Below are 239,679 nucleotides of genomic sequence, written 5' to 3'. Positions count from 1 at the left end.
ATCCTTACCAAGTAACCTACAGATCCAACACAATCCTTACCAAGTAATCTACAGATTCAACACAATCCTTACCAAAATCCCAGCTGCCTTTTTGCAGAAACTGACAAACTGATCCCCAAATTCATATGGAAATTCAAGAGACATATAATAGCCAAAACAGTTTTGAAAAAGTATAACAAAGTTGGAGGATTCACACTTCCCAGTTTCAGAGTTACAGTACTTGCTGCAAAGTTACAGCAGTGAAGACTGGGTGGTACTGGCATAAGGATAGACATACAGATCAACGGAACAGAATAGAGAGCCCGGAAATAAACCTATGCATTTATGATCAATTGATTTTGACAAGGGTGCCACATCATTCAATGGGGGAAAGAATGCACTTTCCAACAAATGGTACTGGGACTATTGGATATTCGCTCAAAAGAATGAAGTTTGGCTCCAGTCTCACACCATATACAAAAATTAACTCAAAATGGATCAAAGACCTACATGTGAGAATTAAAATTATCAAACTCTTAGAAAAAGACATGGGACTATATCTTCTTGACCTTAGATTAAGTAACGGTCTCCTAGATATGACACCAAAAGCACAAGAAACCAAAGAAAAAGAATAAACTAGACTTCATCAAAATTAATATACTTTTACATCAAAGGACGCTATCAAAAATTAAAAAGAGGGGCCAGCCTGGTGGTGTAGGGGTTAAGTTTGTGCGCTCCACTTTGGCAGCCTGGGGTTTGCAGGTTCAGATCCCAGGCACAGACCTAGCACCGCTCTTCAAGCCACACTGTGATGGCATCCCACATAAAATAGAGGAAGTTTGGCACAGATGTCAGCTCAGGGCTAGTCTTCCTCACAAAAAAAATAAAAAGATAAACCACAGGATGGAAGAAAATATTTACAAATCATATATCTGAAAGGTATCTAGTTTCTAGAATATATAAAGAACTCTTACAACTCAACAATGAAAGACAATCTAATTAAGAAATGAGCAAAGGATTTGAACAGACATTTCTCCAAGGAATATATACAAATAGCCAATAAATGAATGAAAAGATGCTCAAAATCTTTAGTCATTAGGGAAATGCAAATCAAAACAACAACGAGATACCACTCCATAACCACTAGATGCTTATAATCAAAAAGACAGACAATTACAAGTGTTGACAAGGATGTGGAGAAGTTGGAACAGTCATACACTGCTGATGAGAATGTAAAATGATGCGGCCACTTTAGGAAATAATTTGGCAGTTCTTCAAAAGGTTGAACACAATGATCATATGACGCTGCAATTCCACTCCTAGGCATATATACCAAGAGAACCAAAAATATATGTTCACACAAAAACTTGTACATGAATGTTCATAACATCATTATTTATAGTAGCCAAAAAGTGGAAATAACACAAATGTCCATAATTTGATGAAAGATTAAATAAAATGTGATCTCTCCAAACAATGGGTTATTATTCAGTCAAAAGAAGAATGAAGTACTGATGCATTCTACGACATGGATAACCTTGAAAGAAGCCAGTTCTTAAAGGCCACGGATCATGTAATTCCATTATATGAAATTCCCAGACAGGCAAATCCGTAGTGACAGAAAGTAGATTAGTGGTTACCTAGTATGGCTGGGGAGGAGGGGAAATGGGAAGTGACTGCTAATAGGTATGGGGTTTCTTTTGGGTTTAATGAAAATGTCCTGAAATTAGATAGTAATGATGGTTGTACAACCTTCGGAATATATATATTTTAATTTTTTTAGATTTTATTTTTCCTTCTTCTCTCCAAAGCCCCCCAGTACATGGTTGTATATTTTTAGTTGTGGGTCCTTCTAGTGGTAGCATGTGGACGCTGCCTCAGCATGGCTTATGAGTGGTGCTAGGTCTGCAGCCAGGATCCAAACTGGTCAAACCCTGGGCTGCCCAAACAGAGCACGCAAACTTTAACCACTCTAAAAAATTTCAGCCAGAAATATATTTAAATATATTCAGGCCAGCCCCCTGAATATATTTAAAAACACTGAACTGTTTACCTTAAAGGGGTGAATTTCATGATACATGACTTCAACCTCGATTTTTTAAAATCTCCATCTAGGGATTCAGCTGTATGGGATGAACCGTATTCTGGGGTGTCCTCTGCTGTGCTACGTGTACACAAGTGAAGGAAGACAAGAGGAGGTATATTGCTAAGAAAATGAACAAAATCAATATTTTTTCCTTCAGGCAGAAAAATTCTTATGCACTCATGACAAGGAGGTTAGTGACTATTTTCAGAACTGATGTAGACTTTGAAAAATGAAGTGCCTGGTGCCTAGATATGCCATTTGTGGTTTTAAGACCAAGAAATGCAAAGTGTTTCAATTCCCTACCTCACACTTTTTTATGAAGCACACAAAAGTCCTGGGATTGTTGTGTTTAATTTAAAATCTGCACTCCTCCCAATCAGGTCCTCCAGCCAAAGATGTGCTGTGATATTTTCCCCTGTCCTAGTTAGCACCATTTTTTGGGCTGAGAGAAAAAAAACGTGTCACCAAAAAAAAAAATGAAAGTAAAAAAAGCAAGACTTTATATTTGAAAAGTCTCTATTTTGATGATGAAATAATTTGTCCAATTTTAGAGATAGTGTACGAACATCTGTTATTTTAGTTTCTGAACTTTTCAATGTGTTTGAAATGTTTCAAAATTTAAAAACTATTTTTAAATTATTGGATATTCAAAATACGATGTATTTATCACCATAATAATATTTTCCCAACTTGAACACATTTTAAGCTTTATTTTTAAAAAATTTTCTTGTTGCAGTTAATAATAGCCAAGTACTTCTATAAGCTGGCAGAAAGTCTGTAAAAATACATTCGGTCAGCCACAGAGCATTTACTCAGGACCTACTATGACACCATGTGCCAAGCGCTAGGAAAGCTGCTCGTGAGACAAAGATAATAAGACTCAGTCTCAGTCCTCAGAAAGGTCTCATGCTAGTGGATAATTCAGACAGCTGAATGGATACTCCCAATACAATTTAGTAGGTGCTATGCGAGATCTACACACGCGAGGCACAGACTCAGAGAAGGGAGGGAAAAACAAAATCAGTCACATGTACTCCCCAGTTCTCCCTGACGAGTTAACAAACACCAGATACATCAACCCAGGGGAAGAGGGAAGAAGACAACAAAAAAGTGTTTATTTTCTCCAGCACAGTGGCGCAACCCACTGAATACAGGCCACAAAACTGTCATTTTTCCCTCGGTAACTTTTAAAGCTTTAATTTTATATAGTTATGTTGATCAAATGCATTTAGCCAGCTATGAAATTCCTGCATACTTGTACTAAGGAAACGTTTGTGGCTAACGTTTATTTTTTTCTGCGTGGAAATCGTCGTGCATGGATTATTTCGTCAACTCTGCATAATGTCTCTTAGAGATAGGTGTTGTCATTATTCTCATTTTACAGAGGAGAAGACTGAGCCTTAGAGTAACTAAAAAATTTGCTTGAGTTTGCAATTCCAGCTAAAATGAGTCTATAACCATCTGTCCATGCTACATCAATGTCCATTATATAAGGGAAAAATCAAAGATCCATAGAACTCTCTATTAGCACAGAGAATATTTTCGTCAGGATGTTGAAATTCCATACAATTTTTAAGATGATAAAAGCCCTTGAAGTTATTTGGCTTATTATATTTTAGTAACAAAGTACTTGTATGTTTAATCTTTAACTCTGCAAAGTGTGCACAGGGAAACCAATCTAATAGCATTAATTGTCCGTGATCGAACAACTGGATTTGGTGCTGGTCAGTTAAAATTGTCTGCCCAGGACTCTCAATAGGATGGTGATTGATGTTAAGAAAGAGTCCTTATTAAGACCTACTGGCTGCTTTGTAACGAAAACTCACAAGCATCTCATTCCTGAGTGGTGTTTTGTCTAAGGGGACACCATGACATTGGCAACCAGCAGGGTGTTAGAAAAACCAAAAAGAAAAGGCAAGCATTGTTTAATAGAAGTAAGCTGCTGAAGAGACACTTATCAGAACCCCATTGTTCCCAAGGCTGGGAGGATTTGCCAGGGTCTCACCAAACATGAGCACAAGCAGCTTGGCACAGAAGAAAAACCCATCAGAAACTACGCAGGGGCCCAGGAAGCCAGGGAGATAGGCCCCTCGGAGCGGGGGGTGCAGAAGGAGGATTGTCCCAGTAGCTCTCCAACTTGTGAGATGCCAGACTCCTGGGACAACAGGGACCGAAGCTTCAGAGCTGCCAAGTGACACAGAACTCTTGACATTTAAATGAAGCCTGAAAGAAAGGGCGGCGCTACAGGATTTTAGCATTTTAGTGGGTTTTAGTTCAGGTCTGGGCTAAGTGGGCCCCTGTGTTTCTCAGTGACCCAGCCACCTGACCGACTGCACGCCCACGTGCCCCCTTCCCACCCCATCAAGTGTGAGAACAAATTTGGTTGATTCTCCTCCAGAGAGACCTTGGCAATCACACAGCAGGTTGTGCCTCCCACACAGAGGCATTTCCCTGTGTTCCAGTGACCTTTGCCCCGACCCCGTGCTTCCACCTCTGCCTGCCTTCGTCAGACACTGTGTTACATACGACACTGCTTTGTGGGCTGGGAGACTTCTTCCATTCTTATTTGACCAAGGCTGTGGGTCACAATGGTGCCAGTCCTCAAAGAGGCCAGGCCAAAGCTGGGGGTGGGCGTCCAACGCCCTGAAAATTCACTTAATTGGAAACAGTGCTTAAAGTAGGAATTCTAACTGGGTGTCCCGGCTTTGAAGCTTGCTTAGCTTCTCTCTTTCCCCGTTTTTAAAAACACAAATTAAACGGAAGGCTAATTTTGCTAGAGTTTCAGAAAGCAACACTCAAATGGTAAATTAGTTAAACAAAGTGACCTATTTATTCATAGGGACAACTATAGAACTATTAAAAAGCATAAAAGTACCCGTATGAAAATGCATATGTGACTTAAAAATTGAAATAAATGTTTAGTTTATATCCTCTATTTGAAATTCTGAAACCTACGAGGGATAAGTAGGTCAGAATCTTACGTTCTTAGTTTGTACGATAAGGTCACAATTCAGAAAACGATGCTTTGTATGTTCCAACATCTCAGAGAAAGTGGATCCCCCAAGTTTGGAGTTTCTTACAAAAACAGCTCTTCTGTAATGGTTTTGGATTTCATGTGGTTGTGATCTTTCCAGAATGAAGGACTAAGTCAATCCTGATGGAACTTTGAAAGATGCCACCACGTCTAAATGTTTCAAAGCCAACACTTCAACTGCAAAATCGTTCCCTCTGTTTTAAAGGAGTGATTATTTGATTGGCGATGGGGGTGGAGAGAAATCCTTCACCAGTAATGCATATGGGCGCCTGTCTCCATGATTACATATGAAAGAGGATGGGATCTGGGGAAAACCTCCTGATTCATTCAGACACACAAATCATCCAGAGGAGGGGGTTACCCTATTTTCTATTGAACTCTAGTAGGAAATTTCCCATGCCATAATTGTATTTGTTATAGTGCAATGATCAAAGTCAATAAATTCCTCCATCTCTCCCCATTCAGGGAAACCATATGGCATTCCTAGGAGAGTCACATGTAAGACTGGTTTGTTGGATATATGATTAAATACCCATGGGGGAAAGGAATGTGAGGGACAGCAAAAACATTTAAAAGAAGAGACTGAAAGAATGAACTCTGAGAGACACATGAATATATATTCTCTTCTATAAGACCTGAAGTGGTAAATCTATACACAAAACATACTGCAGCGTGATCATGACAGGAAAAGAGGACTGATTCCTAAAACTAATGGGTGATTTCTCTCAGCAGCTGTGCACGTAGAACCATTTAGGTCTTCATCAAAAATTAGCTGTTCTTGGGGCTGGCCCCGTGGCCGAGTGGTTAGGTTCACGCACTCCGCTGCAGGCAGCCCAGTGTTTCGTTGGTTCGAATCCTGGGCGCGGACATGGCACTACTCGTCAAACCACGCTGAGGCAGCGTCCCACATGCCACAACTAGAAAGACCCACAACGAAGAATATACAACTATGTACCGGGGAGGCTTTGGGGAGAAAAAGGAAAAAAATAAAATCTTTAAAAAAAAAAAAAAAAAAAAAAAAAATTAGCTGTTCTTGAGGCCAGCCTGGTGGCCTAGTGGTTAAGTTCATGCACTCTGCTTTGGTAGCCTGGGGTTCGAAGGTTCGATCCCGGGCATGGAGCTACACACCACTCACCAAGCCATGAGCTGGTGGCCCCCCATATACAAAGTAGAGGAAGAGTGACACAGATGTTAGCTCTGGGATCATCTTCCTCACACACACAAAAAAATTAGGTGTTTTGGGAGACAGATATTTCCATTCTGGTGTCTATTGATTATTAGTCAGTCCTATTATCTGATGCTCTGCTTGGTTGCAAGGAAGATGTTACCACCTAGTAAAAAGCAAGGAGGTAGCATTTTCTTCCCTTTCAGATTGGTGAAGATTAGAAAGTTTGATAATTCCTAGAACTGGTGAGGATACAAGGAAATAGATACTGTTGGAGTGAGTGAATAAGATTTTGGAAGTGCTATATAACTATATTCATCACAATTTTTAGGTTGCATAAACAATGGCCCCACAATTCTGTGGCTAAGAATTTATCTTACAGAATAGGCACAAGATACAAAAATATGAGTATCCATTGCAGCATTTTTTATTCTAGCGAGACATGGAGGAAATCTGAATATCTAGTAGGAATGGCTAAATGAATTAGAGTAATCCCCACAACAAAAGAATATGCATCCAGTAAGAAGAAAGAATAAGGTAAATCTACTTATTTCAGTCCAATATTTTTTTAAGTCATATAATGAGTTCACTCGTATAAAAAAAAAAGAAAGAGAGGCCTGGCCCTGTGGCCCAGTGGTTGGGTTCGCATGCTCTGCTTCGGTGGCCCAGGGTTTCGCTGGTTCAGATCCTGGGGATGGAGCTAGCACCCCTCATTAAGCCATGCTGAGGCAGCGTCCCACATGCCACAACTAGAAGGACCCACAACTAAAATATACAACTAGGTACTGGGAGGCTTTGGGGAGAAGAAGGAAAAATAAAAAATAAATAAAATCTTTTTTAAAAAAAAGAAAGAAAAGAAATTTTAAAGCATAGGCATATCGGATAAATATTTGTTTATAACAAACAGTGGAAATAACACAGAAAACTTCTGGAAGTTTGCATAAGAAATTGCTTGTAGTAATATGTCCCCAAAAGTGGGAATTTGAAGAGGAAAGGACTTTTACTCTTCATTGTACATCATTTTGTTGTGTTTGATTTTTTTATTTTAAATGTGTGTGAACATATAATTTTTAAAAACTAACAAAAAATTTCATGTACAGCTCAAAGTTTCTCTTTTTCCTAATCAACCTTTATTGAAGCTCAGTTTATGTGTAATAAAATTCACTGATTTTAGTGACAAATGTATGCAGTCATGTAACCACCATCATAATCATGATAGAGAATATTTCCATTGCCTCTAAAATGTGCTCCTACCCCTTTGCTACCCATCCCATAACGCTATTCCTGGGTCCAGGAAAGCCCGGTCCTCTTTCTTTCACTAGTTTGAGCTTTTCTAGAATTTCATATAATGTAACTGTATAAAATAGAATTTTTCATCTAGCTTTTTTCGCTTAGCGCAAAACTTTTATTTTTTATTTTTATTTTTTATTTTTGCTTGAGGAAGATTAGCCCTGAGCTAACACCTGTGCCAATCTTCCTCTACTTCGTATGTGGGATGCTGCCACAGCATGGCTGACAAGTGGTATGTCTGTGCCCAGGATCTGAACCCACGAACCCTGGGCCACCAAAATGGAACATGAGCACTTAGCCACTGCACCACTGAGCAGCCCCATAATTGGCGTATTTAATTGGTAGCCACTGGCCATGTGAGCTCTCGAAATGCAGCTACTATAAATTGAATTGTGCTTTAAGTGTAAAATATAAGATTTTAAAGACCTAGTCTTATATGAAAACAAAATAGAAAATACCTCAGTAATATTTATCTGATTACATAATAAAATGATATTATTTTAGATATTTGGGGTTAAATGAAATAAATTATTAAAATTATTTTCACATATTTTTATTCTTTATGTGACTATCAGGAAAATTTATATTATGTATGTGGCTCATATTATATTTCTGTTTTTAAAAGCTAGTTTAGATAATTTACATTTAATATTTTTGTCAATGTGGTTGAGCTTAAATCTACTATACTAATTTTTTTAAGACTATATTTTTAGAGGAGTTTTAGGTTTACAGAAAAATTGAAGGGAAGGTACAGAGATTTCCCTTAGATCCCCTGCTCTCATACACACATGCGTAGCCTCCTCCACTATCACCATCACCCACCAGAATGGTACATTTGTTACAATTGATGAAGCTACATGAGCACATCGTAATACTCGAAGTCCTTAGTTTACGGTTCACACTTGTTGTACATTCTACAGGTGTGGAGAAAAGTGTAATGCCATGTATTCATCATTATGGTATCACACAGAGTTTTTTCACTGTCCTAAAAATCCCCTGTGCTCCTCCTAGTCATCCCCCACCCCCAGCAACTACTGATCTTTTTACTCCCTCCAGAGTTTTGCCTTTTCCACTCTCTCATGTAGTTGAAATCATACACTATGTAGCCTTTTCAGATTGGCTTCTTTCACTTAATAATTTAAGATTCTTCCATGTCTTTTCATGGCTTGATAGCTCATTTCTTCTTAGAGTTGAATGTTATTCCATTGTCTGAAGTTACCGCAGTTCATTTATCCACTCACCCACTGAAGGACATCTTAGTTGCTTCCAAATTTGGGCTGTTATAAATAAAGCTACTATAAACACCATGTGCAGATTCTTGCGTGGACATAAGTTTTTAACTCTTTGGAGTAAATGCCATGGAGCGTGATTTCTGGATCATATTGTAAGTGAATGTTTAGTTTTGTAAGAAACTGCCAAACTGGCTTCCAAATTGGCTGTTCCATTTTGCATTCCCATCAGCAGTGAAGGAGAGTTTCTGTTGCTCCGCATGCTCATCAGCATTTGATGTTGTCAGTGTTCCAGAGTTGAGTCATTCTAATAGATGTATAGTGGTATCTTATTGTTTTAAATTGCATTTCTCTGATGACATAAGAAGTGGAGCAACTTTTCATGTGATTATTTGCCATCTGTGTAGCCATATATTGACTTCTTTGGTAAGGTGTCTGTTAAGATCTTTGGCCTATTTTTTAATTGGGTTGCTCACTTTCTTATTGTTGAGTTTTAAGAGTTCTTTGCATATTTTGGATGACAGTCCATTATCAAATGTATCTTTTGCAAACATTTCCTCAAAGTCTGTGGCTTGTCTTCTCATTCTCCTGACATTGTCTTTCAAGGGCTGAAGTTTTTAATTCTAATGAAGCCCATTTTATCAATTATTTATTTCATGGGTCATGCCTTTTGTGTTGTATCTAAAAAGTCATCACCATATCCAAGGTCATCTAGGTTTTCTCCTATGTTATCTTCTAGAACAGTTTTGTGTTTTACATTAAGGCCTATGATCCATTTTGAGTTAATTTTTGTGAAGGGTGTGAGGTCTCTGTCTAGATTCTTTTTTTTGCATGTGGATGTTCAGTTGTTCCAGCACCATTTGTTAGAGAGACTATCTTTGCTCCATTGTATTGCCTTTGCTCCTCTCTTTTGACTATATTTATATGGATCTATTTCTGGATTCTCTATTCTATTCCATTGATCTATTTGTCTATTATTTTGCCAGTACCTCACTGCTTTGATTACCATAGGTTTATAGTAAGTCTTGAAATCAGGTAGCATCACTCCTCCAACTTTGTTCTCCTTCAATATTGTATTGGCTATTCTGGGTATTTTGCCTCTCAATATAAACTTTAGATTTCATTTTTTTCAATATCCACAATATAACTTGCTGGAATTTTTATTGAGATTGCATTGAATCTATAGATTAACTTTGGAAGAACAGACATCTTGACAATATTGAGTCTTCCTATCCACGAACATGGAATATCTCCCCATTTATTTAGTTCTTCTTTGATTTGGGTCATCAGAGTTTTGTAGTTTTCCTCATATAGATCTTCTACATGTTTTGTTAGATTTATACCTAAGTATTTCATTTTTGGAGGTGCTAATGTAAATGGTATTGTGTTTTTACTTTCAAATTCCAGTTGTTTCTGGTACATAGGAAAGTAATTGACTTTGTATATTAAGTTTGTATCCTGCAACCTTGCTATAATTGCTTTTTAGTTCCAGAAGTTTTCTTGTCCCTTCTTTCAGATTTTCTACTTAGACATGTCATCTGTGAACAAAGACAGTTTTATTTCTTCCTTCCCACTCTGTATACATTTTATTTCCTTTTCTTGCCTTATTGCTTTAGCAAGGATTTCCAGTACAATGTTGAAAAGGTATGGTGAGAGACAACATCCTTGCCTTGTACCTGATCTTAGTGGGAAAGCTTCTAGTTCTTTCCTATTAAATATGATATTAGCTATAGGGTTTTTGTAGGTATTCTTCATCAAGTTGAGAAAGTTTCCTTCTACTCCTAGTTTTTATCATGAATAGGTTACTATATTAAAATTTGTTTTCTTTTTGTCCCATCTTTTTTTTATTCTTTTTTTTCTTTGTCTTTTACTGCCTCCCTTTGGATTCACTGAAAATTACTTTATTTCATTTTATCTCCACTATTGGATATTAACTATACTTCTTTGTTTTATTTTTTGAGGACTCCTCTGGAGTTTGCAATGTACATCTTTAATTTATCACAATCTACCTTTGAATAATATTAATTACTTCATGCATATTGTAAGAACCTTACAACAGCATACTTCTATTAACTCCCTTTTGACCATTGTACTATTGTTATACTTTTTACTTCTCTATGTTATAAATCTCATGATATATTGTTATTTTTGCTTTAAACAGTTCATTATTGTTTTAATGTTCATATCCTTTTCTCAGTATAATTCTACTTCTAGATATCGATCCTAAAGATTTAACTAATGTCTATAATTTGTTTACTAAATTTTCTAATTTGATATGTACTATTGAATTAAGGAAATATCTTTTTCATTGAGGATACAGATGACATAATATCCAAAAATACTACTAAATTTTAATTCTGTTGTGTGGGGTTTTTTTCTTCTGTGCAAAGTTTACTTTTACATTGTTGTGTTTGCAGTTTTTCTGAGTTCTTACTGGCTCTGAGATATTTGCCCATCTATCCCTCTAGTCATAAAAGTCCATTATCTTTTAAAGAGATTTAAATGAAATTAATAGCATCTTTTTTTTTTTACCCACATAGTGACCATTTCCAGAGCTCCTCATTCCTTTGAGTAGATTCAGATTTCTGTATGGTATCATTTTCCTTCTGCCTGAAGGACTTCCTTTAATATTTCTTGTAGTGTAGATTTGCTGTTAATAAGTTCTTTCAGCTGTTGTTGGTCTGAAAAAGGCTTTATTTCACCTTTGTTTTCAAAAGATCTTTTCACTGGGCAAAGAATTCTAAGTTGGCAATTCTTTCTTTCAAATAAGTTAAAGATGTTGCTCCACTATCTCCTGACTTGCATTTTTTCCAGTGACAAATCAGCTATCACCCTTATCTTTGTTCCTCTGTATTTAAGAAGTCTTTGTCCCACTAACTGCTTTTAATAACTTCTCTTTATTGCTAGTTTTAAGTAATTTCAATGTTATTATAATCTGGCCTATTGTGGCCAATCTTCATATTGCTTCTGCTTCACATTCATTGAGCTTCTTGGATCTATGGATTTATGTTTTCATCAAATTTAAAAATTTTTTAGTGATCACTACTTTAAATTTTTTTCTGCCCTCTTCTTTTTCGGGAGTCCAATTCCACCTACGTTAGATAGCTTGATGTTGTCTCACACTATGTGCCACAGGTGACTAATGTTTTGTTTACTTTTTCTTAGTCATTTTTCCTTCTGTGTTTCATTTTGGATAAAATCTATTGTTAAGTCTTTGAGTTCACTAGCCTTTTCTTCTGCAGCATTCTAATGTGGTATTAATTATTTTCACTGTACTTTTCATTTCAGGCTTTGTATTTTTCAGCTTCAAAAGATCCACTTTTATCTTTTCTATGTCTTCCATTTCCTCTTCTAATTGTGTTCATATTGTCCTTTATCTTTTTTAACATATGGGTATATTTATCATTGTTTTACCATCTTTATTTGCTAAGTCTAACTTCTGAGTCATTTCTGAGTTTGTTTTCAGCGATTGATTTTTCTTCTCCTTATGGGTCATATTTTCATGTTTCTTTGAATGTTTGATAATCTTTTTGTGTGTATGACAGACTTAGCAAATATTATGTTTTTGTCTGCTAGATTTTGTTGCATTCTTTTAACATTGTGAAGCTTTTCTGGGACATGGTTTTGTTACTTTGAATCAGTTTGATTCTATCAATACTCTCTTTTGAAATATGTTAGGGTGCGTCCAGAGCAGGCTTTCATCTACAGCTAATTTGGTACTTTCTAAGGACTCTACCTAATGTTCCATGTATTAGGAGGTCATTCTACTCTGGCTGGTGGAAATCTAAACTATTCCCAGTCTCTCTAAGCTCCCTGTATTGTCCTACCTACTCCTTTACAATAATGCTTTCCCTAGCCTGGAGTAGTTTGCTCATATGCATGCTCATAAATGTATTCAGTCAAAGACTTGAGGGAACCCCTCTGTAAATCTCCAGAATTCTTTCTCACTCTGTAGTTCACTCCTTTCTGATATTTTCCTCTGAAAACTCTGAACTGCAAACTGTGTCTTTTTAATTCAGCAAATTGTCCAAGCTCTCTTTGGGTTGCCTTCTCTAGGTTACAGCCTGGAAAATACTCCCAAGCAGTAAACTTTGGAAATCATAGAGTTTTCCTCATTATTCTCCTTCTTTTAGGGATCACTCTCCTGAGCTGCCTGTTGACCATGTCTGAAAACCATTGCTTCATATATTTTCTCTGGTTTTCTAGGTGTTTGAGGTGAAATGTATATCAGGTCACTTACTCTATAATGGCCTACACAAAGATTTATAATTTGTAAATAATAGGAATACAAAATACAGATAACTCCAAAACTATCTGAATATATTTTACTTTTTACAGGACTTCAGAATTTTAGATTGACTCTTGGTCATCTTTCTAAGAATCAGTTATCATATATTATAGTTCTTCAGAATGATATTATATATGCAAACTTCTGGGAGAGAATATTACATCTTTTCTCCACCCCACATCTTACTGTCATCCTGGATGAAGCCAATGTTTACAGACAACTGCTGCAATTATCTATTTTTACAATTCTTTAAAGCATTGATTTTTTTCCTGCTTGCCCATCAGATCCATATTCAGTGCTTCTCTGCTTCTTTCTGCCTTCTGTTTGGTTTAACCAACAGAAGCCCCTAGCAGGAGATCCAAGGGTGGGAGGAGACACTGATCCCATCCTCACACTTCTTTTTCCAGCCACGTTTTTGGCAATAGGTGCAGTCATCCAGTTATGGCCAGAGTTTCTGGGAGCAGTAGCTCTCCCATGGCTACAACACCAACCAGCTTCCTCCTTGGTTCTTCAGGCCCAGGGGTGAAAATGGCTTGACTGTCTGTCACTGCTATTTTCTGCAGGTATCACCATCCTCTGTTTTTCTTTTTTGTGTTACCTGCTCTGTAAACAATCCCTTTATTAAACTCTCTCTAGTTCATACTTTAGCAGGTCATTTGTTTCCTATTGGAGCTTCCCCAACCCCTGGCCATGCTATTAATGCTCCACATCTGAAGTTATAAACTCAACATCAGTCTCTAACCACAACTTCTTATCCTGTCAGTTCCCTATTTCCATGACTCTTAATCTGTCTGTTCTTTCTCCAATCCTGTGCCTTCTTAATCTGTCTGTTCTTTCTCCAATCCTGTGCCTGACCCCTCCCTCTCTTGCTTCTCCCAGTCTGTCAGCCTCTTTCTCACTTTATTTTCTTCCCAATTCAGCCTAGATACAACAGTCCTCCCAGATGAATGGATAAAGAAGATGTGTTATATATATGCAATGGAATACTATTTATCCATAAAAAAGATGAAATCTTGCCATTTGAGACAACATGAATGGACTTTGAGGGTATTATGCTAAGAAAAATAAGTCAGATGGAGAAGGACAAATACCATATGATTTCATTCATGTGGAAGATAAACAAATAGACACATAGCTACAGAGAACAGATTGGTGGTTACCAGAGGGGAAAATGGTGGGGGGAGGGCAAAAAGGGTAAAGGGGCAAATGTGTATAGTGACAGACGAAAACTGGACTTTTGGTAGTGAACACGATGTAGTTTATACAGAAGTTAAAATACAATGATAAACACCTGAAATTTATATAACGTTATAAACCAATGTTACCTCAATTAAAAAAGAAAGTCCCTCATGTTACTCACTCTTATGTACCCCCTTTTTAACAGTTCTCTCCATTTCTAAGAGTTCTGAGTCCTCAGCTTGGTGGTCAACTTTTTAAAATACTCTGGGTCTTTCTTTGTCTATAAAACGAAGAGCTGGATAAAATAATCTCTAAGTAGGATAATCATTGCCCAAGTGAGTCACTTTTGAGGGTAAAAGGGGGAGCTGTTAATTACACACCAGGACAACAGGACAGTCCCAACGAACCTGGGCATCTGAGCATCTATCTCTGCAGCCTCTTCCGGCTCTAGAATGCCATAATTCTGTTACACACGTTAAAACCAGAAAATAGACCTCACTTTTTTTCTAGAGTCCTGAGCTTGCAGCTTGCAGTATATCCTACTTAGTGAACACAACACAAAACATTTGGAAAAAACACCAATAAGAAATCAAAGTCGTAGAGGTGACAACTGTGAAGTGTGAAGACAGTGCAAAAAGAAAAGATCCACAAATCAGTGTTTCCTTCCAAATCTCAGGCTCCTCACACATTTGCCCTCAAGGAAAGGCCGTGTTTTTTCTACCAAGTAACTGGAAGTGAACCCACAGAATAATCTACCCATTTGGGTATAAATGGAAACTCTCATACTCTCTCGCCTACGTGTCTCTTCTCTTCCATTTTCAGTTTCGTTTCGAACCGCTTAGAAGCTGATGCTCTGCCTGTCCCGCAACACAAAGACTCTTCTGACTGAATAGACATTGTCGCCATGGTAGCTGAGGGTCATAAACTCCTGGGCTGTGGGTCTTGGCATAACTCCATGCATTATCTGCATCCTGGTGCAAATCAGTCCCTTTATCTAATTAGTAGCCTTACACATAGCCACCTGCCCCAGAGCTTAACCATTAAAGATGCAATATTGCTGAATAGCTTGAGACAAGGGGTGACGGTAACAGAAGATTGAAAGCCGATCTCAGCCAGGCCCTTCCCTCCTGGCTGCAGACACCTGCAAGCGCTGGCCCACCCACACAGTAGGGGTTCAAAGAGAGGCTGAGAACAAATTACTTCTTTCTTCTTTGCACGGCCCACCTTGAGTGTGTCCTGACCCCCCAGCCTCCCAGAAGCTGGGCCTACTGAGCTCGGCCTCCAGGACCCGTTTGACCATTCCTGCTCAGGTGCCCGACTGTTCCCTGCCTCTGAGCTTCCGACCTGAAAAGTCCAGCCCTGTCTCTATCTCTAGAACTTGAGCAACTGCCCTGGCCTACTGTAGCCTACACCCCAGTCCGGATACTTCAGAATTATGTCCTGATTCGCCTAAAAGACTGGATTCTTTTTAAGTTGGTTAAATACCAAAACTTTCTTGTGCTAATGAGACCATATTCCAGACTCATATTATCTGGATGTTGGTCAGGTTCATCTCTTTTTCTTCTGGTAAAAAATTCTAAGGACAAGAAAACAGAGTTATTTGTATTAACATTCACTATAGAGAAGGAAATATCTTCCTACATTCATTCTGTAGATCATGATGAATCTAAACTTTTAAAAAGTTGAAACCAATGCATTCTGAAGGTGTACAATGTGGTGATCCTGGCTTTTGTATCCTGGGTTGAATTTCAGAAATAATACCAAGTGCTGGAGATGGATGGGTAGAGGGATGGCAGAGGAGCCTGGCTACAATTTTACAGTTGGTGTCATGGTGCCACTTTTGAGTTTTTCTATCAATATGAAAGCAAAAGAGGACTCTAAGCCAGTATCTCTACCATGAGCTTCTGGAATTAAACCAGACTGAAAACTCACCCAATGTTTTCCTTTCTTCCGGAGAATATTTGTTCCACGTGTGCAGAGCAAGTACATGTCTCGCTGTAATTTTACTGTCATGTAATGATTTCAAAATTTCTTGCTTTTTGTTCTTGCACTATGTGTTTATGAGAATATATATCCAATAGAAACCTAGTAAACTAGGAAATGATTATACTGACTATGCTGGCAATGGTCAAGTATGAAAACTACAGAAAAAAACTTGGAGGAGAAAATCTTTACTCAGTCTTTTCGTCTATTCTTTTGCTAGTGCAAGCTATGATTTCTATTGGGGATTTTTGAGGAAGATTAGCCCTGAGCTAACATCCACCACCAATCCTCCTCTTTTTGTTGAGGAAGATTGACCCTGAGCTAAGATGTGCCCATCCTCCTCTATTTTATATGTGGGATGCCTGCCACAGCATGGCTTGATAAACAGTGAGTAGATCTGTACCCAGGATCTGAACCAGGGAATCCCAGACCGCCAAAGTGGGGCACACCAACTCAATCGCTATGCCACCAGGCCAGACCCTACTTTTGTTTTATTGTCAGATTAGTGACTCCAGTTTGAAATGATATCAAGCACAGGATTTCTCATACTTCCTCAGACGTGCTATTCCAGAGGCTAGCAGATCCAACTGATACAGGCTTCTTGATATTCAGATATAGTCTCTTTTCCTGAAGTTTCTATTGTTCTTACTTATTAATTTGTATTTTTAAATCAAATGTCTGAAAGGTCTCTGAAAAGAAGTCGGCGTTTGGAACCTGTACAAGCAAAAGTGAAGCCAGGCTGACATTCCCTCCCTGCCACTGTGACTCCCCAACCACTCCAGGAACAATCAGATTAAATAGTTGTGCTCTGAACCCAAGCCCACAGGCCATCATATAGGTTTCTTTTGAGAAATGGAGAAACTACAAACTCCAAAACAAGAGCTTTCCTTGTGAAAATTTCTGTTTCTTCTCCAATCCTCCTAAGTTAGGATTGCCAACCAGTCACCACTGTATTCAACACAGATTTAAATATTCCTATATGCATTTTTCTCTTTGGCCACTTCTAATCATCCTTACCTGGTGTTCAGTTGTAATCTTATTAAACAACAGTGTTCAGTACTTAAGGAGGTGATGTCTTCCTGGTACGTAACTGCCCGTTCGATGTCTGATTTCTCTCCAGACTTTAACCTCCATGAGGACAGGGACATTTTGTTCCTTAATCATCACTCCATCTCTGTGAACAGATGTTTATAACAAGGAGAAAGTGTGCAAAGACCTTATTGTTTAGGAACTATGAAGAAGAATAAGTTCAACTTCTATGGCTTTTGAGAATTACAAAATAGCATTTATATTTCCAGCAATCTCTTAATAATATAAACCAATTTATCATCAATTACTGAACAAAACAGTGTTTGGGCTTCAAGAAACAACGGAAAATGCATGTTCGCTGATCCTCTGACTCTAAAAATTAATGAAAATAAAAATTTCCAGGGGCTGGCTCCATGGCCAAGTGGTTAAATTCGCAGGTTCTGCTTCAGTGGCCCAGGGTTTCGATGGTTCAGATCCTGGGCACGGACATGGCATTGCTCGTCAGGCTACGTTGAGGTGGCATCCCACATGCCACAACTAGAAGGATCCGCAACTAAAATATACAACTGTGTACTAGAGGGATTTGGGGAGAAAAAGCATACAAAAAAAGAAAAGAAGATTGGTAACAGTTGTTAGCTCAGGTGCCAATCTTTAAAAAAAAAAATTTCCCCAATAACCGTTACACTGAAAGGACACTCAATTTGAAACTTGCTGAGCTATTCAGAGGAAGTTGTGTAAGCCTAAAATGCATTGTTCGGAAACACCTGAGATAACCTGTAAGTTCTCACTTACATGGTCTTTGGGATGTAGCTTTTGACTTAAAGATGACCTTCTCAACTTGACAAATTTATCATTATGATTAATAAACACAGAATCTCTTTTTTTTTCTCCAGACCATCTCGTCCTCCTCAGCAAATCCCACAGAGGACACAGGAAGAGGGCAGGAATGCAAAGGAGGTCCATGGTTTGGAAACGGCCCAAGATAAACCGAATTTTTCTCCATATACATTAAACTGTCAGCAAAGAGCACCGTGACCCAGAGCTTGAACCAAGGGAAAACCCCACAGCCCTCTGAAGTCACTGGTTCTGGGAGCTGTTTCAGGGAGACAGCAGACAACCAGGGATTATTCACATGATGAAAATGTGTCCACCCAAGCCCCAATAAAACTTCTTTGGGAGCAGAAAACTGGGATTATTTCCCTGTCTCCAGCCCAGATTGTGTGTCTTGCCCCTGAGCAGAGATTTGGGAGCACTTGCTGGTCCTATAGATCCCCACAGCTGCGCTGAGACTTGCAACACAAGGTCCTGCCTTCATTCTAAAGGAAAGTCCCAGGAAACTGACATCTGAGATCCAGGATTTCAAGATGGTGGGAACCTGAAGGTAAGCAGTCTGCCCCAGTTCCTCCTGATGCATCACCTTACAGAGACCTCCTAGCTAGCGGTGTGGGATTCCTGGTAGAAGTGTGGGGACAGGGGAAAAGGGAGGATGGAGACAAAGGCAGCTTCCTGCTCAAGACTGTCCCATCTCCCCTGGTCTGGGATGACCAACTGGGAAAACAGAAGGTAGGTGAGAACCATCTACCCTCACAGGTTTATTAAGCTCTTAAACAGTAATTCTCCAGTGACTAGGTTCACTCATGTATTTATACCCTAGGAACATGAATCTTAAGATGGCATTATTGACACAGAACAATCAAGAACAGACAAGAGCATAGAGTTAAACAACTTTAATCACCAGGGTTCTAGCATCTGCTTAACTAGCTGTGTGAATATGAGGAACTTAATTAACTTCTCTAGGAACAATTTCCCCATCTTCTAAATGAAGCAGATGAGGCCAAAAGTTTCTAAGATTACTTCTGGCTTTACAATTATATGGTTCACTGTCCCTAGCAATGAATTTCTGTGAATGCTATATGTAAGCCAAGTAGAAAACATATGCTGTAGGATATTTAATAATAGTAAAGAGGGAATCATGAGAGATGTGTGTCAATGAGAATGTGCTGCTTTTTACCAGTCATCCCAGAGGAATTTATGAAAAAATAGGATGTTTTAGTGTGTAAGAATGTCTGCTGAGCTAACAGCTGCAAGCTTCCTAGACGTGAGTTGTAGCCAAGGAAATAAAACTCAAGGATAGAGTAGAACCATTAAGGAGATTGTTCCTAGAAAGATGCAAATATAAGCAGCAGGGCGGGAAAAACAGACAGAAGTAAACTCAGAAGGAGCAGAGAGCTAAAGAGCCTTGAAATAGAATGTGAGGATCCAGACATATTTGAGAAGATACGTCATGGTAAAAACAAAGGACAGAAAAGATGACTCAAGCCCACCGCGATGGATATATAGAGAAGGCTGATGGTGGTAGCCATCCAATGAGGGTGAGGAGGTAGTAATAATAGCTGTCATTTGTTGAGCACTTACCAAGTATTAGAACTCTTTGCTAGCAAATTTATAAATACCTTGTCTAATTTCTAGAACTCTCTCCAAAGGATATTTGTGATGTTCATTATATATATAAGTAAATAAAGACCCAGGAAAAGTGACTTCCCCAAGGGCAAGCCCAGGTCTATCTGTGCTATTTTCAATACACCATTATTATTTGCCCATGAACAGGAAAGCCCCTTATCTAGGGGTTTGGACAATCAAAATTATTAACAAAGAAAAGCAGTCAGAGGCAACCATTGATGGATCAGATGGAAGTATTTCTCGCTGAGCAAAGGGACTGTGTCTTCTTTACCTACCTTTTCCCCATGATAGACACAGATGTGCCACCTAAACGCCCCTTTGAGGAACGTCTTGCAGCCCAGCTGCTGGGAGTGTGGCCAGCCTCCATCTGTGGGCTCCATCAAGGTTGGCCTCAGCTGTAGATAGAGAAATGCCTCACCAGAGGTCATGCCCTTTCCGGAAGCCTGCATCCAGTATTACCAAGCAAGGAGAGAGGAATGGTGATGGAGGACAAAGGCCCAAAGCCGATCCAGGACAATTCTGATGGGCAGTTCTGACTCCAGAGCTCCCAGCCAAGTGAGCCGAGATTTTGTCAGCCCTGCCTTGTAATTTGACTTCTCCCCTGGCCCGGTTCTGTTTCTACTCCCTTTATTTCACAGGTGTTGATCCCTAATAAATATCTTGGACTCCAAATTCCATGTCAGTAGCTCCTTCTAGAGAATACAACCTGTGACACACCTATAACGTACTCACTAAATACTTGATAAATGAATGGATGGATAAAGCAGTATGAGTTAAGGAGCATTTTTAAAGATTCCTTCCCCACTCCCTGCAAAATATTCCTATGAGCTGGTAACTGAGATTCTACACTTAGAGGTTTATTCTTTTGTCTTACTGCTTCTGCTCTTGCAAACACTCATGAGGTAAATAGCATGTTAACTTATTGGATACTTATACCCTCGTGTAAAGAAAGTCCTGAAAGCACATTCTGATAGAACGAGAGGGAGAAAAAGCCTACGAGCGCTGATCAAAGAGCATCGAGAACTAATTGCCTGGATTCAATCCTTGTTCTACCACTTGCCAGCTGTGTGTCCTTGGACAAATCACTTAACTTCTCTGTGCCTCAGTTTCTGCACCCGTAAAATGGGAATAATAAGTGTAACTATCTCAGAGGGTGGTTGTGAGAATTACATGAGTTAAAATACAAAAATGTTTTGACTAGTGAAAGGCATGACATACAGCACTCAATAGCTATTAACTATGTCTACTACTAACTTCATACTCTTGCTACTGAGCAGGTCTAGCTATGTCTAGACATTAAATATTGAGTTGGAAAAGATGGGAGAAAACAAGAAAAAGTGAATAAAATAGAATTCTACAAATACTGTTGATATTAGAGTCAGATTTCTATATTTTTCTTCACATTCACTTCCAATCCAGTCTGAGAAATGGGTTTCTATAATGTCTTGCTATATTTCCATCACTCAAATTACCACATTGCTGTATAACTATCCGTTTTTGTGTCTATTACTACCCTCACCAGCTGTTGTGAGATTCCCAAGGGTAAGATAGTCCATCTTACTCATCCTTTATCCCCTTTCCATCCATCTATTCATCCATTTCTTCATTCATTCAACAAATATTAAGTGCATATCATATGCTAGACACTGTTTTTTTGACAATGAAACAATAAACAAAGTTCCTGCTTTTTTGGAGCTTATGTGCTGGTGGTTGAAATGGGCAACAATAAAATAAATAAATATTCACTGTATTGCCCAATGGAAGGTACTGTGAAGAATTACCCAGTGCTGAGCTCAGAGTAGCTTTTCAATAAATGTTTGTTAAATTAATGCACTTATCCAAAAGAAAAAAAGAAATGAGAGCCAAAAGGTGAATAAAGGACATTTTTATTGTTCCTTCTGCTCAGTTCAGAAGGGAAGAGCCATGTAGGACAGGGATGGCTGGAATAGGGGTTACGCATTTTGTCTTCTGCAGCTCAGCCACTCAAGAAGTTGAGCAGAGTGAAGACCACACAGAAGGGCAAGGGAACCATGGAGATCGTTAGACGGGGAAGATTATGTCCTTATTTGTGCTACCTTGGTGCTGCTTGCACATGAATTTTCACTCTTAGATTTTTTTCACCCCATAGTGATAGAAAGATTCCATCATACCAGCAAAAAAAGAAGCTTACGTCTTCCAGTGAGTCTTTTTATTAATCATCATCATCGTCATCATCATTGCTATAACAGGCAAATGTCATATATACCCATTTTAAGTCACCACAGTGCCAAAGCCACCGATGTCATCCATCCTCTGGGCCTCCTTCTCCCTTATATATCATTGTTTTGAGAATTTCATCCAGACAAAATGCAAGTGGCACGTCCACCATCATACACGGTGATTCACAAACTCACCCTCTCCTTGGTCAACTGAATTGGTAAAGGAAAATGCCCTCTACCACTGAACCTAAATAACATTAAGTTGCTCAAGATACTTTCAATCGCTTCTCAGAAATACTTCATCTATAGAAGTTTCTCACTTCTCCCTGAACGTCTCTCCTCTAAGTATGGCCTTAAAATCTGAAGATAGTTTTTCACAATGCAGTGCATTTGCTTCCATTCAGAAAATTTTACATGTTTTACATTAGATTGTCTTATCCAGGGTAGTTTTTTTTTAATGTGTATACACAAAGCAGATGAATTTGGAAGAAGGAAAAATCACTCTAAGGACTTTGTGCATGCCCATATCTGCTTTGTTCTGTCTGTTGATGTTTGTTCTGGCTGATGATGCTTTTTGTCATCTTGTTCATCCTTAAAATCCTGTCCACCTCCCTGAATCCATCCTCTGCCACAACCCACCGCCATTCCCTATCCGCCCAATGGTCCTTTCCACCAACGCATGTATTTGCTCCCCCTTCTGCTACCAGGTTTTGAAAGGAAAAAAAAAATTACATATTTCCGAACTCTGCACTCTGACTTAAAATCTCTACCTTCTTCTCATTGTTGTCACACGCTCACTGCTCACATCCTCAGCTCACCTCTGACCCCCACACTTCCCCAGCCATGCCATCACTAGCTTGGATTGAGTCAGAGGAGTGATTCACAGAATCATAAAACTCAGGGTGGAAGGGACCTTAAAGGTCAGCTAATTCAACCACCAAACTAAGTGGAAAAACCAGCTCTTATTTTCATTCTTTCTTCCCTCACTTCCCAAATTCGACTGCAAACATAAGATCAGTGTCTAGTTGTTATGGAACTTCCTGCTTTGGATAGCTTTTTAACTGAGGTAGAGTCCCCTCCCTATGGGATAGCTGCGGTACGCTCCTGTCAACAGTAGATGTTACAGATGGGGAAACCTACATCCTCTGAATGCAGAGTGGGTCACTCTTTCAAAAAGTGTTTCAAGGGGAACATATTTATTTCACTTACTTCATTTATTCCATGGGACAACTAAATACTGTTCCCAGGAAATACAAATAGGCAATCATCAAAAAAAGATATAACAATGGCTCATAAACATATTAAAATATAATCAACCTCACCCATAATAAGATAAATAAATGTCAATTAAAATTATAATGATGTAATATTTCTCATCTATGATACAGGAAAAATTTAGAACAAGCACTCTCATACACTGCTGGTGGATGTGTGCAAAACCTTTACAGACAGGGATTTGCAATATCTAACAAAACCACTTATGTGTCCACCTTTTGATCCAGCAATCCCACTTCTAGAAATTTACGCTGAAAATACACCTCCAAAAATATAAAAATATATCTGTAAAGTATTATTCAGATTATTCATTGCAGAATTGTTTATAATTTTTAAATGTTGGAAACAAGTTAAATGCCCATTTATAGCAGAACAGTTGAATGAACCACTGTGAATCCACACGGTAGAGTATTATGCAGCTCTAAGAAAGAAGGAGGACGATCCCTAAGACCCAGGATGTGCTGGAGTGCTTTCCAGGACATACTGCTAAATGACAAAAGAAAAGCATATCTATAGTAGTTATTTTTGTGTAAGAAAGAAGAGAAATTTAGAAAATATACGTGTCTACTTATTTGTGCATAAAGAAACGCAAGCAGGGTAAAATAGAAACTAAAGAGATCTGTGAAAAGAATCAAAGGAATGGTGGGAAATTACACCACTTTTTATGCAATCCTGACTTGTGGAACCATTCAAATGCTTCATATACTCAAGAAAACAAGGATGGGGGTGGGGGAATGAAAAAATGCAATACAAACAGAAATAAATAAATGAACCAAGTTGGGGGCAGGGGGAAGAACTAACTCAAGTGATTTTTAAGTGGAGTAGTCAGACTATACACATTTAGGTCAAAGACAAAAAGAAGTGTTAACAATTATTAAAGTCCACTCAGTAGAGATTTTTTTCTCACAGACATAAGGGTTAGCAATTCTGAAACTACTTTGCGTATGTTCTAGGATTAAGCAAATAAGGAAATACACTGTGGTCACTGGGAGCCAGATTTCACACTGACAATGAAGAGAGTTACAAATGTGGAAAGGAGGAAGGTCTGAATGACCCCTGTGGCTTTTCCAGCTCTGTCTGCTGAGAAGATCTAGATGCAATGACACCCATTCTCCACTTACAACACTTTCCAGACTGTTGAGTTAAAGTCTGGGCAGGGAAAGCACAAGCTGGGTAGGGAATATCTTTTTGTGGCAGAAAATAAGGAAGTGCTCAAAGAACGATGGGCTTCCCACTAGTTAAATCTTGGAAATTTGAGCATCAAAATAATATTCAGAGTAACTTATTGTAACCCATTGGATAAAATAAGAATCCATGAATCCATAGTGACATACATATGTACATACTAAGAGAAAACCCTTCCTTACAGCACAAAACTAACTAATAAACATAGAAGAATGATGGACTTCAAAAGTCACCATTTAGCAAACATCACTGAAATAACTGATTCAGGCAAGAATCATTAATGGATGCAAACTAATGCATGCAAATTTGATAAGTGATAGGATATTTACATACTCTCAAAATTTCTCCCATAAAATATTTATTAATTACAATGAAAAAAAAAACTAACTTTTTAGTGGAGAAATCCAGCAGATACCACCTTAACCAAATGATCAGCATCATCAGTAATGGTGCCTGTCGACACCACGTGCCTCCTGGTATGATACACTGAGAAGGACACAGCATCACTCCTGTGGAATTCCTGCTGGAAATGGGTAACCCGAATCTAATCACGGGGAAACATTAGACAAATTCAAACTGAGGAACATTCTACAAGGTAACTGGCCATACCTTTCAAAAATTTCAGTGTCGGGGCCAGCCCCATGGCTGAGTGGTTAAGTTCGCACATCTGTTTCAGTGGCCCAGGGTTTCACCAGTTCAGATCCTGGGTGTGGACCTAGTACCACTCATCAAGCCATGCTGAGGTGGCATCCCACATAGCAGAGCCAGAAGGACCTACAACTAGAATATACAACTATGTACTGGGGAGCTTTGGGGAGAAGAAGGAAAAAATAATTTGGCCACAGATGTTAGCTCAGAGTCAGTCTTTAAAAAAAACAGATGTCCGTGTCATAAAATATGAAGCAAGTTTGAAGAACTGTTCCAGGTTAAAGGAGACTAAACTGAATGCAATGTGAGACCCAGCAGGGTTTTTTTGTTGCTATTGTGTATATTTGTTTTCTCTAAAAGGAATTACTTGGGCAATATTAAAAATCTGTCCATATATTAGATAATAGTTACATATGAATGTTAATTTCCTGATTTTGGTGATTACACTTATGTAAAAGAATGTCCTTGGTTTTAGGATATACACTTGAAATATTTAGGGGTAAGTGGCATCACATCTGCAACTTTCAATTTTTGTGTGTGTGTGTGTGAGGAAGATTCGCCCTGAGCTCACACCTGTGCCAATCTTCCTCTACTTCGTATGTGGGATGCCTCCACAGCATGGCTGATGAGCGGAGTTCATCTGCACCTGGCATCCAAACCCATGAAGCCCAGTCCGCCGAAGCAGAGCACGCAGAACTTTAACCACTTAGCCATGGCGGCTGGCTCCCCTTCAATTTTTATCTCTTTGAGAATCTAGGTGAAGGGTATATGGGAATCCTTTGAAATTTTCTTGCAATTTTTCCGTAAGTCTGAAATTATGTCAAAATTACAACATAACAAAAAAAACTATTCTCCTCATGTGGTTGGTCCCTCCCTTGCTTATTGGGCATTTATCTCGTGCTCTCTACTCTACTTCACTTTGTGCTCCATTCTATGGGTCTTCCACCCACTCAACTGGTAAAAAAATCAAGAGTTTGGGTGTAGTGGGCAGTCTTTTGGTTCTCCTAATTCTCAGATGTAAAAAGCAGACGTATTTCCACTTTTGTTTAATATTTACCAAATCCATCCTTCACACACAGTAGCAGTTATGTAGGTACATATGCTGCTCTCATTATGTCACCCACCAGAGGTGGTGGCAAGAATATGATGTGGGACATTTGGACCAATTCCAACCCTTTTCTATAAAACTATTCTAAAGCAAGAACACCTATATCATTGGTCCAAAGAAGACTAGGGGAGACTAAAATAGGTACATTTGTACTTTTTTAAAGTATCTATATACTTAAAGATGAGCTTGTGTGCACTATATTTAATTTGTTGTATAAATGTGTGTGTCACATTCATTCATTCATCCAGAGCACCTTTACGGAAAAACCAGTACTTACCAAGTCTTATGGGTAAGTTTGTAGATTTCAAAGCTAAAGGAAATGTTCCTCTTCTGGAACAGAATTTTCAGGAAAGAACAATGTGGTAAGTGCTGTAATTGGATTATATGCTATGAATTATGAAAACACAAAAGAGAGCAGTTTGATATTAAATCACAGAAACAAGAGTCAAAAAAGCCAGAAAGGACCCCTAAGCTAACTGCCTTTGCCAGAGCGACATCCTAAACCTTGTCTGTGGTCTTCCTGACTAGGAGCAGGGAAAGGATGTAGTGTCATCCCCATGCCTTGGAACTAACTCAGAGGCAGGGGCAGGTGAAGGGCAGGCACTGAGCTGAGAGAGAGCTGAGCAGAGCAGCAGGTCTCCGAGCCTTCCACCACCACCCATCCAGGGTGCCTCCACTTTTTATCTTGAAAATACAGACGCCACGTAGCAATGCATTTGATAAAAAGGCATTGGTGCTAAAAAGATTGAACTGGGCATGAATTTTAGCACATGATCTCTCCCATTGTGTGTGTGTGTGTTTCCAAATGGAATGTAATTCTCTCCATATCTGGCACCTAAGAACACAGAAAGATTGTTCAAAGAGACTGTGCTAACGATAGGTGGTTTATGTAAAAGGATAGTTTTTGCTGCGACATTATTAAGAGTGAAATACTGATACAACTCAAACATCCAGCCGGTGGTTAGATAAATGCTACACTGAGCCATGTGATGAGGGATTTTTTTTTTAAGGAGGTAGATTTATATGTGTTCATATAGAAGATTGTTCCAAATATATTGTCAAGTACATATACAATTTTATTACCATTAAAAAGCTAATCTTGATTTATAAATTCAGATACGCGAGAAAGGTGACTTTTTAAAAAAACAACACTATACGCTAATAGAAAATTAATTCCTGATATTGCCCGTGAGTTCCAGGAAGGCTGACGTAGGGCCAAATGTGGAAGCAGGCACATTTTGTCCTTGGATTTGTCCTCTGTCAGTACTGGTCTCCCAGGTTCCGTTCTCACCCATCTGATCACCCATCTTAACATCATGCCGCTCATTTCTGAGTCCTCCTCTTCCCGAGTCTGCCTCTCCCAGCTACTTCCATGCCCTTCCCAAGAGTCATATCATTCATGTCAGGCTGCAGGACATTCCGAGAGATCGCCTAAAGACTAGTGGGTCTAGACACATCCCACTGGCATTTCTTCTGCTCCTGGGGTCCTACCACCATCCCTCCCTGAGGGTCTACCAGGGAAGCAGGCACGGCCTCCCTACCTTCAAATTCCCTAAGCCAGCTTGAGTCCTTTCTCTCTACCACCAAGTTCGCCTAAGTTGGGGAGACAGGGCAGAGGATCTTCTTTCTCAGGAACCCACAGGGAAGGATGCCTCATACAGTTGTGTGGTTTGAACAGTGCACACAGTTACTTGCTTGGGCACGAGTAGGGCTGAAATCTAGAAAGTCAAGACCCTTGGCATGAGGCCAAAGCTGCTGGAAGAAAGAGGGGCTTTTGTCTTTGTTCAAAGGTGTTGTCAGCTGCCTAAGCCACTGCCCCTGGGAAGGATCCACTCAACAAACCACCTTACTGTAATTTATTCAGCAAAATGTGACCTCTTTCTAATTTTCAGAGAGAAGCAGCATAAGCTGCCAGAGGTCCTTTTTTCCTCTCTTAATCTCTCTCTTCTCCAAAGATTTGAAATCTTTTTATCTAGTCTTGAAAGCTCTAAGGCTTCTTCTGACTTATCCTATATTCTTCCAAATCTCTTTTTATTCCCTGTGTCTTTTTCTATTCCCGCAGGGCTGGAAACTCAAAACTTTGAGACTCAGGAGTTGTTGACTTCCTTTTTTTAATGCATTCAGTTGGGTCATCTTTTCCCCAAGGCAATGAATGCAGAATGTGCTAGTTGACGGAAAGGGTGAAAGTCCAGGACCACCAGGAAATACAGTGGAAAAAAACCCCTCAGTTAATATTTCAAAACGTCATGCAGCCGTTGTGTGTGCAGAGACCAGTTCTGGAAGGCTGCACACTTGTCTAACCTGTTAGCAGCAATTCCCCTCAGGAGTGAAATTTGGAGATGAGACTTCTATTTTTTGCTATATAAATTTCCTGCATTTGGATCGTTTTTCCAAGGAGCTTGTGTGACTTTTGCAAGTATTTTTGGAAGACAAACTTTTTTAAAACTGGAAAAAAATTGCTCCGGTGCACTTCCAGTGACAGTGTTCAGAATGATCACCTTCTCATGAGAGGTTGTGGAGAAAGAGGAATCCTCATACACTGCTGGTGGGAATGCAAACTGGTGCAGCCACTATGGAAAACAGTATGGAGACTCCTCAAAAAATTAAAAATAGAACTACCATACGATCCAGCCATCCCACTACTGGGTATTTATCCAAAGAGCTTGAAGTCAGCAATCCCAAAAGTCCTATGCACCCCAATGTTCATTGCAGCATTATTTCCAATAGCCAAGACATGGAAGCAACCTAAGTACCCATCAACAGATGAATGGATAAAGAAGATGTGGTACATATATACAATGGAATACTACTCAGCTGCAAAACAGAACAAAAATCATTCCATTTGCAATAACATGGATGGACCTTGAGGGAATTATGTTAAGTGAAATAAGCCAGCGAGAGAAGGATAATCTGTGTATGACTCCACTCATATGAGGAATTTAAAATTATGGACTAAAAACAGTTTAGTGGATACCAGGGGAAAGGTGGGGTGGGGGGTGGGCACAAAGGGTGAAGTGGTGCACCTACAACACGACTGACAAACATTAATGTACAACTGAAATTTCACAAGATTGTAACCTATCATTAACTCAATTAAAAAAGAAAAAGAATGATCACCTTCTCATGAGTGTTTTGTGGTGCACCCACCTCTCTATGGAAGAGTTAAGCTATTTTTAAGTTCTTGCTCATTGTTAATAAATGGCAATAATGACAAATTATAATAAATTATAAGAATTAACAATGATAAATTATCATTAATGTGAGTGATGGAAATGACAGTATTAACTGATGAAAACAATATGGACTAAAACGCACATAAATTGCATAATTCAATTTGATCTATGGGCCGGGGGGCCACAAAGGGTCCCATAACTGGAATGCTGATTGCCCACTTCCTTTTGCACATGAGGAAAGGCCAACACTTAACAGATAATAAGAGCAAGTCCCAAAGAGGGCCCAAAGGAACAGAGCTGGGAGAGCTGGGACGAAAGCTCCGGTCTCTGGATTCCAGTCCAGGCTCTTTCTGTTATAGAACTCGTTCTGTCCTTCAGTGAACAGAGAGAGAACAGCGAGTAGAGGTGGGTTTAAGTGAATGAGGCTCAAGCTTCGAGCGCCTAATTTGCATGGGTGCTTTCTAAGGTACTGGGTTCCCACGGGTACATGATTTTGTAAAATGTGAAAAATGCTATTTTTTTTAAAACAACAATTGATTAAGGCCACTGTGTCTTTCCACTCCAGCTTCCCCTCATACTAGGTGGCACTGGATGGGCATGTGGCTTTTAGGGATATGAGTAGGGAGCAGTTGATTAAGTTGGAGATAAATACAGTTTCAGGACATTGTCATATATTTCTATGGTTCACAGTTACTTCCACGGAAGTTACTCCCAGCTCGCCTAGTATGGGACTAGATTCTAAGAATACCCTTACTGCCCACCGTGTCCACGCTCTGGTCTCCTGACACAGAGGCACAGGGCCCAAGGTGGATTCCTCCACAGCTCAGCTCTGCCAGCATGCGCTGGTGGAGAGATGGGGTTGAAATGTACAGAGGTAGAAGATAAGCTGTAGAAAATTCTTCCAATCGCCAAGTGCATAAAATTTTAACAGAGCATTTGGTTCTCATCAAGATCTCATCAAACCAGATGTTTTCTCCTGTCAGGAATATATTTGAGAATACAGTATGTACAATTATAAAAGCTGCGTATTTCTCACAGCTTATGGTAATTGTATGGAACAGAACTTACCAGACTTGCTAGGTTGGAAGGAAACAAACCCATAACTATACTAAAAATAGAGAACAGGTCTATAATAGTTCAACAGCATAAGAGGTTTTCCCAGCTTGACAACAGTTAGAAGAATTTGTATGACATTACTAGTAATGATGGTGCTAAAATTTTGTAAGCTATCAATAGTTTTTTTAATGTTCAATCAACACTAGGCTAAATTATCTTTCTTTTCTCTCTAAGAATATAAAATTGATATTTAGTGAAGAAGCAATCGAGGAATATACAGCCAGAATATTATTTATTTAAAAGTACTATAAAGTTATGGCAGATAGTTAATTAATTTAAAAACTGCTCTTTCTAGCTTTTTTGATATTTATGGCTTTGTGAGATTTTATAAATGTGTAATTTGTGTGATCTTTCTGTACCTAATTTTGTATCTTTTTTTTCAAAGAGGGCCCCTCAAGTTGCATATGCTTCAGGAAGCCACTGAACCCAGATTCACCCCTGACGGGGAGCACAGTTTTAGATTTGCTTTTGAGCTTGCCTCTGGCAGCTTCATTAATCCCTGCATTTTATTGACTTCCCATTCCCACTTCCCCCTACTTCTTCTCTCCCTCATCCTTGAAGGTAATATACACAGAAGCTGTTCACAGATAACTAGTGAGAATCAATGGTTCTTTTTTTCAAAAGAACCACAACAGCTAGTGTTTTCCTGTGTCATACTTCTCAGAATCTGCCTTGGATTAATTTATTCAACAAATATATCCTGAGGACCAGTTATACGCTGGATTCTGTGCTAGGTCTTCCTCCCTTAGACCGGGCCTTGCCCAGGTCCCTGTATTTTAGAAGGTCCTCCAGCCACGCCCTTCCAAATGGGCTGGGGTCTGTGAGGCCAAGGGGGCATGCTCATCCAGAACCCTCGGCTCCTTTCCTAAATTACCTCCCGGGCACCTGGGACTCCAGAATTCCTTGCTTAAATCCCCACTGAGTCTGCTTCTGCGTGGGCCTCTTCCCCTGCTCCTGCCTCCAGAGGGCTGATTTGCCTCGGGTATCTCACTCCTAGGGCCAAGGAGAAGCTGTTATTGCAGTGGGGGGAGAGGATACAGACCTCGCATGTGAAGCTGCAGTGTCCACACACGTGCGTGTGATCCCACGAAGGTATGAGCTATAATGGGAAAAGAAAGGAACAAGCTAGTAGCTCCATTTGTATTCATGTCCCAGCCTCTACAAATGTCAGTCATGGGCCTGCTAAGACTGTGGGTGGATGTCTATGTCTTGTTTTTATCCCAGAGGTTCCTAAACTTTGTCTCTGTAATTTTTTAGTGTCTCTGTAGTGTTTCTCATGACATAGCTAGGACAAAAGAAATGCCTACCAGTTCCATTTATTAAGTAATTACATCCAAACAACTTAATACATAGTACTAATTCACATGGTGTCTGACAGATGTCACATGGTTTCCTTCGAAAATGTAAAGTATCGGAGCCAGCCCAGTGGCATAGTGGTTAAGTTCGCAGGTTCAGCCTCAGCAGAGGCCCCAGGGATCATGGAATTCAGATCCCAGGCGCAGCCCTCCAGCAAGAAAGAGGAAGATTGGTAATAGGTGTTAGCTGAGGGTTAATCTTCCTCACCAAAAAGAAAAAAAGTAAAGTATCCTGCAGCTTCCCTGTGAATTTGCCGCAGAGACCTGTGGTACCTCAATGCATAGTTTGAGAATTGTGGTTTTATCCACTAGATTATGAGCTTCTTTGGAAAAGATGTTGTGTCTTATTCATCAAAGCAAATTGTATTTTCCAAAGAAAATCATATTTCCAGTCCCACAGACTTATCTAGAAACTTACCACTAAGTTTATTTGTGGTATATCTCATTGAGCTCTCTCACTGACATACAGCGTCTAACTCCCTTCCCTCGAATTTGCAGGGACTGGGGACCCACTTGTAATCGATAGAATGCAGCAGCAATGACACTGCATGACTTTCAAGGCCAGGTCATCAAAGGAGACATAGCTTCTACATTGTTAGCCAGCACACTTGCTCTGAGCTGCCATGTAAGCAGTCAACCGCCTCAAGGCCGACGTGCTATAAGGAAGCCCAAACTGGCCCACACAGAGAGACCACACGGATAAGCCCTGAGCCTACTTGAAGGACGACAGGGTCCTCAGCTCTGCCAGCTCCCTGCTCTTCCAGCTCCAACCACTATCTGGGTCCAACCACATGACACAGCTGATGTCATAACCACCCGTCTGAGCCCCTGTTGAATTCCTGTCCCACAGAGCCTGTGATCATAATGAAATGACTCCTGTTATTTTAAGCTGTCAGTCTTGGGGCGACTTCTTAAGCAGCAATGATAACTAGAAAACTTTTTCTTTTTTTATTTCCTTGAGAGTTATCACAGTATTTTGAATATTTTGGAAGGTCAACAAATGCTCACCAAATTGAGTGGAAAAATGGAAAATCTCAAAGTACTAGTGATTGATCTAAACCTCAATGGTGATTGAAAAGAACAAAATTACAGATGTGAACGTTGAAAATACAGGATCTTAGGTTAGATGTATACTGACACCAGAACAAACTTTGGATATTAGGATCCAAGGTTTTTTAGAGTTTTAATAAATCCCTTAAGTGAGTCTATTTCTTTGCCTTCTGATTTTATCTCCTCACAGCAAAGGGCAAGAAAAGTATTCGAAATACTCATTTGCAAACTCGCTGTATCAAGAGCTCACTGTAGGGGTCGCATATGCTGAATTATCAATTCCAGTTAATTGAGGATTTTAATTAGGCAATTCAGATTAAGCAAGGTACTACTATAATTGGTGGATTCCAAGGCAGCCATCTGTTCCCTTTGTGAGTATTAATATTATGTCATGTAAAGTCTAGCAAGGAGAAGAATTTGTCAAGCAGAAATTTTCTTAACATTAGCAAAAGGTGAATGTTTAGGAAATAAAAGGCAGGAGCTAGGACAGCAAACAGATTAAAGACAGGAAAAAAAGAAAAGAAAAGAAAAAGCCCAGGAAGAAAGGAAACAGTCCAATTATTTGCTATGTTAAGAGAACCAAACCGAATTTAACCTTAGACATCTGTTTGTGTCTGGTGGTGTGTTTCATTGGAGTGGAGGGAGGTAATTAAAATGCCATGTAGCTGCTTGCCTTGTATGCATTTCTAAGCATAATTCAAACTCCTATGAATCTGCCCTCTCAAAGAAATAGCTGATTACAGAAACAGAACAAAACCTCTTTGATCCCTCTTGTGATACAACTAGGTCATGAGAAGCAGAATTCCAAATATATTGTGTTTTGGATGGCTCATCATGGAAAGTCTGACTCAGGGAGGTTTTGAAATGAACAATGATGGAAATCAAGGCAGCATATAAAGCAAACGACTTGTTGGCATGAGAAAGCACCAACTCTGCAAAGGTTACTTAAATGGACTTTTTGTTAACATGACTATTTTTTTCTAACTTCCTTCATAATAGGGTTTTTTTCCCCTAATGAACAGTGCCTAAAAGGTACAAGGATAAATATCAGGTGTGTGTAAAAAGAGATGAATTGATTGTGCCATGCAAAAGACCATAATGTCTTGGGTATTTGCGAAAAAAAAAAAAGGACAACATTTGCAAGTTTCACATAAACTTCGACCTGGTTTTCTAGTGGTTTTATTATCTAAAATACATAAATATATCTGTGTCTTCTAGTCAGAGGAGAAGTTTTGTGCTTTTGGAATTAGTGGTGTCTCTCTCTAAAAGCGAAAACTTAAAATATTTTGCGGAAAATCTAGTATTTTTTAACATTTATCTGTAAAATAAAATGATTAGGATAAAGCTATATATCAGTAAAGGTGTTTTTTTTCTCCCTTACAAAGAACAGACAACCACACACAAACTAGTCTAAAACACAAAAGGGACCTAATGGCTCATATAACAATAAAGCTCAGAGTTGGGACTGGCTTCAAGTGTAGCGCAATCAGGACATGGCATCGTTTTTCTACAATTGTCTTGGTTTTGCCCTTCTCCATAATGTCACCATCAGGCTTCCCTCATGATTCCAAAACAACTCTCCAGTGAAGGAGGGTTTTACGTGTCTTCACCACATCGCTCAATGTGCTCACTAATTGAACTTGGCTGGCCAATCCCAGGGGCCTGGGGACTGCACACATGCGTACATCAGCCTAATTGGTTGCGTACATCTGATTGGTTGCCAGATGCATACATCTGATTGGTTGGTCTGGACCAATTCAGGGCCCACCCCTGGACTGGAGTCAATTCAATCCCACCGCAATTAATGGCTCCTACACAATGAGGAGGGGGGCTCTTCAAGGTGAATCCTGCAAGAAGGAGGGAAAAGGGGTAACGGATACCGGAAGATAATTAATGTTCACTACAGGTAGTTCCTAACTGTCACAGTAGCTCTGCTGTTTTCTGGACAAGTATAAGATTTTTGCCAGAAAAAAATAATCCTTCTAGTCAAAATTATGTTTTAAAAAATGCAGAAATCCTGAGTTTATCCGAAACAAATCAACGAATCAAATTAGCAAGAATTTCAACCAAGGAAAATGGTTTATAACAGTAGTTCTGATTCACTTAATGAATCCTAATTAAGGACTTACATGTCCCAGGTGCCGAGCTAGGTTCTGCACACCCAGGATCTCTTTATTATTTTTCTACTTGAATTCTACATCGAAATACCTATCAAACTACAAAACTATTAATTTCTTGTCCCATTTTAAAGATGAATCAAAGATATAAATTATAAGAAATACTAAAAGGTGAAAAAATGATCAGTGCTGAAACTTTGAAGATAGTTGGCATTTATATTAGTTTATTCAGTATCATTGTGATATAAATAAATAGACAATATTATTTCTGGTAGCCTAAAAGGCATTCTTAAGGATTTAAATAAAAGATGTGTCTGTGATTTCCCTTAGGCTTTTAGAAATCATGACTTTTTCTCCCCAAAAATATTCATGACTACTACTGCCCATCACTAGTGATGCAAAGGCCCCAGATTAGGAACAATGACCAAAACAAAATAAAACAAAAAGTGTAGACACTAATATATATATAAATCATATAAATTCTGTACACAATGCTATTAACTTTAAAGTCAATTCTCCACTAAATCATTCTCTAGCAGTAAGATCTACTCTGATGAGGAGGCCCCAAATTTCCTATTTACCACGTAAATGCCTACAGGAGTCAGAATGAGCCAGCCTGACTCACTCTGAGCTCAACCTGAGGTTGTTTCCTCATCATATGACACTGAGCAACTCAACCCCAGGCCTCGGGGGGCCTCTGGGAATGCAGGAGGAAGAATTAACCTTAAGAATTGCCATCTTTAGTATTCAAGTAGCTCATACCACTCACAGATTTCTCACTAACAAAGAATAGCCTGTATTTTAAACATTAGTCACAAACCTAGCAGAAGTGTACACAGGACCAGCCAAGCACACAGCTGCCTTCCTATCAGCAATGAATGCATGCTGAGCACCCACTTCCCACTTCCCAAATTTCCATCCTGCCCCCACACAGCCAACCTCTGTTCAGATAATCATTTTTACTCAACACTTCACCTCCCACAAAGCAAAAGTGTGTAAGATTTATATAATTAATGTTTGTAAGGGACTCTTAGAGCCTTGTCTGAAAGATGCCTTTGAAGAGGAAAGGATTGTTGATACTATGATGTCCTGACTTTCTTATCCTTATCAAGACTGCTGCTATAAGGAGGAGCTGCAGAAATGATAGATGGGACCACTTTTATTCAGCACTGTTACAGGTGGCAAAACACGGCTGCAAGACTCCGGCAAGAATATGTCCCTGGGCGCCATCAACTGTATAAACATGTATCGTGTCAATCACTAAGAATGCAGGTACAATACTTTATAGATCAGGGATAATGTTAATTCCATCCTGCTTACATTGTGCTTTGTACTGGAAAAGTTCAAGGTGCTTCACAAGCACCATAATTTAGTGAAGCGTGAAATGAAAGCTACACATAAGAAAATTGAGGCATTTTGAAAAATTAAGACATTAACTTTATTCAGCCATTAACCCAGAAGGGTTGGCATTCTGTGCTACAAACGCTTTCTCCCATACAAGCTACTTTTGTTGTTATTTAGGAAAGGAAGGAAAAGGAAATTGACCTTCATTGAGTGTGTACAGTGGACTATATATTGATGGGAGGTTTCACATTATTTATATTATTTGAATTCTAAAACAACTCAGTGAGGTATATTTTACAGTTGAGGAAACTAAAGCTTAGAGGCAAAATTAATATGGCTGAGATAACATAGGCTACTAAGAGACAGAGCCAAGAACTTAAGCCAAGATTCCAAAGCCATTGCTCTTTTCACTACACATATAACAGTGGGAGAATAAACACCACCGATCTAATAGTTTCTTTCTTCTAGGAGCTTGTCCTTACCTTTGCAAAGAACAGAAGAAACATAACTTTTTCAAATCAATTATTCTTGGAATACCCATGAAGCTGTCTCATACCTGCCAGCCCTTATTTCCCATTTGCATCCCTGAACTGTGGACTAAAAGATACAGGTTAGCATTTGATTATTTACAGGAAATCTCTATTTTAAAATAGTGCCTGATTTACACCTACTCACTGCCTATCAGACACGCAAACCGCCTCCAACACTTCCACCATTGCTGGGGTCAGAAACGTCATTATTATGGTGGGGATTCCAAGAGGAAAGAAAATTAATGGTTTCATCAGTGAAAACAGAGAAAATACCTGAGAAAACAGACAGGCCTTAAGATTGCTTGTACAGGCCGGCGGACTCAAGAAACTGGCCCTGAGCTCAAAAATACATTACCCTCCTGTAGACTGAAATTTTAAAAGATACTTTATTATAGTATTGGAATTTGAAAAAAAATAAATAAATCGTCTAAGTTCAGAAACATCATTTTCCTAAAATATGCATTCCACTAAGAAGGCTACGAGGCATCTAATATTCACACCTTAGGGACAATTCAGATGGTTTTCCCAAAACCTCTATGAGATCAATTGCACTGAGGAACTGTCCATTTTTGTGAGGAGAATGCAGATGGAAGTAGCTAATTTCGAAGCATGGGGCAGCTTGAGGGAAGGAGAAGTTCAAGGATCGGGGTACAATGCTGGGCTTGAGCCCGTATGAAGGCTAGTACCCTGGGAGAGAGGATTAATAGAATGAAAGGTAGATAGAAGGGGACATGAGAGGATCTTAAGAAGACATTAAGGGAGGTACTTGAAAAAATGATTCTAAAGTTCTTCCAGAAGTATAAATACAAGGGACACCACCAACAGACGAATGGATGCACAAAATGTGGTATTACGTACAATGTAATATTATTCAGTCATAAAAAGGAATGAAATTCTGATAAATGCTCCAGCATGGATGAAGTTTGAAAACATTATGCTAATGAATAAGCCAGATACAAAAGGACAAATTTTGTATGATTCCGCTTATACAAAATATCTAGAATAGGCAAATTCATTGAGAGAGAAGGTAGATTAGAGGTTACCAGGGGCTGGGGGAGTGGGTTACAGGAGGTTATTGTCTAATGGGCACAGAGTGTCTGTTTTAGGTGATGAAAAGTTTTAGAAATAGATAGTAGTGATGTTTGCACAATACTGTGGATATAACTAATGCCACTGAATTGTACACTTAAAAGTGGCTAAAATGGCAGATTTTATGTTATACATGTTATGCCACAATAAAAAATAGTAAAAAAAAAGAACGCAAAGGGACAAGTTAAGAAAAAATTAAAGAAAAAAGCAAAAGGAATGAAATCAGTCCTTGCCTTACTATTTATTGAAATGCATTGTTTTAAAATTATAATAATTAGAACAGCGAGGTACCAGCACAGAAACTGAGAAACAAATAAATGGTATCAAATTGAAAGTCTATAAGCAGATCTGATTATACACATGGATCCGGTATGCAATGAAGGAGGTGTTTAAGTTAGTGAAAAAGTAATGTATGGGGCCGGCCCGTGACCGACTGGTTGGGTTTGCACACTTGGCTTCAGCAGCCCAGGGTTTGGCAGGTTCAGATCCTGGGCATGCACATGGCACCGCTCATCAGGCCATGTTGAGGCGGCATCCCACATGCCACAACTAGAAGGACCCACAACTAAAAAAATATGCATCTATGTACTGGAGGTGGGGGGTGGGGGGGGATTTTGGGAGAGAAAGCAGAAAGAAAGAAGATTAGTAACAGTTGTTAGCTCAGGTGCCAATCTTTAAAAAAAAAAAAGTAATGTATGCACATCTGCAGTTGATTCTGAGACACCTAATGAACGATTTGAAGGAGGAGCTGCCTCCTGAGGGCAGGAATTCTGCCTGCATTGTCCCCCGGTCCCCATGCAAAAGCATGATGCCTGTACAGTGTAGGCCTGCAGTTACTGTTTGTTGAATGAACTAAAATCCATTTCTATAGAACAGAATATATCAAAATAAATTCTAGGTTATTTGAATAAAGATTTTTTTAACTGGGAAAAAAGATTAAATACTGATAAACTTGAAAAAGCAAACCTTGTATATATACACATCAAAAGGTGCATGAATAAGATTTAAAAGAAAATGACAAACTGAAATAAATATATATGTATATTTGTAATATGTGAGACAAACATTAAGTGCCTTGATTTATAATTAACACTTTTCTTTTTCCTTTTTCTCCCCAAAGCCCCCCCAGTACATAGTTGTGTATTTTTTTAGTTGTGGGTCCCTTTAGTTGTGGCACGTGGGATGCCGCCTCAGCATGGCTTGATGAGTGGTGCCATATCCGCGCCCAGGATCCAAACCAGCAAAACCCTGGGCCGCCAAAGCGGAGAGCACGAACTTAACCACTCAGCCATGGGGCCGGCCCCTAACACTTTTAAGTCAATAATAAAAAGACAACTGGGGCTGGCCCTGTGGCCTAGTGGTTAAGTTTGATGCACTCCACTTTGGCGGCCTGGGTTTGCAGATTCAGATCCCAAGCACAAACCTACACCACTTGTAAGCCATGCTGTGGTGGCATCCCACATATAAAATAGAGGAAGATTGGCACAGATGGTAGCTCAGGGCGAATCTTCCTCAGCAAAAGAAGAAGAAGAAGAAGAAGAAGAAGAAAATAAAAAGACAACTATCTCAAGAGAAAAATAAAGTATATCAACATTCACAAAAAATTACAAATAGACAAGACTATGAAAAAATTCTAATGTCATAAATAATGCAAAAAACTCCAATTAAAATGATACTCGTTCACCCATCAGGTTGGTAACTGTGGAACCATGTGGTGTTGGTGAGGATTCAGGGAATTGAGTCTTCTCACACATTGCTGGCAGGGATGTAAACTGGCCCAACTGTTATGAAAGGTAATTTGGCAGAAAATATCAAAAGTGTTTAAAATGTGAATATTGCTTGGTCACCTGATTCCATTTTTAATAATTTAGACTAAAAATAATTTAAAACATGCACACATTTTTTACCTACAAGGTGGTTTATTTCAGCATTGTCCCTAATAGAAAAGAACCATAAACATTTAAATGCCCAATAATAAGAAATAGTTAAGTAAATTAATGATACATCCAGACTAAAGAATACTACACTCTCAAGAAAAATGATGCTCTAGACTATTTAATGAAATGGGGGAATGTTCATTATATATATTTAGGTTTAAAAGCAGGCTACTAAATAGTGTTAGGCAAAATGATCCTATGTTTTGTTAAAAGGAAAAAATATAAAAACTGAGAGGATAATAATCAAGTTCTAATGGTGATTGTCTCTGATTGTCGGGTTAAATGGCCATTTAAATGTTACTGCTAACACAATTTCCTACTTTTTCTGCAATGAACATGTATTGCTACTATAATATACAAGCAACAAAAGATGGTGTTTTAATAAAAAAACAAAAAGGTAACAGGGAAGTTGGTCCCCTGATCTCAGGACCCATGATTAGTTGATCAGCTATAATATCTGTCTCTTTCCACGTATCTATCACGTTACTAAACACTTGACACCATTATTTTATTTGATCCTTACTCTTTTACTAGCTATCAGTAACCCCAGCCACGAGGTCCTAGGTTCAGAAAAAGGAATATGCTCAAGGCCATGCAGGTAGTGACAGAGCTGAGAATGGCACCTCTAGTGTCTGATGCCAAAGCTTATGCTCTTAACCACAAACTTCCCTGGGGCCTGCTGTAGAGTAGTTGGGCTTTTAGACCCCCAAAAAACTAACCATCACGTATCACGTAGTTTCTATGAGAAAATGTTTTGGCACTCCAAACAACACACTTATAAATGGTCTCTGGGAAACAAATTTTTCTTAAACTGTGCATTGCTTCTACCTGTTTGCACTGTCTGTGTCTGTGTCACCTGCATTCTTCTTGGAGGCGATACTCAGTAATAATAAGAACACTGGCCCAGAATTTCCTGCATCAAACCTGATTCTACCCCTTAATACCCACAAAGCTTTGGGCAGTTGCTTAACCTCACTGGGTCTGTTTCCTCACTGGTAAAATAAAGATAATGATTGTCTTACCTAAAGGGTCCTGGTGAGGATGAAATAAACTAATCCACACAGTGCATTGTCAGCTCAGCGTCTGACGCATAGCAAGCATTATTTGATAAATGGCAGCTATCTCAATCATTAATGTATTCTCTGGATAGTAAACTCCCTGAGGGCAAAATCACGTGTTACTTTGCTTTTGACTTCCCTGAAGAGCTCGCTAGATGCTTGATCAATGGATTGAAGCTGGACATAAGGTAATATCCAATGGGAAATCTCTGCATATCAAGTTTCCCACTCTGATTCAAGAGGAGCCCTACCTTGTTAACCTTTGCTAACTAAAAGGAGCCTTGTTTTATTCTTATTTGCAATCCAGTGACTAAAAGAAAATCACTATTTAAGGCTGTCTTGTGTTTCTCCATTAAACATTAATGCTGTTTACTGATTTAATATTCAATATTTAAATGCAAATTACTTTCATTTCAACAAGGTCTTTCAGGAAAGGATGTAACTTTATGAGTCTAAAAATAGTTAAATGACATTTGAATTGTAACATCCCTGAACATTTATTTATGTACCCTGTAAAAAAGTAACTCTAACCTATTTCTCTCTTTCAGCAAGAAAGTAGCAGGAAAGAATCAAGGCTCAATCTTTCACTGAAAGTATTTGATCTGGATAAATCTGAGACAGCTAGCAGTGTTCATATACTATGTGTTACTTTGAAGTCAGCGAAGCTGAAAATCTCACTTTAGAAAGTTCTCTTAATCCTTGAGAGTATAACAGTGTGCTGATTTTAATTATGACATGGCAGATTTTAAAACAAATCTGTAAATATTGATGTGCAAGTCCTGGCATAATTCTGGGAATACTCCACAAAACAGGAGGTGAACACATGTTCTTTCATCTAAATCAGGTCATATTAAATAAGCCCAAGGAACTCAACTAAAACTATGAATTTCACAAGGGCGGAGTCAACATCCTACCTGCCAGTGCTCTTCTGGTGGCTAAATGACTTGCACTGAGAAACAAAGAATATTAAAAATTCCATTTATAAAGACAAATTGTCCTGGAATTTTTCTTCGACTATGTTTTCAATTCAAATGAGTGATGATAACTAAAACGAGGAAGAAACTTGAGTGGCTCAATCTAACGAATTACAGCTCTAAATATGTCACTTCTCCTAAAAACATCCAGGGATTTTCAAATGACTTTAAGAGGACACCCAGCTTGGCATGCGAGCTCCTCCATGACTTGGCCGCAGCCTAATTCATTTTCCCCAGGACAACTCTCTCCCTCTACCCACCTTTCTTCCATTTCCTTCTCTCCAGCTCAGGAGCACCTTTCTTTCCCTTAGAATCTCCTGCACTCTTCAGCCTCCGTGTGTCTTTGCAAATGCTGATCCCTCTCCAAGAAAGTGGACTGTGTCGAAGACCATAGTTATTCTGGACATCCTTCAAGGCTCTGCTCAAATGCCACTTTTTCCCTTAATCCTGTGATTGCACCAAAGGATAGATAAGGGGTTAGACACCTGCCCCCCTTATCATAAGGTTTAACAGCAATACAAAAAATCCCAATAAACATAATATCTAAATAGAAAGTGTGTCTGTTCTATAAATGGAAATTGAAGACTAAAATCCTTGGGCCACTCCTGCCCTTCCAACAGGATTGCTGCCTCTAATCCTACACAAAAATGTTGGAGCTGCCACTGATGAAATCTCCCTTTAAAAGTGAATCTTCTTTCTCTCTATGACTATAGCATGCAGTTTTTCTTTTACTTTAGCCTTGAGTACAACAGTTGTTTGAATTCCCATATTATTTCCTCTGCTACCTCCTGAGAGCAAAAACTGAGTCTTATTCACCAGGTAGCACCCACACTGCTTAACAGGGAGCATTGCTCAGAGCTGGTATTCAATATGTTAGTGGCCTGGAAATGAGAACAAGCAAATTTGAGAAAGGCACGCTCTGAAAATTTAGGCCGTGATTAATGAGTTAGCCTTATTCCTACTTTCAAGTACACACACTAACTTCTGGCAGTGACCTCTGCCCATAATCTCTTTCGTTTCATTCTGAGATCATTTCCCCCCACAGTTCTGTTTATTTAGTCCCCCACTGTGGTGTTCCCAACATATTAGTTCTCAAACTACATTTTTGAATGAGGACAAAGTGTTTCATTGTTGAAATTAAAGTGTGGACATTCTTTCCCAATTTACACTCCAAAAAAATAAATTTATCATTAGAATTTTTCAGTTTTAAATTTTGCTCACACCTTTGTTATCTCAACTAGAATCTATGTGCACAAATATATAGTGGTGAATTTATCAATATTTCATGAGTTCATGCAAGCAGAACAAGATTTTCCAGGTATTCCACCTGAATACTAGCGAGAATCACTCCCCCAACCCTTTATTATAACAGTCTTGTTCTCATTGCACCACGAGGTTCAAAATACTAAAGCCTGCCTTTCTAAGAGTCCACATCTCAAACATTGCATAAAGAAACTGATTTAAATTGTAGATGATTGAATACACAAAAGATAAGGTATTTCGGTATCTAAAATAAACTGAAATACAATGAATGCAATTTTCAGAAATAGAGAAAATACAAAAATTATAAAATTTGTAAATTCCATTTTACAAATGGTGGTTTAATTACAAAATGAAGCATTTTCCTCTCTGACTTGAGCTACTGGCTTGTGCCAGATATTACCATAGCCTTTTATATACTAACAATCAAGTCATGTCAATTAAAAAGTTTTTAATTATTTTGTGCCTTTTTATCTATCTGTATATAGACACTTGTATCTATTTGTAGATAGATATACACATATATACCCACATACATAGTTTATGCTGGTTTTCTATTTTCTGTTCATATCTTGATCTTCTATTTTCAGAGTTTATTAATGTTCCCATTGAGAGTGTTATTGTAGCAAAATCCTGATAGCCAGACTTGACAAGGAAATCCTGCAGTGCTATGAGTTTTGATTCATGACTCATTGCCGCCCTAGGATTCTCAGATTAAAAGTGCTACGGAAACATACAGTGCATCTTTCTTACATACTCAAGGCACAGTGCACAGCCCTTCTGCATGCTGCAGCTGAGCTTGGCTGCTCTCTGCTAAGCATCAAGACATCATGTTTCCAAAGAGATTGCATTGCCCTGATGACTATTGCAATTCCTCAAAGAATTGTTATTTTCTTTAAGTTTTCGTTTCCTAGAAATGGAATGAGCTATTACTTAAGACCAAAATCTATCTGTAAAATAATTTTAGTCCAATGTTCCCAATACATTATTAAATTATTTTAAAGGCTAAAGCCAGGAAAAAGCCCAAACTTCTATGTTGTTCCTTTCAACCAATAGATACCAAGAATTAGTGAAATTCTTATCCACTACAACCAATACAGCCCAGTTAAGGAAAAAAAAAAAAACTTGCTATTTTTCTGTTTCTTGTAAAGTACATACTTCAATAGGTTTGCAAAGCATGAAGGCCCAAAAATAGCCTGTATTTTTTTCCACAGAAAATCTAAAATTAGCAACTTCTTATTTCCAATCTACAAGGGGATTTTTCCCCCCAGAAAGTCATTTATCAATTTAAAACTAAGCAGATAAGGGCATGAATATGCACACATCTAATAAAAATGTTCTAATAAGAGGATTAAGAAAACATAGATGTTCATTTGCATTCTAGTGGGAAATACTTTTAGTCTTAAAAATTTCCAAAGCTGTTATTTCAGAAATCTGGAGAGCCTCTCTCTTTCTTTCACTTTCATCAAGTAATGCCAACCAACTAGATCCAGGAATCTTTGATTTGAATTTTTTTCTAAAACTGAAAGCAGAAACTTTCCTATGGAGAATCCACATTTTGGAAACTCTGTGAGGCACTGGTCCTATTAATATCAATTAATTAATCTTGAGAGCTTAGTAGATAGCTTATTGAGCTATTAGAAGAAAAGCTATTGTCTTCATTTATGCATAATATGAATGTTATTGTTCATGTTATAATTAACATAGATACTTGAAGAATTTTAAACCAAGAAAATAATTAAATAAAATGTTAAAAGTCTGTGAACAAGGCAATCATGTAGTTCTTTTAGAATTCAGTGACTGGATAAAGTTTTTCTTTTTTGAAAAACACTGTGCTTCCTCTTTTCTGATTACTATGATAAGAAAACTCACTATGTTTCTCTTTCTGACTTGGCTGCCAGGAAGCTCAGGGCTGAACTAAGGGCCCATTTACTGTAAATGCTTTCCTGCTGATATTTAAGCATATTCTCTTCACTTATTCATTTATTTTAGTTCATGATTATTTCTATTTCATTATGCCAATGTATCTAAATTCTATATGTATGGAAAGAAGCTGGGAGGTCATCAATTTCAACAAGAAATTCATTCCAAACCATTTATTGTGTAACCACTACGAGTCAGGCACTATTCTAGAGGATGCGGATGTAGTTTGTTAAAAGATGATTTTCACAAGAGAAGTGAATATATCTAACTGTATCCTTAAGAGAGAGAAAAAACCTGCCAATCAAACCAACTTCAAGAAAACAGAAATTTCAAAGAATTTCCTTAAAAGAAAAGCCTGCCAACATCAATTTAACTTTCACAAAGAGGAAGTTAATATAGTGAATGTAGTTATCTTCTGACTTGCTTTCACAGGGTTATGAAAACTCATTACTTAGCTATATGACCCTCTTCTCAAGGGTTTGGCAATAAAACCAGCCTTCATCCTGGGGCATGTGCTAAGCAGTAATAACACCACTCATGAAATAAAAGCTTCCAAATAAATTACCCCTTAAAAACAGAGGTCAATTTAAACATTCTAACTTCCAGGAAAGGGGGCTTTGGGTCTAAGATTTCCTACCTTGGAGCTTCTGATGCAACAAATAAGTAGCACCTACTGGGGCAAGCCAAGAAACTCGATGCACTTCGCATGGCTGACCAGGCAAGAATAAGTGTTAACCGGTGAAGCAGTTCCCTTTATATAGATGACTTCAAGGTTGGTGGGCTCAAATTTGCCCTTGCTTTCAGGTTTGTTTTGCTTTACTGGTTTGCAAATACATGTTGCACAGTGCTCCTAAGTTGGCCTGCATGCCGCCAGCCTGATGTGGAGGAAGGTATTCAAACTTAGAAGGATCTTGCCCTTGGCCTCCACTCTCAGGCCCCAGCGTTCTCGCTCACTTTAAAGCTGCCAGATCCCAATAGCCTTGTAAGGAGGGAAGGCAGCCCAACAAGGCTGCCCACAGATGCACGTGCTTGTCACCTGCCCCAGCAATTGCAAATGGACTAGCAGTTCTCAGGGCAACATGCTTGCCTTCCCTTTGCAAGAGAAAGCTGTGTAAATAATTATTACATTTCAGATAGGGCAAATTATTGGACTTCTCGATTTGAACTATGGGGAGAGGGCTTCTCAGACTAACATAAATGTCTTTAAATAACAGCTGCCTGTATTTCATCCAGAAACTAAGTTAACACTTTTTAAAGCGGTGTCATGCTTTGGTGACTTTCTAAGAGAAGCCAAACACTGGAGAGGCTGACGCTTTTTAAGTAACTGTAAGCAGCATCTCAAAGGACTCAGAGAAGCCACAAATAACAAAGTCTGACAATTGATCTAGAAAAATCAGAGTGCTCTAATTAAGAAAAAAGCAGACCAAGAAGAATTTTTTTAAAAATCCCAGATTCGTGTCCAAAATGCTGTAAGGGGAATTTTAGAATTACAGCAAGGTAATCACTTCATCATTTTGTGCCACAAAACTCAAATTTTGTGGGACAAGATAATACTGGGTCAAGATCCCCAGACTTATAAATACAGATGCAAAAACTGTAACTTTACATTAAATGGGTGGGGGAAGAGTTGGGGAGCGGAATCAGGACCGCTGAGCCGGATGTTTCCAGTTCTCGGCATTCGCAGATGCGCGGAACACAGACGGGATGATCAATTTTGGGAAGGCGGTCGATTCTCCCCTCCTCCATTGCCTTTAGATCCGTCGTCCTGGGCTTTCTTTCCTAATGGCATTTCGTTTCTAGGAAAGTCCCTCATATCTTTCGGTCTAATTACCTCATTGTACAAATCTTTGAAAAGGAAAGAACTTCGGCTCGCTCTGCGCGCTGACATCTTTTCTTCTGCCTGGTCTCTCAGTAAGCCTGCAACCAACTTTCGCTGAAAAGGATGTAGCTGAAGGGCGATGAGGCTTGAAATCCCGCCGTTCTCCTCTCATTCTCTCTTTTCTTTCTCTCCACATTCGCCACCCCCACACCTTCTCCCCTCCCCCGACCATCTTCGACCGTTTTTAAGTATGCTCGGGCGTTTTAAAGAGTTTCCTCCCTCTGTTTCTCCCTCTGATCCGAGAGGCACTTTCAGTGGAAGGCAGACCATAGCAGGCGCCTGACCTGGGCATAGGCAAATGGAATACTTGAGAGGAGTAGAGCTAATTGAAAAATCTCGTGCTGCCTAATTGCGATTAAGTATTTCGCAGATAAGTGAGCATATTATTCTTTTGATAGTGTTCAAAACTCCAGTCTTTTGCCCTTTGCATTCTTGTGTATTTAACAGACTTATATAGCGCTTACCATGTACCAGGCACTGTTCTAAACGCTTTTAAAATATGACCTTCTTTGCTTAAAAAATATCTTTGAGACATTAACTCCGAGTGTGCTTTTCGAACGTTCCCGCTATATTTTTCCTTATAACATGGTACAGCGGTTATCTTCAAAGAAAAATATGCAAAAACTTTAGTTGCTACTTTATTGCAAGCAAACCATTTCCCTCTTTGAAATTTTTTTCAATTATTGTAATCAAATACACTAGTATAGTGAGGAAGAAAATTTTTTTCTTTCAAGACGATCTCAGGTTTTGCCTCTGGCGTTTGCAAGCGCCGGCTAATTTGCTCGCGTGGCAAACGTTAATTGCACCTGTAGGCGTTCGCTTTCAGAGAAACTTGCAGCCCTCGCTGAAAGTTGTGCTGGTCGAGTTCGCGCCAGGCCGGCTGCGGCGCGTTCCCCTGTGGCCTGTGCGGACTGGCCACTGGCACATGCGCCTTGGAGGTGGAGCGGGCACCTCGCGCGCGTCGGGCTCATCACTCGCAGGGCGCGGGGATCTGGAGGGGGTGGCGTCTGGAGAGGTCTGAGCAGGTGGGGGCCGCGCCGGCTCAGCTCAACGCACCGCGCTCAGGCCGCCGGCGGGGCGGCGAGCAGAGGCCCGGAGACCTGAGCGGGCCGGCCACCCGCCCTGAGGCCGACAGCCGAGCTAGGGGGGTCACCGCCCCCCGCGGCCCCGCCGTCTGACCTGACCTGGTCCACTCCCACCAGGCCCCGTCCGGCCCCCGCCAACTGTGTACTTTGCCCGGGGTTACTTTTCAGAAGTCAGGATGGAACGTTTCGGGTTTCTGTTCACACGGTTATTGCAGGCACCGCGGTGGGGACCGCACAAAAGAGACGAGGGCGTGTGGGGAAGGGGTTTTGTGTTTTAATGAGGGCTTAACACGCTGGCTGCAGGTCCTTCCTGCTCTCCCCGAGCCCAACCTCCGCCCGGGCCCGGTCCTTTCACGTCGCATCCTTTCCTCTGTTCCTCTCCGCCCCGTGCCGGTCTTGCGTGGAGAGAGAATGGAGCGTCAAAGGGACGTCCTAAGCAGATCCCCCCAAATATGACTCCGTCCGTGGCGGAGGGCCGTGGTGATGGACAGACGCCCCCTTCTCAGAGGCTTTTCTCCACTCAGCACGGAGCTGTCCCGGCGCAACGAAGGGGAGTCTCCGGCTCGACCCGGACCGACCCGCCGCCCGCTCGGTCTGCTCAGCTCCTGCCCTCCGGAGGCACACCGGCGCAGCCTGTCCAAAATTGCAGGCACCGCGGCGCATGCAGAAAAAAGACAGCTTGAAAACATGTTTTGAAAGCTCTTGTAGAGTTTCTACAACCCACGTTGTTCAATGCTCTAAAAACTGGACACGAATTCGTACTTTAGAACAATTCAACTTCCAAGAGCGATTTTTTCACGTCCGGAATCCTAATTAACTCTCCCGCTGCGACTGCACACATCAGGGGGAGTGGAGAGTTGCAATTATCTGGATACTCCAAGCCCGAAAAAGTCGAACTTGAAAAACGACTAAAACTGTGCCCTGAAATACCCGCACTATTGCTCTAGTCCTGCCTGCCACCAGAGTAGACACAACCGCAGCCCACGGGCTACTCGGCGGGACCTACTCTCCACAGCCCCACTGGCCTAATGGAAATAACTGATGGAGAGCAAATCCAAAGTCCTAGGGTGGCCGACCTCTCAGACCCTCCGACCGCCAGCGGTTAAGTACCTGGTCGGGGAAACTCACGTCCTTATCTGTTCACAGCCCAGAGGCCGCGGAAGGAGCCTCGGGAGTTGCCAGAGAGAAAAGCAACTTTGATTTAAGGTTTTCAAAAACCCCAGAGAGCAAATGTGACCGCCAGGGTCAGCCAGTCAGCACTTTTGGTCCAGACAAGGGATAGCCGAGCGGGGCGCTTCGGTTAAGCCGCGGCGCCTCCCGACGTCACACACGCTCGCTCACACTCAGCCACGCGCTTGGGGTTAGTGTTCAAACACAAGACCGCAACTTCACCGGCAGACGGCGGCGAGCGGAGGAGGGCCCCAGCCCGAGCGCGGAGCCCACCCCCAGCCGGCCCGCCTCCGCCTCCGCCGCGCCCGCGCCCGCGCCCGCGCGCTTCCCCGCTGCCGCCGGCGACCTCCCCCCGCCCGCGCGCAGACTCCAGCGCCCCAGGTGCGCGGCCGCGTTCCCACGCCTGGGCCGGAGCCCCGCGGCGGGCATTGGCGAGCGCGGCCCCGCCCCCCCGCCCCAGCCAATCGCGGGCCACGCCGACCCCCGAGGAGGCGTTGCTCGGGGGGGCGGGGGAGCCTGCGCGCGGGAGGCGGGCGAGGGGGCCCCGCCCGCGCGGGGGGGGCGTGGCCGGCGCCGGCTCCTGCGGCCGCGCTGGGCTGCGGCGTGGGAAAGAGCGGCGAGGAGCCGACCGCGTCGCCGCCGGAGCCGCGCCTGCCGGGCCCGGGGAGGGAGGGAGGGAGGAGGCAGGCGGGGAGGGCGCTGCGCCCGCGCGGTCCTCGCCGCGATGAAGCGCCCTTGCGAGGAGACGACCTCCGAGAGCGACATGGACGAGACCATCGACGTGGGGAGCGAGAACAATTACTTGGGGTGAGCGCGCGCTCGGCGGGAGCTGTCCGGAGCCCGGGGCGTCGGGAGCTTTGTGCACGAGCGGCTCCTTGGAGATCCCGAGGCTCCTCTCCGCGCGTCCTAACGGAGCGGGGAAAGTTCTGCCCCAGAAACTTGGAGCGGTGGGCGCTCTGGGAGCGTGCGTTGGGGTGGGGCGAGGGCTGTCGGGTTTCGCTGTAGGGGTGGGGCGGAGAGGTCGGGGGACGCGGCTGAGAGAGAACGCAGGAGTGGGCGAGGGAGGGTCCCCGGCTGTCAGCGTGGGGCGCGCGGACAGGCAAGTCCCGGAGACCGGCGACGCCCCCGCCACTGAAGTTGTGTTTGGAAGCACTTTCAACATGGGCCGGGTGAAAAGAGAAACAGATTGATTTTTACTTTTAAAGGGACTTGAGAAATGACTTGCTTTTTTTTGAGAAATGAAAGCAATTTGCGATGTCAAGGCCGAGTAGCTTGAGCTTTCCAGGTTGGCCGTGTGTGGCTTGGCTGACGGGAGAGTGAGTGACAGATGTAAGGATCGTTTAGGGCATCGTCTCTTTGACTGCTTGTTCTTAAATCTGGAAAAGATCGGGGTCGTGATCACAGAAGCCAGACCTCCACTTTCCAGTGACAGAGGGAGATTACCGAGGCATTTTAGTGCCAAGGCGGGTCAAGTGATAATTGCTTCTAATTGGCATCCCCAGAAGCACCTTAATTATTTATCTGTCACTCAACGAGCAAAATTCTTCCTGCCTTTGGAAAACTGATTTTATTTCAATTTTGTCGTTCTAATACGTACAGACCAAAGCCTGACATCAGCGAACGCAAAGATATTTACATGAAACGTTGTTTGCAAAGTAACTTCGAATTATTAAAGTGTTGTTGTGTCATCTTAGAAAATGAGGTCTGAAAAACAGAAGATGTGTCATGTGAAAGGCGAAACCCGTTGAAAAGGGGTGGGAATGAGGGGGACAGTGAATTCAGAAATAAGATCCAGAAGTGAGAAGGTGAGGTAATAAGAACCCGGTGTGTGCAACATTTCTAAAATGAAGGAGAACAAATAGCAGGAACCTGGAGAATTTGAGAACAGAAAGAAGCGTAGTCTCCATGAATTATGAAGAGAAACAGATACAAACTAGAAAGGATCGTAAAAATTACGTGACAAAATATTGGTTGGTTGAGCTTTCAATATAAAATATCTCTTCATTAGGAAACTCACGATGGATTGCAGCTTCTAGAGCGTTAAGCTTAGATTGAAGGCTGAGAGAGATTCACCTACAGTTTCATTTTCAAAGTAAAACATTTCCCTCGTAGTTGATCTCATTTTAATTTCCCTACCAATGGCGTATTTAATCCGGGGCATTCTTTTGGAAGATTAGTCTGCAAAACATTAAAATTTGTCGGTTTTTTTCCTGTTGTGAGATATGACTAATTGAAGTTTGGAAATAGATAACTTCTGTTTACTTTAAACATTGCGTCTAGGGACAACAGTTTGACGTGACGACTATATCTGTTCGATAGTGTGCTAAGCATGGCCTTTATTTTAAAATAGCTTTGCCTTGTTCACTGTGTCTGATGGAGAGAGGCGGGGTGATGCTATTCGGGATTAGATGACTTTGAAGAAACGTTTATGAGTGGAACTAGGCAGTACTAATAGCTCACTTCTCACCCTGACTGCCCATGATTATTTCACTGGGAAACCAAATAAAAGTCTAGGGGCGGTTTTGCCAATGGATTTGGCATCTGGATAATCCTGAAAATTTAAAAAAAAAAAAAAAGCGGGGCATGATTTCTACCTGAAAAAAGGTAAGGGCTGAATGCAAAGTATGTTCAGGGTAAAGCAAGAATTAAGAATAAAATCGCACGGACCGGAACTGTGCCATCTCTCTGAATACTTAATGTGTGCCATCGAGTGCCCAGAAGAAAGCATTTTTATGTTAATTCGGCACCTGACATACTCTTCCTATTTCTTAGGCAAAGTACTAGCTCTGTGATTAGATCGAATTCTCCAACAACAACATCTCAAATTATGGCAAGAAAGAAAAGGAGAGGGGTATGTGGTTTTTTTCTTTTTATTTCATGTAATCCAGCCGAATGTGTAACAGTTGTATTTTTCCATTATGAGGAAGTTTATCATGTGTGTATTCATAAACTTTCATTGCTGTTTTGCTTTCTTTGGGATAGATAATAGAGAAAAGGCGTCGAGATCGGATAAATAACAGTTTATCTGAGTTGAGACGGCTGGTGCCAACCGCTTTTGAAAAACAAGTAAGCTACCCTCAGCCCTAACCACCTCAACCAAAAAGTTCAAAAAAATCTGATTCTCTCATCTGGGAATGTGGGTTGTTGTTAAAGCTCATTAAAATAATAGTGTATGTGCCCTGATCTGGTACAGAGCAGCTATTTCAATAAAATGCTTTGTTGTGGCAAAACTATTAAAAACATAATCCATCATGAAGTTGAAAACCATTCCCATTCTTCAGCTTATTTTCCCCTGAAGGGTAACAGTGTGCATGCTTTCTCTCTTCTTTCTATGAATACCAGTAGTGGTTTTGTTTAAAACCAAGCCGTATGTAGAATTCTTAAAAAAAAAAAAAAGATGTGAAATTTCATCTTTGTCTCAAACTGTTAAAAAAAAAAAAAAAAAAGAGTAGCCTTTCTATTTTAAAAGTAAGCAAAGCCCAGGAAGTAACATCTCTAGTTCTGTTTCCTAACTAATAATAATAATAAAATTTCTTTACCAAGCCACTTGGTTTCATTTTTAATCGCTGGGTGAATAGAATGATATTTGAGTTGGGGCATCTCTTTTGGAAGTTTGGTAAAAATCAAACTAGCCATAAATGCCCCTTTTCAGAATTCAGGTATTCCTTTACAAAAAAAAAAAAAAAAAGATTTTGCACAGTTATAAAAGTAGGAAGCCAAGTGTTTAAATCTTCCTTTGTCGTTTTGGAAAAGTTTGGTTTCTCCTGCCGCCATGGCTAATGGCACAGACTTCTAAGAGCATCTTTCAAAGAATACGGGATCATACCCTTGTTGAAAATACTTTCAATTTAATTCAAATAGGGTATAAGACAGCAGTTGTTTGTTTATTCCATTTTGCTGTTTAGTTCATGAACCACAAACATTATAAAGCAAGCCCTACAATGCCTTTGGACATTATCCAGAAACTGCAGTTTTGTTATTAGTCACTTTCACTGAAACTCCTGTCCATCTGCATGGAAAGTTGAACATTGACAGAAGTACAAGATGCAATATGCTATGGATTATACATTTTTAAGAGAAAAGAGACACCCATTCTATATGCTGAAACTATCTTTGATAAGCTAAATATAGTAAGGAAATTCTAGCTTTGATTACTAGCATTTTCAATGACAATAGGCTGAAAATGAAAATGCCAGTCATCAGTGATGTTTTTACTTTGAGTGCCAAAACGTCTACAGTTATGAGGAACAGTCAGTTTGGTGATTTTTTTTTTCTTGGTTTGTTGGACATTTTTCTAAAATGTTGACTTAAAACAAACCTTAAAAGCTGGCCTCAGTTGTTTGGCAGTCAGTTGCCATAAACACAGGCTTTCCCATTTGCTGAACTTGGCTACCGACCCTAGTGAGCTGGCCCTGTCACAATATGATTAGAACAGTGTTCTTTCGAGCAGTTTAAATAACTCTGGCACTCTCGCCACGGACGGGGTGCTGATAATTTTCACCAAACAAGTAAAGCATAGGAACCTGAAATAAACTTCAATGTCCTTTTCAAAAAGACATATTGATTTAATTATGTAGCTCTTCCAGGAAATTAGAAGCCACCCACAGCCCTCTGAGACCGTTTGAGGTGGCACATTTGTATTTCAATTGGTTTCCAGAGGTTGCCTTGTTTTAAGGAGGGGGGACATAAAAATACATTTCTAAGACAATTTTATAAAGAACTATTTTAAAGGGTTCAAATATCTTTAAGCACTTATGATGCTTATTAGATAAGTAGTACAGTTTGCCGTCTTGTTTATGGTCTTGGAATTCACAGTGACACCTGCTGGTAATTATTAGGGAGAAAAACGTAAAAGTAAAGACAGAATTTTCTGTTTTTGAAAACTCCTAACAATAATTTTCTAAGATCCCATGTCCTTATCCTCCAGAGCTGGGTTCACCCGACCTAGGCTTCAGTGTTATTTAAGACTACTGGATGTGCTGTAATAAAATAAAGTTTATGATTAACCAAGGTAGGGATTAGATGCAAAGTTTGAGATTTTAGCAATTGTAATAGTTTTGGAGTATACTTAGGAGTATAATTATTCTTATGATAAAATTATTTATTATGCCTTTTAGTCTTTAAAAGTCAAAATGGCAAGTATCTGTCATTAGGTGTGACACAGTAATTAGTGTTTTCATGTAAAGTTTGGAAAGAATTCAGATTTCTCTGTGAAAAAATTTAATTTAAAATTTTCTAGTGGGAGGGAAAATTGAAAATTCAGTGTAAAATATTCCAAATTAGTTTCCCTAGGACTTATAAGACTTTCTTCTTTGTTTATTAAGGGATCTGCAAAGTTAGAAAAGGCTGAAATATTACAAATGACAGTGGATCATTTGAAGATGCTTCAGGCAACCGGGGGTAAAGGTAAGTTAGTGACTTCATTTTTTCCCCCTTCCCACCTTTCTCTTTTCATTTTTTCCCCCTAAGATTGTAGGGAAGTCATAGTTGAAGAGTTCTTTAACAAGCTGAGATAGGAGATCCCAGATTAAAGCCGTGGAAATCAATGCTAATGGCAGGATTGAACTCGTGGGAAAGAACTTCTGGAACAAAAGAAGCACTTGACCCTGGGCTTGTGTTTGCTTTCATAATACTGTGGGAGTAAAGCTTCATTCACGGCAGCCTGGTCCGAGATTTGTTTGGGACCTCAGAAGCGCATGCTGGAATCTGTGCAGAGAGACAAAACAAACACCCAAACATAAACAGGAGGTTAGAGGCAACCTCTTCTTCTTTCCCTTCGCCTGAGCCCCCCTTCAAACAGAGCTGGGACCTAATATAATGCAGCTATTCCAAAGGAAGTGACTCTAGAATTATCTTCATTGTTGTTTGCAGATTTGGGTCGGTCTTGGATTTAGAGCAGACAGAACATTTGAAGTGCTGGTAGTGAATCTCTGTGCTAGAAACCATGCACAGAGCAGTCATTCCTGTGGAGAGCAAAGACAAGCAGGTGCCCACTGCCCAGTGCCCTGGAGAGGAGTCCTCTGCACTGGATAGTGATGTGGGGAAGGATATCCAGGGGGTCAGGAGAGACCGTCACCTTGTGCTAAAAATTATAGACTTGAGATCCTGAAAGCTGTAATACTCATTCAGATTTCATTATCCACTTCTCACACATCACTTAGACTTGATTTTGCCCTTTTGTATCTTTTTCGCCCTTCAGGTTAAGCCTTTGCTATTCATCATAGCCAAGGGTGTTATTCAATATATTTGACGACTGGGTAAGGACAGAGTACCACAAGGGGCTGAGCGCTGTAACTACACCCTGGACGTGTCTCTGTGCTCAACATTAGCCTTTTATGACAGTACCATAGATTGCTGTAGATCAGAGCAGGGGCAGGGCATTGGAGGGAGGCAGCTGTTCTCCTGTTGGTATGGAAGTATTTCAGTATTTAACTCCAGCAGGGCCATGCTGCTGAGGATCTGTGGGACCCAGCCCTGCCCTTCACCATCTTTTACCTGTGTCAGGTGGAGGGTGGTCACTGCACAGGGAAGCCCACACAGTGTCACTTACCTTCAGTTGCACTTCTCAAGGAACCATCCTGAATGAGTGGGCATGAAATTGTGTTTTCTGCTCATCGAAATGTAACCCCAACCATAGGATGCAAGCATTCTTCCATAATAGAGAAGAGAACTGGATGAAATGGTAGAAGCCAGCCGTCCAGCCCAGCTTGGCCACTGCCTCGCCTTTGACCTGAGACAGAAGTGCTCTGCTGCACTGTGAGGCCACACTAGCACTCTGAGCTCTAAAGACCTCCCCAGCCCCGTGATTCTGTCTCTGCATTTGCTCCCTCAGGATATTAGGAGACTGACTGAATTTCTGATGGTGCGAGAAAGGTTGTTTGATTGCTCTACCTCCTTTGGCGTTGTGAGCCACAAGGCTAAGAATTCTTATCAGGGTTTCAGATATTTGGCATGAGCTGTACTTCTAAAGAGTAATATTGTTCTTATGCCTTATTATAAAAACTAAGTTCCATCTTGGTTGTTATTCTTGGCTACCTGAACAGTCCTAAAATTCATCCCAGAATAGTTTATGAACAGACATTTCCAAGCAGGCTCCATGCTCATCGGCTCACTGCCAGGTCCTTAGGTCATACACAGCAGAATGTGTGGGCCTTGAAGAAGGGAGGCTGGCAGTGTGGGCCCGCATCGTCCAAGACTCATAATGGTTATGGGGTCCTCATAGTGCCGTGGCGAAGGTCATGGACTCTGCAGTTGGGCTGCCTGGTTTCAAATCTTGCCTCTGCTATTTATTAGCTCTGTGACCCTGGGTAAATTACTAACCCTCTCTGAACCCCAGTTTCCTCACCTGTAAAATGAGGACAGTGATAGTGTCCGGCTCACAAGGTTGTTGTGAGTTTATTCACTTAAAGCTGTAGGGCACAGAGGAAGTGGTACGGACCTGTGTGCTATTATTATTGACCCAAGATCCAGTTACAGGAGACAGCTGCTCATCATCATTTCCCTCTGCATTCAGCAATAGGATGGGAACCACATAATTTATATTCCTTAAGATGCAACAGAGAACTCAGCCATATGTAATAACATATAGCTGGCAAACCATAAATTTTAATTACTCCATGCCCACCCATGAGAGTTCTTGGAAGCTCCTGGGGTTCCAATTCCGTTGGTTCATTCTTTGTTGCAGTCTATTATGGTATTAAGTAGTTCCTCGAGAGAATTTAGTACAGTAACCTAAATTTCTAAATCTCTCTGGGTTTCTGGATTCTGTCAACTCTGATGATTACTCCCTCCTTTTCTCATGGAAGTTGGAAGTCTGCAGAGCCCTCCAGAGAACGCTGAGGGCGCTTACGTGAAATCTTTCCGTGGGGGCGTCTTCTTCAGGAAGAGCTTTCCCTGCTAATCCCAGGGTTTTGTTGCTAACTACGCTGAAGTCCTGGGATGATAACTATTTTTATTGCTGATCTTCAACATTTCGTGTTATTCTCTTATATCAGCTTTGGACTGTTGTTGTTACTGTTTTAGTGGTGTATATTTTTGCCCCAGATGTCGTTTTTGAGACTTCCAAATTTCTGTTGGAATTCTAGCTTTAGGACTTTGAATATTGTGACTGTTTTCTAAAGTGCTTTGATTATAGAATAAGATAGTCTATTAATAGATGCTAAATGAAACAGGTAATGCATCGATCTGCAAAAAAAAAAAAGATAACGTAGTAAATGCCTTAGGTGAAAATAACCTTGTTTGATATTTCTCATTTAGGTATATACACATCCCAAAAGTGAGTAGACTAAATTTTAATTGGAAAATTGCTTTAAAAAAAGTTGCAAATGAGGAAGAATCTGAAAAGGATATGTTTATACATATTAGAGGTCACTAATTTAATTTGGTGATATTTCCCCAAGTGTCAGATTATCATCGGTACCCTAAATTGGCACTGATAATAATCAGACATTACTATTTTCTATTCTAATATATTATCTTTGCACAAAAAAGTGATTCTCATAAATGTGACCCAGCTCCACCCACTTTTATGTTAGTAACCATAGGTGTGGGTATTGGTACATATATACCAACACAATTAATATGCATTTTTTTCTTGGGTAGATGCCAGGAAAAAGTAAGCTAACCAATGAGGGAAATATATATTTGAACTTCAGGAAAACTAGGAGTTATTGTAATCTCATATCAGTAAAGGAGCCTTATATTGCCTGATAGAAAAATAAGATCTTCAAATTAGTAACAAAATTTTTTTAAAAACCATTTTTCTCTCAATTTTTTTTCATACAAAGTAATGACAAGACGTTTTCACTTTGTGGATAAAAAACACTGTGAGTCAAGAAGCATTTATGAGATTCTAGCACATTTCTGAAACAGCCCTCAAGCTGCTAAGATGCATTTCACATCTCTGTTATAAACGCCAGGCGGATGAGGGTGTCTCAGATAAGCCCTTTAATCTCCAACTCATGTGACAGAGACAGAGAGACTGGCACTATGTGTTAGCATGAACAAGTTTTGTAGGGAATTTCACTATCCCACAGTACAAAAGGAAAGATACCTTTTTTTTTTCTCAAAGTGTTTGAAACACAGATGGTCTCAATTTTTTCTGCACTGTGACATTTGGTTGCAAGGACAACTATCATCTATAGCCTTGCCCGAGTTGTGAATTGCACAAGTGAATTGCAAAGTACGCTTTCTTAACTTCTGCAAACATTACAACCCTAAGTAGCTGACAATGTTTTCAGAAAGGATCATCATTCTACTTAAATCTCTGAAGGACAGAGTGGAACATAGGTGGTAGTTACTCTTAGTAATGGTATTGTTTTCTTTTTCACTCTTTCTTCTGGTCCGCCTGTGCTCAAACCCTGCCTTAGGCTACTTTGATGCACATGCTCTTGCCATGGACTTCATGAGCATCGGGTTCCGAGAGTGCCTAACAGAGGTGGCGCGGTACCTGAGCTCGGTGGAGGGCCTGGACTCCTCGGATCCACTGCGCGTGCGCTTGGTCTCTCATCTCAGCACGTGTGCCTCGCAGCGGGAGGCGGCGGCCATGACCTCCTCCTTGGCCCACCACCATCACCCCCTCCATCCGCACCACTGGGCAGCGGCCTTCCACCATCTCCCCGCAGCCCTGCTCCAACCCAACGGACTCCATGCGGCGGAGTCAACGCCTTGCCGCCTGTCCACCACTTCAGAAGTGCCTCCTGCCCACGGCTCCGCTCTCCTCACGGCCACCTTTGCCCACGCAGATTCTGCCCTTCGGATGCCATCGACGGGCAGTGTCGCCCCCTGCGTGCCACCTCTCTCCACCTCTCTCTTGTCCCTCTCAGCCACTGTCCATGCGGCCGCTGCAGCAGCCACGGCAGCTGCGCACAGCTTCCCGCTGTCCTTCGCAGGGGCCTTCCCCATGCTCCCCCCAAATGCAGCTGCAGCGGTGGCAGCGGCCACCGCCCTGAGCCCTCCCTTGTCGGTTTCAGCCACGTCCAGTCCTCAGCAGACAAGCAGTGGAACAAACAGTAAACCTTACCGACCGTGGGGGACAGAAGTGGGAGCTTTTTAAGTTTTCATTGGACTTCTTGCAGTAGTAACTGAATGTCCTTCATTTCTGAGTCAGCTTAAACCCTCTGCACCCCGAAAGTAGCCATACAGATGTCTACAGATCCACAAAGGAGCAATAAAGCTATTTGAGACACAAACCTCACAAGTGGAAATGTGGTATTATCTTTTTTCTCCTTTTTTGTTTAAGGCAGCTTGGTAACTGACATCAGCAACTTCTGAAAACTTCACCCTTGTTTCCATTTAAAAGTTTCCTGGAAAACATATGGACCGTTCCATCCAGCAGTGCATCAGTATGTGTGATTGGGAAGGAAAATGCCCTGACTGAATTCTCTTGAAACTAGATGGAAAAAAATTCGTGTTTCATAAGTGCCTGAGCTAGTAAAGTTTTCTTCTGAACATATAACATTGCACAAGTAAAGAAGAGCATAGAGGTTAGGTTAAGAAAGGAAAGGGACAAGCGTCTTGCATTAGGCTGCAGACATTTTAATACAATGCCAGAGATGAGTACTTTGTTGAAACCAACAGGTTTTTATTGGCCAAAAGGATTGCTGAAAATAATTTTCAACTTGAAAGACCTAGTTTTATCCTAGTTTGCTTTCTCTGTTCAGACTTGCCAAGTGGCAGGTGACATTTAGCAATGCATTGGTATAAGCAATTATTCCATCAATGCTCAGATTAACAAGCATTTCTGCTCTGCCTGCAAACCCCCAGGCACTTTTTGTTCATGGCTCAAAAGATGGTGCTTCTTTATGTAAACCACACGTTTACAGAGTGCACCTAGAAGCATTTGTCTACTGTGTCCCACCAGAGGCTCTTTGATTCATGCCAACTGGAAAACTCGCCATTTTGTAAAAGTTTAGATTAATTTATTCAGTTTCAGTTTGGACTGTTTTTACATATTTGTCCTCTTCAGTTTGTCCTGATAACGTGTACTATCTATTCTTGTCACCTTTTGGGGAGAAGTTGCATTTCTGGAAGTGATGAGACAGGGAGAGGGCATTGGGAAGAGAGAAGCCACAATTTTGAAACGCTCTGTGTTAAACTTTGTAACTGCATTTGATCCCAAATCAAGATGAATGTATGCAAGGGATGTACATAAATTATTTTTGTCCATGCCTAGACTAGTGCTACGTAATAGTGTTTTGGTTTTGTTTTTTTATTTTGTTTAATGACAAAATAATCTCTTAATACATTGAAATTGAGCACATGAGATTTTATGTTTGAAAGATAAAGACACAGCATGTATTATTATGCACTTCATTTCTCTGCTGTGTGGAGAAAGCAATAAACATTATGAGAATGTTAAACATTATGCAAAAGTATACTTTTAAATATTTGTTTTAAAATTACTGTACCTAGTTTTTTTTTGCATTACTTTGTAACCTTTTTCTATGCAAAAGTCTACATGTCACTAATTAAATGAAGTCCTTTTTGACTATTTTTATGTGGAAGATTTACTTTGCAGAATGGAAAGTTGACATGAATTTTAAGTAAGGCCTTCCTTCACTAATAAGTTAAGCCATGGCTTTTCTTTTTCTCTTTCAAAGTCATTTGATATAATTCACAGCTTGCTTGAAAATAGCATTTATCTGAGCTTGTAAATCAATTAAGCATGGGTGGGTATGACATGATTTGGAGGCAGGAAGTGATCAGTTTCCTCTGCCCTTTATTTTTAACCATGGTTCTTGGAAAAGTGCAAATACCAGAACTCCAAATAATAGTGCACCAAACATAGGCTACTAAGCTAGAATGTGTCACACATTTTGTAACTCAAAAGCACTTGTAGAGTGTTTTTGAAACATCACATGCATACAAGGTAGGCATATATGTGCCTCTTGATGATAAATCCTCTGTATCTACCTCAATGGAAAGTTTGTTAGATGCTGTAGAAATTATGCAGATATTCCTCTTTCTTGAATGAAGCCTAAAAGACACTATTTCAGAGTTTCTAAAGCTATTGGGCCAAACATATGAAAAGAATAAAAAGTAATGTTTTTATTATACATATCAATTTTGCTCAAAGTTATATGAAAAAAGTGGGAGGCTTCTTATATTATTTCAGTTTTGAAAAATCAAGCATGGTTTATCTAATTTCTTTTGTCTGTGAGTGGGTAAAAAAAATGAGCAGAAACAGATCAGCATGTTCCTCCTGTCTGTGAACTCCATGGTTATTGTATCTTCAGTTAGCTGTGCTGGAATTAGGTAGCAAATAAAATGGATTTAGTGCTATTTGAAATTTGCTTTTTAATCATGATTTGTGGATAGCAGGCATAGAAATAATTTTTGTTTAGGATCTCATAGCTGATTCTGTGCCTATTGTAATGTCAGCATTCAAAGAATTTCTTTTCGTTTTTTGGAATGTAAACTGTTTTAGAGATCAGGAATTTCTTTCTTTTAAAAATTGGATTAAATGTTTTAAGATAAATCCCCTTCCTTGCTCCTCTCCTCTCTTTCTCTTTCTGTTTGTTTTTTTCTTATATTTCTTTTTTCCCAGTTACATATGGGTTATTACTTTTCAATTTAATTGGTTAAAATATTTGCAAACCAACTTGCCACATAGTTGCTAAGGGTTGTCAGTGTTCCTAAAGATAATCATTGTCGGTAATTTATGTCATTTAAAGTTAATTGGTCCTTGATCAACATTTCACATCATAAGCTTTTAACATCATATTTCCCTCTTTCTATTACCTTTACCATTGAGTTTTTCATCTCCAAGCCAATGTTTTGTGAAAGTGGTGTTCCACCTTTAGGAGTGGTAATTTTCATGTTTGCTACCAAAATAGAAAAAAAAAAAATTGTTCTCATAGTTCAAGGGAAAAAGAACTTTCGTGGTTTGATTTATTGATGGCATTTATTTGTGTAAAAGTTATTCTCAAAGTTAACTCAAAGGATTTTTTGGTAAGAAAAAAAGAGGACATTGTTAGAAATTTAGTTTTCCCCAAATGTTAAAAGCTATATTTATGCCTAATTAGAACAGTTTTGTATCAGTGTGCCAGAAAGCGTTTATTGAATAACTACTGTGTGCCCAGCACTGTGCTGTATACATCAGGTGTTGCATGGTGTGTAGTAGCGCATGAAAGTGTGATCCCACAGCCTGACAGAGGTGTGGCTGCTACCCCGGCTATTCACAGGGACCCTCAAAAGAAGGAGGGGCCCCAAGAGTGAGGAAAGGGATTCTGGGAACTAGTCCAGAGGCTTTTTGCTCTCCTTGGGGTCTTTTGCTATCACAGAAATGCTATTTCCTATCATATTTGAAGAAATCTAAGGGCCTTTTATAGTAACATTGAAACAAAAAAATCCAACTATTAACTAGAGTGGTGGCTCTAGGATCCACACGTACATAGCTAGCATCAATTTTCATGAAGCCTTTTGGATTATCTTTCTTTTGCTAAAAATTAAGTGAACACAAAGTAAGAGAATCACCTTCAGTACCATTATCACAAAGCAAGATGATTCTAAAGTTCCATATTTCCAAGAGTCTGACTCCATCAGTTGGAATATATACTATTGGTTTCAGGCAGTTTTTAAGGAAAAGTGCCACCGCGGCATAACTTTACACATTGATAGAAGACATCCCAATTTCCAGAGAGTAAAAATGAAAAACAAAAATGCATCTTGGATTTGAGGCAATATTATAATATAATATTGTACTCGAATGTGTGATTTAAAAAATCCATGGCTAGAGATTAGCTAGAGAAATGAAGCTGATTTAGCTGACTATAAAAATATCTCCTCGGGATCAGGGCCCAGCCAAAGAATCTGGATTGACTTTGTAATGGCTTAATGATCTAAAGATAAATGTATTTTTTTAAGCTTTTCATGTTTTAATTGCCCAGTGGGACTACTCCTAGTTCTGCATTTTACTGAAGAATGGAGTTTGACTTCCTCTTGTAATTCTTTTAAGATCTAAGCAATAACCGATGTTGTGAATATTTCAGCAACTACAACAAAGCGTTTGAGCAAACATGACATCATAAACTGTCACTGTAGCTCATAGCCTCTGGAGGGATAAGTCTTTGAACTCGGATGGGGGATCTTAAAAAGAAGAAAAGCTTCCATAGACCATCTTGTATGAGGGGCCAGAAGCATATGAGAAATGGTTCTCTGCGTACCAGGGGCAACTTTCTCCCTCTCTTCTAACTTCAAAGGAACAGGCAGGAATGGGGTTGGTCAGGGAATTGGGTCCTCTGGTATAACTGACAGAACCAGCTCCCGCTGTAAGTCACAGGTCTAAAGAAGAAAATAAAATGTAATCCTTACTGCTAATACTGTCTGGTTGTTCTCTGTGCTAAGCTCCATGCTGAGTGTTTGAAATCTCTTCTCTCATTTAAGCCTCATAACTGTCCTATGGAGTAGATAGTATTTTATCTTTACATATTAGGAATCGGAGAATGAGAGGTTAATTGTCCAAGGTCACAGCCAGCAGTTTGAGCTGTGACTCAACCCAGGCCTGTCTGATTCTCAAGCCTTTGACCTCTAGGCTGTGGCTTTTCACAGGGCCTTTTTGGACTCAAACTCATTCAGACTAACCAAGAATTTCAACCTGCTTGGGATCACTTGTGACTAATGACAAGAGTAAATCTGTCTATACTATTAGCATAAAAACCTCCATCATCTCACCCTTTTAATATATGAAAGGATAAAAAAAAAAGGAATAACTCTACCTTATTCTGTAATACAACATAAAAGGAAAGTATTTTAGCAGTTCTCTGGTTTTGACTTTCATCTTTCAAGCAGTTCGGAGTTAAGAAAGTTTTAAACTACCTTGTTTAAGGGTACCAAAGAATATTCTATCATCCTACTCAAGGTAGTTGACAAAAGTGAGGCAAAATGGTGAAGTATTAAGACTAGATATCTGAGTAAATTGAGTTTGAAAAGAAAAATCCTGTCTTCGATTGGATGTAAAAGATAAAAGATTTTTTTTGAGGGGAGAGGGCAGAATGTTGGATCGTGGTGAATGTTTATACATTCCAGGTCCATCATGTCATCAAACAACATTCTTCATTTGGCCTATGAAGACCTGCTCAGTAACCCATGCACTTCAACAATTCTCATTGTGAGGAAGGGCTTTTTCACTAATCTAAACTCTTCGGCCTACAGCTAAGCATGCTTTCTATAACAGTTAACAGTTATATGTGCATAATTTCTCAAAAATCTTATATCCAGAGACATTTTTATATGCCTCTAAGTTCTTGGTCTTCTGAGAACCGAATATTCTGTTTCCTTGACCTCTGTTGTCATTCTCTTCGTCTGTGGGAATGGAGAGATTCATGTGTATGAAATGGTATATGCATGTAATGGAATGCCTTGTAAACTTTTTTTTTTAAGGGATAGAAAGAGGTTGAGTATCTTTGGCAAGTTAACTCTGAGGTTTCTTGAATTAAGTCTGCATTGTACTAGTTTTGTATTTTCATTGCAGTGAAAACAAAGTCACATATTCTCATGCAGAAGAAAAACTATTTCGCAAAGAATGGCTGTTATTCATAATGTTTCACTTGTGTAATGGGGTGACAAATTTAAAATTGCTCATAAACTCCTAAAACAACTAGGTATCTGAGTTAACCCTTCCTTTCTTGATTATAAACTATCAAGCTGAATATTATTTACCATACTATAAAACTCTGCTTCCTGGATCTTTCATTATTTCTTTTTGGACCTTTTTCCTTAATTGCAGAAAGCCTCAAGAGTTTTTTTTCAATAAAACAATGCGAGTGAAGTTTTGTGTAGCTCTGTTTGCATGGACTTTCTCCTGGGCCAGCAATGGCTGGCCTCTTTCCTTGTCCTAGCCAGTCTGTCCCAGCACAGCTGCTTTAAATAGGTTTCCCTTGGGGTCTGGCAAGATGATGGAGACGTGTTCAAAGTCAGGAGGGCAAAACAGAGAGGCACACAGACCATATTTTACTCTCGTCATAACACATTTCTCTGTCACAGTCACAAGCTGCCTCCTAAACAGGAAATAAGCCAGTCACTTTTTAAGTTTCACAAGTAGCCACTGTTAGATTTATTTTATTATTTTGACATACTTCTGACAGCAGAAAGATAAGCATGGCATAGAACAAATGGTCAGATGTAACGACATTATCACAACCCACATATAGCCTGGTGAACATCAGATGAGGGTACAGCCAAGCTCAGGGGACAAGCGTTGCCTATGGTGACAAACATCCTTTACTGCCACAGTAAGGAGGCTTGATAGCCATTGTGCCTCCTTTTCAAGGTTCAGAAAGCCCCCCAAAAGATATCCCTGCATCCATGACTGCTGAATCATTGAGCAGGCTTAAGGCATATGCGTTGCACCAGGAGAACAGACTTGAACACCAAGTGCCTCCCAACCATGCCTATCATGGGAACGGGTCTCAGCAATAAACCCATGAATTATCTGGCCCACGCTGACCAGTTCTCACAACAGAGCTATGCCCTTGATGTGAGCGTCAAACGCCAAGCATGCCCAAGAGTGGGAGCCACAGACAACACAGGAGCAATAATTCAACAGAAATGCCTTTAGCCACTTCTCCAAACACCAAGGTCCAGCAGGCAGCTTCCTTGCTCTGAATCTCAGGAGCTTGAGACAAAAGGAGAAACAAAGTTCACTATTGTCTGTCTTCATGATATGACATAGTGAGAGAAGTGGTGAAAGTTATTTGTCCAATTGTTCCTTTTAAATGTATAATTTAGAAGTTAAAATTCTGTAAGCATATCCTCTACTAATACAGGAAGGACATATTAACAAAGAGGTGGTTTGTTTAACGATAGTGCAACTTCACAGTCGCTTCCAGGATGACGCATGTTTAATTACGTACGTAAGTCTATCAAGCAGTTTTGTTTAAGATGTGGGGGCTTAGTAAAATTCTTGGTACTTATTCCACAGACCACTTATAAATAACTTGAAATCCATATTTGTAATTCTAGTGAATTTATCTCTACTCAACATTTATAAGTCATTTTTAAAAATCTCAACTCTTCAATGAATAGTATGATGACTAAAAGGACGAGTTCTGAAATCAGACGGATCTGGATACATCTTGAGATGTATTAACTGTGTGACTTTGGACAGATTACTGAACCCGTGCAAGCTTTGTTTTTCTGATTAGTAAAATAGGATTAAAAAAACCACCTGTCTCACAAAGATTTTCTCAAGATTAAATGAGATAATGTACATAAGACCCGGCACACAGTACACTTTCAATAAATGGAAGTGTAGCTTCTTCAAATTCAGTTTATTCAAAATGTCTTATGATCCAAAATAAGTCACTTTGGGTCCCATTCACCCACTTTTATTCAAATACACACCAAGGTAGTCCCCAGCACCATTCTCTCTACATTAAATGATTACATTAAATAAAAAGCATGGACGTCTTGCTTTTTATGAATATATTTACAGATTCACAGAATTTCAGAGTTAGAAGAACATAACCTAGTCCTGTGCTTCATTTTTCAGATGAAAAAACCTCAGGCCCAGCCAAGCTAGATAATCTTTGCCACAGTCACCGACCCAGGGCTCCTGATTTCCAATACACCGTTCTTTCTGAGGCAACATGACCATCATGTAAACATTTTCTTTCATATCTTTTATATTTTAGGTGCCAAAGTTTTTAGTTTGTTGTGGATGAGCTAAATAGGTCTGTTTGTTAAAACACCACACTTTATGTTTCCTGTTTTAAAAAGCAGTGGTTTTTAGTCTGATTCAAAATAAATACAATGGAATCAAGTTTCTTTAAAAGAAAAATCTTAAATCCAATGAATATGGCAGAGATTGAAATTACATTACTGTTTTTAAACGCTATCCTTCATCATCAAAAAGCTCATCACGCGCCGGTGAACTGAGCTGCGTCATTATCCGGCACTCGGACCAACTCTTTCAGATACTGGTTTCCCCCGCTATCCGAAAGTTCGCTTTACGCCACTTCCTCTTTAGGAAAGACCAACGTGAGTACCGGTTTTTGCTAACCAAAGGAAATCTGAATATGAAAAAAAAGGCGAAAAGTAGATATAGCCTTCAGCGTTTGTCTGGCAGCGAGCTATATAAAGGCAGCGTCCATCCCCGGCAGCGAGAGTGGCGCCACCAAGCGCCTTCCCCAGGAACTGCACTCAGCGTCTCCGCGTGAAGCCCCCGCAGCGTTGAACGGAGTCTGTGAGCATCTGTGCTTTATCTTGATTTATTTTGGTAGGGTATTTTTTTGGGTCTGGGAACGCTCAAAACTTTTCCCCATATAAACTAATGGTAATTGCTTTATCGCTTTATGTCATTTCGGCTTAGGAAGGATTTCATAGGAACGCCCTACTTTCGGAGAGCGGGGGAAACCCATGTACTGATAAAGCCGCTGACTCACCAACGACTGCGAGTGGGCTTTGAGCTGCTGCTGCGCCCACCCCCGTTTCTGTGGCTCCTTAATGCTCTCAGTGTGAAGACAAAATCCTTAACCTCAGACTACAAAGCCATGACAGATCTGTCCCCTGTCCACTGCTCAGGCCTCTCCTCGTCTGTCTTTCTCTGCTACCTCTGATTTGCCGTCAGCCTTCCCGGCTCTCTTTCAGCCCCTGTTCTACTTCCTCTCTCCTGCTACAAGAGCTTGCACATGTTCCTTCTACTTGGAATGTTCTTTTTTCCTAGGTAACAACTCATCTTCATTTTTCAGATCTAACAAACGGATCACTCCTCTGGTATCTCCAACTGGTTCAAAACCTTGCTGTGGAAACGGGTGAACCACGTACTTCTCCTTCGCAGAATTTATCAGTTGCAATTTAGATTTGTGATTACATAATTACTGTCTGTCTCCACCACTACGCTGAAAGCAAATGATAGTGGCTGTGTTTTTGTTCACAATGTTAAGTCCCCAGGGCCTCTTTGCCCTGTGTGTGGAACAGAAGGGAAGCTCAACAAATATTGTGGACATTGGTTAAATGAATGAATACATGAATGCATGATTGAATGAGGCATGAATGAATAAACGTCATATGCTGGACCTGCATACTTGTTGCGTTGAATTTATCTGAATGCTTCCTCCCAACTTTAATCTGATAGCACAGTACATATGCAAGGAAAATCAAGCATAATCGATGAAATTAGAAGAAAGAAGCTAAAAGAAAAAAATCCTCTGCTGCTCCCTATGAATACAATAAACTCTAGATTTTCAGCGCACCATATTATAACATCTCCAAGCTAAGTATGGGTTACATGGAATCTGAATCTGAATGAGACACATGAGGCTAGGATGCCACCTTGTGGCTTATTTTCACATTTATCATTTTCAACCTGCCTGGAACTTTCCTTAGAAAAGTACCATTATAAACTATGGCAATAGAGAGGAGTGGAATTTTGCTCAACTAAATATTGCTTGCATGCCATTATCCCAAAGAGTTCGTTCATTTTGTTATTCGTTTTAATTATTGAATTGGTAGAGAAAATAGTATAACATATGTATAAGTTATAAATAATCAAATGAGAATGAATCCCTGTGTACCTATTGCCCAGCATGCTACTACCTGTACTGTTATAAAACACCCCTGTGTGCTTCTTCTTATTTTCTTTTTGGTGAGGAAGATTGGCCCTGAGCCAACATCTGTTGCCAATCTTCCTCTTTTTTTTCCTCCCCAAAGCCCCAGTACATAGCTATAGGTCCTTCTAGTTCTTCTATGTGGGATGGGGCCTCAGCATGGCTTGATGAGTGGTGCATAGGTCGGTGCCCAGGATCCCAACAACGCACCCTGGACCCCTCCAAGCAGAGCGTGCCAATGGAACCACTACGCCACCAGGCCAGTCACCTCTGTGTGCTTCTTGCTGAATCCTTCCTCCATCGTCTCCATTAACGGGGAATAACTACTATGTGGCTTTTATTTATAAGTTACCATTCATGTATATGTCAATAAACAATATTTTTAATTTAGCATTTTAAAACGTCATATAAAATGGGATAATTCTGTATTTGACTTGCTTTATAAATGAATTAATATTTTTCTGGGATTCCTCCTGTTGATAAGAGGAGCTGTAATCCATTTGTTTTCATTCCTCTGTAGTGTTTCATTGTATGACTATACCACAATAGATTTAGCCACACTGCTCTTCATCAACATTTAGGTTGCTTCTAGTTTGGGGCTATTATGATGGTGCTGCTGGCAGATTCCTGTATATATCACCTGGGGCTCACATGCAGGATTTCCCAGGGGTTGAATTGCTGGGTATGGGAACCTCCAACTTTACTAGATAATAACAAATTGTTTTCCAGAGTTACTTTATTGCATCAATTTACACTCCCACCATTAGTGTATAAAAGTCTCAGTTGTTCTACATCCTTGTCAACACTTGATATTATTAGATTTTTCCATTTTAGCCACTTTGATGGGTGTAAACAAAATCCCTTTCGTTTTAATTTGCATTTCCTGGTTACAAAAGAAGTTGATCCTCTTTTCAAAGCTTTAGCGGTCATCCATGTTTCTTCTGAGAAGTGCCAGTTCCAGTCTTTGGCCTTATTCTTTCATTTATCCACTCAAGAGTCATTTGAATTGTTACCATGTGTCAAGTACTGTCGTAGTCTGGAGGATACTAAGATGCATCTGACCTAGACCAAATCCTCATGGAGCTCTTGGCTTACTGTCACTTCACTGCCTTCAGGGATGATACTAATTATCAAAACCAAAAAACTGCTTCAATTTTGACCCCCAATTATATGATCATCACTTTGCAAGGCAGAAGTATGTTTTCTGAACTCTGACCTCAAGGAATTTACAAAAACATAACAAACACAAAACAATAGCAAAATATTTAAAATATTATGTACTATGTTACATATATTATAGAAATTCAGAGGATGTAATAATCAGAAAAAAAGCTAATTAATCAAGTAGGTCCATGGTTTAAATTTAAATTGCTTTCCTTTCACATAACTAATGTAAAAATATTTTTTATAGCCTACTCAGTAAAGGAAGAAGATGAAAAAAAGGAACCATTTTAAGTCAATAAAATAATAACGATCAACATGGAGATGTAGCCAAGATTATTTTTAAATAAATAAAAATTTTACTGAAGAAAAAAACGCTTTCACAAATCAACACACTTATCCACAAATGCAAGTACACTGTGTTTGCTTTTAATCTTAATTCTTAATTAAAAATTTTCCACTTCTTTCTATGGAATCTGGTTTTGTCCAATAAGCAGCTAATGGGGGTTGACTTTCACCGAAGTTGTAACGCGTAGAATTCAATTATACTTTTGAAAGAGAACCTGAAATGTCCCACAATTCCTCTTTGCTTCTATGCAACTCTCCCTATGAACCACCCTATTTGTGAAGACTGCTCTAAAGAAAACCCCACAGTGCCACCAGAAAACTTGTTGTAATGTGAGGAGTCTTAAGACAGGATCTGGGCTGGGCAAATCCAGGTTGGAATCCTGGTTCCCCCACATACTAGTGTGACTTTAAATGTTATACATTTTCTGAGTCTGTTTCCTAAACTGCAAAATAAGGATAATTGTTGTAAGGATTGATTCTATTATTATGGATAAAGTGCTTAGTTCAGTGTTCAGCATCCAAAAGAACTCAATAAGTGACAGACATTATTCAGAATGGCTCAGTTTAATTTTTTCCGTTTGTTCTTCTCTCAGTGGAAGTAGCATTATGAGGGGCTTAACATGTATGTGACTGTTTTCAAGAGAAGTCCTAACAATCTACTTCTTGGTTAAATTGATTACATAATTCATTCATCCAGCACCAAACACATGTCAAGCACTGTACTAGACGCTGAAAAAAGTTCTTCCCTTCCTTTCTGCCCATGCTTGGTTACGCTCAGCCGTTCTTACAATTCTGGTACGCATCCGCACAACTCAACATCCACTAGAGTAGTCCAATCCTAGATGAATGACAATTTTCTGTTTAAAATAGAATAATTTGACAAGTTCAGAAAAATATTTTTGGTGTGCAGCCAATAACCTTTGCTTTCTTTTGTGCAGGTTATGTACTTTCTATTTCTTTACCTTTAAAGAACCTCTCCATATGTGGAGCATTTCTGCAAACAGTCTTTCACCATTTCCCCATTCTTCATAAACATGGAATCGAGCACAATATTCTGGCTCTACAAAGCAGCAACTTTGTGCTGTGTGTAGGTGCTGTGATATAGTGCTGTGTCTAAATGACAATATCACTTAGAAAAAGTGTACTTCTTTGACGAAAAATTACAAGAGAATGAGTAAAACACAATAAGAATGATATCAAAACCAAATAAAATAAAACTCCATTAAAAAATTAACCAAACAAGAAAGATGCTGTATGCTGTTAATGACTCGCTGCAATCTTCAGGGTCTTTCTTCTTTGGCTTCCTTGACCCAGACTTGTCCGGACCATCTTCCTTCAGATTTTCCTCCTATGTCCTCCTCTAGCCCAAGTCAAGCCTGCAAATCTCAGCTCTTCTTTGTGCTTCACTCAGTGCCTTGGCAAGCCTTTCCATTCTTGAGGCTTCAGTTCTCACCTCAGAGCAGAATCTCCTCCAAATCTACCATCATTACTCAAAAATTCAACCCATGTACAGGACAGCTGCATTTGGATGACCTCTCTTCAGTCCAAATCTAAATGCAACATGGCTTCCTGCTCTGCCTCTCTCCCAATCAGCACGCTTTCCAAATTACGAGGCCATAATCGAAAGCTTAATCATTTTCTTCTTTGATTCCTACTCAACGTGATAGAGACAGTCTTATTGCCCTCTGTAGGCCTGTGTCTACAAGAATGACTCGCATGGAGTACGAATTCCATAAGTGTTTGCTAAATCAGTGACTAAATGAATGATGACAAGAGATTTTCACATATTGAGGCCTATGGGGTAACTATTCGGGTTCAAAACTGATTCAGTCTGAACCAAAGAAGCCCGACTTATGGCCTATCAAACATACATTGTACATCTGCTTAACCATTAAAGTAAAGAATGCACTCTCTTAAAATAAGAATGCATACTTCTCCTCCTGCGCCTTATTGGCACCGTCCTGTTGGTAAAGCCTGTATTAATCCCTTTCCCCACATCAGGGTCATGTGGATCTGCTAATTTGCAACTGAACACCTCTTTGAAACTTTGATGAATATCTATCCTGGGTGTGTGTAATGTATGTTTTTTGTTCTAAAAAGGTATAACACTGTACTGAAAACCATCCTCTCCAGAACGCTTTCTTCCTTTGTGGAAAAGGCCTTCCCGGGTTATAATCCTCAGTTTGGGCTCAAGTAAAATTCATCTTATCTCTCTTATCTATAGAAAAGTTATTTGTTATTTTGTGTCGAAAGTGACAATAACTCTGTGAAGCATCATGGAGGCTGTTAGCATCTCCACTGTACAGATAAAGATCCAAAGGTTCAGAGAAGTTGTCACCTTCCGAAGGCAACCCAGTTGATCTTGGCAGTCAAGATTAATTCAGTCTCTGGCTCCTGAACAAAACAAAAGCTTTCCTAACACCTCTTTTTCTTCTCCATATTTGTTCTTCCATAATATCTAATTCATTGATAGGTTTGCTGTCTCTTTCTCTCTGTAGTCCAGACCATCAGCACCTTGAATCATGTTTGTAGCAATGGCCTCATAGACAGACTTGCCCACCGTGATATGGCCTCTACTAATCTATTCTGCACCCAATAGCCATTGTCTCACCACTCACCTGTGCTTAATCGCTTTCATTGTCTCCTTGACCTTTTTACAACATCCTGTCCTCTTCTCTGCCACTTCCTTCTTGATCTCTCTTATCTGGTCATTACCTCTCTTACTGCTATTTTGCTATTTCCTTTTTAGTTATCTTACTTCTTCCTATTCTCCACTATTGCATTCTCACCTGGGTTTATTCCATGGTCTTCTGTCCTTTTTATAGATTGTCCTTTTGAGAGAACTCAAATCTTCTCAAACTGCTCAGCTAATGGCTCCAAAATCTATTCCTCCCACTGTAAGTTCCAGCCTGTTTTTCCAGCCACCATCTGGCCGTGCTCTCTGTGGGGATCTGGCTGAGCTTACCTTCTCTTCCCAGTCTGTTTCCCCATCTTAACGTCCCTATTACTTTTTAGGCTACTCCAACTTTACTAATCACATAGAACATGTATAACGGAGTCATCAGTGATTCCTCCTGATTCTTAGCTCTATCTATCCTATCAAATACCAAGGCTTCTTGCATTCCCTTCATAACTCCATAGCTTTTCTTAAGGTCCCCCATAATCTGGCTGCACCAACTGATCTGATCCGGACCTGTGCTGTTCCCTAGCACAGGTCCCCTGCTATAGCCAGCCTGACATGGCCATCCTCGGTGCAGATGCTAGGTCTTGATCATCCCGGATCCTCTAAGATGAAATGCCCATTCCCCTCTTCTCAAGATTTCCAGATCCTACTAGCCTTTAGGCTAGCTTGGGAACCAGTTTTCAAGTTCAATTTTCATTCTTGTATCCACTTTCTTCACCCTTGCCCCACCACATATTGTAATTATTTAAAGTACCTATCACTTGGTAAATAATCAGTGAATGGTGCCTATTATTTTTGTTAATGGCAATAACAATAATAATAATACATATATATTTCTGTCAAGTCCTCAATATAGGGCTCCTTAAAACACTAGAGTCACATCTTCTCTTCTCCACCCCCTGGACCATTAATAAATACTCATCATTTTCCTCTTCCAAACTAGTCTCAGCACAGCTAAAAGGAAAGTAAAACAAAGCCATTTTAGTTGTAATCAAGCTTTTAGTCTGTTTCTACGCTATTGTGAAATTTCAGATTTAAACTAAAATGGCCAAAAAAACCCAATAGCTCAAAGAGTGGCAAAAGTTAGAATGTTTTTGAAATTTCAGAATGAAAAAAATTAATGCCTATATAGCATTCTTTTTCTTCTTTGACTCCAATATTTCCATATTTTCTTTTGGGGAACTCGCAGAATCCTATTTTGCACTGAATGTAAAAATTCCTGATGATACTTAACTCCATTTTTTGAGAGGGCTATATGATTCACCTGCTGGGAACTGACACACCGGATGCAAGAAATTGGCAATATTTGTACGAATCTCTTAGAGAAAATGTAAAATAACAGATAAAATGATGAACTAGAACAGGTTAATAGGAGAAAATATAATAAACCAACTGCTTGATAATTAACCAGCAACGTACTGAATAAAGATCTTAGACTCATAAAGGAGAACAGGTTAAGAACAGCTCCAACATACACAAATAATCTACAAAGTACGTAATCTGAATACGTAGAACTTGGATATAAGCATGATGCAGAGTAGGTATAATGCCACCTAAAATTATTTCCTCCTTTTAGCAGTCAAACAAAGCTCAAGATTAAACAAAGGCTTAAAAGTTAATGCTTGTATACACATCCAAATTATCTTCAAAACCTGGAAAATGCAGTTTTAGAAAAGGCTTCATTTTGGGGACAAATGTGTATAGAGTATTTTAGAATCAGGGATCTTTATGTTGTTTATTTGATTGTAAACAGTATTTGTAAAAAGGTAACGTGTATTTTAAATCTTAGATTACATAATATTTAAACACTAATTGTATTTTTATGATTGGAAAAAATCAGCAACAATTACCAAAACTCAAGCAGTTAAAACTCACTGCTTTGACCTTGCCAAGTTGGCACAAAATAACTCTTTCCCTGACCGGGAATCGAACCCGGGCCGCGGCGGTGAGAGCGCCGAATCCTAACCACTAGACCACCAGGGAACTTGACAGTTTAGTTTCCCGGAATTTATTTGATTCTTTCAAAGCTTCCGCGTAACCGTGACCACTAAGAAACAAGTTTGTTGCTTCTAAGCTCCACCTACTTTGTTCCGGTTCTGAGTCTCCGCCTCCTAAACCGAGGCAAATTCTCAGCACTGCCTGGAGAGCTCCGCCGGCGTATTAAGAGCCGGGCCTTTCACATCTAATCCTCTTCCCGCTGCCCTCCTGGAAAAGACGCCCTGAAATTTCATGCTAATTACGTAACATGTAAATATCTATATCCAGACAAAAGTTAAAGTACTGCCCAGAACCTTGTAATTTGCTTTATTATTTTCTTAATCATCTAGCTTTTCTTTCTAAATCTAACCTCTGTCTCCTTCTGTCTTTCTGTCTTTCCCTCTTACGCAGATGTTAAGTCCCAGTAAACATTTTACTAAATCTGAACGATGGATTGCCACCGGCGGAGAGCATTTCACGTCCTAGAGCTGATGCGACAACGCACACGTCCTTGGCACAAAGCACATGCTCTATAAATGTGGGTGATGAAGGGCCACGGGGCCTTAGGGGACGCGACTAGATCTATAATATACATATGTCGTCGTGATTACTCATTTGGGAGTCAGGCTAACAAGGCTGAGAGAGCTGTGGGTGACGTGCCTAGTGAAGAACTGGGGCATCTACACGCGGAGCCAGTAAACCCTTCGAACCCACCGTTCCGTTATTCTCATATTTGTCATCCTGTGTTATCGGGGCAATTGCTTCACCTCTCCGCATTGTGTACGAGACCCGGCCAGGAAATGATGCAATTACCAAAGGAGTCAAGAAACCTTCCAGCTCAGCCTCAATTCAGAAACCCCCATGAAATAGGAGCAGAAGGCCATAGGATGTAACTCAGCTTTGAAAGTACCAACCATTACAGCTGAACAAATGTGACCCAAGAGACTCCGCTCCGCTGCAAGATGGAGGGAGGGTTAAGTAAAATACATATAAATTTGTAATGACCTTGCTTACAACATCCGGCGCCACTGTGAGTTACAGCCATCATCCATCACCACAGAATTCAGGTGAGTCTGTGCTGGAGTGTTGTTTATTGTTTTCAACAACTCAGAGATGGAGTTTAGATATTGATAAAATTTATCTAAAATTATTTAACAGTATGCAAACAGAAAGATTGAAAGGGCTCATTAAGACTAATAAATAAAGATGGAAAAGTCACCAGAAGAAATTTCTTAACTTTTTATATTTTAGATGGGGCACACACCTCTTTCCTGTATCAAGGAATTTTTAGGAAATCGAGTTCAGTAGAGGGAGCTCTTACTTCTCGTTTGGGGATTACCAGAGCTCAGCATTAGAGAATTCGGTTTTGAATAAAAAGGTAAAGCAGATATTACTTTTAGAATAATTTTAAGTTTTAATAGGTTTAGTCACTATATTGTACAAAAAGGTATAGTGAACACCACCGTCCCTCTGTTATACCCTAATTCCTCCTCATTTCTTCTTCCCAAGTAACCATTGTTAAGTTTCTTCTGCATCCTCCTGGAAATAGTCTGTGCAGAACCAAACTAATGTCAATCTCTTTTTCCCCCAACTTTTTTTCTTGAAACATCCCAGACCTACAGAATATTGGAAATATAGGACAATGAAGACACATACGTACCCTTCGTCTACACCTATGCTGTCCAATTTAGCAGCACCAGCAACATGCGGCTATTGTGCATTGAAATGTGGCTAGTACGAATTTAGATCCTCTAGAAGCGTTAAATGCTTACTGAATTTTTAAGTCTTAGTATGAAAAATAAAAGAATGTAAAGTATGTGTAATAATTTTTACATTGATTACATTTTAAGTGATAATTGAATATATTGGGCTAAAATGTTAAAATCCATTTCACTTTATTTTTACTTTTTTAATATACTTACTAGAATATTTAAAATTATATCTGTGGCTTGCATTATATTTCTATTTTACAGTACTGATCTAGATTCACCAGTTGTTAATATTTTGCCATATTTCCTTTCTCTTGAGTTAGTTTTTCTGAACCATTTGAGATTAGTTGCAGACTTAATGATACTTTACTTCTAAATACTTTATCACATATTTCCTAAGAACAAGCGATACAATTATCACACTTAGGAAATTTAAATTTAATACAATATTTTTTATTATACAGTCAATAATTAAATTTTCCAGTTTCCTAATAACACCTTTTATGCTTTTTCTTTTTATCCAGGATCCACTCAAGGATTATACATTGCATTTAGGGGTCATGTTTCTGTAGTCTCCATCTTTTAATCTTTTTTTTTTACAACATTGATTTTTTTGAATGGTGGAGGACAGTTGTTTCAGAAAGACTCTCAATTTAGTTAAATATGTATATTTTTTCTTTAAAGATTGGCACCTGAGTTAACAACTCTTGCCAATCTTTTTTTTTTTTTTTTTGCTTTTTCTCCCCAACCCCCCCTCCCCCCAGTACATAGTTGTATATTTTAGTTGTGGGTCCTTCTAGTTATGGCATGTGCGACGCTGCCTCAACATGGCCTGATGAGTGGTGCCATGTCTGTGCCCAGGATCCTAACTGGCGAAACCCTGGGCTGCCCAAGGCGAGCACGTGAACTTAACCACTCGGCCACGGGGCCGCCCTTAGTTAAATATTTCTTTTGGCAGGAAAGCTACCTTAAGTGATGTGTCCATCTCAGTGCATTACATCAGATGGCACATAATACTGATATATCGCGTTTATCTCTAAGGGTCAATGTGGTGAGCAGAATACTGACCCCTTTGGAGATGTCCCTGTCCTTATCTCCAGAACATGTGAATATGTTACTCCACGTGGCAATAGGAACTTTGCAGATGTGATTAAATCAAGGATTTTGAGACAGAGGCGATTATCCTGAATTATCTGGGTGGACCCCAAATCATCACAAGGGTCCTTATCAGTGAAGGAGGGAAGCAGCAGAGTCAGTATCCCAGTGATGTGATCTGAGGAAGACTCAACCAGCCTTCGCTGGCTTTGAAGATAGAGGAAGGGGACTATGAGCCAAGTAATGCAGGTGGCCTCTAGAAGCTGCAAAAGGCAAGGAGATGGATTCTCTCGTAGAGCGACCAGAAGGAAAACAGCCCTGCCAACACCTAGATTTTAGCATAGTGACATGTCTGTTAGACTTCTGGGCTAAAGAACTGTAAGGTAATATATTTGTGGTTTTTTCAACCACTAAGTTTGTGATAATTTTTCACAACAGCAATAGGAAATTAATACAGTTAAGTGTGACCATTTGATTAAGGTGTCTGCCATATTTCTCCATGTACAGTTACCTTTTACACTTGGAATTAACAAATGTTGAAAAAAGCAATTATCACCCCATGGAAGTAATACTTGGAGAATGTATATGTTTTCTGTTCTTCAGCAAACTTTCACCCAATGGTTTTAGCATCCACTGATGATCCTTGCCTGAATCAATTATTGCTATGTTGGTTGCAAAATGGTGATATTTTATCATTCTCATAGAAAGAACTTTCCTTTCTCTCCTCCCTCTTTTTATTCTTTATTTAATTTTTAAATATCAGTTTGGACTATTCTTTTTGCTTTGTGTTTTTATTTCATGTATTATCTATTGCTATATCTACGTAGTTATTGATCTAATCTATTGCATTATTCATTTAATATTTAAATTGTACCAAATTTGGCCAGAAGGAGTCCTTTCAAGCTGGCTCCTGTATCCTTTTGACATGTCCCTATAAGGTTTTGAGCACTTCTTTCTGGCACAAGATGGTCTAGGGACACCCTGTACTTTATAGATTAACTGAGGAAGAATTAACATCTTTTTTAATTTCCTTTTTTTAATTTTTACACAAAGAGTGGCACACTCTATATACCTTTCTGTAATTTTTTAAATTATTTCTTCGAAAGGATATCCATTCTTTATATAAAGAGTTTTCTCATTATTTTTGATAATTCATAGCATTCCACCGTAAAGACATTTTATTAAAGCAGCTTCGTATCATTGGGCATTTAGATCGTTTCCAATCATTTGCTGTTACCAAAGCACTACAAAGAATAACCTTGGCCCAACATAATTTAGTATTTAGTTTTTATTAATTTGCCCACAAAGGACTCACCTTATAGAGTACCAGTTTCTGATTTGAAAATTGTTGTTATATATTGCAAGAAAAATCATGGCATCCAATTCAAATTCAGTTATAGTTATACCTTATTGATGATTTATTTTCAATTTGATTTCAACCTTACCAGTTTTTCTTCTTCTGTTCATTAATTTGTTCATCCACTGAACAAATATTTATTCACTACCTAATATATGTTAGGCATCAATGACATCAAGCTGAACAAAGCAGGATCCCTGACCTTGAGGCTTAGTCTGGTGGGGTTCAAGTAAACGAGCAATTACAATGTGGTAGAGTAGTGGATGGTAAAAGAAATGTATGACTGTGCTTTAACTTAGTAAGTTTATTTACTAGGTTCAAAATGCATCATTCATCGCACATACTTTGCTGGTGGGAATGTAAAATGGTACAGGCACTCTGGAAACTCGTTTGTCAGTTTCTTTTAAAACTGAAAAGGCACTTAACATATGACTCATCAATTGTACTCCTGGGCATTTATCCCAGAGAAATGAAAACTTTTCACACAAAAGCTGCACACGAATGTTTCTAGCAGCTTTATTCATAATAGCCCCAAACTGAAAACAACTGAAATATCCTTTGATGGTGAATGGCTAAACTATGATACATCCATACTATGAAATATTTATCAAAAAAGGGAACAAACTAGGGCCAGCCCAGTGGCACAGCAGTTAAGTTCACATCTTCTACTTCAGCAGCCCGGGGTTTGCTGGTTCAGATCCTGGGTTCGGACCTACGCACCACTTGTCAAACCATGCTGTGGCAGGCGTCCCACATAAAGTAGAGGAAGATGGGCATGGATGTTAGCTCAGGGCCAGTCTTCCTCAGCAAAAAAAAAAAGTGGGGGGAGGATTGGTGGCAGATGTTATCTCAGGGCTAATCTTCCTCAAAAAAAATTTTTTTTTAAAAAAGGAACAAACTGTTGATACACAAAACAACTTGGATGGATGCCAAGGGAGTTAGGCTCATGAAAAAAAAAGCCAATCCAAAAGGTAACATACTGTATGATTCCATTTATATAGCATTTTTGAAATTATAGAGATGGGAACAGATTAGTGATTGACAGGAATTTGAGATGTGGTGGGGAGGAGGATGGATATGACGGTAAAGAGGTAGGCTTTGGGAGCTTTGCTGTGATAGAACAGTCCTGTATGTTATTGTAGTGGTGGTGAAAGACTCTATACAGATGATAAAATCTCATAGAAAACACGCACGCGCGCGCACACACACACACACGAGTGTATATAAAACTGGCGAAATCTGAATAAGCTCTAAAGAGTATACCAATGCCAATTTTCTGGCTTTGTTATTGTACTTTAGTTATGCAAGACGTTACCACTGGGGGACAACCAACTGGGATGGCGGGGGTGGGGGAAACCTGGCTCCCTGTATATCTTTTGTGAATCTATATTTCCTTCTTTCGAAAAACTCCCTGTTCAGCTTATTGCACTGTAAGTTTCTTTCACCCAGTAAATCCAAACCACCACCACCACTTACTGTCACTTTGAGTTTAGGGATTCATTTCAGAATTTTAAATTATATCTTAGCACCACAGTCTTAGCACCAGTTTATTTGAATGTTTTTCAGAAAATGTAAAAAATATGTAATGAATTCTCAAGCTAGTGAACAGACCATTTTTAGCAGAAATACGAGAGAAGAAACTTTCCCGAAGCAGCTATTTTTAAATTAACTGTGAATAAAAGAAAAGGGCAAATTTATTGTGCTTAACCTAAATATCAGCCATAAGTTCTGTGTACTGACAGGCACGCAGACAGCAATCCATTTCTATATGTCAGTATTTCTTTCTCAATACGCTCTGGCAGTCTCCTCCTTTCAAATTGTAGGAAGATTTCTATCTCCTCTTTAGACTTTGTAACAAGCCAAGAGAAACACTGAACCCAGGTCCATCCATAAAAAGACCTATTTATGTTCTTCTCAAAACTCAAGGTGGAATCTGTGATGTGCTGGACCAATGATCCCAGTTGTGGAAATGAGCCACTGCCTGCAACACCATTAAATAGTGAACTCTGTTCTGCTCTTTAGGTGCAGGATGGCTACTCACAGACCTTCACAGATGTCATCAGTATCTACCTCCCATGAAACTCCTGTGTGTCAACAGCCTAAGTCACCTGTGTGAAAGCAGGTGTTTCTCTCTGTGCTAGAAAAAGGAGGGTAGGTTTAACCATTAAAGAGTGAACTTTCTTGGTGCTAATAGACTAAACTCATGAGCCAATGCACAAATCTCCTCCTTTATACCTCTACAGAGAAAACTTCCAAAGAAGTTTCAATTCTTTCAGTGATGGTGAGCTCATTACTTATCCACTGGCGAAGTGTTAGAGGTGCATTGGCCCATGTTCCTGGAACTCCAGTTCCATGACAGGTCCCAGGTGTTGTGCTTAAGAAGATGTGCTGGCCATACTTCTTTATTACAAAATTATCTTTAGATAGATGTGTAAGACAAACACTGAACACATTTGCAATGATCGTTGCTATTGTTTGGTGATTTTTTTGAAACCATGGAATTCCTACCCACACCCCTCCTCCCCCGAAGTCGCTTAGCGCCTGAGCTCAGGGATCCAGTTGCCTCCCACTGGTCCAGTTCCTACCCTGTGGAGCACAAGGAGGGCAAGTGAAGTGACCCCTCTTTTCTTCCTTTAAGAACTAAAGAGATCTCTGCTTCTCCATATCTACCCTGAAGTCTCATCATATAGGGTTCTTTGTCTCAGAAAAAGTGAGATGACAGTTCTACCTAAATTGCCCTAAAATGGCCTCTACCCTTCAACAGAGATAGAATGGTCAGTCTTTATATTTAACAGAGGCCCTTGGATCCATAAAATCAGTGTAGCACTATCCTTTTTCAGTAACTTAGCATTTACCGAGCACCCTCTATTAGCGAGGTACAGTTAGGGGTGCAAGGGATATAATTATTCAAAAAGGAAACCTTTATTAGAATAATGTATCTTGTTATGGTAATAGCTAACTTTTATTGAAGGCCACATTCTAGCCTTTAGCCTAAGCATCGTTCATGGATTATCTCATTTAATCCCTATGTCCACACTATAAAGTTGGCACTACTATTGCCCCCCTTTTACAGATAAAGCAACAGAGATTAAGGTACCCAGGGTCAGTACATGATGGAGCTGTGGTCTGAAGCCAGAGCCTGAATTCTTAGAGAGTACCGTGTTCTTAAGACATATACATTCTAATGAGGTTTGATCTGTAGTGTACTAAGATTTTTCCAAATTATTTTATGTGTTATATATTATCTCCCAATTAAAATTTCAAGATTTATTTTTATTTAGAGCAGCACTGTCCAGAAGAATTTTCTGCAGTGATGGAAATGTTCTATTCTGTGCTATGCTGTCCAAAAGAGTAGTCACTAGCCACTTGTGGCTCTTCAGGGCTTGAAGTGTGGCTAGTGGGATGAAAAATTGCATTTTTAAATTTCCTTTCATTTAAACTTAAACGGCCACATGTGTCTAATGGGTACCATATTGGACAGCACAGATCTAGAGGATAAGGAAATGGTTTCATTTCTTCTGATTTCTCTATAAAGATAAAGCTTAGGCAAATCGATAAATGCTGAGTTAATGAAAAAGAATGAGTGAAGAATCTTTAAGGGGGAATTCCCCCCTCTAAGCTGGGGAGCGGAAATCTATTATACGGAGACTTTCACTATAATAAAATGTTGCAAGCATATGATACAGCATGCAGTCCTAGGGGAGTTCAGGAAAACCACAAAGAGGATCCTTAAACTGCATGCAATGTTTTCAAAAGGCTGACAAACATTTTATAATCGATGGTTACAACTTTTAAAATACATTGTTATATCTTTGCCTAATAAACAAGATCACTACTTAATTTGTTTCTTGACAAAACATGGTGTTCATAGAGAGAAAAACAAAAGAGGATGATTGGTGGGGAAAGGATGGAAACAGGGAAGAATTAGAACTCAATGGACGTTTCCTGCAGAAACTACATCACATATATACATTCCTGTAATCGACTTATTCCGATTTGGGGGCAAAATATCATGAATAATAGTAGGTATCTTTTGAAAATAAATGGGGCTCTAGATGAGTCGGAGTCCCTGGAAGTGATGAGGTCCTGACCCCAAGCCAGTGCAGCTCCTGCTCTGCTCCCCACTGGACCTCCACTTTGCTTGAAAGAACTATCTCAAAAATTCTTAGCGATTGTATCACAGTTTGTACTTCTACGGAACATGTCTTTTCTTTGCCTGTTTTTTAAAAATTAACCTTAGACTTCAAAATCATAAAAGCACTCATCAAAGAAGTGTGAGAGCAGCTCAGTTTCTCTGGAAATCCCTAACCGTGTTCTTTTGATTCAATGAAATCAGCTCTTTATATTTTTAGGAGCCTGATTTTCCCTTGAAAATAATTTGCAAATAACACAATGCTTATAGAAAAAAGAGAAAAATACCCAGTACTTCACATTCAAACCAAAACTATGTAAACCTGAGCTCCAATTTTATACATGCTCGGTGCAGAATTGGGCGCTTATTCCTTATTTCGCAAGATAGTACATGACCACTTGCAACTGAAATGCCAAAGGCACCGCAGTTAAATGCTTTGCTCCGCCTTCCATGCGAGGCTGTTACAGCACAAGCAGCATCAACAGCCCAGAGGAAGCCGCTATCTGGCGTGCCTGTGTGCGTGTGGCCTCTGACACACCAATGTTATCAGACCAGCTGCAGGCTCTGCCTTGAGTTTTTTTCTGTGTCTAAGGGTGAACTTCAAGGCCAAATCCTCCTAGTCATCTTGCAGTGCTGGTCATGGGACCACACAGCGCCCAAGTGGGGATGGGCAGCTCACAGGCACTGACCTGCAGCTGATGCAAATCCTCCCAAACAAGGCTCTCTCGGGTCTCTGCCAAGAGTCAGCCTGCAGGGCCCAATTGCTACGTCCCCTTTGCTGTAATGATTGCAATTTGGCAGCATACGGGATGCGGGACGGGGACGGGAACGGGAGGGGGAGGAGATGGTGGGCCCCTTTGCGAAACGCAAAGCCGGAAAGGACAGAAGGATGAATTTATTGTGGCCAATGGTCCCCGAGCTGGAAGGAAACGCAAGGCTTTAAAACTCTGGGAGACGCTGTAACTCCAGTCCTGTTCTCAAAGCCTTACTTCCCACGAAGAGTGGCGGCCACGGCGGGCCCGCTGTAGGGGATGCGGCCCAGGGCGAGGTAAGCAGCCCCTCCCAGGCTCCGGCGGGCTCGCAGCCGGCGTCCGGCCGCCCCGGCAGCGACGAGCTCGCTCTCGGGAGGCGTCACAATGGGCTGAGGCCTGCGGAGGCCGCGCGCGCAGCTCTCCGGGGCGGAGCCGCCGGGCTGGGCTGGGCTGGGCTGGGCTGTGCCCGGGCAGCGGGGGCTGCAGCAGCCGGGGGCGGCGGGGGTGCCCGGCCTCCCAGCTCGGAGGGCGCCGGCGCGGCGAGGATGCCGCAGGGGCAGCCCGAGCCGCCGAGCCAGGCCGCCCGGCTCCCCGGCCCCCGCCGCTGCGGAGGGGCGCAGCGCGTGGCGAGGGCCGGGCGGAGCTAGAGGCGGGCTTCTGCACCGCGTCGCGCCACCCGCAGCTCCCCGCCTCCAGCCGGGCCCGAGAGCCTGTCGCGGCCGATGCCCTGACCGCGGGCGCAGCTGCAGGGTTGGCAAGGCGCCGCGCGCGGGGCGAGGCCCGAGGAGTCCCGGCGGCCGCCAGCTCCGGACTCCGGTCCCCCGGGGCGCGCGCCTCGGGGCTCCTCCCTCCTGCCCTGCTCCTCCTCGGCGCACGGTCCTCCCCCGACCCCTCCTTCCACCCACCCTGGAGGATGCGCTCCCCGGCGCCGAGCAGCAGAGGCCACCGCTCCCAGAAATGCGTGCGCCCCATCCCCTTCTGGACGCGAGGAGCCGGCGCCCCCGCCCTGTAGGTAGGTGGGTGAGGCGGGGACCTGCCCTCGCCGCCGCCCGCTGCTGATGCTGCCGCTGGGGAGAGGCGGGGGGCAGGCGCCGGGACCCGCCAAACTTGCCTCCCGCCGCGCCTCGGCGGGGCGCTCGGAGGTGTGCTAATGGCGCTGGGCGCAGCCCCCTGTCAATCGGACAATCTTTCTGGAGCTCAGGAGGCCGAGCGGTGGGGAAGGAGAGCTTGACCCTTCCCTGCCCACCCCCAGGGCCCGTGGGGTGCGCGCTGCGGGAGGGGGTGGGGAGGACGAGTTGGCGTGTGCTCGTTTGCGGGGGGCGGGGGGGAGGGAGATTTTCAGCAGCTCAGGTAAAAGCATTTCACCGTGTTTTTTCAGCTGGGTGAGCAGATGCGTTCTTCCTGTTTTAGCCAAAGGTGTAGCCACGCAAAGCGTTATTTAGCGGCATGTAGAAGTCGCTGTGGGTTTTTATGTATTTCACAGCTGGCTGGCTGGTATATAAAATTGATGACTCAAACCCTTACAGTCAACATTTTAGGGCCAGTTAGAGAAAGTCCTTCTGGAAGTCAGATTATTCCGGAGATAGATGGGGTTGGGGGTATTCTCGTGCTGCCTCCTGCTTTACGGGAAGGGATGCGTTTAAGAGTGGCAAGTTTGATACAGGTGTTGGGAGTTGAGAATCTGCTGGCAGGATGCACCGAGTCGGCCAGCAGAGGCAGCCTTGGGCACAGCCTGGCTTCCAACTAGATGTTACGGTTTGTATTTGTGAAAAACTCGTTATAAACTCCTTCTTCTCCCCCAAGTGTAAAGTTCATACCTCAGAGCTTCTGGCAAGATTCTCTCTTCACAGGCTATCATTTTTTATTTTATATTAAGCAACAAAGTCTAGAGTTTTGGCAAGTGGATCATTGTAAGCTCCAATTTTATATTAACGTATTAAGGTTAGAGCTATGGGAAATGGACCAGTGTAAACTGCAGGACAGTCTTCGTCTTGTTCAATCCTGTAATTCCTTGCGTCTGATGCATGATGGGCGCTCATTAGTTATTTGTTGAAGGAACTGCGTTTCAAGCTTCATCCAACGACAATTTAGGATTAAAATGTATTTGTGTATCTGTGACCATTGAAGTTTAACTGGATTTTTAAAAAAAATCTTCTTTGTATAAACAGTCAAATTCTGTTAACATCTGAGTTTCAATTTTGACATTTTTAGGACCATATATTATCCTTCTCTGATGTTTTATTAAATGGGGTAATTTTCCCTAGTTCCTAATATAAATTCATTTCGTGTCTAAGCTTACAGATTTTCCAGTCTCGTTGCTAATCAGATTTATTTCAGTTAAACTCTCAAGCACAATTAAAAAAAAAAGTGCAATTCATGTTTAAAAGAAAATTTTAAGTTACTCAAGAGGTAGCTGTGATTTGGTTAATAAGTGACATATTAGCTCATTTTAGAGTTGTGGTTGATCTAATTATAATGTATTTTGTTACAGGTAAAGGTAGAAATAAAGCATTTAGGAATGTCTGTGATTCCTAAATGATTCAAAATATACAGTATAGATACACATTTTCAACCATATGTGTTTTCCTCAATATATAAGCAGATCAATTTCCAAGTTTGACACCCAGGGTGGGTGTGAAATCTGAGATTTGAAGGATCCAGTGCCTTCTGCTTTTAAATTTTATGTTTTCTTGGAAAAAAAAATCAAGGATAACTGCATCACGTTTCATTTGCTTTATTTTTGCAGTATGATATTTCCTGTTTTGATTGTTTTTATTTTGCTGTTATGTAAGTTTTATGAGTCAGTATTAACCTCTTTTCAGTCTCTTTGCTTAACAAAATAATCTGGGAGTGGTCCAGTCATTTATTTCTTTTCTTTCTTTCTTTTTTTTTTTTTTTTTTTTGGTCGTTTTAATACCTCTTCACTGTCCTCACTACATGTTACCCAAAAAACTTATTTGCACCAAACTATGGTAAGCCATTACTGTTGCTTCTCCAGCCTACTTGAGTTCTTCCTAGATGGCGAGGAATTAACACTTTCATGGAAAAGGTAGTGAGATTGGAGGAACCAACCGTGGGGGGGAACTTATGAGAAATATATTATGATTTATTAAAACAAAGCAAAAATTCCCCCATGAAATAAAGATAGCTACATTTTACACATCTGAAATTTGTGATCAAGGACATTGAGCCATTAATTTACATTATTCTTCCTTGCTCACTTTAAACTTCTCAAAAGGGTCCTCCCTGATGGTTATAGTAAACTCTTTACTTTGCTGCAGATAATAAACACTTATTTGTTCACTTGACAGATAAAAGTTGAGCACTTAGACGGTGTGGCACTCTTGGCCTTGAAATCAGTCAAGTAAGAGCTGCTTCCTAATCTCAGAATGGAAGAGGCGTTTTTCTGTATTTGTCCTGCATCCAAATGCGCAATGCCTCTGCGATTGGTTGACTCACTACCTGGGTCCCATCTGGTGAGCCTCCAGCACCCGCCTCCATATGCACCACTGGAATGCAATTCTAAGACCTGATTTACTCTATCTTATCTTTCTGTATTTTCCCTAAGGTTTTATTGCTGAAACCTCTATCCCTTCTTGCTAAATGTTATTTACTGTCCTTTATTATTCCAGCATAATTTTTTATCCCGGTTCTATTTTATCTTACCCATACTGTTTGTTGTTGTTTACGTCTAATAGGATCCACTCAATTCACTTATGTTGGAAACAAAATTGTTATGGTTGCAGAAAAAGTTTAGAAGAGAAAATGTGTATAACCTTGCATTTCAAATAGAAGTAAGTGATGGCTGAAGAATAATTGTGTATTCAGCTCCCCTCAACAGTGGTAGGGAATGCCTTTATTTCTGCACATGCCAGAGAATATGAATTGTCTGCTCATAAATTTGATCAGAAGTTTAATGGAGACAAATGTTTACAGAGGATTGGCTGAACAAAGGCCATGACATCCACCCATTCTCCTGCAATTCTAGATGTTAGACCTGATCTTCAGAACCTATGTACTTTGGTTACACTATTTTACATCCTTTGCACCCCTCTCCCCAACTTGCACTCATACTGGGGGATTCTATTAATAAACACAGTCACAAGAAACCTACCATTACGTTACTTAAGAGATGTGGTTATTAAGATCATGGTCCCTTCTACAGCTCCTGTTTGGAGACCCATGCAAGAAATACCATTCAGCTCCAAATGCCGAAGAAAAGATTTAGGTCTCCTGAACAGATCTCTTTTTTCCATCATGCGAAACTGGAATCAGATCATTGATTCTATTTCCTTTCTGATTTGGCTACTAGGAAATGTGGAGTCAAATTCGCAACTCAATTTTAATAACCTTATATAAACCTGTGACCTAATGTCGATGTTCTAACTTTCCCTTTGGTCTTGGAGCTTCTGTTCTACTTTGTTTATCTTGATTCTGATTTTTATCTAATTATATTTTCCTATTTTTTTGAATTTATTATTTTAAGCTGACTCACATCCTTCATAGAAAAAGGCAAAATGTAAAACATAAAATCAAATAAAAGAAAACGTTTGCAGAATCAATCTGTGGACATAGTGTGTTTTTGATTAACAAGTTGAATCGGTTCCATTAAATATGTTTTGAACGAGTATTGCAAGTTTAGTATATTTGAGCTTATATAGTCAAATGGAAAACAGTGTTACATAGTTTTGTGAACCTAAATGCCACTTATTTTTTTACTATTAAATTTATGTCCACTTATCACTAATTGAAAATTGGTAAAACCATTTTAAGTCAATTATTTCTGGAGTACTTGCCTTGTATGCTGTATTAGGCTGAGCAAGAGATTCATTCCGTATAATTTGAAAAGTGGTTTTTAGCCAAAGAGCTAGCCTACACTAGCTTGATACTCAGTATACTGGACCTCACATCTGACCTCTTTCACATCAGTAATTTATTTGATTCATCTTTGTTTTAATAAATCAGATATAAATTCTTCTTTGAGCCTCTTTTCTTTACCATAACATTTAAAAGATTGAGCTCTGTGAGTTAACTGACCAGACTTTCTTCATTCTGGTATTTGACAACTACCTGTTAAGTTGGTTGATTTAACCAGGTAAATAGTTACTCACATCTATATGATGCTAAGTTCAGTTTGATATATTTATCACCCAGGTTGACAGAGAGATTGGCTCTTCTCAAGGGTCAGTCATTGGTACAATCTAGGAGTCTTTGGGGTAAAAATAATCTGAATTCAGAAGTGCAACTTGAAACATTGGAGGGGGTTTGGAGAGAGATGTGGGAAAAGTTTTACATTGAGGCATCTTGTTCTGATAACCTCTGTCTTTTAAAAATAAATTTATTTTTGTGGAAGGTAATATACTTTCATGCGACTCAAAAGGCACAAATGGGTACACAGTGAAAGGACTCCCTCTCATCCTCTTTCCCTATTACCTGCTTCCTCTGTCCGCTGGCAGCCAGTGTTAGCAGTTACTTGGGAATCCTCCAGTGACATTTTATGCATATATAAGCAAATATACACATTCAGCATGCTCATTTGATCTCCTAGCCATTTCTCAAATTCCCTTCTTTCCATTCCCACCACCCTTGTTTGGCTCCTCAGATGTGTTGGACAGTTGCCTGCATTTTACCTTTCCCTACGTTTCAGCCAGTCTTCCTTCTATAATTTCCTCTTCTAACCCAAAGCATTCCTATCCTACATGGGAAGGAGTCCATCATGAATCTTAGCCTAGTCTCTTGGGCCCTGAGGAATTCTTCTCTTGCTCCCTCCCCCTCCCCATCATGCACTGGCCCATAAATGTTCTTCACTAATCCTCCCACTCTCCCCCAGAATCAGGGACCCTTAAAAAAAATCTGATGAAAGTCGTGGTCTCATCACACACCATTTTTCCTACATGTCCTGGTTTCTGGACCCCAAGTTAGGAATCTCTGTTTTAGTAATACAAAACTGGTTGTCACCCCTGAATGTGCATAGCCTATGATTTTTCGTCTCCATGCTGTTCTCTCTGCTTGGGACACTCTGTCCTCCTATTTTCATTAGCAAGCCACACTCAGTTCTGGTGTCATGTCTAGCGGCCATTCTTAGTTGAGATTCCTGAAACTCATGGAGCCTTCCACATGTAATATAGTGTCCCAAGTAGCCTTCCATCCTGGGAACAGGCATGTCCTATAAATAGCAAAATTGTCTTTCTACTGAAAATTAACTGTGATTTTGGATAGCATGCTAAGATTGGTCCAAAAAAAAAAAAAATCCATGGTTGAAGCCTTTATTTAACCATTCATTTCTCTTCTATCCCCCACCCCCACCTCAGTATTCTACATGTCCGTATCATTTTTCTTTAGCATTCCTGGCTTGCTTACAAATTCTCAAACATTGTGTTAACACTCCTTAAAAATAACTTTTGTATTTATTATGGCCCTCATCTGGGAGAGTCTTTTATTCCTCCACTGCTGGGTTTCCCTGTGTAGTTGGTACATGAAGGGACAAAAGCCTCCATCAGGGTGTCAGTGACATTTAGGGACCTAATAGGAGAAAAGATTACTCTTAAGAAATTCGAAGAATTAAATATCAATGCTGTTAGATGACAGGGACCCTCTGAAGAGAGTGGCCCTTCCGAAGAAGTGATCCTAAGGCTGTGAATGAGGTATTTTTAACTCCAAGCCAGGGAATCAGAGGGTGTCCTGGGTGCTGGGTTTTATTGCAGAGTGCCTGGAATGAGGTCTTATGCTGTTGACTGATTAACAGAGGATTTAGAGTAAGAATTTAATAATGTTTGTTCAGCACTGTTGGTGTGGAATCCTCTGACTGGTGGATGCTTCTGATCACTAACCAGGAATGCTGTGGAGAAGAGGAAAAATTCGTGAGGCGGCTCTGTTCGTGAGAGATCCAACAAGGTCTTTTATTTTCCTTCTTTAATGCTGACCTCACTAAGCAAACATCAGATTTACTGATTTGTTTCCCCAGACATGTTGATGTGAGAATTGAGGGTGTCCTGCATGGCAGTAATGAATATTCCAGGCATTGGATAAGTACAGCCCCTGCTGGGTGGTATAACGCACAGTTTCCAGCTATCTGTCTGTTGGGAGGGCCTGCTCAGTCCTTACGGTTGCTGGTATTTACAGCTGAGCCCTCAGCCCTAGGTCCTGGTGATTCCCCCAAGGTACTGCCTGTCTTTAGGGTCCCACTGGAACAGCTAGTTAGCCACTCTCTTTGATATGGTGAATCACAGCACCTTCCAAAATAGTTTCAATTTAACATGCTTTAACTCTTTAAAAAGCATTCTAGTAGGGAACTGTGTTAGTCTGTTCAGGCTGCTATAAGAGAATACCATAGGCTAGGTGGCCTAGAAACAGCAGAAATTTATTGCTCACAGTTCTGGAGGCTGGAAGTCGAAGACCAGGGTGCCGCATGGTGGGATTCTAGTGAGGGCTGTCTTCCGGGTTGCAGACTGCCAACTTTTCGTTGTATCCTCATGTGGCAGAAGGGGCTAAGGAGCTCTCTGGGACCTCTTTTATGAGTGGCACCAATCTTATTCATGAGGGCTCGGCCCTCATGACCTGAGGACCTCCCAAAGACCCCACTTAATACCATCACCTTGGGCATTAGGTTTTCAATATATGGGTGGGGCACAATCATTCAATCTGTAGCAGGAATGGGAATAGATAATTCACAAAAAAGGAACTACAAATGGTCACGGCATGAAATGAAATGAAATGAAAAAAGATTCGACTTCATTGCATCAAAGAAATGCAAATAATAATTAGATTTTAAAAGTCCATCACAGGGTTGGCAAGGTTGAGGTTGGGTCATAGCATATTCCCCTTTCAGGGATGGTGAGTGGGTATGTTGGTATACCTTAGATGGAGAGCAGGTTGGCTCATAGAATCCCTTGGCACCAATGATTCTCTTCTAAGAGTATATCCTAAGGAAATCAGAGATCAGGCTTAATTTCAGTGGTGAGCATGTTGTCTCTGGGAGGCAGGTGGTATGGTAGAGTGGGTAGAGAAGGGACGCTGGAGCCAGCTGCTTGGCTTGGAGTCTTGTTCCACCATTTACCAGCTGTGTGAACTCAGGCAAGTTAATTTCTCCTTGATTTTGTCATCTGTAAAATGAAGATAATAGTGTATCCCTCCCACATTGTATTGAGAATTAGATAAGTTAATATATGTAAAGTACTGGGAACCTGTCTGTCACAGAGTAAGCAACTATGTAAGTATTGGGGTGATGAAGGGTGACATCAAGGGTGATTATCAAGCATGAGTTGTGAAAATTTGAGACAAATCCAACAATGGAATCCTTTTTAAAATGATAGTCCACCAACCTATATGTACAAAAAGATCCTAATTTGATTTTAAAATGCCTCTGCATAGAAAAAAAGAAAATGACAAAATATTAAAGCTTTTTTCCTCATTGATGGGATTATAGGTAATTTCTATTTTCACAATTTTATGTATCTATATATTACAGTGATAATTGTTAGAAATTAGTAAAAGTAATATATCATAGGATTCTTATAGTCTCAACTTTTCTTTACGAAATGCATACTCATTTTAACAAATTTTACTTTCTCTTCCTGATTTCAAAGCTACTAATATTTCACTTCCTCAACATCTTCACCCACATGCCATCTGCTTGGTATTTTCTTGCATTTAGCTTGCTTGCTTTGTGTATAGATCAGCTGCAAGGCTAGTTCTGCAAGAATAAATAGACCAAGTCAAATGATTTATGAGATTTCAGCGGTGGTGGCTTTTTCTTGGAAGTTAAAGCCAGAGAATGCTGCCGAGGTGATGATGGAACCGTATACTCTGCGCATGTCAGGCACTCAGCCTTAGCTCCCATTCCCCACCTCCATGAACTCAGCACTCTGGTAGGGTCAGAATCTTCCATACCCCTCATACACCACCGGGTAATTCCTGCCTCCAGGCTTTTTGCTACCCTCTCTATCTGAAATTTCCTTGCACATTTCTTCCTTTAAAACCAGTGTTCTGCACCAGGTTGATACGCAATTCTGTGAAGACTTTCCAAGACATCTACTCTACCCCGATCCAGGTTTTTTTTTTTTTTTTTTTTGAGGAAGATCAGCCCTGAGCTAACTGCTGCCAATCCTCCTCTTTTTGCTGAGGAAGACTGGCCCTGAGCTAACATCCATGCCCATTTTCCTCTACTTTATGTGGGACATCTAGCACAGCATGGCTTGCCAAGCGGTGCCATGTCCACACCCGGGATCTGAACTGGTGAACCCCGGGCTGCCGAAGCAGAACATTCACACTTAACCACTGCGCCACCAGGCTGGCCCCTGATTCCAGTTCTTTTGACACTTAACTATATGTACCACAAATTAAATATTGGCTGGCTTAGCTGGTCTTATAGTAAGCCAACAGGGGTTGTGTTTTATGTTACTCTCTGCCCTTCAGTTTTCTAGCACAGTGTTATCCACATACCTGCACCTGGAACACAGGAAGGTTGGATGTTGTGTTGAAAACATTCTTAAGAGATGACTTATGAATTTTCTGTTTCATCTTCCCCTTTGCCCATCCTTCTCTTTCCTTTATTTTCAAGATCAGAATGTTATATAATTTGGTTCTTTCAGTCTTGCAGAAATTTGCCTGAAAATCCGATAATAGATTTTCATTCCTAAAATCTAAAGACCAAAGGGTTGAGCTGCAGAGAATGCCACGGTTAGCAAAGGCATTTCCAGTTGGAGTCTAGCAATGTACAAACTAATTTTAGTTGCAAGGACAGCTCTGTCATCTACTCTAAAATATTGCTTGTTTGATCAAGACAGTTTCATGAATCTGCCAGAGAACATGCTTAAAATTCATAAAATGTTAGGTTCTGTTAAGATCTTGCATTTCCTGGAAAGGGCCAAATCCTAGGAAATGTTTTCACATATTTGCTCTTGTCGTCTGGACCAGTGGTTTCCAGACTGAGGTTCACACGCCCCATTAAGATATAGGAAGAAATTGTTAGAAAGTGTATCTCCTCTTTTCATGACTTTTATTTTTGTTACATGTTTTATAATGCATATATTACTGCAGAAGATGTGTTTTTATAAGTAAAAAATATACCTGTTAAGATTTTTGCTCAGATGCTTTTATTGATATGGAATATAACTTTTAAAAATGGAGACCACTAAGCTAAATAAAAGATGAGACTTTATTGTTCCATAATCCAAAGTCAGTTTCTGTTAGGTATTTAGCCATAACATATCAAAAATCAACTTATTAAACATAAATCCTATGTCTAATCTAAACTGGGAGTTGTGTGTGTGTGTATATGTGTGTGAGCACACGCACATGTGCTCATGCATGTACAACATAAGACACATTCCCTGCCTTAGAGAGCTTACAGCCTGATTGGAAGGAATGTGGGCGTGAGGAACAATTGATTAGAAAGTGGTACAAGATAGCATAAGTGTGTGTAGGAATATGGGTTTCTAGCTGTATGGGTTTGTTAGACTACAATTGCTGAAGTGTTATATGAATGGCATAATACATGGTTTTATTACATTCTCAGAAAATTTCAAAACCCCTTTTACACTAAAATTTTTCCTTGATAATCAGGTCAGTTCTTAGTCCACCTACTCAGTTATCTCCTTGAATTATCTCCTGTGTACAGGTGTTAACTGTGTGAGCTTTCTGCTCTAATCTTCAAAACAAGGTTTACCAATGCTCTCAATTTCATGCCCACATTTCCTTTAAATTATAAGAGAATGTGGCAGAATAGACATGGTGGGAAAACAGTAAGTTTTGGAACAGTATCCTTTGGGAAGAGTGATAGTGTGTAAAATTTAAAATAAGTGAATTAGTTTCCTAGGGCTGTCATGACAAAATATCACAAACTGGGTAGCTTAAAACCACAGAAATTTGTTGTCTTACAGTCTTGGAGGCTAAATATCCAGAAGCAAGATTTCAGCAGGGCCGTGATTTCTCTGAATGCTGTAGAGGAATCTTCCTTGCCTCTTCAGGCGCCTGGCGATTTGCTGGCTATCTTTGGCATTCCTTGCAGCTGCATATCTTTAATCTGCTTCTGTCTTCACGTGGTGTTCTCCCTGTGTGTCTCTGTCTTCATATGGCAATCTTATGAGGATACCAGTCATATTGGATTAGAGGCCCACCATACTTCAGTATGACCTCTTCTTAACTAGTTACATCTGCAAAGACCCTCTTTCCAAATGAGGTCACATTCTGGAGTACTGTGGATATGACTTCAACATTTCTTTTTTGGGGTGACACAATTCAACCCATAACAATAAATAATACCAAAGTCTATAGATGGGTATACCAAGATGTGCATAAGTCACTTTTGATGTCAAATGATGCCTTCTTACAACTAAACCTCCATAGCCGTGCACATTGATTATAGGGTAAATGACAACTGAAAGGAAAGGAGGCTTTCTTGGCTATTTGTGTTAATTGGCCCCTTATGTCTCTGGGCTTTATAGTCCAGGCCTTGGTAGAATTATTTGTATAGACAGTTATACGTACAACAGTATGTGGCTTTGGTCTTCCTGGTAAAAATCCACAGAGTAATCTGTGGCTCAGGATAGTTCTAAGAGTGTAGTGGCTTTTTTTGTGATACTGCTGCATAACAGCCTCCAAGTCTCAGTGGCTTGGAACCACAAATATTTGTTTCACTTTCATGAATCTGCAGATTGACTGTGGTTTGGCTGCTCTTGGCTGGGTTCAGCAGGGCTGGCTGGACTCCAAAACTGAGGTAGGAGTTCAGGTCTGTTCCACATGTCTTTATCCCAGGACTCATGCTGAAGAAGGAAAAACAGCTACCTGGAACGTTCTCTACTAGTGGAGAGCAGAAACTTGTCAGGCCTCTTACAGCCTCAAGTCAAAAGAGGTACGCTGCTGATCCACTGTCTGGTGGTCAAAACAGGCCCCACGGGCCCATGGGTGGAGATGTATACTCTGCATACTAGTACCCAGCATCACAAAGTGGCATAGCAAAGGGTATGGTTGTATCATTACCTTACAGGGAGGCAGGAGTGCCTAATTGGGAACAACAATCCAGTCTAGCAAAGGGTCATTTTTCTATCAAATTCTACAAGAACTTTCCTATGAAGCAACTTAAAAAACCTGTAACAGAAAAAGTACTTAAACCACAGAGTTGGTTTCTTAACCTAGCCTCTTGGAAAATTGCAGTTGAATATCATATATGCAATTTTTTTCCAAGAAGAGGTCATAATACTTCACAATGCCGATTTAATTTCACATTAGGCAGATTTCCTGGCCCTTAGACACTTCTTGTTATGCCTTCCTCCTGAGCCCGCATTTGTGTATTTATCCCATTTTAGGCTGCAGTAACCGGGCACTGCCTGCCGCTCTCCGTCTTTACGTGAGACGTCTGAGGCAGGATCTGGTGAGATTGCTGTCCTCTTGAGCATGTTCTGATGGAGAACATTTTCATTGAGCATGAAACTGTTTCTGGTTTACAGAATTGATTGTTGATTGTGTAGCACTATTGAAATATAGCCTCGATTGGCGGTTTCTGGTGTTGTCCCACGTCAAACACCTTCCCTAACAACACATGCCCCCGGCCCCATTAGCACTTCTCAGTGCATCACACATTTCATTTGGCATTAATTTTTATCATACTCTTTTTCTCTGATTGTTTTGTTTATGTAAGTTTTATCTCCCTCGTCAAAAATCAAAGTTTTCTTAGAGCATATTGAGTTCTTTTTATATCCATAGGTTTTAGGTAAATAGTGCAGTGGTGGGCGTGAAACAGTTTCTAAGTAAATGCTTACTGAATTGAAGAGATTGCTTATAAACAGTTGACAAAGCACTATTTTGGAGTGTAAATTGCATATTGCCATCTATACTCCTCATGTAAATAAATATGCTGAAAGTACATTAAAAACACTGGTAATTCGGTTTTTTATTTTGCATTTCTACAAGTATGAGTGTATGTCAGTGTATTTGGAAAATGCATTCAGTTGAAGATAACATCCGCAGAGAACAAAGAAGCATGTGGCCTTTTCCTTAGTGAAATGGCAATTCACCTGGTAGAGAGAACTTGACATCTCTTGATAATCTCCATTAAATATCTTATATTTAAAACAAATGGGACTTCAGCAGACTAAAGAGCTTCTTTAAGGCAAGGGAAAACAGGATTGAAACAAAAAAAACAGCTCACTAATTGGGAAAAAATATTTACAAGCCACTTATCCGACAAAGGGTTAATCTCCATAATATACAAAGAACTCACACAGCTTAACAACAAAAAAACAAACAACCCGATCAAAAAATGGGCAGAGGACATGAACAGACATTTCTCAAAAGAAGATATGAATATGGCCAATAGACACATGAAAAGATGTTCATCATCGCTAATCATCAGGGAAATGCAAATCAAAACTACACTAAGATATCACCTTACACCCGTTAGATTGGCAAAAGCATCCAAAACCAAGAATGACAAATGTTGGAGAGGTTGTGGAGAAAAAGGAACCCTCATACACTGTTGGTGGGAATGCAAACTGGTACAGCCACTATGGAAAACAGTATGGAGATTTCTCAAAAAGTTAAAAATAGAAATACCCTATGACCCAGCCATCCCATTACTGGGTATCTATCCTAAGAACCTGAAATCAGAAATCCCAAGAGTCCCTTGCACCCCTGTGTTCATCGCAGCATTATTTACAATAGCCAAGACGTGGAACCAACCTACATGCCCAGAAACTGATGATTGGATAAAGAAGATGTGGTATATATACACAATGGAATACTACTCAGCCATAAAAAAAGACAAAATTGGCCCATTCGCAGCAACGTGGGTGGACCTCGAGGGTATTATGTTAAGCGAAATAAGCCAGTCAGAGAAAGACGAACTCTATATGACTCCACTCATAGGTGGAAGTTAATATATTGACAAGGAGATCTGATCGGTGGTTACCAGGGAAAAGGGGGGAGTGGGGGGAGGGCACAAAGGGGGAAGTGGTGTACCCACAACATGACTAACAATAATGTACAACTGAAATCTCACAAGGTTGTAATCTATCATAACATTAATAAAAAAAAAACTTGGAAAGAAAAAAGCAATCTTATATTTAACTCTTGAAAACTGGTGTTTGCAACCAATATACTGTATGTTCTTTGAAAAGGCATTCCATTATATCTTTTGTCCATCAAATTTTATTGGTTTTGTCTGCATCAATTAACTCTAAATCAGATCCTTCAAAGAAACTCTTCCCACCAAATAATAATAATAATGCAATAATAATAATAAAATTAGTAGTATTAACCACTGCTCACACTTACTTCTGTTCTGGAATTGAAGGAGCTGGGGCATACTGCAAGATCAGGACCCATGCAGTGGTGATGGCATTTGCTGTGAGCACAGGGAGCTGGCACAATGATTCACATTGGCACCTGTTCTCTGCAAGGCCTTGGGGAGTGCAGTTGAGTTCTGTACCAGTAGAGAGACTCCAGAAAAGTATAGAGCTTAATTCCTTTTGGGCCAGGGCTAGAAGATGTATGGGAAAACACTCAAACTGGCTAGAGATCCTAAGCCTTTAGGAATGGGTCTGTCTGATAATATTAAATTGAATTCCAGAAGTAATTGAGGACAAGCTTTTCTTCCCATGTCATCTGTTTCTTTGTTGATGATATTTGGAGCCTACCACCTTTAGATTCCACTTAGAGATGATCTGAAGTGACCTTGTCTTACTGGAGCCATAGTAGGGAGTGTCCCCAGAAACCACCTTTGTGAGTGACGCAGGCATCAGATTTTCCCAGCTCTTGTGAGGAACAATCATATGCATGTATCAGACATCCAATAAATAGTGATTGATGGTGAGAAAGGGGAAGTTGTCTCTTATGGTTGATAAATGAGATCAGCAGAGTAGACTCTGTTCTGTTTTCATGGCCTCCAATAACTTTCTGTATGAATTTCTGCATGTTTTTCCTTTCTAATCTGTCTTTGTGTTCAGGTAGGAAACTGTTCAAAACTGAATTCTTACATCCTTATGAGAATCAAAATTCCATTTTCTGATTCTGATTCTCTGTATCTGCTAATTTTGTTTTCAGTGGAGAAATTGGATTGGTGGAAGATGACATTTCAAAACCACAGAAACAAAGAAGTTGCCAACTGCTAGGGGAAATATTTCTGGGATATTCAAAGTTATGTTATTACCTCTGCCCTTAAAACTTAAGAGGTAACTTATTTAATTTAGTGAACTAAGGGAACGTGCTTTCCAGTTAGCTCTTTAAAAAAATCTAATTCAGTGCAATCAATATTTATCGAATGCACAGATACGTTCGGTGTAGTGCATTTATTGATGAATAGTAACAACTAACCTGAATACTGTTCAGGATTTACATCCTAAAGGACAGTTCTTCACCCTCTGTTCTTTTTGATGGTTGGTAAATCCAGGGAGAGCCAGGCAGTTGATGTGAAAATTCTGTGTAGTAATAGAACCTCTCATTAGAGGCCGTTGTTAGAGGTTCTGACTTTCACCTCAGACAAAGCTGATCATTCTGGCTCTAACCCTTATGGCTGTTTGAGCTTGAATAACTTCTTTAACCTTTCTAAACTCCTTATTCTTTATCTGAAAAGGATTGAGAATGTTAACTTCTCCCTTTACACAGTCATAAAGGTTAAACAGTGTGCGTAGCAGCATTGAACAAAAAATTTGGTGCGTATGGTTAATGTTCAACAAATGTTCAGCTGTTGCTCCTTGCTGTCGTCTTTATCTTCTCTAGGGTTGCCTAGCTTCAGTTAGTTCTCTCTATGGGGGCAATTTTGAATCCAGCTCTCCAGGTGCTGTTGAAGGTAGGTGTAACTTTCATGAACACTTGAACATTTGGGTTCATTGAACTCTCGGTGGATAGAATTTTCTGTTTCGTGGGTCACTGTACTCTGTAGGCACCTTTTGGACACACTTAATCTCTATAACAGCCTGTTTACAGATAAGGATACTGAGGGCTGGAGAAATTGAGTAACTTGCCCAAGGCTACATACCTTGCAGATGCTGGAGTCTGGATTCTAACCAGGCCTGTCCTGCTTTAAAGGTGTTGCGCTGCTCCAATAACATAGTCAAAGGGGTTAGCCAGTTGAAGCACAGAGCATCTTGAAAACAGAGCTTCTCAAGTGTCCAGAGCTTGTAAAAATCTCAGCTTTGAAGGAATTTTTGAAATTAAAATTTTTTAATTAAAAAAACAATTTAAGGGGCTGGCCCTGGGGCCTAGTGGTTAAGTTTGGCACACTCTGCTTCAGTGGCCTGGGTTCAATTCCTGAGTGTGGACCTACACCACTTGTTGGTGGCCATGCCATGGTGGTGACTGACATACAAAAAAGAGGAAGATTGACACAGATGTTAGCTCGGGGTGAATCTTCCTCAGGAAAAAAAAAATTAAAGTATTAGCTTACCCATAGAGCTTGATATCCTCTATAATCGCAGTTCTCAATGAGTGCATTGTCCCTCCACCAGGGTGCAGTTTGGTGGGCATGGTTATGGGGGAGGGGGCACTACTGGCAGTTAGTTGGGGGGAAGCAGAGGTGCCACATTCTCTGCAATGAGTGGAACAGTCCTAGACAATGCAGAATTGCCCCTTATACTTGGGAATTTCATATCTTTGTAAGAATGTGTCTGAATATTTCTTGAGATATTTTAAAGAAAGAGATTAGTTCTCACTTACCATGTATAGAAATAGCTGTTTGGTTATTACTTATAGCACTAGTTTTTATTCTGATGTTCCATACACCCCCCGACCCTGACACCCACCCTCATCCTCTCCCTTCCGCTCTCTCATTTTCCTGTACTTCTCATATGTAGTGAAATACTTTCTGATCTCATTTCTCCTGGAGCTAAACTTGTCCTATACAAGTTGGTGTAGGCGTTTGGGTATTTCCTTGTGTCTTCTAGTGAACTCGTGCCTGGGAATTTACTTATTGAAATACCTGTTAGAAGTTGCTTTTCTTTTGGCATTATGGTGATTTTTAAAATCTGAGAATTTGCATGTTCAAATACCTTTTATCAATTACTTTCCTTTTGGACATTATATTGATTTCGTAAAATTAAGTGTGTAAGTAGATTATCTGTCAGCTTCATTTCAATACTATAAGGGCATATTATAAAATGTTTACGTATTCATTTAGATGAGAGGTGTTGATTTTGATGAGGTTGAGAACTGCTGGTCTACAGCAATCCCATGAAGTGGTGGTTCAGTTTGTCCTCCATCGCTCTCAGAGACTGGGAAGCCACTCCATCTGGAGGCAGCTCTTTGCGTCTGTCTGGAAGACAGTTCTTCCTTATATTGAGCCAAGACCCCTCTCCCTCCGTTTCTACTGCCTGGTCCTAGGTATACTCCTTGCAGGTCTACTGGTGCAAGCCCAAATTCTTTACCAGATAAAATCTTTGAGACATTTGAAAATAGCTATCATTTCATCCAGCTTTTTCCAGGCTAAACCTGACCAGCTCCTTTGACTAATATTCTTAAAACTTAGTTTTATGTCACTTAAGCATGCTGGTTGCTCCAATTTCCTTATATTTCACCTATAGTGTGAGACCCAGAGCTAAATGCAGTCATCTTGATAAATTCTAATCCTCAAAAAGGGTGAGACAGAGCATCATAATCTTTTTTATGTTGGGAGGGGGCAGTGGAATCACACCCTGAGTATATGGATCTTACTGTCACCTAAAACATATTCACATGTGCCAGTGCTCAGCTCTACCCTTCTTGTTCCCTAGCACTTCACCCAAGTGTAGAACCCGAGATTCACGTGGAGCAAACTTCACCTTTCTGTAGACAGATGAGGTCTGTCTGAATCCAAATGCTGTTATCCAGGATGTTATTTGTCCCTCCAAACATCCAATAAGGAGGCCTGTATTTTCAGTCAAGTCCGTGATAAATTTACTGAGGACAGTGCCTTAGAACAAATACTGCATTAAGCTATTAACATCCTCCCTCCAGGTTGAGGATGGAGGTCAGCTCCCCGCTTCAGGTTGAGGCCAATCAGCGGCTCAGCACATACCTCTTGGTACAGTGGTTCAGTTCTTTCCTTTACCCGTCTAATCCTAGAAGCATCCACCTATGTCCAGCCCACCTTTCTCCATCTTATCCATAAGCAGGTCAAAAGAAACTTAGCAAATGCCTTTTAAGTACACGTACACTGAGTTTACCTCATTTCCTTGATGCACTAGAGAAGTATCTATGTCCAAGAGGGAAATTGATGTCAGGGTAATTTGGCTAAGTCATCATTCCCTGAACTTCCTCCTCTCCCCTGGCCCTAAACACCAGCCTTACCAGACGACTCAGGAGTCCCTGAGCATCACACATCCCTCCCGACGGCTTGCACATCCTCATTCTGCCTAAAAAGCCCAACGTCTTCTGCATTCACTGTCTGGGAAACCCCTGCTCCTCCTTCAGTGTCCAGCTCTGGAGTGACCTGTGAAGTTTCCCTGACACTCCTTCCCTTCCTGGCAGAGTTAGTTGCTTCTCCCGCTGTGCTTTGTGGCTCCTTGTACCCACCACTATCTGAGCACTCACCACGTGTCTTACCAGCTGATGGGTTTCAGTTGCCTGTTCTACCTGAGCTTCCTGGCTCATGAATGCTGTCTTCATCTCTGGATCTCCAGCAGAGTACTTGGTCCATGGTAATACCTCAAAAAGGGATCTGCTGGCTTTGTTGTTGTTCTGCTGAATGGTTGGTTTTCTATGAATGTTCTGGATCTCAGGGTTCACTGCCTCCTTTTCCAAGTCCTTGCTGACCTGCCTTTAATGATCATTTCTAAAGTTTTGCTGGGGATCTATATGATGTTCTCCACTGTGTAATTTGCACAACCCCTTTTCTAACTTTTGTTGAAAATTAAAATGTGTTTGCTCGTTGTCGGGCTGCCAGGACTTTCTACATCTTCAGCAGTTCCTGACCCTGCCAATGACTCTTTAGAAGTCTCTTCTTAGAGACTGCACATTCTCTTCTTAAAGAGAACTTACAAAATGATCCATCAGCCCAGAGTTGGGTCTTCATTTAGAGTAGCTAGGAGCTTTGATGAAGTCTCCTTGTTCATTTTAGATAAGAGAGCACTGAAACTCGTATTTGTTTAATTCTTTTCAGGTCTAATTTCAGTTCCCTAGGCAAAGAATAATGGAATAAGAGTTGATGAGTTCTCCATTCATTTTACTATCGATTGGTGTCGTTCCATTTTCCCAAGTAGCAAACCACTGGCCTGTCTTTGATTATCACCTTGATTCAAGCATAACTTTTTAGTTCTTTTTTGCTGTTAAGTTCTGTTTTCTGTTGTTTTGTTTTTGTGACACACGTTTCTTTATTTGAGGGCCTCATCTCCTGGAGCATCCATGTTTGTGACATACTTTTGTATCTTTCTATCCCTTTTTCACCAGGTTTCTTGTTTGAGTATTCAAATTTCTGACCTTGGTTAACACTGAAATTTGAATATCCTTCCTCTGTTTAGATGACAATGTGGCTTTGAGAATGACTGAACACCTGTTATATTTCTGTATAAGTGTAAGTATTTTCTAGGAGGAAATGTCTGCATAGAAGAGTACATTTTGGTGTGTTCCTTAAGTGGCCAAACTCAGTGTGACCAAGGCTCAAAACATGTTCTTGTTGTTATTTCATTTGTGTAATAAGAAACATGTTGTGGGAAAACACTGGCTAGGCATCGTGGGTATGCTGGTGTTTTTCTAGTCTGGAGTGGATATGCTGAATGTCCAGGGAGTTGCAGTGTGTTAGATGTGAAGCCAAAAAGCCGCCCTGGGCTGTGTGGGTCCACACTGATTTCATGTAGTTAGGGAGTCTCCAGTAGCCCTGTACTTCAATTCCTCCCAAGTGGTGCCGTGTTCCCAAACAGGGAGCGCTGTGCTGGTAGCACAGAAAATACTTTGTCTTCAACACAGTCCTTATGAGGTAAGAATTTTGTATGTGCCTTTTTTACTTGAATAATGAACTGAATTTAGGTTTAAATGGACTATCCTGATTTAAGATTGCAAAAAGAAATATTTAGATAGGAGATTCATCTTGTGCTCCCTCATAAAATTCTTTTTGGTCTGTAATATGCCGTAAATGCAGGAGACTCTTACAGCTCAGTATTTGGATGAGTCTAGAGTTTATCGATGTGAAGAAAGTCAACAGCAAATGAAAGAAGGGCTTTTAAGGAGCCCATTATAACCACTTATAATGGAAAATGTAGTTCCCATTAGAGAGTGATTTAAGGAACTCTGGTTCTTCACTGAAGCGTGAAGCTGCTGTGAAGTGCTCTGTGCAAGTCATTTTTATAGCATGCTTTGCAGATCTCTTTCTGGTTAATCTGTTGGTGTGTCTAGACCTGAAAGGACTGCATTTGTCTTGTTTAAGGAATATAAAAATTCCCAGAAATTTAAAAGAAACCGAAGTTTAGTATATTTTTTGTTTATCGAATGGACTATGGGGGGGCGGGGGGGGTGGGAAAAAAGCTTTGCCAGTTCTAAACAGACACAGCAGCACCAGATGTCAGTTCTTGGATCATTTCATCTTTTTCTCTTGTGCTTATTTTTGTCAATTTTTTTCCCACTAGAACCAAATATTAGCTTCTGGCTCAGCTTGCAATATAAAAATTTTCCAATTAGATTGTTATGACTTCATTTTTATTCATGAGGGGAATCTAATAAACAGAGATCATCACACATGGCGGCATGCAGGAGAGGAACTTTCCAGCCCGCCACCTGGCCCAGGGCAGAGCTGAGGGCTGCGATTCTGATCCTTTCTGGAGTCCACGTCTGGCTGGTTTGAGTCGACATCCCCTGTCCCCAAGTAATTCTTATTTTGAGACAAATCCTTGGAGTTATAGCAGTCTGCCGTATAATTGACCTTACCCCAAGACTAGATTATTTCTTGTCTTTAATTTGCATGGATTTTCTGCCTCGTTCTGTGCTAGGTATTTAGGGAAGTGTGAAACATGGTGGTTTTTGACTTGGAACTTTTGGTGTGTTTGGGGCTGTGGTGGCTGAGTGAAGTGGCATTGTCACACATGTATGGTTAAGAGCCTCACCGTGACTGGTAAGTGACATGCAAAATAAGCTCCTGACAAAGAGAGAGACTGGCACACGAGTGGTCAGGGAAGACTTTAACGCAGAACTGGGCCCTGTGCCAGATCTGGTCAGAAAGAGGAGTGTAGCAAAGTTAACCTTAAGCTTAGGGAAAGAGAAAAGATGAAGGTGCAGAGTTGAGGAGGAGCCCATGGGTTCAGGCCACAGTGTGAGACTGAGCTTACGAGAGTTGCATACTCAGCCACTGAATTTTCTTTCTTTTTTTTTCTTCTTCTTCTTCTCCCCAAAGCCCCCCAGTATGTAGTTGCATATTCTAGTTGTGAGTGCCTCTGATTGTCCTATGTGGGATACCGTTTCAGCATGGCTTGATGAGTGGTGCCATGTCCCCGCCCAGGATTCGAACCAGTGAAACCCTGAGCCACCGAAGCCAAGAGTGTGAACTTAACCACTCAGCCAGCGGGCCAGCCCCTTATTTTTCTTTCTTTCATCACCCGAATTCTTGAATGAGTACTACCCTCATTCATTGAGGCATGACTTCCACTCCCACTACTCCGCTGATGTCCTGTTGGAAGTCCTCAGTGACCTGTGGCCAGGTACATTTGTCTTAACTTGCAGAATCTACACTGAGGCATTGGATGCTGTTGATTCTAGATGACTTTTTCTAGCTTATGTCCAAGTCTGGCTCCAAAGGTTATTGAGAGGCATTGAAGTGTGCGCCACACTGGACTTAAATCCCTGCTCCACCAGAGCTGGTGCTGTTGAACTAGGGAAATTAGCGTCTCTCGGCCTCAATTTAATGGAATTAAGGGTATCTAACTCATAATGTGGTTGTAAGGATTTAAAGAGATACAGGTGCAGGTGGATAATCTGTTGAAATAAATGACGTAACAGTAGGCAGCCATCATGCTTGGTTCCTTCACTACCTGGTATACTCACTCTGCCCTTCTTGCCTGAATGTGTCGCGCCCTTTTCACATCCATGCCCATGTTCAGGTGTTCCCTCTTTCTGGATTGCTGTCTCTCTCTCTCTCTCTCCTTTACCTATTGAAATCCTCACTACCCTGAAAGGTTTACTTTATCACTTCACTCAAGATGCAAGTTTGTATGTTCTGGATTCTCAGTATTATTCATTGGACAGCTCCAAGTTACTACCCCACATTTTAGTTATTTTCACACATCTTATTTTCCCTACTGGATGGTAAGCTCCTTGAGTGTGCAGCCCATTTCGGGGATGTGGAGATAACCAGTAAGAGTGGAGATTGTGTCTCTGTTGTTTCCATACAGAGCCTTGTGCGTAGTTGCCATGCTTCCAGGGTGATCTCATCATTGTATCGGGTTTTTTTTCTTTTTCTTTTGTTAACTAAAACCATATGCTGATAATTTCTAAATCTTTTTTTCTAACCCTCACTGTACTCCTCTGCTTTAGACATAATCAAACGTCTGGTGAATGTCTCCAGCTGACTATTACACTCACACAGTTACTGCAAAGGCAACGTGTCCAAAACTGGTCTCTCCTCTGTTTCTGCTCCGCGCCCCCCCCCCCCCCCCCCCGCCCCAGCCTGCCTCCTTCATGTGGTGGTGTCATATCTGCTGTCACAGTCTACCTGGTCCCTGAAGCACAAACTCGGAGGGCATTCCTCATTCCTTCCTTTCCCTCATTGTCTACATTCATGAGTCACCAAGTCTCGACTCATTTGCCTCCTAAATATTTCTTGAATTCATCCCTCCACTTTCTATGTCAAATACTGCTGCCTAAGTATAGGCCCTCCTCTTAACCAGTTTCACTGTAATTTCTTTCTAATGGATCTACTTTACCCTGTTCTTAAGCTCTCAAGTCCATCCTCGACAATCTGCGTATCACACTCTGTCATGGAAAACCCTTTGGTGGCTTCCTTTCATATGCTTCAGGGATGAGGAAATTGGTTTTCTGTCGTGAATCAGCTCCGATCAATTTGGTAATGGCTGCTGTGAGTGCTGTTTCTGGGTTCAGCATGATCACTTAGTGATGTCTGACATGGGTGCAGCAGAGGGAGTGGGCAGCACATAATGCATATATAGGATGAAGTGTAAGCTTGTTAGCATGGCATAGAAGATCCTCCATGGCCCTAATCCTGCCCAATCCTGTCTTCATCCTCAGCTCCCAGTGTTGCCCTCCTTCACATTATATGCTGGGCCAGCAGGGAAATATTGTGTCTTCTTGCTTTTGTTCAAGCTGGACCTACTTCTCTGTACCCTTTAACTGGGAAACCCATTCTTATCCTTCAGATCCTGGTGTGTGGGGGGAGTGCATGGGGTGGGCTGCGTCAGGTTGAGTGTTCTTCCTCTAGGCTCTAATGGCACCTGTGCCTCCTCCATAGCAATTCGTATCCCACTGACCTGAAATCCTAAGTGTCTCCCTCACAAGACGGTAAATTCCATTGCGGCACATTTATCTTTGGTATCTGAAACTTATCGCAGTACCTTTCATGCAATATGTATTGTGAATTAAGTTGTTTATTGAATTGAAATGAATTAGTAAATAATTTTGATTGGTGAACACTCTTGGCTTTTTCTTCGGTACCCCTTCAGGGTGAAAGGACAGATTTTAGGAGGTGTTAATGCTCTGCAGAAAATTTAGATTAGTGAATCAGACAGTAGGTAGACATTGGAAATTTTTGAGCAGGGGAGTGGCATGATGAAAGTGGTATTTAAGGAAGATTGATCTGGAGACAACCTTTTATTATAGGTGGAAGCCACTACTGGGAAACATAGCTGAGGGTAGCTGGGGCAGCGGAGCAGGCGGGGCGGAGGCAAGCTTATGAAGCCATCTGAAGAACAGCTTCCTGAGGCTTCGTACTTTCATTTCCACATTTGCTCAAGTGGGATGTACTCGCTGGCATGTTTCTGAAAATAAAACAGAGTTCTGATTTATTTTTATTTTTAAAGAAAGAGCATTCTTGTAAAACACCTATGTGATCGACTTTTCACAATTATGTATGACACGTTTGTCACTAATTACTTGAAAAGAGTGATTATGAGTGCAAAAATTAAAAAAAAAAAAAAACAATTAGCTTCTGCATGGCTAGCCTAAAATCTTCCAAAGTCAGTGGTTTTCATTTTAGCACATTTTGAAATAATTGTTATTTATGAGGAAAATACTTCAGTTTACTTTTCCAGCTGCCTTTTATTTTATAGTTTAACACCTCTATTCTAATTGTAGTTTTTCCCCCCACTGTGGGCATTCGTGTTTCATATATGACTCATATGGACTGTGTTTACTGGTTAAAGTTTATCTTCCATTTGCTGTGGGCCATGTAGCTTCACTCTGATTTATTCTTCACGTTGGTCATGATAAACTTCTAATGTTTAGTCACTTTGTTGTTATTGTTTTTTACAGGGTTATGATTTATTGATTAAAAAGAAGGACTTTCCCAAATACTTGGCACTTTTGATTGCATATTATGGATACCAAGGAAGAGAAGAAGGAACGGAAACAAAGTTATTTTGCTCGGTAAGCATTCGCTTTGCAAAATTGTATCAGTACTTTAAAAAAACGTTTGAGAGGACTTTGTCCGCAAGCATTACTTGGCATTTTGTTTTGTAACTGTTCAGAATCAGAGCAGGTAGCCAGGGGAAGTTAAATATAGTTTGTTTCATCCTTTTTGTTATTTCTATTAGAGGAATAACATTTGGTTCTTCTTGTATCTCTGGTGGTTCTCAGGTCAGGGCTGCTCAGGGAATCTAGCTGTCAGTATGCCCTGAACTGCAAATTGCTTGGAATCCCACATTTAGGAACTTACATTGAGTTTTAAATCCTAAATGCTTAGTTCCTGCTGCTCTGTAGCTTAATTGGTTGAGCTATAACTAAAAATCTATGACATATTTAAAGCTCGTTACCTTGTGTGGAGTTTCTTCCTAAAAAGTATTTTTGTAGGTGGATGGAATGGATGAAATTCTACCCTTGGAGTCCATGTCAGTTTGAAAACTGGAACTCATCCAACATGTATACATTTGTTGGTGTCTGAATGGAGGTTATCTAGTATATGGTTGGTTACTGTTTACAGATTTAAACATCTATTTGGCAGTCACTCGCTAATCATAATAAAATCAATAATATGCTAAAACATTTATAAATCATTTTGGTATCTGGAATGTTTTCAAACTCAGAGTGAGAACCTAGACTTCAAATGCTCATTATGGTTTCCAAATTGAAATCCTTCTTAAGGACTGAATTCAGCCTCACCACATCCCCAACCCCCTCAGTCTATGCTGTTAAAGGTGCATTTCCTGTTTTTCAACTATGAGCCTTGGAAACTCAGAACCAAAAATTTTTTGATATTTTTATCAAGAAATTAAGCTACGTTTTTAGCTCGTTAATGAAAAAAGGAAGGAAATGAACATTTAAGGAACTATGGGCCAACTACTTTACTTATTATTTTATTTATCTTCACAATAAACCTATGCTGTAGGTTTTCCCCCTATTTTACCAGTGAGATAACTAAGACTCAGAAAGTGTTTTGCCCATTTTATGCAGTGTAAGAGTCAGTATTCAAATATAGGGTTATCTCCAAAGGGCCTGTTCCAATTAGTAATAGTAAACTAAGAATAAGTGTTTTTGGAAAGCAAGAGTTAAAGTACTAATTTTAGTGAAATGTTTTTCACTGTTACAACTACAGAGAGTAACAGGTGTTTGGGGAAGGAAGAAATTGGGCATCTAACAGGTGAAATATTAGAAAGATAGGACACTTAGAATAAATAAGGACTATCTAGTGATTTTTAAAAACATTTTAACATTTTATATTGAGATACTTGTAGATTTACATGTAGTTGTAAAAAATAATACAGAGAGATATTCTATATCCTTTATCCAGTTTCCCACAATGCTAATACCTTACGTGACTATCCTACAATATCACAACTAGGAAATTGACATTGATACAATCCACTGACCTTATTCAGATTTCACCAGGTTTACAAGCCCCCATTTGTGTTTGTGTGTGTAGTTAATTCTGTGTAATTGTATCACATGTGTAGATTTGTGTGGCCACCATCACAATCAAGATACAGAACAATTCCATCCAAAAGATCCCACGTGCTACCCTTTTGTAGCCGCATTCACCTTCGTCCCTCTACCTACCGCTCCTGAAAACCACTAATCTGTTCTTAATCTCTATAATTTGTTATTTCAAAAATATCATATAAATGGAATTAATTATATAGTATGTAACGTTTTTCACTTAGTGCAATTCTCTTGGTGTCACAGTCCATTCGGACTGCTATAACAAAATACCGCAGACCGAGAAAGTGGCTTATAAACAACAGGAATTTATTTCTCACAGTCTGGAGGCTGGAAGTCTGAGATCAGGCTACCAGCATAGTCAGGTTCTGTGTCTGGTGAGAGTCAGCTCTCTGGTTCACATAAGGCCATCTTCTTACTGTAACCTTACATGGCAGAAGGGTCAAGGAGCTTTCTCAGGCCTCCTTTATAAGGGCACTAATCCCTTCCTGAGGGCTCTACCCTCATGACCCAATCACCTCCCAAAGGCACCACCTCCTAATGCCATCCCATTGGACATTAGGTTTCAACATATGAATTTTGGTGGAACACAAACATTCAGACCGTAGTACTTGAGATCTGCCTGAGATGTTGCATGTATCAATAGTTTATTCCTTTTTATTGCTAAGTACTATGTCATGATATGAGTGTATCACAATTTTTTAACCATTCATCCATTGAAGGGCATTTGTGTTGTTTCCAGTTTGGGGCTGTTAATGAATAAAGCTGCTAGCATCATTTGTATCATTTCGTGTGAATGTAAGTTTTAATTTCTCTGGGATAAATGCCCGCGAGTGGATTGCTGGGTCAAATGATAAGTGCTTGTTTAATTTTGTAAGAAACTGCCATACTCTTTTCCGGAGTGGCTGTACTGTTTTACGCTCCTTCCCGTCTGCAGTGTATTAGTGACCCACTTTCTCCGCATCCTCGTCAGCATTTGGTATTGTCACTCTTATTTCAGCCATTCTGATAGGTATGCTGTGATATCTCATTGTGGTTTAATTTGCATTTTTTTAATGACTAAAAAAAGTTGAATATCTTTTCATGTGCTCATTAGCTGTCTATCCATCTTCTTCAGTGCCGTGTCTTTTTGCTGTGTTCTAATTGTATTTTTTTTTTATAGTTGAGGTTTGAAAGTTCTTTATACATTCTAGATACTAGTCCTTTGATATGTAGTTTGTAAATATTTTATATTTCTTTTCATCCTCTTAATAGCGTCTTTGGCAGAGCAAAAGGTTTTAATTCTGATGCACTTCAGTGTATTAGTTTTTCGTTTAATGGATTGTGCTTTTGGTGTCAAGTCTAACAACTCTTTGCCTAGCCCTAGGTCCTGAAGATTTTCTTTCATTTTTTTTCCCTAGAATTTTTAGAGTATTATGTTTTATATTTACGTCAGTCGTTCATTTGGAATTAACTTGCATATAAGATGTGAGTTTAGGTCAGAGTTCTTTTTTTTTTTTTTTTTTGCCTATGGATGCCCTACAGAGTGATTTCAAAAGCTAGAATAGTGCCTTCTCAGTCTGAATCCAAACTGATTCCAATAGTAAGCGTGACTGTTGGTTCATGAACAGCCTGCTCAAAGTTAACCGCTTCTTGTTCCTAAGATGTAGAGTGAGAGGAGCCCCTTAAACTGAGAATGCGAGATGAAGCTGTTCTGGAAGAACAGCATAGTTTTTTCAACTCCGAAATGTAAAATTTGTCATGCTTGCTTTGCCTTCTAGTCGAAAGTATTCTAACAATGAAAAGAAAAACATATCTTAAAATGAGATGTGACCTCAGGAGCAGAAAGATAGCAGGACAAGGACACAAATCAGTGATGCTATTAAAACAGTGAGGAAACATGATTAATTACTAGGAAATGAGAGAGAGAGATTGAGAGATGGTGGGGGGAGAGATAGAGAAAGAGAGAAAACAGACAAACCCATAGTTTAGCTATTATCATGAAATGGCAGCCCCAAAATGGTCAAGCTATTAAAAGCAAAAAGCAAACCAAAAAAACCTTCATTGTCAGAAAAGAGGCAACCAAAGTTATAAACCTTTTCAAATGCCTTCTAACCAAATTGTGGCATTCCGTAAAGTGGAATTACCAATAGGACCAACTTGAAAGCCCGTTTCTAACAACACAGGGCCGATTTCTCTGGGGCAGTGTGCTAAGGGCATTCCAAGCAAGATGTCCAGAGAAGAATGTAAAGTCAGGCCAAGGGGGAGGCCCAGCTGATGCAGTCACACCGCCGTACACAAATCTCTCTAAGGGTGTGGAGGAGATCAAAAGGAAGAGTTGTCCTGATTTCTGCCTGCTACCACAATGTCTATCTGAAACCCTAAAAATTGCCTTTAAACTCTGTCCCCCCATCCCTTTTTCCTTTTGAGTAGTTAAATACCCTCTCTTTCCTTGGTGCGCTATTTTACCATGTGGTTTCATAAACATTGCATGATTGTGTTTGGTAAATAATCCTTTATCCATCTCTTTTGTTGATTGTTTTTCTCTCTCTCTCTCTCTGCGCCTCCAACCTCAGAATTGAACATCAAATCAAAGTTAAGTTTAAAAGACCCTATTTTAATAATTTTGGATTGAAATGAGCAATTCGAGGAACACCCAAAACCTTCTCATCGTTTGTCTTGAAACATGCCCGTGTAACTCTAAATGAAGGGTGAATTAGCGTCACTGCTAAATAGATTTATTCTGGATAAGCCCTAAGGAGTTTTCAGGATCTCCTGGTCCTGGCGCATGTGGTTTTCAGGATCTTCAGAGTTGTTTTGTACCTGTAGTTTATTCTAGATCAAATAATTCATGGATACCTTTTCCCATATTTTTGCAAAGAATTTGTATATACAAAATTAGTATGTTAGTATGTTATATACATGTGTATTAATTCCTTGGTTCTTGACAGGTCTTGAAACCAAATGAACAACTGAATTATTTAAGCAAATTATACCCCCTGTACTGTCCTCTGGAGCGATCGCTATTCGTTATGGCCCCTGCACTCTCCTCCTTCCTCTGTAGTCAGAAGGCGGTGTTTTCTTCAGTCCTGCTGCGCAGGGCTCTCTTCCCTTCTCATTTTGATATTATTTGGCTTTCGTAGAATTTGGACCCATTTAGTGATTTTTGTCTCAATCTCTTTGTGCTCTTTATATGTTTGAAAATTCTTTAAAAACATATTTTCCAAGATCAAGGATTAATTTAGAATAGCAAAAATATATTTTTAGTTAACCCAAAGTGGTGTTTTGTAGGAGATTTACTTTTCCCCTCTGATAAGGTCTGAGAGAGCCTGTGAGTAGACATGAGTGATAGAGACTCATCAGTAGACTGTGCCTTGTTCACATAGGTCCCTCTTCCCACTCCTTCCTGGTTATTAGAAAAGCAGAACTACCACCGCCACCCAGCCTCTTCTCTTACCCACCCGCTTCAGAGCCTGTGGCACACAGCAGGGAGGGGGATGCTGCTCTTGTTTCCATCACGACCGACCCCGCTCAAGGGTACAGAGTGTTGAATACATCTTACCCCCCATGCCTGCTCCCCTGACTCTTCCCACTCCTGTCCCCAGCCTCTACCCTGGCATTTCTTCAGCCTTGAGCCTCTGACCCATCAGCAGAACACCTAGCATTTGAAAAGCACTCCAGTGTGTAATCTTGGCAAAGTTCTCTAAACTCCGTCACCCTACATATCTTCAGTTGTTAAATGTGGCTAATAGTAACCCACTAACAAGATGGCTTCAAAGAAGGAAGCATCCCAGCCCGAACCAGGGAGAAGAAGCCCAAATGGGACACAGCAAGGAGGACTAAAGCTGAACCAGATCGGTCCCTTGTCCACACCGATTGAGGTTTGACCCCTTCTTCCGGGAGGAGGATCTAGAGGTGTTTGACTCACTGGATAGACTTTTTATTAAATATACATAGTAAACTGTGTAGCTCCCTCACTCAAACAAAACCAAACTGAGATGGCTGTGAAGATTGAGGTAACTTTTACAGAATGCCTGGCACAGTGAGTACTCAGTCATTCCTTTAAGGACAAATCCGTCCTGACCTTATCTTCTATCCCTCGCTGCACCTTCATCTTCACCCCAAAGAATCCTCATCTTGACACCCCACTCCCATTCCATGAGCTGCTCTTGCTGTTCAGATCAGGGAGAGGTGGGAGCAATTACAACAATCCAAAGTGAAATCATAGTTTCTCAAAGCTTCATTGTTATGAGCGCAGCTAGGTTCTGGGACATCATGAAGTGGAATCACATAGTCCAAAGTTCTTGGAGAAATCTGAGGCACCCTTTTAGTTACGAGTTGGGCCCTAAGCCCACAAGGGGAATTTGTCAAAGATGTGTTGGCCCCCTCCCAAGGCACTTCATATCTAGTAACTGCTAATCAGAGCCTCACCACTGGTGTTGCTTGACATAATCTCATGCCTTGGGCAGGCGTGCCGGAGACACTGACGCCTCAGCCGTCGGGGTGGCCGGAGACCCAGGCTGCTCAACTGCAGCCATGGGCTGCATCCTACCCAGGGTGCAGTAGAAGTATTATCCTCTTCCGTGCCTGCTTTGCTGTGAAAAAGGTTGAGAAAACTGGTCCAAGTTATCTTCATCCCACGCCACTGATCTATATACAAATTTTCATCCCCAAATATTGATTTGACTGCTGTGGAAATTTAGACTCAAATGGGTTGAGGTTGAATAACTTCCGTGAGATTATACAGCAGGCAGGTGCGGCAGGATCTGAGCCCAAGGACATCCTTCTCTTCTAGAGCTTACGCTCTGCCATGCTGCCCAGGGCCACGTGGCAACTTAGTGGTGGAAGGGGGCCTGTCGAACACAGGTTACCTGACCACTGCTATTCTCAGTGTGGGTTGAGAAGATTTCTGTGGGCAGTCCTAGCAGCTTACCATTAATGTGTACCATTGTAAATTAATTTGCGGAAATGCATCCCGGATTCTAAAGACCTAATTTATAAGTGACCTATTCCAAAACAATTTGTTTATAACTTGAAGACATCCTACCGTACATGTCTTGTCGACTTTACCCATCTGTAATACGGTTATGTCAGAGTATTAACCAACCAAGGCAGTGTGAAACATGCAGCCTGTATACCCTGCCTGTGTCGTCAGGGTTTTGCCTTAGTGATCCCCTTTACTTGCTTGGGTTGCGTCTTGTCTAAAAAGAGTAGTTGCCTATAATACAAATGAAAGCAGAGAGACATTTGGACGGAAAGCTTCAGCTTGCCCTCTTGGTCAGTACAGAGTCTAAGATCCAGTGGAAGGTGTAGCCTGCACACTTCTGGCGGGTTGATTGGCAGCCCTGCTGAGGACACGGGGAGCGCTCCCTGGCCCCGGCCCCCAGAGGCAGTCTTTGAACCCTAGGATAGAGCCAGCTCTTTCTGGTATGCCTGTGCTAGGAATGAACGTACTGCATGGGTGGAGTGGGGTGGCGTCAACTCTTGCCCTTCCTTTAATTAACAGTCCGTGGATTGTTTTTTCCTGCCGGCCAAGAACCATTAAAGAAGGACCTTAGTATCCAAGATTTGAGGAGAAACTTGATTCTGACCCGTTGTTGGATTTGGATATTCTGTCATATTGCAGGTTTTAATGGAATTTATACATGAAAAGCAAATAAAACTGTTTTAAGTGCTTGGTAATTATACCTTCTTAATCTTTGGGTAATATTTTGTTCTCTAGGTTTCACTATGCCTACTGATTCTAATAAAAGTTACTAAGAGCATTTGTTAGTACTTTACAGGGTGCTTGCATGTGCCTGTCCTCACTCTACCTTCACCAGGATCCCGAGTAGATATAAATGCAGATGAGGACTCCAGAGCTCAGGAGGGTAAATAACTTGCCTCAAATCACTTAGCCTTTAAATGGAGGGTCTGAGCCCTGAATCCCAGTCAGCTTTGTTTGTTTCTGATTATTTCCTTCATTCCATGTTGTCTTAGTTTAAAGTGCATTAGGCATTAATTTTTACTTGTCTGAGAGAGGGGATTAGAACATGTTGTTAGCTTCATAATGTGATAAGCAGGAATAATTACTTTTGGTTTGGGAGTAGAATGTTTTGGTTGACTTTACTGGAAGCCATATTTGATTTCAGTTTCTAAGAACCATCCTAGAGGATGCTGGTTGTTAAAATAGTGATCCACAGCACTGCCCAAGGACGCTCTTGTGACCTTCATAGCTCTTATTTGTTTGTTAATGTGTTGACAGTCAATCTCCCCGCTGACGTGGGCCCTCTGGACGGTGAGGACTCTGCAATAGTTCAGTGCTCCTTCTCTGTGCCTTGTTAAATAGTGGTTGGCATTTAACAAATGCTAGGTATTTTTTGACCAACTGACAGACTGAGAATATTTATAATATTACAATATGTAGGATAGAAATGGTTTGTGAGTCTTAATTTTTATCACTACAAACTTTTCAGTATTCAGCAATTTCATTAATCTTAAAAAGATGAAGACTTTTAAAACCATTTCCTATGAAAAAGTTTCTTGTGCCTTATTTGAAAATCTTACTCATTACCAATTAAACTCTTAAATGATCTGTAATGTTGTTTAAGGCTTATGTTTCCCATTTTCTTGATTGAGTTCAGATCAGGCAGCTCTTAAGGGAATATTTACATATTGCTTGTCATTCATTAATGGGAAAAACATCCATGGTCAAGTTTGATCTTCTAATGTTTTCAGGCAATCATTAACTCTTTTCTACAGATTAGAAAAAGCTTACAAACATTTAGACATTAACAGTTAGAACTCATGCTTTTTGCTTCATTTTTAGGCAGACTGAATTACTTGATTTGATTCCGGGTAGAATACTGCCTTTCAATCAGTAGGTTACAGCCCATTGGGGCATCCTGAAATCAATTTGGTGGCTATGAACCAGCATTTTTTTTTAGTGGAATGGAACAGATTAGTATAGACTAAGCTAGACTGAATAGAAAATATCAGAGTGCGTTGTATGTAGTCAGAATAAATAATATTTCATGAAGTTTTTGTTTTAAATATTTATAAGTATGTATATATTGAATCACAATTTAAAATTATTTTTTATTGTGAGCCACAATCAAAAAATGACTCATTGATTTAGAGGAGTCTTTGGTGGTTAGGCTACTGGGAGTGAGGTTAATTTTCCTCATTGAAAAACAAATTTGTTTGAAAATTGTTGATCTAACACACATTAACCAATTGTTCAAAGACAGTTGTACATAAAGTACCTTTTGTATAAATATACTTTTCTACAGTGCAGTGTAATGGGTCCCTATAAAACTATGACAAGCATGTCTCTCTTTAACCTGGAATCCCAGGCTTATCTGGATTGTCCCAGATCTGGAGTGAGACCCAGTGAAGCTGTAACAAAACACGAAACCTAACAAAACCACCAGTTGGAACTATTGTGGTCACAAAGCTTGGGCAACTGTATGTGGGCCTCCCGCAGGTTTCTTCTCTATAGCGCTAGTTACTAGCTGTGGGGCCGTAGGTATAGTTTCTTTTCTCCAAAATGAAAATAATAATAGTACCTTACCTTATAAGATTGTTGAGAGGATTGACTGAGTTAAAATATACGACGTCCTTAGAATAAGCACTCATGAAAGATAAGTACTAATGAATTTTAATATGAAAGCATGCTGCCTAAGTGAGGAATACAGAAATAAAGAAGAAAGAGTAAGAATAAATACATAGGCACAAATTTTGCGTAAATTTTCAGGGAGTTTATGTATCCTTTGAGACTTGTCCATGAGCGTGCTCTAGACACGGCCTTCAGTGAAAGACTCAAGATTGCAGACTCTGAGACACAGAAAAGACTGAAGCCCATGAAAAGTGGATTTAAGTTACCCCTTCCTTTTTTGACGTTGTTGCTGACAGTTGAGGAAGACTTCAGCTGAACTGGCTCTTGAACCTGGGCTTAAACTTGGCCCTATCAGCCTGAGATACTTTCATTACATGCATTTGAAACCTTTCATTTTTGCTGGTACGACAATTCCTCAGCAAGAGAAAACTGAGTTCTGAACCAGAAAATGCTTTGTGCTCACAGCTCTGACACTTCGTTGCTTGTGCTCGTAGTCCAGCTGTTGGTGATTTTGGTAGAAAAGTTCCTCTTTTCCCCTGAAACTTATGTCTGAAAATTCCAAGAATCGTCACCCCCCTCTACCCTCATAAGTCAGATGCTAATTGTGTACCCTCCCACGCATCTTCCCAGATTAGTCTTCTGGAGGCACAGTTCAGATATGACACTTCTGCATCCCAAATTCTCTCAAATTAGAGGTTTTGCACAAGATGGCTCATTCCTACCTCTGTCTTTATCTCCTACTTAGATTTTCTGTACGTCTTACACTTTGCCCCCTCAGAACTTGCTTTCATTATACAAAGAACTGCTCTTGACTATTCTCTCCTTATGTACAGTGATGGCAGACCCCTCAGTCTGGCAAATCCATCTTAAATTGTGACACTGTCTCCTTGAGACCTTTACTATTTCATTTAATCCTTCACCCCCCTCCGTCATCCCCCTCTCCCCCCACCAGCATGTGCGAGCACGCGTGCACATCCACACACACACACACACACAACAACAACTAGATGTGCCCTTTCCTGCCACTGGGCTCAGAGGGCATTGCTAGGCTTCCTTCTCTTGGGGCCCTTAATACAGTCTGTCTTTGGATACACCCAGTAACACTCTCATCCTCTCTGCCTTATTTCTCTGTTGGTATTTATTGTTAGTTCTTTTTCATTTTTGTATTCCTCACAAGATCTGGCTTAGTGCCCTGCACCCAACAGTCATTCACCATGAATGATAGCTAACATTTGGTGAACATTTACTATGTAACAGACTGATTTGTCTGCTCATGTAATCTAACAATTACTCCATGAAATAGGTCCTGTTATCATCCTAAGATGTTATGTAACTTGCCCAAGGTCACATAACTATGAACTGGCAGATCCAGGACTCAACCCCAGTTGCCTGATCTCTTAGCCTGTGCTCTTCATCGTTCTGCCATATTCTTCATTAAACTCTGTTGAATTGAGTTTTATAGACCCTTATCAGTTATCCATACTCACTGATCTAAATGATTAAATGTATTTAAGTATAAACTGGCATTTTCTGATTTTCACTATGAAGATATTCTTAGGAACTTTGGAACAAGCTAGGGAATCTCTGCTCTTTTGGGGAAACTTTGAAAGTCCCTACATACCAAAGAAATGTCAGCCATCTCCTGACCTTCCTCTGTAGTTCTGGAATGTGGCAAGAATTCCCCTATTAGAGTATTTCCTCTCTAGATTCAGAGCTGGAGGCCTTAACAGTTGAAGCACACCTCACTGGGCACTTCCGTTGTAAAGGTGATGACCTGGTGCTTGAGCCATGGGGCATGGGTTCATGTATTTTTACTTCCCGTTTCCTGTTTCCTTCATTTACCATTTAAATAAAGTTTGCATAAACAAAATGGTTCACCTTCCATTTTTTTCTGCACTCATTTTGTGGTCCCTTCTACCAGTGAACATGCGGCAGGCCTGCCTGCCTGTTTTAGTTTTTTGCTTCTTACACAAATGGAGACAGTAGTGAAAAGGATACAGGCCAGGTTTAAAGAGACTGAGCCAGACACAGGGTGGCCTGTGGTTTGCAAATGTGGTTCAGCACCAGAGAGAGCAGACAGATGAGTAAGCACCGTAGCAGGCATCCGAGTGTCCTAGACACAAGAAGGGAAGATGAGGTAGTTGGGTTGGGGGACCTCGTGAGTCTCTTCCCAAAGCAAGAGAGGATGTAGCATCTGCTGGGGCAGAAGGTGGTGGAGAGCAAGGAGGAGGTCTTCTCTGAGTAGTTTTATTAGAACCACGCGACTGATTTCACTTGAAGAAGAATCCAAGATGACTTTGAGGTGGGGATCTCACAGAGTGAAATGAGAAATGCAGCTTGATAGTTGTGAGACAAGAATTGTTTAGGTGTGAACAGAGAATATGAAATAAATATAGAAGAACAAGAGAATAAAAATATGGATTACATCAGGATTTTAAAATGGTATTCAGTAGTGTATTTATGGAGTACTTGACAGACTGGATGGCCAAATCATGACCCTGTGAACTTAGGAAGCAGTTAAATTAGAGGCCAGTTATTCATGCTTTAAATATTCTTTTCTACACTAAAAAAATAAAACCTAATTATATTTCTAAACTACTCTGGCATTTAAAATACAGTTTGCATGTATATTTTCAAGAACACATCTGTTGTACAGAGCAAAATAGAGTCTAAATTGATTGATCCCACTCTGAATAGGTGGAATGAAATCCCTGTCATGGGTGATTTGAGCTAAGTCATTAATCATTCCATTAATTTTTTTCTGTGTATGTGAGAGTATGTTACTGTTGATTATGACAGACAGCCAAGGTGTATGTTCTTCACAGAGGTAGAAGAGGTTTTGGTTTGAGAAGTTGTGTAATATATAATTTAAAGCAGATGAATTTTGATCTTTCGGATTAATTTTGTTAGCACGGCAGAAAGCTGAGTGGTAATTTGGTTATTTCATTTTCAGAAGGTAATTGAAGCAGATGCTGGTGAGGTCATTGGGGACTGAGCCATCTCCATTTCAATGGCTCCATCATCCTTTTTTTTTTTCTTAACTGGGGGATATTTCCTTTTACTCTGCTAAATCAGCTGCTTTCACTACATAATGAGAGAGACTTAATTTTTTTAAACCACAACTCTGAGCTTATACAATCAGGATTTCAGGATATTTTTCTTTTATGAGATTAGATGTATTTTAAATGTAAAATAAGTATAAATACACATATATGTGTATGCAAGTATATAATATAATTTTTCTTTTATAAGAGTATATGGGTTTTGAAAATATAAAAATTAGTCATAAACACACACAACACTATCTTTAAGTGCAGTTTGTACTGTGTTAACAGGTCATTGAAAACTTAAAATTATAAAATTAATTGAGTTATGAGACTAATATATGTAATCTTTGCCTTCTTTCTGGTGATTTTTAATGCATAGGAAAACCTTTAATTTTGAATAAATGACCATTTTGGTTTTTATATTATCTGATCCAAGTGGGTACTTAAAACGTCTTCCAGTTCTTTGACTTAATCAAATATAAGACTTTCTTAGAGACATATAATGTTTACCCTTGGATTTGAAATACATTATTGTGTTGTGGGGAAAAACTTATGCATGTGTATCTCTCAGACAGACTTTATGTGCCTGCACCTGTTAAGCCGAGCAAGTAGGGCGGTGAACACAACAAATGTGGTCCTTGCTCTTCTGGAGATTACTTTTCACAAAGACATTAAACAAGGAAACACGTAAATGCATATGTCATTAGAAATTGCAGTGTTTGCTGTAAGGGGAAATAACAGGATGTTATGAAAGAATTGCAAGGGCAACATCCACTTTAGACAGGAGCGATGATCAAGGAAAACCTCTGGAGGATAATGACGTTTAAGCAGATCCTGGGTAGGAGCAGATTGCCAGCTGATCTGTGTGTTTAGGAGGAGGACTGGGGAGAAAGGAAAGGGGGGGACTATTCTAGAGGAAACGCTTAGACTCAAAGACTTTAAGGTGGGGAAAAAGCTTGGCAGAGTTCCTGCATCTGCAAGCAGGCCAGCATGGCTGGAACAGGGCTGTTAGGGAGGATAGCACGGGAAGAGTGGAGCAGTAGGCTGGGGCAGGTCAGGGAGGCCCATGCTTAGGAATATGGATTAAACAATTAGATGGATGAAGGTGCCATTAAATGAAATGAGAAAACTACAAAAATAACAGTTTCGGGGGGGGGGGGGGGGGGAATCTCAAGAATTTAAGCTCACATGTGTTAAGTTTGAGATGCCTTTGAGACATCCAGTGGAACCACAAAATGCAGAGTTGGGTATGTGAATCTGGAGTGAAAACAGAGTGATCTGAGCTGAGAGAGAAATGTAAGAGTTGTTAGCCCCAGCCGTGGGAATCGGTGAGGAATCATTCAGGGAGAGAGTGTAAACTCTCTTCAGAACCCCAGAACGAAGGACTGGGGAAGAGAATCGGGTAACTCCAACAGTTAGTGGTCTACTAGGTGGAATCCAGAAGAGGAGAAAGCAGTGAGAGGGAAATGAAGATGAGGGCTGCAAAGGATCCGCTAAGTTTGACCACTCGGAGGTCCCCGCTGACTGAATGAAAGCAGTTTCAGTGCAGTGGTTTCAGAAGCCAATTAAGTGAAAATGGGATGTAAGGGAGTGGAGACCAAGCTTCTGGGCAGTTCTTCTGGGAACATGGCTGGAAAGGGAGGCCAAAAATTAGGGCCATAGCAGGAGAGAGGTGTGGAGTTCAAGGAGAGGTAAGTTTTTAAAGATGTAAAGCCATGAGGACATGAGCAGAGCAATAAAGCAGAAGAAGAGCCACTCCAACTCCAGGTTCCTGTACCCGCCCGCTCAGGACCTATAACACGTCATAAAGTTTTACTTGTGTATATTGGTGGTACCATGCGCTCTTTTGCTGACTGCTCACTCTGTGCCAGGAGACTTACAAATATGACCCCATTTAATCCTCGGAACAGCCCGGGAGGTTGATGGTGGTATTTTCCTGATTTTGACAGACAAGGAAACAGACTTGGAGTGGTTTAGTAACTTCCCACGTTATGCAGCTAGCAAGTAATGGAGCCAAGATTTCTTCCTCTTTATGTCTAACACCAAAGCCGTTATTCTTAACTACTACCTACATAGTACCTTCCAAATATAATGTCAGAATAATTAGAGTAAATCTGTTCTGTAAGAGAAATTTTCAGTTGTAATATCTTCCATGAAAACTCTATAGAAATTTTTTCCATAAAAATTTTTTTTAACAGCAAAAAAAAAATTATTATGATTTGTCCACTTTGTAATGTATCCAAAGGTAGTTGGAGAATTCATACATGTTTAAGTTTACTGAGTAGAACTTTGCATATTAGTTTAAGGAACAGATGTACAATGCTAGGAATTGGGTAACTTGGTGGTGTTAACTTTTTTCCTTACTGATATAAATTTTTTAAAATAAATTATAAGTGACTGGATTTTTTTTTATTGAGCTGTAAGTGACATATAACATATTCGTTTCAGTGTAATGATTTGATGTGTGTATATATTGTGAAATGATCATCACAATAAATCTAGCTAACATCCATTACCACACATCGTTAGATTTTTTTTTCCTCGTGATGAGCACTGTTAAGATACTCTCTTAGCAACTGTTGGATATACAGTACAGTATTATTCTGTAAAGTCCGGTGACTGGATTTTCAGATATTAGTGTTTTAATATAATTGTTCTGTTATAGTTGAGCATCAATCGTTGATGTCTATTTTAAATGAAGACAGATAATCTTAATGCTGTGGACAGTGACATCTGTATAGGAACTTGATGTGTGATATGTTTGATGAGAACGGCCAGTTCTGTTGTAGTATTCTCTTCTGTGTACAGAAAGCAAGCCACTAGCAAACATCTTCCTGCATTTTCAAGTAAACAGTATGCAGCGGTGTGGTTATGTCTGTATAGCTCTGATAACAGCTGGTAAATTTATTTTCCTGTGCTCAGAATTCTAACAAGTGTCTCCATGACTTGTTTTTAGTGCACCATTTCACAATGACCTTATTTCATAGGCACCTTGGATGAGGACCTGCAGTCCTTCTGTATGAGTAGGTCTGGGATGTAGAAGCACCAGGTAATAGAATAATCAGGTAATGCCCTGAGGACCTGGAAGAAGTGATGGAGAGATTAGAAAGAAAAGGCAGCATTTTCTTTTCTAAGCGTCAAGCTCATGTTAACTTGATATCTTATTTTTTCCTTCACATCATCTTCTTTTTTTTGTCAGGAAGATTGGCTCTGAGCTAACATATGTTGTCAATCTTCCTCTTTTTGCTTGAGGAAGATTGTTGCTGAGCTAACATCTGTGCCAATCTTCCTCTATTTTTGTATGTGGGGTGCTGCCACAGCGTGACTTGATGAGCAGTGTGTAGGTCTGTGCCCAGGATCCGAACCCACGAACCCTGGGCTGCCGAAGTGGAGCACGCAAACTTAATAACTATGCCACCAGGCCAGCCCCTCCATCATCTTCTTAACACAGGCACCAGGTCTAACTTCAGAACATAAAATTGTTTAGTTGTGAGGGAGAGGTCCTCTGGGCTACCATGCCAGGGCCAGAATCTCTGCTGCATCTGACAATATGCCTTTTCCAAACTGGATTTGAGCTTTTCCAGCTACAGGGATGTCCCAAGGACTCAAAGGCTGCTCATTCGTTGCTTGAAAAACTCTCACTAGTAGAAGATTGTTTTTTAATTTTTAGTTAAAATTTATTTCCTTTCAATTTATTCTACGTATTCCCAGTTACTTAGCATCCACACAGAAGACCTCGAATCCCTCTTTCGTATGTTATTGTTGGATGTATCTGAGGACAGCTTCATGTTCTCCCTGAACGTTCTCTGGTCCAGGCTGAATACCCCAAGTTTCTAAACCCCGCTACCTAAGGCAGAGTTTTCAGATTCTTGACCATCTTGGTCTGATTCATGCATTTATAGGAATGTTATTTGTCATCTTTTTATTTTTTAAATACAGCTTCGTATTTCCTTAGCTGGTTGACAACAGTTAGATTCACACTGAAGAAAAAAAGTGTTTTTCCTTGTGAAATGGAATTTTAGTTTTATCTTGTTTGTTTTCCATCCATTACTCTAAGTTTCCAGGAATTTTGAAGCCTGACTTTTAGCACCAAACATATTTGTTGTCCTTCCTTGCTTGAGTCAGATATACAACCTGAATAGCATGCCTTCTATGTGCTTATCCAAGTAGTTGATAAAATTGCTGAATTGGAAAGCTTTATGTTTTATGGCAAATTAATACCATCAGTGGATTAAATAATTCAGTCTTTCAACTTGCTATAAATTAACTTGCTCTAAGTTTACTTAACAAAATTCTCTAGCCCAGCTGTTTCCCTCTTACTTTCAAGAACACAGCAACAGACATTTTCAAGGACCGTAGTGAAATCTTGACATACTGCCTCCTGTGACATGCCTGTCAATATGCCAAATGTAGAAGCACTCTTAAGACAGAGAATTATGTTAGTTTGTATTCACTCAGTTTTAGTGTACCCATGGTGGCTCCAGCTGTCAGTAATTCACTATCAAGTAACCATAGATGATTTGTCTAGTATCTGTCAGTTTATTTATCTGGGAGTCAGTATCAAGCTGCTCAGTGTGTCATTTCTAGAATCTTGGTTGTTTTTCTTTTTCCTTTAAAAACTAGGATTTTTTTTTCATATTTCCAGTCTTTCTCTATGATTCATCCGAGCTTACTGGTAGTGGTTCTACAACTCAGGTGGTTACTTCTTACAGGGCTAGAGACTTCATCCTGGATTTCATTTTCTTCTTAGCCAGGATCCTTCATCCTTTTTAGTTTTTCCTTTAGTCTCTCTGATAGAGCTGCAAAATAGGATTCGACTAGATCTGCTTTCTCTCTCTTGTAAGTGAACTTCACCTAGTGTGCTGTATGTAGCGGGTCTGTTGCTTCTTGCCTCCATCCTCTCACCATCTGTAAAATTTCCTTGTTACTTTTCCCTCTGCATTCTTTGCAGACTTCTGCTCATTCTGAGCTTCAGCTTTCCATTGTTGTTCTTACAGATTTCTGTCCTTCGCTTTTTGCTTTTGTTAGAGCTTCCTTTTGTGCCTCTCTGCCATCCCTTATCCATGCCCATTGAAACTTGAGTCCCTTAGGACACATTTCTTTCTTGAGATGCTTTCTGCTTTGCCTCTTCCACAGGCTCATTTGTGATGGAGTTGACAGAATTTATTTTAGAAGAACATGTCATCCCTCTTGAGCCGTTTCCCTCTTAGACTCTGCCCATGACATCATACTCTTCTGTCCTTTCCCTCAGCAAACATTTGTAGGCATGCACAGTCTGATGTAATAATGGGATGCTTACAAAGTGGTAACAATGGGAGAAGTACTGGAACCGAGGTGACTGCCAAGTGCTAAGAGTATGGGGCAGAAGAAGTGACTGTAAAAGAGCCTGGACATCATCATAAATGGAGTGACATTGGGCTGTCTTCAGATACCATGAAGAGAGAAGGAAGGAGGAGCGTTTCACCTAAAGGGAAGACCATGTGTGGATGCATGGACACGTGAAAGTGCATGGGATTTGCACGTGACTGGGACACTGAGAGATTCCTTATATGCTTTGAGAGCAGCCTATCATTTGGATCAGTTCTTTCACACTATTTACTTTGTTCTTCCGTATCTTCCTTTTGATTTACTGTCACAATCTTCAACTGGAAGGTAAGGGGAGAACATCCTTGAAGACTCAACCCTATAAGATTCCTACCCAGAACTTCAGAGTCTCTAAGGAATCATTTCAGGTTTCTTCCATTGGGGTCAATCCCTTGTCTATGTGTCTGGACAAGTTACTCTTGACTGATGGTTTTGATAATCGTTAGGAAGTTCTCTGCCACTTTGTTGTTTTGTATGCTAAACCTAACTAACTCTACCAGGTCAAATTTGGTTGTTTTCGTTCCCCCTGACAGGGAGCCCCAAATACTTTACTCTTTTTCTTTTAGCTATTGAAGGGATTAACAAAACAAGCACTGAATTAATTTTATTACTTGAGAGGCAAGAGAACACACACAGTTCATTGAATATGCTAATTAAGGACTGAAGTTTGCACCCTGGGTAGGAGGAATGAGTCAGCAGGCCCACAAACGATTGGTTTTAACTAGTCCTATTTGTCATTGGTCAGTAAAGAGCCTTCAGTGCTGGCCCATGCGGATCTAGCTTACCAAAGATGCTCACAAGTTCACAGTATTTTTTATCATCTTTGGTTGGTGGGCTGTTCAAAATTCACAACCCGTTATAGTGAAACTCGGCACCCAGTTTCCCTCCCGGGGAAGTGCTGCTACAAGTGGCAAGTTCTTTGAAGGATGGCTCTCAGCCGCCCTTGTTTTCCACAGGTGGGCTGGTCCAGATGTCATGCTGCTGTGTCACTACGTGCGTGGCATGGTCTCCGAGTCTCCTTTCTCCTCGCCACATGTTCTGCGCACCAAAATTCCGTCACAGGTTTCAGTTTCCCTCTGGATCCTCAGAATAATGTTCTTTCTTGCATCCTAGATACATTCTTTTCCAACTTCTAAAAATTGTGTTTAACGAAACATTTATTTTTTTCAAAATAAAGTTTCTACTCCAATCTGTATTACCATAGAGTGGAACTATTGGCCCTAGAAACTTGGTGATTTGTTAATTTGAGGTCATACATGTTAAGTGATTCTCATAGTTTAACCTCGTTGAAGACAAAATGAGAAATTAAGGAAAAGGCAGAAACCAGGAAAGACAAATGTGCTTATAGTGAAGGTCACACACGTACTCACGAAATGTTTAGTTGATGAGACAGCGAACTAAAATGCTTAGAAGAAATAAGTGGGGCTGGTCTTTTGTGCCAGTCAGGGTGGAGGCAAGGAGGTGTTTTAGGGGCTTTACTCCCCTCTCCCAATGCCGTTGTCATCAGCACTCCCCATGTGCCACCCCAAATACACATGGATCTTAATAAGGGAGTCTGCCTGCTTAGCAGGTGCGGCTGTAAGACCAGGCCCGGCGCCTTCCCTAACCCTCCAAAACTCAGTTCCGCCTGGCTTCCTCCTCTGGAGCAGTTGGAGAGTGGCTGCTGGCTTAAGTCAGGCCATCTTCCCTCTGTCTCTCCTGTTCGTTTTGTTGGTTCTACAAAGTTATTTCCTCTGAGAAATAATCATGGGCCTTTTTTAAAAACCTGGCATGTGAAGCCATGAAGTTTTCACTATTTCTTAAAAATCGTAATGCATGCAAAAGCATTTGGTAGGCATAAAGAAACATGTGAGCATCTTATTTTTGTTTTTAATAAACACAAGTGTTTGGCCTTAACCATGGAAAGCTCTTATGAAACACTTATCTGTGTGTCTGAAATCATCACTAGATAAAACTAATGTGACTTAAAAATAATAATAATACTTAATTAAATGCACGTGAACATAGGATAGTTAGTCCTCTGCAGCTATAAAAAAATTCTAAGAAATTTCATGAAACATAGTGAAGATTTTTGTTCTCCAAGTAATCAATCCCCATCAGATTTAGTTTTATTTACTTGCTTAGTTGTTTATTTTTCTAGACATTTAGGGCTAGAAAATACCTTTTTAAAAACTGATTAGCTAACTTCTTGGTAAAGATAAGTTACTGAGTTGAGAGGTTGTTATTTAACCAGGGTCGGTTAGTGGCTAGTTAGGGCATCATTCATTCATTCATTCATTCAATGTGTGTTTTGTGTCTGTTGTGTATCCAGTTTACTATGCTAAGCTCTGAGTATACAGTGATGACTGAGGCAGACGTTGTCCTTTCCTTCATAGAATTTACGTTCAAATGGGAGAACCTGATATTAAACAACTAGTTGCAGTAGTAATTTTCAATTAGACTGTTGATAAGTGTTACAAAGAAAAAGTAGATGGCAGCATAGAGCCTGTAGCAGGGAGACATGACCACGTGTGAGGACCAGGGAAGGCTTCTTGACGAAATAACATTTGACCTGCTCTCTGATGATAGGAACTAACAAGGTAAAGGGTGATGGAGCGTGTTCCTGGCAGAGGGAGCAGCGGGGTATAAAGGCAGAAGGTAAAATCAACCAGAAACAGCAGTGGTGGAATGTGGAGATTGAGAAGGATTAGGATCCAGGGTCCAGGTTTCTACTTAAAGGGCTGAGTGGATAGTGGGACCCCTATAAGAATGAGACACCTCAGGGAAACCAGGTTTGGGGGAGGCAAACGACAGGCTTGGTTTTGGTCATCTTGAATTTGTTGTGCCTGTGAGGAGGGCGCGTGGAGAAGTGGAATAGGTGATTGGATACTCAGGATGAAGCTTAGAGTGAAATTCTGAGCTGGGAGTATAATTTGAGGGTCATTCATTTAGAAATAAAAAGGAAGCCGTGGGAATGGGTCTTCTTAGGAGAGTGAGGCGAGAACTCCCAACCCTGCTCCATCCTTAATCTTCCCCTTCACAGTGAGCACATCTACCCATTAGCTTAAACCAAAAACCTAGGAGGTGGTTTTAACTCTTCTTTCCTTCACTTTCCACACCTAATCCACTAGGAAACCCTGTTGGCTTCACCTCCAGAACATCACCTGAGTCTGTCCACTTCCTCTCCTAGTTACTGTCATTTCTCTCTGGAATGCTGCTGGAGCCTGTGGTCTCCTAGCTTCCACCCTTCACTTTCACAATCCATTCTTCATATAGGAGCCAGAAAACACAAATCAGATCATCTCAGCCACGGGATTAAATCATCCAGTGGCTTCTCATAGCCCTTGAAATAAAATCAAAACATTTTACCCTGGTACAAAGCCTGCGTATTTCAGCCTCTGCCAACCCCTCTGATCTTGTCTTATTGGTGTTCACCTGGACACCACTGCCCAGCCACCTGTGGCCTTCCTCCTTGAGCCCGAACACAAGGGATTGAGATGGAGAGAGCTCTCAGCTCGAGAAGGGGGAGAGACAAGAAAGCCAGAAAATGTCTGTTCAGTAGTGCTGCTTGCAGCTGAGGGGTCAAGTGAGGCCAGAATTGGAAAATGTCCACTGAGGCCTCCTAACCCCTGGCCCTTTGCTCCCTGCATCCCTCCTGTGCTTTGTGTGGGGCATTTCCTGAAGCCAGCCGCTTTGTGACAGCAGTGCCCCTGGGATGAGTATGCAATCCTGTGCCACCAAGGAGTTTGTAAGCCTAACTCGTCAAGGGAATGACACACTGAAGCATTCTTATTAAAACGAGAAATAGAGAATAGAGCAACAGAGGGTAATGAGAAAGAACACAGTTTTTACTGACTGCAGAGGCTCACACTTTGTCATGGTTTAAAACGATAGTGAGTATTAATGATAAGAAATTCACAGTGTGAAAGAGTGAAGGGTAAATGATTTTTAAAGTCTTCTGAGCTTCTTTTCTCCCCCTCTCCTCTGCAATTTCTATTCCCCAAAGGTAACCTGGGTAATAGGATCATATCTGTCCTTTCAGAAATACTCATGCATATATAATCATGCTTCCTCCCCGACCCCCATAAATAGACTCTTACTGCTGTGTAACTTCCTTTTTTTTTCTCTTAATGCAATATGTAGACATCTTTTTATGATGACTCCATAATTTTTGCTATTACAGTTGTTGCATTGAATTGCATTTTATATAGAGTTCTGTTTTTGTGCAAACATTTCTGTAGAATAAATTCCTAGCAGTGATCAAAGACTGTGTACATAAACTTATGATAGTTATTCCAAATTGCCCTCCGAAAATTGTGCCCCAGCTTGCACTCCTACGAACATTGTTGTTGGTGGGATGTTACCATTCTGCTGTGAAACACGTGCTTTGAAAAAGCTGCTGCTTTGGGGATGTCTTGGTCCGCGTCAGCGTCTCCTTCCTCCTTTCTTCCTTCCCTTTTCCTGTCTTTTTGTCTTTCTTTCCTCATTCTCTGTCTTTTTTTCTTACTTTTCTTTCTTCTTTCCCTTCTTCCTCCCTCCGTTCCTCTGTTTCTTCCATCCGCCAGTCAGCAGTATTTGCTGAGAGGGTGTTCCACACTGAGAGGTGCTGTACAGCCCTCCACAGCTCATGTCGTCCTGAGGGAGAGGGCACTAGAGCTCCATGCCTCCCTCCTCAGTCCCCAAGGAGATGCTACAGGCACACTGTGTTCCTTGGAGAGCAAGGCATACGTTTCTTGTATGAAGAGAAATGAAAGGTACTGGAGGTATTTAGTCTGAAGAAAAAAAGAATTTAATTTAGTGGGGTGGGCCTGCTAAGTTTTAAAGGCCTACCACAAAGAGCAGAAATCTCAGTTCTCCGTGGAACAAGGGAGGAGAAGTCAAACCAATGAATAGAAACTTCAGAGGCAGATTCTGGCGTTCGGCATAATCAAGAACTTTATGAATGCTATTTATTTATTTACAAATAATAATTGTTTTCTATATGTTATTGACCTTTTTGATACAAGTGGAAAAAAAAATCTCAAAGAGTAGCCATGACATTAAGAACAGTGGACTTTGGGGTTCATATACCCCATCTCTCAGCCCTGTGTCACCTTCCTTCTCAGACCCCACAATGAGCTCCTGGGTGGCTCTGGACACTCATTCCATGGTGACAAGAAGACTGCCAGAGCTCCAGCCTCATAGCTCCCTGGGGAGGAAAGGGCAGGTGTGTTTTCTGGTAGCTCATTCAGGTGTCCAACTCGGTCGCCACCCTGACTGGACTGAGGTGAGAAGTCCCATTTGGGAAGGAGCACACGGTGGCCAGCACTCTGCTGCACCTACTCGATCTTGCTGAACAGGACAGGAACAGCAGGTTCTCCTGCTCTGGCAGTGGAGCAGCTCCCTGCTCAGCCTGAGGGCAGCCACCAGTTCTGCTCAGAGCAACTCGCTCTCGTTCATTGTCCTACAGCATCGACGAGGAGCCGTGTTGGGAGCTGGACTTCTCTAGCAGCCCATTTTCTGATGGCACAGTTTTGGGGACCTAGAGGTGACTTCTGGAGTTGAGGAATTACAAGTTCATCTGTTTGACAAATCAGGAGTTTCTCTGGCAATACAATTCCATTTGAAAACTGAGCAGGCTTTAATTCTGTTTTCGTTGGCCAAATACCGTAGGCTAGAAACCAGAACCACAGATTTGGCTGAACTGTGGCCTTTGGATGGAGACAGAACTTGGCTGGGGAATTTTGGCCCCTCAGCACAGAGCTGCTCATGCTCAGCCCATCTCCCTACCATTCCGAGTAGCGTTAACCCCTGGGTCTCTGCTTCAGTGCGGAAAAAAACAATGGCTTGAATAGAAACCCTCCTGAGTCGGGGAAGCACTATTTATTTGCTTCTCAGGAGCCCTGGACTGTCTGCCGGCTGTATCGGTGCACTGAGGCCATCATTCTGTGTGTCTGGCCGAGGGAATGACTGGAAGTATTTGGGAGGCGCTTGAGGAAGATCAGCTTCTCACAGATGCTCATCTCAGTAGAGCGAAGTTCCCTATACTCCTTGCACCAGCTTTAGTTTGGGGGAGATAATTTGGCTTTCCCACCTCTGCAAGACTCCAGGTCACCAGAGTCTCAGCAGTTGCAGCCACAGACAAAGGTTTTCTGTTAGCCAAGTTGTATTTTCATCTGACTCCACTATCAGCAGATCAGTGACAGCCCAAGCTTGTCTCTTTCTTCTAAGACCTTACAGAAAGCTAAAGGAAGTAGACAGTTTACTCCCGAATCTGAAACATTCCCTCAAGTCCCCTAATAATGCAGCCCTGATAGACGTATGATCTAGTTTCAAGCTACAACAGGCATCCATTTTATTGTCACATGACAAAGATGTGCCCAGCTGCCATCCAACCCCAGTTCAGCCAATCTACATTTTGGGGTCATTCACAGGTAAATTTCCGTAGTGGTCAGGACTCTGTTCCCCCTTTTGGGGTGAGGGGTGCCAAGTAACAGAAAACAGATAAACTAGTTTAAGGGGAAAAAAGGAGTTGGAGGACCTACTGGCACACCTCCGTTATAAGTCTCAGGTTAGATTTTAGATTTGACTTCAGGAATGCCTGGAGTGGGGGCTCAAATAATGTCATCGTGACTCAGTTTCTCTGTATTTAAGCTCTTCCGGTTTTTTGTCTACCTTCTCAGGTTTTACTTGCTAAACACTGCTAACCTAGATTCTCCCTGCTGCAACAGCAGGCAAAGTGAGTGTGTTTGTCAGTAGCTCCCAAAGTCCTGAGACGCATTCTGGTTGGACCGGCTTCGGCCATGTCCTGGTTCTTGGAGTAATCACTGCACCTGGGCAGCTGTCTGAGAGGGACCTCAGTGCTTGGTTGGCCTGGGTCGAGGATTGCATCCCTGGAGCTGGGGTGGAGCCCTACCAAGATATGGTATTAAAAGTGGGGGCAGGGTATGTTTATTGAAAATTTGTTCTTGATGTCAAAACAAGGAGGAAAAGATTGTAGGGAGGCCAGTGAGAGTCTATTGCAATTATCTGTAGTGTGCCAGGTGCTGAACTAGGCCCTGGAGTTAACATTTTTAAAAAGAAGGATGATATATGTTGAGTCTCAGTGAGTTTCTAGGTGCTGGAATGTTTTGAAAGAGTCTATAAATAAAGTAGTTAATTCCATCATTGGATAATTCAATGAGATGACTTTTAAGGAGCTTTCCTACCTGAGATTTTATGATTTATGCTTCTTAGAAAACAAAATGGAAAAGGTGATTTATCAGGTTAGGTAATTATTTTATCATTTTAAATTATTTACCATTTTAAAATTTTTAATATTGTGACAGCATTATGTAGAATTCTGAAAACTCAATTCAGTGCTTTGTTTCCTCACAAGTTTCCTAAAACAATATCTGAATATAGAAGAATTAAATATTGATGAAGAGTGCCTTATTTTTTGTGTGTATAGTATTCTTACGAAAGATATAATAGTAGACAAATGCTGAATTTTCGTTTTTGCCCATGCCACTGTGAAATTGTAATGCATACCTGGGTTAAACATTGAGGCTTGCCTTTGTTCATTGGAGCTTCTTTGCCCTAATCCAGATAAACAGTGATGAAACTTTCCTTTACTTGACTTTCATTTGAACTGGGGCTAATATATGCCCTGCAGAAAGTCTCAGTAATAGTTAAAAACATATTTATCTCCCCCACCTTATGAAACATTGTTATCGTTCCATTTTGGTTTTCTTCAGAAGCCTTTAATCTCAGCAAGAAGACAGTCCAGCTGAGTTTTCTTATGGCTTACTGCAGGAACATGGAAATCCACAGGAAATTTGGATGACTATTATTCCAATATTATAAAGGCTTAAAAGTTTTGTAATGTGTATTAAAATTAAAAGGAATTCTTGAGATCAGAACGTTTAAAACTATATAAATAAATGCAAATCTATGAGAAATTACCTTGCCTTTTATCAACAACTATTACAAAATCGAAAAGAAAGTGTAATAAAACCCAAGTGTAAGTTTCTTGGTGAAGACTGCTATTGGGGAGGGTGGTTTGATTACTCAATTCATGGCATGTAATGAACTCTCTTTCACCTCTGTGTGCCAAGAGACATATTAGGTATAAAGAAGATTTAATGAGAGGAAAGTCCATTCTCTTTCTTTGGGGGAAATAGGCAGGTACTCGAATGGTGGGGAAATTGTTAGGTCTCAGGGTAGTTGTCCCTCTAAAAGCAACCCATATTATTCTTTAACTTAGTAGATTAAAGTTGAGTGAATTTTGATTCCTGTCATTGTACGGGTGTAGAATAATCTCACTTGAGATATTGGTCCCTTTTAATATGTGACATGGTCAGATTCGGATCAATTTGTGAAATTTGACATGGGTAAGTCAACTTATAATTAGCCTGCTTTATCATTCCAGAACTGAAGTTTGTTCATTTTCTTGTTTTTTCATTTGTTCCTTCATGCCCCACCTTATTCTACAAAGATTTGAGGCACCTTATAAAAACTCCATATATGTAACCCGTATATAACCAGCCTAGTTTTGGTCCAGTCCCAGCATTAAGTTACATTCAAAGAAATAAGTGTGACAGAGAAAACACTTTAAAATAATTCAAATATTTACTTCACTTCTCAGAAAACATCCAAGAGGGGTGCATTACATATAACAGAACTTTAAAAAAATCCTCTTTCCCCATCCCTGACCTTCTACGTGGCTGTCAGCTATTTTCCCAAACTCTCTCCTTGAAACCCACACAGAAGCTCTCCCCAAATCCACTCATCCACTGATGTCCTTACCTTTCCTCCTCTTTCCCACTTCTTTTTTAGGTACCTTTTCTTCTATTTCCTCTCTCACTATATGTCCTTTTCTACTTCTCTCCTCCTCCTAATTCGTTTCTCACATTTGTGTTAATAAGCCCAGAACCAGAGAAATGAAAAAAAGCTGAGACTCAAACCCAGAGTTTCCCTTAGGAGGCAGCACAAGGAATGAAGCTGAGACTATCCATGTGTTAATATCTTTCTCTTTGTTGCCCTTAAAAAATTATAAAATATGAATTAAAACTTGAAAGTCTAGGCCAGGGAATGAAATTGGACACTAAACGGCATGATTTTAGTTGTGTAGTTAACTCAGAACTGCTTCCATAGTCAGTGTTATAAAGAGCACATACTAGTTCCCCAGGTGACAAAGCCCTTCCTAGCCCTTGTAGCCTTCATGACCTGTATAAAAGGAGCACTAAAAAATGTAGTGTTCATGTCCTTAACAACATCCATAAATGCCGTTTCTTGCAGCAAAGGTACAAAGAGAGGACATGTTGCCAGTCTATGACTCAGTAAGGAGAGTCTGCCATGGGCCAACACAATATGGTGCAAGACTGCGGCTTTCTGATGACCTGAATTGACCCAAGAATAAAACTTTATGCTGTCTGGAGCAAAAAATGCAAACAATGACCTTAGGGACCAAGGTGGTGATGTAAATAAGTAATGATAAGTGGTAATTGCCAGCCTCAGGCATCGTATGCTGTAGGGAGGCAAGAGACTGGCGGCTGGAGAGCACGTGCCCTTGTGTAGGAGGAAGGCTGCTCTTGCTCTGCTTGCCATGACCAGTACTGTTATGTCTTCTCATTCTTCAAGTTGAGCCTGAAATCCAGATTTTCCTCTGAAATGTCCCCATTTTAAATGCTTATCGTTTAGTCATTTGTATTTTTAAAAAGTACTTGTAGGCCAAGCAGAACATGCCAGCAGGCTTTCAGTCATCCATCTCTGCTCCGAGGAAAGGGTAGACTGCGTGTTTTTATGCAAGTCTTTATCAGTCTCCCTTCCATCTTCTTTGCTGTGCTCAAGATTGGTTCCCTGGCAAAGTATAGCATGTGATATTTTCTGATTCTCCAACACCAATGGGATGTGCAAACATTCAATCCAATTCAGATACTAACTGCCCTGAGTTAGTGTCAGACTCCACAGGTCTAAGGGCTAAGTCCCTCAAGACTGCCCTCGCTTCAGGTGCCAGTTGTATGTCCCAGATTCCCAGTTAACCCATACTTCTGTTGGACTTAGTTTCAAATTTGGGAGCTCCCATGATCCCTCCTCAGGTCTGATAATTCACTAGAACAACTCACAGGACTCAGGAAAACACTTTGCTCGGGCTTACCAGTTTATTATAAAAGAACAGCCCAATGGAAGAGATGCTTAGGGCAAAGTATGGGGGTGAGGGTGTGTAGAGCTTCCATGCCCTTGCTGGGTGTGCCACCCTTCTAGTACCTCAATCTGTTCACCAACAGAAGCTCTCTGAACCCTGTCACTTAAGGGTTTTTATGGAGGTCTCATTGTATAGGCATGATTAAGTAAATCATTGGCCATTGGTGATTGAACTCAATCTCTAGCCCCTCACATCTCCCTAGAGGTCTGGGAGTGGATCTGAAAGTTCCAAGCTTCTAATCAAGGCTTGGTGTTTCTGGTGACGGCCCCCTATTCTGAAGCTATCTAGGCCCCACCCCACATACAACAGGAGTGATCTCATCAGTAATTAGAAGATAATCACTCAGGAGATTCCAAGTGTTTTAGGAGCCCTGTCCCAGGAACCTGGGAGGGACTAAGACCAAATATTTATTTTTTATTGTACCACAGATGTTGTTTTTGGTTGGTTAAGAGCGAATGAGTATTCTTGAGAGGAGACCACTGATGAGGCTTTTTGATAAGCCCAACCCAGACTGCCTGTGGTCGGATGGTCATTGCCCTGGAGAAGGACTCTCAGAAATATGAAAGCAAGAACAGACTTTTTCTTCAAAAATCTATTTTTTGTTCGCTCTTACACATGAATGAATTACCCTGGTGGTCTACACTAATTTTAGAAGGGAAAAATTTCAAAGTAGGTATTACTAGTCTCCCACCCCTGGAATCCTATTTTTGAGCAATGTCATTTCCCAAGGATATGGCCAGTATATATCAATTGGAAAAAAACACCTCTCAGAAATTGAATGCACATATTGGGTGTAAACCAACTAAATTGAGAGTATCTGCCAAAATAATTTTTAAAATATTATACCTGATATTACATTATTCTTTCTGGAAGTATCTTTAAGAACAAGATGAGTTATGAGGCCACTTCTAGCTTATGACATTGAAATAACATTTTCATAAAACAGGAAGTATATATGTGTGTCTAAAATTGTTCAAAAGCAGCTAAAAATTATTAGAATATATTTTAAAAGTTGGAAGGAGGAAAAGAAGTTGAATTAGAGCCTGTTAGAATTTTACGCTGCTCAATTGTTTTCTGTTAGCAGGCCGTTTCTGCTGATCATAAATGTTATGTTTCCCTCAGTAGGCTTACAGGAGAGCACAAATTTATATACTAAACTGATTATTTTCAGGACTACAGTTTTTACCTTTACTTTCCTCCATGTTTCTACAGTTTAAGCAGTTAATAGGGAATTAAGTTAAAAACTGAGAACAAATTCCTAACATCATTGTATTTCTGCTTGAAAAATTTCAAGGTAGCTATGCTTTAATTAATTGCTTATTTTGCTGAAATTGCTTCAAGAAATTAAAATTTTGCTGTGTCTCTGGAAGAATTGTGTTCCTGAAATATATTGCTGTTATACTGAAACATGTATGTCATTGAAATATATCCCAGTGCTGTTCTGTAAGAGTCGTTGGGGAGTTGGGGTGGTATGATTCATTTTGAGTAAAAAATATTTTCAAAAAATTAATTGACCAAAAAAAAGATTTCTGGACACACTAAGGAGCTCTAATAAAGGAAAAAAGTATTTAGAAGACTTCCTTAGCTTTGCAAGTGATCATATACAGTGGATAACTGGTTTCAGTGACTATCGAAGTGATGAGACATGAAAATGAGATTTAACTCCCTAGAAATCCTACCCGTTAAAATTTTCCTTCCGAGATCTCCACCTCCAAGAGGCTGTTTTAAAGTCACCCAACATAAAATGGAAGCTCATGTCTGTAATATTTCCATTGCATCTTGAGATTTCAGGATAGTCCTGAATAAACGTTTCGGTTTTTCTTTAGAAATATGTGCTTAGTGCCAGTCACTGCCAGCGGTGAAGTTTTTCAAGTAACATAGGTAATACGTGGTGTTGACCTAATCATGATTTGGCCAAGGGAAACTAAGACCCTATGATGATATAATGCTCAGTTTACAATTTATATAGCACAAACACAAATTTAGCCAGTGTGATATTCTGAATAATTACCCCCAAAGATACCTAGGTCCTATTGCTTGGAATTGTGAATGTCACCTTATATGGCAAAAGAGACCCTGAAGATTGATTAAGTTAAGGATCTTAGATAGGGAGATATCCTGGATTATCTGCGTGGGCTTCTAAATGCAATCTCAGTGTCCATGTAAAAAGGAGGCAGAAAGAGATTTGACTACAGAGAAGGCAGTTTGACGTTGAAGCCAGAAGCTGGACACTATGCTGCTGGCCTGGAAGATGGAGGAGGAGACCGCAAGGAGCGCAGCTCTGGAAAGCTGGAAAGACTTGGTGGGAGCCTCTGCCAAGGGTGCTGGCCTGCAGCTGACTTCGGACTTCTGACCTCCAGATCTGTAAGCGAATCAATGTGTGTTATTTTAAGCCACCAAGTTTGTGGTAATTGTTACAGCAGCCACAGGGGGCTAGTATAGCCAATTAGTTAAATTGTGTTAAGTTAAATCAACCACATGCACAAGACCACCGTAAAGCAGAAAGCAATAGAAAAACTTCCAAATACTTTGTCATTTCTTAACGTTTCTATTTGCGGGTTTTGATTAACTTCCGTGTTGCCATGTTTCACAGCTTATTCTTGATTGATAAGCAGTAAAATTCCTGATATTTAAATACCGTATTTACAGAACTTTACTGATTACGCTTAACCCGGTTCTCTGAGCACCTGGAGCAAATTCCTTTTTCTGGTTCCCTCCCTCAGGTGGTAGCTGAGGTGGGGATCCCCGTTGTCGGTGACCTTCATTTCCATTGACTTCCCTAAGGCTGTGACACTGCATCTGACCTCTAGAAAAGGGAACCAGATTCCCACACCGGCAATCTATATATGCAACAAAAGCCTGTCTTGTGTCGTGAACACAAGGCAAACATTCTACACAGTAAACATCCGTTTTGTGGCAGTGCCATTGTCATCCTAGTACTGGGGGGAGCACATAAGTTTCTCTGAAATGTCCCTTGTGAACCCACCCCAAGGCTCCTCTGAAAGGGTGACAATTTGCATCCATTCCTGGCACCTGCCCTTTGATTACCAGAGTTCTCTCAGGTCTGCTGACCCCAGAACTATTTTAATAGCACAAAGAAACCCTAAGAAAGGGAAATGTTTTTGGTTTGTTCCTGATTGGCATTCTATTTAGTGGTCATTATTAGAATGCTATTGTTTCTTGAAGCCAAAGGAAATTCCATTGTCTGTGTGTGTGTGTGTGTGTGTTTGTGTTTGTGTTCACCTGTGTGGATATATTGCTAGTTATTGAACTCAGAGCCAAAGGATCTCTTTTTCTAACTGTATTTGGAACCACAGTATTTCCATTTTACCTGATGAATTTTGAGGGAGGACTCTCATTATCAAAATTAGACAAAAGTGAAAAAAAGAACACACATCTCAAAGGGTGGCACTAGAATCAGGGTCTTCTACAGATTTTTCCAGGGATAACGTCTAAACTTTTTGGTTTTATTTGATCATAGTTTCAAGAGAGAATTTTCATCATTACTTTTTTTTTTTTTTAATTATTTTTCTCCTTCTGGCCTAAAGTTTGATTTTATTTGGCATATATCACAATTGGGAATTTGCAGTGAAATCTGAAAACTGATCTTCCTTTTACGAACACACAAAGTGAAACGGAGCACCAGAAGTGATGTTCTTCTAAACATAATAAATAGCTTTGTGCTAGTAACTAAATTCATAGCAGAGTTAAATGAAATTAATGTTTATGCAGTGAGAAAAAGTGTACCCATAGTTATAATGATATCTAGGATTATATCTATCTAGATTAGACGTATCTAGAATTTAATCTTCTTATTGTGTTCTGCTCCTTCAACTGTTCCTTCCTTTTCTTGGACCCTGTGAAATCCCTAAGTAACGATGATGCTGTAGCACAAAAGAGCAGTGACTTCTGGCCATTGGCTCTTACTGCAAACCAGGGACATGTTGTGTTTAATAGTAAAAGTAAATTTTCTGTATGCTATCTAGTTTAATCATCACCAAAAAATCACTGGAGGCCCTCTTTCTACTTCAGCGACTGGGAAGCTGAGGCTTAGACTTAGTAACTTGCCCAAGGACACACAGCTCAGATGGACCAAATGGGGATTCAGACACAGATGTCTCTGGCCCACGAGCCAAGCTCCTTGCTTGGCAGCACCCCATTTCCCTGAGTCTGGAAATGGCAAGAGTCAGGTTTAGGCAACCAGGAACCAGCCTGAACTCGGAAGGTCAGAACAGGACAATGACAAGGTTGCAGTGAAACCGCCAAGAACAAGAACCAAGAGAGGGTCCCCTGAGGGCGACAGGCCAGCTCTGCATGGTGGAGAAAGGAGAGGTACCATGATGCAGGAATTCACTGAGATAGGGGACGCAGGAGGGAGAAGAAACCGCTGGGCCAGATTTAGCAAAATATTGCCATAGGTGCAAGTATTTAATTTTTACAATTTTTTTAGCCTTATAATTACAAAAGTAGTATATGCTTCGGGCCGGCCGTGTGGCGCAGCAGTTAAGTGTGCACATTCCACTTCTTGGTGGCCTGGGGTTCACTGGTTCAGATCCTGGGTGCGGACATGGCACTGCTTGGCAAAAACCATGCTGTGGTAGGCATCCCACATATAAGGTAGAGGAAGATGGGCATGGATGTTACCTCAGGGCCAGTCTTCCTCAGCAAAAAGAACAGGATTGGCAGTAGTTAGCTCAGGGCTGACCTTCCTCAAAAAAAAGAAAAAAAAAAAGTAGTAAATGCTTGCTGTACAAAAAGTTCAACACCTAATTATATAAACGTAAAGTCAAAGTTGGCCCTCTTCTCTCGCCTTCCCTGTTGACCAACTGTTTTCCCATACCTATATGTCTAAACCTATGTACATATATATCTAAAGAGAATAGTTGTTAGCTTGGAAGGGTTTTGCTTTATTTTTTGTTTTATTCCACAAAAATAGGGTCATATTATACTGTTCTATAACTTTTTTAGTGAAATAATATTACATCTGCATCTTTTATATTAGTGCTCTTTATCTACAGAGGGAATTTGAGCAGAAATATTTGTATTAAAACTGGGGGTGGGTGAGGGGCTGGCCCCATGGCCGAGTGGTTAAGTTCGTGCGCTCCACTGCAGGTGGCCCAGTGTTTCGTTGGTTTGAATCCTGGGTGCGGACATGGCACTGCTCATCAAACCATGCTGAGGCAGCGTCCCACATGCCACAACTAGAAGGACCCATAACGAAGAATATACAACTGTGTACCGGGGGGCTTTGGGAAGAAAAAGGAAAAAAATAAAATCTTTTAAAAAAAAAAAAAAACTGGGGGTGGGTGAAATGGATGAAAGTAGTCAAAAGATACAGACTTCCAGTTACAAAATAAATAAGTTCTGGGGATGTACTGTACAGCCTGGGGACTATAGTTAATAATACTGTGTTGCATATTTGAAAATTATTAAGAGAGTAGATCTTAGAAGTTCTCATCACAAAAACAAATTTTGTAACTGCATGGAGTTGGATATTAAGTAGACAGCCTGGGGATCATTTCACAATATATGCAAACATTGAATCGTTACGTTGTATGCCTGAAGCTAATGTAGTATGTCAGTATATCTCAAAAAAAAAAAAATTCCACAGGGCTGTCACATGTGGTTTTGGAGGTCAGGAGTTGGACCTGACCTGCTTGAATATCTCCAGTGACGAGGAGTTCACTACTTCGTGAGCAGCCAGTTGCATTATTGGATTGCTGTGTGAGAAAGTTATATTAAACTAAGGTTTATTATTCCATGACTGCCTCTCATTCGGTAATCTGTTCTCTGAAATTCCATAGACCAGATCTTATCCTCTCTTCACCTGTAACTGGATAATGTGAGACACCAAGGGGTGTGCTTAAGGAAATTAAGAAACAAGGAAACAAACAAAGGAAGATTATAGTGTCCTCATGGCTGGTCAGTTTTGACATTTTCTACTTTTCTTCATGGAACTATTAGCTCCAAATTGTAGAGCAGTGCTTTTCTTTTCTTTTCTTTTTTTTTTTTGTTTACATCTTTTGTATAAGAATGATGTTTCTGTCTTGGACTCTGGACTTTCCCAGGGCTGGATGCTCCGTGGTGGAAGGGAAATGTCCTCAGATATGAGGGAGCACAGGGAAGTGCAGGTTCTGGGAAGGGTTAGTTTGGATTTAAAAGTGGGGTTTTTTTGTTTTTTTTGTTTTAACCTCAAAACAGATTTAGCCCATTTCCTAATCTCAGCCAAGTGTAAACTGTGAGAGCCAGACAGGACCTTGGAAATCATGTCAGCCTCTTGCGTTTGTGTACCTTAGAAGTCCGGGAGAGTTTATCGTATTTCCAAAGAAGGTCACAGCTGATTACACAGGGAGCCAAGCCCAGAACCTAAACCTTTCCTTTCTGTGAGCGTGTTCTCCGTGAAGCCCCCTACACTGCCAGGCGGTTTTCCCCCAAATTGTTCATAAAATTTGCAAAGTCCAGTGGATTTTCTTTTAAAGTCAAGTTATATACATACAGTGGAACCTTTTTAGGAGAAAACCTGGGAGGCCCTGTGGCCATTGGCTCAAACCCAGCTTTATGAATTCCTGCTCCACAGCTTAACTGTGCCCTGTGACCTTGGGGAATGGCCCTAATTTTCTCAGCGTTCCTTTTCTTATCTGTAACACGAGATAAGATCGCCTACCCTGTTGTGAGGACAGCATAATATTTGTGAAGTACATAGCATGTGCCTGGTTCATTAGTCAACTCGACAGTGGTTGCTGTTAGAAGAAAACTCTTTCAAACTTTTCATAATAGTCTTTTTCAAGAAGTAAAACTTGGGACCTGCCCAATAGTGTAGTGGTTAAGTTCATGTTCTCCACCTCGGCAGCCCAGGATTTGTGGGTTCAGATCCCAGGTGCAGACCTGCACACCGCTCATCAAACCATGCTGTGGCAGCATTCCACATACAAAATAGAGGCTGATTCGCACAGAGTTTCTCTCAGGGCCAATCTTCCTCACCAAAAAAAAAAAGGGGGAGGGGGGAATTCAGTCTTTTAAATTTGACACTATGTAAATGTTTGATCATTCTTATAGTAGAAAAGAGACTTCAAAGACACAACATTTTTTTTGACTAGCTATTAATACATGATATAAAATCCAAAAGGTACAAAAGAGAACACAAAGAAAAGTAATTTTTCTTACCCTCTCATTCCCCCTAGTTACTTTCTTTTGCTGCGAAATCACTTTACCAATTTTTTGTGTACCCTTGTAGACATATTCTATGCATCTACTCAGTAAGCTTTAAATATGAAATGATTTCTAGCTTCACCCTTCCCTCTAGTCTCTTGCTAATAGGCTTACTGTTGAGTGAGTGGCTCTAGGTCAGTGCTCTCCAGTACTTTCTGTGACGATAGAAGCGTTCTATATGTGTGTTGTCCAGTGCAATACCCACGAGCACGAGTCTATCGAGCTTTTGAAGTGTGGCTCTTGCAACTGAAGAACTGATTGCCATGCTAGATATTTATGTCTATGGCACTTTTTACAGAAACATATAGACCTCAAATTATGGAATTAAGGAAAGAGTCATATTGAACCCCTAATATAATATTAAGTAAAGAAGTCTATAGTTTAATATATTTTTAATTATATGTGGCTAATATGTTTTCTTTTTAAGTCAAGTATCTAAATAGGATGAGAGTTTATTTTTCAGAACATGCTGCTCATCAGAGAAGGCTGTGAAATGGCATGTTTATAGGAGAGCAGATCTCAACCAAATCAGAACGTAGCCTCGTTTATCCAGTCACTCATTCAAGTAGGTATTGTGTACCTAAAGTGTACCATGCATGGGCCTGGGAGTACGGCATTTGACAAAACCTAGAGAAATCCCTGCCCTCATGAGGCTTTCCCTCTAGTGCTAGTGAAAGAAAGCCTCCGCTCATCATTTGGTCCCTTTTGTGTTGCGTTTCACTGGATGTCTGCAAGCAGCAGAGGAGAGGCCTCTGTGGAGACAAAGAAAGGAACTTGCTGGAGGCCCTGGCTCTGATTTCTCCCAGTCGCCTGTACTGACTTCTTTTAGTAAAGGAAAAAGCTTCAGAGGAAACAGTTTGCATTCAGCTACTAAAAATTGTTTCCTGAGCAGCATCACCTTCTTTCTATCTTCAGTCTGCTAACCCTGGATTGGAAAGTAGGGAAAAAATGAGGTATACATGTGTCCTATAAGTGCACCAGTTTTAACGTAAAAAAAGCCAAGAGATTCCAAAATAAGCCTTTTAATATTCCTTTACAGGAAGGTACAAAGAAACTCTGAATCATCATAGTGAGCCACATGGCCTCGTTCTTCTGCCCTTGGGGAAGGTCTGAATAGTGTAATTGCCCCTGTTTTCTGACTTTCACATTATCTCCCCAGACAGTGACTGCTTCTCAGTGTTAGCATTGCATTTAGGTGTTATTCTTTTTACTTTTCTGCATTTTCAAAATCTTCTAGTATGAACATGTATTATTTTCATAATAAAACAAAGAATAATAAATTATATTGTGAAAAATGGTACCGACAGAGAGATGATGAAAGCCTGAAATGATTCAGCGGGAGCAGAGATCAAGAAGAGAAGGTGAAATTGAGAGGGAGAGATTTATGGAGAGAACTGACAAGGCTTGGTTACAATGTGAGAGGAGATTGAATAATAAACACTTGTTTTATGTAAATTTGAGCTATTTTAAAGAAAGACAAATGTAGCATCACAAACTGAAGGTTTTTTTTTTTTTTTTACTTGTATTCATGGCAGTCAAATGTTAAATATTCTTCATTATTTCCAGTCACTTATCTGTTTAAGATGTTTTGCTAAGTACTTCCTTGGTCCACCATATAAATGTGTACATTTGGGGTCATCAAAAAACCTTAGCTGGGGCCGGCCAGTGGCTCAGCAGTTAACTTCACACGCCCAGCTTCAATGGCCTGGGCTTCGCCTGTTTGGATCCTGGGTGCAGACCTATGCATAGCTTATCAAGCCATGCTGTGGCAGGCATCCCACATATAAAATAGAGGAGGATGGGCACGGATATTAGCTCAGGGCCAGTCTTCCTCAGCAAAAAGAGGGGGAGTGGCAGCAGATATTGGCTCAAGGCTAATCTTCCTCAAAAAAAAAAAGAAACTTAGGTGAAATAAAGCAAGTTTATTTTCTTATATAACCTTTTGTTTTCAGTTTACCTTAATTTAATGATAACAAAACCCTATTGTGGGAATGTCTTTAAATGATAGATTCTGACTTGAAGAACAAAAGAGAAGACCTTAAAGATGAAAGCCCTAAAAAGGAATGTTTGAAGAGTATTAACTATACCACATTCATCAGACTGGCAGTTATTCCCCCTGAGAAAAGATGTTAAAAATATATTTCCATGCTTTGAAGGAAAGACTTTACAGTGGGCTTCCAGAACTCACATCTGATTTTCAGCCACAAGATCAGAATGCTCCACTCATATTGATAACCTCCAGAAAAACAAATTCTCATGAATACTATAGTCAAAACAAAAGATGTAGCTGATGGTAAAATTCGTGGAGTATTAAATTGTACCCCATTTTCTGTTAAACAAGTTTGGTGTTGCTATTTTCTAGCACTTTTTTCTGAAATAACAACTGTGTTTGGCTATATGTGTTGACAGTAATGGTCTGAGTAGCAAAGGGGGAAAATGAGTAAAACAATGTATCCTATTTTGTTCTTTCCACGTGTGAAAATCAGTCTAATGAGATGTCCCCAAACACTGCCGCCATTCATCAAAACATGTGCCCTAGATCTGAGTGAGTTTAATTATCATGGGGACCAGGAAATGAGGACATTTAAATCAACTTAAAGTGGAAAAATTCAAGTGATTAAGAAGCAACATATCTCAGGCTGCCCAGATCTAATTTTTGATGGCTCTTTTCTGTCCTCCTAGAAGGAATCATTTTTGGACGTGGGCAGTAAGGTTCATCTCAAGCATGTTTTTGATAAGCTGATTTATCGGAACAAGATCTGCACATCCACAGCCAGCCTTTCGGACACAGAGGTGGACCTCCCTAAGCAAAGAGCTGACCCCATGTGATATCTAGGTTACTGCATATTAATTTCAGCCTCATACAGTAATCTGGATCAAGAGAGAAACTGTTTTATTAAGAGCATTATCTGATTCGACTTTGCACAGAGCCACCCACTCTTCTACCAGAAAAAAAACCGTTTAAAATCTGAAGATAGAAAATAAACATGTGTTTACTGAAGATAATTTCTTTCATGAGTCTCCAATTTGGTTTGGTTTGTGGTTTTATTTATTTTGTTGCTTTTTTAGCAAGTAAACATAAAATGATAGCTAAACTGTGAGATGGGGAGTGTATTCATCTGTGATTTTTTCTTGTTGTCCTTTTCCCTAGGCCATATACTCATTTGTTAGCCAGTGAAAATCTAAGAACTTGGCTGCTCAGTGCTCAATGAATAACAGCCTAGTTGAAATATTTTGTTGGAATGTGGGATCTTTTTCTTAAAAGCTGAAGGTGTTATATATCTTACCATGCTTAGTCCTCATGTCATTATATGATTGTATTAGGGGATATTTTACTGTTTCTGCTTCTGTTTGTGTTAAATATGTTATATTATTATAATATATGTATTATGTTCTCTCCATCGATCCTGATAAAAGACCCTGTTAGATAGCTTAGCCTCAGTGAGGGACCTCTCCAGACTGTTAAATTGATTTGTCCAACGTCATAGAGCAAAGCAGCATGAAATTAAACCTTAGTCCCTGTATTATTTTACTGTTATATCATTTTTCTCCCCAAACATTCCCTATCCTTGTCCAACATCAAATTGTGTAGATGCTCAAGAGAGCAGAGGAAATAGACATGTGTAGGAGAGAGCTGCGTGTACCTAGCAGACTGCCCCATATTCTAGAGGCCGAGACCCTTCTTCTTTACATTCTGGGGAGGTAAAAACATTCTGGAGAAGGACTGGTAAGTACAGAGGGATACATCAGTTAATTAGAGTGATACATTAATTGCAAAATATTTTGAGTTATTGAATTTCAGTGAATTGTGATGAATTTTGTCCCTTACACATCTTTAACTGAGGAGTAAAGAATCGAACACATCAAATATGTTAACTATTAACTATCAGCTATTAGTAATCAAAATGATCACTATGTATTGTTATTATGGCATTTTCTATCTTAGGAAATGCAGCTCTTTCTTCAGGACAACTATCATATGTGTAAAGGAAAAGAATTACTTAGACCTGAACCAGTTCATACCTTGCCAAACCTTTAGACTCAGTGTGTGAGTCAATTAGAAAGGATGTATTTTCCACAAATGTGCTTGCTAATCAGTCCAAAGATACCATGGAAAACCAGAAACACACTCTCTCTCTTTTTTAAATGTAATACTCCAAACATGGCATTAGAGTAGGGTAGCTTTATATCTTGGTTAAAAATACTCCACATTTAATATCCTATAGAAGAATCCAGTTTCTCCTCAGGAGGCCTAGAGCGTTTCCCAATAATTTTCTGTGACATAAGTATTGAAGATATAAAACCAAGGAAAGACTACAGGTCTCCACATAAGAATTTTTAAGTAATTAGAAAAGGAAAAAAAAAATAACAGAAAGGTGTAATTAACGATAATTTAAGGAAAGTGTTTTCTGTATCAGTTAATTACTTTCTCAAAGCTCAACAGCATGAAACTCAGAATAATTCCTCCTAGCAAATCATTTCTCCAATGTTTTTCCTTTTTTTTCCTCATTCCTAGGTTGAAAAAGAAAAAACAAGCCAAACAAAATGTGGAGACAGCCTCAGCCATTGCTACAAGGACTCATACTGGAAAAGAAGATGCTACTACAGTCAGTTTAGAACAGGACAAGTGCAACATCGCTGTGGAAGAGGAATATATTACTGATGAGAAAAAAAAGAGAAAAAATAATCAGTTAAAGGAGATCAGGCGTACAGAACTCAAGAGATATTATAGTATTGGTGAGTATTGGTGGCAGTACTGCGGTATTTTCATTTTAAAAATCTTAGTAATTTTGAGAAGACTATAATTTGTAACCATAGTAACAGTTTATTAAGCAGCTACTGTGTGCCAATGGTCCTTGCTTTATGTACGCAACCTTGTGTAGAGGGACGGCAATGAAATAACATTGGTATGTCTTGTTTGACTTTGTGTTCCCAGCATCTAGTGCAGTTCCTAGTACAGAGTGTGTGCTAATAAATATTTATCAAATGACTGGTCACTTTCCCTCTATGAGAAATAGTTTTCTTAATGTATGTAGACATATCCATAAAAGTATTGATAGAAGTGCCTCTACATTTTGGCATCAGCTGGCAATAGAAAAGGGAGGAGACATGGCCTAGAGTCTATCAGTTGAAAAAAAGACAAGGGGCTGGCCCATTGGTGTAGTGGTTAAGTTTGTGTGCTCTGCTTCAGTGGCCTGAGGTTCGTGGGTTCACATCCCAGGGGCGAATTTATATGCCACTCATCAAGCCATGCTGTGGCAGCATCCCACATACAAAATAGAGGAAGATTTTGCAGATGTTACTCAGGGCCAAGCTTCCTCAAGCAAAAAGAGGAAGATTGGCAAAAGATGTTAGCTCAAGGCCAGTCTTGCTTACCAGAAAAAAAAAAAGACAACTTGGGAGTTTTATTTGAGTGGAATCTTAAAATGAGTCCACAGTGTTATACAGTTTCTCAGAATAATCGTTATATCTGAAACTGCCTCAGCAAAAGTGGCATATCCAGCAGGCTGGAGGTGGTAATCCTGCTGTACTTGGATCACCCGTCTCACACCTACTGCTCCCACCGCATGCCAGCCTGGAATACGTTCAAAAGAGGATGCAAAGAAAGGGAACTGGGAGTCGAACCTTGATGTGGCATGCCCGTTACAGTGTACTCACGATTGTGAGGCTAGAAAGAAGACTGAGGGGGTCTCTGAGAATAAACTGCATTACAGTATGTGAAACATGGGCTGGTAGCAGAAGTTTGTTCCATTGGTCTTAATTAATGCTGAAGTTCCTGGGAGACAGATCTTGTCCCCCTGTTTAATATAACTTTTCTAACAGTGCTCATCAGAGAGAAAATGGGCTGCTGTCGGGCTGGTCCTAAGGGTGGCTTTGCTGACATTGCTGCAACACAGGCAGGTGAGGTGTCTGCCGTGGAAAGAGTGTGAATGGCAGCCGTCCAGAGGGCTGAGGCGGTTCGCTTCTGTATTACATGGCTTAGCTGATGCTGTGGACGCTGCATTAGGATAGCTTTTTAATGTGCCGCCCTCTGTTGTGTGTGTAACACTGAGTCTGAAACAATACCCTTCACTCACTTCTTGATCTAACTCTCACTTGACTTCACAAAATCAGCTCAGTCATCATTTCTTCCAGAAAGCTCTCCCTGCCCTGGCCATCACATTAGACTTCCCTTCTGCCTTGTCATCATGGATTTATTTATCTGCTTCCCTATATACAGGCTGCCATGACTTGGACCCTGTATTATTAGCTTTGTGTCGTTTCTGCAGCATTACAGCTGGTCTTTAAATGTGCACTGAGTGGATGAATTAATCCATAGATGAAGGAGTACTCTGTTTTCATTTGCTTGAGTTTCATGAATATTCTGGAAGGATAGAGGGGACAGGGCAATAGGTGGGTCAGAATTATCCTGTGATTTTTATCTGGTAGCAATAAGTAAAGAGATGTCATCATAGCTCTTCATCCTCTCTCAAGAATGGCAGTGATGACAACCAGTTGGGAAGTTTGGGGCCTTTCCTCAGGAGAATCCAGTGCTTAGGGGAAAACGCTAGGTGGGCCACTGAAATCCAGGGTTCCTTGTTCTTTCTACCTCTGACGCTAGCTGACAAGCACTCATGTTGGCAGGTTTCCTTCATCTCCTAGGGCTGACCTGGCATGTTCCCTAGACTCCTGTCGCAGGATGTCATTCTGTACCACTAGGTGGAGCGTTAGACCTCAAGTCATCCCAGTTCCAGTCAGTGCTGCGTTTGGTGGCTCTAGTCTGGGGAGCAGAGACGTTGAAATGGGAGGATCTTTTCAACCGCACTCAAGATTTTGACTTTATCCCACCCTGTCGTCAATGGGGAGGTGTTGGTGGAACTCCATTCACTCCACATTTTAAGATGGTAAATCTAAGGACAGGGGGTAGAAGTGAGTCTGAAGGCAGGTTCTGCTGGTCCAGACTGGGGCAGAGGAGAAAGAGCTCCGTGACGAGAGATTTTCTCATGGAAACAGCAGTATTTGGTGAGCAATGAATGTGTGAGGGAGAAAAAGAGCAGAGTCCAGTACTGGCAAACTGGAAAAGTCAAGAAGGAAGATAATGAATTTGTGTCTGGAGATGTTTTCGAGGTGCCAAGTGGATTTGTCTAGAGGGACCTAGATTTCAGGTGAAAGGCCTGGAAATTGCTACTTAAATGTGAGAGGTAAATCCATACATGTAAAAGAAGTAATCCAGGGAACACGGAGTCAAAACAAAAAGTTAATGGATGACAAATGATAATGAATTTATAGAAAAACAGACTAGAAAGATCTATAACAATATGTTGATCATTGTTTTCTTTGGATACAAAAATTGCAAGCTTGGTTTTCCTCATTTTTTTGCGTATTACACATTTTATAATTATTTTTAATATTAATCAGAAAATATAGAGAACTGAATATTAGAGCAGAGTAAAGCCAAGGGCTTTGCAAAAAGAACATTAGACAAATGTAGAGTTCTATAATCAGTATAAAAGAATTACTTTCTGGGGGCTGGCCCCGTGGCCGAGTGGTTAAGTTCGCGCGCTCCGCTGCAAGCGGCCCAGTGTTTCGTTGGTTCGAATCCTGGGCGCGGACATGGCACTGCTCATCAAACCACGCTGAGGCAGCGTCCCACATGCCACAACTAGAAGGACCCACAACGAAGAATATACAACTATGTACTGGGGGGCTTTGGGGAGAAAAAGGAAAAAATAAAATCTTTAAAAAAAAAAAAAAAAAAAGAATTACTTTCTGTAGGCATCTATTTCCACATCTATAACATTACCAACCTAAGGAAGCATATTTTGAAAAAATAATGGTTTTACTTGTTAAATTATATTTATCTGTGCCTCATGTTAGCCTTGGGCAATAATTCGTTGCTCTCTCCTGACACAGAAGAACACAACACTTAAGATGCTGACAAAAGATATTATGGAAAGATTGAGTCATTAGAATTGCCTGTTCTAACAAAATGGTGTGATTCTAAAAATGTTTTGTTTTTGAAAGGGGAGTAGGAAAAAGGAAGTGGAGTAATTATGTAAGGCAGATGGCATCAGATAAGTCTTCCAGCCCTAGTATAGTGTGTGGCATACAGTAACCATCTCAAAAGAAGCTTCTGGAATAAGTGAACCCAAACTTTCTGTGCTTGAACTTGATATATAGGACTCCCTTTTCACTTATTTTATTTATTTATGTAAACTCCTAAGGAATTGTTTGATAAAAATACATCTTAAAATACTTTTTAAGATTAGCTATTAAATTTGACACATGTATGTTGGAATGTTTACATATGTATCAAAAGATGTTTGGTCCATATTAAAGTATCAAAATATATTACATGGCATGAATTAGATCACAAAATTCTTTTACATTAAAGAAATACGTTATTCCTTAAGTGCACATCTTTGCTTCTATGGAAGTGATGATAGGAATGGGAATTTTATAAATGTGGATAATATCTCAGCAGGGAAATTCTTCAACTGAAACACAGGTATGCAGGTGTAAGATTTAAAGGAGGTGGAGAAATTGTATACATATGGGAGCACGCGTAAAGTGAAATAAAATATACTATTTTTTTAGTATTTTTATATAAAAGATTAATACTAAGAATTCTGGATAATAGAATAGATATTTTAAGAGAATTGGGAAGGTATTTTAACAAACAGAAAACACTTGAGTATGGCCAGTTTTGTGATTATCGCAGTTAAAGATTTATTTAGAGAGAACCTCAGCAGTGTAAAGGATGAACTGAGCTTTGTGGTAATAAATCTGTAATATCTATATTAATCATTTTGAATCATAGTTTTCCTTCCTGAATACAAAGGAAACTTAAAAAGAATAAAACAATAAGTGAAATTCTCTGCTTTTCCTTTGTTAAACTTTTTTGCATTTCACTCCAACATGAAAGTAACCAACTACTTGATTATGTCAACAAAAATAATCCATAACCAATCTATAAATGAAAATTTGGGAGAGTTTATTCTGAGCTAAAATGTGAGGACCATGGCCCAGGACCTTTCTTCCATAAGGAAGAAAGGGCACCAAATAAGTGAGGTGTACAGAGTGGTTATATACCCCCAAAGAGGATGTTTCACATAGGATTGAAATGTCCCTTTTACAATAGTCACCAGACTGCTCTGTCACACAGCGATTGATGGACACAGCAGGGTGGCAGGTCTTTGTCTCAAGCTGGGTGGACACAGGTGAGCTACGTGGTCAAAGGTGAGCACAGCAATCAGTTCCTAGCCTAAGGAAAGATGCTTATCCTTAAGGAAATGCCAATGTGGGGGGAAGTTGCACCTTTATCTTAAGACCATTTGTTCTTGCCATAGGAAATGTTTAAAGCAGATGTACAGTGCATGCTCAATGGCCATGTCAGGCCCTTTTGGAAAAACAAAGTCAGGCCGAATTAAGTTTACACCAAATGGCCTTCTTGTATACTCCAATATATCCTATTTCTTGCCATTTCTGTTTGTCAATTATTTCCCACGATGGCAACCCTGACACTTTTCCTTACACAGATTACTTTTTCTTGAGGTTTTTAAAACCACATATGCGAAGATTTCCTATCTGTTGTTTGTCTGTGTTTCACATTGCAAGTTCAGAAAGTCAAAGTTATGTTATTTTGATAAATTAATTCCCAAACATAAAAGTAGGTCAAGCCACAAACATATAATAACACTGTTCTATTCAAAAGTGTGATCATTCTGGTACTGTGGAAGCTCAAAGAATCACAGAATACAAGATTAAAATGGAATTTAATGATTTAAAAAACATAATGATAAGGTTGAAATTTCTCTCTGGGCTTAACTACTTGACTTAGTCATATATGTAATTACATTCAGAATGTTCGCTGGGTTTATGACTAAGTCAGATGTTACAGAACAACTGAAATAATCGGTTTCCTCAGATGTACAGTGAGATTAGTTCATTCATTCCACAAACACCTGAGGGCCTGCATGGTGCTGAGGCGGTATTAAGCTCTGAGGTAAAGTTCCGTGATAGACAACTGCCCTGCCCTTCTTGCATTCTAGACTTTCCTTCTGCGTGACTCATTTTAGTCAAGGACTGTAGTGTCTGTGATGTGCTTGAAGGAAGGAAAATAGCATTTGCGTGACGTTTTCCTTTCTGTCAAAAGAGGGTAAAACATGGAGTCATAGTGAGTACAGAACAAAGTTGAGTACAAACCATAATAGCGGGAATTCTTGTATTTATATTGGTTAGTGTTAATATTTGCTTTCGGTTTCTCATATAAAAACTCATTTCAGTTTACTTGGGTATTTTTTAGGAGAGTTTAGAACAGTGTTTAATTTCTAAAGAGACTGTTGGTGAACCAGTGGGCCCCTGGAGTACATTCTGCATGGGTGTTGCCTTGCAGGGCTGTGAAAGGTACACGCCAACAGGTGGCAAGGATTCCCTCTCCATCCTTGGGGTCTCCGTTATATCTGTGGTGTTTCTGCTTTCATCTCCACTACGCAGTTTATTTTTATAACCTTAAACACTTGTGGTTTAGCGTTGCACCGCATTAGGTTAGCCTCTTTGTTGAAATTCAGTGGAGTGGGAAATATTATGCCCAGAAGGCTTGAAAGCTTTGCTGGAATGGCTTTTAGACCCTTGTCGTCCACAGAACAACAGAAATAAAAGGAATGGGGTGGAGCTCATGTATTGCCTATGGGTACCTCTCCCACTGCACACCCTGGAATCTTTCTTCTCTAAAGCTAGGGTGGGGCCTCAGTGCCTTAGTTCAGGCTGCCTTTAGGTAATTAACCAGCTACCACAGACCTGGAGGTGATGTCATGAAGTCATTCGGTTTTCATTCTTCTGGGGAAATTGCTTCTGATACACACCCTTGAGGGTTCCATTGCTTTTTCAGAAGCATATTTCTAATGAATATTAGAGAGTAACTAAAAATCCCTCATCATGTTAAGGAAGTTCACTTTATTCTTAGTTTTCTAAGAGTTGGATTTTTTTATTTTGTTCTTTTTAAAATATAATAGCTGTTTAATTTCATCAAATGCTTTTTTGGTATGTATCAAAGTGAACAGATATGGTTTTTCTCCTTCAAACAATTTATATTCATCTATCATATTAATGTTATATCCTGTATTTCTGGAATGAAAGCTTTTTGCTTATGGTTTATAATTCTTTTAACACTCAACTCTATTCAAATAGCTATTTACTTATGTTGACTGAATTATTGTTAATAATAGAATTTTTAAGCACTTACTCTGTGCCAGGCTCTGAGATAAACACTGTATCCATCATCTCATTTAATCTTTTGAACAACATTATGAGATAGTTCTTAATTTTACAGAGAAGGAACTGGAGGCACAAAGATTTCAAGTAACTTGGTTAGCATCACACAGCTGTGAGAATATGTCAGGGTTGCTAGTTGAACCCAGTTCATTTTGACCCCAGAACCAAATTGTAATCGGAAAAATGTTTGGTGACATAAGAGAGGTGCCACATGACCTGATTTTATGATTAATGTCATCAAACTGTCATAGCCAAATGCACCAGTTCCCAGTATGGGGATATGCCTGTCATTGGAAACAAATTCTGTTTATAAGTCAGGATGCCCCTTTCTTAGAAAGATCTAGAGAGACATAGACAATTTTTGCTTCTCCAAATCCCCCTCATTTCGATTCCATGGAAAGCATCCTCCCTCTTTAGACAAGGTGTGGGGGGTCCTGTGCTGTCAGCCTCCTGTACCCCATGCGGTGATCTTATGATAGAGACAGAAGGAGTGGGGAGAATGGGTTGGTCAAGGGAGTAAGCAAAGAAGGGGGGACACACCCCTCAAGTAAGTGTAAGGCCAGTGCAGAATTGGTCTTGATGTAATTTGAAAACCTGATAGTTTTCAAAGTTCTGTTTGTACTTGTTCAGATCATTGATAACAGAAAGAAAGGCAACATACTGTCTTTTCTGTCCTTCCTATATCTATGTGGAGATTATGGAATCAAGAGCAGGGGATTCCCAGGTGTCTTTTGTTTCTGTTTTCAAGTACAATAATGAATAACGTCCATTGTCCTGCCTTCAGCCGGTCCCCAGTGGTCAATGAGAGGAGCTAGATGCTCAGGTTTGAAAGACGTTGGTATTGTATCATTCTTGCTGGTTTTCCTCAGAACCAGCACATCTAGCCAGTGCTGCCTTCCTTAACTAGCCCCTCCCCCGCCCAGCACAGAGAACTGGTGGCATGAGAGGATTCGGCTTGGTGTTGCTGGCTTTGCAGGTGGAGGAAGGGACCTTGAGCCAAGGAAAGCAGCCTACTTCTAGGAGCCAGAAAAGGCAAGGAATCTTCCCTAGAACTTCCAGAGGGAACTGCCTGTTGACACCTTGATTTTAGCCCAGTGAGACCCGTATCAGACTTGGAACCTACAGAACTGTAAGATAATAAATTTGTGTTTATTTTTAATTTGAGCCACTAAATTTGTGGCAATGTTACGGTAGCAATAGGAAATTAATCGCCCTGCCATTCTCCTGACTCCAGCATCCCCGTGCCTTGCCCGCCATTGCTCTGACTTCAGTGCCCTGCTCGCGTGTCGTAAACCCCGCAGGCGGCGGTTACAGCAGGGGGTTTGCTTGCTCCTTACATGGTCTGTCACCCTGGTGTTGAGCCCCACCCCTGGGTGAATCCTTACTGCTCCTTTCAGTAGTCACATTATTGAAACCCTATCTTTGCCATAGTAACTCTTCCAAAATCTACAATCCCTCAAGCCCCCGATCCTGTCTTCACCCCATTACATTTTAGCGAATGACGTTTCCCTCCTTTACTGATAGAGTTAACACCATCTATCTTGAGATCCCTCCACTTTTCGCCTCAGGACTCTGTGACCTCCCAGTTATCCATTTCCAGGTTTCCGTCTCTCATTCTCTGTGAAGCATTCGGCAGTGTTGTTTTCCGTCGCCACTGTGACATTACACTCCTCATTTTCCTGTCTTTGTAATCACCTCCCCGCCGCCCCCCCCGCACCCCACCCCGCTGCCGTCAGTTCTGTTCACTCCCCACGTCAAATCCTTCCTCAGGTTCTGTCCTCAAACCTCAGATCTTCTCTTAAAATTGATTCACACCTTGGCAGTTGTAACCGTGTCTGAGACGTCACAGATGACCACTGCAAAGGATTCCTTCACATCTAGCCTTTATGGCCCTCCAGGCCCCAGACACCATCCTGAACATCAGCCTCTTTTAGCCCCAGTGCTTGGAGAGAGAGGAGTCTTCTTTCAATAAAGGTGTATCTAGGCTCTCCTGGGATGTGGGAGCCAAGAGCCTGTGTTCCAGGCACTCCTGGCCCTCGTGTGGGGTGAGAGGGAGGAGGCAGGGCACCAGATCCACCTGGATTGAGGTCAACATAGGTCCCCCCACCCCATTTCAGCCCTTACCCTCCAGGATTTGAGAAACGAGATGGGCTAGGCTAAAGGGTCTGTGTTTCATTTCTCCAGGGTTTTGGTCGCTTTTGTCACAGTTACTTTCTTATTGCACTGGGAACAACCAAATCTGAAGCCTTCTTTTCAGAGGTGGAGCAGGTAGGAGGTTCGATGACTTTGCTCTGAATGTTTTCTGAGGACACCTGGCCAGCTTTCCCCTCCGGCAGTACATACTCTTACATCATTTGCTTCACATTCCCATGAGCAAGAGGGTCAGAATTTGGGTAGGTATAAAGGTCTGAGGAGGCCTGAAGCTGGAAGTTGAGGTGTCAGTGTCTCTGGGAGATAGTTCCACCCTTGGGAATGGTCATGGGTACTCGCCTGAAACGCTGGAGGGGGAGCACCATCCTGAAGCGCGGCCAAGAAGCCCTTTCCCCAGGCAGCTTGGGTCTCTTCCCAGCTCTCTTCAGGGCCAGAAACTTCTCCAGTGCTCTGTGGACTATGTGCTGCGGAACCTGTCTGGGTAAGGTATACAAGACTTCATTTACTGAGACACATAGTCTCAAACTTACTGCAAAAAAATATTTAGAAAGCAATATGAAAGCTTACCTTGTGGTATAATGACATGAAGACAATTAGGATTTAGAATGTGCCGGTGACCTCTCTGCTTTCTCTATTGAGTCAACTGTAAAGCGTAGTGTTCCATTTGTGACTTTGATAGGTTCATGTGATTTTTCCAGTATGATGTTCTATCAGTGAAAATGTTGGCCGCAATCAAATTCATCAGGCTCACGGATCTATATTAGGAAGTTTATTTAAGTATATACACTGGCTATCATATTAAGGCACAAGGCTTTCAAAGATGGGTAGGTACATCATTCAAGGTCCTTACCTCAAGAATTTCAAAATCTTAGACTCTGGAGGGAAGGCTTTTTTTTTTTTTCTTTTAGTAATATTACTATGAGATTTGTCTGGCCTACCCCCCTGGTCCAAAGGAAAGTAATGTAATTTTTGTACTAATTCAGGTATACATAGTTAAGTTTATCCTGAAAGGTTCTGCCAGCACCCGTTTTTCCTTTGCAGCCGAGCAATATGGAAACTCACAATTTGCTTGCTTGTCACAGTGCTCCCACTGGGACCAGAGATAATTATGCACAGCTTATAGAAGGGTGTGGACCACAAGCTGCCACCATGAGAAGAGGAAGCTTAGGCTCTAGAAATAGGAAGCACCTACAAAAGGAAGTGAAGAGACTGTTCTCAAAGCAAGAGCACCCAAGTGACAGCTGTTTATGGCGACAATGGGAAGGGCAGGATTGCGGGACAAAGGGAGCAGAGCTGAGACATTCAAAGGAGTGAACACCAGTGAGGTCATAAGAGTTGTAAAATGCGATGATTGGGTTTTTCAATAGGCTGTGTGGACTCTCCCGATCTACAGGATCTGGAGATCTAAAACACAGGCAGTAGCCTCATCCTGAAGGAATTTAGATGTGGCCGCCTGAAGGTAGGGAGGTCATTTTGTATAGTCCTTTGGTTCTATGTATGGATCTGATGGGACATACGAATGTCTAGAAAAGGACTCAATAGCAGCACCTATTTTTTTTTTCTTGGTTTTTACTTTTAAATAATGTAAAGGAGATATTTAAAAGTCAGATAAATCCCATGTGAATTAACTGTTTTCCTGTTTCTGTGTTACCTTCCAGTTCTTGTCTCGTACACCTGTATTTGTTGTATAGATGAAATGATATTGTTGATCTGTGTGTATGTGGGGACGTGGGACCTCAGATGTAAGGGGCTGAGTTAATCATACTTCTCAGTTCATGGCATGTCATCACTGGTCAGAGCTGGGCTCCCTGTTATTTATTCATTAATTCCCTTTTATCCTCATTCCCCTCTCCCATTTCTCTCCCCCATTCTATTCTGTTGTGTTCAGTGTATATAGGCTTCTATTTGTCTATGGTCTTGAAAAATGTGCGCATCTATTTTAAATATTTGTAATGATAGTCTGTACATCCGTTTCTGTTTCTCTTGATGTAAGCATGTTGCTGTGTATATTCTGGCTCGTTATTTCTAATTACTGCCTAGAATCTCAGAGCATATCTACCACATTTTGCTTACCATCCAGCTCCTCACTGCCACAGATGATGCTGTGATGCACCTCCTCAAGCAGGTGACTTGGTGAATGTACATGAAGTGTATTCCTCCTGGGAGAGGATGTATGTCTGTGAGTTAGATTGCTGACTCATACGGGCTATATATACTTATTTGCTGGAACAGCTGTACCAGTTTACATTCTCAGTAGCACTTCACATCTCTGCCAACACGTATTATCCAGCTTTCTGATTTTCGCTGTGCTAATAGGTGTACAATAATACCTTCTTAATTTGCAATTTTCTTCTTTTTTTAATTGTCACATTAGTTTATAACATATAAATTTCAGGTGTACATTATTATATTTCGACTTCTGTATAGATTACATCATGTTCACCACCAAAAGACTAGTTGCCATCCATCACCGTACAAATTTTCCCTTTTCCCCCTTTCGCCCTCCCCTCACCCCCCCTTCTCTCTGGTAATCACCAGTCTATTCCCTCTATCTACGTGTTTGTTGTTGTTGTTGTTTTATCTTCGACATATGAGTAAAATCATACAGTAATTATCTTTCTCTGTCTGACTTACTTTACTTAGCGTGATACCCTCAAGGTCCATCCATGTTGTCACAAATGGCAAGGTTTCATCTTTTTTATAGCTGAGTAGTATTCAATTGTGTACATACCACATCTTCTTTATCCATTTGTCTATTGATGGACACATAGGTGGTTTCCAAGTCTTGGTTATTGTGAATAATACTGCAGTGAACATGGGGTGCATATATCTTTTCAAATTAGTGTTTTTGTGTTCTTTGGATAAATACCCAGAAATGGAATTACTGGATCATATGTAGTTCTATTTTTAATTTTTTGAAGAATCTCCATACTGTTTTCCATAGTGGCTGCACAGTTTACCTTCCCACCAGGAGCATATGAGGCTTCCCTTTTCTCCACATCCTCTCCAACACTTATTTCTTGTCTTTTTAATAATAGCCATTTTGATGGGCCTGAGATGGTATCTCATCATGGTTTTGATTTGCATTTCCCCCCAGAATTAGTGATGTTGAACTTCTTGATCATGCGCCTGTTGTACGTCTGTATATCTTCTATGAAAATATATGTGTTCAGATCCTCTGCCGATTTTTTAATTGGGTTGTCGGTTTTTTGTTGTTGTTGAGTTGTATGAGTTCTTTATGTATTTTGGATATTAATCCCTTACCATATATATGATTTGCAAAGATCTTCTCCCAGTTGGTAGGTTGTCTTTTCTTTTTGTTGATGGTTTCTTTTGCCATGCAGAAGCTTTTTCATTTGATGTAGTCCCATTTGTTTTTCTTTTGTTTCTCTTGCCTGAAGAGACATATTCAAAAAGATACTGCTAAAACTGATGTCAAAGAGCATTCTGCTTTTGTTTTCTTCTAGGAGTTTTATGGTTTTATGTTCAAGGCTTTAATCCATTCTGAGTTAGTTTTTATGTATGGTGTAAGATAGCAGTCTACTTTCATTCTTTGGCATGTGACTGTCGGGTTTTCCCAGCACCATTTATTGAAGAGACCTTCCCTTCTCCATTGCATCTTCTTGGCCTCTTTGTCAAAAATTAGCTGTCCGTAAATATGTGGTTTTATTTGTGAGCTTTCAATTCTGTTCCATTGATCTGTGCGTCTGTTTTTGTGCCAGTACTATGCTGTTTTGATTACTACAGCTTTAGTATACTTTGAAATCAGGAATTGTGATGCCTCCAGCTTTGTTCTTTTTTTCTCAGGATTGATTTGGCTATTTGGGGTCTTTGGTTGTTCCACATAAATTTTAGGATTCTTTGTTCTATTTCTGTGAAAAATGTCATTGGGACTTTGATAGGGATTACCTTGAATCTGTAGATTCCTTTAGGTAGTGTGAACATTTTAACTATGTTAATTTGGCTAATCCATGAGCATGGAACATCTTTCCATTTCTTTGTGTCTTCTTTGATTTCTTTCAACAATGTCTTATTGTTTTCAGTGTATAGGTCTTTCATCTCCTTGGTTAAATTTATTCCTAGGTGTTTTATTCTTTTTATTACGATTGTAAATGAGATTATATTCTTGATTTCTCTGTCTGCTGTTTTGTTGTTTGTATATAGAAATGCTCCTGACTTGTGTATGTTGATTTTGTACTGTGTGACTTTACTGTATTCATTTATTATTTCTAATAGTTCTTTGGTGAGTTCTTTAGGGTTTTCTATGTAGAAAATCATGTCATCTGCAAATAATGACAATTTTACTTCTTCCTTTCCAATTTGAATCCCTTTTATTTGTTTTTCTTGCCTAATTGCTCTGGCTAAGACTTTAAATACTGTATTGAATAAGAGTAGTGAAAGTGGGCATCTTTGTCTGGTTCCTGTTCTTAGAGCAATAGCTTTCAGTTTTTCACTGTTGAGTATGATGGTGGCTGTAGGTTTGTCATATATGGCCTTTCTTATGTTGAGGTGCTTTCCTTCTATACCCATTTTATTCAGTTTTTATCATAATCAATGCTGAGTCTTGTTGAATGCTTTCTCTGCATCTATTTAGATGAGCATGTGATTTTTATTCATTTTGCAAATGTAGTGTATCGTGTTGATTGATTTATGGGTGTTGAACCTTCCCTGCATCACTGGAATGAAACCCACTTGATCGTAGTGTACGATCCTTTTAATGTATTATTATATTCAAATTGCTAATATTTTGTTGAGGATTTTTACGTGTATTTTTATCAGCAATACTGGCCTGTAATTTTCTTTTTTTGTATTGTCTTTGTCTGGTTTTGGTATCAGGATAATATTGACCACGTAAAATGAGTTAGAAAGCATTCCCTCCACTTCAGTTTTTTGGAAGAGTTGGAAAAGGATAATAAATCTTCTTTACTTTTATTTTTATTTTTTGAGAGTGAGGAATATTGACCCTGACCTAATATCTGTTGCCAATCTTCCTCTTTTTTTGCTTGAGGAAGATTGTTGCTGAGCTAACATCTGTGCTGATCTTCCTCTAGTTTGTATGTGGGATGCCACCACAGCATGGCTTGATGAGCAGTGTGTGGGTCCATGACAAAGATCTGAACCCGGAAACCCCTGGCTGCTGAAGTGGAGCACATGAACTTAACCACTACACCACTGGGCTGGCCCCTTAAATCTTCTTTGAACGTTTGGAGGAATTCACCAGGAAAGCCATCTGGTCCTGGACTATTCTTTCTTGGGAAGGTTTTGATTACTGTTTCAATCTTCTTATTAGTGATTGGTCTATTTGGAGTCTCTATTTCTTCTTGATTTGGTTTTGGAAGGTTGTATGATTCTCAAAATTTATCCATTTATTCTAGATTATCCAATTTGTTGGTGTCTAGTATTCTCTTATAATCCTTTGTATTTCTGTGGTCTCCATTGTAATTTCTCCTCTTTCACTTCTGATTTTATTTATTTAAGCCTTCTCTCTTTTTTTTTCTTGAGGAGTCTAGCTAGAGGTTTGTCAATTTTGTTTATCTTTCCAAAGAACCAGCTCTCAGTTTCATTAATTTTTTTCTATTGTTTCTTTAGTCTCTATTTCATGTATTTCTACTCTGATTTTTATTATTTCCTTCCTTCTTCTGATTTTGGGCTTTGTTTGTTCTTCTTTTTCCAGTTCCTTTAGATCTACTGTTCAGTTGTTTATTTGAGATTTTTCTTGTTTATTAAGGTAGGCCTGTACTGTTATAAACTTCCATCTTAGTACTGTTTTTGCTGTATCCCCTAGGTTTTGGTATGTCGAATTTTCATTTTCATTTGTCTCTAGGTATTTTTTTATTTCTCCTTTGATTTATGTTTTGACCCAGTAGTTATTCAGTAGCAAGTTTTTAAAATCTCCACGTATTTGTGACTTTTCTGACTTTTTTTCTTATAGTTGATTTCTAGTTTCATACTGTTGTGGTCGTAAAAGATGCTTGATATGATTTCAGTCTTCTTAAATTTATTGAGACTTGTTTTGTGGCCTGATATGTGATCTGTCCTGGAGAATGTTCCATGCGCATTCAAAAAGAATGTGTATTCCTTAGTTTTCGGATGGCACATTCTGTATATATCTATTAAATCCATCTGGTCTAATGTGTCATTTAAGGCCAGTTTTTCCTTATTATCTTCTGTCTGGATGATCTATCCATTGATTTAAATGGGGTGTTAAAGTTTCCTACTATTGTTGTGTTGCTGTCTATTTCTCTTTTTGTGTCTATTGATATTTGCGTTATGTATTTAGGTGCTCCTATGTTGGGCGTGTAGATATTTATAAGTGTTATGTCCTCTTTAGATTGGTCCCTTTATCATTATGTGGTGCCCTTCTTTGTCTCTTGCTGCAGTTTTTGTTTTAAAGTCTACTTTGTCTGATGTAAGTATTACTACCCCAGCTTTCTTTTCATTTCCATTTGCATGGACTATCCTCTTCCATCTCTTCACTTTCAGTCTTTGAGTGTCTTTAGGTCTGAAATGTGCCTCTTGTATGCAGCATATATACGGGTCTTATTTTTTTAATCCATTCAGCCACTCTGTCTTTTTTTTTTTTATTAAGGTTATGAAAGTTAACATCCTTGTGAAATTACAGTTGTACAACATTATTAGTCATGTTGTAGGTACACCACTTCACCCTGCCCCCACCACCCTTTCCCCTGGCAACCACTGATCAATTCTCTTTGTCCATATGTTAACTACCACCTATTAGTGGAGTCATACAGAGTTCGTCTTTCTCTCTCTGGCTTATTTCACTCAACATAATACCCTCAAGGTCTATTTTGTTGTGAATGGGACGACTTTGTCCTTTTTTATGGCTGAGTAGTTTTCCATTGTATATATATATACCACATCTTTATCCAATCATCAGTTGCTGGACACTTAGGTTGGTTCCATGACTTGGCTATTGTGACTAATGCTCCGATGAACATAGGGGTGCATGGAACTTTTAGAATCGCTGATTTCAGGTTCTTAGGATAGATACCCAGTAGTGGGATGGCTGGGTTATAAGGTATTTCTATTCTTAACTTTTTGAGGACTCTCCATAGTGTTTTCCATAGTGGCTGCACCAGTTTGCATTCCCACTAGCAGTGTATGAGGGTTCCCTTTCTCCACAGCCTCTCCAACATTTGTCACTCTTGGTTTTGGATATTTTTGCCATTCTAACAGGTGTAAGGTGGTATCTTAGTGTAGTTTTGATTTGCATTTCCCTGATGATTAGTGATGATGAGAGCCACTCTGTCTTTTGATTGGAGCATTTAGTCCATTTACATTTAAATAACTATTGATGAATATGAACTTATTGCCATTTTGTTACTTTTTTTCTGGATGTTTTTGTAGTTCCTCTTTTCTGTTCCTTTCTTTTTCTCTTGTTCTCTTCCCTTGTGATTTGATGATGGTCTTTGGTGTATAGCTTTTTATAGTATCCTCATAATCCTTTCTCTTTATTTTTTGTGTTATTATAGGTTTTTGGTTTGTGGTTACCATGAGGTTCATATATAATAACCTATGTAAATAGCAATCTGTATTAAGTTAATGGTTTCTTAAGTTCAACGTCATACTAAAAGCCCTACACTTTTACTCTCCCCTCCGCTATGTTTCATGTTTTTGACATCATATATTGCCTTTTAATTTTGTGTGTCCCTTAACTTCTTATCATAAATATAGATGGTTTTAATGCTTTTGTTTTTTGACCTTCATGCTAGCTTTATAGTTGGTTGATCCACTTTACTATATACACTTTACTGTATATTTGCTTTACCAGTGATATTTTTTCTTTGATAATTTTCTTTTTCCTATTTGTGGCCTTTTCTTTTCCACTTAAATAAGTCCCTTTAACATTTTTCATAAGGCTGGTTTAGTGGTGATGAACTCCTTTAGTTTTTGCTTTTCTAGAGCACTCTCTCTCTCCTTTCATTCTGGATGATAAGCTTGCTGGGTAGAGTATTCTTGGTTGTAGGTTTTTTCCTTTCAGCACTTTGAATATATCATGCCACTCCCTTCTTGCCCTTAAGGTTTCTATTGAAGTCAGCTGATAGCCTTATGGGTTTCCTTTGTATGTAACTTGTTGCTTTTCTCTTGTAGCTTTTAGGATTCTCTCTTTAATTCTTGATGTTTTAATTATAATGTGTCTTGGCGTGGGCCTCTCTGGGTTCATCTTGTTTGGTACTCTCCATGCTTCCTGTACCTGGATGTCTGTTTCCTTCCCCAGGTTAAGGAAGTTTTCAGCTATTATTTTTTTCAAATAATTTCTCTGCCTCTTTCTCTCTTCTCCTTCTGGGACACCTATACTCTGGATGTTAGTAGGCTTGGTGTTGTCCCAGAGACCCCTTAGACTGTCCTTGTTGTTTTTAATTCTTTTTTCTATTTAGCTTGGGTGATTTCCTCTACTCTGTCCAGATCTCTGATCTGTTCTGTGTCATGTACCCTGCTGTTGATTCCTCCTAGTGAATTTTTCATTTCCATTATTGTATTCTTCAGCTCTGATTGGTTCTTTTTTATATTTTCTAATTCTTTGTTGAAGTTCTCACTGTGTTCATCTATTTTTCGCCCCAGTTCAGTAAGTATCCTTATGACCACTAGTATGTACTCTTTCTCAGGTAGATTGTTTTTCTCTGTTTCATTTAGTCTTTTTTCTGAAGGTCTGTCCTTTTTTTTATTTGGAACATATTCCTTTGGATCCTCATTTTGCCTCCTTCTCTGTGCTTATTTCCAGGTATTACTTAGATCAGTTTTGTCTTCCAATCTTAGAGATTTGGCCTTATATAGGAGATGTCTTATGGGGCTCAGGAGCATGCTTACCTCTCATCACCCATGCCAAATGCTCCCGGGGTGTGCCCTGTGTGGGCTGTGTGTGCCCTGTGTGTGTGTGTGTTGTTGCAGGGCTGCTATTGCTGCAGGTATGCAAGTAGGCTGGGCTGGCCCCTAGGCTGGCTGATTGTGAAGCCCGGCTATGTCTGGCTGCTACTGGCTCATTATTGGGTTGGGCAAGCCTCCGGCATGGCTGGCTCCAAGGTCTGGTAGCACACAACTACTGCAGGTTTGCTGGTGAATGAGTCAGGCCCCTAATGTGCCTGATTATTAGGCCTGTGGGTACACAATTGCTGCAGACCCCTGGTGTGACTTGCTGTACAGCCTGGCAGTGGCATTGCTCAGCTGCCTTGGGTGTGGTGGCACAGGGCAGACTGCCAGTGAGGCTAACTGCATGGCATGTGGCTGTTGTTAGCTTGCTGTTGGGTGGGGCAGGCCTCCAGCATGGACTGGCTATGCAGCCTGGTGGTGCACTGCTGCCTTCAGGTGCACTGATGTGTGGGGCAGGCCCTCGGTGCTGCGGCATGCAACTGTTTCAGGCACGTTGGTAGGCAGAGTAGATCCCTTTTGTGGCTGTTTGCTAGGCCCAGTGGTGCAAGTGTGCTACAGGTTCGCTGGTGGGTGGAGCCGGTCCCTAGGACAGGCTGCCTGTGCTGCCTGGCCGCGCTTGATTGCCTCTGGTGCTCTATTAGGCAGAACAGGCACCTGCACTAAAAGGCTAGAGGAAGAATTCCATTGGTACCTGCCAGCATCTGTGTCAGCATGGCTGAACAAGGTCACAATAATGGCTGCCACCAGTGTGTCAGTCACTGGGAAGTGAGCCCAGCCATCTCCTGCCTCTCTGGAATGTGCTCCGAGCTTAGTAAGTGAGTCTCTTACCAATGGACTGTGCACTTTTCTATCTGGTGTTCTTTTCCTGGTTTCTGGGTTGAGTGAGTCTTTGCATGGGCCCTTTAAGGGCAGGTTTTTCTTTCCCTGTAGTTATATAGTTTTCCTGGATATATTCCTGGCTGGTTTTCAAAGCCGGGTATTTGGGGATCTCATCTCTCTTGTAGCTGGATCTAAGGGCTGGCGTGCCTAATGTGGAGCTCAAATCCCCTGTATCTCCAGGAAGAGCTCCCTACCTTTGAGATCACTCCCAACTGTGAAGTGCTGTGACTAGGGTGTAATTTTTTTCCTCAGCAGGGCTGTATCTCTGCCTCTTGTACCCTTCTCTGTGTTGTCCCTTGTTATAGAGGTTCTTTTCATCCAGTTTCCAGATCTCTCTCAGAGGAAATTGTTCCACAGGGAGTTGTAGGTTTGTTGTGTCCGTGGGTGGAGGTGAGCTCTGGATCTTCCTACATCACCATGTTCTAAACTCTCTTTAATTTTCAATTTTCTGATCACATACAAGTTAGAGCATCTTTTCTTAGTTAAATCGATTTTATATTCTTTTTGTCACTTATATTTTTATCCATTGCAATATATCTCTCTAGTTTTTTTTTTTTTTCTTTTTCTCCCCAAAGCCCCCAGGTACATAGTTGTGTGTTCTTAGTTGTGGGTCCTTCTAGTTGTGGCATGTGGGATGCCGCCTCAGCATGGCTCGAGGAGCGGTGCCATGTCCGCACCCAGGATTCGAACTGACGAAACACTGGGCCGCCTGCAGTGGAGCACGCGAACTTAACCACTCGGCCATGGGGCCAGCCCTTGTCTCTCTAGTTTTTAATATTTGGCTTGATATATCAAGATGTATTTAACCATGATGAATAGGTTGAATCACCTGCAGCTGCCAAAGGTCGACCATTTTTGATCTATAAAATCTGTAGTTCAACTTAATATCTTGTTGGACATATAGGTCTTTCCAAGTTTTATTCTAAGTAGTGTTGTAATAACTATATGCTGTGACATGCAGCATTTTTCTCCTTTTAGATTTTTTCTTAGGACAGATTCCTAAATGAAGGCTGACTGAGTCAAAGAATGAAAATTCTTATGATTATTGTTACATTTTCACAAATCGCTTTCTAAAAGGGCTGTACTGATTTACCTTATGCATCATTTATATCATGACTGCACTAGTTTTACTCTTTCATCGTCATTATACATTATCATTTAAACTATTGTTTTTAATAACTGTAAAACATTACCTCACTGTTACTTGTACTGTTTGGTTATGGTTAACATTAATCCTTTATTCAAGTGTTCATTGACAAACAGTATGTTTTTGTGAATGTGGTCTATTTGTGCCGTTAGTATGTTTTTCTATTAGTGTCTTTTTTTTTAAGTCAGTTTGAAATCTAACTGTAGATTACCTATCCTCAATTCCTGAAAAAGAAATTATTCATTTACGTGCATTTTGTTCTTCAGATGACAATCAAAACAAAACACATGATAAAAAAGAGAAGAAAATGGTGGTTCAGAAGCCCCATGGTACTATGGAATACACTGTAAGTATAAACAGGATGGTATGAATGTTTGTTAATATTACTAGATTTACACAATGTTTCTCCCTGACACATCCTGCCCCTTAGCTGCGTTCCTCTTGTATACCTGTTAAATAAGGAAGCTTCTTAAGACCTGTTCTCGGTCATTTCTCTTTCCTTCGTATTTTGTCCCCAGACAAGCTCATATAAACCTGTGACTTGAATTATCTTTGACGTGCCAATGACTACCTATTTTAGGTCTATATCCCATACGTTGCTTTTGAGTTTCAAAACCATAGATTTAGTTGCCTACTCAACATACGTACTTAGACCCCCACAATTGGTCCTTTTTCAAGAAGCAATGGCTCTATCATCCATACATTTCTACAAGCCAGAGCCTTATACTTGACGTCTTCCCATAACTCTCCATGTTCAGTCTTACCTGTGTGACCACTTGGTAAGTCTAGGCCACATCCCTTCATTTCACTCTCTCTAGAATCATGTTCCTTTACATCCTTTATCTAACTTTAACATTATAGATTCACTAGTGTGATTGTTATTTTAATGTTTATCTTGTACCTTAATTCACATATCCGTGGATAGAGAGTAGACCCCTTTTTGGTCACCATTGTATTTCTGGTGCCTTGCAGGCGGTCAACTCTGCATTGTTGGATCAATAGATGAATAGTGGTATGTATGTGTCCATTGCTGCACCTCCACACTGTGTGCCATTTGCTCATCTCTCACACTGCACATGAGCTCCTGGAGGCCAGGAGCTGTGTCTTTATCCTAGGCCTGGCAGAAAACAGCACTCAGTTATGGATCTTTTTTAATTCACTCTGAGATAGCTTTGTTGAGAAGTGTCCTCTGACTTCTAAGAAGAAATTAAATGCTATTGCCATTGCCTGGTCATGTTTTCATAATGTGTATTTATTTTATACTCATTATTTGTGTGCCATACCAGCTCTGTGTAAGGCAAAATGCAAGAGCTGATCCCTCCCTGGCATTTCTTCTGGAATGTGAATCTTCTCCATGCCTCTGTAGAGATGTGTTGAAGAGCCCTGGCACAGGCTTTCATGCTCAGTGTTCTGTGAACATCTCTAGGTGTCTTTCTGTGGCTTATAGGCCTCGTCCTTTCCAGAAAGGCTTTGGGTGATTATATATCTCACATTACCACTGTTTACAATATGTTGTTGACCCCGTTACACGTATGCAGTGTCTTACCTCATTGCAGGCCCTCAGGAAGTGTCGGATTATTTATTATTAACAACATATTAATTCTAAAGCCACGTGTGTATCTAGCAGTGTGGTTCACACACCCCTCTAAAGAAGTGAGAAGTGTTGTTTGCTAGGAGACACTTCACATAGGATATACTAAACAACGTGGTGAGAATAAAAATCAGCCCTCAAATTAATTACTATGAACTGGTGGTGAAGTTGGCAATGCAACTGTGTCCAACTGTTTGATTTATATGTTTTGGAGATTGGTTCTCTTTGGCAGGTTATTTTGTGTACTTGTCATTGGAAATAAAAGGTGATTCGTAACTTCATGTCTAGAGAACCATGCTGGTGCTTACCAGATTGTTTATGTGACTCCGGGGCTGCAGATGTTGAAGCACTCGGGCTTAGTTTTAAACATTGAATGATACCAGGATCCTTCCCAGCGTTTGTGGCTTCATTCTCTAAATATGTCATATCCTTAGGTGATAACTCTAGATTGTTAAAGTTTTTCTCCTTCTCTGAACCTCCTATATGCAATATCTTCTACAAGCTTTTTCATAAAAATATGAAGCAAATTTATTGATCGTTTGCCATGTAGTAAGTGTTATGAAGCAGAAATTACAATTATCTCGAGTTGATGGATGAAGAAACTGAGACACCAAGAAGTTAAGCAAATGACCCAAGGTCACACAGCTAGCGAGTGGCAGATCTGGAATTCAGATCCAACAGTCTGGCTTTAGAGTGTATTCTCAATCTGTGTCTTGTACTGACTCTAAACCCTGAAAACCCCTGAAATTGAATATGTTATATAAATGTATAATATTGGAAAATATATATATTTGGAAACATTTTTTTCCAATTTTAGTAGAGATGGTTTTGCCCAGAGGTAGGGGCATATGTTATTAAATTTCAGTGATTTTTAGAAACATATGTATTTATGTCCTAACTTGTTCTAAAAAGGCTGTGAGGTGAGTATAGTGTAATTGTAACTGTGAAGTTGCTTGGCCTGACACAGCTCGCCTCTTTGGTGGGTTTCTGATGCTAAAGGCAGCGGTGAGTTTCATTCTACATCTATCTTTTCGTCAGTCCACAACCTCCTGCAGCCACCTCACATCTCCACCAAATTCAAGGCTCACCTGTGGAGCCGGTTCTGCTTATGGGGACAGCCACCCATCTTGACCCAGGGCTGTAGATGGGAACTTCTCAGTGACATTCACCGGATGGACCTCCCACTAACAGGTTCCATCCAGTGACCCTGGACAGGGAGTCTGTCCTGGTTATTGACCTGACCCCAGGAGCAGACTTCTTTTTGAGGGGAGCTTTTTGACTGTGAAGTTTCTCATCTTCTCAATGCCTCTTTATTCCTATTTCTTCTCTATCAGAGAAGGAGAGAAACATATACACCTGGAACATATATCACAAATTTTATAGATTTAGAGAAGAACTCTAATTTGTTTGACCACGAGAAATTGTCTTTTTCTTTTTTTTTTTGAGGAAAATTATCCCTGAGCTAACTGCTGCCAATCCTTCTCTTTTTGCTGAGGAAGACTGGCCCTGAGCTAACATCCGTGCCATCTTCCTCTACTTTACATGTGGGACGCCTACCACAGCATGGCTTTGCCAAGTGGTGCCATGTCCACACCCATGATCCAAACCAGTGAACCCTGGGCCACTGAAGCAGAACGTGTGAACTTAACCACTGTGCCACTGGGCCAGCCCCGGAAATTGTCATTTTAATGACAGTGAACAATTTTGGTAGCTAATCTGAATTTCTTTCAGATTTCCCTGCCTTTCACCATATTCATTCGTCAGATATTTGAGTGCCTGCTCTGTGTCGGGCACCGTGGGGAAGATGACCATTAACAGGCCACCATTCAGGAGCCTATAGTGCAGTGAAGAGACAGGAAAATAGGCAGAAAAACGCAAAGAGAAAGTAGCCGCATTTTCCCTGTGGGTGGTACGCGTGTATGTTTTGTTTCTTGTCTTCTTACAGTTTTATGTTATGCCTCAGAGTCCTCTACTCTATACACCTAAGTTGCGCCAAAGTAAGTTTAGAAGTCTAATAGTGGACAGTGAAATTTGAAGGTAAGGGAGCCCAGAAATGAATAACACTTGAAACTTTTTTCCCTAAGAACTGAGAATGTATTCACTCTTTTTCATAATACATCTGGATATACGTATTACTTTTTTATTCACTCATATCACAAATAACGTCTATCAAAAGGAAGTTTGTGGGGTTTTTTGCTTTGTGTATTAAGTCTCGTTTGTTTGATTGTTCTAGGCTGGAAGTCAGGACACCTTGAACTCTATAGCACTGAAGTTTAACATCACTCCCAATAAATTAGTGGAAATGAATAAACTTTTCACACATACTATTGTTCCAGGCCAGGTAATGATTTTCTTGTTGAGTATTCATTTTGCATTTATCTTTTATTGCCATTTTTAATGCCTCACTATTAGTGTTACAGAATTATCATCAATGGTAATGTTCATTGGGTTAGTCTTTCCTCTCCTTTAGATCCAAGAATTCTGAAAGCATCCTAGTACTTACGAACTGTTCAGAGATGAATGCTTTGCAAAGGGTTAACACAGTTTGCTTAACTATCATTAGTTTACATTGCATTTATTGGCTAGTTTATTGTGCTTTTAATATTTATGTTCTTGGCAAAAGGAGAAATTAGTATACTGCCAGTACCAGGTAACTGAGCAGAAATGTGCATTCAAACTTTTCAAAAACTAATAAATTTTCATCTCTAGGAAAATTAATAGTTGATTTCAATCTCTTTTTTGGGGGAATTCCTTATAAAATATTGCTGCATAATGTGTAACTGACCCATAGTAAAGAACCTAGGCATATATTTACTAACTCAAGGCTGAAGACTATAGTCACTGGAATTTAGTAAAATAATTTCAGGTGATTCCTTATTTATTTACTATGTCCATAAACAAAATATTGGTACTAATTAAGTTCCAGTAGCCAATAGGAAGTATAAGGACTGTTTTAATATGCCTACTATAATGGTAAAAATAGCAGAAATAGGAGCCGCGAAGCTTTGTTTCTGACTGGCCTTGTAGTAGCTGTTTGACCTGGACAGATCACTTCCTTTTTTGGATCTGAGTTTCCTAATCTCTGAAATTTGGGGTTGGGCTGCGTTATCCCAAATGTCCTTTCTAGCCTTCACTGTGCTGTCCAGCCCTCATATAACCCAGCTGTACTCACGATTTTGCTGGCAAATGTAAGGAACCGAGAAGAGTGAAATTGATTGAGGGGCTTTCAAAAACTGTCGATGACCTTTTGCTGTCAAGAATTTTTAAATCTTCTATCTCGGTGCCTGGAGGGGTAGGTATCCCTCTCATCTCAGTAAATCAGATAAATTCAAGCCAGTTTATCTGCTGTGGTTCCAGAACATTTGAGACTCACCCTTTTAGAGACTGATTTGATGGTTACCTTGAGGTAGAGACTAAACTGGTCTCGCTGGGTGAGTAACCACATGTAGGAAGGGATTTTCAGAGGAAGTGACCTGGAAGTTTCTTGAACTGAAATCTTATTCTAGACTTTTTGTTGCTTCAAAAGACCAAAAACAATATCAGACAAACTTAAAAAGAAATAACTGAAGCATAAAAAATTTTTAGAAGATCCTGAGTTTGGCTGTTCGTTCTGAAACTTCTATCAAATTTGAGGACATATACCAAGAGTGTCCTTTTTCAAGTAGTTTATCTTGAGCACACTCAGAAGTTACCTTGCAGATATATGGCTTGAGATGTTTTATATTCATGGGGCACCTTGGCTACACATACATGGAAAAATTTCTAGGCTAAAATAATGACTGTTTTGTTTTACGAGGAAAAACTTTAGGACCTCAGATCCCCCATTTGCCATGTTTTGGAGCAGACCCAGAATGATTTTCTGAAGTCAATAGGAAAACTTCACCCCTGCCCACAATCCAGGCTCACTTCCAGGCTGAGGGAGCACATGTTCTCATGTTCCGCACGTTCAGCTGTCACCTCTGTCTACAGTGCAATGAATTGTTAAAGCACAGGAATTACCCCTTTGATCTGGCATTTAGAACACATCAGACAATGGAGTCTCAACCTGTGTTGCCTAACACTTGTCAAAAGCTCAGGTGCAAAAAAATGTTAATGGAGAATTGCTTGGAAAAAGTGCCAGCAATTCGTTCCTCTAGTCTAGAGACATAAGACAAATAAGAGAGCTGTATATCAAGACCACATCATTTCCGCTCTTCGTAAATTGCTTTTACGCAACTCTAAACTTTGGCATTTCCCTTTGACCCACATTGAAGACGTTAGAAAGAACAGTCCTCTAAAACTGGTTATTATATTTACTGTCAATGTGTCATCAAGGACGAACAGTTCAATCTAGGACACTCCTTTTTTTTAAGAGATTTAATGGAGAATACTTGTACTTCAGAGAAACTGATTTGTTTTTATCTCATGGAAATTGCATTCTGCTAACTAATGATATCTATCCCTCTGCATTGGTTATTTGGAAACTCAGGGCCAGTTTTATGGGCCACCTCTCAACAAGTGTTTGGTAATTTTGGAGCATGTACTTTTAGTAGTAATCAATCCTCATCTTATTTCTCCTTGATGTTGTTTTTCCTACTTTTATCATAATATGTCTTTTGTTGTTCCCTCAAATTTTTTTCTGGAGTCAAGAGTGATTTAAATAACTCAAGTTAGAAGAGAGATGTGACTGGAAGATGGGAGAGCGTGAATAATAATATTGAACAGTTGTTATATGACTAGTTCTGAATTAAGTTTTATAACATTAGAGGTCATCATTTTAACACTGTATTGATATATGCCAAAATGTAGCATGTCCTATTAAAAGAATTTTGAGTGACAGGGTCGCAAGAACGCTTTGGGAACCAATGTGTTTTGCAGAAGGAGACTATTTTGTACAATTCGGGGGATTTTTTTTTTTTCAGATAACCCAGTGATGGAAGAGAAGGTATTGAGATTATTAATATTACCTTGTACAGTTTATTGTATAAGGACCTTACTCCGTTAACACTCAGAGCCTGCTTAGCCTTAGCGAGCCTGGATTTGTTCTGTTTCTTCCTGACACAGGTGTTATGTTTAGAAGCATTCCATGCTACTTTCTCCTCTATTCCTTTGTATTGTTAGTGTCCTCCTCTGGAAGACTCTTCCCTTCCTATCCAAATCCTACCTAACGTTCAAGGTTTCATTTGGACCCATCTGTTTCACTTGGCCTGCCTGGAATACTCAGCCACCTTGCTCTTCCCTTTTGTGAGGTCCTGCAGTGTCTGCAGGTGTGTTATGTATCTTTTCCACTGCACACATTCATATGGCTGAGTATCATTTCATGGATTAGTCTAGAAGACCCCAAGTTGCAAATGAGTTCCATGAAAGCCAACTGGGTGTCAGTCATGCACCCAGCAAGATACTGTGCAGAGAGTAACCGCTGTAAACACTGCCTAGTGGTTTGCCTGATTCTTGGTACTCACCCAACTTTTCTTTCCTGTTCGCAGGTTCTTTTTGTCCCAGATGCCGACTTTCCTTCCGGTACCTTAAGATTATCCTCCTCCAGTCCTGGTGCTACTGTCTCTCCTTCATCATCAGATGCAGAATATGATAAACTGCCTGTATGTATGTCATTCACACCCTGAAGTTCATATTTATCAAAAATGTTTTTTGAGTTATAGAATTCTACATGTTATTTTCACAGGATTTCATCTGAAATTTTCCTCAAAGGGGTGGGGTTATTTGTCATTAGTTGAGAGAACGCAAGCTATCCAAAAGAAGCCTGTTCACTTTTAGGTCTCAAAGGCAGAAATGCATGCCTTGTTTACATAGAAGCGTGAAGTTAAACTCTCAATGAGACTGATAGTTTGTTTGTGCTAGTTTTACTCCTTTTTCTAAAGAACTTGAACCATGAGTCAAATATGAATTCTTTCATTTAGGTTATTTTCTAAAGACATTGATGAGCCATTTTTATGGGTTCATACAAATGCACTTTTTTTTTTAAATGTTAATTTAATTTGGATACTTACTGTTTGTGATAATTTTGAAGGACAAAGAACATTTGCCTTTTTAATGTTCAAGTTAAATAGAAACAACTACAGGGAACTTATGTAGCTTGATTTGTATAAATAATCTGTTTTGAAAAAGGGCTGCTATTTGATTTTGGAAATTTTTGCTTTCTAAAGGATGCTGACTTAGCAAGAAAGGCCTTAAAACCTATTGAAAGAGTCTTATCTTCCACTTCAGAAGAAGACGAGCCAGGAGTGGTAAAATTTTTGAAAATGAATTGTCGATACTTCACGGATGGAAAGGTATATGGCAATGAAATTGGTTTCCTTTTCTTGGACTCTATGGAAAACTCAACTAGGTTCTGAAGTACTGAAGGCAGGCTGCATTATGATGTCTTACCCATAGTTTCAGCGTAAGATTTCACTACTGTCCATTAGTTTTCCCCTTCTGGATCCTTGGCATGTTACTGAGGGAATAGTGATCACTGAGTGGAAATGTGATTTTTTGTGACCTTGGACTTATCACTTTATCTTTCAGTTCTTAACCTACAAATTGTTAGGGAGACAGTATAGAATGTGTTTAACAGCAAATGCTGGAATCACACTCACTGCATTTAAGTTGACGTTTAAATTCCAACTCCACCACCCACTAGCTCTGAGACCATGGGCAAGGTATTTAAATTTCCTAAGCTTTCATTTCTTCATCTATAAAATAGGGACAATAATAAATTTAACCAATAGGGTGTGGTAATTAAAAGAGGATACATGTAAAGAGCTTATCACCTAACCTGGAAGAACCCTAAGCTCTCAATACGTTTGCTGTTGGAGATGCTGGTATGAGAAATGTCCGCGATGTCATGTTTTTAGTGTTTTGGTGGTTGGTACTTTTTACAAAGAACGAATCTGACTTTTATTAAGTCTCTGAAAAAAGAGTTATGTTGATGTAAAGTGAATTCCTGCACTCATAGTAGAGACGTCACGCCAGGTTCAAATGGTAGGAAACAACAGTATTGATATGCACTTAAAACTTTGGCCACCAAGAATAAGTAACGCATGAAATACAAAACTTTCTGCAAAGATGATCACTAAACTCATTAAGAGTACCAAGAGAAATTATTTACCTGCAGGGAGGCATCTGCATCCTGGTATCCCAGGTAGATCATATCCCTGTGGCCAACAAGGTCTATACTGTAAACTGACCAAACTTCAGACCTGCAGGTTCCCACCAAACAACTGCTTTTTGCTTTTAATTTCCATACTTCAGCTATATTCACTTCTGACCGTGAAAACTCATATTCCTGTTTGTGTCAAATTTTGTTGAATGTGGGCTTTCTAATCATTTTAGAGAAAAAGTGTAAGACTGTCCTTTGGCACCGTGACTCTAAGAGAGCCGCTCCCTTAGCACAGTACCGTGCACTTGTTGGACATGTGGTGTATACGTGCTGAGTGAACTGCAGAGCACCCAGTTCTCAATCAGGAAAGCACGTGGGACAGCCGCTCTCATTTTACAGACGGTGTCGGAGAATCCGAGACATACTTGTGTAACCCAAGATCCCACCACAATTGTACTGAGGCAGCAGCTCTGCCAGAACCAGGCTCGATTGATGGCCACGGCGAGACGAGTCCATCTCACCACACAGCACCCAGTGTTGCATTTCTTCAGCCTGCTTTTCCAGCCCTCATAGAGGGCATGTGATTGTTATGTAGGATCCTGTGGTTCACAAGTCAGCGGAATGACAACATGAGTTTGTCAGAGCTGCTGTGGTTGGTTGCTTCTTGCCTGTAGTGATTCTGTCCTGTGCCCATCTCCTGCAGGGTGTGGTCGGAGGCGTCATGCTTGTCACTCCTAACAACATCATGTTTGACCCTCACAAGTCCGATCCCCTGGTCATTGAAAATGGCTGTGAGGAGTATGGCCTCATTTGCCCCATGGAAGAGGTGGTTTCCATTGCACTCTACAACGACATTTCCCACATGAAGATCAAAGATGCCTTGCCATCGTAAGAGACATTTCTTTGTTTACCAGAAAAAAAAAGGGGTGTTGGGAGAATTAAATGCAATTAAAAAGTGAGGCATTGGCAGGAGCGAGAGATCGTGTAGAGGTGAATCTGAAGGTGGAAGATTTGTCCACTAAATTTTAAAAGGATAGGAAAATGAGAGGAAATGGAAATGATAAAGTCAATGGTAGGGAAAAGTGGAACAGAAAAAAGGTGAAAAGAGAAAAGCGAAAAAGCCAGCACATAGAAATGATATTAATTTGGCTTATCCTTTTGAAAAACAATGCATGTTCTTAATGAGTTTATGAAAGAAGAAATGAAGTCTCTCTGAACGAATTTTAGTCTCATTGCCAATAAGAGAATGATGTTTTCTTTTTGGTTTAATTGCTACACAGAATTATGTTCTTCTTCATTCAAGTTCTAGGATAGGTGGTCTTCCCTTAGTCCTGCCTGGAGAGCGGCTGGAGTGGACAGTGCAGAGGCCACAGTCCCTGTAGCCAGATGACCTTAGGTGATGTGAAGACGGAATAATACTAGTTTGTTTTGTCTCTGAAATGTAAATGAATCTTACTTTAGTCCTAATGAATTCTCTCTTACTAAGCTGAGCTTTTGTTGAAAAAAAAAAAAAAAAGAGAGAGAGAAGGAAGCTCCCCATGAACAAAGAGAAAGAGTTAAGAAAGCTCAGAGAATTGATTCCTTGTAGGGATAATCTGATTCTTACTGTCATTTTGCCGATGTGCCTGCACACAGTGTGCCATGAGAACTCATGTGAGGAAGTGTCCAATTGCCTTGGAATCTTAGATGAGGAGGAGGAGAGGAAGTGAGAAGAGTTAGTTTTGGAAAGAAGAAACGAACATTGCATTCTCTGTGACGAGAGGAAAAAAGATAAGATTAGGTAAAGATAGAGCTGCGTTTGGAAGTGGACGGCCAGGCAGATAGGGGCATTTCTTGCCCAATGATGACTTCTAATGGAGTAATACTGTTGCCCATCTTCAGCTTTGGATGTCAAATATTCTTTTTAATAATGGAAAGGGAAGGTACACCTTTACAGAAAGATTTCTCTCAATGTGAGATTGTGTTTATATCAGAGTTGTGCACTGATTCCTGCCATGGATGCAGGTATATAAAGAGTTTTCAGTCTAATGAACATTGTGCGCCAATGAGCAAAATAGAATGTGTGAGTGGAATCAGTGTGAAATGAACTTAGTATGGACTTCAGAATTCCATCAATTGTTTAAAAGTTTAAAATAGTTTAGGGTCTGGCCCAGTGGTTCAGCAGTTCAGTTCATGCGCTCCGCTTCAGTGGCCCAGGGTTCACCAGTTTGGGTCCCGGGCTCGGACCTATGTACCGATTATCAAGCCATGCTGTGGCAGGCATCCCACATATAAAATAGAGGAAGATGGGCACGGATGTTAGCTCAGAGCTAATCTTCCTCAAAAAGAAAAATGTTTCGGGGGCTGGCCCTGTGGTGCAGTGGTTAAGTGCACACGTTCCACTCTGGGGGCCTGGGGTTCGTTGGTTCGCATCCCGGGTGTGGACATGGCACCGCTTGGCACACCATGCTGTGGTAGGCATCCCACATATAAAGTAGAGGAAGATGGTCAATGTGTTAGCTCAGGGCCAGTCTTCCTCAGCAAAAAGAGGAGGATTGACAGATGTTAGCTCAGGGCTAATCTTCTTCTTCAAAAAAAAAAAGTTTAAAATTTGATTATTGCTAAAAGTTGTATGGTAAAACAAGAAGTGCAAATTATCTAGCTGCAGTGTACAAATAGTTTTAAAAGTGTGTGTGTGTGTGTGTGTATAAAATCTCTCCATCCTCACCTTCAGGCTTTGTGTTTTTTATGAGGACATTTTGTAACTCCAGCTGCCACAGAGACTAGGAAGGGTACAACTGAAGGGATTTTTGATCATCATTAGGTGCCTGGCTGCGTGTAGAAAACATGAACAGCAGGGCCAGTTGACACCACCCTCCACTTTGCCCCAACAGTGCTTGGCAACTGCATTGAAGAAAAAGCAGATGGCTAAATTAATCCCAGCTTGGATTAGGCAGACGAACAAGAAGGGAAAGGTAGACAAGAAGGTAATATAGGAGGCTGATTAGAGTTTAGTCAATTTATACTTTGTGGGGTCAAGCTTGGTAGAGAAGGAAGAGATGAGAAAGGGACTTAGATTTTCCTGGAAGACGCTTTTGCTTATTAACCAAGTATGTGAGGAGCTGGGTTTCTTTCTTACAGGACTTATTATAGCCTTTAATATGCCAAATTAAATTTTGGGTACTAAAATGGAAATTACACCATGTTATACTAACTTATTTGACTCTCGGACTGGAGCATCTTTACCATCTCCCGGAGTGCTAGTGTCGGGCAGAACATTTTTGTGTATGCAGGTTCCTGCAGAACACAGACACTGTCACATCGTCTTTTAGCATATGACATTTAGGAGCTCAGTGAATGCTTAGTGAATTGAGATGAATTATGAATTAAAGAGGCTTTTTAAAGCATCTGTCAGAGCCTAACAATTATGTAGACTTTCATTTTCTTTTGGAAAGAGCATGGATGTTCTCATGCCAGTGATTTATAAAATAACTTTGGGGAGAAGGTCTTGTAACTTAAGAACTTGCTAGTACTTTGTTGCTTTATTATCGTAATTATTTGAAAGCCAGAATAATAAAGTCTTACCTGAATATGACCTAGTCTTTTTAAGAATTTATTTTTGAAATCTGAACATGTTATTTTTAAAAAGGGTTTTTATATCTCTGTGTTTTAACTGAGTATCAACACTAAGGTAAGTGAAAATACAGGTTAATCAAGATATTTCCAGTCATGGCTTAAAAAGTATATTCGTGACCACTTATTTTAAACTTTGGAGATCATGTTTAGTCATGTGTGATTCAAATTTGGGTAGTAAAGCATCTGTTATTAAGGAAAAATAATTGACTGCATCCAAGGAAAATACGTTTCACCTGATAAACCAGTTGCCCATCTCCATAAAGTTAAAATGATATTCCTATAAAATGAAAGAGTTAAGAAATTTAAACTAAGTAGGTAAGAGCTTATTCGATTTACTTTTCTATAAATTTTTAAACTGTGAAATGGAGCAGGTGCTGTATATCCACAATAATAGTGGAAGCTTCCCCTTGCATCTCCTTTGGGCATAGAAGGATGTCTGTTATTAGAAGCATCAGATCCTAAGCCATGAAATGCAAAATTAGGGTTCAGGGTCAGTCATTTTACAGAGCAGTTAAATGAGTAACTACTCAGTCAATTAACTATTCAAAATTAATGTAGTTGGTTTATATCCTATTTTATAAAAACAAAAAGCTTTGAATATTTAAGAAATTCTAGTCCTACTAAAACACTTCCTCTCCTTTGTTCTTTCCTTCATGAAAATCAGAAACATGTCATCATTAAAAATCTAGTGGGTGACATCTCCACGTTCATAATGACTTCATATACATTCGTGTGCTTCTAGTAGGATGTGCAGCTCTCATGGTGTTTTGCTTTGTCACTTCTTATAATTGATTTATGTTTCATTTTGAAGTCAATTTCTTGATTTCATTTCTTTATTCTGAAATCATTTAAACATAAATTTTAGTTGCGATATGTTTCTGTTTTGGTTTTTGGTTGGGTTTTGTTTTGATTTTTGCCTTTCCTCCATTTTGCTTTTGGTTTTGTTTTTAACATTCCATGTGCATCCACCATTTTTCCCCCGACAGTGACCTACCTCAGGATCTTTGTCCTCTGTACAGGCCTGGAGAATGGGAAGACCTGGCTTCAGAAAAGGATATCAACCCATTCAGTAAATTCAAATCTCTCAACAAGGAAAAACGACAGCAGAATGGAGAGAGAACCATCACTTCAGATTCCAAATCAAGACCCTTGGAGAAGTCAGCAAAACACACACATATGAAGCCCTTAGACAGCTCTGTGTCAGGAAAGTTAAAGAAACTGGAATCGTCTACAGAGGCAACCACTGGATCTACCATAGTAACTAACGTCAGCAAGGAATCTCCTGACACTCAGGCTGCATTTGAACCTATAGCCAAAGAAAATTCCCTCTTAGGGGAAGATGATGACTTTGTTGACCTGGAAGAACTTTCTTCTCAAACTGATGGTGGAATGGACAAAAGAGACACCTCGAAGGAGTGCCTTTCTCTTGACCCAGAGGAGCTAAGGAAGACTAAGTCACAAATAATCAGTTCTGCAATGGAAAGGCAGGTACAGTCAGCCCTGAACTTTTCAAGAAGAGAGAGTGATGCTGAACTGAAAGGAGCCCTAGATTTAGAAACCTGTGAGAAGCAAGATATAATGCCGGAGGTGGACAAGCAGTCTGGTTCCCCGGAAAGCCAGGTGGAAAACACACTGAACATCCATGAAGATCTGGATAAAGTTAAACTCATCGAATATTACCTTAATAAGAACAAAGAAGGGTCACGGTTATCTGATAACTTGCAGAAGGCAGAATTAAGTGATGACAAAAGTATTGAACCAGTGGGAATAGACATCACCCTTAGTAGTACTCTTCCCCAGACGAGTGATCTCCCAACTGAGGGCAATAAAGAGCCAGACAAAACCTGGGTGAAAGAGAGAGCGCCCCTTCCACTGCCTCTGGGCTCTTCTACAGAAGAAACTATGAATAAAGAGTCTCCAGACTCCTCTCTGGAATCTACTCTGGACAACAGTTGCCAAGCTGCACAAATGGATAATAAATCTGAAATTCAGTTATGGCTCTTAAAGAGAGTTCAGGTACCCATTGAAGGTAAGCCATTTTTCTTTAGAGTCTTTATATTCTGTTGTATAGTTGCCTTACTTAAACTTGCACATGAGATAGCAAAAGTAGTACAATTATTTGAGAACAATGTTTTCTCAATAGAGCATATCTTTACTGATACATTAATAATTCGGGAAAAAAATTAGTAGGTGATATCTGTTTCTGAAAATTGAACCGTAAATACTATTTCAAAAGTAGTTTGCTTTTTTTAATCTTTCCAGTAACTTTCCTGTTTTATTTTGGATTTCTAAATCTAAAGGAGTTTAAAATGTTTTTGAAGACATTTCAGTTCTAAATGGAATTGCATTATGGCATGATTGGATCCTCAGTACCATTCATTAATATGTATTCTTGTGGGTTGTCACAATTCTCCACTATCTGTTATTGTGTTGGTTTTTATGCTTATTCCCAGTACGTGGCATCTCATGTGATGTAGACCACCCTGAAACATCCAAAGCTTTTTCCTTTTGTGCTAAAGAAGGTCCGAAACATTTAATTAGTCCTATTGTGATGATGTTGTTTGATGTTTCTGCCATGTGTTTTGACTTTCCATCACGAAGAGGGGATTGGACACTATTCTTTGTAAGTTGAAAGGTTTTACTGTCGCCAATATTGAGGGAGATTTTTTCATGTGTGATTCAGATATACTTCCTTCAAAAGAAGAGAAAAGCAAGACCCCACCCATGTTTCTTTGCATTAAAGTGGGAAAACCAATGAGAAAATCCTTTGCCACTCACACTGCAGCCATGGTCCAGCACTATGGCAAACGAAGAAAGCAGCCGGAGTACTGGTTTGCTGTTCCTCGGGAGAGGTGAGTGTGGGCGAAAATGGAAAATCTGTTGGTCAATTAGATTCAAATTGCATCTTGATTTTTTAATTTAATCTTAAAATACTTAATTTTACTCTCAAATAAGAGATTTCTCTTAATTTAACTTTTTAGAATTTCTAGTAGGATATTATTTGAGTAGCTTTCTGCTAAAGGATGGTTTCAAGGTAGCAAATTTGAGGTCATCTTAGGTACCGTGTGCTGAGTGTGTGTGTGACTCAGCAGCATAAGAAATGTGACATCAGATCATCTGGGTGGGGTTGAGGGGCTGTAGACCTGTAAAGAGATTTATATTTTTCAATTGCCAAAGAAGAAATTTTATTGGTTTTATAACAGTCTAGCACAGTAGGGATGGTGGCATAGAAATTCTTCAGCAGTACACCACTGAGGACATCTTTACAATAAAAATAATCAGGAAACATTATTTTTAGAAAAAATAAGTTTTTCTTTTATATATTTGGTAGAATAAAAATGTCTTTACAAAGGCCTTGCAATTACTTTTCAAAATTGTTAAACCTACACATTTTTCCTTTCCCTGACTTTAAAGTCATTGAGCGTCATCATCTGGGCAGACTTTGGCTAACACACCTGCCAAGAACAAATGCACTTTGTCTGGGCGGAGAACGAATTAAATTCACATGAGACAGAATAGCAAGAGAAAATTAAACAAAGCTTTTTGAGGAACCATGGCCCGGGGCCAAGGAAGAAAGGGTGCTGAAGAAGTGGGGTACACAGAGGGGTTATATACCCCAAAACAGGATATTTCACATATGTTTGAAATGTCCCTCCCACAATAGTCACAAGATTGCCCTGTCGGCACAGCACATGATGGACACAGCAGGTAGTGGGTCTGCTATCTCGGTGGGCATAGCAGGAGGCAAGTCTGTTGTCTTGAGCTGGGCGGTCACAGGTGAGCGCAGCAATCCCTAGCCTAAGGAAAGATGCTTAATCCTTAAAGAAATGCCAACGTTGGGAGGGGGAGGGAAGTTAGTTACAAGAGGTTACCAGACAAGCACAATAAAATGCAGATTTAAGTCCTTGCCTTTGGCATTGATTAAGAGTTTCTAGAGAGAAGGTCATCTCCTTTCTTCTTCCTGGTACAGAGAGGGAGGCATCTTTTACAGCTAGAGATTTACCTTACAAATGTAAATGTCTCCTAACAAAGGGCGAGTTCCATTCCTCAGAGCCTCCTTCCCTGTCCCAGTTTATCAAAATAATCAGCCTCAAATAATCCTGATGCCAAAGAGACATATCTTGGGGTGGCCAATTTCAGGTCCCCACACTATGAAAACAACACTATTGCTCCTAAAGGAATGTTTCATCTGGAAGGTAATCCTAAATTGATAGAGTGCGACAAGCAATAGGTTTTTGGTATTAACAAGCATTTATCTTTGCACCTTCGTTTTGCACAAGCCTGTGCTAGAAGTTTTCTGAAGCATAAGAAGAAGACAAGAGCGTGCCCTGCCCTGGAAGAAGTGTGCCATCTTGGGCTGCCCTCTCTGGGCAGTGGGATAAGGAGCCCCAGAATCAGACAGAGTCAGAGCTGGCTGAGAATCCCTAGGAATTGTGGGCTCTAGAATGAGATACTTTATCCATTTGAAACATAATTTCTTAATTTGAAAAATGGATCATGGTGAGTGTTTAGTAATTGGATGTATTTGAACAAACAATTATTGAGTGCGTACATCCTGGCAGGCACTGGACTGGTTGTGGATAAATAAGACTGGGACCCTACCCTGAGGAGCTTATGAAAAGCTGTTGAAAACAGTTCCTAGCACTTTCTAGAGACTTAATATAGATTGTCTTTCAAAGACTTGGATACTCTTCTATATAAAAAATACGATTACCTTTTTTCTTTCTTAATACTGGGAGATTATTTCTTTTTTTAGAAAGAATCAATAATTCCTGTTCAAATTTAAACTTTTCTCTTTTTTTCCAATTATTTATGGCCTCTTAATCTCTCAAATGTTTTATAAAAATTGATTTTGTATGATCTGACTTTTAAAATAAATAAGATGGAGATGGAATTAAATAGCAGGAATTACGGAGAATTTGCCAAGTCGTGCATAAATGTTTAATCCAAGCTGAATTAATTGGTTAGTGTGATTTGGGTAATAAGTAAGCTAATAAGAGGGGGGACGTGGGAGAGGGAGAACCTGTGGGTATTAAAAAAATTTCTTAAACTTGAAAATAATTATGCTAAGACAATTTAGCAACAGTTGAAGATACAGATAAGTGGGGCAGTGGTGGTGGGGGGAGAATCTATTTTGTGGTCTACTGTTTTTACCACTTAATATGTTATGCATATTTTCCATGTCAAATACTATATTATTATATGTATATGAACACTATAGTCAGCACCCCATTGTGTTTCCTGATTGATTGATCATGTTCCTGTTTTAGATAGTAGCTTGTTCCAGATTTGTTGCCATTATAAACAATGCTACATTAAACGCCTTTGTAAATCCTTCAGGTAGTCTTACCAAGTCAGAAGATATGTTGCAGACTTTCAAAATGCATGTCACACGTGACATTGTGGCAATTTATACACCACCAGCGTGAGAGTGCCCTGTTTCCCACACCCTGGGAAACCTTAGTAGTATGATTCTTTATCTTTATCAATTTCGTAGATGAAAAAGCAAGCAAAAGTAGCTTTAAAAATCTTTTATTTTAAAGCTGAGTGAGCACTTGCTAAATAACATTTGTTTGATATAAAGTCATGTCACCAGTGACCTGAGGAGTTTTATTCTATGTGACTCCTTTAATAATAAACTTATTTATACTTTGGTATACAAATATATCATGTTTCTCTAATCAGCTTCTAATTGATGTCAGCAAGCCCTTCGATTTATACAGGATATCTATATTTTGTGCCTGCCCACAGTTAGAATAAATTCATCCATACATGTTGTAGAAAGCATGATATTCCTTATATAATGTCAAGAATAACTGAAGTTCCCAAGCACTTTATAATAATTGGGATTTTTTTATTATTTCAAAATTGAAATGTACTCATGAGTGCACAGGTATCTGTCCTTTTGAAGGATCTGCTATCCGTGTTGTATGAATATTTCTCAGATCTGCTTTGTGAGCGCAGTAGTACTTCCTGCGGTATATACGCTCTCCCCACGGTTCCCCGCGGTTGCCCGTGGACATGCAATTGGTGTTTCATATTTAAATATATTCCATAGTTAATTCTTAGCTCTAGCTAGAGGAGATCTTTATGCTCATAGTTGCTATTCTCTTAATGGACTTTTATAGGAATTTCTTTGTTTTATTTTCTGTTCTTTACTATTTTTCCTGGTGCTGGTATAATAGAATGTAATTTTTTAAATATCTAATCACATTTTAATTTTATGAGATTACTTGGATATTCATATATATTTATATATATATATATAGTTTAAAGACTATTTTAGTCCAATTTCTGTTGGTTTTAAATTCTTTACTACAGTAAATACAAATGGGGATTTATTGCCCTTCCTCACATTTCTAGTAGCAGCAACCATATATACAAAGACCGTGTATGTAACCTTTCCACCATCAAAGCTATGTTGTATTGTTAGGAGTGACTGGTTGATGGCAGATCCTAGTCAGGATCTACCTTTTAATTCTCTTCGTATTTTCTTTTGTCTTTAAAAAGTATTCACTCTGAATTTTGGACTATTTAGAGTAAAGCCTGAAAGTCATGAGTACTGGGCCTTTCTTGATGTGCCATCCATCTGAAATCTGATTCATCTTCAAACTATGGGTCTGAGAGCTTCTTTGGACCCTGATATAATTCTGGTGCCTGAATTGCAACTTTATAAAATGCATCGGATTATTCTGGTTGAGCACTTACTTTACAAAGATGCTTCTATGAGATCTTCATCATCCTAAGTAAGGATTCCCACTCTTAAAAACTGAAAGGAGAATATCAAAGAAATTAACCTAGTGGCTCAGCTATCCATTTCCCCAGGTCTAAGTCAGAAATGGCTAGAAGGCAGGAAGCGCACTTTCTTGATGCCCTTCTTGGCTCAGTGCCAGATGCGGTACTCTGGATGGTACTTTGCATAGGTATCTCACTTAATACCCGTGATGGTTCTTGAGGCATGTGAGATTATTCCCCATTTTACACATGCAGAAACTGGGAAACACTGAGTTTCAACACCTTGCTCAAACTGGCAAATATCAAATCCAGGATTTACACTCAAATCCATTTGATTTCAAATTCCATTCTCATAACTAGACACCAGAGCAGGCAGTTAAAACTTTATTAATTACACTCTTTATTTGGGCTGACAAATCACTGAAATGAGTGTGGGAGAGGAATACTTCATACACTCAAAGTCTTTTCCTAGCTAGTGAGGGAATGAAATTTTGCAGCATCCCCAGATTTATTCATTTCCTTGGACTTTGCTAAAGTACCTTCCATCTGGGCTAGATATATTTCAGCAATTATGGGGAAAGGAAGTAACATACTTTATGGATGATGCTCCATAGTGCTCATTAATTGAATGGAGGTGATCTAATGAGAACATTGTATAGAAATAAAGAGCTTAAATAAACCATCCTTTCTCTGATATTGGATGTCTTAACTTAGTTGCAGGCTGATTCTAGCATTGGCTCATTAATACAATGATTTTTTTTTTTTTTTGAGGAAGATTAGCTCTGAGTCGACATCCGCAACAAATCCTCCTCTTTTTGCTGAGGAAGATTGGCCCTGAGCTAACATCCATGCCCATCTTCCTCTATTTTATATATGGGACTCCCGCCACAGCATGGCTTGGCAAGTGGTGCGTAGGTGCACAACCAGCATCCAAACCAGTGAACCGCGTGCCACCAAAGTGGAGCATGCGAACTTAACCACTATGCCACTGGGACAGCTCCAATAGAATAAATTTTTATGTGCTATAGTGGTCATCTGACCAAAACCAAAAGCATACAAAATTCTGTCCTCTGAAGCTAATGTCAGAGGATCCAGGTTCCTTATTTTACCTAACTTGTTGTGAGCACAGCACCTTGTACCTAAACTACCATTTCCTATTCTCTAGTTCCTCCTCTTAAAATCTGTTTTGTACCCTATGGCCACAACGATCTTCTAAAAAGTTATTTTGGTCTTGTCATATTGCCACAAAAAATATCTTCAGTCTTCAGTACTTAAACCCTTGTCTGTTTTTAAAATCCCTGTGCAGACTGACCTGCCTTTCTAGCTTTTTCTTGATCTGCCTGAGTCTGCGGCTTTACCAAGATTGGCCACTTTATGGGCTTTGCCCAATAAGTCTAGGACTTTTCCAGCTCGGCATCTTTTTTTAAGTACCATATTCATGAACTCGAGTGGTTCCTCTCTCTTCTCTACCTGTGCCAATCCCTGTTTCCCAGAACAGTCCACCCTACAATGGTCTCTCCCTGGAGTGGCGGTTACCGTCCTTTGCCAACCTACACTTCACCAGTGAATAGCCGTCAGGTGCAGAGGCTTTAGCCGAAGGAATGAAGTCTGGTACACTTTCTCCTTATAGGAGCAACTGGTCTCCAATTCTAAATTCAGAAATGTTGCGGGCTGAAACCTGTGGAGGAATGTATTCTGTGTCTCAGATACGAACATGTAGGAGTTAACAAAGAGTTCATGACTTAGATCAGTGGGTGCCAAACTTGGCTTTGTAATAAAGTCAGCTAGGAGCCTTAAACATACGGAGTACCAGTTCCTTCCTTGAACTTCCTGCGCTTTGGATTTGGGTTAGAATGCTAGAATCTGTTAGGCATTCTCCATATTGTGATAAACAAAGGGGAATTGTTTTGTTCTTATTTTACTTTCATGTTCTGTAGTGTTTATCATCCCTTCCCAGTCTTTCCTTCCTCTGTTTCCTCATTAAATGTTACCCTTTAAATGACCCTCTCTCTTTCTCACTATACAGTCATGCACCACCTAACAACATTTTTGGTCAACGACAGACTGCATGTAAGATGGTGGTCCCATAAGGTTAGTACCATACAGCCTAGGTGTGTAGTAGGCTGTACCATCTAGGTTTGCGTAAGTATACGCTATGATGTTCGCATAATGATGAAATCGCCTAACGATACATTTCCCAGAACATGTGCCTGTTGTTAAGTGATGCCTCACTGTATATACAATTGCCTAATTCTTATATGCCAATCATTTCCTGGTATTTTCAGTTTAGAATTTTCTACTGAGCCCCAAACACATATATATTTGGTAGTCTTCAATATTTGGATCATCCATGGATCAAACAAACTCAAGACAGATCATACCCTAAACTGGGTTTCTTATTTCCATCTTCGTCCCTGCCACTGTCCTCACAACTCCTGCCTGCTGTTTTCTCCATCATAGTCGCTGGTACCACCAGCTGTTCAGTCCCTGAAGACAGAATGTGGACATCATCTTGCTTCTCAGTCATCTCCCCACATCGGTCAATCACCACATCCAGTTTATTGTATCCATTTAACATCTCTAGGGTCTCTTGTTCCCATTATAACTTTTTGGTGGACGACTGGCCATGTCTCAACATGAATAAATGTGAATCAGACTTGACACTGGCTTGGGGTGCCCGGCTTCCCCCCTTTACCCGCCTTACCTAAGTGCACATATTAGTTCAATGTCTCCTCTAGGAAACTCTCCCTGTCTGGTGTAGATGTCCCTCCACTGTACTCACCTCTGTCATAGCGCTTACTGCGCTCCTCTACCAATGGGGACTACTTGTGGCTTTTTCCTACTGGATGTTAACCTTCTGAGAGCATGGACCAAGTGTTATGACATTGTGTCCTAAAGCAGCATAGGGTCTAGCATATAATATACTCCTAAATGTTAGTTGGATGGATATGTAAATAAATTAACCTATAGTCTAATAGATAAAAAATGTTTAAATAACATTTCTTATAAAAATAAATTAATATTTTTTATTAAAAATAAAAATAATGTATAGACTTTATATAATATTTAGAAAAATCTAAAAAAGCAAAAAGAAAGTTAAAAGCTCATACTTTTGTTGCACAAAGCTAACTACAATTTATTTTTATTTTTGTGGCCTTTCAACCTTTTTTGTATGCATAGGTTACTGTAATAATAATGTATGTATAATATATATATATATGCTATTTTGTAAACTGCTTTTACTTATTATCTTTCTGTGCCATTAAGTATTCTACCTGCAACACTTAGTGCACGTGTTACTTTTGTAATGAGAAGTAAAAATTATAAAAAAGAAAATTGATTCTCCTAGTAAACTCACTTCACAATGGGAAGATGCCCAAGTCTAAGGACCATCTTGAAGACTAGGCAAAGTGCTCTTACAAACATTTTTCTTAGAGAAAAGAGGATGAATTAAAGGAATCACAAACTGACCTAGTTTGTTAGTATGAGATCTTTAACCATAGTTAATGCTGAATTTTCCGATCAAAAGTCACCTTACTTTTAATGGGATCACGCCTAAATTGAAATCTTTAATGACTGTCAGTGCCAAGAAAGCCGTAGTGTTTAATAGCCTTTAAAATACTGTACTTTCTAGAACAGCTTTTGCCTAACTAGTCAAACCAGGTATCTTTCAGAATACAAACCCTGGGATTTTTAAGTATCTCACACCATTATGTTATACTGTTACCTTATAATGATGTTTTAAGGTGACAACATCACTAACAACGAAAAAACCCAAAATGGTCTCCAAAGCAATCCTTAAAGGCGCTGTCTTTCTTTGAATTTAACAGTAGTTATAAGTTTTGGAAAACTACTGAGCTAATATAAGTCATAGTATTATTAGTCACTTAGGTAAATATTCTCACTTCTTTTTAATATTTTAAAATGTTTTGAAGTGATATTGCTTCCTCTTATTCTTTTCCTGGCCACTTTACCTTTTGTTTTATCAACTTAAAGTTCTGGAAATTCATTATCACCTTCCAGAAGCCCCTTCTTACGCAGCCGTCATGACTTCAGTAACCAGCTTTGGCAAATGCCTGGAGTTAATGAGTGACTCTACAGCCAGACCTAAGCTCATGAAAAAATAACCCCCTGTATAAAATGAGCTCTTCACTGTGCTGGCTGTGCTTTCTGTTGGAGGAGTGAGCACCAGCACTTTGGAGAGTAGCTTGTCGGCCGTTTCCACTGCAGGATCATTCATCCCTGCCGATGGGAGCTGCACACAGTGTTTGGGAGTAAGTATGCAGAAACAGTAATTATTGCAAACCAGAATGCCTGCAGGAGCCAGGCGGAGGAATGCAGGGAGGGAAGCTGACGCCAGTGTTTAATTACCTGCTCCAGGGAGCAACTGCTGCATACCTCCAACCCTGTGTTGCTATGTGGGGAAGGGAGCCTCGCTGGATCTTCCCGTCTTTTTCAAAGGAAGCTGAAATATGGATGATATGTGTCAAATTTCCCCCATTTTTTTAAGTATTAGCCACTGTTGGATTGTTTTTTTTAAAGAGTAGTGAGTAGACCAAAAAGAATGTACCTGCTGCAAAGTCCAAGCTATGAGCCACCAGGCTAAGACCCCCAGCGTTGGTTTTAGTATAAACTTTTAGATTTTACCTTTTTTTTTTTGCAAATGTTTTTGGTGAGGAAGATTGGCCTTGAGCTGACATCTATTGCCAGTCTTCTCTTTTTTTCTTCCCAAAGCCCCAGTAAATACTTGTATATAACTAGTTGTAAGTTTTTCTATGTGGGATGCTTCCACAGTATGGCTTGATGAGCCGTGTGTAGGTCCCCACCCACGATCTGAACCGGTGAACCCTGGGCCACAGAAGCGGAGTAGGCAGACCTAACCACTATGCCACTGGCCCAGCCCCGAGTTTTTACTCATTTTTGAGTGATCCTTTCTATAACTATAACTGTTGTTTTGATCAATGATTCTCAAGAGAACTTTCCTATTATTTTTGATGAACCAGAACAAAGAAGCATATTTAGTTGGTACTTTGTAAAAGTTTTCTTATTATAGACACACTAAGACCCTTTCAGAATGGGTGTTACACCAGGACATTACGAACTGTTGGTGTCATTTGGAGTAGTAGAATACTGAGTCCACAGGGGACTTTACAGGGCAAAGGAAAATTACCTTTTTCACGTAAGGACCTCAGGCCAGGCCATTGCGGTGGGTTTTAAAAAGTGATGGTTTTCTAGTAACAACGTCCGTGGTCCAGAGTGCTTTGCCCTGTTGGGCTTCTGTGGCTGTCCATTCAGCAGGGGGCTTTTGGAGGTTTTAGGGTGACGTGCATTGGAATATCTGTAACTCAGAATTAACAAGACAGGTGAACAGTGGGACTGCATAATATATATTTCAGTACTCTCTGGGTCACATTCTTTCTTCTTCCCTCTCCTTGTCTCCTTATTTCCCATTCTTATGCCATAATGTACTCTGAAATATGTTTTTAATGTAATAGGTATTAAGCTGTTTAATGGTTCTGGCTTATTGTTTTTAAATCAAGTGGGTGGTTTGAGAGTCTTATTTTGCTGTGTACAGCCTCAATTTCTTTTCCTATCAATCAAGTGGCCTTGGATAAGACAAGAAGGCCTTAACTGTTTCTGGGTCACTTTGGTCAAGTTTATTGGTTTATGTGGTAGCAAGATTTTAGATAGTCATACAGAGGGGACTTTCCAAAAGCAGAATGGACTTCCTCGCATTTTTAATGCTCCTGACACCTGTCTGAGGAGCTTGCTTTCCTTATCTTCATTTTAGAAGCTCAGAGAGATTAAGGGACTTTCTCAAAGCCTCCAGCTAGTTTGGGACTTCGGGTCTTTAACCTAGAAACGTGGTGGTGTTGTTTTACTTTACCTCACAGTTCTGTTAAAAACAAACAAACAAAAAAAGCAACAGTAAATAAAATCTCACCATAACTGGTAGTGAGTCTTGTTTGATAGAAGAGATCGTAATTAACCTAAAGTAAGAAGAATTACACCTAAAGGATGAATGATAGAATAATGTTTTGTTTCAAGCATCAACTCTTAGATTGCTTGTCAGGTTTTATATCCCTCAACCCTACAACTTCGTCAGTGACAAGCTTGTATGAAATGGTAACACCAGGACAGTGGGACTGACCCTAGAGGAAATGGTAAAGCATATTGGTGGCAACCATATTGGGCGCATAGGTCCACCCCTAGTCGGCTGCATGGCCTGGGGCTAGTTAGTTCATCTGTGTCAGCATCTGTTTCTTCCTCCATTAAATAGGAATGGTCATTATAGTGGCCACCTCATGGGGTTTTACGAGAAGAAAATGAGCTTGTCCATGCACTAAATCAAAGTTAGCTGTTTCTGCTACTGTCACTTTTTCTGCTTCTCCTATAACCTGCAGTGCTTTCTTGCCTCTGAGACAAGGCCACTGCCTTCCAAGAACCTGGATCATTTGCCTTCTTTGATTTTCTTCTTCAGAGGTGACAACGTTCTCTGGTAAACGGAGATTTGTAGCTTGCATATGGTGTCTCCTTTGGGGTGAATCCCTAAAGGAGCCTTGTGTTGACGATAAAGACATTTGAACTTACGAAGAAATCTGATTAAGCCAAAGTTGTAATTAGACAGGAATCCTAAACAAAGCCTGGGTGCCAGGCATTGGTGTTAGCTGTGGCTGGCTGGGTTGGAGCTGGTTTTGTGCCTGGAGGAGTGAGTCTGGCAAGCTTCTCCCCATGTCCACTGCCTGGCCTGGGCTCTGGCTTTGATCATCTCTGGGCCGGATCCCTGGTGTAGCCTTCTCAACAAGGCCTTTGTGTCTAGTGGGTCCTATCTCTTCCTGACCTTCCCTCCTTGGCTCCACAGCAGTCTTTTAGACTACAGATCTGGCCAGGCCTCTTCCCTGCTAAATCCCAGGGTGTAGCCTCCTCAGTGCCCAGAACAGTGCTTCTCAGGCCTCAGTCATTCATACACTTCCTTCACAAATACCCCTTATCTACATACCCTCTGGACTTCTGTTTACCTCATAGATGTCTTCAAAGGACTTACATCATCCTTATTTTTTTAGCCTTTTCCTGAATAGTAATATCTGTGAGATCAGAAGTATAATACACTAGTTATATTTACTACTAATACCTTTAAATAAGTACGTGGCTTAAAATATGTTCCTCTGTGTACCCTCAGAAGTCACTGGAGCCACCCCTGCCACACTTTGGGAAAAAGTGGCCTCCGGATAAGCTCCTGTGACCCAGTGACTCAGCCGCTTTGGCTTTTTCATTCTCTTCTGCCATTCCATGAAGCAAAGAATAACTCTCCCTCTTTCATTCCCCTGTGAGGAAGTCTGCCCCTGCTGGGTCGACGCGGGCATCCCAGGCAGATGCCCGCTGGCTTCTGTCACTGGGTTGTTGGAAGAGTGTTAGGATTTGCTCACTCACCTAAACCTGAGCACTTGAGGCAAGGCCTGGGTCTCCTGCATCTCAGCAGCCCTGTCTTGTTCCAGAATCCTCGGTCAGAAGTCACCAGTGGTCTGATTGCATTGCCCTTCTTTCTCTCTGCCATGTCCTCTTGGACCTCCTTCCAGCATCACCGTGCTCTTGAAATGCCATGTCTTGCTGCACCCCTTCCCTCGGGTAGAACGCCGTTTCCCCTTCCACCTGTAGCTGACTCTTGCCCCTCCCTCAACACTCAGCTTGACCATGGCCCCGGGAAGCCTTCCCTGATCCCAGCCCTCCCTGATGCTTCTCCACTGGGCTTACTCTTGTCATCACTCTTCTTAAAAACATAATAATAATAAAAGAAAAGAGGCAACAGCCTAAGCACAGCGGCCAGAGTGGATGTTGGAGCAAAGATACAAGAGCATATGGCTGGAACAAGGAGTACATTTTGGGGATTGGCATAAAACAAAGCTCTCAGGCAGCCCCAAGGAGTTTGCCTTCATCCTAAAACCTGTGGGGAGACTTTGGCAGGATTTTACACAGCTGGGTGGAGTGATGAGCTTTGCAGTTTATAAGATCACTCTACCTCTCTGCCATTTCTTCTTGGCTTCCTTCTAGGACCACTTCTTCTGCTTCCTCCTCAAATATTATCATTTTCCAGAACCGGGCGCTTGACCCAGTTCCCTGCTCACGTGTGTTACCGCACTTACTGCTTCATGATCAGTTAGCAGCCAGCATAGCGGTAATTGCTGGTAATTTTGTTGGCTTGACCAGAGGCCCTCGACAGTGTCCTGAGGCAGCTGAGGTCAAGAGAAGCTCAGTGACTCAACCCAGATCACAGGGTGAGTCACCAAGTGTGTTTCAGAAAAGCCATCAATAGGCTTTCGGAGGTCAAGACAAATGATGACTGAGATACTGTTGAGTTTGACAATAGGTCACTTTTGAGAAAATCAGCTTCACTAAAGTAGTGAGGGAGAGAACAAGATTTAAAAACTCTGCCTCCTTCCAGGCAGTATCTGAGGCAGGTTTAAAAAAGGACATATGCTAAAAGGTTGATAAAATCAGAATGGCAAATTCAGGAATGAAAAGGAGTTGGAAAATAATGCCAACCCAAATGTTAACAATGTACGCTGAAGGGAAAATGAGGTATGGGAAGGGAGCTTTAGGGAGAAACAAAATCCAGGGGCTTTTATTTTTTTAGGATGAGGACTTTCAAGCACGTTTGTGGGTTAAGATGAAGGAGATAAAGGGATGGAGAAGATGGACAGGTGGGGTGGAAATAATGGAGGCAATTCGCCAAGGAGTGGAACTGTCGAAAGTACAGAGAGGAGGGTTAAAATGGGAAGAAGAAGAATTCCTTCTTCTGGAGAGAAAGCTCCCTAAGAGGGACGGCAGAGGGGAGCGCATTGTCAGAATGGTACAGTGGAGAATCTTCTGTCCTGAGAGGGAGGCGAGTAGGAGAGTGAGGTCGAGAGCTTGAGAAAGCAGAGATTTGCCATAGCTGCTGTGTGGGGTAGTAAAGGAAGAGAGCTAGAGGTGATCAGGGAGCCCCACCAGGGAGAGTTTTTGCCAGCCGAGGTTAGGTGCCTTTGATTTGTAGTGGATCCATTAAGCACGATTAAGCAAACCAGCAATGTCCATCATCCCAAGAGAGGAGCTGGAAAGATGACTGTTTCTGTTTCTGTGGGCATGTGTTCAGAAGGCAGGTGCAGTAGAAGGATCAAAGCCATGCTCCTCCAGGGGGCTCCAGTGAGGGTGCATGGAAGGACTGGCCTGGAAGTGTGTGAATCCGAGAGAGGCTGAGGCTGGGGGAAGGGAGTGGTAAGGGTCAAGGTGAGAGCAGAACTGATACCATCATGAGGAAGGAGGAGGCGTGTGGAGGCACAGAGGGGGGAGGAGGGGACTTTTCAGAACCGGAGGCCTGTTTCCAGAGGGCAGGGCTGAGTTCTGGGAACCAGCCACTAGGCAAACCTAGTTAGCCAAAAAGAACCATTCCAAGAATTAGGTTAAATAAACTTAACCTACAGCTGCTCTAATCTAGAAGAAAAAAGATGAAGTCATATCCTCTTCCTCTCTTTCCCCTAAGTCGTAAAAATAACATAAACGAAGGATAGAGAATTGAGCAAAAGTAGAGCTGGAAAGAGGGACACTGATTCCTTCCCTTTGCTCTCCAGGGGCCTAAGAATTAAGTCATCAAATTGGTTCCAAAGGGACTTTAATTTTCTCTTGTGGAACAGGCCATTTTAATACTTCAGTCCTTCTGCCCTTCCCTAAGAGGCGTAGTGTGAGGGCCCGGTCTACAGGAGAGAATGAGGTGGTTTCATGTGGGAGGCTGTTGCTGAGGGAAATCGGGGTGTGCCATTGCCTTGAATGTCTGAGAGAAGAGACGTGAACATTTCCCATCAGGACGCCCCGTGCAGAATGGATATCTGAGGTTTCCCGTCTCACCTCACCTGAGGCTTCCCAAGGCTGGGGTGACTTTGTAGCTGCAGAGATAAAACCCACCACCCGAGAGAGCAGGGAGGCCCAGGGCTGCTGCCCCGCGTGCCGCAGCCACTGGAGAACCCATCCCAGAAGCATGGCTGAGGTGAGGCGGCTGCACCGTGATGTTCCCCGAGCGCAGAGCACAGTGAACCTACCCATGGAAGGTGTAGGAGGAGGAATGGGCAGTGGGCAGCATGTGCTCTATGGGCCACCCAGGCCATCTCACTAATATTGCTTAAGCTTCATTAATTAAACCCAAAGCTGAGGAAGCAGTTGACTCGTACTAAGAGACCTCTGACTCTGGACAGGTCCAAAAGTGTACCTGTCCCCCTTGGAGTTCAGCATTCATAGAAGAAGAGGCAGTCGGCTTAGCCTGGCTGGAACATTTCTAGGATGGGGTGTTTGGGCACATTCTTCAGTCTGCTAAGTCTCAGTTTCCTTGTCTGTAAATTGGGCAAAATGATACCTGCCTCTTAGAGTTATTGTGCAGTGTGAGGTCCCCGAGGCAGGGAATCACGTGTGTTCTTTTTAGGTAGCTGATATGTTATATGTCTCCAGCATTGCTTAAAATGTAAGGTCGCTTCTGTGTTTAATCCTAAAATTTTTATGACTCTGAGCCTCTATTCTGTGATATTTTTGAAGTGCCTTTTCCCTCCTTTTTAGAGACTTCCCTCCTTTCGTAAGTCCAACAAACCCAGTGCTTACTCAGGTTAAGGGCTGGCCCTGGCTGCTCCTGACCCCCCAGGGGCTGCTGCAGAATGGGTCACCTTCTCTGATCGCATGCAAGCTCAGAGGCTTGAGTCACCACTCATGGGAAATCCGGCAGTCCCAAGAGAAGAGGTTTGGGATAAACCCCCTCACCTGCTCGCCCCAGAGACCTGCCCCAGGCTGAGATGTTTCTTCTCGAGAGAATGGCACGTGCAGGCAAGAATGCTTTATGCCAAAATAAGTCAGAGGGAGAAAGTCAAATACCGTATGATCTCACTCACAGAAGCAGAAGATAAAATCAACAACAAACAATCACATAGAGACAGATTGGATTGGTGGTTACCAGAGGGGAAAGGGCGAGGATGGAGCGTGAAAGGGGTGACTCGGCATATGTGTATGGTGATGGATTGTAATTAGTCTTTGGGTGGTAAACATGATGTAATCTACACAGGAATCGAAACATGGTGATGTACACCTGAAATTTATATAATGTTATGAACTAATGTTACTGCAATAAAAAATATATGTATATTAAAAGAAAAAAAAAGTAAGTTTGGTAATGAGGAATTTAATTTAGAAATCAGAACCAAAAATAGAAATTAAAACAACAACAACAAAAGAATGTTTTATGCCAAAATTTGCTTTGTGCCCCTCACTGCCAGCTTGTTCCAGCTCCTAAGGAACTCACACATATGTGTATGGCCTATGCAGTCATTTCCTTCCATAGAATGCCCATTGCGCTGGGGCTTGGTCTAAGTTTTGCCATCAGCAGCACACCATGCCCAAATTAACCTGCTCCTAAAACAATCATGGCATTTATTTGGATCCCAGGTCATCAGTCTAGACCAGACCACTCCCCCTACTCCATACCCCTTGAAGAGTTTCTCTCTCCAAGAAGATTGGGGTGGAGGAGGCAGTGTTATCTTCTCGTATGGGCTTGCCTCTGTTAGGACCACCTTAATTCATCAGAGATGCTCTAATAATCTTGAACTTTGAAAGAGAAGGTATTAGGCATGACATTCCTACTTCCCAGGAAATCCTTTGGTTCTTACACAAATCTTCCCTGTCTCCTATCACCCTCCCAGTGGGTTGTAGGAATGACTTGTCTTCATAAAGCAGGGAATGTCCAATTATATCTTCTTCCAGAATAATAAGTCTGACTTACTTTCTATCTACGTAATTAAAAAGGACTGCTCAAGGGGGCTGGCCCTGTGGCCGAGTGGTTAAGTTCGCATGTTCCGCTGCAGGCGGCCCAGTGTTTCGTTGGTTCGAATCCTGGGTGCGGACATGGCACTGCTCATCAAACCACGCTGAGGCAGCGTCCCACATGCCACAACTAGAAGGACCCACAACGAAGAATATACAACTATGTACTGGGGGGCTTTGGGGAAAAAAAGGAAAAAATAAAATCTTTAAAAAAAAAAAAAGGACTGCTCAAATGGTCTCCAAAAGTAACTTAATGTCTTCGTCACCTAAAAGGGAAGTGACTTGAAAATTGCTGATTAAGATCTCTCCTTAAACTCTTTATTGACCTTCAGTTTTCACAATTTATATTTTCCTATAATGTCTAAGAAGAAATGAAGTCTTAACTCCAAATCTGCGCCTCCTCCCTCATTCCCTTGCAGTCTTATGCAGAGACACATGTCAGCATGAGTTTTCAGCATATCTTGGAGTGCTTCTTGAATGCTTGTGCTTGTGCAACAACTTCTCCTATGAGGGTAAAATGTTAGGGGACAAATGAGAAATGCAAAATGGGTCCAAAAGTGATAAAAATGTGTCTTGTGACATAACCAGGAAGTTAACTGGGAAATGATTCAGAAATCAATGTGAAAGGAGGACTTTGTCGTGTGATTGAAAGACCCCTGACTGCCACCTCAGGAGATCCAGCCCTGGCTGTGATGCTGTTGGTAGATGTCAGACCCCCCCTTTCCCTTACATCTAAGGAGAGTTAATTGGATTAAATGACACCAGTATCCCCATTAGCTCTAATATTCTGGAAGGTAAACTCCACATGGACAGGGTCGCTGGTATATCGTGGGTGCAAAGAGTGTGTTGTCGAGGGAAGCAATGCTGTCCAGCCGGGGACCACCAGGAACACAGCTGAAGCTGAATGAGTTGGGTTGACTTGTTGCAGTGAGGGAGAAGGCACGCCATGGGACTGTGAGCCATCTCAGTAAGAGGGTGCCAGAAAGGAGTTATGGAAGTTAGGTTTGTGTTGTGTGATTTGGGGGAGGACTTAAGGAAGGGAGCCTTTGCTCTGGATTGGATGCTATTAGGAAGCAGAGGTGATTCTATGTTTGGGTATCTTACAAATCTTATCTAGAAGGAAGGAAGACAGAGAGGCTAATGCTGTACTTGGTAAAGAAGCGTTCATTCATATTAGCCAAGTTAGAGGGCTGTTTGGTCATTTTTGTGGCTGGATAATGTTTGTGTTTTTGCGTTCAGATATGAGACCTCAGAGTGGTCTTGTTTTTGTCATGATTCATCATGGTCATGGAGTGGCCTTGTCTGATGTTGATGTTCTGGGAAATTGTTTACGTTCAACCAGAGAATATCAGGGCCTCGCTGTGAGTGCCAGACCAGTTCCCAGCAACACTGTGGCCTGGCCGAAGGGACCAGGCTAGCTCCTGGGTATCAGGGACTGATTTTCTCTTTCTCACAAGTAAGCTAACTAACAATGATTAGGAAGCCATTTTATCTGATGTGGATATGCATGTAATAATTGTCTCCTTTTCCAAAAGTTAGAGTGAAGCGTATTTGGTTCTCAACTCTCTTCCAAAGTACAGTTAAGATGGACTCAATTTTATGTATTAGTAAACTAAAAGGGTTAGAATTGTATACTTATCAGACCTTTCTGGAGGAGTGATTTATTTCATTTTTTCTAAGTTAATTTTTAATAGGAGATTTCATACTACATGGTAAAAATACTTCAAAAGAGTATACATATTGCTGGTGGGAGAGCAAAAAATGATATCATCCCTGACAAGGGTAACATGGTATTATATGTCAAAATTCTAAGTGGATTGCTCCTTTAACAGTGCAGTCCCCCCTCTGAGAATGTATCCTTCAGCTATACCTGTACGTGTGTGAAATGATCACAAAGGAAGTTATTCATCATGGCATTGTTTACGACAGCATAATCCTGGAAATAACCTAAGCATCCAGCTATAGAGGATGGGTTCATAAACTGTGGTAAATCCACACCATAAAGTACTGTGTGGCTATAAAAGAAAGAATGAAGAAGCCATCTATATACTGATGGGAAAGAGATCCAGGATATATTGTTAAGTGAATAAAGCAAAATAAAGAATAGTGCTAGCTTTTGTAGAAATGCAAGACAAAAAGAATATATATTCATCTGTATTTATAGCTATATAAATAACACTACAAAAATACACAAGAAACTAATAAAATGGTCACCTATGGCAAAATGGGTGGGCACACAATGTGGTGGACAGGGGTGTCAGTGAGAAGGAAACTTATTATATGCTTTTGAAAATATAGTTTGGATGCTTGAATCCAAAAAATGTACTACCTATTTCCCCAAAATTAAAATAACTTAAATATATATATGAGGTAAAATAGGTCCTTCTCCCACCCCATTCCGTTGCCCAGAGCTATCCATTTTGATCAGTTTCTTATATAGCCTTTCAGAGTAGGCCATTGTATTAGTCAAGGATCTCCAAAGAAATAGAAGCAATAGGATGTGTATATATATATATGTAGAGAGAGAGAAAGATTTGTTTTAAGGAATTAGTTCACATGGTTGTGGGGGCTGGCAAGTCTAAACTCTGCAGGACAGGCTGGCAGGCTGGAGACCCAGGAAAGAGTAGATGTTGCAGTCTCAAGTCTGATGGCCATCTAAAGACAGAATTCCTTCTTGCTCAGGGAACCTCAGTCTTTTTCTCTTAAGGCCTTCAACTGATTGGATGAGGCCCACCCACATTATGGAGGTTAACCTGCTTTACTGAAAGACTGCTGATTTAAATGTTCATCACATCTAAAAAAATACCTTCATAGCAACGTCTAGACTAGTGCTTGACCAAAAACCAGCTAAGGCCTAACCAAACTGACATATAAAACTAACCATGATATCCACGTACAATCCTAACATATCTATACCTATTTTTTCTTTAAATGTAAGTGGTGGCATATCATATATACTGATATGCACCTTGTCTTGGGTGACAACTTTCTGACTTTTGAAGGAGTAGGAGAAATTTCAAAATATACCTTTAAAGTATATGAAAATTGGTAATTCTATATTGTGGAAGAAAAGACATGATTAATATAAAAAGAGAAACAAAAGCTTAGAAACTCATTTGATAGTGGTTCCTATTTACATGACATAAGGGCTCCCACAATTGGCAAGAAACGTGTCGACTCCCCAGTCACAAAGAGCCAATTCATGAACGAAAAGCCACAGCCAGGAAGAAAACTTGTGAAAAATGTTCAAGCCAACTAACACTCAAAGACATGCAACGTGAGTCAGGTCAAACTGAAATATATATTAAACTCATTTTCTTTAAAGGGTAAGCAAGATTGTTCTAAAACAGACGCAAACAGCAGTGCTGGTGTTAAGAGTAAACTAGCAAGCTTTTCAAAAGCACGTTGGCAGGATGAATCACGCACTGTAAAATCATGCCCTTTGGCCCAGTGATCCTTTTTCTGGCAACTAATCTTGAGAAAATAATTCAGAAGATGGTGAAAGGCATAGACCATGAGGACGTTCATTGTAAGTACAATCAAAGAAATGGAAACAAGCTAAATATCCTGAGGACATGGGAACAGAGGCTAATTGTGGTTCTTCACTTTCCTGAAATGTAGCCATTGCAAACCAGCACAAAGACAGCAACATGGCAAATGTACCTTCTTTAGTGTTACATATAACAAACAATTATGTCTTGGCCCTAATTACAATGAAAAGAAAACTGTGTACATATGGACAAGAACAGATGGGAATATGGAAGCCTAATTCTGGGATATCAGAATTGTGGGTGACTTTTTTGTTTGTTTCTTTTAGTTCCATTAATATTTGTCTTAGCCTGTTCAGGCTGCTGTAACAGGATACCATAGACTGGGTGGCTTAAAAACAACAGAAATTCTTTCCTCACAGTTCTAGAGGCTGGGAAGTCTGAGATAAAGTGCTTGCAGATTCGGTGTCTGGTGAGGGCCCACTTCCTGGCTATCTTTGTGTCCTCACTTGGCAGAAGGGGGCTAGCTAGCCCTTTGGGGTCTCTTTCATAAGGGCGCTAATCCCAGTCATGAGGGCTCTGCCTCATAACCTAAGCACCTCCCAACGGTTCTGTCTCCAATGACTATTACATTGGGGATTAGGTTTCAACATTTGAATTTGGGAGAGACACAAACATTCAATCTCTGGCAATAGTGTTATAATATTTTTATGTAATTATAACTTTTTAAAAACTAGCAATAAATTAATATTGTCCCAAACAGTAGCCTCAAATTGGAATTACCATTTGTGATTAGAAAAGACTTTAAGAATCATTTGATCCTGTCTATCACCCACTGCCCGACTCTGATGGTTGCAGGTGTGGAATCGAAGGTCAGAGAGCTGCGACTCTTACACTTGGGGGAATATTGTGGATGCGGGGACCCAGAGCTCCTGTTTTCTCCTCAGAAACTAGCCATCTCTCTTTTGATTAATTCTATGGAGATGCTTCAGAACCTTCAAATGTTACATATGTATAAGAGAACAGAGAAATCAGAAGCAAACTGCATTCCTATGTCAATAAAATTGTCTCTTTCTAATGTTAACATAATAGCTAGTATTATTCCTGACATATTCTACTTATTAAAGATAGTTTATTAAAATTGTAATAATGCTTCAATATACATAGAGACCTATTTGGAGTATTGCTTATCTGTTCCCATCTAAAGCTTCAGATCCGTTTTTTCCCAATGAATATAGGGGTCCAACAAAGGAACACCCAATGAGGAAAAATATTTGGTATAAATATTTCATTGTGTTTTTCAGTTTTATATCCCATCTCTTGATCTTTTTCTCAGATTGAAAGACAGTCTCTCAGTGTCTCTGGGCTTCTGCTTCTATTTGTTGACTTATTATCCGAGTTTGGAATGTGCTCATAAAGATCGTCTTCACAGTGGGAAATTTCCCAATTAGCAAAATGGATTTGCCAAGCTCGTTGTATGTGCTCAGCTCCCACTAGTGCCTGCCAGGAAAGCGGATTTGGTGTTCACTCCTGTGACGAACATGTTTTTCAGGGTGGATCACTTATACACATTCTTTGTTCAATGGTCTCCTGACGTCTATGGGAAAGATGCCAAAGAGCAAGGCTTTGTGGTGGTGGAAAAGGAAGAACTGAATATGATCGACAACTTCTTCAGCGAGCCGACCACCAAAAGCTGGGAGGTGAGAGCTCAAGAGGGGCTGCACTGTCATGGTCCTTAAAGTACAGGATGCAATCAAAGTGTTCTTGTGTCTGGATTCCAAGAACTTCTTGGCTGGGTTGAAGTTAGATTTCCTGAGCGCCTTTGAAGTTATACGGGAAAATAACCTTATTCCTCTGTTTGAAGCTCATTATGTCTGTCAGAAAGACCCTACCACCATCACCACCACCACCACTGCTGCCACCACCGGGTCATTTCACTGCCCCCCCCCCCTTTTATTTTGGTGAGGAAGATTGGCCCTGAGCTAACATCAGGGCCAATCTTCCTCTAGTTTGTATGTGGGACACCACCATAGCATGGCTTGATGAACAGTGTGTAGGCCTACACCCTGGATCCAAAACCACGAACCCCGGGCCACTGAAGTGGAGCATATGAACTTAACCATTATGCCACTGGGCCAGCCCCTTCACTCCTTTTTTAAAACTGCTGCTGAGTTCCCTTCACGTACATGATGAAATTCAAGCTCCTTAATTTGGCCTGAAAAGCCCTTCATATTTCTTTTGAACATTTACCAAGCCCTTCCCATGTTAGGAACACAATGGATGAGATAAGTAGAATTTAGCATCAAGGAATATAGATAAATCATTACAGTACAATGAGGTAAATGCCATCGTAGGCAAAGTGCCACATGCTGTAGGAGCCTGTAGCCAGGCACCTGGATGGAGCCGGGGAGTCAGGGAAAGCTGCCCAGAATGAGTGAGCTGAGCTGAGATCAGAAGAAGTGGGAATATAGGCAGTTGGGGTGGGAGTAGGACATGGAATGTGTTCTGGCCAGAGAGAAAAGTCTGTGCAGAGGAATGACCCAGGGGAGAAAGAGAGAGCATGGGGCATTTGATGTACTAACAAAAGGTCAGTGTGGCTGGAGCATGGGTGCAAAGCTGAGGGAGCAGCAAGAAACGAAGCTGGAGAAGTAAGCAAGGGCAGATGGTGAAGGACCTATGAACTGCGTGTAGGACTTCAGTTATTTTCCTGAGGGCGGTAGGAAGGTGCTGAGCTGCTTTGAGCATGGAGAAGTGCATACAGATATGCATTTCGGAGAGCTCTCTCTGACGACAGATGTTCAACGGGTTGGAGTTGGACAACACTTGAAGCTTGAAGACCCATTAGGAGGCTCTTGCAGTAATCAGTGTTGAGAGATAATGGTTCCTGAAAGAGTAGCAGCGAGGAGAGAGAAAATTGACACATAGAAGGTGGAATGCACAGAACTTTGTGAGTAATTAATTACAGGTGGAAAATAAGGAAGATGTTGAGATTGATCTCTTGGTTTTTAGAGTAGGAACTGAGGGGATAGAGGTAACTGGTTTTCACTGAGATAAGGAACATAGCAAGAGGATTAGATTTAATAGGAAATGCTCTGTGTTCCTGTTTTAATCTAAATTTGAGGGACATTCCACATTTGTGGAACAACTGAGAATAAAACTCAGGGAAAAGATCTGAAGATATACTCTTGGAACTCATTAGCAAAGTAGAAGTTATGAGTGTAGATGAGGTCATCCCAGGAGAGTGTGTAGGGAACAGGGCTCAGAACAGACCTTAAGGATACCGGCATTAAAGGGCCAAATGAAGACATGGAGCTCACAGAGGTGACTGATGTGGAACAGCCAGGGAAGAGGCAGGGAAATAAGGAAAGTCGTGTCTTAGAAGCCAAGGAAAGAGAATGTTTCAAGAGGAGGGTAATTGTTCAAAAATGACTTATGCTGCAGAGGAGTCAAAAGACAAGAACTGAGATCTGTTTTTTGTTTATTTATTTATATATTTTTTTTTATGAGGAAGATTAGCCCTGAGCTAACATCTGTGCCAGTCTTCCTCTACTTTGTGTGTGGGATGCCTCCAGGCCTCCAGAGCGTGGCTGATGAGTAGAGTAGGTCTGCATCTGGGACCCGAACCCATGAACCTTGGGCCACTGGAGATCACGCGGAACTTTAACCACTCGGCCATGGAGCCGGCCCCTGAGATCTGTCTTTTGGATTTGGAACCCAAGGGGTAGCTGGTGACTTTGACAAAAGCTCTTTCATCAAAGTGATTGGTTCAAAATTTAGATTCTAGTGGTTCAAAGAAAGTGGAGGGTGAATAAGTGGAGCTAGTAAATGTGGGCAAACACGTCACGTTTGTTTGGGAGGAGAACAATGAGATAATATGGGAGCTGGAAGAAGAGGTGCGGTTGGGAAGGGTTTTCCCTCTCGCTAGAGAGACTTTAACCTTTTGGATGAGGTCAGCAGGACGATAGAGTACAAGGTGTAGAAGATAAGGGAATGAGGGAGGAATGAGCAAGAGAGTAGATCCCTGAGGATCTGTTGGGAATGTGGAGGGTAGCGATCGGATTGGGCTTAGACAGGTGGTCCAAGTAGACAGTAGAAAAGAATAGGATATGTGCAAATAAAATGGAGATTTGGTAGTGGCAAATCATGGCATTTCTCATTGTAATGGTTTCTTTGAGGTCGAAGGAGGGGGTATCTCCTAGACGTGAAGGAGGAGTTAGAGGAATACAGAGAAGGTATGAAATAGCAACTCTGGAGACGAGGAACAATGCTGAGTAAGGAGGTGTCATAGGATATCTGCCTGGGACTGAAGGCCCTGTCGGGGTCTGCCACCGTACATTCATAGTGGTGCCAGGCAAAAGGGAGGGGTGGTTTTCTCCAGCAGCAGCCCCAGTCTGGTTTGAGATTCATCAAGGAGGCACTCAGATTCTTCCAAGGCTGGGACCTTGCCAGGTCTGGATGACACAGGGTGAGGAAGCCTGCCCCTTAGGTCTAATCCCTTCTGGAAGCCAGGTCCTCTGAAATGTGTGTGTGCACCACTCATTCTCTCCTTTCTCATTCAGTCCCTCCCAGCCCAAATGTGTGCATGTGTATATACACAGCAAACTCCTGTCGTCCTTCAGGGTCCAGCTCATTGGTCACTTCTGAGATGCTTTCTGGAAAACTTACTCCTCCTGTCCTCCCACAGCCCATTGTTCATACCTCTGTAGTATATTTCCCAGCAGTATACTTGTTGACGTGTTTTTCTCCCCCTAGTTCATAAGCTCCTTCTTTGAGACCATTATTTGAAGATTTAAGCCTGTCTATCAGGCCCTCCTTCCTTTGGCTTTTTATGTCAATTTTGTTTTTTCTGTTCATCCTTCTGTCTCTGGCCAGTCTTTCCGAGTCTGCGTGTCCGTAGGAGTTTGTCTTGGGTCTCTTCTCTTCATCTGGTACTCTTCCTTGGATGAGCACATCACCCCTCGTGACTCCCACATTTGCCTCCACCACACACCTCTTTCTCCCAGGCTGCTACTCTAGAGCTCACAGATGCCCCGCAGGCACTGCTGGAAGTCTCCACGAGGCAGAGATCATGTGATGATGTTATTCTGGCCAAGGCACCCAGGAATATCAAGTCCTGTCCTCACCTAATCATCCCTGCCCGAGAGGCCCCCATGAGATGTGTGCACAGAGGAGGCAAAGTCAGGAAAGGAACATTTGCTTACTGTAGCCATGGCCTCTTGCTCCACTAGGAGTCCCGGACAGAAGTTTAGGTTGCATTGGGGACTTGATCCTTTTCTGACCAGGCCTGAATATCTTGAGCCAAAGCAGTTCTCTTAAGGCCTCTTCTGCCCCTTCCGACTAATCCTAACCTTGAATCTCAGCTCTTGACAACTCCGGTGAGAGACTAAGCCACACCTACCGGCAAGAGCTACGCATAGAGAGCAAGGTCCCCTTCAGAATCTACGGCAGAGGGTGCTTGGGCAGTCCACCCCAGGCCTTCTCAGACTAAGTCCCTGAGGAGAGTGAAAGAGAGAGCAGATCCCTCTAGAATGGAGTCTCTAGACCTGCAGTGGCAGAGGAAGAAAAGAGTTGGCCTCTTCCAAGCTCCTGGCACTCTTGCTGACACTCAGACACGTGGAAAGATAAGATAACTGGAGAGACAAGTGACTGGACTGTTCGGGCCACCTTATCCCTATTTTCTTGCCACGTGTAAGAGAGTCCAAAAGTGCAATGGGGAGAAGAATGCTGGCCAAGCTCGCTCCCGTGCGGGAGCAAGCTCTGCTTACGAGCATCACGTTAAAGCCGGGCCACCAGGACAGCATTTCTTCTCCTCTGTGGGTGGGGAGAGCAATCCTGCACTCCCGAGAGGCGGGCAAGTGTCTGAGCCTCAGGATGTCCAAAACGTCTCATCATCTTTCCCCGAAACTTTCTGCTCCTCACATATTCCCATCTTCATTAGTGGTGCCCCAAGCCAGAAACCTAGATATCATCCCAGATTCTTCTCTTTCATCATCATATCTAGTCGGTCATCTCTAGTCAGAATCTTGTTGATTCTGATCTTGTCCAGTGCAGGGACCTCTGCTCCCCTCTAATACCCCTGCCCTCATCAGCCTGCCTGCACCCTTCACTGGGACTCCTAAGGGCACTGACCATCCTCCTATACACAAGGACTTTAAATAATCTTTATTCCCTAATATTATAAAAGGATTACCTGCTTATTGTAGGAAATGTGGAAACTACAGAAAAGTACCATGCAGAAAATTTTAAAATATTATCTAACCGCACTTAACACTTCTGTACATTTCCTTCGACTCCTTTTTTTCCTATTTTGTTTTAGGATGTTTTCTAGGTGGTGGGGGTTAGGAGAAGGTGAGTCTTGCTTTTTACTTTTGCAAAATGGGGTCCTGCTCTATGTAGAGTGCTATATCTGCTTTTCTCACTGGCATATTGTGAGAATTATATTAAAGATTTTTAGGTGGTCTAGTGGTTAGGATTTGGCGCTCTGACCTCTGTGGCCTGGGTTCATGATTTCAGAATGTTAAAAAATGCTTAAATAACCAAAATGAGGCCAGCCCTCATAGTCTCGTGGTTAAGATTCAGCACTCTCGTTTCCCAGTCAGGGAACCACACCACCCGTCTGTGGGTTGTTATACTGTGGCAGCTGCGTATTGCTGTGATGCTGAAAGCTGTGCCACCGGTATTTCCAACACGTGCAGTCACCTATGGTGGACAGGTTTCCATAGAGCTTCCAGACTAAGACAGACTAGGAAGAAGCACTCATTTCTGAAAAATTTGGCCATGAAAACCCTAGAATAGCAGTGGAGCATTGACTGGTACAGCACCGGAAGATGAGAGGATGGCGGAAAAGATGGGCTGGCTCTGCTCTGCTGTACGCAGGGTCACTTGGAGTCAAAATTGACTCGATGGCACTAACAACAAAAAAAGATTAAGCCTTATTTTTATTTTATTTATTTATTTTTTTTTCCGAGGCCAATTATCCCTGAGCTAACATCTGCCAATTCTCCTCTTTTTTTTTTTTTTTCTGAGAAGGAAGACTAGCCCTGAGCCAACACCCATGCCCATTTTCCTCTACTTTATATGTGGGACGCCTACCACAGCAAGGCTTGTCACACAGTGCCATGTCCGCACCCAGGATCTGAACTGGCGAGCCCTGGGCTGCCAAAGTGGAATGTATGCACTTAACCGCTGCGCCACCAGGCTGGCCCCTTAAGCCTTATTTTTAATGGTTGTATAATATTTTTAATCTCAATTATGATTTATTTAATGATTCCACATTTTTAGGAAAAACTTCAAGATTTTCACAAGGATGAGATGAACTGCAACTCTTAGTTTCCTGGAAGTGAAATTACTTGATCTAAGGGTACTAATTGTTTATGACTCTCATTTTTTATATAATGCCAACTTAACTTGCCACGAGTGTGAGGAATACTCTTCTCACTGTGTTTCTGCCAGCAGAAAATATTATTACTATTACTCCTTTCTAAAAATTTTTGGGGGCCAACCCAGTGGTGTAGTGGTTAAGTTTATACACTCTTCTTTGGTAGCCTGGGGTTCACAGGTTGGATCCTGGGCATGGACCCACACATTGCTCAACAAGCCATGCTGTGTCACACACAGATGTTAGCACAGGGCCAATCTTCCTCACCAAAAAACAGAAAGAAAGAGAGAGAGAGAGAGAAAGAAAGAAAGAAAGAAAGAAATTTGCTATATGATATGTTTAAAATCTGTGTTTCTTCTTCTTTGTGATGCCCATTCATTTCCTTTGCCCATTTTCCTAAAGGAATCTTAATAGTTTCATCATACTGTTTCAGTTCTTTATGGTTAAGGATATTAATTCTTTGTCTCCTGTATTTTTGACAGATTTTTTTCCTGGTTTGCTATTTGTCTTTATTTTATAGTTTTTGTTTACAGTTTTTTTATAGTGCTTTTATGTATAGGTGGCCTGAGAGTATCAATTTAAACTCTACTCTGTCTACAGTTGATTTATTGATATATGATAGGTAATATTTTTAATAGTCAATTTTCCAGCACTTTTTAATGACTTCTGATGTTTCCTGCATCATGTTTAAAGGTCTTGTATATGTTCTGTGCTACCTATTTAGCTTATTTAAATGACACAAGGTGGCCATATACTCTCATGCTTAAAACACTCAGTGGCTCCCCATTGCGGTCATTACCCACCTGGCCAATTGTCAGAACCACTACTTAAGTCAGGTTTTTTGCTGAATCCTAGACCCTCACCACCAGAGGTGTTAATTCAGTAGGTCTGGGGGAGGAATGTCAGAATCTGTATTTTTTCAAGCTGCCAGATGATTTTGAAGAACAGTCAGGTTTTAGAAACACTGGCCTACAGAATAAGTTCTCAGCCCTTTTGTGGCACAAAGGTTCTTTGTTTTCTCCACGCCTGCTCTTTCCCCAGCCGCATCTTTACTTCTCTTGCTCTCTATTCTCAAGACGTAGTGAACTTAGAACACATCCCCGGCCCCCGCTGTACCTCCAGCTCCCGCTCCCCACACCCCACCCTCTACTCTGCAACTGAAGCCCCACCTCCTCTGAATAAGCGTCTCAGAACTCTCTAGGTGTCTCCAGCCTCTTGACCCACTACTATTAGCATTTGTATCGCATGGAATGGCACTCATTTATTTTTAAATGTCTCTTTAATTGTCTCCTCACCCACTGGACAGCTTTGTGTCCCTGTGCCTGGCAAAGCACCCACGCTTACCATCACACAGAAAGCACTCAGTAAATGTTAGTTGTCATGAAGGGCCAGGTACTGAAGAAAATGCACTGGCACAAAATCCGAGTGCTTCTGCCCCAGATTGTGTCCAGGCTCTTGCATTGAGAATCACTTCTGGTTGACCTGGGCCCGGCCACTAAGTATGTGCCAGCAGAGTCATCATTAGAACTGACCCCCAGGATGGACTATGCAATAGCGCTCCAGTCCCCTCAGTGGTACCCAAGACCGAAAGGCCATTTAGGTCTGGAAAAGTCACAGAAAGATCACCCAAATTGATCCAATGGTGATCTACATTTCTTTCCACCCCCCTGACATCAGATCTGGAAAGTTAGGAGGACTCATCATGTTTATTAGACATGAAGACTAATGTTCTAAAAAGTAAAAAGGTAACTATTCCTTTGAAGGCTCTTTTGAAAATCTGAATCTAAAGGAACACTTTGCTCAGTCTCGTATAAACCAGGTGTTTTCTCGTTCTTTGAAGTTCCTCGTACCCAACAAGCATGACACGGTATTGAAATGAAATGCCATTGCTCTTAAGTGAAAGGAATCAACCTCAGATTCATCCTTCCTTTGAGATTCAAAGTGATGTTAGGGAACATAGTAAAGTTTAAAACGGGAAGTTTAGCTTTAGAGAAGGTGCTGGAAAAAACTCTGAAGAGGCACGGCTAGAAAATTAGCTTAGCCAAGGACAATTTGGAAGAAAAACATAAGATGACCAAAAGAAAAAAAAAAAAACAATGGAGTTTTGTTGTACTGTTAGGAAATCACCCTTTAAAGGTGAAAGTGTCATTTTACAGCCTCACCGCTATGCCGGACAGGAAGTGGGTGTTGCTCTAAATCCTAATTTGGGTGTGTTCCTGTAGAAATGTTAAACCCTCTCCTAAGGGAAACAGAAACTTAATCATGCAGGCAGCGAGATATTTCAAAACCAGTTGTAGCTCAGCCTGGCTACAAGTGACAGTGCTGTGGAGGCAGATAGAGAAAAAACCTGTTCCTCAGTAGAGAGCAACAGACAGTCCTCACCCGGTCACGGTCACGATGAGGGTCCGAAGATTGCCCGTGGACATTCAGATTTTCTATTGTGCTGGACCAGACCAAGAGCCTTTTGTGAAGGTATGTGGGAGTCCCTGGGGGCTAATTAGGTGAAGGTGAGTCCTCAGAGATTTGCCACTCAGTCTGTTTGGAAATGCTTTCTTAATTAGGATTGTGCTGACATTTCAACCAGACCAGGTATTTTATTCACTTTGGAGATAAATACAGTGTGGTTTGCCCCTTGTCTTTGGAGTCAAAAATCCATATTTGGTTCTTTTCATCCCACAGCCTCATTTTTTACCTGTGTGAAATATCGAGTTCACCGAAAACATGTGCTTCATTTAATACATTTAAAATGCTGGATTTGTGATTCCTTGAGAGTGTTTTAAGTAAATTCCCCTTGAGAAGATGGTAAAATGTAAAAGCTAATTTCTTACCTGTAAATCTGGCTCCGACAACAGCAGGTGATTTATACATATCACTGCATTTTGAAAATTGAGTAGTGCGTTATCCGACAAGTCCACTGGATGTAACTTAAGTGTCTTTTCTCCAGAGTGCAAAAGTCATTGATACTGGTACCCAGGAATTTGGGTGAATAAGTCACTTCATATATATCCTTCAATTTGAAAATAATTTAGTGATTTATCCAGATTTTAAGAGGGGAAAAAATAAAGTCGATTTTAAGATGAAATTGACTTTGGGAGTTCACAAGCCTAGTTATAATGAAGTAATAAATGTTGTGTACAATGTCATGTTTCTCAGTTTGGGAGGAAAGATTACTTCAATAGTTTTTGAACCTTACATAAAGAATCATAACCTAATTGTTGTTCCTGGTAGCTGTTACAACTCGTTGTCAGAGTTGGTTGCTATGTACATAATCTTAAGAGAAGATATTAGGAGTCTCGATTTTAAAAACTATCTTATCTTCCCAGTTTTCCTATTTATAGAAGACTTACTCACAGAATGATCTTTTGATTAATCTCTTAACCATTCGAATTTAGATGCAAGCTAAAGGAGAATATTAGGGCATTTCAAGGGTATAAGTTGCTTGTGGAGTTATCCATAATTTTCACTCAATGAGCAATCGGCAGCAATAGTAAAAGCAGAAAACCTGTGACTTTAATTTGTGCATATTAAGTGCCCCAGCTGTACTGTGTTAAATTCTGCATTTGTTCTGAAATTGAAAAATCAGCCATTTCCCCAAAGCCCCATTTCAATTTATATCCTGCTGCTAAAACTCCACCTGTTGCGGGCCGTTGTGTACCTGGGGTCGTTTTCAGCAGGCAAAGGAAAAGCAAATGCACCGTTTTTCTTGGCTTATGTGTCTTCTCCATTTCAGATCATCACCGTTGAGGAGGCAAAGCGCAGGAAGAGCACGTGCAGCTACTACGAGGACGACGACGAGGCGGCCCTGCCAATCCTGCAGCCCCACAGTGCGCTCCTGGAGAACATGCACATCGAGCAGGTGGGCCTCCCTGGGGACTTAGGTAGGATGGGGGTTTTCCAGGCCTTCAAATGCATTTCCCGTCCCTGACTGCATTTGCTCTTCTCCCTAGGGGTGAAGGATCAGTCAGGTTTTAAAGGAAGAGCACCAGCAGCCCTACCAAGGCCGGTGTTCCTTTCTCTGCTTCCCAAAGCTTACATTCCCCACCGCTTTCTTGGGGGAGTGTGAGCAGTTGACAAGACACCACATCCATCTCCCAAACCTGAACGAAAAGCCATTTCTTGTCTTCAAAACACTTTTTAAAGTGTCCGACCATAGTCCTGATACACTTAAAAAGCATCCAAATGCATCCTGGAGATTATTGCAGAATTCCAGTGGCTTTATCAGGCTCAATAAAAGTCATGTAGCAAATACACTTTACTTGCTTTATGAAAACTATCTACCGCTAGGAAGAGTTTTCCTTTGTCTGTGATTTGCTTTACATACTTTATATTTTCTGAAAATCTGTTACTTCAATTTTATGAAATACTATAATGTGCTTTATGTGAACTTTAGTAAGGAATCTCTTGCACTTCTCCCATTAGCTTAGAAATCTGAATTTCAAGGACCTTAGAGAACCAACTTCACCTCCCTCAATTTACAAATGAGTCCGTGCAGGCCCAGGAAAGCCAAGAGATTTCACCAAGCAATTACAGAGATGGGATTCATGCTGATAGAACTGATGTTAAGCTTTCTGAAGACTTCAGCACTTCATAGTCTCCTCGTTCGGTATTTTTGAAGAGATGAGCATTATTGGCATTTGTGGCAGTTAAGTTTAAGCTAAATATTAGTGTAGGTGAAAGATACAGGTGCAACGAGGACAGGCTACATTTGACTACAAGCGTAAACACCTGTGTTTTCTTCTTCTGCACTTATCAGTAGCAGATAAACCTATGAGGGTTTAAAAAGAACGGTGGCAGAAACGTGAACTGTTTGCTGAAAGCCAGGTCGAAGTGTAAAAGGGAGAACGTGTCTAATTTATGCATCTTTATCAAGCTAGATGCGGTATCTTCAAATGTCTAGTGGCATAGTGAGCCTGCAGTCAGGTCCCTGAATAGGAAAGCATACTCTGGCAGCATCTCTGCCAAAATAAACACCATCAAGCAATGATTTTCCCTTCTCTTACTGGTTTATAGTGGCAAATATTTGCCAGAGTAAAGATGAGCAATATGTAAGAAAGTGTGATTTTGAGTCTGAGCCACAGGTGCTTTGTGCTGCAAGTTTATGAACGATTGGTGGGGAACTGCATATTCACATCTCCATCTTTGGAACTGCAGCTGGCCCGACGCCTTCCAGCAAGGGTACAAGGGTATCCGTGGAGACTCGCATACAGCACGTTAGAGCATGGGACCAGCTTGAAAACTCTTTATCGGAAGTCAGCATCGCTGGACAGTCCTGTCCTATTGGTCATCAAAGATATGGATAATCAGGTGAGTCTTGTTCCTCTCATAGAAAACATTTTTTAATGAAGATTTTCAAACCTGCACAACAGCAGAGAGACTGGTGCAGTGAGCTCCCATCAGCCAGGCTATGTTAGCAGGATTTTGCCACATAGGCTTTGTCTGTCTTTCTTTTCTTTGTTGATTTTTCTTTGCTGAAATATTTTGAAGTAAATCCCAATTACCATGTCACTTTGCCCCTGTGTACTTCAGAATGCATCTCTTAAAAAGAAAATGGAACATCTCTCCCAATACAGTCACATTCTAAGGAATTTTTTTCCTGTGCTCACCATTCAGTAGGAATCTCTAATGATATTCTACAACCTAAAGCTGGAGAAGATGGGGAAATTCAAGTCTGGGTTTGGAGATAGTTGCAGGAGGAAGTTGCGGTGCCACACCAGAACTTTTGCCGGTAGCTGAGGTAGTGCCATGAGCTTGCTGCATGGATGCTGGGATGGAGAGTCAGTCAGGGCTGTGATGTGTGGTACCTGAAGGGTGCAGTTGTTATGACACAACAGGGAAGGCTCTGTGCCCTTGCGCACTGCAGTTTTGCTCTGTTGCTCTTGGTTTGGGAGGCACTGGTGAAATCTAGATGTTACCCCATCTACCCTCCACTAGTACTCCTGCCCTCAGTCAGCTTGGAGTGTGAGTGGAGTCTGGCCAAGTTTCATTCATATACTACCCAGCCAGGCTTCTGCTTCGCAAGAGGAAGGCATCTTTCAGGTCTGCTCTTTCTTCATTTCAGTTTGGTCTGTTATATCAAGAAGAAATTCCCTTACGTTTTTAAGATGCAAATGCCATTCTTTTCTCTTTCTGGCATAGAAGCAGGTTTTACTCAGCAACGATTCATTTACTCATTCGTTCGGCAAATGTCTAATGAGTGCTTGTTAAGCATGGGGCACTATTAAGCAATGGGGTGCAAAGCCATAGAATTGAGATCATTTTAGGGGAAATAGATCTTGGGAAAAATTAGCAGACAGATAGGGGTACTGTGGGCACTGTCTTTCTGGACTATATCTTTCCTGTGACGTTATTGCAGCATAACTGTAGATTAAGAGTTGTGGGGAGTAGTTTAGCTATCATCATTATTACTATTATTATCTCCTGATTGATGACATTATATTTAATAATGATCCAAGCTGAATAGTAGGTAGAGTCCAGTTAAAAATTAAAATATATTAACAAAAGTTTAAAACAGAATTACTTAGGGATTTAATGGAATGTTTGAGAAGGTGGATGCTGTGTTTTAGATGAGAGAGGCTAGATGCTTTTAGACCACACCCCCAAACCCTCACCGTAAGTATAGATTAATTCTCCTGCTGATTTACCAAAAGATATCAGACCTGGCGAGGAATGTGTTGGCTGCACAGAGCAGGCATTGAGGAAGCACAGTCTCACCCAGCTTCCTGTCAGCAGATATGTAAAGGAGGCCCACACCCGAGGGTTACACTGTTTGTCAGGGGGTGTGGTCTTACTGAATCTGGTCCCCTGGAGGCGCTTGTGCTGTTTGAAGACATCTGGATACTAACTCTGCTTTCCCCACCCCATCTATGCCCAAAGCTGGAATGTGGCTTTGCCACATTTGAGAACATGATAGAACAAGTCTATAAAGTTATCTGGAAATGAGTTACATAAAATTCTAATAAAAAGATATTACATAAGCATAATAGCAGCAATGAGGAGCTCTAAGAGTCAATCCCTAGTGAAACAGCCATAGCTGGTGGAAATTCTAAAAACCCCAATCATGTAAAGGCTCTTCAAATTGTCCTCAGGGCATACAGCAAGTGAAGAAACATTTATTTAAGAAAATCTGATAAATCTCAGTAATAAAAGTGTGATTCTGTGGCACTTGAGGCACAACCTGCTCCCTGCCCCCAGCCTCTAGTTCACACTGACGGAAGCTCCATTCGGGGCATGTGCAGACAAGAAGATGGGGCTCCCTCTCCCCTCAGCTCCCAGGCAAGGGCTGTGATGGACCCCCTCCAAGGGCAGGTCCCAGCACTTCTTATCCCCGGCCTGAGGTCTGGGTCTCAGAGGGAAACTTCCAGGCAAGTGTGGCCTAGAGACAGGGGCTCTCTTCCTCCACCCAGGTCCCCCTCATAGGGCAGATGCTCTCCCTTAGGCATGGCAGGCCAAGAATACAGGGGTCTCTATTGCCCTTACCCCAGCTCCTAGGGCCAAAGTTTCCTGCCAGGTGAGGTGAGCCAAGACCAGTGGCTACGCTGCCCAACACTCTGCTCATCAAACAAGATTGTCTGAGACAAGCAGGCCACTGTCCCGCTCCTGGCTCCAGAGCAGAGCCCCGAGTTCCTAGCTCCCAGGGAAGAGACAGACCAAAAGATAGAGGGCTCTGAAGCTCTCCCCAAAGCAACTGAGTGACTCTATTTAGAAGGGTTTGGGGAAGTTCAAGCCAAAGGGCACTCCAGGAAACAATGACAATTTGGGTAGGAAGCAATTAAGAGGAAGCAGGTAGCTCCATGAAAGCAAGAAGCTAAACTGTAGACTATCTGGTTTACCAGGGAGAACCAGGGAAAGAGGCGGCTAAGAAGAGGCTTCTCGGAGTCAGGATAAACTCATAGACTGGCCAAAGAAACTCCCTCTGCAAAGGAGCCCAACTTTGATTGAATCAGACTGTGGTGTAATTTGTACCACAAAGCATTATGGAAAATAATAGAACAATCATCAGACAATTAACAGAGTCTCATTTATACCTACTAAATTCCAGTGAGGTGTAGAAATGTTACTCCTATATTGCTCTATTCCATCATTCCACTTTTTGTGGTAATTTTGTTATACATATCACATTGATATATATTACAAACCCAATAGTACATTGTTATGATTACTGCCTTGTGTAATTTTTTATCTACTAAAGAAGCTAAGAGAAGAAAGGAGAGCAAACATACATTTACAGATTCTGTTATATTAACCTTTCATTTCCCAATTCTGGTTGTCTTCATTTATTCTCATGGATTCCTTTGTTCTATTATTGCCAAGTATTTTAAATTTTTATATGGTATAGACCTAACAATACCATTACGTACATATTGTACAATTTCTTTCAAAATAAATTAATAGAAAAAAAGAAAGTGGACATTTTCTTACACAACCACAATGCTATATACCTAACAAAATTAACAGTAATTCCTTAGTATCGTCCAATCCTCAGTCCTTACACACATTTCTATGATTGCTAAGAAAATTTTGGCCAAGAAATGATATAATTAGAATCCTGCGGAGGGTGGGAGAGTAAGGATGGCTCTTCCTATTCATTGATCAGAGGAGGACCCACTTCCTTCCACTTATGGCCGTTGCTCTTCTTGTCATATTTTAGCATGTGCTTTTAAAAATAGAGGCCCATCTCAGCTATATTTTCGTTCTTTTACTGGAAGATCGCCAGAAGAAAGGAAATGGAGTTTTGATGTTTTTGTTACTGTTTTGTTTGTTCTGAGCAGCTCTAGGAAAAGATGTAGGAGCAGGAAGTATTAAGGATATTGGTTAGAAAGATTTCTAGACTTCTACTCTTCCTGATTTTTAGTATTTCAAGGAGCCAGAACTGAGTGTAATTGGTGAAGAGGAGATTCCACACTGATTATAATCCAATTAAAATAATTTTTTAAAATTATAAGACATTTTTCAGATAACTTCCAATTAGAGCAATGTTTCTTAAGTTGGATTTGGAGTAGAAGGTATATTGGAATCACCTAGGGATATTTTCAAAATATATATGCTCACTCTTGCCAACCCTTTCCCCTGCAAGCACTGATCAGGATCTGAGCAGAAGGATAGGAAGCTGAGGCAGTGGGCATGTATATTCTGGGACACTGCTCCTTCCAACCCTCAACAAGAAAAAAACAGAAAAATCATTGATTCAAATATTTATAAATCACCTTTACAGCCCGTAGTATTGTGGAATTGTTACGTTTTTCTTAAAAGCCATTTTGAAGTAAGGTATACAGTCATGTGTGGCTTAATGACAGGGATACACTCTAAGAAATGCGTCATTAGGCAATTTCATCGTGGTGTGAACATCATAGAGTGTACTTACACAAACCTAGATGGTATAACCTACTACGCAGCTAGGCTGTATGGTACTGATTTTATGGGACCTCTGTCATATACGCGGTCCATCATGGACTGAAACGTCGTTAGGTGGCACATGACTATATTGGATCAGTCACGTTAAGGACACAGTTTTAATAGGCATATTGAGAACGTATTTTTTACAAATCAAAAAAGAGCAAAATTGATTGTCTCTGGGGAAATGTCTAGTCACAATTCCACTTATAAAATGCCTAAGAGACCTGCCTTTGTTCTCTCAACCACTTATTTCGGTGTGCAGGGTGCATCTTGTTGTTTTATGTTCCCAGCATGTCGTCTCCATATTCACTGAAGGAAACATGTCTCCATAGTGGACTTTAGAAGTCTTTTAAAATTAGAATAATTGTTGGCCTTTGAGAAATAAGTTCTCTGAGCCACGTGGGTTCCAATTAGAGCTGGGGACATATTATTTATCTGTTTGTTGGTGGTCTTTTTTATTAGAGCTCCAATTTAGTAATGATCTTTGCTGAAAGAGGTATAATGAGGTCTCAGAACAGGATTATGTTAAAATATTTCGGAAAGGCTGTCTTTGAAAATAGACAATGTTTCTGTTTTCTTTTGACAGATTTTTGGAGCATATGCAACTCATCCTTTCAAGTTCAGTGACCACTATTATGGCACAGGCGAAACTTTTCTCTACACGTTTAGCCCTAATTTCAAGGTACCCAGATGGGAGAAATTTGGCTTCCCAATGTCACAGTGTAGGGGTGTGGGTGGGGTTGGAGGTGGGGCCATCGGTGGAGCAGCTGCTGTCCCATAACGTCGTCTGCACTCGCTCTAGCCTGGTCAGCAGTTCATGACTGTAGCACGCACCCCGCTCAGAGTCCCTCCCTGGGCCTGAGGAACTGCCCCTCAGCGGGATTGCAAGTCAGAGTCAAAGTGTGCCTGAGAGGTCTTTCTGGCTTCGTAACCCCTTTGGAGATCTCCTCCTGGTACAAGAAAGGTCTGGAAGTCAGGAGTTTCCTCAGTCAGTGGGTAATTCCCTTCCACACAGAGGTACTGTCCCAGTATTCCCTCCTTGCTAACCAGTTGAAAATGTCTGTTCTCTGTCTTGTGTTTCTACCCTAAGGTCTTTAAGTGGAGTGGAGAAAACTCATACTTTATCAATGGAGACATAAGTTCTTTGGAACTTGGTGGTGGAGGGTAAGGTTTTTGTTATTATCACTTTCCCACCTGACCTGAATGGGTCTTTTGACCGAGGTAACCAAAATCTTGGTGTGAGGTGATTTTAGCTAGTCCGTGTACTTAGATTAATTAGGGCAGTGGCCTGATACCTGATACCAAGAATCAAAGATAAAATGATTTATTGATGTGTCTAAATGAGGGACTACTACCACTTGTCTTTTAGGAAAGACAGGTCGTTGAAGTGAAATAAAGGAAATGTAACCTTTTTTGACAAGCAGTTTAGGATTTTGTCTGTCTCTAGCATAAAGGAAAGAAGATGGGGCAAGGGAGGACAGAAAGTGTGCCACACAAGATTGAAATGTTTTCACCTTTTTGGTTTTAACTTTCTCAGGGGACGATTTGGTTTATGGCTAGATGCTGATTTATACCATGGACGAAGCAACTCCTGCAGCACTTTCAATAATGATATACTTTCCAAAAAGGAAGACTTCATAGTTCAGGACCTCGAGGTATGGACATTCGAGTGAAATTCAGACTGCCTTAAAAAATAGCATTAAAAAGACTGCGCTTCATCAGCCCTTGTAAAGCTGGCTGGAAGACGAAGCCCCAGCCCAGACTGCCTCATCCCGCCATAATGCTTTCTTTCTGCCATCATCTCAGAGCATGGTCCCATCACAGAGAGACTCTGGAAGGTAGATATGGAGGGCAGACAAGGAAGAAAGAAATTTGGAGTCCGGATTGGTGACCGACTTTATACTCTCACTTCCTTCAAATCCATGCAGTGGGGAATCAGAGTATTTATAGATGTATGAGTTGAATGCAATTTTTATTTTTGGTAACTGTGAAAAAAAAAGATACTGTGGAAATATATACATGCCTTGTGTATTTATCAACATAATTTTCATTACCAAAATGTACAGCATCCTATTGTTTGCCGTGGAAAAGGTTAGTCTCATTTAGAAGAATTGCAAGTGCACAGCACTTAAAGGGAATATATGATTTTTTTTTAACTTTTATTTATTATTTCTAGTATATTGTCTGAAATGTGTTGGCAGTTTTTTTCTTTTAATGTGTCAAATCTTGAAATAAAGAAATATATACATTTTGTGCTATGTTTTGGCAACAAATCCATTTGATTTGTATAGTTTTATATTGAATTTTTTTTTGCCCTGATTGTTTAGGGTGATAGGTCTTAAGCAGCATATATTTATATATATATATGTGCATAATTCTCAATTTTTAAAAACTCATTAACGATGTTCATTGATTTGACTGTTTTTGGCCAGCTTTCCCTTTGGTTATTAAAAAGGTACATTTTTAGTTCCTTACTCTGAACGTAGTTGTGTAAAGAAGAATATGCCGTTCCTCACAGTCCTAGCTGATAGTTACAGAAATGGATCCCTCTATGAACCTACACTTAGAACAGTCCCTGCTTTTGAAAAGAAAATGTTTTGCTTCTTACAAACTCATGTGTATTAACAAAAACTTTATTTTCATAGTGTGTTTTGAATAATTTTCCCCAAGTTTTTACATTAGCCAACAGACCTCTGTTTTAAAAGAGACTGTTTTAATTTCTGCATATTTCATATCAAACTAAAAATGTCAAATTAGCCCGATTGTCTTGGTTCCTAGACTCTTACTTGAGAAAAAGCAATGCAAAGAAATGCATTCATACCATAATTGAAATAAAAAGTAAAACCTATTTTTTAACATCAACTCATTTTCACATCATAAAAAACTCTTATTAAAAAATAATAAAGCCTTGTTAAAAATTTAACCAATATTATTGATTGCCAGACTTTTATGAAAGCCAAAGACTGCTAATGGAAAAAATTTTCAAATAATAACCAAAGCTGAGAAGTGGCCTGTCGTAAGTTACATCCCCAGTGATCACAGAAAGGAAAAATTAATAACAAGTAATATTTATATACCTGCATTTAAAAACATGAAACAGCTCTTAGAATATTAGCCTTAAGCTGGCAGAATATTTCCTTTAGATTACTCTCTTATTTTAGACTATTGCTAAAAGAGAACAAATTGCCATGTGGCCTCCTGTCAGATAAGCAATTATTTTATTCTACTGACATTCCACACAAGTTTAAATGAATGCTATAAAATCTTAAATCTGTAGCTGGGTGTGCTTTCACCCAAGTTCTCCTATTGAGAACCCTTGATTAAGAGCATATTGGCAGTTTAACCTTAATCTGCTTGTTAAATAATGTGTTGGTGTGAGATATCAGGAATGTGTCATAATGATCACATTTACCATTTATGCCATTTGCAACCATACGCTATTAACAAAATGGTCATTTGCATATAGTTTACTCTTACCTAGTTTAGTCCATGATATTATACTTGTGAGAGAATATCCAGATGCTGTGTTCTCTATTTACAACAGTATTGTCCAATCAGAAGTGTGTGGCCCTTCATTTATGGATATTGAGTATATGTAATGCAGTGCTAGCCCAATATTTTCAATAAAGGAATTTATGCATTCTGTGTGATTTTCTTTCTGAGGATTCATTCAACAGATATTTATTGAATGCTAGAGTTTTTCCTTGTGTGAGAGGATGATGAAATGTCCAAGACTAAATAATTAGGTCCAGTGCTCGTGGTTTTATTGCCACCCTGGAAATTTCTTCCTTTCCTGTAGCCACTCTCCTATTCTCTCATCAGTTCATGAAAACTTCACCTGTTATAGTTACTGGAGACAACTCTTGGCTCTGTCTCTCTGTGCTTAATCCTTCTAGCCATTTTTTGAATAGTGGCCTCCTCCTTTTAACGTCTCTCTTGACCTGCTTCCTAATTTTCATGAAGGACACCTTTCCCTCTGATCAATTTTCTTTGGCATCCTGTCTCCTAGCCCTTAAAGAGGAATGCCCCAAGTAGTCTTCATTGCTCCTCAATTCCTCAACTCCTCATGAGTCCACATCAAAAGACTTGGGTGAGAGGGTGCAACCAAATGTCTCAGCAGACTCTGTTGAAAATGACTTAGATACGTCCCCATGCAACAGCCACCAGGGATACCCTGAGCTAGTGTGAGAAGTATTACTGCCCGTCATTTCCCTTTCCTTAATCCCTTTTAAAATTTTAGAGGCATGTAGAACAGGACTAATAAAAGAACTACTTTCCTTTTGAGAGAGGCATTGAAAATCTCTTAAACTAGAAAGGGAAGCTAAGATTCATGTTCTTCTTGGGATGCCTAACCTATTTTTACCACTATAATTAGATAAAGCAAGGTAAGGAGGTCAGAAGCTGAAGGAAGTTCCTGAAACTCAAAGTCAGTCATACTCGCCCCTTTTGTGAGTATCAGAAGTACCTTTGACCACTTCCTTCTGCCCAACCAGGTGACAAACTCTTCTCATTCAGGGGAGGCCCTAACCTCAGAGCACTGCATCCTCTGCTCCCACCTCCTTGCCTATGACCATTATCCACAATGATCCCCTAACAGAAGGTCTCTTTACTGGGAAAATTAGCCTTTACGATTCACACGAAAATCTAAAGTCTTACTGCCTTCCCTGCTATTTCAAATCTCTAGTGATTCAGAATAAAAATTAGACAGGGCCTGCCTGGTGTGGTCTTTCAAGCCATCAAAGCGGTGTTTCTTGACAGAATGTCTTTGGGGACCTATTGTTTATCTTCTGGATCAGTACTGCTCAATAGAACATTTCTTCAGTGATGGAAATATCCTGGGAATTTGCACTGTCCTTTATGATAGCCACTAACTACCATATACATAAACCATACCAATAAAAACCATACTAGTGTTGAACACTTGAAATGTGATTTGGGTGACTGAGGAGCTGAATTCTTAATTTTATTTAATTTTAACTCATTTACATTTTAGCCACATATGGTCAGTGGCTGCCATATTCAACAGCACGGCTCTAGATCAAGATCAAGATTTGGCACAGCTCAGACTGTTAACTTCCTCGCCACAAGAGACCCCTTAGTTCTAAGTACTTAGATTTGTCTCTGCTGTTGTAGATGGTCACACAGCTTGGCACTGCCTAAAGTAAGAGGGTATGTCTCACTGTTTAGTTAGTCAGCTAATAAAGCGACCAGAGGGCTGAGTTCCACACTGAAACTTGAATCTCTTAGGGTTACTGATCTCCATCTCTAGCCAAAGGAAATGAAAACCTCTCCCAGTGCCCAGGCTTTGTCTCAAATAAAGACTTCCTGCCTTCGCCATTGGCATGTGTTTCATTCCTACACTGGGCATTCTACTGCATATGGCAGCCCTGTACAATGCCATATCCCTCACCAGGCACCCATCCACAACGCCTAATGAGCCACAGGAAGAAAAAACAATTTATTCCTTACACAGAGTTGTGTATCCAGTTTCAGAATCATGAAGGGATAATGAACCACCAAGAATACCTCAAACAGATCTGTTAAGTGACCAGTCTTCCTTACTAAGCTTGCCAACTCCAGTGCCCACCAGCTGTGTGCACACCCAGAGAACCTGCCTGCATGTAGAGAAAGTTTTCAATATCAATATGTTAAAACGAGAAATCGAAAGGCATAATAAGAGAAGAGAACGTTAGATCATCTTAGTGTCCTATTTACCCATCAACAAGGACCCATCATTTGATCAACCACTCCACCTCTAGGGTTACAAAAACTAACCCTGATCTAGCTTAACCTAACCCTTGAGGAAAGTGCTAAACAAGAAACATATTCACGTTCAAAAAGCTTGGATGATAAGACATGTCCTCTTGTCTGCAGCTAAAAAGTCCTTACCTTGACATACTTTGAAAACATTGGCATTCAGCCAATCAGTTCAGCCTTTAATCCCCACAGCCATCCTTCTTGGCTTAGCCTCGATCTTCACTGGCTGATGGATCAACCACGTTTTAACTAACAGCTGACTGAGATCAACACTTTCATCTTTGAAGACTCCAATTAACAATAAGAACATTTCTACAGAGATTGCGGTGTTGAGGTATTATGTCGAACTTGAGAGTTGTTAGAAGGCCCCACTGTTAACTCCATACTCAGCAAGGCCTAGGCTTATTCTTCTGCAGCATCTTGTTTCCCTGTTAGATCCTCCAAAGGGTCAGAAAAGTGGATAAGTTTGACCTGGGGTGTCCCAGGGAGAGTTGTGGGTATACAGTATGTGTCCCTTTCAGCAGGTCATATAATCAGATGAGAAGTCAAAGCTTCTAAAGACTTCAAAAGGCAGCAAAGCATAGTGGTTAAGGCATGGATTCTCTGGAACCAGACATTCTGGGTTAGAATCTCAGCTCTAGAGCTTACTAGCTATGTGACCGTGGTTAAGTAATTTAATGCTATGTGCCTCATTTTCCTTATCTACAAGGAGGGAATAATAAAGCGCCACCCCCTTGTCTGTGGGGGATATGGTCCAAGACCCCCAGTGGATGCCTGAAACCACAGGCAGTACTGAACCCTATGTATACTATGTTTTTTCCTGTACATACATACCCATGCTAAAGTATAATTTATAAATTAAGCACAAAAGAGATCAGCAACAATAACTAATAATAAAATAGAACAATTATAACAATATACTGTAATAAAAGTTATCATAGATCTTAGCAACCTCAGCATATGACTTTTTTCTTTCCTTGTTAAATCAACAGCTTTGACCTTTTCACTTAAAGAAAGTACTTTACAGCTTCTCTGTGGCATATCTGAATTGCCAGCATCACTACTCTTGTGCTTTGGGGCTATTATTAAGTACAATAAGGGTGACTTGAACACAAGCACTGCAATAGCAGGACAGTGGATCTGACAACTGAGATGGCTACTAAGTCACTAATAGTGTATACAGTGTAGATCCACCGGACAAAGGGATGATTCATGTCTCAGGGGATAGAGTAAGATGGCACAAGATTTCATCAAGTTACTCCAAAGGGCTCGCAATTTAAAATATATTTATTTCTGGGATTTTCCATTTAATATTTTCCGACCCAGGTTGACCAAGGGTAACAAACTGCAGAAAGCGAAACCGTGGTTATGTAAGGAGGGCCTAGTGTAATAACCACCCCATGATTGTATGAGGATTAGAGCACTTAAATTAGTGTCCAGCATAAAGTAAGCACTACTAAGCATTAGATACACAAAATAATGCAAGAATTCTTCCTTCAAATGGAGGAATCAACTAATGATGTGAGAGCTGCAATGGAAAGTTCATCGTCTAAGACAGCGACTTATTTGGTTATGAAAATGATTTGCAGACATATTGCAATGGCTCCCATTTGCTCTTTAGATATTTTGAACTCAGGTTTTATTTCCTTTTTTAATTATAAAAGTAATATATGTTCATGGTAAAGTTTTCAAACAGTACAGAGGGAGTTCAGTAAAAGAGAAACCTTTCCCTCCCTGCATTCCTAGAGGTAACAACCACAAAAGCTCTTTGTGTTCCCTTCTAGAGCATTTCTATGCATATATTATTTATGTCTTCTTCATATGAAACAGAAGCATACATACTGATCGTCAGTTTGCCCTCTTAATTTAACAGAATGGGAACAACGTTTTGTATGTGTAGCATCAGAACATGAGTATACGCAGACTTACCTCTTTCTTCTCTGCATGCATGTGTCATTGTTTAAACAGTTCTTCATTAACGAACTTTTTTTTTTTGGCTATTAACAACAACTCTTAGTGAACATCCTTGTATATAGAACTTTGTGCATTTAAGAATTGTATGTTTGTAAGATAATTTTTAGCAGTGAGTCAAAGAGTGTGTGCACTTGTTATTTTAAAAGATACTATGAATTATTCCCTGATAAAAGTTATACTAGTTTAACCAACTGTGCATGAACACGCCAGTTACCTCACACCCTCACCAATACTGTTTATGTTGATCTCTTTTTAATCTTTGCCAAAATGGTATTTTATTTTAGTTTTCATTTTCTAATCATGAATGATGTTCAACATCTTCCAACATGTATTGGCTCTATTTGTGTCTTTTTTTTCTGAATATTCTGTCCAAGTCGTTTGTCCATTTTTCTATTGAGTTATTCATCATTTTACTTTTTTATAAGCATTCTTTGCATATTTACAAAATTAGCCCTTTTTATGTATTACATATATATGTGTATGTATATATATATAGCATATATTTTGCTTGGTTTATATTTTTAAAATAGATGCATTTTTCATACATGAGGAGTTTATTAATTACAACTTTTTTGTAGTCATATTCATTAATCATTTCCATTACAACTTCAGGACCATAATTTTTTAGATCAAGTCAAATTTATTCAGCATGATTTTCACTCCTCGCTTAAACACCTTTCAAAAGTATGTTTTAACACCATCCTCCAGCTTACCTAAAATGCATCCTCTTGCTTATTCTATGCTAAATTACACCCCCTCTCATACTTCAGAACATTTAGAAATAACTATTCCAAGATCAGTTTCACTTTGCACTGGCCTGTAATCATTCCATTAATACACGTCTTTAGGAAAAGTCTTGGGACAAGAACTGAATGTTCATCTTAAGTACCATCCTCCAGTGAGTAAACTAGAGCTGAGCAAGATTGATGGACAATTTCTTTCTAGATCTCCAAACCCTGTCACAATGCTTTGCTGAGGAACAAGTGACATACTAACAATAATAATAGTGTTGAAAAGGTGAATGAAGAGGACAGGTAACATTTATTTACCATGACTTTCATCTTCCTTTTTTATGTGCATTATCTTACTCGATCCTCAAAAGGAAGTGAGTATAATTGTTATCTCTGTTTCAGAGATGAGGAAACTGATTCTTTAGGAGGTCAGGTAACTTGCCTGAGTCATAGAGCTCATGAGGGTTAGAGCCCGGATATGTTTAGTTAGGACCGACCCTAGAGCTGAGCTCTTCACCATAATAATACACTGTCATCGCCAGTCTTTCCCACATCTCCACCACCTGGTTACCCACACTCTGCTTAACTCCCTCAGACACTAGGATCCACAGTCCTCCACTCTAGAAAGAAAGCTCGTTAATGGCTGGGAGCTCCTCCATGGCTAATAGGTCTTATCCACCCTCATGTCCCCAAGGCCTGGCAGGATGCATGGCATCTAGGAGTCATTCGACAAATGCTTGTCAAGTTTGACTGAACTGAAGTGCATAATGAAGGAAATGAACCCCAGAGAAGTTAATGGATTTGCCCAATATTCCATAGCTAAGCGGCAGAGCAGGGACTAAAACACAGGATTTGGATTTCTGGCTCTCCTCCTGTCCCTCCTATACAATGTTCAATCAAAGTTTACAAGCATCATTCTTAAGATTGTGACGCAGGAAGGAATAACCCTCCCTCTAGCTGCTCAAGTTGGTCCCTTTGGGTCTTATAGGTGTAAGAAGAAGGAGACTGGGGAAGAGATTTCTGGGAGGGAGGGCGGTTGCCCCTGGGAGACGAATTCCTTCATTTTCAGGTCTTTCAGTTATCAGCATTCTGAAAAATGAAGACTAAAGGGAAGTTTCAGGGCCTCAGGGCTTTGGCAGTCACATTCTCTTTCCAAAAGTGAAACCTAGAAAATGGTTCTGAAGACCAGTTAAATGAAGATCAAACTATCCATGAGCTTGCAATTAGGTGACGGGGTGGAGAGAAGAATGAAAAGACATAAGATAAACTGGATTCTCCAGTCCCAACTTGTTGTGTTGATTTAGGAAGGAAGACTTATCAGGCAAAAAAATCAAGGACATTTTATAACGACCATTTTGGATAAAATAGACAATCCAGGCAAGTACAGCATCTGGTACCATGTAAGCATGCAGTAAATTTTAGCTAGATCCTGGAACCTCTACTTATTAGCAAGTTACTCTGACTCCCTGTGCCTCAGTTTCCTCATCTGTAAAATGAGAGCAATAGTACCTTCCTCAAAGAGATGTTACGAGAATTAAAAGGGTTAATATATGTAGAGTGTCATTATGCTACATACATTTACTTGTTAGAGACATGCTTTTTTCTTTTCCTTTCAACATTGTTTCTAAGATTCGTTCATGTTGTTATTGTAGCTATGGTTCATTTGTGTTTGTGCGTGTGTGTTTAATATTCCTCTGTGTGAATATACCACTAATTATCCATTCTTCCGTCAGTGGATAGAGTTGTTTGCAGTTTTGTGCTTTTTGTTTTGTTTTGTTTTGTTTTTCTCTGACCATTCTCCTGAGGCCCACGTGAAAGAGTCTCACTGGGCTGGAACTGGACCATGGGGTATGTGAACATTTGACTTTACAAGATAACTCCACAACGTTTCACAGAGTAATTGAACTATTTACAAGCCCATAAGAATATTTTGTCCAACATATGATATCATTAGAGATCTTGTTTTCGCTAATTTCAAGGGTGAGCAATGTTATTTCATTGTGGCTCTAATTTGCATTTCCCTGACTATAATTGAGGATGAGCATCTTTTTTTTTTTTTTAAAGATTTTTTATTTTTTATTTTTTCCTTTTTCTCCCCAAAGCCCCCTGGTACATAGTTGTATATTCTTTGTTGTGGGTCCTTCTAGTTGTGGCATGTGGGATGCTGCCTCAGCGTGGCTTGATGAGCAGTGCCATGTCCGTGCCCAGGATTCGAACCAACGAAACACTGGGCCGCCTGCAGCGGAGCTTAACCACTCAGCCACGGGGCCAGCCCTGAGGATGAGCATCTTTTAATATGTTTCTTAGCCATTCATGTTTTCTCTTTTGTGAGATGTCTATTCGTGTCTTCTGCCTGTTTCTTCTAGTCTGTCTTCTGGGAAGAGGTCACATGAAATCCTTGCTGTTCCACCCTTAAGAATAATAGACATTAGTCAGCCTGTTAATCCTATCTACTTCTGATGAGGAGGCCAAATAATTTACATGATGACATAGAGGTTCTCTGGTCCTACACTTTGGTAAAGTGAATTTGTGTGTGTGTGTGTGTGTGTGTGTGAGGAAGATTAGCCCTGAGCTAACATCTGTGTCAGTCTTCTCCTACTTTGTACGTGGGATGCCTCCACAGCATGGCTGACAAATGGAGTAGGTCTGCACCCGGGATCCGAACCTGTGAAGCCCAGGCTGCTGAAGTGGAGTATATGGAACTTTAACCATTGGACCACAGGCCAGCCCCATGAACTTTTTTTAGAAGCAGCATCAAGCAGTTCAGTTGTAATAATAGTAAACATTTACTTAGCACTTATGTGCTAGGCACTATTGTAAGCACTTTACATATATTACATCAATTAATCATCATAAAAACTTGTGATGGTCATGAGATAGGTACTACTATTATTATTTCCCAACTGAGGAAATGGAAGCCCTGAAAACTCAGTTGATTGTGTCGATGAAAATAATCCATAACCAATCTATAAATGAAAATTTGGGTGAGTTTACTCTGAGCTGAAATCTGAGGACCATGGCCCAGGGCCTTTCTTCCCAAAGGAAGAAAGGGCACCAAAGAAGTGAGGTGTACAGAGTGGTTATATAACCCCAAGCAGGACGTTTCACATATGATTGAAATGTCCCTCCCACAATAGTCACAAGATTGCCCTGTCAGCACAGCACTTGATGGACACAGCAGGTAGTGGGTCTGCTATCTCAGAGGGCGTAGCAGGAGGCAAGTCTATTGTCTCGAGCTGGGCGGTCACAGGTGAGTGCAGCAATCAGTTTCTAGTCTAAGGAAAGATGCTTAATCCTTAAGGAGATGCCAACATTGGGAGGGGGAGGGAAGTTGCACCTTTATCTCAAGGGCCTTTGTTCTTGCCATAGGGAATATCTAAAGCAGATATACAGTGCATGCTCAACGGCCTCTGTCAGGCCCTTTTGGAAAATCAAGGTCAGGCCGAATTAGGTTTATACCAAATGGCTTCCTCATATTCTCCAATATATCCTATTGCTTACCATTTTTATTTGTCATTTGTCAGAGGTGGAATCACTACTAAATGACAGAAACAGGCTTCAGATTGAGGGAGTCTGATTCCCCAGCCCATGCCTTTAACCACTCAAATAAACATAGGAGGTAGCAAGTTAGTTGGGAGTACAGCAAGGACAGAGGGAGGACATGGTGGGTGCCCAGAAGCAATTCAGGGAATTGATGAGCCTCAGATCTATGCTGGGTAGGGAAGGAAGTGAAGATGGGAGGGCGACTGAAAGGGCTGAAGAAAGATCAAGAACAGAAACTACTAAGAAGTCAGGGCAAGCAATAGGATATATTGGAGAATATGAGGAAGCGATTTGGTATAAACCTAATTCGGCCTGACTTCTTTTTTTTCCTCCAAAAGGGCGTGACTGGCTATTGAGCACGCATTGCATATCTGCTTAGACATTTCCTATGGCCAGAACAAAGGCCCTTGAGATAAAGATGCAACTTCCCCCCCAACATTAGCATTTTTCCTTAGGCTAGGAACTGATTGCTGCACTCACCTCCCAGCTCACCTGTGACCACCCAGCTGGAGACAACAGACTGCCACCCTGCTGTGTTCACCGAGACAGACCTACCTGCTATTTCCATCAATCGCTGTGCCGACAGAGTAGTCTCGCGACTATTGTAAAAGGGACATTCCAATCATATGTGAAACATCCTCTTTGAGGGTATATAACGACCCAGTATACCCCCCCCCCCCACCTCTTTGGAGTGCTCTGTTCCTTTGCGGAAAGACTCTCCCGGGTTATAATCCTCAGATTTAAGCTCAGAATAAACTCACCCAAATTTTCATTTATAGATTGGATATGGATTATTTTCGTCGACAGTAGGGAGGAAGTGAAGATGGCAGGGCGACTGAAAGGGCTGAAGAAAGATCAAGAACAGAAACTACCAAGAAGTCAGGGATGTGTGAAAGCTGCTGAGACAGGTGCTGGCAGAGATGCAAAGAAGCATTGCAGTTCAGGTTCTCAGAGCATCGGGTAAATGTAAAGTTAGGATTTTCACAGGAATGAGGTGTGTAAAGAGGAATGGAGGCAAAGGGCACTGGAATCCAGGTGCTTGAGAAGCTGGGAATCACAGAAGTTGAGGTTGTCTGAGATAATAGTGGGAGTCTTGCAGCATTGGTGGGCCAGTGGCTGAAGCTTTCTGTGAAGCTGGGGGAGTGACCCAGAAGCCAGTGTGTGATGGTGATTATGCTTCATGCTACAGCGTGAGACTCAAAAGGGGGTAGTCTCACCGCATGAGACTCCTACTGTACAGAGAGTTGCACATGGGTAGGAATGGCATCACCTGGAACTGGTAGTTGGGAGAGAATGCCTACACTGCTTCCAAATCTCTCTCAGCATGTTGGAAGGTGGGGAGAAAAAGCAGGTTTTGTTTGTTGAGGCTCAAGGGGAGTGATGTCCTTGGGGGAAAGCCAGCTTTCAGTGAAGGCAAGAAGGTGAAGGTATGGTTCATGTGAGGAGGGTGAGGATAGAGATTGCAGTGCTTACAATGAGACTGTGGTTTTTACAATGGAAAGAGTTTCAAATAGGTCAGCGGTGGAAAAAAGTTGGGGGAAAAGAAGCAGAGGACAGTTTGGGTACTTGTAAAGAAAAATGTTTTCTTTGAGGGCAACTAAGAATGAATGGTGTCAATGAGATTTATTGGCCTTGAGATTATAAAGAAATACAGGTGTGAATGTGACAAGAAAATTGACATTAACTTAAGATGATGGAGGTGCGCTGATTTACACAGTAGCTGTTTTCTGTTAATTGTGGGGAGACAGGAAGTGCCTCTGGTGCTACTAAAAAGGCTGTAAGATGAACCCCTCTATCATCCACCAACTCAATGATCTTAAGTAGGCTAATTCATCCTCCTATGTCGCATTTTCTCCGTTTATAAAACAGGGATAATAATATCTACTTCTCTGAGTTGTCAGGAGAATCAAATTAATTTATGTACATGAAAGTGCCTTAGAAAATTGTAAAATGCCAGACAAAGGTAAGTTAGTAGTATTATGGTGTAAGTCACATCAAACTTGAAACTTTGTTTATGCTGAATTCTTTATCAGAAATGCAAAGTCCAAGGGTAATCCTGTTACTGATAAAAAGCAGGAATTACTTTCAACGAGTTGTTTGAAGACATGGCTTTTAGGAAAACATTATGAAAAGAAGCAGAAGTGTCTGCATTATATTCTACAGACAAGTAAAGAAAATAATTTATCAGGGAAAAAGCAGGAATGGAAAAGTCGTTGTAAGGAGAAGAGATTTTTTCTTTTGTCATTCTCTCCATTATGAATCATTTACACAGTTTCCACTTAAGAACAACAGATCAGGACTTCCCGTAAAGTCCTTTAGCAAAGCTCAAATAGCCACAAGTTGGGACTCTGGGCTGATTGCCAATATTTGTTCAAAAAGAACTCTAAGTAAGGCAGTTTAATAATCAGAAACTGGAAATTTCTCTCCTTTCCCACACACAGCACTCCTCCCTCCCCTTCCTTTGCCTAGACATGTCCCTCCTTCCATCAGACGGAGGCCAATATACATGCAATATTTAGTACCAGGCAACAGCACTCACCTTAAGTATTTCCTTTTATACTGTTTTTCTTAAGGAGGGAGAAATGTGTTGATGCTTGTTTTTCTTTTACCTTCAGAAAAATCTAATATTCTTGAGACACTGGTTGATGCGGGGTCGGCGAGCCGAGGAGTCGAAAGAAAGAGTTCTTAGACTCTTAAGATCTGGCAGTAGTGCTCTTTTATTTAGAGAATAGAATAGCATGGGGACAGGACCCATGGGCAGTCAGAGCTTCTGCTGCTGGCATGGGGACAGGGCCCACGGGCAGGCAGAGATGCTGCTGCTGCCCCGAGTTGAGGGTTAGGGCTAATTTTATAAGGCATGGGTATGTGAGTCATCTCTTTACAAGACAAAGGAAAGAACATGAAAAAAAGTTAACATGGTATCAGTGCAGGTGGGGTCTGGTCATTGGGTGATCCCATGACTTTTAGACAAGAATCAAATAGGATTAAGTAAAGGTTAGAAGCCACCACCCTAAATCAGTTACATGAGATTGCCAGACAGCAACCAACTTAAGTTCTTGCCTTCCCCATTAAGAGTTTCTAGGGACAAGGTCATCTCCCTTCTTCTTCCTGGTACAGAGAGGGAGGCACCTTTTACAGATAGAGATTTACCTTACAAACGTAAATGTGTCCCAACAAGGGCAAGTTCCATTCCTCAGAGCCTCCTTCCCTGTCCCAGTTTATCAAAAGCAATCAGCCCCAAACAGTCCCGATGCCAAAGAGACATTTCCTGGGGTGACCAATTTCAGGTCCCTACAAGGTCATCCCCCCCTTCCTTCACAAATGCAAATATCTCTCCAAGGGCAAGCAAATTCCAGTCCTCAGAGCCTGCTTCTCATCTGCAGTTTTTAAAAATCAACCAGCTTAAAATCCTCATCACTGGTGAAACGGCAAAAAGTTATTTCTATTTACTAAATGTAAGCCAGGGGAACTCTTTGTATTGATGTTCAGGAGATTTCTATTCAGAATGTGGAAAAGGGGTGTCTACTGCTGAGATGATACTTTATGAGATTAAGACAAACCCACCAACACACTTTCCATGTTCTCACTGTAAAACGGAAAGAATTACTACACTGTATCAGACATATGGTTGTAGCAGCTCTAAAGTCCATCTCTGCTAGAAATACCAAGAAATCTGCCTGAAAATGCCCGTATTTTCTGATATCGGGTTGAACAACTAAAAAATTTATGGAATGAGATTACGAAACAGAAAATGATTAAAGGAAAGGAAGTTTATCTGGAATCCTGAGTTGAAAAAATCTGTTAGAATGTTTTCCTTCTGACAAAAGTAAGATATTTTCATTGTCGAAAATGTAAAATATACAGATAAATAAAAAGGAAAAATCCAAGCCATAATGTATTCATCCAGAGATCAGAGTACAAATATATTTTATATATAACCTTTCGGGCATTTTCTCACAAGCCCATACATATATTTAACAAACAGGGACTCCTACTCCACATACCACCTTGTAACCTATTGAACATATGCATGTGGTAAAGTACTGTGGTTAAGAACACAGGTCCCCATACGACTGTTTGGGTTCAAGTCTCAGCTCTGTCACTGATGAATGGGGTGACATTGGGCAAGTTTCCTTTTCTTCTTTTTTGCTGGGAAAGATTTGCCCTGAGCTAACATCTGTTGCCAATCTTCCTTTCTCTTTTTTTTTTTCTCCCCAAAGCCCCTGTACACAGTTGTATATTCTAGTTGTAAGTCCTTCTTGTTCTTCTATGTGAGCCGCTGCCACAGCATGGCTACTGACAGACAAGTGCTGTGGTTCTGTGCCCAGAGCCGAACCCAGGCCACCAAAGTGGAGCACACTGAACTTTAACCACTAGGCGACCAGGGCTAGCTTGCAAGTTTCTTAATTGTTCTGCCGATGGGAATGGAGGTTTTGAGCAGAGGAGGAACAGGATCTAGAGCTGGAAGGATTAGGTTGTCATCAACCCAGATCAGAAATCTGTGAATAAAAGAGGCCTGTAGTGGGGAGATCAGCAGTTCAATCTATTGGACATCCGAGTAGAAATAACAAGTATGCAGTTGAGTTTTGATTTGGAGAAAGGTATGAATAGAGTTAGAAATGTGGAAGTCACGAGCATATAAATATTGAGAGCTTTGAGATTAGATGAGATTACAGGAGTAAATGAAGATAGAGAAGAAGAGCAAGAAGTAAGCCCTGGGGCACTCCAACACTAGGAGTTGATGGAAGAGACACATGAAAAGGAACTTTAAACTGTGATGAAGGTGGAGCTAATTGGTGGGGAAAGAATGGTAAGTTAGTGTAGCTTTCTCAGGCTCCAAGAAATGGAGACACCTGAGTACATGGACGTGAATGATATATATTTACTTTGAATTGGCAACAGTCACTGCTCCTGTGCTTAGACATTCCAGGATCTCAGCCTCTGCCGACCTTTATCAGTGTAGCTTATGGTCTCTGACAATCTTTGTGTACCTTCTTTTTTTCCTGTGAATAATCTGTTTGGTCTGTGCATACTAGCTACCTTTAATTCATTTACCATCATTCTCCCTTAAACGCAGTAGAATCAAGCTTCTTCCTCGACCCAAACAGTAAGGCTGCTTTTATTAGCTTTATCAACCACCTCCACTCAATTCCCAGTCCTCCTCTTCTTACCCTGCCAGCAGCCTTTGACAGAGTTGATTACTCCCTCCTACTTGGAATAATCTTTGCTTTACCTCTAGCACACCACTTTCTCCTGGTCCTCCTTCTGGTTCTCACAGGACACTTTTCTCAGTCATGTTTGACAATTTCTCATTTCTCTGATTTCTAAATGTCAGAGGGCCCCAACCTCAGTCCTTGGAACTTCTTTCTTTTACATTTATACTTACTCCTTTGGTGATCTCTTCTAAATTCATATGTGTAAATACTATATGCTAAAGATTCTAAGGTTTCTATTTCCAGCTGGGACTTCTCTCTTGAACTTCAGGCTCATATATCCAACTACCAAATAACATTGCCAATTAGATGTCAAATAGGCATCTGTAGTAGACTGTATTTTTGGTTGAAATATGTTTTACTTTTTCCAGTCCTGGGAATATATTTAATCCGTTCTGCTGATGTCAGGGTTGGTCACGTGACTTGCTTTGGTTAATGATAGGTGAGTAGAAGTGACATGTGCCAATTCTGAGAAGAAGCCTTAAGGGCCATCATGTGGCTTCACTGTGCTCTTTCTTCCCTCTGTTCTAACACCAGAAATATCCCTGCTCCCTCAGCCTGGGTCCTGGGATGAAGTCCACACAGCCACAGCCAACCTGCAAGAGACACAGATGTGAGCAAGAAATAAACCTTTTGATTTAAGGCATTAAGATTTTTGGAGTTGTTTACTGCAACAAACTTAGTCTAAATAGACTGATATAACATCACAAATTAATGTTCCCAGAACCCAATGTCTGGTCTTCCCTGCCCCCAAACCTGCTCTTCCCAGATTTTCCATCTTAATAAACACCAGCTTCAGTCTTCCAGTTTTCAGACTAAGAATCTTGGAGTTGTCCTCTATGACATTCAGTACTTCACACTCCACGTAGAGACACAGGGGACACTTCCATGAACTAAAACCAGACAAAAATGATAAAAATTCCTGTTGAGATTACATTCAGTGAGGATGAAAATGACAATAATAAATAATCATAGTAAGTTAAACATGTAGTATTTAAATACTTATATATAATAATATTACTATATAATAGTAAACATTTAAATTTAAATATCTAGAAGGTAATGGGTACAACAGAAAGACTAGACCCAGGTAAAGGAGAAGGGAGTGCTGAGGGTGCTCACGAGGGGGTAGGTTGTCAGGGTGGTCAGAGTTGACCTCACTGGGAAAGAAACATGGAGCATAGACTAGAAGGAGGGGAGAAGAGCAATCTGCATGACTGGTAGTAGAAAGAGTGTTCCAGGCAGAGGGACAGCCAGTGCAGAGGTCCAAATGTGGGAACATGCTTGGTGGGCACAAGTAACGAGTCCAGTGTGGCAGGAGCAGAGTAAGCAATGGGAGTATTTGTTGTAGCTAATGTCAGAATGTACAGAGGTGGGCAGGTGGTGTATAAGGTAGAGATTTATGGGTCCTCAGAGGGAAGTGCTTTAGCTTTTATTCTCAGTGGGATATTGAACCATTGGAGGATGTTGAGCAGAGAAGTGACACGATTTGACTTACATTTTAAAAGGATCACTTTGGCTGCTGTATTGAGACCAGACAGGGATAGCGGTGGGAGGAAGGTTGGAAGTAGGGAGACCAGTTAGATTATTGGATAATTCACATGAGAGGTGATAGTGGCTCAGTCAAGGTTGATAGTAGTGATAACATCAGATTCTGGATGTACTTTAAAGAATTTCCTGATGGGTTGGATATGAAGAGTTAAAGAGAAGCATCAAATATGATTTCAGAATTTGTCATGAGTAGATGGCAGAATGGACTTCCCCTCAACTAAGATGGTAGCAGGTTTGGGGAGGGGAAGAGGAGCTCTCCCCATAGGAGCTCAGTTTCAGACAGTTTTGTAACATCCGTTAGACATGGGTACAGGGTGGCTGAATAGGCAGTTGGATATTCAAGTCTGGAGTTCAGGGAAGAGGTCTATACTAGAGATTTAAATTTGGGAGTCATTGGCACACATGTGGTGTTTAAAGCCATGGACTGCATGAGATCACCAAAAGAGTGAGTGAAGCTAAAGAGAAGAGTCTCATCAAGTTGGCTATCTCAAATATACACTGCTTTGTGTATGTCAGAGAGAGGCAGGGAGGGGGAGGGGAAGAGAAAGCAGACAAAGACCTAGGACCGAAACCCATTAGTGATGAGAGAGGTTTGGGAGAAGATGACGAAGCGGCCAAGGAGACTGAGAAGGAACAACCAGTCGGGTTGGAGGAAAGCCAAGAAACTGTGGTGTCCTGGGAATCAAGAGAAGAAAAGTTTATCAAGGGGGAGAAAATGATCAACTGTTGCTGAAAAGATGAGCACTGAGAAGTGATCATGAGATCTGGGGACAGGGAGGTTATTGGTCACCTTGACAGAATAGTTAGGATGGAATGGTGGCTGTGGAAGCCTAATAGGAGACAGTGTGAGAGGAGAGAAGAGAGAGATTGGGAAGAGTATAGACAACATTTTTGGGGAGTTTGGCTACAAAGGAGAGCAGAGAAATGGATCAGTAAGTGATGGGGAAAGCAAAGACAAATGAAGGCTTGTTTTAGTTATAGTATGATGTTCAAAGTTGGCTCTCAACAAACGTTTGCTGCTGGTAACAGTAACGTGACTCACATCCATATTCTAAATTATTTTCAAATAAGATGATATCCAGATGCATTGTTCTACATGAAACACATTCATGGTTTTTTCTAGTCATGACTTTAACCAAAGAAAGTAGCCAAAGAAATGAGAATGATGGGTAAATTCCCCATTAACCAAGTTTATAAGTTGTTCATAGTCAGTTACAATGTAGTGAACTCTTTAGCCATCAAGAAATGACCTCTAAAATTGAAAACATTATTTTCTAAAGTAATAACTAGATCATTAATTGCTTCAAGTTTATCCTAGATAGCATCATACAGGATAAATGACACTACAAAAGCATAGCTCAGTCTCTGTCCTAGATAGGAGCACTAAACCTTCTGTATTTAAATGAAAGTGAGCTATCTGGTCACTTAAACAATTTTACACAGCATCATTACCTATTGGTAATAACTGTTAACATTTATTGAGAAGTCTGTGCCAGGCTGCCAGGCTTTAGTTCTCATACTAACGTTTTTATTAAGCATGACTGCTATCCTCATTTTAGAGATGAAGAAACAGAAAGCCTCAGCACAGAAAGATACATAACCTAGCCCAACTCTTCACAGATGGGAAGCTGTAGAGTTAGTTGTCTGACTCCAGAGCCTGCTCTGAAGCAGCGCTGCTGCTAGCTCATACGGTGTCCTTGCGAAATTAGAAAACAGCACTGCGTTTTGCAAGTAAAATTTAAAGTTAGTTTATTGTCACACAACCCAAATGGCTATTTCCCAGGGGAGTCAGCCAGAGCACCACATGGTAGCAGCTCTGTCTGTGCTCACACAACTGCCTGTACTTTTGTCTGTTCCCACACCAGGACACAAACTCCATCTAATTTTCAAATACTTTGTGTTGCTCCTCACACTTTCATCCTCACACTTCCATGGCAGGCAACTATATCAAGTTCAGCGCTGGGGACTGGGAAGCAAGTCTTTGAAAGTGACAGGTAAGTGAGAGAAGCAACTGCAGGTGTCACTAGGAATGTGGTCAGGACAGGTGTGTGTACCAGTATGTAGGTGAATGGTTTCCTCAGTGTATGTGTGTGGCCATATGCACCCAATGTGGGTTTTTGCAGGCGTCAGCTCTCCACTGCATCAGAACTTGCTCTGGAGCCCTGGAATCTCCAGGCCTGCCTGTGCTTTAC

The 239,679-nt window shown here is 40.5% G+C and overlaps 2 protein-coding genes, 1 long non-coding RNA gene and 1 other non-coding gene across 10 annotated transcripts; 3 read left to right on the top strand and 1 right to left on the bottom strand.

Annotated features, from left to right (window-relative positions):
* Positions 1-49,802: 49,802 nt before the first annotated feature.
* Positions 49,803-61,682, top strand: HEY2 (hes related family bHLH transcription factor with YRPW motif 2). Of its 2 annotated transcripts, none has more exons than XM_046677109.1 (5): positions 49,803-50,003; positions 51,969-52,047; positions 52,179-52,262; positions 54,521-54,602; positions 58,565-61,682. In XM_046677109.1, exons 1-5 carry the CDS (start codon positions 49,921-49,923, stop codon positions 59,248-59,250), a joined length of 1,014 nt encoding a protein of 337 aa, XP_046533065.1. In that variant the 5' UTR covers positions 49,803-49,920; the 3' UTR covers positions 59,251-61,682. The 2 variants fall into 2 exon arrangements, with proteins under 2 accessions (XP_046533065.1, XP_046533066.1); XM_046677110.1 differs by lacking the exon at positions 49,803-50,003 and adding an exon at positions 50,040-51,800.
* Positions 61,683-74,846: 13,164 nt separating this feature from the next.
* Positions 74,847-74,918, bottom strand: TRNAE-CUC (transfer RNA glutamic acid (anticodon CUC)). The gene has a single exon. It is a non-coding gene; the product is annotated as a tRNA-Glu (tRNA).
* Positions 74,919-75,103: 185 nt separating this feature from the next.
* LOC124246908 (uncharacterized) lies at positions 75,104-76,753 on the top strand. Of its 2 annotated transcripts, XR_006890623.1 has the most exons (4): positions 75,104-75,182; positions 75,324-75,979; positions 76,164-76,290; positions 76,527-76,753. It is a non-coding gene; the product is annotated as an uncharacterized LOC124246908 (long non-coding RNA). The 2 variants fall into 2 exon arrangements; XR_006890622.1 differs by lacking the exon at positions 76,164-76,290.
* A 7,453-nt stretch (positions 76,754-84,206) lies between these two features.
* On the top strand, positions 84,207-222,363 carry NCOA7 (nuclear receptor coactivator 7). Of its 5 annotated transcripts, none has more exons than XM_046675664.1 (16): positions 84,207-84,253; positions 108,333-108,446; positions 147,809-148,029; positions 167,878-167,957; positions 171,436-171,543; positions 174,668-174,781; positions 175,346-175,471; positions 176,984-177,168; positions 180,882-181,924; positions 182,579-182,747; positions 203,500-203,647; positions 213,056-213,181; positions 214,477-214,629; positions 219,305-219,400; positions 219,809-219,882; positions 220,256-222,363. In XM_046675664.1, exons 2-16 carry the CDS (start codon positions 108,397-108,399, stop codon positions 220,389-220,391), a joined length of 2,829 nt encoding a protein of 942 aa, XP_046531620.1. In that variant the 5' UTR covers positions 84,207-84,253; positions 108,333-108,396; the 3' UTR covers positions 220,392-222,363. The 5 variants fall into 5 exon arrangements, with proteins under 5 accessions (XP_046531620.1, XP_046531621.1, XP_046531618.1 ...); XM_046675665.1 differs by lacking the exon at positions 84,207-84,253 and adding an exon at positions 84,838-84,969 and having other exon boundaries at positions 180,915-181,924; XM_046675662.1 differs by lacking the exon at positions 84,207-84,253 and adding an exon at positions 84,838-84,969.
* Positions 222,364-239,679: the final 17,316 nt, after the last annotated feature.

This window comes from Equus quagga, chromosome 11 (assembly GCF_021613505.1).
Source record: "Equus quagga isolate Etosha38 chromosome 11, UCLA_HA_Equagga_1.0, whole genome shotgun sequence".
Classification (NCBI taxonomy): Eukaryota; Metazoa; Chordata; class Mammalia; order Perissodactyla; family Equidae; genus Equus; species Equus quagga.
Note: the sequence above shows the minus strand (reverse complement) of the source record. Positions and strands in the feature narration are given on the sequence as shown.

Excerpts from the sequence above, each read along its gene's own strand:
- HEY2 (XM_046677109.1), top strand. The coding sequence starts at position 49,921 with ATGAAGCGCCCTTGCGAGGAGACGACCTCCGAGAGCGACATGGACGAG. Across the intron at positions 52,048-52,178 it reads CAAGAAAGAAAAGGAGAGGG|ATAATAGAGAAAAGGCGTCG; the intron begins GTATGTGGTTTT and ends TCTTTGGGATAG. Across the intron at positions 52,263-54,520 it reads CAACCGCTTTTGAAAAACAA|GGATCTGCAAAGTTAGAAAA; the intron begins GTAAGCTACCCT and ends TTGTTTATTAAG.
- NCOA7 (XM_046675664.1), top strand. The coding sequence starts at position 108,397 with ATGGATACCAAGGAAGAGAAGAAGGAACGGAAACAAAGTTATTTTGCT. Across the intron at positions 177,169-180,881 it reads ATCAAAGATGCCTTGCCATC|TGACCTACCTCAGGATCTTT; the intron begins GTAAGAGACATT and ends TTCCCCCGACAG. Across the intron at positions 219,883-220,255 it reads TTGGAACTTGGTGGTGGAGG|GGGACGATTTGGTTTATGGC; the intron begins GTAAGGTTTTTG and ends TAACTTTCTCAG.